This window comes from Ranitomeya variabilis, chromosome 2, assembly GCF_051348905.1.
Source record: "Ranitomeya variabilis isolate aRanVar5 chromosome 2, aRanVar5.hap1, whole genome shotgun sequence".
NCBI classification, from domain to species: Eukaryota; Metazoa; Chordata; class Amphibia; order Anura; family Dendrobatidae; genus Ranitomeya; species Ranitomeya variabilis.
The window spans coordinates 954,790,042-955,078,399 of NC_135233.1; the positions used below are offsets into that span (position 1 = coordinate 954,790,042).

General features: G+C 43.3%; 2 protein-coding genes across 3 annotated transcripts in view; one reads left to right on the forward strand and one right to left on the reverse strand.

Annotated features, from left to right (window-relative positions):
- Positions 1-21,132: 21,132 nt before the first annotated feature.
- TRPC1 (transient receptor potential cation channel subfamily C member 1) lies at positions 21,133-132,993 on the forward strand. 2 transcript variants are annotated; one of them, XM_077290798.1, is made up of 14 exons: positions 21,158-21,410; positions 37,246-37,400; positions 42,273-42,356; positions 42,579-42,680; positions 43,298-43,500; positions 45,926-46,057; positions 49,384-49,579; positions 51,541-51,877; positions 100,953-101,092; positions 101,466-101,609; positions 110,318-110,493; positions 112,905-113,106; positions 124,315-124,509; positions 132,155-132,993. In XM_077290798.1, exons 1-14 carry the CDS (start codon positions 21,284-21,286, stop codon positions 132,380-132,382), a joined length of 2,421 nt encoding a protein of 806 aa, XP_077146913.1. In that variant the 5' UTR covers positions 21,158-21,283; the 3' UTR covers positions 132,383-132,993. The 2 variants fall into 2 exon arrangements, with proteins under 2 accessions (XP_077146914.1, XP_077146913.1); XM_077290799.1 differs by lacking the exon at positions 42,273-42,356 and having other exon boundaries at positions 21,133-21,410.
- Positions 132,994-179,876: 46,883 nt separating this feature from the next.
- The window catches only part of PCOLCE2 (procollagen C-endopeptidase enhancer 2), a 119,081-nt gene continuing 10,599 nt past the window's right edge, over positions 179,877-288,358 (reverse strand). Inside the window, exons 2-9 of the mRNA XM_077290800.1 lie at positions 266,820-266,928; positions 234,857-235,112; positions 231,452-231,576; positions 226,013-226,149; positions 207,309-207,463; positions 184,336-184,419; positions 181,692-181,859; positions 179,877-180,468 (exon numbers count right to left, since the gene is read on the reverse strand). Coding sequence (XP_077146915.1) covers positions 180,338-180,468; positions 181,692-181,859; positions 184,336-184,419; positions 207,309-207,463; positions 226,013-226,149; positions 231,452-231,576; positions 234,857-235,112; positions 266,820-266,928 — 1,165 coding nt within the window. The 3' untranslated portion in view covers positions 179,877-180,337. The remainder of the gene's footprint in view (positions 180,469-181,691; positions 181,860-184,335; positions 184,420-207,308; positions 207,464-226,012; positions 226,150-231,451; positions 231,577-234,856; positions 235,113-266,819; positions 266,929-288,358) is intronic.

Here is a 288,358-nt window from a genome sequence, read left to right on the forward strand (position 1 = left end):
GCATTCTGGGGGCATAGGGAAGCATCACGCAGGGAGAGGGCTCCCTGCGGGCTTCCCTGAGACCCTCGGTACAAGGCTGTTATGACCCCAGTGGACAGGGTCTCAGAGGAACGTGTAAGTCTGCAAGATACAAAAATCCAGCTCATAGGGCTGTGGTAACTGGGTTGACCAAATAGCTACTCCTAACGCCAACACTAGAAGTAGCCGGGGATCATGCCTACGGTGATCGCTAGATGACTCGCGCCAGCCGGAGAATCTAACTACCCCTAGGAGAAGAAAACAAAGACCTCTCTTGCCTCCAGAGAAAGGGACCCCAAAGCAAGATACAAGCCCCCCACAAATAATAACGGTGAGGTAAGAGGAAATGACAAACACAGAAATGAACCAGGTTCAGCAAAGAGAGGCCAGCTTACTAATAGCAGAATATAGCAAGATAACTTATCTGGTCAACAAAAACCCTATAAAAATCCACGCTGGAGATTCAAGAACCCCCGAACCGTCTAACGGTCCGGGGGAAGAACACCAGCCCCCTAGAGCTTCCAGCAAAGGTCAGGATACAGATAGGAACAAGCTGGACAAAAATACCAAACAAAACAAAAGCAAAAAGCAAAGAAGCAGACTTAGCTTGAAAAACAGGAACCAGGATCAGAGGACAAGAGCACAACAGATTAGCTCTAATTTCAACGATGCCAGGCATAGAACTGAAGGTCCAGGGAGCTTATATAGCAACGCCCCTGAACTAACGGCCCAGGTGAGGATATAGGAAAAGACAGACGCTCCAGAGTCAAATCACTAATGACCACTAGAGGGAGCAAAAAGCAAAATCACAACAGTACCCCCCCCTTAGTGAGGGGTCACCGAACCCTCACCACGACCACCAGGGCGATCAGGATGAGCGGCGTGAAAGGCACGAACTAAATCGGCCGCATGAACATCAGAGGCGACCACCCAGGAATTATCTTCCTGACCATAGCCCTTCCACTTGACCAGGTACTGAAGCCTCCGCCTGGAGAGACGAGAATCCAAGATCTTCTCCACCACGTACTCCAACTCGCCCTCAACCAACACCGGAGCAGGAGGCTCAGCAGAAGGAACCACAGGCACAACGTACCGCCGCAACAAGGACCTATGAAACACGTTGTGGATAGCAAACGACACAGGTAGATCCAGGCAAAAGGATACAGGATTAAGAATTTCCAATATCTTGTAAGGACCAATAAAACGAGGTTTAAATTTGGGAGAGGAAACCTTCATAGGAACAAAGCGGGAAGAAAGCCACACCAAATCCCCAACACGTAGTCGGGGACCCACACCGCGGCGGCGGTTGGCAAAGCGCTGAGCCCTCTCCTGTGACAACTTCAAGTTGTCCACCACAAGATTCCAGATCCGCTGCAACCTATCCACCACAGAATCCACCCCAGGGCAGTCAGAAGGTTCCACATGACCCGAAGAAAAACGAGGGTGGAAACCAGAGTTGCAGAAAAACGGCGAAACCAAGGTGGCGGAACTAGCCCGATTATTAAGGGCAAACTCAGCTAACGGCAAGAAGGTCACCCAATCGTCCTGATCAGCAGAGACAAAACACCTCAAATAAGCCTCCAAAGTCTGATTAGTTCGCTCCGTCTGTCCATTAGTCTGAGGATGGAAAGCAGACGAAAACGACAAGTCAATGCCCATCCTACTACAAAAGGATCGCCAGAATCTGGAAACGAACTGGGATCCTCTGTCTGACACAATATTCTCAGGGATGCCGTGCAAACGAACCACGTTCTGGAAAAACACAGGAACCAGATCGGAAGAGGAAGGCAGTTTAGGCAAAGGAACCAAATGGACCATCTTGGAGAAGCGATCACATATCACCCAGATAACAGACATGCCCTGAGACACCGGAAGATCAGAAATGAAATCCATGGAGATATGTGTCCAAGGTCTCTTAGGGACAGGCAAGGGCAAGAGCAACCCGCTGGCACGAGAACAGCAAGGCTTAGCTCGAGCACAAGTCCCACAGGACTGTACAAATGACCGCACATCCCTAGACAAGGAAGGCCACCAAAAGGATCTGGCCACCAGATCTCTGGTGCCAAAAATTCCTGGGTGACCTGCCAACACCGAGGAATGAACCTCGGAAATGACTCTGCTGGTCCACTTATCAGGCACAAACAGTCTGTCAGGTGGACAAGAATCAGGCCTATCAGCCTGAAATCTCTGCAACACACGTCGCAGATCAGGAGAAATAGCTGACAAGATAATACCATCCTTAAGAATACCAACAGGTTCAGCGACTCCAGGAGCATCAGGCACAAAGCTCCTGGAAAGAGCATCGGCCTTCACATTCATTGAACCTGGTAAATACGAGACAACAAAGTCAAATCGGGAGAAAAACAATGACCAGCGGGCCTGTCTAGGATTCAGGCATTTAGCAGACTCGAGATACATCAGATTTTTGTGATCAATCAAGACCACCACACGATGCTTAGCACCCTCGAGCCAATGACGCCACTCCTCAAATGCCCATTTCATGGCCAACAACTCCCGATTGCCCACATCATAATTTCGCTCCGCAGGCGAAAACTTCCTAGAGAAAAAGGTGCAAGGTCTCATAACAGAGCAACCAGGGCCTCTCTGCGACAAAACGGCCCCTGCTCCAATCTCTGAAGCATCCACCTCAACCTGAAAGGGAAGCGAGACATCAGGCTGGCACAAAACAGGCGCCGAAGTAAACCGACGTTTCAACTCCTGGAAAGCCTCCACGGCAGCAGGAGCCCAATTAACCACATCGGAGCCCTTCTTGGTCATATCCGTCAAAGGTTTCACAATGCTAGAAAAGTTAGCGATAAAACGACGGTAGAAGTTAGCGAAACCCAAGAACTTCTGAAGACTCTTAACTGACGAGGGCTGAGTCCAATCAAGAATAGCTCGGACCTTGACTGGGTCCATCTCCACAGCAGAAGGGGAAAAAATGAACCCCAAAAAGGGAACCTTCTGTACACCAAAAAGACACTTTGAGCCCTTGACAAACAAAGAATTTTCACGCAAAATTTTAAAGACCATCCTGACCTGCTCCACATGCGAGTCCCAATTATCAGAAAAAAACAGAATATCATCCAGATAAACGATCAGAAATTTATCCAGACAGTTCCGGAAAATGTCATGCATAAAGGACTGAAAAACTGAAGGGGCATTAGAGAGCCCAAAAGGCATCACCAAGTACTCAAAATGACCTTCGGGCGTATTGAATGCGGTTTTCCATTCATCCCCTTGCTTAATGCGCACAAGGTTGTACGCACCACGAAGGTCTATCTTGGTAAACCACTTGGCACCTTTAATCCGGGCAAACAAGTCAGACAACAGCGGCAAAGGATACTGAAATTTGACAGTGATCTTATTTAAAAGCCGATAGTCAATACAAGGCCTCAAAGATCCGTCCTTTTTAGCCACAAAAAAGAATCCCGCACCAAGAGGGGAAGAAGACGGACGGATGTGTCCTTTCTCCAGAGACTCCTTGATATATGAACGCATAGCGGTATGTTCAGGTATCGACAGATTAAACAGTCTTCCCTTAGGAAATTTACTGCCTGGAATCAAATCTATTGCACAGTCACATTCCCTATGAGGAGGCAATGCACTGGACCTGGACTCGCTAAAGACATCCTGATAATCAGACAAGTACTCCGGAACTTCCGAAAGCGTAGAAGAAGCAATAGACACAGGCAGGGAATCCTCATGAATACCACGACAGCCCCAACTAGACACTGACATAGAAATCATATAGACTAGAACTGGCCTATTTAAATGACTCTTCCAACAATCATGACAATACCCAAAAAAGAGGAATGGAAGCTAAGGTCACAATATTAAAAACAAATTTTATTAAGTTCAATAAAAGAAAAAAACTGAATTTACACTTAATAAACAATTCATGTGAGATACCGTCCTATGGGAGACACACATGCAAAAATAGGACCACATATAACAGGCTACGTGCAATAACCATGGATGTAAACACAGTTCAATAAACAGCAGAGTCAAACTAACTCTTGCTCAATACATGCACGGGCTCTATAATGCAGATTGACACTCGCTGAGTGATAGACACTGGCTAGTCAGGGTTACCGTATCTACTAATGTAAACCAATGGCATATAGCATACCAATCCAAAATAAAGTGCTCAGTGCTCCATATAGCTATATCTAGCTCCAGTGTCGGGGATTAAGTAGTGCGGTAGGTACATGTGATATGTAAAACCAAACTAAAGTGCTTAGTGCTTCATATGGCCATACTTCGCCCCAGTATCAGGGAGTAAACAGTGGTCAGTGGTTTTACATATCAACATTAATGCCCCAAACATGTATGCATATTCAACAATCAGGAATGAAAGTAATAGAGGTAATACGTAACCTGCATGTGCAGTCCTACAGATCCCAACGCGCGTTTCGCGTCTTGCTTCTTCCGAGGGAGTGTGTGTGACCTTAGCTTCCATTCCTCTTTTTTGGGTATAGACACTGACATAGCCTTCCAGTCAAGGACTGGATTATGGGTCTGTAACCATGGCAGCCCCAAAACAACCAAATCATGCATTTTATGTAGAACGAGAAAACGTATCACCTCGCGGTGTTCAGGAGTCATGCACATGGTAACCTGTGTCCAATACTGCGGCTTATTTTCTGCCAATGGCGTAGCATCAATACCCCTAAGAGGGATAGGATTTTCTAATGGTTCAAGAATAAAACCACAGCGCTTAGCAAATGAGAGATCCATAAGACTCAGGGCAGCACCTGAATCTACAAACGCCATGACAGGATAAGATGACAGTGAGCAAATCAAAGTTACAGACAGAATAAACTTAGGATGCAAATTACCAACGGTGACAGGACTAACAACCTTAGATATACGTTTAGAGCATGCTGAGATAACATGTGTAGAATCACCACAGTAGTAGCACAAGCCATTCCGGCGTCTATGAATTTTCCTCTCATTTCTAGTCAGGATTCTATCACATTGCATCAAATCAGGTGTCCGTTCAGACAACACCATGAGGGAATTTGCGGTTTTTCTATCACATTGCATCACATCAGGTGTCTGTTCAGACAACAACATGAGGGAATTTGCGGTTTTGCGCTCCCGCAACCGCCGGTCAATTTGAATAGCCAGGGACATGGTATCATTCAGACCTGTGGGAATGGGAAAACCCACCATAACATTCTTAATGGCCTCAGAAAGGCCATTTCTAAAATTAGCGGCCAGTGCACACTCGTTCCAATGTGTCAGCACGGACCATTTCCGAAATTTTTGGCAATACACCTCAGCCTCGTCCTGGCCCTGAGACATAGCCAGCAAGGCTTTCTCTGCCTGAATCTCAAGATTGGGTTCCTCATAAAGTAAACCGAGCGCCAGAAAAAACGCATCAATATCAGCCAATGCCGGATCTCCTGGCGCCAACGAAAAAGCCCAATCCTGAGGGTCACCCCGTAAGAATGAAATAACAATTTTTACTTGTTGAGCAGAGTCTCCAGACGAACAAGGTTTCAGGGACAAAAATAATTTACAATTATTCCTGAAATTCCTAAACTTAAATCGGTCTCCTGAAAACAGTTCAGGAATCGGAATCTTGGGTTCAGACCTAGGATTTCTGGTAACATAATCTTGTATACCCTGCACACGAGCGGCAAGCTGGTCCACACTTGTAATCAAGGTCTGGACATTCATGTCTGCAGCAAGCTTAAGCCACTCTGAGGTAAAGGGGAAAAGAAAAAAAAAAATGAGAGAGGGAAAAAAAAACCTCAAAATTTTCTTTCTTATAATCCCACTTCTGCAATGCATTAAACATTTAATACAGGCCTGGCATACTGTTATGACCCCAGTGGACAGGGTCTCAGAGGAACGTGTAAGTCTGCAAGATACAAAAATCCAGCTCATAGGGCTGTGGTAACTGGGTTGACCAAATAGCTACTCCTAACGCCAACACTAGAAGTAGCCGGGGATCATGCCTACGGTGATCGCTAGATGACTCGCGCCAGCCGGAGAATCTAACTACCCCTAGGAGAAGAAAACAAAGACCTCTCTTGCCTCCAGAGAAAGGGACCCCAAAGCAAGATACAAGCCCCCCACAAATAATAACGGTGAGGTAAGAGGAAATGACAAACACAGAAATGAACCAGGTTCAGCAAAGAGAGGCCAGCTTACTAATAGCAGAATATAGCAAGATAACTTATCTGGTCAACAAAAACCCTATAAAAATCCACGCTGGAGATTCAAGAACCCCCGAACCGTCTAACGGTCCGGGGGAAGAACACCAGCCCCCTAGAGCTTCCAGCAAAGGTCAGGATACAGATAGGAACAAGCTGGACAAAAATACCAAACAAAACAAAAGCAAAAAGCAAAGAAGCAGACTTAGCTTGAAAAACAGGAACCAGGATCAGAGGACAAGAGCACAACAGATTAGCTCTAATTTCAACGATGCCAGGCATAGAACTGAAGGTCCAGGGAGCTTATATAGCAACGCCCCTGAACTAACGGCCCAGGTGAGGATATAGGATAAGACAGACGCTCCAGAGTCAAATCACTAATGACCACTAGAGGGAGCAAAAAGCAAAATCACAACACAAGGCGATGTGCTCACCTTGTACCGAGTGTCTCCTCCCTGCAGGCCCCGGGTCCAAAATGGCTGCGGGGCTGCATCCGGGTCCTGCAGCGGGGTGGCTTACCAGCGCCTGCGCAGAGCAAGCGCAGGTAAGCCTGCAGCCCTGCATGTCAGATCACTGATCTGACACAGTGCTCTGCAAAGTGTCAGATCAGTAATCTGACCTTATAACATGATGCCCCCCCCCCCGAGGCAATGTTATAAAGTAAAAAAATATATATTTAGATGTGTAAGAAAAAAATACCTAAATAAAGAAAAAATATATATATATTGTTCCCATAAATACATCTCTTTATCTAAATAAAAAAACAAACAATAAAAGTACACATATTTAGTATCACCAAGTCTGTAACGACCCAACCTATAAAACTGTCCCACTAGTTAACCCCTTCAGTGAACACCGTAAAAAAAAAAAATGAGGCAAAAAACAACGCTTTAATATCATACCGCCGAACGTAAAGGGGAATAGCACGCGATCAAAAAGACGGATATAAATAACCATGATACCACTGAAAACATCATCTTGTCCCACAAAAACAAGCCGCCATACAGCATCATCAGCGAAAAAATAAAAAAGTTATAGTCCTCAGAATAAAGTGATGTAAAAATAATCATTTTTTCTATAAAATAGTTTTTATCGTATAAAAGCGCCAAAACATAAAAAATATAAATGAGGTATCGCTGTAATCATACTGACCCGAAGAATAAAACTGCTTTATCCATTTTACCAAACGCGGAATGGTATAAACGCCCCCCCCCCCAAGAAATTCATTAATAGCTGTTTTTTGGTCATACTGCCTCACAAAAATCGGAATAAAAAGCGATCAAAAAATGTCATGTGCCCGAAAATGTTACCAATAAAAACGACAACTCGTCCTGCAAAAAACAAGACTTCATATGACTTTGTGGACCAAAATATGGAAAAGTTATAGCTCTCAAAATGTGGTAACGCAAAAAAATAAAAATATTTTTTGCAATAAAAAGCGTCTTTTAGTGTGTGATAGCTGCCAGTCATAAAAATCTGCTAAAAAACATGCCATAAAAGTAAATCAAACCCCCCTTCATCACACCCTTAGTTAGGGGAAAAAAAAATTAAAAAAATGTATTTATTTCCATCTTCCCATTAGGGTTATGGCTAGGGTTAGGGCTAGGGTTAGGGCTAAGGTTAGGGCTAGGGTTAGGGTTAGGGTTGGGGCTAGGGTTAGGGTTAGGGTTTGGATTACATTTACGGTTAGGATTAGGGTTTGGGGTGTGTCAGGGTTAGGGGTGTGGTTAGGGTTATGGTTGGGATTAGGGTTAGGGGTGTGTTGGAGTTGGGGTTAGGGGTGTGGTTGTGATTAGGGATAGGGGTGTGTTTGGGTTAGGGTTTCAGTTAGAATTGGGGGTTTCTACTGTTTAGGCACATTAGGGCTCTCCAAACGCGACATGGCGTCCGATCTCAATTCCAGCCAATTCTGTGTTGAAAAAGTAAAACAGTGCTCCTTCCCTTCCGATCTCTCCCGTGCGCCCAAACAGGGGTTTACCCCAACATATGGGGTATCAGCGTACTCAGGACAAAATGGACAACAACTTCTGGGGTCCAATTTCTCTTGTTACCCTTGGGAAAATAAAAATTTGGGGGGCTAAAAAAACATTTTTGTAGAAAAAAATGATTTTTTATTTTCACAGCTCTGCGTTATAAACTGTAGTGAAATTCTTGGGGGTTCAAAGTTCTCACAACACATCTAGATAAGTTCCTTGGGGGGGTCTAGGTTCCAATATGGGGTCACTTGTGGGGGTTTCTACTGTTTAGGTACATTAGGGGCTCTGCAAACGTAATGTGACGCCTGCAGACCATTCCATCTAAGTCTGCATTCCAAATGGCGCTCCTTCCCTTCTGAGCACTGCCATGCACCCAATCGGTGGCTACCCCCCACATATGGGGTATCAGCGTACTCAGGACAAATTGCACAACAACTTTTGGGGTCCAATTTCTCCTGTTACCCTTGGGAAAATTCAAAACTGGGGCTACAAAATAATTTTTGTGGAAAAAAAAAGAATTTTTATTTTCACGGCTCTGCGTCATAAACTGCAGTGAAACACTTGGGAGTTCAAAGCTCTCACCACACATCTAGATAAGTTCCTTAGGGGGTCTAGTTTCCAAAATGGTGTCACTTGTTGGGGGTTTCAATGTTTAGGCACATCAGGGGCTCCCCAACGCAACATGGCATCCCATCTCAATTTCAGCCAATTTTGCATTGAAAAGTCAAACGGCACTCCTTCCCTTCCGAGCTCTGCCATGCACCCAAACAGTGGTTTACCCCCACATATGGGGTATCAGTGTACTCAGGACAAATTGCACAACAACATTTGGGGCACAAATTCTTCTGGTAAACTTGGGAAAATAAAAAGTTGGGGGCAAAAAGTTCGTTTTTGGAAAAAAATATTATTTTTTATTTTTACGGCTGTACGTTATAAACTTCTGTGAAGCACTTTGTGGGTCAAAGTGCTCACAACACATCTAGATAAGTTCCTTAGGGGCTCTACTTTCCAAAATGGTGTCACTTATGGGAGGTTTCAATGTGTAGGCACATTAGTGGCTCTCCAAACGCAACATGGTGTCCCATCTCAATTCCAGCCAATTTTGCATTGAAAAGTCAAATGGCGCTCCTTCCCTTTCGAGCTCTGCCATGCGCCCAAACAGTGGTTTACCCCCTCATATGGGGTATCGGGGTACTCAGAACAATTTGTACAACAACTTTTGGTGTCCATTTTCTCCTGTTACCCTTGGTAAAATAAAACAAATTGGAGCTGAAATAAATTGTTTTGTGAAAAAAAATTAAATGTTCATTTTTTTTAAACATTTCAAAAATTCCTGTGAAGCACCAGAAGGGTTAATAAACTTCTTGAATGTGGTTTTGAGCACCTTAAGGGGTGCAGTTTTTAGAATGGTGTCACACTTGGTTATTTTCTATGACATAGACCCCTCAAAATGACTTCAAATGTGATGTGGTCCCTAAAAAAAATGGTGCTGTAAAAATGAGAAATTGCTGGTCACCTTTTAACCCTTATAACTCCCTAACAAAAAAAAAATGTTTCCAAAATTCCGCTGATGCAAAGTAGACATGTGGGAAATGTTACTTAAAAATTAAAAGTTGGAAAATTGCGAAATTTTCAAAATTTTCACAAAATTTCCATTTTTTTTCACAAATAAACGCAGGTAATATCAAAGAAATTTTACCACTATCATGAAGTACAATATGTCACGAGAAAACAATGTCAGAATCACTGGGATCTGTTGAAGCGTTCCAGAGAGAGAACGGAAAATGTGCATGATTTCAATGGAAAAATGCATGAAAAACCGGATTCGGAGGCCGGATTCATCATTTCACATCTCAGTTTCATACTTTTTTTGCCAGATCTGTCGCTGGGCGTTTTTTTGCCGGACAGAAAAACCGTTCCTCTGTATCGGGTGATGTCACTGCTCTATAGGCCCTCCAGTGACACACTGACAGGAGACAATGGCTCCTGCAGTGCATCACTGAAGCGGTTACCTGAGTTCAGGGTCTCACTTTATGGCATTGCTGTGTGGGAACTTTCTCACACAGCAGTGCCACAAGTGAGACTAGGGACTATTTTTTACAGTGGCAGAGGAATACAATGCGGAAGGATACCTCCCGTCATTGTATTCCTGGAGCCCCTGGAGAGCGGTCGCATCAGCTGATGCTGCTGCTCTCCACCGGAGATTGTTGTGGGACACTCGTTTTAATTGGATATCTGCAGATCAGGGAGTATAGTGTTTGCTTATTATTTTAATATTTTTTACAGATGACACTGGCTTTGGGGATCAAAGTGACAAGTGATGGTGAGTATGTTCTCTATGTTACATGTATTGTATGTAATGTATGTATGCATTGTATGTAATGTATGAATGTACTGTATGTATTGTATGTTATATGTCATAGGTCATATGTTATATGTTGTATGTTATGTGTTGTATGTACTGTTATATGTTGTATGTACTGTTATATGTTGTATGTACTGTTATATGTTGTATGTTCTGTTATATGTTGTATGTTCTGTTATATGTTGTATGTTATATGTTGTATGTTAGATGTTTGTTGTATGCTGTATGTTATATGCTGTATGTTGTATGTACTGTTATATGTTATATGTTGTATGTACTGTTATATGTTATATGTTGTATGTTGTATGTTATATGTTTGTGGTTTGTTTTTTTTATACTCAACACATTAGCCCGATGATGGGACTACTACTGTCCCATCATTGGCTAATGTGTCAATCACTGTCATTGTAGCAGGCATAGCACGATGGGACTTGTAGTCCCATCAGACGATGCCTGCACACACACACAAAGACCCCCGAGAGCCCGCACAGACCCCCAAGAGGCCCACACAGACCCCCAAGAGGCCCGCACAGACCCCCGACAGGTCCACACAGACCCTCGAGAGGCCCGCACAGACCCCTGACAGGCCCGCACAGACCCCTGACAGGCCCGCACAGACCCCTGACAGGCCCGCACAGACCCCTGACAGGCCCACACAGACCCCCGGCAGGCCCGCACAGACTCCCGAGAGGCCCATACAGACCCCCGGCAGTCCCGCACAGACACACACAGTCTCCACCCACACTCTGCCCACACTCTTCCCCCCTCCCGATCTGCAGCGTTTTCACCCGCAACTAAACCGCAGATCTTTTTTACATCTGCGGTTTTGCTGCGGAAGTGCCCGACTCAATACAAGTCAATGGGTGCAGAAACGCTGCAGGCCCGCACAAAGAATTGACATGTTGCAAAAAAAACAACGCTGCGTTTCCACTCGTTTTCTTTCCGCAGCATGTGCACTGCGGATTTGGTTTTCCGTAGGTTTACATGGTATTGTAAACCGCATGGGAAACTGCTGCAGATCCGCAGCGTCAAAAACGCTGCGGATCCGCGGTAAAAACCACAACGTGTGAGCATGGCCTAAATGTCGCAAACTTCCGAACTGTGGCCCTCAGACTCTAAGGCCACTATTTGGTCATGAACTACCATGACAAACATCAAGACCACACCAAATCATGAGAATAAGAGAACCAGGCACACTACCATAGTATAGATATAGAATACGGGGTGCAAGAAATACTAATGGCAAGCACGAAAACAGCACCACTCCAATTATGCACACTACATATACACATACATATATATATATATACAGTGGGGCAAAAAAGTATTTAGTCAGTCAGCAATAGTGCAAGTTCCACCACTTAAAAAGATGAGAGGCGTCTGTAATTTACATCATAGGTAGACCTCAACTATGGGAGACAAACTGAAAAAAAAAAATCCAGAAAATCACATTGTCTGTTTTTTTATCATTTTATTTGCATATTATGGTGGAAAATAAGTATTTGGTCAGAAACAAAATTTCATCTCAATACTTTGTAATATATCCTTTGTTGGCAATGACAGAGGTCAAACGTTTTCTGTAAGTCTTCACAAGGTTGCCACACACTGTTGTTGGTATGTTGGCCCATTCCTCCATGCAGATCTCCTCTAGAGCAGTGATGTTTTTGGCTTTTCGCTTGGCAACACAGCCTTTCAACTCCCTCCAAAGGTTTTCTATAGGGTTGAGATCTGGAGACTGGCTAGGCCACTCCAGGACCTTTAAATGCTTCTTACGAAGCCACTCCTTCGTTGCCCTGGCGGTGTGCTTTGGATCATTGTCATGTTGAAAGACGCAGCCACGTTTCATCTTCAATGCCCTTGCTGATGGAAGGAGGTTGGCACTCAAAATCTCACGATACATGGCCCCATTCATTCTTTCATGTACCCGGATCAGTCGTCCTGGCCCCTTTGCAGAGAAACAGCCCCAAAGCATGATGTTTCCACCACCATGCTTTACAGTAGGTATGGTGTTTGATGGATGCAACTCAGTATTCTTTTTCCTCCAAACACGACAAGTTGTGTTTCTACCAAACAGTTCCAGTTTGGTTTCATCAGACCATAGGACATTCTCCCAAAACTCCTCTGGATCATCCAAATGCTCTCTAGCAAACTTCAGACGGGCCCGGACATGTACTGGCTTAAGCAGTGGGACACGTCTGGCACTGCAGGATCTGAGCCAATGGTGGCGTAGTGTGTTACTTATGGTAAGCCTTGTTACATTGGTCCCAGCTCTCTGCAGTTCATTCACTAGGTCCCCCCGCGTGGTTCTGGGATTTTTGCTCACCGTTCTTGTGATCATTCTGACCCCACGGGGTGGGATTTTGCGTGGAGCCCCAGATCGAGGGAGATTATCAGTGGTCTTGAATGTCTTCCATTTTCTAATTATTGCTCCCACTGTTGATTTCTTCACTCCAAGCTGGTTGGCTATTGCAGATTCAGTCTTCCCAGCCTGGTGCAGGGCTACAATTTTGTTTCTGGTGTCCTTTGACAGCTCTTTGGTCTTCACCATAGTGGAGTTTGGAGTCAGACTGTTTGAGGGTGTGCACAGGTGTCTTTTTATACTGATAACAAGTTTAAACAGGTGCCATTACTACAGGTAATGAGTGGAGGAAAGAGGAGACTCTTAAAGAAGAAGTTACAGGTCTGTGAGAGCCAGAAATCTTGATTGTTTGTTTCTGACCAAATACTTATTTTCCACCAGAATATGCAAATAAAATGATAAAAAAACAGACAATGTGATTTTCTGGATTTTTTTTTTCTCAGTTTGTCTCCCATAGTTGAGGTCTACCTATGATGTAAATTACAGACGCCTCTCATCTTTTTAAGTGGTGGAACTTGCGCTATTGCTGACTGACTAAATACTTTTTTGCCCCACTGTATATATATATATATATATATATATATATATATATATATATATTTCATTAGACAATATATGAAAAAAAGGGTTTTTCATTAGCACACCACACAATTTAAAACATATTTAAAAACAGCACATTGACATTATACATTGACATACAGTATATGATATATAATGCCTGAACACCAACCTCAATACCTATTGTCTCATGGGTCTAATGATAGCATGCTTGGTAACCAGCCGAAATGGCAACATAAATCAATCTACAGGTTATCACAAAAATCATCAAATATGGCCAAAGATCAGCAATATAATAAAGAAAGCATCTGGAGTCCCAGGAGCTCAGAAGATTAAATTACCCAGTGTGCAGCATACACGGGACACGAAGTCCCCAGGCCGAGAGGTGAAATGGACCAAGGCCAATGCAGCCCCACGCGTATCGCCCTCACTGATAGGGCTTCATCAGGGGAGATATTGGCGTGCACCTCAACCTCTGTTTAAGTAAGGAAACTATAATCGAACCTGACAGCACACGTGTTCGACAGAAGCAGCTGAGCAGGAAACAGTAAAGCGCCGACTACGCATGCGCGATGTGAACCGCTGGACGAGCACAAGGCCGCAACCACGCATGCGCAGGTCCGGGCCACATAGTATGTGATAAGCCCTGACCGCGTGCGTGCCGGGTGAGCAACGCCCATGGCCAGTGTGTCTCTGGCTGGAACAACCGAGTGACTTGAAATGGTCACACCCCAAAGAAAGGAGGGCAAGCCTGATAGGATGAATATAACAGAGGGAGGGATAAAATGAAGCAACTGAATGACGCACATATAGGAGGGGGCAATGATAGTGGACTGGGATATGAAACCAGCCGACACACAGATTCCAATATATCCTTGGGTCAGGAAAGGGAGGGAGCACCCCCCTATATGGACATAGATAAATAATAATTAATTAATAACCCAACCCTATTAACGCCGTGAGACGCAAAGCTTATCTCAAAGCATCATATAGTGCACATTATAACCGATGTATATATAACCCACGGCGATGGTAGAACATCCACCCTCTCTCATGCATGCATCACTCAACCCCCGAGGGTACATTCATACCCAAGCAGCCTCACCGTCCTGGAAAAATCAACATAAGGTGCATACGGTGCCTTAATAAGCATATAATTATAAAGACATCTTTATTAAATTTCAAAGACATACATATAAATACTTATAACTTGAGCATATAAATAACATGGTAAAATTAATGTGTATAATCCAGAAGGGACCAGATTAAATGTTGCACCATAGCCCTAGGACCCTGACCAACGCTGCAAAATTAACATCTCTCACCAGGGGCCACCCCCCTTACTTGAAACCAGAGCCCCAAGGACTTATAAAAGGTAGGGCCTGATTGGTTAGCCACTGGAATCCAGTATATAAGAATCCAAAGTTGTTGTTATAAAGGGGGAGCCCCATGAGTCAGTGGAGCGCCCCCACACCGCCGCAGGGCCGAGGGGTACCCGGAGCCGGGCCTCTGAGTCTCAGTTCTGGGGTTGTCACGGTGGCTAGACCCGGTCCGTGGCCCTGTCTGTCAGTGGGGGACGTCCGGTGCAATAAGGGGTGTTGTAACGGTGCAGTTGTGGGGTGCAGGTCGCGGTAAATAATGAGGACACCAGGTTGCAGTCTCTTTACCTCTTTACTGAAGATCTCTGGGTCCTCAATCCAGAATACGGCTCACCAGGCTGCGCAAGTCCGGCCGGTCCAATGACACTTCCAGAGTTCTCTTCACAGGAGGAAATCTGTGCCTTCCCCCTAGCGCTATGTGTTGTAGTCCTTCCCTGCTGTGCTTACGGAAAGTACCCCACAACTGTTGTGTCTGTTTCTGATGTTCCCTCACAACTCGACTAGATGATGTTCTGCTAATCCTCCGTCCCTCCCTGAGGTTCGGGTAGGAACGGCACCCGTTTGACGGGTAGGCCTGGAGTTCTTCCGGGACCCTAGAGACGCCCCTCTCCCACAATTGCCTCCCAAGACTTCATAGGTGATTTGAGTTAGACAGCCCGCCTGAGACTGACTGTCCTGCCGCTGTTTGGAGTATTGCTTGAAGCTGAATGTTATTCTACTCCCTCGGCGTTCCGGCCACCGGTAGTGCGCCTCAGTAGGATGTTGCTTCGGTCTTACAGCACGGCTCCTACTGGTATTTCTCCTTTGCGTGATCCCGTTTCTCACTCAGCACAATCTATCTCTCTTCTAATCCTTTCTTGGGCACCGCCGCTACCCGGAGCAGGCACGGTCCCGTTACGTTCGTTCTCGTTGCCAAGCCTCTGTCAGGATCCCACCCCTGACAGAGACCCTACTGTATCTTCCCCTACAACACCCTCTGCCACAAGGTGTTGCCTGGTTCCAACCCAGTCAGCTTTCTGATCTAACTTCCTGCCTGACCCCCAGTTTACCCACTATGGTGGGGAGTGGCCTAATGAATAGCACCCTTAGCTCCCCCCGGAGGCCCGGCTGTGAAATGTATTGGTGTCTGTGATACCTGATCAGATGAACTCCTTCAGTGCCATCGGACGCACCATAGCTCCCCATAGTGGCGGAGCCACAGTACTGCAACGACCAGGACTCTGGGGCGCTGCATCAGAACCACACCAAAAGGGGAGCGCATGGCAGAAAACAAAGAGGAAAGTCCCCTCTTACAGGGCCAGGCCTAATACCCCATGAGCCAGAACACCAAAAAATCCTAAATAACAAACCAATCGATAGTCTATATCTTATTCAATGCCTATGTTGCCTTTGATAACAGCAAAACAGTACTAAATATTACTGATATTGCTGATGAGGATAAAGAGGAAGCCCCCACACTCTGTTAACCATTTATATGATGTAGTCACTATTTACAGCAGCATCTAAGAGGTTAAACAGATATGGACGGTGCCAACACTGATCGTGGCTGATGCAGCAAGTTGTCAGCTATAGTGGACAGCCGACAGCTGCTGCATTGTCACCTGTATGGAGAGGCTATTCTCTTATATCTCAGGTCAGTAAAAAGACGTATTGGCTGTCATTAAGGGGTTAAATAATTAAGAACAATCACACAGCCAGATGGATTAGTGTTACCTCCCTTCAAGAAATCAATGCCACAGTACAATTAAGGGCTCCACTTGCGAGATAAACATGTTTCGCATGTGAAAACCAAGGTGTGGCGCCGGCACTCCAGAGCGGAGAGTGCGGCTGCATAACAACACATGGAGCTGCACGCTCCGCTCCGGGGTGCCGGCGCCAGAGCTTGGTTTTCACATGAGAGACACAGATGTATTTCTCACAAATGGAAAAGTGCCCTAAGGAAAAAACAGGTTAGTGGGAGGGAAAAATTCTTCTGCATCTCGTCAGAATGTCAGCACAGGCATTCCTATCAGTCTTAAATACCGGACAATACCCGCCTCTCTGAGGTGTCCATCCAGTCCATTAGTCCATAGGGGAAGCTGTCTCCAGGTCTGAATATCTGCCCAGTAACCTGTAGGCTTAACTCTCGCCGTTTCCATTAACCCTTAAGCATCTCAAACTAAAGAAACAGGAGTTAGGCATTGATGACCTTACAAATTAACTTAACAGTCTAAAGTCCTGTAATCCATTGAGTCCCCTTTATCTTACTCTACGTTCACACTTGCGTATCAGGGCTTTGCGAAAGGCTGCGTACGTCCTCTGTGAAGCTCCAACCACTTCTGCACTTCTTCCGTTTAGGTCCGCCTACTTCTGCATGTGTCCTGCGTACCTTTGTTTAACATTGGGTACACAGAAAATGCGGATGTATGCGAATGTATGCGGATGCGTTGTTTTGATGGGCCCGCCGACCGCACAGGAACGCAACTTGTTGTGTCCCGGTGCGGTCGTCAAGCGCAATGCGATTTTCACACCTAGCATCCGATTTATATCTCCGAGTGCATTGCGATTGCTATCCGATTGCAATGCGATTAACATGAGCTTTTACATACAGCAGTTCTCTGTATGTAAACGCTCATGTTAAAATCGCATTGTAATACACAACTGTACACATCCTTTTAAAACCAAATATTCTTCTATATATATATATATATATATATATATATATATATATATATACATACAGTATATATACAGTAGAGACCAAAAGTTTGGACACACCTTCTCATTTAAAGATTTTTCTGTATTTTCATGACTATGAAAATTATACATTCACACTGAAGGCATCAAAACTATGAATTAACACATGTGGAATTATATATTTAACAAAAAAGTATGAAACAACTGAAATTATGTCTTATATTCTAGGTTCTTCAAAGTAGCCACCTTTTGCTTTGATGACTGCTTTGTATATATATATATTAGATAGATTAAAAGCTGGCAAATGATCTGCCGCGTACAGTATAGGATAGAATAGGTTTTAATAGAATAGATAGATACTGTATATACACATAGCATAGGTATATATACATTATATATATGTCAGTGACACACACATATATATATATATCTTTATATTTCATAGACAGATAGATAGCAGAATAGCCAATAATTCATTTGTCGGCTTCTGTAAATTCATTGCAGAAGCCGACAGGATATGAGACATGGTTTACATACAGTAATCCATTGCAGAACAGTTAGATTTATATATCAGTGACTAATACTGTTAGTAGTATGTGTGTGTAAAATTTGGGATCTGTATGTATTTAATAAAAGAATGTTTGCACAGAAAAAACTGGTGTGGGCTCCCATGCAATTATCTGTGCCAGAGAGGGAAGGCCAGTGACTAAGGACAGATATTAATAGCCTACAGAGGGACCATGGTTATTGACCCCCTCCCCGGCTAAAAACATCTGTCCCTAGCCACCCCAGAAAAGGCGCATCTGTAAGAGGCGCCAATTCTGGCACTTAGCCTCTCTCTTCCCACTGCATATGGGGTAATAAGGGGTTAATGTCACCTTTGTATTGTAAGGTGACATTAAGCCTGCCATAGTAATGGAGAGGTGTCAATAAGACACCTATCCATTAATAATCCTAAAGTTTGAAAAGGGATAAATCAACACACACACACCAGCCTGAGCTCAGATGAACTCTTGAGCATGGGGAAAATCATCTGGCATTTTCCCACGCTCAATAGTTCATCTGGGATCATGCTATGAGGGAGCGCAGATGTCACCGCTAGTCACTGAATCTCCGCTCCCAGCATTTCATTCATTCCCTAGTAGTTTACTGCTGGGCCGGTCGCATTAGCACCGCTCCTGGTTGAAAACTTTATATACCCCAGATATGGATTACAGCGTGGGACTAACTGTTAGCTGGACAGGTATGGGTATATTGTTTGTCTTGTTATTTTTCCATTTTTTACAGGAGATCGAGGGCGTCACATGGATTACCAGCAACAATAAAATAGTCAAACAGTGTTTAGGTGTTTTATTTTATCAAAATACTTTATTCTGGCTGTGTCTTTATTTAACCCTTTACCAACTATAGGATTAGTAATGGATAGGTGACTTATTGACACCTCTCAATTACTAAGCCGACTTGATGTCACCTTACAATACAAAGGTGACATCAACCCCCACAACTATTAGCCCACTTGCCAGTGGGAAGAGCAAGGCTAAGTGGCAGAATTGGCGCATCTTACAGATGTGCCTTTTCTGGGGCGGCTGAGTGCAATATCCATGGTCCCTTCCTAGGCTATTAGTATCAGCCCGCAGCTGTCTGCATAGCCTTTGCTGGTTATTAGTTATGGGTGAACCCCACATCATTGTTTTTAGGGTCCCCCAATTTTAATGGCCAGTAAAGGATAATTATCCAGCTAATAGCCTGGGAAGCTCCATGGGTATTGCCCTCTTCCCTGCCTATAAACATCCACCCCCAGTCGCTGGCTTTCCCTCTGCTGGTTTTGAAAATTGCCCACGCCATTTTTTTCAAAAAAATAATCCTTTATTAATTAAATACATGTCCAGTAATTTGCACACACACTGTACTAATTGTATTGATCACACACATCTACATATCTAACTATTCCGCATGGATTTACTGTATGTAATCCATTTGTTCTACCCTGTCGGCTCCTGCAGTGATTTCACAAAAGCCGTCAAATGAATTAACGGCTGTTCTTCCATCTATCTCTCTATCTATGTAATATAAATACATATATATATATATATATATATATGTATGTATATATATATATATGTGTGTGTTTGTCACTTACATTTGTGTATATATATACATATATATATATTTTATATTTATATATATTTTCTATCTATTCTATTCTAACCTGTCAGTATGATTTTTACAGTAGCGGCATATGAATTACCGACTTTTCAAAGGACACCAGTGAGAAAAAAATGGACGGCACTCACATGGTGCGAGTGCTGTGCAATTTTTTTTCTCGCACCCATTGACTTGCGTTGACGAGTCTCGTCCGAGATAGGCAGCAAATCGCAGCATGCTGCTATTTTTTTCTCAGTCCGATTTCAGCTAAAAAAAAAAAATCGCAGATGAGATGTAACCCATTGAATAACATTGGTCCGTGTGCAATCCGATTTTTTATTGGATTGCACTTGTCTGTTTTTCTTGCAAGTGAGCATGAGCCCTAACAAATACTGAGGTAAAAAACTGAACGTATGATCATGACCTTACATTCCCACAATGAGCTTTTTGGTTAGTTTTTGATGTTGCAGATTTTCTGCGCTATTTCTGTACCTATTAAGTAAATTAGGTTACTTGCGTTTTTCATTGTGTTTTTTACATGCATTTTTTCCACGTTTCCACACGCTGCATTTTGTTTTTTTTACTCCTGTTGGTTTGTCCTGTTTTATATAAAGCTGCTTTGTTTTTGATACTTTCTGTTATCTGGCAGTGACAACATTTTATTGATATTGTCATATATAGAATAGATGGGTTTTTGATGCATTTCTGTAGCAGAAATGTATTAAAAATGCATGTGTGTTTTTACCTGCAGATTTTCTGCAGCTGATGCAAGTCTATGGGAAAGACCTGCACATAAAACTCTGCGTACACAGAGAAACTGACATGTTGTGGATGTGAAACACGCTCTGCGGGTCAGTTTATGGTGAGTAAAATAAAAGCACAATGGGCAGATTTCTATAAATCCCATCCACTTTGCTGGAACTGTAAGCAACTGTGTTTTTTATGCAGCAAAAATATGCAGCGTTAGAAATTCTTTGCGGGCACATAGCCGAAAGGGACGATATGGACCTGCCTATGCTGAGTCCTTGTCCTCTTCCTCTGTGAAGACCCTATTTACATTACTTCTGTGTTACATAACTCACGTCAGGATGTAATGAATGAATGGTGTAATGATAATTCCCACATGAGCCCAGTAGACGGATCAGCGTACTCCTGCCCATAGTCATCAGCTTGCACATTACACAAGTAAAGGAAGGATCACATCATCTAAGTACTGAGCATGCCTGAGGGGAGCAGAAGTGGTTAATTTGGGAATGCAGGAGCAGATGCCCAGTAATAATAACTGGCAGCAGTGAGCATTGTCCTGTGACAGCTGATGCAAAGCTCCTGAGGGAAAGCAGTGCACATCACTGACCATTCTGCAGACACCACCAATGAGCGTACAAGCAAAAGCCATGGGAGAGCCAATAATATAACACTGTGCACTGGCTGATAGAGAGAGAGCGCAGCCAATGAGGCCCCACATTACATCTGAGCATCACAGACCCCCATACAGCTGGAGACTGTCATAGGAAGGGAGTAGGAGGAATGCGATGGATCAGAAGGCACAACAACACTAGAACAGCAAGAGGCATCTCCATAGCTTTGGATGCTGAAGAGAAGTACAGAGGGGAGAGGTATCTGATGGGAGTTCGGTCACAATGGCTGCTCTATATCAGAGCACTGTCTCGTCATCACCAAATAAATTTCTGGCATTAAAAGATGTCAGGGAAGTGAAGGAAGAGACCACTTTAGATGAGAAGCTCTTCTTGCTAGCCTGCGAGAAAGGTATGTCTTTCTATCACCTATCTATCTATTTAGTCATCATCTCCGTATCACACCATTAGACATTTACAAACAAGAACATATCTGCAAATTGTCTTTCATTTCAGCATTGTTTATTGCACCACTAGAGGTTACCATCTAATTTTCTTATGTATATACTGTACATACACTGATTTCTTTTTCATTGGCGGTCAGTAGGCCGACAAATAGGTTTTTTGACCATAACATGAAATCGGGGTGTTTAGAAGAAACCTAGAGGAGCAATGGATAAACTGTATATCTTCTTAAGGAGTCCTGGTGCTATGCTCAAGGAAATCTCGTGGTTCACTCATAACACTCTTTTCTTATGGAACTAAACATGTTGGCAGGTGATTGACCAGCTCCTGGATATGGTCATGGGTATTATCTATGAAAAAGATTTTCAAAACTGGGCGCAGAGTAGTAAATTGCATAAAATATAAAACCACTACTTAACCATCTTGAGCCTATCCAACGCTATTGCTCCAGTGGGGCTACAAATCTACCGAATTCAGTGATTGGCTGCAGGGGTCATGTAAATGATGTATATGGATGTTATTACTTCTGGTACCAGTGGGGTTTTGGATTCAGGGACCAAGAAATTCTCATTTATAATGGTCACTCCCATAAACAATGATTGAAGCAGTAGGGCATTGGACAGCCCTTCAATCCATTCAACTCCTCCTGGCCATAGGTAATACTTGGAAACGCACACCGATCTAAGGGCTCATGCAGACATCTGTGGCTCTTGGTCTTATCTCGGACCGCATTGCATGGACTGGCTGCAAATCTCCTGACCTGTGAGTGACAGTTTCATAGAAATACATGAACCTGTCATTGGAGCGCCCCCACACCGCCGCAGGGCCTAGGGGTACCCGGAGCCGGGCCTCTAGGTCTCAGTCCTGGGGTTGTCACGGTGGCTAGACCCGGTCCGTGGCCCTGTCTGTCAGTGGGGGACGTCCGGTGAAATAAGAGGTGTTGTAACGGTGCAGTTGTGGGGTGCAGGTCGCGATAAATAACAAGGACACCAGGTTGCAGTCTCTTTACCTCTTTACTGAAGATCTCTGAGTCCTCAATCCAGAATACGGCTCACCAGGCTGCGCAAGTCCGGCCGGTCCAATGGCACTTCCAGAGTTCTCTTCACAGGAGGAAATCTGTGCCTTCCCCCTAGCGCTATGTGTTGTAGTCCTTCCCTGCTGTGCTTACGGAAAGTACCCCACAACTGTTGTGTCTGTTTCTGGTGTTCCCTCACAACTCGATTAAATGATGTTCTGCTAATCCTCCGTCCCTCCCTGAGGTTCGGGTAGGAACGGCACCCGTTTGACGGGTAGGCCTGGAGTTCTTCCGGGACCCTAGAGACGCCCCTCTCCCACAATTGCCTCCCAAGACTTCATAGGTGATTTGAGTTAGACAGCCCGCCTGAGACTGACTGTCCTGCTGCTGTTTGGAGTATTGCTTGAAGCTGAATGTTATTCTACTCCCTCGGCGTTCCGGCCACCGGTAGTGCGCCTCAGTAGGATGTTGCTTCGGTCTTACAGCACGACCCCTACTGGTATTTCTCCTTTGCGTGATCCCGTTTCTCACTCAGCACAATCTATCTCTCTTCTAATCCTTTCTTGGGCACCGCCGCTACCCGGAGCAGGCACGGTCCCGTTACGTTCGTTCTCGTTGCCAAGCCTCTGTCAGGATCCCACCCCTGACAGAGACCCTACTGCATCTTCCCCTACAACACCCTCTGCCACAAGGTGTTGCCTGGTTCCAACCCAGTCAGCTTCTGATCTAACTTCCTGCCTGACCCCCAGTTTACCCACTATGGTGGGGAGTGGCCTAATGAATAGCACCCTTAGCTCCCCCCGGAGGCCTGGCTGTGAAATGTATTGGTGTCTGTGATACCTGATCAGATGAACTCCTTCAGTGCCATCGGACGCACCATAGCTCCCCATAGTGGCGGAGCCACAGTACTGCAACGACCAGGACTCTGGGGCGCTGTACTATGCCCTGGTCAAGTCACCCACAGCCAATCTATGCATTAGCTATCCGTGCTCAGACCGATTTATGAATGAGTCCTATACAGTGGAAAAGTCTCACAAAGTTAGACTATTGAACAGAATAAAAGATGAAGCCAGATTTAGGGTCAGTAGCAGGCAGTGGTGGGATGATCAAAAACTGTCAGCAACAGGAAATTTGGCTACAGAAGGAACAAGGGGGATATTAAGGTACAAATACCAACAATCATTGGGTTGCAGAATTGGATTTTCAATGTCAATTTCAATACAGTGCCGCAAACAAAAGAAACTTCATCGTATTGAGTGGGCCAATAACATAAAGGCAAAGTCAAAAATTCAAAAATCACAAAAATGGTGATTTAAACTCAATCCACAATAATGGCAAGGTCTATTCCCTAATAATCCATAAAAAAACAAGAAAAAAGCTGAATGGCACTAAGAAACAGGTGAGTGCTCACTGTTTGAGCAGTCTTAGCAGAGTCCAGTAGGATGAGCTGAGTCGACAACCCCACCAAATGGTAATCCACTGGAATAAGGCGTGCTTGCTTGAAAAAACATGAGTGGAAATCCAAACAGGAAGAAGTCTTCCAGTAAAAAAAACCTTTGTCCTTTATTTTAACAACGTGCTGTGGACATGGTTACAGAGGGCAGGATAATTGCAAGACAAACTGGTTAGGTTAATGGACTACGGCCGTTTCGCGTGGTATACGCTTCAACGGGTCCACCCGTTGAAGCGTATACCACACGAAACGGCCATAGTCTATTCCCTAATAATAACAGGCTGCAATGGTCTCTATTAACTAGGTCATACATCTGTCCATTTGTATATGTGATTATAGTATTAGTATGCTTATATAGTTCATTGACATCAAAATGCTTTGCATTGTTGTGTATAAATAGCTTGTAATCGCAGTATGTAAATCTGGAAATGCCACTTAATGTATATAGATCGTCCTCTGGAACCACAAAAGTAAACAGTGATATTTCCTCTGGTAGTCTAATTACTACCCATTTTCTCACTGTTGCACACAGAACATATGAACATTAATTAATGTGTAGCTTAAGAGGTATATTAACACTGGGAATTACATCTCATCACACATTAGATGTACCGTAATTACTTTTCTCCATCACTGTACCGGTCGTTCCTTAATTTAGAAACTCTGAGCAGATGAAATCAGTTTTGTGGAGTTTCTCATGATGTCTCGGAGAGTCTCAGTCTATTATTAACCATTAATCAAGCTACCAGTATGTGCTGCCTCTAGTGGTAGACATTCATAGCACTACTTGAGTCAAATCCTAGATGGTTGTCTTTCAGTGGTGGCGCCCTATGGGCGATTGGATCTTAGATTTATGAATCTACTACCCAAGCAAGCAAATATTTTGAGTTCAAAGATTTAATGTGGTCTACCTCACCGCATATCTGTATATAGTTTATTCCAATAAAACTTGCATACATCTGTTATTCCTCCAGGAAACACAATATATGAATGAATGAGCATAAGGTGGTGGCCATTTTTCTGGTCATTAGAGAATGCACATAGACACACTGTGTGTAGCTCATCAATATCAGATTAGTAGGGGTCTGACAACTGCTATTTGCAGCCCCCGAGGTGGCCAGATGTTCAAAGTTTGCAAGGGTGGAACCACGCAGCTCCATACACAGTGTAGTTGCTGTTCTCAGATACTGCAGTACAGCTCTCATTCGCTTCAATACTCTCTGTACACTATGTACATCTGGCCACATCGGGAGCTGAACATAACAGGTATCGGATGTCCCCCGATATAATACTGATGATCTATCCTAAAGGTCTTCTATATTACAGTACTAGACAACCACTTTAAAGGAAACCTGTCAGTCCATTTATGCTGCTTTTTTATGTGTGAAGATTTTTTAGTTTCTGAAAAGTAACAGGCTAAATATAAAGGCATGAAGTGAGCCCTGTGAGGATCAAGACCACTGTATTTATTAGATGCAGGCTCGTCCTGGCCACTTGAAGATAACTATATACTGTTGGCTATTACTGTTCCTGTTGTTCTGGATATTTGGTGGCATTGTGTATGGGATGTTAAGTTGCCCTGGCGGTCATTTTGGCAGGTCAGTCACCTCTCCATTTGCAGATAATGACCTTGATTTATCAAAACTATTTTAACAGCATTCTGGCATAAATCACTCTGAAAAGTCACAATATTTTTGCACAACTCAGAATTGCACAAAAATTTAGTGCCTTTTGGCATTTCAAGCCAGTGTTCCTTCTTCCCACCAAAATGAACGGACCTGGGGTGGGACGGGAACGCAGCTGGGGCAAGTCGCCACAGTTAGTTAAATTCATAAAAAGCTGTGGCATTCCTTATGCCAGAAATCTTACTAGAGTCGAACAAAAACAAGAAGGTAATAATAAACAACAAACAATACCACACTGGCGCTAATGAAATAGAATATGTGCCAGCTGCTGATATCAGACGGGTGCCGTGACTCGCCCGTCACACCTATTAGTGAAACAAGAATACTCAAATAATGAGATATCGCGCTATAGCACTATTTGTGTGAACCTACCTATTCAATTCAATAGAAACCTATACTAGTATGCCATGGATTAACGATAAAATAACAATGGCATAACTAATAAAATCACAGTAATACTATGGAATGTAGAATGTAGAATATACTATATCATAATCAACTGCCACCACTTCAAGTGCCAAGAACAATATGAATAAATGATTAATATATAATTAATTAGTATATGTGCAGCAAATGAGCCATGCTCCTTACCTAAATAGTAGCTTAAGGCGAATAACAGCTGGTACAGCAAATAGATGTCAGTGGCTTGCGGTGCTGGGCGGCAGAAGTAAGTATCAGAACAGCCCGTGCTGTGCTGATATAGCGATACTGGTAGTATGGTGCTAGTAGCTGGAAACGCTATATACTTGGCGGCAGGAGTAAGTGTCCAAAGAAAGGGCTGTGCTCTACGAACGCGCAGAGCCAGGAGCACTCCGGCCGGTAGCGGTCCTGGATGCGCGTGTGAAAGAATGGCCGCCGCTGCTAGACTGCAGCGTGTGACGTCACAAGGGCCTACGGCGTGTAGCACAGGACACAAAGGGGCTAACCAACGCGTTTCGAGGGACTCCGTCCCTCTTCGTCAGGGTTACCGCCCCCTCCCTGCCAGTCACTATATATAGGTTAGTAACCCAGCAAGTTAACCCTTTTGGGAAACAAAATTTCTATAATAATACGGGTGTAAAATGGCGTTTTGCACTGGTTAACAATAATCCATATAAGCTATATATAAAATGTAGAAGTGCCGACAATTCCTAAATACAAGACATAAAAGCAATTTTATTTATATAATAATCACAATTAAAATTGACATTAAAAGCAACTTTATTTATATAATAACTAAAATTGAGATAAAAAGAAACCAAAAGTGACCCCATGCCTATGCTACTGATAAGTGGGTGTATAAGTGCCATATATAATTAATAAATAAATAAATAAATAAATACACGGCATCCATAAATCAATAAATATATGTATATAAAACCCATGATTACTCTATACATACTGGACAATCCCAGCACGCACAGACTTCTCGACCTAAAACCTTATATCTTTATTTTTAAAACTTTATATTTTTATTTTTTTAAAACTTTATATTTTTATTTTTAAAAAACCAATATGAAAGTGGAAATGCAAACATTAGAAAAAAACTGAAAAAAACTGAAAAAATTAAAACGCATATAATTCCAATTCATAATTTAGGCCCATGGGGGCCAAACTGTTTAAATTAAAAATCCATAGGGATTCAACCCTAGACATTTTCATTAGGTAGTCACCACCCCTTTGGTTATAAGGGACCATTTGTATGCCACAAAAAGTGACATTTCTCAGAGATTGGTTATGCCTTTCTTTAAAATGGCGAGAAAGGGGGTGCCCCAAGAAGCCCTTTTGTATATTTTTAAAATGTTCCCTGATACGTTCCATAAGGCGGCGTTTGGTGCGGCCCACATATAGTTTCCCGCACGGGCACTTAATATAATAAATAACCCCCGCAGAAAAACAAGAAATGTTATCCTTAATTGAAAACTCTCTAGTACCATTTGTATCAAAAAATGTATTTATCCGGGTCTTTTTAAAAGAGGTATGTAGGCAGCCAAAACAGCCGCCGCATGGTAAAAAACCAGCAATTGGTTGGCTCACTGTTTGGGCGCCATTTTTGCTTCTAGTAGCCACAGTAGGGGCTACAAGGTTCCCCAACGTTTGTGCTTTCCTATATATGAATCTAGGGTAAGGAGGAAGGAGTTCCCCTACTACTTTATCTTGTTGTAGGACAGACCAATGTTTGCGGATGATGCGGGTAAATTTATTATAACCCGCATGGAATTGCGTGACAAATGGTAGACCATACACTTGTTTTGGCAAGTCACCATGCGTTGGGTCCTCTTTAGGCGTTGGTACAAGTAAGGTACGCCTATCTGTTCCGGCCAATTCGTTTCTCGTTTTTTCCAACAACGGCCTAGGGTACCCCTTTTCCACAAATTTCTTAGTAAGGAAGCTTGATTCCAATTGGTAATTCTCAATTGTTGAGCAATTCCGTGTTATCCTTGTGAATTGCCCCTTTGGTATATTCGTAAGCCAAACCGGAAGGTGGCAGCTAGTGAGGTGTATAAAACTATTAGGGTCTACCGCCTTCCGGTGGCATTTAGTGCACAGTTGATCATTCTCTACATAAATAGTGAGGTCCAAAAAATTCACCTCCACGGTACTCGTATGCGCTGTAAAATCAAGTCCATAGGAGTTGTCGTTGAGTCCGGATAAGAAGGTGCCCAACTCAACTTGGGACCCTTCCCATATAAACAAAATGTCGTCGATGAAACGACGCCACATCACCAGACCAGGGCGTAGCTTGCCTTCCTTATATATGTGGACCTCCTCCCACTTGGCCACGTAGATGTTGGCATAACTTGGGGCAAACCGCGTGCCCATGGCGGTGCCCCAAGTTTGTAGGTAATACTGACCCTCATATGTGAAATAATTGTGTTGCAAAATAAATTTAATGCAATCCACAATAAAAAGAATCTGCTCACTTGTATATATATCACATATATATATATACAAGTGAGCAGATTCTTTTTATTGTGGATTGCATTAAATTTATTTTGCAACACAATTATTTCACATATGAGGGTCAGTATTACCTACAAACTTGGGGCACCGCCATGGGCACGCGGTTTGCCCCAAGTTATGCCAACATCTACGTGGCCAAGTGGGAGGAGGTCCACATATATAAGGAAGGCAAGCTACGCCCTGGTCTGGTGATGTGGCGTCGTTTCATCGACGACATTTTGTTTATATGGGAAGGGTCCCAAGTTGAGTTGGGCACCTTCTTATCCGGACTCAACGACAACTCCTATGGACTTGATTTTACAGCGCATACGAGTACCGTGGAGGTGAATTTTTTGGACCTCACTATTTATGTAGAGAATGATCAACTGTGCACTAAATGCCACCGGAAGGCGGTAGACTCTAATAGTTTTATACACCTCACTAGCTGCCACCTTCCGGTTTGGCTTACGAATATACCAAAGGGGCAATTCACAAGGATAAGACGGAATTGCTCAACAATTGAGAATTACCAATTGGAATCAAGCTTCCTTACTAAGAAATTTGTGGAAAAGGGGTACCCTAGGCCGTTGTTGGAAAAAACGAGAAACGAATTGGCCGGAACAGATAGGCGTACCTTACTTGTACCAACGCCTAAAGAGGACCCAACGCATGGTGACTTGCCAAAACAAGTGTATGGTCTACCATTTGTCACGCAATTCCATGCGGGTTATAATAAATTTACCCGCATCATCCGCAAACATTGGTCTGTCCTACAACAAGATAAAGTAGTAGGGGAACTCCTTCCTCCTTACCCTAGATTCATATATAGGAAAGCACAAACGTTGGGGAACCTTGTAGCCCCTACTGTGGCTACTAGAAGCAAAAATGGCGCCCAAACAGTGAGCCAACCAATTGCTGGTTTTTTACCATGTGGCGGCTGTTTTGGCTGCCTACATACCTCTTTTAAAAAGACCCGGATGGCCTCCCAAGATGGCTTATACGTTTTCCAGATTTGACTTCAGAACATATCCTTAAAGCAATGTCTTATGCTTGGAAGGCTTTACCGGCCTCTTCTTATCGGGAAATGTTGCTTAGACTATATCATGGAACATATATATCCCCACACCGTTCGTTCCTCATGGGCTTGTCCCAATCGGCGAATTGTCTGAAATGTGTGGCTCCTGGGGCTGACCTTTACCACCAGTTTTGGGATTGTGCGGTGATCAAGGGGTTTTGGAGTGAGGTTAAAAACTTTTGTCTAGGCCATCTCCTCAATTATATACCTTACAAGCCAGAGTGGGCGATATTGGGAATATGGCAGGGGGAGGGAGCAAGAATCACAAGAGGGGCCAAACGTCTGATATCTATAGTATCCATGGTAGGGAAAAAATGTATCTTACAACAGTGGATTACAGCGGAACCTCCTACGCTGAGAATGTTCTTAAATAAATTAAAACATGTGTTTCGCATGGAATGGATAGAGGCGCAATTGGGGGAGGATCGCGCGGTGTCTCGTTTTTTTGATACTTGGGAGAGTTTCATTGATGTGTTCTCTGATGAGATGAGAACCCATCTTATAGCTTGCTTTGAACAGTCATCATGGTATATTAATAGGATACTAGCAGGGGATCCCCCGATCCGATCTGGCAGACAGGTAGGGTGTGACTGAAGCGACAATACACTTAATAATTGCTACTAGTAGAATTAATGTGAGTTCAATAATGAAAAGTTATTATTTGTTTGTTTTATAATCTTTATTTTGTTGTTTAAAAACAAAAACAAAAGAAACAAAATAAGTTTAAAACGAAGGTCATTTTCCTTTTGATTGTGTGATACTGTTGAGCTTATGGATCTCATGGACTCTGACTGCAACCTCATTTGTCTTAATTATATGATGTCCAAGAGATGTAGAATTGTATATTAATGCATTGATTAATGTATTGCATAATTTTTTGAACATGAATGTTATACCCTTCAATAAAAAACTTCTTAAAGAAAAAAAAAAGACCCGGATAAATACATTTTTTGATACAAATGGTACTAGAGAGTTTTCAATTAAGGATAACATTTCTTGTTTTTCTGCGGGGGTTATTTATTATATTAAGTGCCCGTGCGGGAAACTATATGTGGGCTGCACCAAACGCCGCCTTATGGAACGTATCAGGGAACATTTTAAAAATATACAAAAGGGCTTCTTGGGGCACCCCCTTTCTCGCCATTTTAAAGAAAGGCATAACCAATCTCTGAGAAATGTCACTTTTTGTGGCATACAAATGGTCCCTTATAACCAAAGGGGTGGTGACTACCTAATGAAAATGTCTAGGGTTGAATCCCTATGGATTTTTAATTTAAACAGTTTGGCCCCCATGGGCCTAAATTATGAATTGGAATTATATGCGTTTTAATTTTTTCAGTTTTTTTCAGTTTTTTTCTAATGTTTGCATTTCCACTTTCATATTGGTTTTTTAAAAATAAAAATATAAAGTTTTAAAAAAATAAAAATATAAAGTTTTAAAAATAAAGATATAAGGTTTTAGGTCGAGAAGTCTGTGCGTGCTGGGATTGTCCAGTATGTATAGAGTAATCATGGGTTTTATATACATATATTTATTGATTTATGGATGCCGTGTATTTATTTATTTATTTATTTATTAATTATATATGGCACTTATACACCCACTTATCAGTAGCATAGGCATGGGGTCACTTTTGGTTTCTTTTTATCTCAATTTTAGTTATTATATAAATAAAGTTGCTTTTAATGTCAATTTTAATTGTGATTATTATATAAATAAAATTGCTTTTATGTCTTGTATTTAGGAATTGTCGGCACTTCTACATTTTATATATAGCTTATATGGATTATTGTTAACCAGTGCAAAACGCCATTTTACACCCGTATTATTATAGAAATTTTGTTTCCCAAAAGGGTTAACTTGCTGGGTTACTAACCTATATATAGTGACTGGCAGGGAGGGGGCGGTAACCCTGACGAAGAGGGACGGAGTCCCTCGAAACGCGTTGGTTAGCCCCTTTGTGTCCTGTGCTACACGCCGTAGGCCCTTGTGACGTCACACGCTGCAGTCTAGCAGCGGCGGCCATTCTTTCACACGCGCATCCAGGACCGCTACCGGCCGGAGTGCTCCTGGCTCTGCGCGTTCGTAGAGCACAGCCCTTTCTTTGGACACTTACTCCTGCCGCCAAGTATATAGCATTTCCAGCTACTAGCACCATACTACCAGTATCGCTATATCAGCACAGCACGGGCTGTTCTGATACTTACTTCTGCCGCCCAGCACCGCAAGCCACTGACATCTATTTGCTGTACCAGCTGTTATTCGCCTTAAGCTACTATTTAGGTAAGGAGCATGGCTCATTTGCTGCACATATACTAATTAATTATATATTAATCATTTATTCATATTGTTCTTGGCACTTGAAGTGGTGGCAGTTGATTATGATATAGTATATTCTACATTCTACATTCCATAGTATTACTGTGATTTTATTAGTTATGCCATTGTTATTTTATCGTTAATCCATGGCATACTAGTATAGGTTTCTATTGAATTGAATAGGTAGGTTCACACAAATAGTGCTATAGCGCGATATCTCATTCTTTGAGTTAAAACAAGAAGGTGCACACAACTCGTCAGACATCCTGACCCACTAAGTGGCTTTTGCCTGATACATCAAGCCCCCTCATCAAGACCGTTGAGATAATAGCTGGTCTTAATGAATCGGGGATATTGGCCTTTTTTTTCTTGCCAGTCTTGATGAAGGGACATGGCGGTGTCAGTCGCTTCTGATTCATTAACAGAGGCACGCCTCTTAATGAATCAGAAGTGTCTGATGAGTGGCGTGCACTTCTATGCACCCTGCCAGAAATCTTTCTCCTGTGTTTCAGTAGAGCAAGATTTCTGACGTAAGTGATGTCACCGCTCATTATAAATTTAACAAGCTATGGTGTGACATGTGCTGTGCCCCAACTCCACCCATTATGACAGAGTTGTTGAAATCTGGCATGAAAACACCAAAAGATTTTTCTATTTAGAACTTAATTTTTATTAGAATTTTCAAAATAGAGTTACAGGATAAAAACATAAAACTCAAGGTAGTAGCCTTCAGTACATATCAGATTATGGATTTAGTAACCTAACATCAACAGTCAATATACTTTAAAATGAAGAATCCACATCTACTAAGCATATTTAGACAAAAACAATACCAGGATGGGACATTGACTCAGAATGGAGGGGGAATATTGAGAAGATAAAATGTGTGGTCCAGGGGTACCTCAAAGGCCAATGACCTTAAAAATAAAAGTGTTAACTATTTTCCAAAAATCTTGAATTCCTGTACATGACCAGGATAAATGACATAAGTCACCTTTAGTATTACCACATCTCCAACAACAATTGGGAATATTAATATTAAAATTATGTGGAAAACGCCAAAAGTTTTGATGATCAAATTAATTTGTATTAATTTTAGAAGGACTTGTTAATCTTGTAAGATTGACCTGTAGGACTAGATATTTTCTATTTAATAAAGGATCTAACTGGAAGCTACTAAATGCTGTGGGTGCAGTAAATTGTGACTATACATACAAACCAGACACTGACCTCCTGTCCTCACAGACATTTCTTAGATTTCTTTATCTCTAGCCATCCATGCTGATAGCTGATAGGGCTGGGATGGTCAGGAAATTAGTTTCTAGGCTTTCCTAGATGCTTATCATGGCTTTATTACACGTCTCAGCAATGTAGATGGGTTCTGTAAAACAGAAAGACGTGGTCATGGATGGTAAAGGGGCTCCTTTTAATTCCAATTTAATTCCCAGTTTTGGGACAGATGTGGATTTTCCCATGAATTGACTCAATATTATCATAAAAATGTAATTTTAACCTTTGTTCTGTAGCCTGCAGCTCTACAGTGATATAAATGTGGTTTAGTTGAAAACTTGAGCGCTAATAAATAGCTGCAGTACAGCCATGTGAAAGACCCCCGCTCACAGTATTATCCCATTACGTGAAAAACTATACAGTAAGTATCATCGGGTTTCAGATGCCATACTTAAATTCACTACTTTCCAGTTGTAAATACCTAGAAATACATGGTCGTATTGCGTATGACGGATATCATTAAAAAGGTCGCGTGCAGCTTTTTTCAATGTAAATGTTGAAAAAGGAATGCAAGTCATTTATCATTCATCTGACTAGGACAGATGAGTTATCAGGATTTGTGCCCTGCTGATAAATCTGATGAACGCTGCTCTGGAAGTGAAAGTGAATATTAGTAGCCCCACAATATAAAGCCTACATGTCCCATCACACAAAACCTGTAGAAAAGCCTGGTCCATCTGCCCTCAGTCCATAAATGGTTTTGATGCACATGCCAGTCTGACATCTCAAGAAATTGTCACTATTCCTTAGCTCTATAACTTGCCAGCACTCTTCTTGAGTGGGTGCTTCATCTTTATAGGCATTCTACCAGCACTTTAGGTGCGTAAACCTTTCCTCACTTCCCACCTTGCATTGCTTCTACTTTTGTCCATTTGGTTTGCCTACCATCAATTGAAAGCTCCCCTCTCTCTTATGCCTGATTATAAAAGTACAATTGCAAAACAAATAAAATATAATTATTTCCTCTGGTCAAATATAAGATCTAGTCAAGGTATTCTAGCACATGATAAATGTGTCAAAGAAAATGGGAAATAGATTACTACAAAGTTACAGGCCTAATGTTATGTCAGCTATTGACACGGTTGCCCCTCTTGTTCATGGCAGCGTGCAACGTATCAATAGACAAACCTGGCACAATAACACCACTAAAAAGCTCCGGCAAGTGTCCAGGGTTGCAGAGCAGCGTTGGAAGAAAACACATTCGCAAGACGACTTCACTGCATTCAAACTGCATTCAAACAGGCAACTCTCGCTTTCAAATCTGCTTTCACCTCTGCTAAACAGGCCTACTTCACAACCCTTGTATCTTCCCTATCCTACAACCCCAAACAGTTATTCAAAACCTTTAACTCCCTCCTCTGCCCCCCCACTGCCCCCTCCAACCACCCTCATCTCTGCCCCCTCCAACCACCCTCATCTCTGCTGAGGACTTTGCCACACACTTTAAAAATAAGATCGACCAAACAAGGGAAGTCTTCATTGTTTAACCACCACAACCCCTTTGTATACCAGACCAATGCCCAAACTCCATAACCTCCCTATCCAACATCACTGAACGGGAGCTTGTCTCCTCTCCAAATCGCACCTCACCACCTGTGCGCTCGACCCCATCCTATCCCACCTCCTCCCCAACCCTCATTGCCACTTTTATCCCATCCCTAACCCACCTCTTCAACCTATCACTAACTTCTGGTACCTTCCCTTCTGCTTTCAAACATGCCACAATCACGTCTATCCTTAAAAAGCCAACCCTCGATCCAACTGCTATGTCCAGCTATCACCCAATATCGCTGCTCCCATTCGCTTCCAAACTCCTGGAGCAGCACGTCCACGCTGAACTTTCATTCCACCTCTCATCTAACTTGCTCTTTGACGATCTATAATCTGGTTTCCATCACTCAACTCTGACAGCCCTGACCAAAATTACTAATTTCCTCCTTCTAGACCTGTCCTCTGCTTTCAACACAGTTGACCACTGCCTCCTACTACAGATCCTCTCCTCCTTTGGCATCAAAGGCCTTGCCCTATCCTGGATCTCCTCATACCTTTCCAACCGCACATTCAGCATTTCCCACTCCAACACTACCTCCTCATCCCACCCTTTCTTTGTTGGAGTCCCCAAGGCTCTGTTCTAGGACCCCTACTCTTCTCAATCTATACACTTGGCCTGGAACAACTCATAAAGTCCCATGGATTACTGTGCCACATTTATCATGATAGGAGATAGAGGCGTGTGCACTACTACTGATGGTGCACGGGTAGGTTCCCACACCATGTAAAACTAAAAGAAAGAACCTGGCACTCAACTTAATGCTTGTGAAATTTTAATCATAGTAGCCAAAAACGTTTCGGTCCTATTGTCCGGACCTTCATCAGTTATGTACTAATAGAAGGATAATTGAAGAAAATGACAGTAGTGTCATATAGGGCATGGCATAATCTGTGTCTGGTACTGCGCAGATAGTGTTTAGGCACACTGAGTGGACTTGTTACGCTGGTATGTGCTGTGCTAGTGTCCAGACACGGATGAGCGGGGGATTCCGTGTCTGGACACTAGCACAGGACATACCAGCGTAACAAGTCCACTCAGTGTGCCTAAACACTATCTGCGCAGTACCAGACGCAGATTATGCCGTGCCCTATATGACACTACTGTCATTTTCTTCAATTATCCTTCTATTAGTACGTAACTGATGAAGGTCCGGACATTAGGACCGAAACGTTTTTGGCTACTACGATTAAAATTTCACAAGCATTACCGCACCTGTGTAGTCACCATCTTTACTTGGGCCTGCTACACCATGATAGTGCATTTGATTTGAGGCGTAGACAGGTAATAATCTTTGCCTGTTTTTTTGGTGTTTTCTCTAGAATAGTGGAGGTTTTTTCCTCTTTTTTCCTCCTTTTGTGGTTATTGCCATACTTAGTATCAGATGATGATGGCAGATGGCTTGTAGCGGGTGTCATCAACAAATGTGTTCCCTAATTATAATCCTTCAACACACAGAATGTCCTCTCTGATACATGTAGCTCTCTACAGAATCCTTATCCTCATGTACTCTTTTCTATATTTAAGGTACCGCCATACCTTTACATAATAATGACATTAGTTGGAATGGGGTTGTCAAGTGAAAAGAAGTTTCTCCAATCCACAGGATAGGTGATAACTTACTGATCAGTGGGGATCACCTACTGGGACATGCACGGATCAGCAGAACAGGGAACTTTTATCCCTTTTAGAATGGAGTGGCAGTGCACGTGCCCAACTGCTGCTGCATTTATTCCCTATGTGGCTGCCATGCGCTGCACTCGGCTTTTCCTGGCAGCCCGATGGAGAATGAATGGAATGGTGGTCAGGTATCCAACCTAACGCTCTGTTTTATATCAGGGAAAAACGTTCTATGAGGAATAAAATTTCCCTGTTCTGCTGATCGTTGTGGGTGCCAGCAGTTGAACCTCCCCAAATCAGAAAGTTGTTTTGATAGAAGATAATATGTTTTCAGCGGAAACCCTTTTAGGTCATGAGTATGTGAGTTGCTGCTGGGAAGTAAGGAATTTTAGATTTACGAAATTGTTCAACTGTTTTGCCTCAAAACACTATTATTCAAAGTCCACTTATTAGACAAAGTGGACGACAAACTACCCAAACTATTTATGTCAATGGTCATTTTGCACTTCTTTAGGGCAAGGATCCTACACAGGGGAGCATTCTTCAGAACCTTTTCTCATTGCTATTGTTTGTTGTGATCTGTACCACTCATGATTATGAACGCTTCCTATCCTTCCATACCATGGTTGTTTATGTGATTACCCACCAGCGATTGATGTATTCTGCTTCTCCTTCCTTGGGCTGTTGATTATTATCCATTTAATAAAAGTTATATATGATTTAATATATGAGTGATAGTTGGCAGGCTTCATCTATCTTGTCCATTTCTTCTGTCTGTTGTTTTCACTAGAGTATTTCTTTAAGTGCTAATCATCTACTAGTTCTATTCATCACTTCATCTCTTTTCTTTTAGGCGACTATTACATGGTTAAAAAGCTGTTGGAAGAGAACAGTTCAGATGAATTAAATATTAATTCAGTAGATGTCTTAGGAAGAAACGCCATTACAATATCCATTGAAAATGAAAACTTGGATATTCTACAACTTCTTTTGGACCATGGCTGCCAGGTGGATATACTGTATTCTACACGTTTTGTGTAATGCACATCACATCATTGCTCTCGTGTCTTTCATGTGTTTTGTCTCTTTCTCTTCTTACATTTTTTCAACTGAACCTACTGCCATTTGTACCATGCATGACATTTATTTAGAAAAATAATAATAGATTTTTTATGATTATCTTAGACATTATTTTTTCTATACAGCAATAAAGCTGAAGCCTGAAGCATTTCTGCACTGGATTTGGATGATTCTGCATAAATCCCACTAAAAATGTGATTCAGATGAACCTCTGATGGGGACATAAACTACAATGAAAAAAAAGGAAGTCAAAGTGAACTCAGTGTTTTGTTTTGTTTTTTTATCTAAAAGTGTCCAGTGGGCACATACACATAGTCTGCTACATTTCTCTGCTCGTCTGAGGATATAGACAGTTTCAAGAAAAAATACTGTATTTTCTGGCGTATAAGACTACTTTTTAACCCCTGAAAATCTTCTTAAAAGTCGGGGGTCGTCTTATACGCCGGGTGCCGTCTTGTACGCCGAGTGCAGACACCAATGTGTATATGGTGGGTGGGGGGGAGTGGTCCCAATGACGAAGAGGGGGCGTCTCACAGGAAAGTGTGAGTGGAGTATCCCCCCTTACCTCATTGTAGCTGCAGCATGGGGTCTCTGTGCTGGGGAGAGGCGGCAGCTGCTCCATTTTGTGCCGCATGGGTGCTGTGCTGTGGGGCGGTGGCCGCCGCCGCTCCCCAGCACCCCACACTGCAGCTACAATGAGGTAATGGGGGATACTCCACTCACACTTTCCTGTGAGATGCCGCCTCTTGGTCATCAGGACCACTCCCCCCCCCCAAAAGGCACATTAGTCACCGGCCCTATAAGACGACATACGGCGTATAAGAAGACCCCCGACTTTTAAAAAAGATTTTATATTTTAACTGGAAAAGTTGGGGGGTCGTCTTATACGCCCAGTCATCTTATATGCCGGAAAATACGGTAAATGCAAATGGAGTTCATTTAAATGCCATCTATTTGTATGGTTGCAGTCTGTCACCCTATCAGGGTTCCTGTAACTCGCATTTTTAGGGGGATTTACTTATTTTACTCACTTACATAGCGCCACTAATTCTACACCACTTTACAGACATCATCATCACTGTCCAGAATGGGGCTCACAATCTAGATTCTCTATCTTTGAAATCTGCCGGCGCATGCGCTCTTTTCTCCTGCCTTGGGCAGGCGCAGTGAGCGCTGCCAGTCCTCTGTGCTCATATGCAGTCTAGCTGACTGCGCCTGTGCGGACACCCTGCCTGTGAATCTCAGCCCCGCAGTGTCTTCTGATTTATTCTCACTGCGGGGCTGGGATTCACAGGCAGGGCAGCCGCACAGGTGCAGTCAGCTGGGCTGCATATGAGGACAGACAGGCAGCGCTCACTGCGCCTGCCCAAGGAAGGAGAAAAGAGCACAGGCGCCGGCAGATTTCAAAACAGCGATGAGCAGGCGGCACCCGGCGCCAAGAGGATTTGAGTGATGGCTGTGTTGCGTCTGCAGCAGGGGGGGGAAACGCCTGCATCCAGGACTGAAGAAAAGGTATTTGGGACAAATTACAAAACGGATTATTTCAGCAGTTACAGCACCCAGAACTAAAAGAGCCACCTTGTCAGAATGCAGCATTACTGCTGCACAAGGTGGATCTTTTAGTTTCATACGACTAAATCTGCTCTAAAAGTCAATATTTAATTCATATCATAGCGTCCCTGAGGGGGTGTGGCTATGTTTTTAAATGCCCAGCGTCCGGTCAACGCCATTCACTATAACTTCTGAACGGAATGCATGTGGTATGTGCTCCCTTCAGTGAATGATGGTTGGGGAATAAGTGCAATAGCATGATATAATTGGGGATGTGTGCAATCCTGATTCCTGAATGATCGGTATAAGCACTATGAATAGGTGCTCATTGAACGCTGTATAGTGGGCTGTGAGAGGGAGTGTGGTAGATGACATGTGGTTGGCACTACTGATTCACAGCCACTTTAAACATTTAGTGAACTAATCCCTTATAGAAACGAATGCTGTGTATCTTCATTTGTACATTTTAATGGTTAATCAGCAGGGGAGTTTTTCCAGAGTGAATGGGACTCTCCAGGTCTGGGTATAGCACATTTAGTGTCTGGTGGTTGTTCAGGACTAAAGGTACCTTCACACTCAGCAACTTTACAACGAGAACGAAAATGATCCGTGACGTTGCAGCGTCCTGGTTAGCGATCTCGTTGTGTTTGACACGCAGCAGCGGTCTGGATCCCGCTGTGATATCGCTGGTCAGAGCTAGAAGTCCAGAACTTTATTTGATCGTCAGGTCGGCGTGTATCGTCGTGTTTGACAGCAAAAGCAACGATGCCAGCAATGATTTACATGGAGCTAACGACCTGTGAGAACGATAAGTGAGTCACCGTTACGTCACAGGATCGCTCCTGCATCATTCTGGAGCTGCTGTGTTTGACGTCTCTACAGCGACCTAAACAGCGACGCTGCAGCGATCGGCTCGTTGTCTATATCGCTGCAGCGTCGCTGAGTGTGACGGTACCTTTATAGTTTAAATGGTTTTAGGGATGTATGGTTAATCTTGTTACAATATAAGTTAAGGTTTAAGACTGTCTCCTGATGAGTCGACTGTTTTGTTAACGTTGAAACGCGTAGAGACGTTTGGATTTGTGAGTGGATGTGGATTGCCACCTCACCCTTTCTATTGTTTAGAGTTGGAGTTTTTTGTTTGTTTTGTATGTTATAGTCAGTCTCTGGTCACAGATGGTGAATTGCAATTTTGTAATTCAATAAAGGTTGTGATTTTATCAGTGATACTCTTATTGGAGGGATAATAAATATAAAAGCTAACTGAAAAAAAAATACTAAGTATTCTGTTGAATTAAGGGTACCGTCTCACAAAACGATTTACCAACGATCACGACCAGCGATACGACCTGGCCGTGATCGTTGGTAAGTCGTTGTGTGGTCGCTGGGGAGCTGTCACACAGACAGCTCTCCAGCGACCAACGATGCCGAGGTCCCCGGGTAACCAGGGTAAACATCAGGTTACTAAGCGCAGGGCCGCGCTTAGTAACCCGATGTTTACCGTGGTTACCGTCGTAAATGTAAAACAAACCCAAACAGTACATACTCATATTCCGGTGTCCGTCAGGTCCCTTGCCGTCTGCTTCCCGCACTGACTGACTGCCGGCCGTAAAGTGAAAGCAGAGCACAGCAGTGACGTCACCGCTGTGATCTGCTTTCACTTTACGGCCGGCAGTCAGTCAGTGCGGGAAGCAGACGGCAAGGGACCTGACGGACACCGGAATGTGAGTATGTACTGTTTTTTTTTTTTTACATTTACGACGGTAACCAGGGTAAACATCGGGTTACTAAGCGCGGCCCTGCGCTTAGTAACCCGATGTTTACCCTGGTTACAAGCGAACGCATCGTTGGATCGGTGTCACACACACCGATCCAACGATGACAGCGGGAGATCCAGCGACGAAAGAAAGTTCCAAACGATCTGCTACGATGTACGATTCTCAGCAGGGTCCCTGATCGCTGCTGCGTGTCAGACACAGCGATATCGTATGGATATCGCTGGAACGTCACGGACTGTGCCGTCGTAGCGACAAAAGTGCCACTGTTAGTCGGTACCCTAACTCTTTCTCGCTGAAGGACATAATAGTACGTCGTACATTGCGTCTCTACGTATGGATCAGGCTCGTGAGCTGAGCCTGCACCGTACCCAGTAGATGCTATTTGTTGTACCCAGTTGATACCTGCTTGTAACCAGAGATAACTCTTTTCGCTGTTGATTAAGCATTTCAGTTAGTCACTGACAGCAACATTTACATAGTACAATTCCACAAATCAATTTGTTGTGATGGTAATTTGGGGCCTGCTAAAGGCCCCCAAGGCTGCCACTTTAGTCCACCTGTGAAGCCCAGCCATATGATAACATTATTTTCACTATATACTGTATTACAGTATATATTATATGGAAAAATTGATCAAGCAGTTTCAAGGGAAGAATATAAAAAAGTAAAGGTACCGTAGTTAAAAATATGTATATTTAGTATTATAGAATTTGTAAAAGTCTTATCTATAAAAATATAAAATTAATCAACTCCTAAAGTAAACTCAATAAAGAAAAAAAAAATAAAACGCACCATACAAACAAAACTTTTAGTTAGAGCAATCTCCTAAAAATTTGTCACCTTTTAATTTTAAAAACGATACAAATTCGGGGCAGTAATATTGACCTAGAAAATTCAAGTGCATTAAAATGGTCAAACACAAACAGAATTCAGCCATTGTTTTTTTCATTTTGTGACAATAATGAGGTAATTATTTCCAGAAAATGAAAACGAAAACCAATAGCTGAAAAAACATTGCACTTTGATTTATTTCCATTTTTTTTATCTCTCAAGGATTATGGTCAAGATTCCAAATCAAATCATTGAATAATTGTGGATTATACAAGATGGTACAATGGACTTGCATGAGGTTTCTCTAGCGCACGCTACCTAACAAGATGTCAGCATTAATGTTGGACACTTTTATGGAGAAAAGGGGAAAAATGGGAACACTTGATCATTTGTGCCATCCTCTGATCACTGTATGCCTGAAAATGAAATGCATTAAAGATTTTTTAGGATGACTTGCAAAACTAACAAATGTTTTAATAGTTTGGAACTTTTTACATTTAGTTTACTTCATAGGTTTTAATCATACACTGTTTGCACATTGTGACACTATGTTCCATGTTTACTTCTCCCATTTCTCATTGTGTCTTCCTCTCTTTGTTCATCTTCCATCCATCGTCTTCTCTTATCATGCCTCCTCAAGTGTCTCTATATGTGGGGTAGCAGTTGGTCTCCTGTTCTGTGCACTGATGATGGCAAGGACAGAGAGGATATAGAGGGCTCTTTGGTAAGTTTTGGATGGGTGTTTGTAATGGTTTGGGGTTTATTTTCACCCAAGATATTTTTTTTCTGGGTACCTAATTATCATTTTTGCTTCTTAATGCCCAAACAAGTTTCTTGGTTTTGGGGCAAGTATGGGTAAAGCCCAAATAATGGTGGTGATTTTAAAGATAATATTAAAACATCATAACTCACATTTATGTAAATGTATACATCTCTTATTTTGTAGTCAACAGATGCACTGCTTGTGGCAATAGACTCTGAAGTGGTTGGCGCAGTAGATATTCTACTGAATCATCGTCCAAAATGGTCCACAAGGCCAACAATTGTGGTAGGTGCTAATCTGTGTAATACAGTATATAAGGGTATATATGAATCATATTAAATGTTTTCTCAGTAAAGCTAAAACCAAATTATCTTTTAATCACAAATTACAAAAACTGCTCACTGGGCCTCATTTTATAGTACCATGCTAAAGATGGCTTTGAAGTCAGCTCTGTGCCAGTTGGGATGAAACGTTTTGTATTGTTATACTGGATTTGTCCCAAGAATGTATATTTAGATAAAGTTGGGCAGAAATTATTCACATGGCGCTTCTCTGTGAAACGAGGGGTGAGTCTTTGGCCCAACTCCTAATTTTGTAAAGTAATGGCTCTGAAGTGTTTATCTGAACGCTGCTTTCATCTAAGGCTTAAGATAGGCTCTATAGGTGTCAATCAAAAGTCTCAGAGGAGAGTAGTGCTCAGGTGGTATTTGCTCAAGTGGGCATCTGCTCAGGTAGGGATCTCAGGACTAGAACCAGCACCGAGTGTTTCTATGATCAAAAGTTTTCTGAAAATGCAGTTAAACATAGGTTGGGATATGTAAGCATGATTGTATTCCTCATATATTCTTTTTTCTCCATACAGTATCCTAAACTTTTTTTTTAACATCTGCTTCTTACTTCAGAAACTCATGGAGCGTATACAGAATCCAGAGTACTCCACAACCATGGACGTGGCTCCTGTTATTTTAGCTGCTCACAGAAACAACTATGAAATCCTGACAATGCTCTTAAAACAAGATGTCTCTCTTCCAAAACCTCATGCTGTCGGCTGTGAGTGTACCCTCTGTACGGCCAAGAACAAGAAGGATAGTCTAAGACACTCCAGGTTAGGACTGTTCGCTATGAATTTATTTTACTGTATTTAATAAATCTAATGACACCTGTCTCAGTGATCTTCGTGTTATCTTTACATACAGTTAGCGTCTATATTATTATTATTATTATTATTTATTGTTATAGCGCCATTTATTCCATGGCGCTTTACAAGTGAGGAGGGGTATACATAATAACAAGTACAATAATCTTGAACAATACAAGTCATAACTGGTACAGTAGGAGAGAGGACCCTGCCCGCGAAGGCTCACAATCTACAAGGGATGGGTGAGAATACAGTAGGTGAGGGTAGAGCTGGTCATGCAGCGGTTTGGTCGATCGGTGGTTACTGTAGGTTGTAGGCTTGTCGGAAGAGGTGGGTCTTCAGATTCTTTTTGAAGGTTTCGATGGTGGGCGAGAGTCTGATGTGTTGTGGTAGAGGGTTCCAGAGTAGGGGTGATACGCGAGAGAAATCTTGTATGCGATTGTGGGAAGAGGAGATAAGAGGGGAGTAGAGAAGGAGATCTTGTGAGGATCGGAGGTTGCGTGTAGGAAAGTACCGGGAGATGAGGTCGCAGATGTAAGGAGTAGACAGGTTGTGGATGGCTTTGTACGTCATGGTTAGGGTTTTGTACTGGAGTCTCTGGGCAATGGGGAGCCAGTGAAGGGATTGACAGAGGGGAGAGGCCGGAGAATAGCGGGGGGACAGGTGGATTAGTCGGGCAGCAGAGTTTAGAATAGATTGGAGGGGTGCGAGAGTGTTTGAGGGGAGGCCACAGAGCAGAAGGTTGCAGTAGTCAAGGCGAGAGATGATGAGGGCATGGACTAGGGTTTTTGCAGATTCTTGGTTGAGGAATGAACGGATTCGTGCAATATTTTTGAGTTGAAGTCGGCAGGAAGTGGAAAGGGCTTGGATATGTGGTTTGAAGGAGAGATCAGCGTCAAGGATTACCCCGAGGCAGCGAGCTTGTGGGACTGGGGAGAGTGGGCAGCCATTTACTGTAATGGATAGGTTCGTTGGGGGGGTCACGTGAGATGGGGGAAAGATGATGAATTCTGTTTTGTCCATGTTAAGTTTCAGAAATCTAGCGGAGAAGAAGGATGAAATAGTGGACAGACATTGAGGGATTCTGGTTAGTAGGGAGGTGATATCTGGTCCAGAGATGTAGATCTGTGTGTCATCAGCATAGAGGTGATACTGAAAGCCATGAGATTCTATGAGCTGTCCCAGGCCAAAGGTGTAAATGGAGAAGAGCAGGGGCCCAAGGACTGAACCTTGTGGGACTCCGACAGATAGGGGGCGAGGTGAGGAGGTGGTGTGTGAGTGGGAGACGCTGAATGTCCGGTCTGTTAGGTATGATGAGATCCAGGATAGGGCCAAGTCTGTGATGCCAAGGGATGAGAGGGTCTGTAATAATAGGGAATGGTCCACTGTGTCAAAGGCAGCCGACAGGTCGAGGAGGAGGAGGACAGAGTAGTGTCGCTTGCTCTTGGCGGTTAAGAGGTCATTGGTGACCTTAGTTAGGGCAGTTTCAGTGGAATGGTGTGACCGGAAGCCAGATTGTAAGCGGTCAAAGAGGGAGCAAGAAGAGAGATGGGAGGACAGTTCAAGGTAGACGTGTTGTTCCAGTAGTTTTGAGGCATAGGGGAGAAGTGATATAGGGCGATAGCTAGATACAGAGGATGGGTCAAGAGAGGGCTTTTTGAGGATAGGTGTGATGGAGGCATGTTTAAAGCTTGAGGGGAAAACACCAGTTGTTAGTGATAGGTTGAAGAGATGGGTTAGGGTTGGGATGAAGATTGTGGTGAGGTTTGGGATGAGGTGGGATGGGAGCGGGTCAAGTGCACAGGTGGTGAGATGCGATCTTGAGAGTAGAGTGGCGAGTTGATCTTCTGTAATGGTGGAGTAGTTGGTTTTGGAGGTGGAGGGTAGGGAAGTTGGGAGGAAGGGCTCTGGGGCTTGTTGACCAAAACTGTCTCTGATGTTATCAATCTTCTGCTTGAAGAATGAGGCAAAGTCTTCAGCAGAGATAAGTGGGGAGAGAGGAGGTGCTGGGGGACGGAGGAGAGAATTGAAGGTGTTGAATAACTGTTTAGGGTTGTGAGACAGGGAGGATATGAGAGATGAGAAGTAGGTTTGTTTAGCTGTGGCGAGTGCGGTCTTGAAAGTAGTGAGGGACTGTTTGAATGCGATTAAGTGGTCGTTGGAGTGGGATCTTTTCCATCTGCGCTCAGCAGCCCTGGAAGCTCGCCTCAGTTCCTTGGTCAGGCTGGTGTGCCAGGGCTGTCTGTTGATTTTGTCTATATGTTCAGTAATTATCATTCTTATAATTAATAATGACATAGTGGTGACAGGTCCACTTTAACAGAACAACCAATTATGTCTTCGGTAAAATACAGCAGTATAATATTTGGTGGTGTTTCTTTGTGGATTGCAGATTTCGACTCGATATTTACCGTTGTTTGGCTAGTCCAGCCCTAATCATGTTAACTGAAGAAGATCCTATTTTACGGGCATTCGAGCTCAGTGCAGATCTGAAGGAACTGAGTCTTGTGGAGGTAGAATTTAGGTAAGAGTCAAGAATTTTCTCGTTTTGTTTTACAGAACCAGTAAAACACTACTGTGGTGTGTAACTAGTAAACAATAACAGAGGAGGTGCCAGCAGTCCTATGCCAACAGGGACCAATGTTGTCTGTACAAGCTAATTTTTACTAATAAAACCAACCAATTAAGCTATAAATAGAAGCTTTCAATATATGTTCTGTTGTGGAAACCCCTTTGTAGGGAGAGCTAATTTGGGGTGAAACACAAGGGATCTCCAGAGCTGCTGGCGTTAGTCAAATTAGGGAAAAGCTTAAGGTACCGTCACACTCAGCGATGCTGCGGCGATATAGACAACGAGCCGACCTAAACTAGATCGCTGGAGCGTCGCTGTTTAGGTCGCTGTAGAGACGTCAAACACAGCAACTCCAGAACGATGCAGGAGCGATCCAGTGACGTAACGGCGACTCACTTCTCGTTCTCGCTGGTTGTTAGCTCCATGTCAAACATTGCTGGCATCGTTGCTTTTGCTGTCAAACATGACGATACACGCCGTCCTGATGACGAAATAAAGTTCTGGACTTCTAGCTCTGACCAGCAATGGCACAGCGGGATCCAGATCGCTGCTGCGTGTCAAACACAACAAGATCGCTATCCAGGACGCTGCAACGTCACGGATTGTTGTCGTTCTCGTTGCAAAGTTGCTGAGTGTGAAGATACCTTTACACTGTCTGTGTACATAGCTTATCTGATCCACACTCAAAGGCATAGGGTTTTTATTGTCTTCACAGAAAAGAGGACCTTTCAGTACATTACCACAAAGGGATATGTAAGTTACAAAAAAAGCGAAGTGACTCCTGAAAACTGGCTTAAACTAGCTTCCAATAAGCCTATATCCTGTCTTATTGCATTTGTGAACAAAAGTTGTTCTGAACATACAAAAACACAGAGATATTACAGCTACTAGTAGATTTACACACTAGATATAAATTGTTTATATGTTAATCAAAGCAAGCTACAACATGAAAGCCATAACGATTCTACACAATAATATTTATCAGCAGGTTGTTTGTTAGTCCTCATTTACCTATTTTTACAGGCGTTTCCATTTTTTCTTATTTCAAGTTTAACCTCTTTAATCCCGGCAATTTTTCCGTTTTTTTTTTTTTTCTCATTTTCATTTTTATGTCCACACAGCCATATGAGGGCTTGTATTCTGCAGATCGAGTTGTACTTTTGAATTATTTAAATCATTTTAACATGTGATGCACTGGAAAGTGGCAAAAAAAAATCCAAGTGCGTTTAAATTGCAAAAAAAAACAATTTCACTATTTTTTTTTTAATTTCATGTGGTAAAACTGACCTGGCAATATGATTCTCCTGGTGATTATAATAACGCAAATAACAAACATGTATAATTTTTTCTTATTTAATTGGTGAAAACATTTTGGGAAATTGCAAAAAAAACAACATTTTGCTAATGTCACCATTTTCTGAGACACTTTCACATTTCAGGATATGGTGCTGTGTGGCGGCTGATTTTACGTGTCCTGAATTGATGTTTTTACCAACTCTATTTTGAGCTACATACTATGTTTTGATCACGTCTTATTGCATTTTATTGCAATGCTGCAGCGGCCAAAAAAAATGAAATCTGGACAATTTGTTTTTTCCATTACGTAGTTTACCAATCGCATTAATTTAATTTTGATAGATTGGATTTTTATGAACGCTGCATTTTCTTTATTGTTTTATTTTTATTGGGGCAAAAGCAGATTGATTTGAACTTTTGTGTTTTTTTATTTTTTTCATATTTTTTTAGAACTTTTTTAAAAGACTTTTGCTGTATTTAATAGTTATCTTAGGGGACTTCAAGCTGTGATTATCTGATTGCTTATGCTATACATAGCAGTGCATTAGCATTGCTATATATATATAGTGAAAATCAGGATCTTCTATGAGACAGGCTGTCTTTCACAGGAGTATCATCAGGACAAGCACAGAGGTTTTCAGCAGACGACTGGCTGTCATGACAACTCATTGGCGTCCTGCAATCCTGTCCTGTGCATAATGAATGACGCGCCATCTGCAGGCGCGTGTTAAATGCCGCCGTCAGAGATTGACAGTGGCCTTTAACTGGATAACAGCCTTGAGAGCTCCGGTTGTTAGAGACACATGATGGTGATTAAATCAGCTATTATCTGTTGGGAAAGATGTGGGCTCATCATGCATCAAAGTCAGGGACACGACATATGATGTAAATGTACGTCATATATTGTGAGGTGGTTAAAGGGAACCTGTAATAAAACCTAAGAAATAAAAAATTATCTACAAGAAAATTTATTTTTAAGTTCTTTTAGCATGGATTTGGTAAGTAAGAACATGATTGTTTTGTCATGTCAAGTTTCTAAAAAAAATTTCCCCCCTAATCCAGATGCACCACAGCCATCACAGCCTCTGCGCGCCGGGCGCTGCCTCCTCTTCCTTCATTAGCGTCCCTGGCGCCTGCGCTGTAAGTTCGAAGGGCAGCACAACTGCGCATGCCCGAAAAAAAAAATAACAGCGCAAGTGCAGGGGACGCCAATGAAGGAAGAGGAGGCGGCGCCCGGTGCGCAGAGGCCATGAGTGACGGCTATGAAGCGTCTGGATTAAGGGGGAAAGACCTGTCCCCATGGCGATTTCAAGGTATCAGGGACAAATTTCAAAAACGATTATTTCAGCAGTGCCAGGAACAAGAACTAAAAGAGCCACCTTGTCAGAATGCAGCATTAGTGCTGCACAAGGTGGCTCTTTTAGTTACAAATGCCTGGGGAGGGGGGGGGGGGTGAAAGGTTCCCTTTAATATATATACAATAATCTTACTGATATTCTAATATTTCATTTCACTATATCACATGTTAGAGATCTTTGTATCTGAACTCTAGTAATCCTATATTATCACACAAGTAATAGGCCTAAAAAACTGAATTTTCTTTGCCTTAAAAGGCTGATTCTGGAAAAGGAAGTGTCACAAGAACACAATTTTTTTTAGAAACTTGACATAACAAAACAATCATGTTCTTACTTACCAAATCCATGCTAAAAGAACTTAAAAATACATTTTCTTGTAGATAATTTTTTTATTTCTTAGGTTTTATTGAATTATAACATAAACAATATTATATATTTGCTGTATAATTTGCATGTTTGAAAACTATCTTCCATCTTTAAGAAAATAACAAAAAAAAATCCCAAAACAGCAAATAAACATATCAGCACATGGAAGCATGGCAGAGGCACTAGATGTGAATAGGCAAGGTTTAACCTGTATCCTAGATTACACGTTCATTGAATATAAAACTCTGAATCCTTCAGGAATGATTACGAAGAGCTTGCTCAGAAGTGTAAGACGTTTGCAAAAGACTTATTAGCTCAAGCCAGGAATTCTAGGGAGCTGGAGGTCATCCTAAACCATCAGTCCAGTGATGAACCTGTGGACAAGAGAGGACTTCTTGAAGAGAGGATGAATCTAAGCCGTTTAAAACTTGCAATCAAGTACAACCAAAAAGAGGTAAGTAATGTAAAGCTAAGACATAAGGAAATAACAACAAAATTCACAATTTTAAAGGTCTAGCCCCATTGCTGTGTACTGTATAGTGAGGGATTACACAGGAAAATGCTCTGGGCAACTGCACCAAATGTGTGACATCTGTTGAGCTATACCTTTTGTTTTACTGGAAGATCTAAGACCATATTGTTTTTCCATAGAGCTCATCATCCTTCAAAAATGCTAACCATGCTGTATACAGTCTTTTACTCTAGTGGTCTAATCTATGCAACCGTATGGCATAGAGAAGTGGGTGTCATGATCCAGGTCGGGATTTGCTTTTCCTTCCCTGACCTGTTATGGTGGGGTTAACCTTTCCTGCCTCTTTTTGGTTCGTGGGTGGTGATTTATTGGTGCCACTCCTGGTAGCATTTGCCAGTGATAGTTCCAGTCCCTGGCTTGAGCAGCTGACCCGTATACCCTAGAGATCCTTCTGCCCCTGATTACCCATATTTTTGTCTGACCCGTTCCCTGTCCCTGACTTAGTGTAAGTATGGTGGTTTCCTACAGTGTATGACTCAGCTTCTATCCTGAACCCTGCCTCCTGCTTTCCGTCTGTTACTACGTTTCCCGTCTGGCTTTGTCCCTGGAACAAATCTTGTGATGTCTGACAACAGCTCGGCAGGACGATTGCCTTGCCGATTCTTTTCTTGTGGCTAAATTAGCTTTAAATGATTGCATTAAACAGTCCACGGGCACCTGCCCTTTTTTCTGTAATTATGGGTTTCACCCTCATTTTGGGGAATTTTCCCAACTAGATTTGGGGTGTCCTAGGGCTGATTTAGCTGTTCAACGGTAGGGGGAGGTGTGGCAGCAGGTCCAGAGGAGCATTGGGGAGGCTCAGGGGAGGTATAAATTCTTTGCTGACAAAAGACGATCTGTGGGGCCAGTATTCCGGGTTGGGGATAAGGTATGGTTGTCCACCCGGAATATTAAGCTTAAAGTTCCTTCAGCTAAACTGGGACCCAAGTTCATCAGTCCTCATGAGATTATGGAGGTGGTCAATCCTGTAGCCTTCCATCTGCACCTTCCCCCCATCACTACATAACCCCAACGTGTTCCATAAAGCTCTTTAGAAACCGTTGGGGTCTTCCTCAAGGAGGTCTCCATCTCCTGCGCCGCCTATTTCGGTGGATGGTCAGAGCGAGTATGAGGTAGAATGGATTGTGGACTCTCGCATGGTCCATTGCTCACTCAAATATCTGGTCCACTGGAAGGGTTACGATCCTGAGGATCGGTCCTGGGTTTCGGCGTGATCGGTCCATGCGGATCGGTTGGTTCGGGCCTTTCATGCTCGGTATCCTGGGAAACCTGGGGATCTAGTGCCCCCCCTTGAGAGGAGGGTACTGTCATGATTCAAGTTGGAGTTTGCTTCTTGCTTTTCCTTCCCCGGCCTGGTTATGGTGGGGTTAACCTTTCCTGTATGACTCGGCTTGTATCTTGAACCCTGCCACCTGCTTTCCGTCTTTGTTACTACGTTTCCCACCTGGCTTTGACTCTCTGGCTCGTACCCCGTCTACGTCTTTTGTCTCATGTTTTGGATCCCACGCTCCCCTGGTTCCGATTTCTGGCTTGTCTCTGACCTCGTGCATTACTGTGACCTCTGGTACTTTGTCTTCCTGTTTGTTGCTGACCAGCCTGTTGGTCTATTCTGCCGCCTCCAGGTGGCGCTCCTCGCTTTGCACTGTGGTGCTACACAGTGAGTGCTGCCTTTTTCTCCTTACATGCGCCCCCTGGTGAAGGTTTCGTGCAACATAAACTTCATTTACTTCCAGCCAGCTTAATAGTGAGAAATCACTTCTTAATAGAAGAGGAAACCTAAAATAATTCTCGAGTTAGCGAGATATGAGTATATGTCATTTATACAACACAAAAAAGTCACACGGGAATCTAATTTATTGATAGCACATTTTCCTTTATTTCAGTTTGTATCACAATCCAACTGCCAACAGTTTCTGAACACAGTCTGGTTTGGACAAATGGCGGCATACAGAAGAAAACATACCTGCATGAAGATACTGATAGTCCTAACTGTGGGGCTTTGCTGGCCAATCCTTTCTCTGTGCTATCTGCTAGCCCCTAAAACACAAGTTGGACGCATTATCCACACGCCTTTCATGAAATTCATCATACATGGTGCCTCCTACTTTACATTCCTACTCCTTCTTAACTTATACTCCTTAGTCTACAATGAAGATATAAAGAACACTATGGGGCCAGCCTTGGTGAGAATAGACTACCTGCTCATTATGTGGCTCATAGGTAATCTTATGTGCATGTTTTATCCTGAGATTAATGTAGGATTATACAGTGAAATTAAATATTGCTCTTAGACCGAATGAGGCTGGTATACTTACTTAGAAAATCAATGTTGGAATAGCTGTATAATAATTGTATCAATCCTTACTCATAAAATGCTCATTTTTATATATCAGGTGTCAAAACCTTCAAAAAGGATGCTGTCATATTTGTTAAATAAGTAATCCAGCCTCACCAGGTCTATGAGATGTCTAAAAATGCATGCAGCTTGTATTATGACATGTGGTGACAGATCTGCTTTGATGAGATTCAAGGTATTTACTGTTTTAATCAAATATCATAGTAGATGTCTGGCGGTATTCCAAGGATTCACTTATTTGTTTACCTGTCGATAATAGTACGAAACGGAACACTCACAAATGCTTCCATTCTACAGATCTGCACCAGAACTGGGTCCTTTTGTAATACAGTTAAAAACTTAAAGTATCACTCCAGTGTTTTTTTTTTTCACTGTCTGTTAGCTATCATTAATGTATACTGTGTGCATGCGCAATTATTAGGCTATTTTTACTTTTGCCTACTAATTTTATAATTAAACAACTACAGTGCTGTCGGTCAACCCAAAGGGTGAACAAACCTAAAGCCCGAATACTTAAGAAAGTAAAAGTGAGGTTTTGTCTAAGGACGGGGTCACACTTGCGAGTTCAATGTGAGAAACTCGCGTGAGTTTCTCGCATGAATACCCGACACTGCTGCCGGAACTCGGGATCGGAGCGTTCAGCTGCATAGAAATACATGCCGGTGGCAGTTCTGGGATTTGATACAAGAGACTTGCATGAGTTTCTGGCATTGAATTGGCAAGTGTGCACCGGCCCAAGTCTGTGTGCACACGTTCCGGATTTTTCGCTATAAAACACGCAATAAAACCGCGAAAAAAACGCTCACAGTAAGCATCCTATTAAAAGAATTCAATCTGCATTTTGTATGCACATGCTGCGTTTTTTTGAACGGAAACGCATTCCGGAAAAAAATGCAGCATGTTCATTAATTTGTGGAATCGCGGGGATTCCGCACATATAGGAATGCATTGACCGCTTACTTTCCGCATGTGGCTATGCCCACCATGAGGGAAGTAAGCGGATGATGTGCGGATGGTACCCAGGGTGGAAGAGACTCTCCTCCATATCTATTTATATAGTTTCCTTGTAATGTGTTCATTTCCTGTTCTGTCCAGATGTCACCGTATCCCAGAATTCCAAGCGGAGGAAGTTCACTGACCGCCAAATTGGGATACCCAAATGATGGGTGTCTCAATATGGAAACTGCTGCTGGTACCAACCTATTGCGCGGTACCACCAGTGGAACACCGTACGCACCACACACACACATTCACACTCACTCACACTCACGCAGCCTCTTGCGCAGTACCACCAGTGGAACACCGTCACGAATACATCGCCGCTGGGATCGGCCGAATGATTCACTGACTGCCGCCATCTTTGTTCAGGAGGAACAAAGTTTTAATGTGACCGCCGCTATCTATCTGCACAAAGATGGAGACGGTCTGATTTACTGCGCCTGCGCGAATTCCACGCAGGCGCACTGAATCATACGGCTGATCCCGGCGGCAGATGCGCAATGTGTCTACAGGCAAAGGAAGCCGGTCACATTAAAGGGGTTTTCCCACGAACGAAAGTTCATTTTAAAAATTGACTGTGTCTGACCATGTACGTAGCATACCACATCTCCTGGGCAGGGAAGGAAGCAAAAGATAATACTGACATTACAGCAGGGGATCACAGTGGATTCATTTTGTGAGATAAAATATTTCACTTACTGTTTTTAAAAAATATTTAACCTCACAAAATGTATCCTCTGTGATCTCCTGCTGTAATGTCAGTATTGTCTTTTGCTTCCTCCCCTGCCCAGGAGCTGTGGTATGTTCTGTACACGGTCAGATACAATTTTTAAAACAAACTTTTGTTCGTGGGAAAACCCCTTTAAAAAGCAAATATCAATGCCAACATGGCTCCTCCTAAAAAGTACGCCAATGACAATGAAAGGAAAGCAGCAAAGGCACAACTTCGAAGACAACAAAGGGCAAATGAGACTCTTGAAGAGCAACATCATCGCTGGGACAAAAAAATGCATATAAGCATAGGCGTCAAGCACATGAGTCCCCTGATGCAAAAGTCATTAGATTATCACAGGATGCCATTAGGCAACAACAGCTCCGCATGCCTGCCCCCATCGTGACATTACCGCCCTCCCAATGCGATAGCATTGGGCCTCCATCTAGTTTATTTATATTTTTCACTGAGATGGAGATATACTGTACGTGTGTGTAACAAATATATTCGGTTTTGCTGGTTCCAGCTCAGTCAGACTTGCAGTCAGGTGACTAGTGTCAGCTATGTCAGTGAATAGAACACTGCAGACGCGGCTGACACTGTAGTCGGTACATGACAGCTGGTGTGCAAAGTGCATCCTCCTGGTTACATGATAACTGCTGGAACTGGCAGAGCCCAACCATGTATATATTATATTACTTTATGTGTCTGGTATCTGCATCATCTGGTATCTACTTTACTCATTGTCTATGGAACTGATGGAAACAGCCGAGCTCAGCACTCAGCAGCTCTATAGATAATGAATAGAGCAGAGGCCGAGCATGCACAACTCCGCTCCATCCAGGAAGAGACTGCATATATATATATATATATATATATATATATATATATATATATATATATATATATATATATATATATACCGTATATACATGCACAATACACACATATACCGTACATACATAAACACATACACCGTACATACATACACAAATATATACACATACATATACCATACATACACACATATATACCGTACATACACACAAATATACAGTACATACACACACATACACTACCATACATACATACTCACATACATCATACATACACACACATACACTACCATACATACATATACTCATATACCATACATACATATACCGTACATACATACACACACATATACCGTACATACATATACACACACACACTTATATGCAAATATAGTATACACATACCGTACAGACTTATACATACATATACAGCTCTGGCAAAAATTAAGAAACCACCGCACAGTTTTTTAAAAATCAGCAGCTCTACCTGTCTGACAGCCATTCCATTCCAGTGTCAGTTGAATTCCAACCAGAGTACACCTCATTCTATTTAATGTGCTTCTGATTAGGTGATCACCTGAACCAAATCTTATTTAACGAAGGAAAGTATAAAAAACACTGCTGTGGTGTTCACAATCCTCTTGCAATAGGACAAACTGTATGGCAAAACAAGTGCTAGTAATATCCCAAAAGCAATATGAATGAAAAAATAAATTTTAAGCAAGCCAAAGGAGTTGAAAACAAAAGTATTGAGTGAGGAAATGAAGGGCACAATTCTGGCTTTACTAGCAGAGGGGCACAGTGAGCGTCATGTTGCCTCCATCCTTAAAATTTCTAAGATGACAGTCCATTACAACAAGGTCAAGCAGCAGACATTGGGGACAACAAAGCTACAGACCGGCAGAGGGCGAAAATGACTCTCCACTGACCAGGATGGCAGTCATCTTAAATGTCATAAAACAGACGCCTCTGCAGTCATCTTAAATGTCACTCAGCAACCGCAGGATGACATAAAGTGACCTACAAAAGGAATGGCAAATGGCAACTGGGGTGAAGTTCATGGCAAGAACAGTTCATAACAGGCTCCTAGAGGCAGGACTCAAGTCATGTAAAGCTAGAAAAAAGCCGTTCATCATTGAGAAGCAAAGGAGAGTCAGGCTGAAGTTTGCCAAAGACCATAAGGATTGGACCATAGAGGACTGGAGTAAGGTAATCTCCTCTGACGAGTCTAATTTTTAGCTTTGCCCAACACCTGGTCATCTAATGGCTAGATAGAATTTGGAGAGGCGTACAAGCCACAGTGTCTCGCACCCACTGTGAAATTTGGTGGAGGATCGGTGATGATCTGGGAATGCTTCAGCAAGACTGAAATTGAGCAGGTTGTTCTTTGCGACGGACATATGAATCAATGAATCAAGCTGCATACAAGGTTATCCTAGAAAAACAGTTGATTCCTTCTGCTCAGGCAATGTTCCTCAACTCTGAGGACTGGTTTTTCCAGCAGGATAATGAGCCATGCCACACAGCTAGGTCAATCAAGGTGTGGATGAAGGACCACCACATCAAATTCCTGTCATGGCCAGCCCACCTCCAGACCTGAACCCCATTGAAAACCTCTGGAATGTAATCAAGAGGAAGAGGGATAGTAACAGGACATCAAACAAAGAAGAACTGCTTAAATTTTTGTACCAGGAGTGGCAAAAGGTCACCCCAAAGCAGTGTGAAAGACTGTTGGAAAGCATGCCAAGATGCATGAAAGCTATGAATAAAAATCATGGTTATTCCACAAAATATTGATTTCTGAACTCTTCCTGAGTTAAAACAGTAGTATTGTTGTTTCTAAATGATTATGAACTTGTTTTTTTTGCATTATTTGAGGTCTGCAAGTAATTAATGTTTTGTTATTTTGACCATTTCTCATTTTCATAAAATGAATACAAAATGTATTGCTTGGAACTTCGGAGACATGTAGTTTATAGAATAAAAGAACAATTTACATTTTACTCAAAAATATACCTATAAAGAGAAAAATCAGACAAACTGAAAATTTTGCAGAGTTCTCTTAATTTTTGCCAGAGCTGTATACAGTTCAGACCAAAAGTTTGAACACACCTTCTCTTTTAAAGATTTTTCTGTATTTTCATGACTATGAAAATTGTACATTCACACTGAAGGCATCAAAACTATGAATTAACACATGTGGAATTATATACTTAACAAAAAAGTGGTGTGAAACAATTGAAATTATGTCTTATATTCTAGGTTCTTCAAAGTAGCCACCTTTTGCTTTGATGACTGCTTTGCACACTCTTGGCATTCTCTTGATGAGCTTCAAGAGGTAGTCACCGGGAATGGTTTTCAATTCACAGGTGTGCCCTGTCAGGTTTAATAAGTGGGATTTTTGCCTTATAAATGGTGTTGGGACCATCAGTTGTGTTGTGCAGAAGTCTGGTGGATACACAGCTGATAGTCCTACTGAATAGACTGTTAGAATTTGTATTATGGCAAGAAAAAAGCAGCAGTAAAGAAAAATGAGTGGCCATCATTACTTTAAGAAATGAAGGTCAGTCAGTCCAAAAAATTGGGAAAACTTTGAAAGTGTCCCCAAGTTCAGTGGCAAAAACTATCAAGCGCTACAAAGAAACTGGCTCACACGAGGACCGCCCCAGAAAAGGAAGACTAAGAGTCAGCTCTGCTTCTGAGGATAAGTTTATCCGAGTCACCAGTCTCAGAAATCGCAGGTTAACAGCAGCTCAGATTAGAGACCAGGTCAATGCCACACAGAGTTCTAGCAGGAGACACATCTCTTGATGAGGAAACTTTGTGCAGCAGGCCTTCATGGTAAAATAGCTGCTAGCAAACCACTGATAAGGACAGGCAGCAAGCAGAAGAGACTTGTTTGGGCTAAAGAACACAAGGAATGGACATTAGACCAGTGGAAATCTGTGCTTTGGTTTGATGAGTCCAAATTTGAGATCTTGGGTTCCAACCACCGTGTCTTTGTGCGACGCAGAAAAGGTGAATGGATGGACTCTACATGCCTGGTTCCCACCGTGAAGCATGGAGGAGGAGGTGTGATGGTGTGGTGACACTGCTGGGGATTTATTCAAAATTGAAGGCATGCTGAACCAGCATGGCTACCACAGCATCTTGCAGCGGCATGCTATTCCATCCGGTTTGCGTTTAGTTGGACCATCATTTATTTTTCAACAGGACAATGACCCCAAACACCCCTCCAGGCTGTGTAAGGGCTATTTGACCACGAAGGAGAGTGATGGGGTGCTACGCCAGATGACCTGGCCTCAACAGTCACCAGATCTGAACCAAATCGAGATGCTTTGGGGTGAGTTGGACCACAAAGTGAAAGCAAAAGGGCCAACAAGTGCTAAGCATCTCTGAGAACTCCTTCAAGATTGTTGGAAGACCATTCCCGGTGACTACCTCTTGAAGCTCATCAAGAGAATGCCAAGAGTGTGCAAAGCAGTCATCAAAGCAAAAGGTGGCTACTTTGAAGAACCTAGAATATAAGACATAATTTCAGTTGTTTCACACTTTTTTGTTAAGTAATATAATTCCACATATGTTAATTCATAGTTTTGATGCCTTCAGTGTGAAAGTACAATTTTCATAGTCATAAAAATACAGAAAAATCTTTAAATGAGGTGTGTCCAAACTTTTTGTCTGTACTGTACATACACACATATACCATACATACACAGATACACACATATACTGTACATGCATACACACACATATACCCTACACACAAGTACACACATACACAAAAACACAAATACACACACATATACTGTACATAGATACACACAGACATGCAAAGATGTACACACACATACAAACATAGATACACACATACTGTATATACCATACATACTGTACATACATATACCGTACATACATACACACACATATACCGTACACATATAGATGTACACATATACTGTACATACATACCCACACATAGATACACATACATACACAGATGCACACACATACATACACACACATATATATATACTGTACATACTGTGATATAGCGCTACCTGAGTGTGTTGGGGACACTTGCTTGGCAACGGGATTAAAGCTTTCAGGCACGGTTTCTCACAAATAACAGTCTATCTGGTTTATTAAACATCATAAACTGCACCACGATCAGTTCATTATTTACATTAATGGAACATCATAAGCACTGACAGTCTGTTCCAATGGCAGATACTTCTCTGCCCATAACCCCCTTTTATCTGGAGTTACCTTACAGGTGCTCCTGCTCCACACACTGACTCCTGTCAGTCCTGGTTCCCAGGAACCTGCCTAACTGGGATCATCGTCCTTGTGACCAGGGCACTTCAGATAGTCCAGACCCGCAGAAGGTTCGGTAGCTTCCCCAACACAGTAGCCTTCACAGGTTCTGCAGATACGGCCTCTCCGTGTGCTATTCAGGAAGTCCAGTCTCAGGCACTTCCAACACACAGGTCATCAGTCCATGGCCTTACCATGTGCTTCCAGGAATCCAGTCCACTCCAGGACATTCCAACACACAGGCCATATAGAACCTCACACTCTGACCATTCAGTCCATGGCCTAACCATGTGCTTCCAGGAATCCAGTCCACTCCAGGACATTCCAACACACAGGCCATCCAGGACTTTACACACGGACCATTCTGGTCCATACACTCTGAACCATGGGATCAAACTCTGGTCATATTATGTAGCTGTAACCACCCCCATAGGTGAGAGGTGTGTGTGGTGAGTCAGACCCGCCCAGCTCTCCAACTAACCCTGCAAGCCTCGCTTTTAAACTATGCAAATATTTGTGGGACTACAGGTCCCAGAACAACAGTACTACAGGCTTACAGCGCAGACTCCCTCTGCGACACATACCAGCCATTTACAATCATGCCAGACACTGTTTCATTATCACCATTACAGATACGCCTCTATGTGTATCCTGAGGAGCACATACAGTGCCCCCTGCCTGTAACATAGGTCACTGCATCACAATACACACACACATGTACATATACAAACACACACATAATAATCTTTGATATTAGGAGTTCAGATGAGCCGTGGAGGAGGTCGGCCTCATAGTTTAGAGATCAGCTGGAAAGTACTGCAGAACCCACTGCGGGGGATTGGTACACAACAGAGGATTTAAGCTCCCTGCTGCTGCTGTGATGTCCCGTGCAGTGAGCCCTCTTCCCTGACCTCTTCTCTGTGAGATGCTGCTGGGAATAGAACAGTGGAGAGAGCAGAAGACACACTGAAAGTCCTGCTCTTCTTCCACTGTTGTCCCCTGTGTACTGTGCGGCCCGGGCCCCCAGACTACAGGTGAGCACTCACCATTGGGATGCGCCATGCAGGAGGACAGAGACGGCAGCCCGTGAGCACTCTAATCAGTTTGGGTGGGAAACCGTTCATTGGCCAGCGTCTCTCCCTGCATGACACGCCCCGTTTTTGAACTCCTGCACTCCGCTCACCCTGGCTCTGTGTATTCGCATGATTACGGGAGAGTGAGAGGAGCCCGATGCTGCATGACACCAGGCCTCTCTCACTCCTGCCCGTAATCTTGACTCAGTGGCCCCATAGCGACTGCATACTCCGCTGCTATGGATGGCATGCCCCTGCCTGAAGGGGCCCCCCTCCACCTCCGTGCCCCAGTGCAGTGGCACCGGAAGCACAGGCGGTATGTCTGCCCATGGCTAAAATGGTACTTTAATATCTGGATATCTTTTTTTAGGCTTTTGGAGAGTATAAGCTTACAGAATTTTCATATCCACAAAATACAAACACTTACATAATCCTTTTAATAATGGAAATCAATAGCAGATACCTTCAAACGTAAGGGCAGTTGTTTCTGCTCTATAACTCCCATACATTTTAATGGAGAGAAAATGAGACTTTGCTTAGTTTCAACTATGTGGCCAGTGTTGACTAATATGGCTTCCAGGAACAATAATGCTTCTGTAGTTATTCCATGAATGTCTAATGTGGGCAAACCCCTTTAAATATCATGTCTTGCTATTTAAAGCATAATGAATACACTGCATATTTGATCAATGTAGGCGGTCTTCATAAGAAACTCCAGGTTTTGATGGTGTTTTCTGGCAGTCCATTGTATGAGTAGCCAGATTTTATAATTATATGGCTTTCTTGACCATTTAGATCCAATAAATGATTACATGAGGTCAGCCACCTACACAGTCACCACTGTCCTCTGCCAAATACCACATCACTTTCCTCCATCATCCCAACTTTTAATCCATGATCTCATCTGTTTGCTGAACTGCGGCGAGTCTTGGAACAAGACTAACATGTTTACAAGGATCTGTGTTCTAAAAGTTGTGTGGCTCACAAATCTCACGGAAAAGAATCTAATCTCTGTGCCTTTCGTCTTCAAACTTTTTCTGGTATTATGGTAGTGACCAAGCAGATAAAATGAGCTTGTCCTGTGGCTATGCTCACAGTAAATGTACATATTGTTCCACATGTCGGGAATTAATTTTTTTGCACCACTAAACAATTGTATTATCTGAAACATTGATATGTTTAAGTACATCGATTTCAATCTTTTTGTTTGTTTATATCAGCCAACAAGACTGGACCGTCAGGCTCCAAACCAATCTGACTATCAAAAATTCAGGCACAACAGCATAGCCAGCCACTAAATAAATATAAAACTTAGCCTTTAATATGTATACCTAAAAACAGTTTAAATAAAACATTTGCTGAAAGTGCTCATGGTTAGCAGTGCACTAGAAAAAAATGGCACAATCTCACCCAATTGTCGCCTCACGATCTACTGGAGATTTCTGTAACCTCAGGATCCGGATGCAGGAGGGGGGAGGTACACTAGGTTCTACTTTCCCTGTCATGCCCAGTGTAAAAAAACTCCCGCCCTGACAAGGGCAGTACCCAAGTGTGAGCCTGTTTTTCTATAATGCCCTTGATAGATGTAGCCACCCTGGAAAAAATGTCTCCCTTCTTCTTCCCAACGCGTTTCCTCCCCTGTTCAGGGGGTTCATCAGGGGAAGTTGTCCAGGTTAGTAAGGGTATTCTGCAGTGGCAGACATAACCTCTCTAGAATATAGGTGCCTTGGTGTAAAGGTAGAGCCAGCTCAGTTCTTGTATAATGCACAGTTACAGTAGGTAAAAAGAGACTTTCTTGTACAGAGCTGTATAAAACATGTGTCTCCAAGATGGCGATAGACTCAAACATGGGGAAGAAGGGAGGTGTTACAGAATCTGAGTCACATGCAGAGGGGAGAAGAACAACCTCTAAAAGGAACAGATAAATACACAGCAATGACAGCAACAATATAATAAAATGCAATACAGTCTGTATGATTCTAAATCATGGGACATGACATGGCCATGTTACATTGCTGTGTCACTGCGCGTCACGTGATAGACGCACGTAGTACACATGTACCACTTACACATCAGTCACACGTAGTATATACATGACACTTACACATCAGATGCGCATAGTACACATGTCCAACTTTCACATCAGACACACGTAGTGCATACGTACTGCTTACATAACAAACACCCATAGTCCACATGTACCACTTACACATCAGGCACACATAGTCCACATGTACCACTTACACATTGGACACATGTAGTGCACACGTATCACTTACACGGCAAGCACACATACACACTTACCACTTACATATCAGAAACACATAGTACACACGTACTATTTACACATTAGGTGCATGTCGTACACACACCACTTACACATCAGACACACCTAGTACACATGTACCAATTACATATCACATAGTAAAATATAAGAAAAAACCTTTATTGCACCTCAAGATAAAACAACATTTAAAAACATGTAAAATACATATAACATGACCAATAAACCATCACCTCCAAAGAACTAGGCCAATTAGGCATAGAGTGAAACAAAGGAAATAATCAATGTTATATTTATAAAAAGCTCAATAATGGCCCATGTACACCATAATATGGGTCTAGTCAGTAAGCACAAGCAAATGTTAGTGGCAAGCCATACAACATCCCAAAAATAATGTGGCCACAAAAGTATGTAGAGTGAATACAATACACCTTACATAGCATATATGCACACGATTGCTGTCACAAGTTTGCCGCATTGGGAAAACATATAATAATGCATTGCATCCAAGCCCCCAGATCCCTGGTGTGTTATCCTAAAAGGTATAGGAATAAATTCACACAATATGAAACACCATAGTTGGAAAGAGGAAAGGACAAGGAAAGTCCAATAATGGAATGTGCAGCAACACTAGGAAAAGGTAAATATACAACCTGATGGATGGTCACTCCTGGTGGAATAACGATCAACAGAGAGCTACAATAGCCTATGGGATGTGAGTGGATAAAACCACATTACCAACTGAGGAGAAAGGCTGTAAGATGGAGCCAAGTGAGCATGGAATCCTAATAAAGGATAAGAAGGGGTGAGGTAAAGGCCCCACACGTATCGCTGCAGCCGCCAGCCAATTACACATCCAACACACATAGTACACTCGTACCACTTACACATCAGACACACATACAGTAGTATATATGTACTGTAAGTGTATACTCACACCACAATAAATGTTTAAGTCAGGAACTCCTCTCCCCCTACATATGCACTGAAAGAAATCACTTGGCGCATGGAACAGTATGCTGTACAGTTGTCTAGTGTGATTGTCAATTGTACCCCCATACACTCATTTAGTGCCTATGTTGAAATGTGAATAGACCCAAACATCCAAGAAGTAGTGTTTCTCCTTGCAGAGATCGACATGCTAAGCATGCCGAGATGAGGAGACTTAAAGCCACAATGCTTCTCTGGGTAATATGCTAATTATGCAAATTGTCTCTTCAGAGAGGAAGAGAGCTAGAACTCTAGTGCCACCTATTGGAAGGTAGCAATCCTAACAGTCAATGTTGACCCTTTAACGAGCCTTGTCACATGACTTAGGATAATAGCCAAACCAGAATCTCAATTTGCAGACACTGTGTTTCGGGGTACTGCCCCTCGTCAGTGCAAAGCGGAAATCTGGTTTGGCTGTGTGAGAGGCGTCAGACCGTTATCCAAGAAGCATCGTTTCTCCTTGCTATTATCCTAAGTCATGTGACAAGGCTCGTTAAAGGGTCAACATTGACTTGTAGGATTGCTACCTTTCAATAGGTGGCACTAGAGTTCTACCTCTCTTCCTCTCTGAAGAGACAATTTGCATAAATAGCATAGACCTAAACAGATACAGTCATGACAAAGAAGACTTCAGTGACATGTCCATGCTATATTACTGCACTGTAGCTCATCCTAGTAACATTAATGGGTTTTGCTTCCTGGTGGCCTGGCCACCCATCACATTGGCACTTAAAATACAAGCTCCAGGCTGGAACTATGAAGAGATTGTGCACTGCTGGAAAACAGCTTGTGGCGAACCTTAGACTTCCCTGCCATGAAAGCTTTCCATAAACTGCATGAAAAGGCTTGTTTTTACATTGCATCACTTTTTTTATACTGATATACAGTACAGACCAAAAGTTTGGACACACCTTCTCATTTAAAGATTTTTCTGTATTTTCATGACTATGAAAATTGTACATTCACACTGAAGGCATCAAAACCATGAATTAACACATGTGGAATTATATACTTAACAAAAAAGTGTGAAACAACTGAAAATATGTCTTATATTCTAGGTTCTTCAAAGTAGCCACCTTTTGCTTTGATGACTGCTTTGCAAACTCTTGGCATTCTCTTGATGAGCTTCAAGAGGTAGTCACCGGGAATGGTCTTCGAACAATCTTGAAGGAGTTCCCAGAGATGCTTAGCACTTGTTGGCCCTTTTGCCTTCACTGCAGTCCAGCTCACCCCAAAGCATCTCGATTGGGTTCAGTCTGGTGACTCCCTATGGGAGTGGAGTCGGGTCCATATTCATTGGTGTAATGAGCGGTACCATGTCACCGCTCAATACAGGAAGAAGCTGTCAGCACCCGGAGAACCAGGGACGTGCAGAGACCGCGCCAGGAGCAGGTGAGTATGATTAGACCGCTGCCGGTCCCCATCCCCTGCCGACCCCTGGGAATGACTCGAGTATAAGCCGAGAGGGGCAATTTCAGCCTAAAAAAATGGGCTGCAATTCTCGGCTTATACTCGAGTATATACGGTATATATATATATATATATATATATATATATATATATATATATATATATATCTCTTTCTACAATGGGCAAAATAAATAAACATATACCATACAAGACAACATAAGTAAAGGGGTGCCACAGAGATCAAAACTCATGTGGGTATCTCAAAGGTACACCAAAAGGACACTCCTAAACATAATATGAAGCATAAGAAAAATTGGAGCAAAAAGTCCAAAAAGTAATCAAAATATCAATTTATTGGAAGTAACACACAATACATAAACAGACTAGGATAAGGTAGTAACAAAAAGACAGTGGTATCCTGACAAAAGATATTTAATATTCGGCATGGGTAAAAGTGCTCAAGTGCAGCAAGAGAGAGACTAGAAGGTCCAAGGTAAATAGTAGAAATGGAAGTATCCAAATGGCTGAACTAATCTGCGTGCTATGCCATTATATAGGACCAGGTCCCAAGCTTGAATCATTGCTTACCCATGATATTAGTATGCCAGGATCAGTGTCCACGCCGCCACCGACGTGCGTTTCGCCTCTTTCTCAAGGTGCGGGTCCCTTATGAAAACTATTAACTGCCCACACCATACACACAACCCCCCCTTTGCCTTTTTCCCCGACACAAAGAATAAGACTAAATTATAGTCAAACATGTAACTTTATTGGAGAATATAACATACATTCTCATCTTTTATAATAACCTTTCTTTGGCGGGTAGGGTCGCAGCACTCTTTCAGTTAATCACTTGGAAGTTGTGGGGATATGCTGCCGTACTCCCGGCACATGTTACCCGTCTTGTTCTTCCGCCAACCGCTGCAACTTTTATCAACCTTTTCAACCAAATACCAAACTCAACCAATAACCAAATATTGTAATTGAAAGCCACACGGGAGGGCTGCTCCATGAATCCCCGTTCAAAGAGGCCAAAACGCCTCAGGTAACCCCTTTTATATCATCCGGAAGTCTCCAGGTCCCACCTGACCTCCCCCTGTCTAATCAGCACCACCTAATAATAGCAGGGCCAGGTGCCAACTTTAACCCTTACCCTGCGCATCGGACAAAAAGGCAGGAGGTAAAACTAATCTTTTACCTGGCTGGCCAGTCAGGTGTTCCACGTCAGACAATGCCGTGTCTTCTCAAACTCCACTTATCGTGTCAGTCCCCTTTTTAAGCAAAGCACACAGGGAGAAGGTAAGTAATTCCTTTACCTACAAAATGACTTCCTCTTCTCAAGATGTCCAATCACCAACTTCCCCTTTAAATTAAAACTATCTCACAGGACTTGGCTCCTCCCCCTTCTATGTGACTGTAGAGCTGCAGTCATTGGCTGACTGCCCTGAGGCATTTTTCCAGAACCTTTTGCATATTAAAACAGAGCTGGGTCACCTGATCAAGCCTGTGAGGAGATTAACCCTTTTTGTGCTGCCTGTCAGCAACTCTCCCAATGTATTTAAAATGCACAGTCCACATAAAAATTTACAGCATTTATATGAAAACACACTATACTGTATATCCTGCATCCCATAGAAATGGCCACTTTGTGGAATACCACATGTATAAAAATAGTTATTAAGGTTGAAGGAAGACTTTAAGTCCATCTAGTTCAACCCATAGCTAGTGTTGAGTGATACCTTCTGATATTTGAAAGTATCGGTATCGGATTGTATCGGCCGATATCCGAAAAGTATCGGATATCGCCGATACCGATACCCGATACCAATATAAGTCAATGGGACACAAATATCGGAAGGGATCCTGGATGGTTCCCAGGGTCTGAAGGAGATGAAACTCTCCTTCAGGCCCTGGGATCCATATTCATGTGTAAAATAAAGAATAAAAATAAAAAATAGGGATATACTCACCCTCTGACGCGCCCTGGTTGTAACCGCTGCAACCGGCAGCCTCCGTTCCTAAGAATGAGCGAGTGAAGGACCTTCGATGATGTCGCGGTCACGTGAGCGATTACGCGACCAATCACAAGACCGCGACGTCATCGCAGGTCCTTCACTCGCTCATTCTTAGGAACGGAGGCTGCCGGTTGCAGCGGTTACAACCAGGGCGCGTCAGAGGGTGAGTATATCCCTATTTTTTATTTTTATTCTTTATTTTACACATGAATATGCATCCCGATCCCGATTCCCGATATCGCAAAAATATCGGAACTCAGTATCGGAATTCCGATACCGCAAATATCGGCCGATACCCGATACTTGCGGTATCGGAATGCTCAACACTACCCATAGCCTAACCTAACATGCCCTAACATGTTGATCCAGAGGAAGGCAAAAAAAACCCATGTGGCAAAGAGTAAGCTCCACATTGGGGAAAAAATTCCTTCCTGACTCCACATACGGCAGTCAGACTAGTTCCCTGGATCAACGCCCTATCAAGGAATCTAATATATATACCCTGTAACATTATACTTTTCCAGAAAGGTATCCAGTCCCCTCTTAAATTTAAGTAATGAATCACTCATTACAACATCATATGGCAGAGAGTTCCATAGTCTCACTGCTCTTACAGTAAAGAATCCGCGTCTGTTATTATGCTTAAACCTTCTTTCCTCCAGACGTAGAGGATGCCCCTTTGTCCCTGTCTCAGGTCTATGATTAAAAAGATCATCAGAAAGGTCTTTGTACTGTCCCCTCATATATTTATACATTAACATAAGATCACCCCTTAGCCTTCGTTTTTCCAAACTAAACAGCCCCAAGTGTAATAACCTATCTTGGTATTGCAGACCCCCCAGTCCTCTAATAACCTTGGTTGCTCTTCTCTGCACCCGCTCTAGTTCAGCTATGTCTTTGTTATATACCGGAGACCAGAACTGTGCACAGTATTCTAAGTGTGGTCGAACTAGTGACTTGTATAGAGGTAAAATTATGTTCTCCTCATGAGCATCTATGCCTCTTTTAATGCATCCCATTATTTTATTTGCCTTTGTAGCAGCTGCCTGACACTGGCCACTGAATATGAGTTTGTCATCCACCCATACACCCAGGTCTTTTTCATTGACGGTTTTGCCCAGAGTTTTAGAATTAAGCACATAGTTATTCATCTTATTACTTCTACCCAAGTGCATGACCTAACTAACTTATCCCCATTAAATCTCACTTGCCATTTATCAGCCCAAGCTTCTAGTTTACATAAATCATCCTGTAATATAAAATTGTCCTCCCCTGTATTGATTACCCTGCAGAGTTTAGTGTCATCTGCAAATATTGAAATTCTACTCTGAATGCCCCCTACAAGGTCATTAATAAATATGTTAAAAAGAAGAGGGCCCAAAAAGACACATATGCATGTTTTTCTCAATATCTGACATGAAATTAGAATAAACCTTTCCCCTTTTAGGTCTATTAGGGTTATCATAATCTATATATATAAGAGGCATCATGATTACTCGCTAATCCTGCCCCCTGCACAGTAGCTCCGCCCCCTCACATCACCACACACAATCCCACCCCCCACCACATTACCACACACAATCCCGCCCCCCCACCACATAATCCTGCCCCCACCACATTACCACACAATCCCACCCCCCTCCACATTACCACACATAATCCTGCCCCCCACCACATTACCACAAATAATCCTGCCCCCCACATTACCACACATAATCCCGCCCCCCCACCACATATAATCCCGCCCTCCACCACATTACCACACATACTCCCGCCCCCCCACCACATTACCACACATAATCCCGCCCCCACCACATTACCACACATAATCCTTCCCCCACCACATATAATACCGCCCCCCACCACATTACCACACATAATCCCACCCGCCCACCACATTACCACACATAATCCCGCCCCCCACCACATTACCACACATAATCCTGCCCCCCCACCACATATAATCCTGCCCCACCACATTACCACACATAATCCCACCCCCCCACCACATTACCACATTATCCCGCCCCCCACCACATTACCACACATAATCCCGCCCCCACCACATTACCACACATAATCCCACCCCCCACCAAATTACCACACACAATCCCGACCCCCCACCACATTACCACACATAATCCCACCCCCCCACCATATTACCACACATAATCCCGGCCCCCCACATTACCACACGAGGCTCCATCCCCACACATTACCATACGAGGCTCCGTCCCTCCACATTACCACACGAGGCTCCATCCCCACACATTACCACACGAGGCTCCATCCCCACACATTACCACACGAGGCTCCATCCCCACACATTACCATACAAGGCTCCGTCCCCACACATTACCACACGAGGCTCCGTCCCTCCACATTACCACACGAGGCTCCGTCCCCACACATTACCACACGAGGCTCCGTCCTCACACATTACCACATGAGGCTGCATCCCCTCACATTACCACACGAGGCTCTGTCCCCACACATTACCATATGAGGCTCTGTCCCCACACATTACCATATGAGACTCCATCCCTCCACATTACCACACGATGCTCTGTCCCCACACATTACCATATGAGGCTCTGTCCCCACACATTACCATATGAGACTCCATCCCTCCACATTACCACACGAGGCTCCATCCCTCCACATTACCACACGAGGCTCTGTCCCCACACATTACCACACGAATCCAGTTTGCTTTTGATTTTACACTGTGAATAAAATGTATTAGTATTATTCTGATTTTTAATTATTATTATTGTTATTAACTTCATTTTAAGTTAATTTACCACCTGCGTAAGCGCTATTGAATGTTGTCCTTATTTACTTTAGTTTAATCACTAGCAGCGTTAATTAGATAGCAATGAGCATGCCGAGCGTTAGCTGGCTGGAAACAGCTAGTTATAAATATTTGCCAAATGCCAGAATAATGAGAGAGAGAGAGAGAATGCTTTAAAGACATTTTTATTACCCCAAAGTCAAAAGTTTACATACATTTCATTAGTACTTTGTTCCATTGCCCTTAAACTGAATGACTTGGGTCAAACGTTTGATACATCCTTCCACAAGCTTCTCACAATAGTTTATCGCAATTTGGGCCCATTCCTCCTGACAAAACTGGTGTAACTGATCCAGGTTTGTAGGTCACCCTGCTCGCACCTGACTTTTCAGCTTTGCCCATAAATTTTCCATAGGATTGAGATCAGGGCTTTGTGATGATGGCCACTCCAACACATTGATTTTGTTATCCTTAAGCCACTTTATCATTTTGGCAGTATGCTTCGGTTAATTTTCCATTTGGAAGACCCATTTCCGCCCAAGCTTTAACTTCCTGGCTGATGTCTTAAGATGTTGCTTCAGTATTGTCACATAATCTTCTTTTTTCATGATCCCATCTATTTTGTAAAGCACACTAATCCCTCCTGCAGCAAAACAACCCCACAACATGATGCTGTCACCCCCGTGTTTCACAGTTGGGATGGTGATCTTAGGCGTCGCCCTTTTTCCTCCAAACATAATGATGGTCATTATGCCCAAAAAGTTCAATTTTATTGTTATCAGACCACAGGACATGTCTCCAAAAATTAAGGTCTTATTTCCAGTATGCATTTGCATGCATTAATCTTGCTTTTTTATGTTTTTTTGGAGTAATGACTTCTTCCTGGCAGAGTGGCATTTCAGCCCATGTTGATAAAGTACTCGCTTCACTGTGGATATTGACACAATCTTACCAGCTTCCGCCCTCATCTTCACAAGGTCTTTTGCTTTTGTCCTTGGGTTGATATACACGTCAGGCCAAAGCACGTTCATCTCTGGGGCACAGAACCCGTCTTGTTTGTACTTGAATATAATTATTTGTACAGAAGATCGAGGCACCTTCAGGTATCTTGAAATTGTACCCAAGGATGAGCCATATTTGTACAAGTCCACAATTCTCTTCCTGATCTATTGGCTGATTTCTTCATTTTCCCATGATGCTACACAAGGAAGCAGTGTTTTTTAGGTGTGCATTAAAATCTAACCACAGGTGTGTCTCTAAACTTTTGATCAGGGTCATTTGGATGTTTTGGGTTGTCATTATGATTTCAAAAGAGAAAACACAGTAGTATGACAATAGATGGCTTCACCCAACCACTAACTATGAGTGGAGGAAAAGTTTTGGTGTTATCACTTATATTCTCTGAAAGAAGGCCAAGAAAGCAAAAATTCTGCCGGGTATGCAAACTTTTGAGCACAAGTGTATGTGCAGGACTGTATATGGGGCCATCATATCATGTGAAGGACTGTATGTGGAGCCATATGTGCAGTATTGTATGTGGGGCCATCATATTATGTGCAGGACTATATGTGGGGCCATAATATTATGTACAGGACTGTATATGGGGCCAGCTTTTTTTATGCAGGACTGTATGCGGGGCCATCATATTATGTGCAGTAGGGTTGAGCGAAACGGGTCGTTCATTTTCAAAAGTCGCCGACTTTTGGCTAAGTCGGCGTCTCATGAAACCCGATCCGACCCCTGTGCTTGTCGGCCATGCGGTACGCGACTTTCGCGCCAAAGTCGCATTTCAATGACGCGAAAAGCGCCATTTCTCAGCCAATGAAGGTGAACGCAGAGTGTGGGCAGCGTGATGACATAGGTCCTGGTCCCCACCATCTTAGAGAAGGGCATTGCAGTGATTGGCTTGCTGTCTGCGGCGTCACAGGGGCTATAAAGGGGCGTTCCCGCCGACCGCCATCTCACTGCTGCTGATCTGAGCTTAGGGAGAGGTTGCTGCCGCTTCGTCAGAAGCAGGGAGAGCGTTAGGCAGGGTCCACTAACCACCAAACCGCTTGTGCTGTAGCGATTTCCACTGTCCAACACCACCTTCGGTGTGCAGGGACACTGGAAGCTACATTTTTTTTTTTTTCTCTCAGCGCTGTAGCTCATTGGGCTGCCCTAGAAGGCTCCGTGATAGCTGTATTGCTGTGTGTACGCCACTGTGCAAACCAACTGCTTTTTTCAAAGCACATATCCTCTTGTTCCTTCCTTTCTGCACAGCTATCTTTTTTGTTTGTCCACACTTTTTATTTAATTTGTGCATCAGTCCACTCCTATTGCTGCCTGCCATACCTGGCTTACATTACTGCAGGGAGATAGTAATTGTAGGACAGTCCCTGTTTGTTTAATTTTTTTTTGTGGAAGATTAAGATTGGCATTTCTGCTACAGTGCCATCCCTGTGTGTGCCATCTCTCACTGAGTGGGCCATAGAAAGCCTATTTATTTTTTTTCTTGATTTGTGTTCTAAAATCTACCTCAACACAAAAACACTACATCAATCAGTGGGAGAAAAATATTGGCCTCAGTCAGGGCTTGTGTGCCACTCCTGTGTGTGCCATCTCTCATTCAGTGGGCCATACAAAGCCTATTTATTTTTTTGTTTTTTTTAATATTATTGGGTTTCTAAAGTCTCCGTACAAAAAAAAAAAATACATAAAAAAACAGTGGGAGAGTAATATTGCCCTTTCAGCTTGTGTGCCAGTCTTGACTCCTGGGTGTGCCACCTCTCTCTCTCTAATTGTGGGCCATAGAAAGCCTATTTATTTTTTTGCTTTTTTTAATATTATTTGGTTTCTAAAGTCTCCCTGAAAAAAAAAAATACATAAAAAAACAGTGGGAGAGTAATATTGCCCTTTCAGCTTGTGTGCCAGTCTTGACTCCTGGGTGTGCCACCTCTCTCTCTCTAATTGTGGGCCATAGAAAGCCTATTTATTTTTTTGCTTTGTTTAATATTATTTGGTTTCTAAAGTCTCCCTGAAAAAAAAAAAAAACATAAAAAAACAGTGGGAGATTAATATTGCCCTTTCAGCTTGTGTGCCAGTCTTGACTCCTGGGTGTGCCACCTCTCTCTCTCTAATTGTGGGCCATAGAAAGCCTATTTATTTTTTTGCTTTGTTTAATATTATTTGGTTTCTAAAGTCTCCCTGAAAAAAAAAATACATAAAAAAACAGTGGGAGAGTAATATTGCCCTTTCAGCTTGTGTGCCAGTCTTGACTCCTGGGTGTGCCACCTCTCTCTAATTGTGGGCCATAGAAAGCCTATTTATTTTTTTGCTTTTTTTAATATTATTTGGTTTCTAAAGTCTCCCTGAAAAAAAAAATACATAAAAAAACAGTGGGAGAGTAATATTGCCCTTTCAGCTTGCGTGCCAGTCTTGACTCCTGGGTGTGCCACCTCTCTCTCTCTAATTGTGGGCCATAGAAAGCCTATTTATTTTTTTGCTTTGTTTAATATTATTTGGTTTCTAAAGTCTCCCTGAAAAAAAAAAATACATAAAAAAACAGTGGGAGAGTAATATTGCCCTTTCAGCTTGTGTGCCAGTCTTGACTCCTGGGTGTGCCACCTCTCTCTCTCTAATTGTGGGCCATAGAAAGCCTATTTATTTTTTTGCTTTTTTTAATATTATTTGGTTTCTAAAGTCTCCCTGAAAAAAAAAAATACATAAAAAAACAGTGGGAGAGTAATATTGCCCTTTCAGCTTGTGTGCCAGTCTTGACTCCTGGGTGTGCCACCTCTCTCTAATTGTGGGCCATAGAAAGCCTATTTATTTTTTTGCTTTTTTTAATATTATTTGGTTTCTAAAGTCTCCCTGAAAAAAAAAATACATAAAAAAACAGTGGGAGAGTAATATTGCCCTTTCAGCTTGTGTGCCAGTCTTGACTCCTGGGTGTGCCACCTCTCTCTCTCTAATTGTGGGCCATAGAAAGCCTATTTATTTTTTTGCTTTGTTTAATATTATTTGGTTTCTAAAGTCTCCCTGAAAAAAAAAATACATAAAAAACAGTGGGAGAGTAATATTGCCCTTTCAGCTTGTGTGCCAGTCTTGACTCCTGGGTGTGCCACCTCTCTCTAATTGTGGGCCATAGAAAGCCTATTTATTTTTTTGCTTTTTTTAATATTATTTGGTTTCTAAAGTCTCCCTGAAAAAAAAAAAATACATAAAAAAACAGTGGGAGAGTAATATTGCCCTTTCAGCTTGTGTGCCAGTCTTGACTCCTGGGTGTGCCACCTCTCTCTCTCTAATTGTGGGCCATAGAAAGCCTATTTATTTTTTTGCTTTTTTTAATATTATTTGGTTTCTAAAGTCTCCCTGAAAAAAAAAAAATACATAAAAAAACAGTGGGAGAGTAATATTGCCCTTTCAGCTTGTGTGCCAGTCTTGACTCCTGGGTGTGCCACCTCTCTCTCTCTAATTGTGGGCCATAGAAAGCCTATTTATTTTTTTGCTTTGTTTAATATTATTTGGTTTCTAAAGTCTCCCTGAAAAAAAAAAATACATAAAAAAACAGTGGGAGAGTAATATTGCCCTTTCAGCTTGTGTGCCAGTCTTGACTCCTGGGTGTGCCACCTCTCTCTCTCTAATTGTGGGCCATAGAAAGCCTATTTATTTTTTTGCTTTTTTTAAAATTATTTGGTTTCTAAAGTCTCCCTGAAAAAAAAAAATACATAAAAAAACAGTGGGAGAGTAATATTGCCCTTTCAGCTTGTGTGCCAGTCTTGACTCCTGGGTGTGCCACCTCTCTCTCTCTAATTGTGGGCCATAGAAAGGCTATTTTATTTATTTTATTTTTTTTATTAGTATTTGGTTTCTAAATTGTCCCTGAAAAAAACATTTTATCTTATTTGGTTTCTAAAGTCTCCCTGAGAAAAAAAAAAAATTAGGTGGGAGAATAATATTGACATTAGTGCTTGAGTGACAGTCCTGCGTGTGTGTCATCTCTGTGATTTTGTGCCACAGAAAACAGAGTGTGTAACATTGTGCCTGATTTTCCTTGTGGTCTCACCAACCTGTTAAGGGATATAGAAATCATACTGAAGTTATAGCTCACCGTGTAAGTTGTTTGACAGCAACAAATAAAGTTACTTTGGTTAATTTTTTAAAACAATGAGGAAGTCTGGTGCAAGAGGTCGTGGCCGTGGGCGTTCATTGTCAGCTGGTAATGATGGTAGTGGTAGTGGAGCATCAGGTGGTCGTGGGGATAAAAATATTCCACCTAAGTCTGGAGCTGTGGAGCCAGTTTCGTCGTCTGGCTACACAAGGCCTCGAACGCTCTCTTTTCTGGGAGTAGGAAAAACACTATTAAAGCCGGAGCAGCAACAGCAAGTTTTGGCTTACATTGCAGACTCAGCCTCTAGCTCTTTTGCCTCCTCTTCTGAAACTGGTAAATGTAAAAGCAGCGCGTCGCTTGTGGATGTTCACGGTCAGGGACAAGTCGCTTCCTTGTCCTCCTCAGCAAAAACTACAACAAGAGAGAAGGATGCAGCAGGCGACACAACGGGTCACTCCATGGAGCTCTTTACACATACCGTCCCTGGCTTAGAAAGTGAAACACTTAACAGGCCATGCCCATTACAAGTAGATTCTGACATGGAGTGCACTGATGCACAGCCACAGCCAGAGTACTATGCTGCTCCTTTGACTCAGACCACCACATTGCCCTCTCAGGGTACAGATCCACAATCAGACCCTGATGAGACTATGTTGCCCCGCCACGAACGCTATACCACAGACCGACACAGTGACACAGACGAAGTTGCACACGAGCTCGAAGAGGAGGTAATAGATGACCCGGTTGTTGACCCCGATTGGCAGCCATTGAGGGAACAGGGTGCAGGCAGCAGTAGTTCAGAAGCAGAGGTGGAGGAGGGGCCGCAGCAGGCATCAACATCGCAACAGGTTCCATCTGCCGGGCCCCTATCTGGCCCAAAACGCGTGTCAAAGCCAAAACCTGTTGGAGCACAGCGTTGCCATCCGGTTAAAGCTCAGTCTGCAATCCCTGAAAAGGGATCCGATGCTAGGAAGAGTGCAGTCTGGCATTTTTTTAAACAACATCCAATTGATCAGCGCAAAGTCATCTGTCAAAAATGTTCTACTAGCTTAAGCAGAGGTCAGAATCTGAAAAGTCTCAATACTAGTTGCATGCATAGACACTTAACCACCATGCATTTTCAAGCCTGGACTAACTACCAAACGTCCCTTAAGGTTGTAGCACCCTCGGCCAATGAAGCTAGTCATCAACGCAACATCCCTTCCGTCACTGTAAGGCCACCATTTTCCGCACCACCGGCAGTATCTGTGCAGGTTTCTCTGCCAGCCAAAAGCAGTCAGGGTCAGGGAATCACCAGTTTTGTAGGCGGAAATATTGCATCTAGGGCACCGGCGGAAACAATACAGTCTCCAACCGTCTCTCAGTCTGCCATGTCCACCGGCACACCCGCAAGTTCCACGATCTCCATCTCTCCAGTTCAGCTCACACTACATGAGACTCTGGTTAGAAAAAGGAAGTACTTATCCTCGCATCCGCGTACACAGGGTTTTAACGCCCACATAGCTAGACTAATCTCGTTAGAGATGATGCCCTACCGGTTAGTTGAAAGCGAAGCTTTCAAAGCCCTGATGGAGTACGCTGAACCCCGATACGAGCTACCCAGTCGACACTTTTTTTCCAGAAAAGCCATCCCAGCCCTGCACCAGCATGTTAAACAGCGCATCGTCCATGCACTCAGGCAATCTGTGAGTACAAAGGTGCACCTGACTACAGATGCATGGACCAGTAGGCATGGCCAGGGACGTTATGTTTCCATCACGGCACACTGGGTGAATGTGGTGGATGCAGGGTCCACAGGGGACATCAATTTCGGGACAGTTGTGCCTAGCCCACGGTCTAGGAAACAGTTGGCTGTAGGCGTTCGCACCCCCTCCTCCTCCTCCTCCTCCTCCTCATCCTCCTGCAGAAGCTACAGCTCTTCCACAGACCGCAGTCGGCCAACCACTCCATCGGCAGATGACACTGTTGCACACCAGTTGTCCCATTATGGGCCAGCTACTGGCAAGCGTCAGCAGGCTGTATTGGCTATGAAGTGTTTGGGCGACAACAGACACACCGCGGAAGTTCTGTCCGAGTTCTTGCAACAAGAAATGCAGTCGTGGCCGGGCACAGTAGATCTTGAGGCAGGCAAGGTAGTTAGTGATAACGGAAGGAATTTCATGGCTGCCATCTCCCTTTCCCAACTGAAACACATTCCTTGCCTGGCTCACACCTTAAACCTGGTGGTGCAGTGCTTATTGAAAACTTATCCTGGGTTCTCCGACCTGCTCCTCAAAGTGCGTGCACTTTGCTCACATATCCGACGTTCGCCTGTACACGCCAGCCGTATGCAGACCTATCAGCGGTCTTTGAACCTTCCCCAGCATCGCCTAATCATAGACGTTGCAACAAGGTGGAACTCAACACTGCACATGCTTCAGAGACTGTGCCAACAGAGGCGGGCTGTTATGTTTTTGTGGGAGGATACACATACACGGGCAGGCAGTAGGATGGCAGACATGGAGTTGTCAGGTGTGCAGTGGTCGAAGATACAAGACATGTGTCAAGTCCTTCAGTGTTTTGAGGAATGCACACGGCTGGTTAGTGCAGACAACACCATAATAAGCATGAGCATCCCCCTAATGCGTCTGCTGATGCAAAGTTTGACGCACATAAAGGAGCAGGCGTCTGCACCAGAGGAAGAGGAAAGCCTTGATGACAGTCAGCCATTGTCTGGTCAGGGCAGTGTACAGGACGAGGTAGCGGGCGAAGAGGAGGTGGAGGACGAGGAGGATGATGGGGATGAGTATATTTTTAATGCGGAACCTTTCCCGGGGGCACTGGAAATTGGTTGCGTGTCAAGGCCGGGTTCTGGTTTTTTGAGGGACACAAGTGACGTAGATTTGCCTGCAACTGCCCCTCACCCAATCACAACCGGAGATTTGACAACTGGAACTTTGGCCCACATGGCGGATTATGCCTTACGTATCCTAAAAAGGGACACACGCATAACGAAAATGATGAACGATGACGATTACTGGTTGGCCTGCCTCCTTGATCCACGCTATAAAGGCAAATTGCAAAATATTATGCCACATGAGAACTTGGAACTAATATTAGCAACCAAACAATCAACTCTTGTTGACCGTTTGCTTCAGGCATTCCCAGCACACAGCGCACGTGATCGTTCTCACACGAGCTCAAGGGGGCAACAGACTAGGAGTGATAGGGGTGCACACATCAGAAGTGGCGTTGGACAGAGGGGTTTTCTGACCAGGTTGTGGAGTGATTTTGCTATGACCGCAGACAGGACAGGTACTGCTGCATCAATTGAAAGTGACAGGAGACAACATTTGTCCAGTATGGTTACTAACTATTTTTCATCCCTTATCGATGTTCTCCGTCAACCATCATTCCCATTTGATTACTGGGCATCAAAATTAGACACCTGGCCAGAATTGGCAGAATATGCATTGCAGGAGCTTGCTTGCCCGGCAGCAAGTGTCCTATCAGAAAGAGTATTCAGTGCTGCAGGTTCAATATTAACCGAAAAAAGGACTCGTCTGGCTACCCAAAATGTTGACGATCTAACATTCATTAAAATGAACCACAACTGGATTTCGAAATCTTTTGCCCCACCTTGCCCGGCCGACACCTAGCTTTCCTATGAAAAGCTCTTGCCTGTGAATTACTTTTCTAATGTCTAATTTGCTGCAGCTGATTGTACAGCATACGACATGTTTACACCTCCCTAAATGGCCAAACTCCCCACACGGGGCCGTGGTATCACGACTTGGCGCAAGCACCCGTGAGACTGCTGTTTGTCTGAAGAGGTGGGTGTGCTCGCTTTTGGTTGACGGCATTGCTACTGGGTCCCTCATAGTACAATGTAGTGTCTCTGGCGGTGGTGGTGCGCACCCAACGTCAGACACACCGTTGTAACATGAGGGGCCCTGGGGCGGTCCCGCCGGCCTCAAGAGAGTTCCCCCCTCCCCCAGCTCAAACTGTTCTCTACCACGTGCAAAATTATGTCGCACAGCTCCACCAATCTTTAGTCTATTCACTGACATCATTCAATGTCTGGCACTGACAATACAAATTTGTAGACATCTATGATGCAACTTAAAGTAGTCTGTGTCTGTGTCCTATATTGGCACCATTAAATAGTTACTGCCAAATTACTATGTCAGAAACTCAGCAGATGAGCCCACCCCTGTACCTAAGTATGCCACCTTTTTTTTTTTTTTGGTTGTTTTGCGAGACATTAACATCTATTTATATTTTGGGAGTACTGGGACAGACACTCCTTGCAATACTCCTCCACTGACCACCAAGCTGCCTGCCCGTGTATCCATGTAACCGATGTAAAACTGCCATAAGCCTATTGTTTGTTATTTTTAGGCCTTTGATAGCCTGTCTGCGGTCCCTACTTTAAATACTCCTCCACTGACCACCAAGCTGCCTGCCCGTGTATCCATGTAACCGATGTAAAACTGCCATGAGCCTATTGTTTGTTATTTTAGGCCTTTGATAGCCTGTCTGCGGTCCCTACTTTAAATACTCCTCCACTGACCACCAAGCTGCCTGCCCGTGTATCCATGTAACCGATGTAAAACTGCCATGAGCCTATTGTTTGTTATTTTTAGGCCTTTGATAGCCTGTCTGCGGTCCCTACTTTAAATACTCCTCCACTGACCACCAAGCTGCCTGCCCGTGTATCCATGTAACCGATGTAAAACTGCCATAAGCCTATTGTTTGTTATTTTTAGGCCTTTGATAGCCTGTCTGCGGTCCCTACTTTAAATACTCCTCCACTGACCACCAAGCTGCCTGCCCGTGTATCCATGTAACCGATGTAAAACTGCCATGAGCCTATTGTTTGTTATTTTTAGGCCTTTGATAGCCTGTCTGCGGTCCCTACTTTAAATACTCCTCCACTGACCACCAAGCTGCCTGCCCGTGTATCCATGTAACCGATGTAAAACTGCCATAAGCCTATTGTTTGTTATTTTTAGGCCTTTGATAGCCTGTCTGCGGTCCCTACTTTAAATACTCCTCCACTGACCACCAAGCTGCCTGCCCGTGTATCCATGTAACCGATGTAAAACTGCCATGAGCCTATTGTTTGTTATTTTTAGGCCTTTGATAGCCTGTCTGCGGTCCCTACTTTAAATACTCCTCCACTGACCACCAAGCTGCCTGCCCGTGTATCCATGTAACCGATGTAAAACTGCCATAAGCCTATTGTTTGTTATTTTTAGGCCTTTGATAGCCTGTCTGCGGTCCCTACTTTAAATACTCCTCCACTGACCACCAAGCTGCCTGCCCGTGTATCCATGTAACCGATGTAAAACTGCCATGAGCCTATTGTTTGTTATTTTAGGCCTTTGATAGCCTGTCTGCGGTCCCTACTTTAAATACTCCTCCACTGACCACCAAGCTGCCTGCCCGTGTATCCATGTAACCGATGTAAAACTGCCATGAGCCTATTGTTTTCTATTTTAGGCCTTTGATAGCCTGTCTGCGGTCCCTACTTTAAATACTCCTCCACTGACCACCAAGCTGCCTGCCCGTGTATCCATGTAACCGATGTAAAACTGCCATGAGCCTATTGTTTGTTATTTTTAGGCCTTTGATAGCCTGTCTGCGGTCCCTACTTTAAATACTCCTCCACTCACCACCAAGCTGCCTGCCCGTGTATCCATGTAACCGATGTAAAACAGCCATGAGCCTATTGTTTGTTATTTTAGGCCTTTGATAGCCTGTCTGCGGTCCCTACTTTAAATACTCCTCCACTGACCACCAAGCTGCCTGCCCGTGTATCCATGTAACCGATGTAAAACTGCCATGAGCCTATTGTTTGTTATTTTTAGGCCTTTGATAGCCTGTCTGCGGTCCCTACTTTAAATACTCCTCCACTGACCACCAAGCTGCCTGCCCGTGTATCCATGTAACCGATGTAAAACTGCCATGAGCCTATTGTTTGTTATTTTAGGCCTTTGATAGCCTGTCTGCGGTCCCTACTTTAAATACTCCTCCACTGACCACCAAGCTGCCTGCCCGTGTATCCATGTAACCGATGTAAAACTGCCATGAGCCTATTGTTTTCTATTTTAGGCCTTTGATAGCCTGTCTGCGGTCCCTACTTTAAATACTCCTCCACTGACCACCAAGCTGCCTGCCCGTGTATCCATGTAACCGATGTAAAACTGCCATGAGCCTATTGTTTGTTATTTTTAGGCCTTTGATAGCCTGTCTGCGGTCCCTACTTTAAATACTCCTCCACTGACCACCAAGCTGCCTGCCCGTGTATCCATGTAACCGATGTAAAACTGCCATAAGCCTATTGTTTGTTATTTTTAGGCCTTTGATAGCCTGTCTGCGGTCCCTACTTTAAATACTCCTCCACTGACCACCAAGCTGCCTGCCCGTGTATCCATGTAACCGATGTAAAACTGCCATGAGCCTATTGTTTGTTATTTTTAGGCCTTTGATAGCCTGTCTGCGGTCCCTACTTTAAATACTCCTCCACTGACCACCAAGCTGCCTGCCCGTGTATCCATGTAACCGATGTAAAACTGCCATAAGCCTATTGTTTGTTATTTTTAGGCCTTTGATAGCCTGTCTGCGGTCCCTACTTTAAATACTCCTCCACTGACCACCAAGCTGCCTGCCCGTGTATCCATGTAACCGATGTAAAACTGCCATAAGCCTATTGTTTGTTATTTTTAGGCCTTTGATAGCCTGTCTGCGGTCCCTACTTTAAATACTCCTCCACTGACCACCAAGCTGCCTGCCCGTGTATCCATGTAACCGATGTAAAACTGCCATGAGCCTATTGTTTGTTATTTTAGGCCTTTGATAGCCTGTCTGCGGTCCCTACTTTAAATACTCCTCCACTGACCACCAAGCTGCCTGCCCGTGTATCCATGTAACCGATGTAAAACTGCCATGAGCCTATTGTTTTCTATTTTAGGCCTTTGATAGCCTGTCTGCGGTCCCTACTTTAAATACTCCTCCACTGACCACCAAGCTGCCTGCCCGTGTATCCATGTAACCGATGTAAAACTGCCATGAGCCTATTGTTTGTTATTTTTAGGCCTTTGATAGCCTGTCTGCGGTCCCTACTTTAAATACTCCTCCACTGACCACCAAGCTGCCTGCCCGTGTATCCATGTAACCGATGTAAAACAGCCATGAGCCTATTGTTTGTTATTTTAGGCCTTTGATAGCCTGTCTGCGGTCCCTACTTTAAATACTCCTCCACTGACCACCAAGCTGCCTGCCCGTGTATCCATGTAACCGATGTAAAACTGCCATGAGCCTATTGTTTGTTATTTTTAGGCCTTTGATAGCCTGTCTGCGGTCCCTACTTTAAATACTCCTCCACTGACCACCAAGCTGCCTGCCCGTGTATCCATGTAACCGATGTAAAACTGCCATGAGCCTATTGTTTGTTATTTTAGGCCTTTGATAGCCTGTCTGCGGTCCCTACTTTAAATACTCATCCACTGACCACCAAGCTGCCTGCCCGTGTATCCATGTAACCGATGTAAAACTGCCATAAGCCTATTGTTTGTTATTTTAGGCCTTTGATAGCCTGTCTGCGGTCCCTACTTTAAATACTCCTCCACTGACCACCAAGCTGCCTGCCCGTGTATCCATGTAACCGATGTAAAACAGCCATGAGCCTATTGTTTGTTATTTTAGGCCTTTGATAGCCTGTCTGCGGTCCCTACTTTAAATACTCCTCCACTGACCACCAAGCTGCCTGCCCGTGTATCCATGTAACCGATGTAAAGCTGCCATGAGCCTATTGTTTGTTATTTTTAGGCCTTTGATAGCCTGTCTGCAGTCCCTACTTTAAATACTCCTCCACTGACCACCAAGCTGCCTGCCCGTGTATCCATGTAACCGATGTAAAACTGCCATGAGCCTATTGTTTGTTATTTTAGGCCTTTGATAGCCTGTCTGCGGTCCCTACTTTAAATACTCATCCACTGACCACCAAGCTGCCTGCCCGTGTATCCATGTAACCGATGTAAAACTGCCATGAGCCTATTGTTTGCTATTTTAGGCCTTTGATAGCCTGTCTGCGGTCCCTACTTTAAATACTCCTCCACTGACCACCAAGCTGCCTGTGTATCCATGTAACCGATGTAAAACTGCCATGAGCCTATTGTTTGTTATTTTAGGCCTTTGATAGCCTGTCTGCGGTCCCTACTTTAAATACTCCTCCACTGACCACCAAGCTGCCTGTGTATCCATGTAACCGATGTAAAACTGCAGTATTTTGCTTATAAAAAAGAAAATACTGGAGAGATATCAAATGCAGACATTTTAACATTAAAAACAAAAACACATACAACAAAAAACTGGTACAGTACAAAAATTGGCCACCAGCTACAAAAACTTTCTCCTGCAAGTAGTTAACTGAAAGGTTTTATTCCATTGAAAACACAGATATGGCATCCACCGAGTGTTGTCCTGTTGCGTCTTCTTTATATTATTGCCAAGAAGCTGCAACTGAATAAAGCTGAGCTTCTACCTTCTGCCTCTTATTAACTGCTTTTTTTAAAAAAAATTGTCCACCAGCTACAAAAACTTTCTCCTGCAAGTAGTTAACTGAAAGGTTTTTTTCCATTGAAAACACAGATATGGCATACACCGAGTGTTGTCCTGTCGCGTCTTCTTTATATTATTGCCAAGAAGCTGCAACTGAATAAAGCTGTGCTTCAACCTTCTGTTCCAAATTACCATTTTTAAAAATGCCATTGGCTGTTCCGGCCTACTAAAGGTGTCTGTCTGCCCCTGCCTGGTGTTGTCCTCAACTGAATAAAGCTGAGCTTCAACCTTCAGTTCCAAATTACCATTTTTAAAAATGCAATTGGCTGTTCCGGCCTACTAAAGGTGTCTGTCTGCCCCTGCCTGGTGTTGTCCTCAACTGAATAAAGCTGACCTTCAACCTTCAGTTCCAAATTACCATTTTTAAAAATGCAATTGGCTGTTCCGGCCTACTAAAGGTGAATGTCTGCCCCTGCCTGGTGTTGTCCTCAACTGAATAAAGCTGAGCTTCTACCTTCTGTTCCAAATTACCATTTTTAAAAATGCCATTGGCTGTTCCGGCCTACTAAAGGTGTCTGTCTGCCCCTGCCTGGTGTTGTCCTCAACTGAATAAAGCTGAGCTTCAACCTTCAGTTCCAAATTACCATTTTTAAAAATGCAATTGGCTGTTCCGGCCTACTAAAGGGGTCTGCCCCTGCCTGGTGTTGTCCTCAACTGAATAAAGCTGAGCTTCTACCTTCTGCCTCTTACTAACTGCTGTTTTTTTTAAAAATTGGCTGTTCCGGCCTACTAAAGGTGTCTGTCTGCCCCTGCCTGGTGTTGTCCTCAACTGAACAAAGCTGAGCTTCCACATTCTGGCTTTCGCCCTATACTATCAGATATTAAACTGCATTTGGCCTACTAGTGTGGTTAGGCCCTTGAAACAGTGTCTGCTGCTCTTGGGTTTGCTACTCCACTGAACAAAGCAATGCCGCCTGTTTAGTCCTGTTACCAATTTTGAACTGCATTTAGCCTACTTTATTCTTTGGCCCTATATCTGTTTCCTCCTCATCCTGCCCATTGCCCAGCCACTGCTAGATGAGTCTGCTGGTACATTGACCTAGACCACTACATTCCCCTTATACTCTACACAGCCAGAATCTGACCCTGCTGAAAGTAAGGTTCCCCTTCCCGCATGTTATACCACCTTACACAGGGACAGAGAGGAAGGTGCAGATGAAAGTGCAGGTTCCTTCATCAGGTGGGGGGGCATACTCGTTGGCGACGTCACTGGCACAGGGCCCCTCAGAGTACGCAAAAGTGTCGCTGCTGGTGGGAGGCGCCCCCGCCATGCAAACACACCGCTGTACTTTGAGGGGCCCTGTGCCAGTGCCAATGCGAACGAGTGGGCCCCCCCTGCTTGCTCAGGATCACAGCACTTGCAACGTTGAAATACTTACCTTTCCCTGCAACACCGCCGTGACGTAGTCCGCATTTCCTGGGCCCACGAAAAACTTGAGCCGGCCCTACTCCCCCCACAACTTTTGCCAAATGACCCCCAATTCCCTATGCCCAACTATTATTATAAAGTTAATTAAGATTGACAAGCTTCAGAAACAAGAATGGATGTTTTTGGCATTAAAATGGGCACTGTAGGTGTTTTCCTGGCCTCCACTCACTGCCGACTATGCTTCCCCATTGACTTGCATTGGGTTTCGTGTTTCGGTCGATCCCCGACTTTTAGCGATAATCGGCCGACTGCACTCGACTCGACTCTGGACAAAATCGGGTTTCTCAAAACCCGACTCGATCTTAAAAAAATGAAAGTCGCTCAACTCTAATGTGCAGGACTGTATGTGGAGCGTCTTATTATGTGCAGGACTGTATGTGAGGCCATTATATTATTTGCAGGACTGTATGTGGGGCCATTATATTATGTGCAGGACTACAGTGGGGAAAATAGTATTTAGTCAGCCACCAATTGTGCAAGTTCTCCCACTTAAAAAGGTGAGAGAGGCCTGTAATTTACATCATAGGTAGACCACAACTATGAGAGTCAAAATTGAGAAAACAAATCCAGAAACTTTTCTATGGGGCTCCATAATTTCTATGTACACCCCTGGCCACCATCTAATCAGCTCCAAACCAGCAGTCAGGCGCAGTGTGTTGTCGTTCCGGCCCCAATTTGCAGTAATCTGGGTCACTGGGTGAGTTAGGGTTCAATCCCAGCCTAGAGACAAATGTAGTAAATTTAAAGCGGTTGTCCACTGCTTTAACATTGATGAGCTATCCTTAAGATAGGGCATCAATGTCTGATCTGTGTGGGTGTGAGAGGGGCCAGGGCTGTAGCTGTGGCTTGCAATGGTGGCTGCTTTAGCACACCCTGGCCCTCTGTCACATGCACAAGATGTCCCAGTGGTAGCATACCTTTTTGTCCGCTTTCCTATCCATCTGGGTCCTCTCGGATTCACTGGGGATTTTTTTCTTCAGATTCCATATAAAGAGAGACAGAGTCAAGTTCCATCTTAAGACAAACGATTTTACTTAGTTCTTTTCTCAGCTCGTCCAGTTCACATTTATGCACAGCATAGGATACTTCACAAGACACAACATTTTCTGTCCCTGTGCTGTCCCTCTCCTTTAGGAATACCTCCGGGTCGCACCGTTGTTCCCAATACCGCAGCATTTTGTCTGACCAGTCTGACTAACTGTAGGAGTTCCCGGTCCATTTAGCTCCAGACACACAGACATCCTCCTAAGTAGCTGACCGCCATCATGACAAAGCTGCCCTGTATTCCTCTGCTTCTCTAGCAATTGTTGGTTCTAGGCCCTGGATGAGATGGGCTCTTTTTTTTTAGTAACGTTGCGTGGCTCAACTGCCCTGTACGGGCTCTGAGGCCCTTCTGACTGATTACAGGAAATCCTTCTAGCTTACCCCAGTTTGCCCTTCCTCATTTAACTAGTTCCTATCATCATATCCTATTGCTGTCTTATACTATTGTACCCCCCTCTAGTGGGCTAATCTGAGCACTACATTTTCCCTACACAATAGTATTTAACAGTCATATACAATATAGCAGCGTTATACAGTTCACAACATAAAGAATTAAATATACCAGCCTGTCAGGGACATAAAAACACGGGCCAGGGAAAGTGGGCACAGCTAGTCCTTGTGCACTGCTTACATGTGTGCGACACCTGGCACCCCCACCGATTAGCTGTTCTCAGTGCCGCCAGGATTTGCTTGGTTACAGCACAGCAGAGCTCTGTCTACTATATACTGGCTGTGACCAGGCACTGCACAATCATCACCTATTCAAATCAATAAGGGGCGGATGTACTGTACAGTAAACGGAGCTGTGCTGTGTGGTTCTGTAACTGAGCAGTTCCTGCCGGCACGGAAAACAGCTGATCTGCGGGTCTACCAGGGGCCGCACCAACATTGATCAGACATTGATGACCTATCCTAAAGATAGGTGATCAGTGTTAAAGTAGAGGACATCCCCTTTAAATATTCATGTTTATTTTTTATCGTCCAGAACTGGCTGGTAGCTGACTTTTGGGGCTGATGATAATTACGTTTTCTCCCAGTCCTCCAGCCAGTTTTGCACCAGGAGCTTATTTGGCAAAGAATATATGATTTTTATAAGTGCTGGACAATCAGTCCCTATATAAATCAGATCTTCTGGCCAAATAAGCTCCTGGTTCAAAACTGTCTGGAGCACTGGCTGTTTTTAGTAGGGTGACAACCCCTTTATTTTTTCTATGTGGTGATACCATTAACCTCTTCATGACATGTGCCGTACTAGTACTGTTCTGCGGAATGTACATACCTGCAAAACGCAGTACTAGCACGATGGCACGATTGCGTGGCCTCACGCTGCGATCTCGTGCAGGTGTCAGCTGTATGTGACAGCTGACACCCCGCAGCAACATCCACGATTAGTGCTAGCACCGATCGCAGGCATTTAACTCCCCTGATGTCGCTGTCAGTAGTGACAGCGACATAGAGGGGGCTCCGTGTGTGCTTCCATAAGGGCAACGCAATGCGATCATGTTGTCCTGATGGTCTCTCCATAGATGGCCACGGGGTCCTTCCAGGTTCTGCAGGGAAGGTGGCTTGTGAGTGCCTGCTGAGAGAAGGTGCTGGCATGCCTCTTTCCCTCCATGTCAGATCGCTGATCTGATGCTCTGCAGTGCAGAGTGTCAGATCAGTGATCTGCTGTAATATAATAATGTCCCATACTGGGACAATGTAAAAAAGTAAAAAAAAAAAAAATTTACAAAGTGTTAAAATATTTTTTAAAAACCCTAAATAAATAAAGAAACAAATATTTTTCCAATAAATACATTTATTTATGTTAGTAAAAAACAAAACAATAAAAGTAACCATGTTTGATATCGCTGTGTCCGTAACGACACGCTCTATAAAACTGTCCAACTAGTTAACCCATTCAGTGAACTCCATAAAGAAAATGAGGCAAAAAACAATGCTTTATCAGAACAGAAAGTGCAATAAAATGCATAAAAAAGACAGGTATAAATAAAAATGGTACCGCAAGAAACAAGTCACCATACAGCTCCATCAGCAGAAAAATAAAAAAGTTATAGCGCTCAGAATAAAGCGATGCAAAAATAATTATTTTTTCTATAAAATTGTTTTTATTGTGATAAAGCGCCAAAACATAAAAAAAGATATAAATGAGGCATCACTGTAATCGTATTGACCCGAAGAATAAAGCGGCCTTGCCAAAAGCAGAACAGTATAAAAAGAAAAAAAGCAATTCCTGAATTGCTGGTTTTTGTTCATTCTGTCTCCCAAAAATCAGAATAGAAAGTGATCAAAAAATCTCATGTGCCCGAAAATGGTACCAATAAAAACGCCAGCTTGTCCCGCAAAAAACAAGCCATCACATGACTCTGTCAGCCGAAATATGAAAAAATTATAGCTCTCAAAATATGGTGATGCAAAAACTAGTTTTCGCAATAAAAAGCATCTTTTAGTGTGTGACTGCAGCCAAACATAAAAACCCGAAATAAATATGGTATTCCTGTAATTGCATCGTCCCAGTGAAAAAAGTCGCTTAATCACTTATACCGCACGAGGAACGGTGTAAAAAAATAAATAAAACCAATTCTTCACATGCTGTGGATTTTTCCATTCTGCCTCCCAAAGATCGCAGTAAGGCTTGACCCACATGTATCCTGCGCTCTGCGCCGAGTGCTTACACCGGGGTTTTCGTGTAAATCTCTGAAATACGTGATTCAGACAGAACCCCCGGCAGAAAATTCCCTATAATGAGGCAGATGGAGGCACTGTGGACACCATAGGACCTGTGATCCGACAGTGTCCGTCTTTTTAGGATTGCATAAAAGTGCCGTCGGCCACAGTTTTGTGAACTTCTGAAAAGGACACCACTGAACAGAGGTCAGGCAGAGTCAAGAGTAAGGCCAAGGTCACACTTGCGAGTGCAATGCGAGAAACTCGTGTGAGTCTCTCGCATCAATACCCGGCACTTCCACCGGCACTTGGGACCGGAGCGTGCGGCTACATGTATTTCTACATAGGGGCTCCCCAAACACGACATGGCGTCTGCTAATTATTCCAACATACTGTATTTTACATTCAAAAAGTCAAATGGCACTCCTTTCATTCCAAGCCCTGCCGTGCACCCACAGTTGTTTTCTTCCAAATATTAGGTATCTGCACACTCAGCAGAAATTGCACAACAAATTGTATGGAGCAATTTCTCTTGTTACCCTTATAAAAATGCAAAATTTGGAGCTAAAAAAAGATATATCTGGGAAAAATTTGATTTTTTTTTATTTTCACAGGTTAACGTTATAAACTTCTGTGAAGCACCTGTGGGTTCAAGGTTCTCAATCCACATCTAGATAAGTTCCCTAAGGGGTCTAGTCTCCCTAAAGGTGTCACTTGTTGGGCGTTTCCACTCTTTAGGCGCATCAGGGACTCTCCCAACGCGACATAGCAACCGCTAATTATTCCAGCATATTTTACATTCAAAAAGTCAAATGGCGCTCCTTCCCTTCTGAGCCCTGCTGTTTGCCCAAATAGTAGATTTCCCCCACATATGGAGTATCAGCATGCTCAGGAGAAATTGCATAACAAATTGTATGGTCCATTTTCTCCTGTTACTCTTGAAAAAGTAAAAAAATTAGCTCTAAAGGAACATTTTTGTGAAAGAAAAGTACGGTAAATGTTTATTTTTTCTTCCACATTCCAAAAATTCCTGTGAAGCACCTGAAGGGTTAACAAACTTCTTGAATGTGATTTTGAGCACCTTGAGGGGTGCAGTTTTTAGACTGGTGTCATTTTTGTTTTGGGTATTTTCTGTCATATAGGCCCCTCAAAGTCACTTCAAATGTGAGATGGTTCCTAAAAAAAAATGGTTTTGCAAATTTTGTTGCAAAAATGAGAAATCGCTGGTCATCTTTTAACCCTTATAACTTCCTAACAAAAAAAACATGTTTCCAAAATTGTGCTGATGTAAAGTGGACATGTGGGAAATGTTATTTATTAACTGTTTTGTGCGATATGACTCTCTGATTTAAGGGCATAAAAATAAAAATTTGAAAATTGCAAAATTTTCTAAATTTCCGCCAAATTTCCATTTTTTTCACAGATAAACGCAAGTCATATCAAAGAAATTTTACCACTATCATAAAGTACAATATGTCATGAGAAAACAATCTTAGAATCTCTGGAATCCGTTGAAGCTTTCCAGAGTTATGACCTCATAAAGTGACAGTGGTCGGAATTGTAAAATTGGCCTGTCAGGAAGGTGAAAAAGGCTTTGGGGCGAAGGGGTTAAGAGCTAATTCACACGATTGATGATGCCAGAGAATTGGATTGATTATGCAAATGACACTGATCACACTCTGATCCGAGTTTGATCAGTGTCAGTTTACTGTGATCTGATTCTCTTGAATGAGATAATGGTGTCACAGGTGCAGAGGAGACAGAGAACTTAATTTCTCCATCTTCTCCATCGTCTATGTCAGCTTAAATCAGACTGTACTTGAATGGCGTCACAGACTTGTACGGGTGATCAGAATTCCGAAGTAACTCGCAGCATGCTGCACTGCCCCATAGTATAACATCGGGCCAAGTGCTATCTCATTAAACGTCACATAGTACTCGGCCGCATTATACGCTTATAGGAGCGAGCCCTTACTGTGCCAAACACATTCTCATCTGCTTCCATCAATAGAAAAGTAAAAGAATTGGATGAGAAATAATGAGAATCTGTTTGACAACTGACAACTACCTGAACCGCCTGGTAAAGCCGAATCCCAACATTGTTAATAGTCAGCAAGCTGCACTACTGACTAAAAATGTGCACTGGGTGGAGAACCCCTTTAATGACGTGTAGGGGGTATGATATAATATGGTTATACATTTGCCCATCTCTCTTGTCCCGGTGCCTTATATTATCAGTGTTGGTCTATTTGTTAACGTATGTTGGTACTGCTACACTTGTACAATGGTACTGCTACACTGTTAGGTGTATTACCGTGTCTTGCTATATATATATATATACTAGCTGTACTACCCGGCTTCGCCCGGGTTAATGACTGCTGTTAGCAAAATAGAATGTGTTAACAAAAATTTATTCTGCACACAAAAACCACAAAACAAATAGATAGAAATGTAATTATTAAAAGGCAAAAACTAAGCAAATAGAAGCATTTCACAACATATATTAGCTTTGTTATACTGAGAATGTCTTTGTTGCCTATATTAACCAATCAGAGCTCAGGTTAATTAACTGTAGCAAAATAGAAGCTGAGCTGTGATTGGTTGCTATTGGCAGCCTGATAAATCCCCAGCCAACAGGAAGCCCTCCCCCCTGGCAGTATATATTAGCTCACACATACACATAATAGACAGGTCATGTGACTGACAGCTGCCGTATTTCCTATATGGTACATTTGTTGCTCTTGTAGTTTGCTTATTAATCAGATTTTTATTTTTGAAGGACAATACCAGACTTGTGTGTGTTTTAGGGCGAGTTTTATGTGTCAAGTTGTGTGTGTTGAGTTGCGTGTGGCGACATGCATGTAGCGACTTTTGTGAGATGAGTTTTGTGTGGCGACATGCGTGTAGCAACATTTTGTGTGTTGAGTTGCATGTGACAGGTTAGTGTAGCAAGTTGTGTGCAGCAAGATTTGTGCATGGCGAGTTTTGCGCGTGGCGAGTTTTATGTGTGGTGCATTTTGAGTATGTGCAAGTTTTGTGTGAGGCAACTTTTGCATGTGGTGCAACTTTTGTACATGTGGCAATTTTTCTGTGTGTGCAAGTTTTGCATGAGGTGAGTTTTCCATGAGGTGAGTTTTGCACGTGTGGCGAGTTTTGCGTGAGCCTAGTTTTGCATATGGCGAGTTTTGCATGTAGCGAGTTTTGAGTGGTGACTTTTGTGTTTCGACTTTTATGTGGCGAGGTTGGTGTGTGTGTGTGGTGAAATGTGTGCTGAGGGTGGTATATGTGTTCAAGCACGTGGTAGTGTGTGGCGCATTTTGTGTTTGTGTTCATATCCCCGTGTGTGGTGAGTATCCCATGTCGGGGCCCCACCTTAGCAACTGTACGGTATATACTCTTTGTCGCCATCGCTCTCATTCTTTAAGTCCTCATTGTTCACATCTGGCAGCTGTCAATTTTCCTCCAACACTTTTCCCTTCACTTTTTCCCCATTATGTAGATAGGAGCAAAATTGTTTGGTGAATTGGAACGCGCGGGGTTAAAATTTCACCTCACAACATAGCCTATGACGCTCTCGGGGTCCAGACGTGTGACTGTGCAAAATTTTGTGGCTGTAGCTGCGACGGTACAGATGCCAATCCCGGACATACACACATACATACATACACACATTCAGCTTTATATATTAGATATACCTGTATGTAATCTCCTGTATATAGTATATACCTGTGTGTCATCTCACCTATATATAGTATATATCTGTGTGTCATCTCCTGTATATAGTATATACCTGTATGTCATCTCCTCCTATACATAGCATATACCTGTGTCATCTCCTCCTGTATATACTATATACCTGTAGGTAATCTGCTCCTGTATATAGTATATACCTGTGTGTCATCTCCTCCTGTATATAGTATATACCTGTATGTCATCTCCTCCTGTATGTAGTATGTACCTGTATGTCATCTCCTCCTCTATATAGTATATACCTGTGTGTCATCTCTCCTGTATATAGTATATATCTGTGTGTCATCTCCTCCTGTATATAGTATATACCTGTGTGTCATCTCCCCTGTAAATAGTATATACCTGTGTGTCATCTCCTGTATATAGTATATAGCTGTATGCCATCTCCTCCTGTATTAGCCCTCGTTCACACGTTATTTGGTCAGTATTTTTACCTCAGTATTTGTAAGCTAAAATGGCAGCCTGATAAATCCCCAGCCAACAGTAAGCCCACCCCCTGGCAGTATATATTAGCTCACACATACACATAATAGACTGGTCATGTGACTGACAGCTGCCGGATTCCTATATGGTACATTTGTTGCTCTTGTAGTTTGTCTGCTTATTAATCAGATTTTTATTTTTGAAGGATACCAGACTTGTGTGTGTTTTAGGGCGAGTTTCGTGTGTCAAGTTGTGTGTGTTGAGTTGCGTGTGGCGACATGCATGTAGGGACTTTTGTGAGATGAGTTTTGTGTGGCGACATGCGTGTAGCAACTTTTTGTGTGTCGAGTTGCATGTGACAGGTTAGTGTAGCAAGTTGTGTGCAGCAAGTTTTGCGCATGGCGAGTTTTGCGCGTGGCGAGTTTTATGTGTGGTGCCTTTTGAGTATGTGCAAGTTTTGTGTGAGGCAACTTTTGCATGTGTTGCAACTTTTGTGCATGTGGCAATTTTTCTGCGTGTGGCAATTTTTCTGCGTGTGCAAGTTTTGCGTGTGGCGAGTTTTGCACGTGTGGCGAGTTTTGCATGTGGAGAGTTTTGCGCGTGGCGAGTTTTGAGCGGCGACTTTTGTGTTTCTACTTTTATGTGGCGAGGTTGGTGTATGTGTGGTGAAATGTGCACTGAGGGTGGTATATGTGTTCGAGCACGTGGTAGTGTGTGGCGCATTTTGTGTGTGTGTTCATATCCCCGTGGTGGTGTGATTATCCCATGTTGGGGCCCCACCTTAGCAACTGTACAGTATATACTCTTTGGTGCCATCGCTGTCATTCTTTAAGTCCCCCTTGTTCACATCTGGCAGCTGTTAATTTGCCTCCAACACTTTTCCTTTCATTTTTTCCCCATTATGTAGATAGGGGCAAAATTGTTTGGTGACTTGGAAAGCGCGGGGTTAAAATTTCACCTCACAATATAGCTTTGACGCTCTCAGGGTCCAGACGTGTGACTGTGCAAAATTTTGTGCCTGTAGCTGCGACGCCTCCAACACTTTTCCTTTCACTTTTTCCCCATTATGTAGATAGGGGCAAAATTGTTTGGTGAATTGGAAAGCGCGGGGTTAAAATTTCACCTCACAACATAGCCTATGACGCTCTCGGGGTCCAGACGTGTGACTGTGCAAAATTTTGTGGCTGTAGCTGCTACGGTTCAGATGCCAATCCCGGACATACATACATACATACATACATACACACACACACACATTCAGCTTTATATATTAGATATATATATATATATATATATATATATATATATGTTATACTGTTGTATATAGAGTAGGGTAAATGTAGTGTCCAATTATGGACCCTAGATGGGGCACTATAGTAATCATAGTGTAAGTAAATGGTTAACTGTAGGAGGGGCTGCTGTGTGGTAAGCTAAGAACATTTCCCTTAAGTAGACAGAAGGGCCTAGGCACCCAAAGCGTCCACACGTGCTCTAGGCCCAGGACACCGTAGCAGCCACGTAATGTTAAGAAAGGAAAACCCAGCCATTCAGAGTCCTATAGGGACAGAAGGACAGTCTCTGGCAGCAGTGTTTCAGCAGCGGGAAGCTTAGAAGAGAAATTGGTCCAAAAGTCGTACAGGGCGCAGATTGTTCATCATGTGGCAGGTCATTGCTCGGGCTGAAGCTTTAAGGTCTGGAGCTAAACAGTCGAGTGAATTCTCAAATGTAGTGAGTCTACACCAGGATGATGCTGCAGTACTAAGGTGTTATTACCCTTAGGACACAGAGTGGAGTACAGGTAAAGTACAGGATGCGAACTGTATGGACTTTGATGATGAGATTTTTTCGGACAAGGATGTGCTGGGAAGTGTGACAAGTAAAGTTACCCATTTTGAATTGCAATTGGACTGTGTGTCAGTTTATTCTGAAGCGACTGAAAGTACCTCTGAAGAACAGAGGGAATTTCCGGAGGGAGCAGAAGACGGGAACACAAGTAAGCCCAGAGTGGGATGTGATTCTTATGTGGAGGGGGGACAGAGCACAGATGCACCCGGAGTGTTCGGCCATGACTACGGCTCTGGTCCAGCCTCTTACAATTGTACTAGGTTGGGCTAACTATATAAATTATAATACTGTATATAATGACATTGCACAGAAGAAGTCCTAATTCTCATTCCCCATTCTGTGGTGCAGTCACAGAATGGCGTATCTCCCAGCATTTAAAGACAAAGTCATGTTTCACCTAGTGTCATTTTTCACCTATCGAACTCCTTTAGTGTTCTAACCCACAAACTATACAGAAAAGGATGCATAGAAAAGATACACTCCTATTTAAAAACAGCGATTTGCATGTGGACTGTTTTGGTTTGTGTGCCAGGGCTGATTTTCAGTCCCATTCCAGCCATCCCTCACACCATGATGTCCCCACCGCCAAACTTCATTGTAGGTATAGTGTTTTTAGGGTGATATGCAGTGCCTTTTGGTCTCCAAACATGGTGTGTATTATGGCATCCAAAGATTTAAATTTTGGTCTATACTATATACTCCCAGTATTTCACAGGCTGGTCTAAATGTTGTTGAGCAAACTTTAAGCGTGAAAAAGCATCACCGTTTGCATCAATTTTTGCGCTGATGCTTTTTGAAAATGACAGATATAAAATAATGGCGGCTTCCAAGCAGAAGCCATGTGAAGATTGATCAGGTCACTTGTTTTAACCGCTTCACATCTTTCAAAGCAATAAGTGAAGCGGTTAATGGAGGTTAAAAAGACGCCATATACTGTATGCATTTTTGTGCATGTTCATTACGTTTAAGGCTATTGAGCGCTTTTCCAGGCAGATTCTGCCTAAGGAGATGCCGCTTGCACACATCCTAAAACTGTCTTATTGTTGTGGAACTTTTGAAAGGCTTTTAAGAATTTGATATTTATTTCTGAGTACAGCTATGTGCACACGTTCAATATTTGCAGCAAAAAAATCTGCTGCAAATAATGAAAAAACACTGTCTAAAATACGCACGTTTTCAACATGTTTTAACACTTTTACATACATTTTTGAAGCATTTCCCCATTACCACTCATTTGAATGAGTGAAAAACACTGCATAACTGCTTCAAATCTTCAAGGAAGAAATAAGCAGCGTGTGTCTGAGGTTTCAGGAATCTCCTTCATTTTGCTGGTACCGTAAAATGATTTGTTTTTTTCCACAACAGAAAAAAGGCGACATGTGAAGATATCCTAAGATTGTACATACATTTCTTGCCACAATTTATGAAATGCCAAACACATTGCCTCATTGTGCAGGACTGTCCCGGTTTTCAGCCTTTGCCCCGCACTCCCGCACGGGACGCTCTGATCCCGTGGACAGCAGGACCGACACGCCCCCTTGTGTAGTTAAGCCATGCCCCGGGCCCTTACCCTTCTGTATGGATGAGGTCACAGGAGGGGAGGAGTCAGGGGTCACATGATCGGCAGATCGGGACCTCCGTGGATTGCAGGACTCGGCTGTGCTGGTTGCTGCCACCTTGCCACATGGTCCTGCAGGAGGTAAGTAATGCCTTGTATGGGGTCAGGAGGTGTACAGTGTGGATGTAGCAGAGCCATGTGTGTATGAGGTGTATGGAGCGGAGCCGTGTGTGTACGAGGTGTATGGAGCGGAGCCTTGTGTGTACGAGGTGTATGGAGCGGAGCCATGTGTGTATGAGGTGTATGGAGTGGAGCCATGTGTGTATGAGGTGTATGGAGCAAAGCTGCATGTGTGTGAGGTGTATGGAGCGGAGCCATGTGTGTATGAGGTGTATGGAGCGGAGCCATGTGTGTATGAGGTGTATGGAGTGGAGCCATGTGTGTATAAGGTGTATGGAGCAGAGCCATGTGTGTACGAGGTGTATGGAGCGGAGCCATGTGTGTACGAGGTGTATGGAGCGGAGCTGTGTGTATACGAGGTGTATGGAGCGGAGCCGTGTGTGTGCGAGGTGTATGGAGCGGAGCCGTGTGTGTGCGAGGTGTATGGAGTGGAGCCGTGTGTGTATGAGGTGTATGGAGCGGAGCTGTGTGTGTACGAGGTGTATGGAGTGGAGCTGTGTATGTACGAGGTGTATGGAGCGGAGCACGTGTGTACGGAGCGGAGCCATGTGCAAAGTGTACAGAGCGCAGCCGCGTGTGTAGGAGTAGCTATGTGTGGCCATTATATGGTACGAAGTATCATGTGCAGCCAATATACAGTATGGAGCATCATGTGCGGTCATTATATAGTATGGAGCATCATGTGCGGTCATTATACAGTATGGAGCATCATGTGGGGCCATTATACAGTATGGAGCATCATGTGCAGGCAATATACAGTATGGAGCATCATGTGCAGCCATTATACAGTATGGAGCATCATGTGGGGCCATTATACAGTATGGCGCATCATGTGCAGCCATTATACAGTATGGAGCATCATGTGCGGTCATTATACAGTACTGAGCATCATGTGGGGTCATTATACAGTATGGAGCATTATGTGCGGTCATTATACAGTATGGAGCATCATGTGGGGTCATTATACAGTATGGAGCATCATGTGGGGTCATTATACAGTATGGAGCATCATGTGCGGTCATTATACGGTATGGAGCATCATGTGCAGCCAGTATACAGTATGGAGCATCATGTGCAGCCCGTATACAGTATGGAGCATCATGTGCGGCCAGTATACAGTATGGAGCATCATGTGCAGCCATTATACAGTATGGAGCATCATGTGCAGTCATTATACGGTATGGAGCATCATGTGCAGTCATTATACAGTATGGAGCATCATGTGCAGCCAGTATACAGTATGGAGCATCATGTGCGTTCATTATACAGTACTGAGCATCATGTGGGGTCATTATACAGTATGGAGCATCATGTGCGGTCATTATACAGTATGGAGCATCATGTGGGGTCATTATACAGTATGGAGCATCATGTGTGGTCACTATACAGTATGGAGCATCATGTGCGGCCAATATACAGTATGGAGCATCATGTGCGGTCATTATACAGTACTGAGCATCATGTGGGGTCATTATACAGTATGGAGCATTATGTGCAGTCATTATACAGTATGGAGCATCATGTGGGGTCATTATACAGTATGGAGCATCATGTGGGGCCATTATACAGTATGGAGCATCATGTGCAGTCATTATACAGTATGGAGCATCATGTGGGGTCATTATACAGTATGGAGCATCATGTGCGGTCATTATACAGTATGGAGCATCATGTGGGGCCATTATACAGTATGGCGCATCATGTGCAGCCATTATACAGTATGGAGCATCATGTGCGGTCATTATACAGTACTGAGCATCATGTGGGGTCATTATACAGTATGGAGCATTATGTGCGGTCATTATACAGTATGGAGCATCATGTGGGGTCATTATACAGTATGGAGCATCATGTGGGGTCATTATACAGTATGGAGCATCATGTGGGGCCATTATACAGTATGGAGCATCATGTGTAGTCATTATACAGTATGGAGCATCATGTGGGGCCATTATACAGTATGGAGCATCATGTGCAGTCATTATACAGTATGGAGCATCATGTGGGGTCATTATACAGTATGGAGCATCATGTGCGGTCATTATACAGTATGGAGCATCATGTGGGGCCATTATACAGTATGGCGCATCATGTGCAGCCATTATACAGTATGGAGCATCATGTGGGGTCATTATACAGTATGGAGCATCATGTGCAGCCAGTATACAGTATGGAGCATCATGTGTGGCCATTATATAGTATGGAGCATCCTGTGCAGTCGTTATACAGTATGGAGCATCATGTGCGGTCATTATACAGTATGGAGCATCATGTGGGGTCATTATACAGTATGGAGCATCATGTGCAGCCAGTATACAGTATGGAGCATCATGTGTGGCCATTATATAGTATGGAGCATCCTGTGCAGTCGTTATACAGTATGGAGCATCATGTGCGGTCATTATACAGTATGGAGCATCACGTGGGGCCATTATACAGTATGGCGCATCATGTGCAGCCATTATACAGTATGGAGCATCATGTGCGGTCATTATACAGTACTGAGCATCATGTGGGGTCATTATACAGTATGGAGCATTATGTGCGGTCATTATACAGTATGGAGCATCATGTGGGGTCATTATACAGTATGGAGCATCATGTGGGGTCATTATACAGTATGGAGCATCATGTGGGGCCATTATACAGTATGGAGCATCATGTGTAGTCATTATACAGTATGGAGCATCATGTGGAGTCATTATACAGTATGGAGCATCATGTGGGGCCATTATACAGTATGGAGCATCATGTGCAGTCATTATACAGTATGGAGCATCATGTGGGGTCATTATACAGTATGGAGCATCATGTGCGGTCATTATACAGTATTGAGCATCATGTGTAGTCATTATACAGTATGGAGCATCATGTGGAGTCATTATACAGTATGGAGCATCATGTGGGGCCATTATACAGTATGGAGCATCATGTGCAGTCATTATACAGTATGGAGCATCATGTGGGGTCATTATACAGTATGGAGCATCATGTGCGGTCATTATACAGTATGGAGCATCATGTGGGGCCATTATACAGTATGGCGCATCATGTGCAGCCATTATACAGTATGGAGCATCATGTGGGGTCATTATACAGTATGGAGCATCATGTGCAGCCAGTATACAGTATGGAGCATCATGTGTGGCCATTATATAGTATGGAGCATCCTGTGCAGTCGTTATACAGTATGGAGCATCATGTGTGGCCATTATACAGTATTGAGCATCATGTGGGGTCATTATACAGTATGGAGCATCATGTGCAGCCAATATACATTATGGAGCATCATGTGTGGTCATTATACAGTATGGAGCATCATGTGTGGTCATCATACAGTGTGAAGCATCATGTGTGGCCATTATACAGTATGGAGCACTGTGTGGCCATATTTTTTTGCTTATAATTATTGTATATGAAACAGTGTGATCAGCAGTGCTAAATGGGTGTGGTTGGGACGTGGATATGGGTGTGACTAATTATGAATGGGTGTGGTCAGAGGCGTGGCCTAAAATTTGCAATCTTTCTCCCTCTTTCCCATTTTCAAAAGTAGGGAGGTATGCATTACAATCATGACCATCAGGCAAGATAAGATGTACTGTTTTTTTTAGAGCTTTTCTGAAACATAACAATGATTTTTTTTTAGTGGCTGCTGTATGCTTACATCTTAGGCTACGTTCACATTTGCGTTGCGTCCGGCACAGGTTCAGCGACGCATAGCGGCACATGCGTCATGCGCCCCTATATTTAACATGGGGCCACATGGACATGCGTTGTCTTGCGTTTTGTGACACATGCGTCATTTTTGGCGCAAGCGTCAGGGCGCACAGGAGGCTGCATGTTGCATTTTTTTTGCGCCGAAAATCAGGCCAAAATTGGATGCATGCATCACAAAAAGCTGCGTTTTGCATGCGTTTTTGCATGCGTTGTGCGTTGCGTCGCCGACGCTGAGCCGCACAACGCAAATGTGAACGTAGCCTTAAAAGGATTGTCTAATGAATGGAAGTTATCATCTATCCACAGGTTAGGTGGTAACTTATAGATTGGTGGGTGCAACTGTTGGGATCAAAACTGATCGGCAGACAGAGGTATATTTATTACCATAAGTGCTCATGCAGATGACTGTAGTACTCGGACACGGGACATACATCATTTTGAAGGACAGCGCTCATACCCGTATTATGCTATGGAGCTGTGCACTTGTCCGATTGTTTCCATTGGACAGAGCCCATTCAGGGAAAAAAAATCTTTGCATGACCGAGTTTGAGCAGATATTAGGATCACACTCGGCCATGCAAGTCAATGAGTCTGTGGAAACCATCGGACTGCACATGGATTATATCTGAGTGCAGTGTGATTTCCATAGACTGACAGAATGCAGATGATTTTTTCTCCATCTTCTCCTCATCCGAGAAAGTCGGAACACACTATGATCACATCCTGATCAAGAGTTTGATCAAAGAGTGATTTGAATAATTAACCCGATTCTCTAGGATAAGACAATGTACGCTCGTCTGACCCTAACTGAGACTGTAGTGACAATGCACATGCCGGACCACCGCTCCATTGGGGCTCGCGAAAAATAGGTGAGTGCAGCGCTCTGCGGCCCCATTGGGAAAGAATGGAGGAGTTGACAGGCATTTTTCCTGCCTCTCCATTCCAATGAGAATAAAGGTGCCCCATTCTGCTGATTTGTGTGGGTCCCAGCAGTCAGACGTCCCCTGTAGGTTATCATCATCTATCTTGTCAATGGGTGACAATAACCTATCTTCACTGCAGAGTCCCTTTAATGTATGTGTCTTTTCATCTACAGTATGTGATTTATTTTTCTAATGGCTGATGACATATAATTGATAGACTGCTGCGTGGAACCACTTAAGACATTGATTATAACACAGTCTCATATATTTTTTTCAGGGATGGTCTGGTCAGATGTGAAGCGTCTTTGGTATGATGGTCTGGAAGATTTCTTGGAAGAATCTCGGAATCAGCTCAGTTTTGTAATGAATTCATTGTATTTAGCAACTTTCACTCTAAAAATCGTGGCTTACTGCAAGGTGACTATACATTGTACTTCATGCAGCAAAAACTATTAAACAGAAACATTGTAGGAACATTTGTCACATTGTGCCCAGTATATATTATCTACGCATTGATCTTCTAGGCGCCAATATACCAGTTTTAGTCTTGTCGGACAGTATAACTGGGGCACCACCCAACTAAATCAATAGTCATCTTTCAGAGCCAAATGCATATAGTATCTGACTTTAATCTGCCTAGCAAAGCTGTGACTAGCCAGTCTTTTTAACATTTGGTTCATCAATATTATATAGAATAGAATAAACAATCGTGTTGTGATCACTTGTATTCTGCTTATCTCAACTGCTTGAAGAAATATGTGGAATCACAAATATCTCCTTCATCTGACAGTTCCACTGCAATGCAGACCGAAAGGACTGGGACGCTTTCCACCCCACACTGGTGGCAGAAGGTCTCTTCGCCTTTGGCAACGTGCTCAGTTATCTACGTCTTTTCTTTATGTACACAACTAGTTCAATACTGGGACCATTACAGGTAAATCATCTGCTGTAATTGTACTGATCTGTACTGTACTGTACCTTGTTTGCTAGATATGTACATAACTAAATTCAAAGTGTAGGCTTCAGTATCAACTAGTGATGATCGAGCACTAAAATGCTCGAGTACTCGGTACTCGAATCGAGCAGGTTGGACTCACGGACGAGCTCAACTCAAGTAACGAATATAATGGAACTCAATGAGAAACTCAAACATTTTTCCACAAGTCCCTAACAGGAGGGCTGGGAAGGCAGTAAAATCACTGAAATAGATGGAAACAGCACTCAAATGGTATGGGAACAGCATGGGTAACACGACCGGATGCATCTCAGACTCCCACGTCACTGCTAGGAATAATATTAACAATAAAAGATACAAAACCGAAGATAAAATGGATTTTCAATGAAAAAATCTTAGGAAAAATTATTTTCTGTATAATGACTTGCATATAATGCCAGATTAAAAAGAGATAAAAGATCTGCCTCCTCTACCCCTTAATAGCCGGACCATCTCTCACCATATTTCTCGATCACCTTTTGACTACAGTAGATGACATAGTAGAAGGGGAAATAAAACTACACCCACCAGTAGTCACCAGTAAATGTAATTTTAACATTTTACTACCTTATCTGGGCTTCTATAAAAAACACCCATAGTATATTGTGCATCAACAGGCAAAATTCAGCTAGCAAGCATTAACGCAGAAGGGAAAATAAGAGCCCAAAGAGTATACAGTTGTGTTTAAAAGTTTACATACCTCGGCAGAATTTTTGCTTTCTTGGCCTTTTCTCAGAGAATATGAATGATGATAACACCAAAATTTTTTCTCCACTCATGGTTAGTGGTTGGGTGAAGCCATTTATTGTCAAACTACTGTGTTCTCTCTTTTTAAATCATAATGACAACCCAAAATGACCCAAATGACCCTGATCAAAAGTTTGCATACCCCATTTCTTAATACCGTGTATTGCCCCCTCTAACATCAATGACAGCTTGAAGTCTTTTGTGGTAGTTGTGGATGAGGTCCTTTATTTTCTCAGATGGTAAATCTGCCCACTCTTCTTGGTAAAAAGCTTCCAATTCCTGTAAATTCCTGGGCTGTCTACCATGAACTGAGCTCTTGAGATCTCACTAGAGTGGCTCAATGATATTGAGGTCAAGAGACTAAGATGGCCACTCCAAAACCTTCACTTTGTTCTGCTGTAGCCAATGACAGGTTGACTTGTCCTTGTGTTTTGGATCATTGTCATGTTGGAACGTCCAAGCACGTCCCATGAGCAGCTTTCAGGCTGATGAGTGCAAATTTGCCTCCAGTATTTGCTGATAACATGCTGCATTCCTCTTTCCTTCAACTTTGACCAAGTTTCCTGTTCCTTTGTAGCTCACACATCCCCAAAACATCAGCGATCCAACTCCGGGCTTTACAGTAGGAATGGTATTCCTTTCATCATAGGCGTTGTTGACCTCTCTCCAAATGTAACGTTTATGGTTGTAGCCAAAAAGTTTAATTTTGGTCTCATCACTCCAAATTATCCAGAAGTGCTGTTTTGCATATTGTAGGCAAGATACTCTGTGGCATTTGCGCAGTAATGGCTTTCTTCTGGTGACTCAACCATGCAGCTCATTTCTTTTCAAGTGCCTCCTTATTGTGCATCTTGAAACAGCCACAGCACTAGTTTTCAGAGTCCTGTATTTCAGCTGATATTATTTGTGGGTTTTTCTTTGCATCCCGAACAATTTTCCTGGCAGTTGTGGACGACATTTTTGTTGGTCTAATGGACCGTGGCTTTGTTTTTACAGAGCCCCTGATTTTCCATTTGGTAATCTCAGTTTGAATGCTGCTGACTGGCATTATCAATTCTCTGGATGTCTTTTTGTATCTCTTTCCTTTGTCATATAGTTGAACTACCTTTTCCCTTAGATCCGTTGACAATTCTTTTGTTTTCTCCATGACTCACAATCCAGAAATGTCAGTGGCTGGATGAAAGATGCAAGAGTCTGTCTGGATCCCAGAAACTCACTCAACTTTTATGCACGCACACTAATTACAAGCAAACAGGTCACAGATGACGATGTTACCTTTAGTAGCCATTCAAACCCATTTGTGTCAACGTCTGTGCATGTTATCAGGCCAAATCATGTTATCAGGCCATCAGGGTAATTTGAATGTTTTGGGATGTCATTATGATTTAAAAAGAGAAAACACAGTAGTTTGACAATAAATGGCTTCAGCCAACCACTAACCTTGAGCGGAGAAAAGGTTTTGGTGTTATCATTCATATTCTCTGAAAAAAGGCCAAGAAAGCAAAAATTCTGATGGGGTATGTAAACTTTTGAGCACAACTGTATACATACTGCAGTTTATTTGCCAAGTTCTGACCAGCACACTGCAGTTGTCTGTGTTTTTATGAGATTCCACATACTCCAAGTTCAGATTTTAAGATCTATTTATACATCAGATTAGATGGTTCGTGTAGGAAAATGAAAGACATTATTTTCATAGTTATTAATATCATGAGAAACTCCACTTCTGACAACATAAATCTATTTACAAAGTAGTTTAGCAAATGTTGTGCTTTACTTATCAGATACAGATTTATTTATTTTTCTCACTTATATAGCACCATTAATTCCCCAGCACTTTACAAACATTATCACTTTCCCCATTGGGGCTCACAATCTAAGTTCCCTATCAGTATATCTTTGGTGTGTGGGAGGAAATCCACACAAACAAGGGGAGAACATACAATCCCTTTACAGATATTGTCCTTGGTAGGATATTAACCCAGGACCCTAGCGCTGCAATGCTAACCACTGTGCCACTTTGCTGCCGGGAGATTAGTTACATAATGTTTTCTCCTCTAAATGAGACCTCACCTATCAGAAGAATAGTTTCATAGTTATTAAGGTTGAAGGAAGACTTTAAGTCCATCTAGTTCAACCCATAACCTAACCTAACATGCTCTAACATGTTGATCCAGAGGAAGGCAAAAAAAAACCCATGTGGCAAAGAGTAAGCTTCACATTGGGGAAAAAATTCCTTCCCGACTCCACATACGGCAATCAGACTAGTTCCCTGGATCAACACCCTATCAAGGAATCTAGTATATATAACCTGTAATATTATACTTTTCAAGAAAGGCATCCAGTCCCCTCTTAAATTTAAGTAATGAATCACTCATTACAACATCATACGGTAGAGAATTCCATAGTCTCACTGCTCTTACAGTAAAGAATCCTCGTCTGCTATTATGCTTAAACCTTCTTTCCTCCAGACGTAGAGGGGCCAACACTATCATTTTTTAGTTTCTTACTATTTACGTAGTTAAAGAATATTTTGGGATTATTTTTACTCTCCCTGGCAATGAGTCTCTCTGTCTCAATCTTTGCTACCTTGATTTGCTTTTTACAGAATTTATTTAATTTGCTGTATTTATTTAATGCCTCAACACTACCTACTTCCTTTAATTCTCTAAATGCTTTCTTTTTGTCTCTTATTGCGCCCCTTGCAGCTCTATTTAGCCATATTGGTTTCCTCCTATTTCTAGTATGTTTATTCCCATACGGTATATATTGTGCGCAGGTCCTATCCAGGATGCTAATAAACGTCTCCCATTTTCTTTGTGTATTTTTATATCTCAGGATATTGTCCGAGTAAATTGCATCTCTCATCCGTTGGAAATTTGCCCTCCTGAAGTTTAGTGTCCTTGTAACCCCTCTATTACACATCTTATTAAAGGATACATGAAAACTTATTATTTTGTGATCACTATTCCCCAAGTGACCCCCAACCCTTATATTTGCTATGCGGTCGGGCCGGTTAGTTAATATTAGGTCTAGCAGTGCCCCCCTTCTTGTTGGGTCCTGAACCAGTTGTGAAAGGTAATTTTCTCTCATAGTTGTCAAAAACCGATTACCTTTGCTGCAGCTTCATCTATTTGCTTTACGAGGATATTCTCCATTGCTTCCATTATTTTTGGAGAATTATAATTAACCCCTATCAGTAATTTATTATTTTTTCCCCCTCCCCTTATCTCCACCCACAGGGACTCTACATTTTCATTAGATTCACCTATATTATCACGCCGGATGGGTTTTAAGGATGATTTTACATATAGACACACGCCTCCCCCTCGCTTATCTATTCGGTCATTTCTGAACAGATTATAGCCCTGCAAGTTAACAGCCCAGTCATGGCTCTCATCCAGCCATGTCTCAGATATCCCCACCATGTCGTAATTATGCTCCAATAACATTAATTCTAATTCGTCCATTTTGTTGGTGAGGCTTCTGGCATTAGTATACATGCACTTTATGTATCTCTCTGTACCTGTATTATTTCTTAAGTTATTAATTGTTCTAACCCCACCCCCCATGCCACCGCCACCCCCAACTTCCTTATTTGTGCCCAGGTCTCTATCTGCACTATCTTCCCCTCCTATAAAATGAATACCCTCCCCCCAATTCCCTAGTTTAAACACTCCTCCAACCTTCTAGCCATTTTCTCCCCCAGCACAGCTGCACCTTCCCCATTGAGGTGCAGCCCGTCCCTAGCGTAGAACCTGTAGCCAACTGAGAAGTCAGCCCAGTTCTGCAGGAACCCAAACCCCTCATTCCTACACCAATTCTTGAGCCACTTATTAACCTCCCTAATCTCCCGTTGCCTCTCAGGCATGGCACGTGGTACAGGCAGTATTTAGGAAAATACCACGTTGGAGGTCCTCGCTTTCAGCTTGCAGCCTAATTCCCTGAAATCATCTTTAAGGATCTTCCACCTACCTCTAACTTTGTCATTTGTGCCAATGTGCACCATGACCGCTGGGTCCTCACCAGCCCCTCACAGTAATCTGTCCACCCGATCAGCGATGTGTTGGACTCGAGCACCAGGTAGGCAGCACACTGTTCGAGCATCCCTGTCTTTGTGACAGATTGCCCTATCTGTTCCCCTAATAATTGAGTCCCCCACTACCAGCACCTGTCTGGCCTGCCCTGCTCTCCTATTTCCCTCCTTACTGGAGCAGTCACTCCTCCGACTTTCAGAGGACATGCCTGGCTGCAGCAGTGCTACCCCTGTACTGGCACCCCCCTCATCTGCCAACTTAGCAAACTTATTGGGGTGTGCCAGATCAGGACTAGCCTCCCTGGCACTCTTCCCTCTACCCTGCTTCCTAAATGTCACCCAGCTTGCTACTTCACTGTCCTGCAGCTCCATCCTACCACCCCCCCCTCATATATCCCATTGAGCGTCTGCTCAGTGAGCAGAAGACTCCTCTCCATATTGTCTATGGATCTCAGTGTTGCCAGCTGTACATTTAGATCCAGAATCTGGGCTTCCAAATGCTCAACGTGCTCACATCTCGCACAGCAGTATGCACCCTCGACCGGCTGCTCAAGGACTGCATACATGTGGCAGGATGTGCACTGGATGGCATTAACAATAGTGGAGCACATTTCCTAATGGGGATTGCACCAGACAGAAGAGTTTAATAAAGAATAAATGCAAAGTATCAATAAAATACAGACAGCAATTCAGTAATTCTTCCCTTGGAAACTCCCTGAATCCAAAGTCACTGAATCTCAAGTCACACACCTACCCCCGTTCGCACTTAAACTCAGGTCACACTCAGCTCGTTCACGCTCGCTAAGCTGAAGATTTAAAGAGATTTTTTTTCTTTTTCCCTCAGCAGCAATCTACCTTGCTGTTCAATGCACTTTCAAAAGGGATGGTCTCAAAACGCCCACTGCTTGGTTTAAAGATTTCAAGTGGCCATCAGTGGTTGATTTTATCTGTCAAAAACAATACAGAGGTGGCTGTGTTTGCATGTGGCTCTCTGACTTGAAATATATTGGAGTTAGTGAAAGACTGGGCAGCATGGGGGCTCAGTGGTTAGCACTGCAGTCCTGGGTTCAAATCCCACCAAGGACAACATGATTCTATGATTCTCCCCATGTTTGCATGGGTTTCCTCCGGGTGCTTCAGTTTCCTCCCACATTCCAAAGACATATTGATGGGGAATTTAGATTTTGAGCCCTATTGGGGACCATGATGATAATGTGCGCAAACTGTAAAGCGCTGCAGAATATGTTAGCGCTATCTAAAAATAAAGATTATTATTAAAAGCTGGGTTAGAGAAGTAACTTGAAGCTCTTGTACTCAAATACAAAATTTGGAATAGGCACCACCTCTGTTACTCTGTTAAGCATGCACCTGAGCCAAGCACCACTTACACATGAGATCTGGTGATTATTAGTGATGAAGGAGCACTGAAATACTCGGTACAGATGCTCGACCAGGCTTAAATCGAGTACTGAGTATAGAGGAAATCAAGGGGAAAATCAAACATTTTTCCGAACGATCCTAACAGGAGGGCTGGGGAGGTAGGAAAATCACTGAAATGGATGAAACATCACTCAAATGGAATGGGAACAGCATGGGGAAGACCCCTGGAAGCATCTCTGACTAATTAGGTCACTGCTGGGAACAATGTTGTCAGAGTATTACTTGACTTTTATGGGCGGAATTTCTCCATAAACTTGCATTAGATGCGTCAAATCTGCAGTTAAAAATAATATATGTATGTAATGTGTTTTAAGCCTGGTTTTAAACACATAAATACTAAAAAAACACAAAAAATAATGTGGCCGGCCACCCCCCCACCCTATTTTTGATAACGAGCCAAGGTAAAGCAGGCAGCTGTGGGCTTATATTATCAGGCTGGGAAGGTCCCTGGTTATTGAAATATATTGGAGTTAGTGAAAGACTGGGCAATACGGTGGCTCAGTGGTTAGCACTGCAGCCTTGCAGTGCTGGAGTCCTGGGTTCAAATTCCACCAAGGACAACGTCTGCAAGCCTGCAGCCACTAGCTGCCGTCAACTCTTGGGGTCAGTAATGGAGAGGTTTCTATCAGACACCCCCATTACTAACCTGATAATAAAACATATAAACAATTTATTTGAATAAAGACCAATTTATTAAAACCAGGCTAATTACCTGCAATTACAATGCATGTACTTTTTTCTTAACTTACTGCATCTGATGCAAGTCTATGGGGAAATCCCACACAGTAGACTCAGCATCTCCGCAAGAGAAACTGACATGCTGCAGGTTGGAAACTCGCACCTCAGGTGATTTTACAAAGAATAAAAAAAAAAGAAGCGCAGTGGGCATTACATTTCTATCCAACACGGTTGCGGCATTACTGTGTATGGCAGGCAATCCCCTTATGTTTATTGCTCAACAGCTGCAAAACATGAGTGGTGGTTGACTCAAGCATGGCGCTTCAGCACTAGCGATACTCAATTAAGTAACGAGCGCCTGAGCACCCATTGCTCATTTGAGTATCGCGCAGTGGCAAGCACGCTCCCTCATTACTAGTGATTATCCCTTTCCTAGGGATTTGGTCTGGATCTATCAGGCAGATAGAAGTGGCATAACCTAGGTAGTGCAATAAATGCCTAGGTTATTCCACGTGTATGTCTTTTGAAAGTCATCTGTTTTCAATAGCAACTAGAAGAAGGTTGAAGGAATATTGGAAGGAATAGAGAAAAAGACAATGAAATGTTAGATCACCAATATATACATACACACCCATAATTCAGCAGAATAAAATTTATGTACTTGTAGACATATCATGCTAAATGATACAATGCTTGACAAAGTCTATGATATACAACAGGATGGGTCTACAATAATAGTCTACAATATGAAGCACTGCCCCTGAGGAGCTTAAATCTGCATTTGACTCTATAGTTGCTAGAGTTTGTGCTAAGTATGCGTCAAAGATAAGCAAAATTGCGAACTCCTGGCTACATCTTCATCTTAATATCCTGGATACTGTGATATGGCAAAGGACCACAGAAGTATTGGCCATTTCTGGCCACCCAACATGAATCTAGTTGACCATCATTAATGAAGGTCATGAAATCTTACAGTTCGTACTTCTTACATTTATAAAATTTAGCAATGCAAACAATAAAATATTGGACTGACACGGAAGCATCATGATATGGTTTTTATGCTATTATTTCCTAGTGAGTGTAACCCATCATACACCTGCAACCCCCTGCATGACTTTTGTTTCTGTAACCTAGAAGTAGAATGGGCAGATAGCAATCGCAGCTGTGTCTAGTAACCCACTGAGCCAGGAATGTCAGGACAGCACTTCAAGTGTTATCCTCCAGCTGTAATCTGAGCTGAATATAATCATGGCTGGATTTATACTCTAATGCCTCCCTGTTTCATAACCATTTTCCCGACTGCATTTGCCAGAAAATAGACAACAACGTGACTCTGCTAAACTTGGGAAGTCAAGCGTGTCTGCTTTCTGCTGCAGGAAAAAATTCTAAGGGCTTCAGACATTAAACTATTTAATCCTAGAAAAGGAGGAAATCTGAATCTAGAATCTAGTTTTTGCTTTGCAGTCTGAAGCTCATGAGAGCAAAAATAGTATTTATGGGTAATGGTTGAAGGATCCAGTACATTTTTCTGAATAACATTATTTATTTGCCCACCATCGCTTTATAACTGATTATGCCATCCAGTGCGAATTGTCAGTGGAAACCCATTCACAATTGTTAACTACATACATAAATAATAAAATCCAAAAATGACCCAAAAATTCCTGCCAAATGAATGTGCACAGACACGGTATAAAAATTATTTTATTACTAATTTACATATTATATATATATTCAAATTTTTCAGATATCCATGGGCCAGATGTTACAAGATTTTGGAAAATTCCTTGGCATGTTCCTTCTGGTCTTATTCTCATTTACCATTGGACTGACACAATTGTATGATAAAGGATATAAAGTCAGTGAAAATAAGGACTGTGTTGGGATCTTCTGTGAACGCCAGACCAATGACACCTTCCACTCGTAAGTCCCTTACTCATTTTAGGCAACTTTGATTGAAAAAATTCATATTAGTGATATGTTTGCAACTTCTTTTATAAGCTTATTGACCATGACCAGTTATATACCTGTATTATCATCTATGTCCACTCCCAATGTGCGGTGGTTGTCCTAATGCAATAAATCATTGTTCTGATGTCAGACTACTGTTTTTCCTATTGTTCATTTAAGAAGGGGTTGTCTGAAACACTGTAAATTTTTGTTAGAAGCACCTTGTAGGGGCAAATTATCCGATTTATGTGACCCACTTACCTGAGTCTGCCCTGCTTCTCCTCTGCTTGGAAGCAAAAGAATGGCACTGGGTGAATTATATATGCATTCAGGGTCAGACTGGGTCTAAAAAGCAGCACACAAAGCTTCACCAGCCCACATGCAGATTGCCCATGTTTGTTAGGCAATACCTACATGTTTTGTGGCTGTCTAACAGCTGTAAAACATGTGGCTGCGTGGACTCGGACATGTCACTCGAGCACCCATACTGCAAACTTGAGTAACGAACACTTGTGTTCATCACTAATAGTAGCAGCGTATAGAATTTAATAATGAATACAAAAGCTGTGCCAAAAAATAAAAGTGCTAGTGCAATAACACCAAAATGGGCGATTTAAAGAAGCACTTCCATCAAAGTTTTTATCCTCTTAGTATATTGCAATCATCATATTATATAGCATTGTATACTTACAATTGCTCATTTTGCCTATCTACCCAGTTAATTCTTCTGTTTCCTCTGCTCCATGCAGAAATAGGAAGTCTCTTATTCCTGCATGATTCATTTCCCCTCTTCAACTCCAGACTCGGCTATTCCGCTTCTCCACCCTGACATAGACTTTTGCAGTGACTCCTGACTTGTGCAGAGAAAATTGACTTCATGTTTCTCCATAGAGCTTAGTAGGATTATTATTATTATTTATTATTATAGCGCCATTTATTCCATGGCGCTTTACATGTGAGGAGGGGTATACATAATAAAAACAAGTAGAATAATCTTGAACAATACAAGTCACAGCTGGTAAAGGAGGAGAGAGTACCCTGCCCGCGAGGGCTCACAATCTACAATAATTCAGATATTCAGTTTTTAATCACGTGATGTCATAGACTTAATGGAAAGCAGAAGAATGAACTAGGTAGAGTTTGATGGGAGTGCTAATTTAATGAAAAGAGACACAGTTATGTTAATAATACCAATTTGCATGTCCAAGATGCACTCAGGGTTGCACCCCAATGCGCGCTTCGGGTGAACTTCCTCATGGAGTGACGTTGGGGGAAGAGGTGAACCCATAATATAGCGGTGCTGCCAGATGTAGCCAATAATTTATGCAAAAGAGAACACATCATTATATGAGACTGTATAAGGAGCTTCTATTGACAGGGGTAAAACTAATACCCAGTATTTAATTAGGTCTGGTGTTACACAGAGATTAATGTTTCATTGTAACTAATATGTGACAGCTGCAATCCAAAATATTGCATGCTGTGTACTGCAGCTGTGACTCTTTATAGTTAAATGAGCTGGTTGGTCACAAGATATTAATGACTTATCCACAGGGTAGGTTGTCAATCTCAGGTTGGTGGGGGTCTGACACCCTGCACCTCCACCAATCAGCTGCTATTTTCTCCAGTTGCCTCCATTCAAATGTAGCAGCAGCTGTCGGGTACTGCAGAACCGAATCTATTAAAAATGTGCCTTGTATCTTCTCGGCGCTGAAGTGAAGAGAGTAGGGTAGTGCGTTAATATTTAACACTTGACATTAGAGCGGTTTGTAGGAATAAGCTCAAAGACTGCTGCAAAATAATAAAATAATTTATTCTCCGTTTTTAATTCCCCCCCCCCCCCCGCTGTTCACCTCTAAGAGGGGAATATAAGTAGTTTTTGTATGTTAGATCATTCCTTTAAATACATTTTATATTTGTGCGTTTTGTTTTTCTTGGCTGCTCCTCTTTGCTAGGCGAGGGTAAAGGTCGATCAGGTGATACCTTGATCTCCTAAAAGGGCCTGGATTGCCCTCCTGCACTGTAGACTTCTCAGCAGATGTCCTTCACATGACTGCTCCAATCTACTCCCAGTGCCCTCTTCCATTCCTCTTTCTTCATCTAGGGGCTGTTGCTATACCATGGATTGTTGATCAGTGAAGTTTTGCACCAATTTTCTCACCAACCCGCTGACACGTCATAACTGCAGCATCTTAAAATAATATTGATTCCAGAATTTATCATCAGGACTTGCGTCTCTCTCTTACATCCTTTATATATTTACTATTGATGTGAAATACTCTTAGCACCATATATGATGACTGTTTGTGCATACAATTGATGCTAGCAGAGGGACAGTCACACTTTGTTACCTAACCGTACATATTTTTCTCTGTTTTCTCCAGGTTTATTTTGACATGCTATGCGCTGTTCTGGTATATTTTCTCGTTGGCACATGTGGCTCTTTTTGTGACCAGATTTAGCTTCAATGATGAACTTCAGTCATTTGTGGGAGCAGTAATAGTCGGTACATACAATGTGGTGGTGGTGATTGTACTGACCAAGCTTCTCGTGGCCATGCTGCACAAAAGCTTCCAACTCATCGCTGTAAGTTGTCTACACATTTCCATTTATTCAGTGTCAAAATGAGCTTATTAATTCCTGATGCTAAATAGAAAAGTTGTTAAATCTACATAGTAATACTCAACAGATGAAGTTGCTAGTCATTAAGTTACATGGTATGTCAATTATTCCTATTATTTATTTACAATTATTAGCAGTAATATAAAAACGAAATAATATTATAAAATGTGATTCAAATGTATTTGTGACAACGTTTATTTATGAAAAGGATGAAAAAACTGACTTTATGGCATTCTATTTTCAACTTGTGACAGTAATGATGAGCGAACATGCTCGGATAACGTGTTATCCGAGTATGCTCTGGTGTTATCCGAGTATCTCAGGCATGCTCGGATAATATGTTTGAATTCCTGCGGCTGCATGTTTTGCAGCTGTTAAACAGTCGCAACACATGAAGCGATTCACTAACAACAAGCAGGCAATCCCAATATGTGCTGCGGCTGTCTAACAGCCGCAAAACACGTAGCTGCAGGGATTCAAACATATTATCCAAGCACACCCGAGATACTCGGATGACACTCGAGCATGATCGGATAAGAAGTTATCCGAGCATGTTTGCTCATCACTATGTGACCGTCTATTATATGCTATTGCAAGTCCTTGCTCCTATTACAAGTCCTTCATGCTCCATGAACTTTTCCACATTGTTTGACATTACACCCACAAACCTAACTGTTTTTATTTGGATTTTATGTGTGCTGGACAACTGATACTGCACATCACCCTGAAAACACCATACTTACTGTCAAACACGGTAGTGGCAGCTTCATTTGAACTTTATGTGATATATCAATGCAAAGTAGCAAGTATTTGTAAAGTGTAAAGAATATACATGGTATCCTAAATATTTTAAAACTATAAATCTGAAAATTGTGACGTGCATTTGTATTCAACCCCCCTGCTGTAAGTCTTGGGGTATGTCTCTACCAGCTTTGCACATCTAGAGGCTGAAATGTTTGCTCATTCTTGTTTGCAAACTAGCTCTAGCTCAGTGAGATTGGATGTAGGCATCTGTAAATAGCAATATTCAAGTCCTGCCACAGATTCATTAAGTTGCATGATAATAACCAAATGAACAAATATCATGTAGTAAGTAAATACATAGAACATGCAAATAGCATAGGGGACTTAGCTGACACTGTTTTGATCACAAAAGTGTAAAAGCCACCACGACAAGGTGAATGTAATCGGGACGATCCTATCTGTAGCATTAAACCTCACCATATATCAACAGATCTCAAGGTAGATGGGGGGCAGGACCCAGGCCTGACTGTCCAGACACCTGTCCATGGATATAGATATAGACAAATCATATATAGACAAAATGCCCAGCCCAAAAACGAGGGGGGGGGGGGGGACCATGTCCCTGTTTGCATAAAGTAAAAAAAATTAAAACAGAGCCAAAAATGTTCTGACTAATTTCTTTGGTTTTGTTTTAGTTCCATGCACTTTGCACAAAGAGGGGCATGGCACCCGCCTTTTGGAGCTGGGCAGGTGCTGGAGCTGAGCAGATGTCTGAACAGTGTGAAAATACAAGAGAGATTCCTGATTTGAATCTTTGATATCTTAGTTAAATAGGACACATGATGTGAATTTATCCTTTTTCCAGGTTTTCATATAAAATGTGAGTGTTACATTTGAGAGTATAAATGCACCTTTCAGAAACTTAAAATGTTGCGAATTGGAGTAATAAAAAGCACATTGGCAAATATCAAATTTTATAATTAGATGACTGGGTAAAAGGATCCCCAAAATAGGTCTTGTGATTTTTTTTTTATGCAGTTGTTGGCACCTACCGAAAGTGGTCCAAGAAAGGACAACCGGTGAAATGGTCATCAACCCTCAATGCTCATTTATGTGCTTACGGAGCAATTGCTAACCTTTATAATGTATTTTCCCTCAAATTTTCATATCATTTTCTATATACATACAGTACTGTGATAAAAGTTTTAGGCAGAAGCAAAAATTCTGCACAGTATGAATGCTTTAAAAATTGGAAGTGTTAATAGTTTATTTTTATCAGTTAACTATCTACAAAATGAATGAACAAAGGAGAAAAATGGAAATCAAATCAATATTTGGTGAGACTGCCCTTTGCCTTCAAAACACCATCCATTCTTCAAGGTGTACTTGCATAAACAAGAACAGAAAAAATAGAGGGCTATGTATTTCTAAGAAAATTTTAAATGGTGTCAATAAAAATGGCAGCTTAGGGTGCAGAAATAAGCCATCACCCAGCCCCAGATCATGTAAAATGGAGACACTACTAAATTTTTTATCACAAATTTTAGATTTTTTTTTCACCACTTAAAAAAAACAAACTTATACATGTTTGCTTTCTGCATATTCGTACCGACATGGAGAATCATATTGCTCGATCAGTTTTTGCATTTAGTGAATATGGTAAAAACAAAACCCCAAAAATAATTATGGAAATGCACTTTTTTGTAATTACACCGCACTTGGAAATTTTCCAGTATGGTAAAATCAATGGTGTCATTAAAAAGTAAAACTCGTCCTTATATTAATGGAAAAGTAAAAATGGCTCTGGGAAGAAGGGTAGAAAAAAACCAAAGCACAAAAATGGAAAATCGCAAGGTCGTAAAGGGGTAAGAACTACCTTCAGTGTAAACAAAACAAGGAATCCTGGAAGTGATGATATGGACACTAGAGCCTTTATTTCAACATTATCATGTCCATTTGGCAAATACATGAAGATACAGAAGTATTTCTGCTAGCCTACATCCACAGAAGGTCAACGGTTAGTTCTCAAAAATATTTGGAACAACTCTGCCCAGTTTCTTCAAAAACTGTTAGGATATGTGGTGGTCTCCCATTGAGGTTTGGCCGCGGCAGGTGCTGCTCTGCATAGACATCAGTCCCAGCGTCTAGCTCAGGCTCGTGGTATACGGTTGGTTACTGCAGGCTCTCCAGCCAAGGCCTTTGTAACCAGTGTTATACAGGAGCAGCCTGCCATTCTGGAGCCTAAGTCCAGAGTATTCCTTACTGAACAGGTCCATAATGTGGCAGGGTCTCATTGGTGGTTGGACGCTTGCTGCATGGGTGATGTGGCAGCTCCGGATTGGCCCACATGCGATGTCTCGACCAACTGGGCGTAAGTGTTTAGGGCAGAGACTTATGTATAAAAAGCCCCCAGCGTCGCACGTGGGTGCTTTAGTATCATTTGTGTGTGGGTATGTGAGTGTAGACCCTTCCCATCTGTCTGCAAGTGTCGTATGTCTGTCTCAGCTTCGGGACTGTACACGGAGGCAGGCAGCTATTGTCAGTGGGGGCAATTAGCCGTTTAGCTTTGCATCTGTTAATCTGTTACCTACTTGTGTGTGGTTAGCACAGTAGAGTTTCAGAGCAAACTCAATCTTAAGGCCCCGTCTCACTTAGCGACGCTAAAGCGATCCCGACAACGATACGACCTGTCAGGGATCGTTACTGCGTCGCTATGTGGTCGCTGGTGAGATGTCAAACAGTGAGATCTTCCCAACGATCGCTGCTGCGATCTCACTGTTTGACATCTCACCAGCGACCTGTAGCGACCTGTACAACGATGTCACATGGGAGCTATTATGACGATTCAGTGTCTGAGTCGTCAACGAGGTCATTGGTAAGGTGTCAAACACAGCGATGTGTGCTACCCAGCGGGACCTCAATGATCAAAAAAGGTCCAGGCCATTCCGACACTACCAGCGATCTCACAGCAGGGGCCTGGTTGCTGCTACGTGTCACACATAGCGAGATCGCTACTGAGGTCGCTGTTGCGTCACAAAACTTGTGGCTCAGCAGCGATCTCGCTAGCGATCTCGCTTAGTGAGACGGGGGCTTTAGTCAGGGTATTATGCTCAGAGCATCTGTTTAGTTTCTGTGTGAGAGTGACAGCTCAGTTGCAAAGCATCTGTTTAGTTTCTGTGTGTGAGTGACATAGCTAAGTTGCAGAGCATCTGTTTCATTTCTGTGTGCGAGTTCAGTTCGCGTGCACTTGTACTGTTCCTTCCTGTGGAGTAACAGAATTTGGAACTCAGTGTCCTGTTCACACTGAGTGACATTAACCCAGTATGTACAGGTAATTGCTCGCCGTGTATTCCGTCATTTTTCACTAGCAGCAGTTTTCCATCTCTGCATGGTGGACCCTGGGTTGTGATTGCGCTTTATAATTTATTTTATTTAGTGCAATTCGCCAAGCATAACAATATGTGCCCACGATCAAGAAATAGCAGCATATATTCCCTGCCTCCAAATGCTGCGTTCTAATCATGCAGTTAAATCCGCATGGGTTCAGTGAACCATGCAGATTTACAACATCTAGTGATTGGCTATGGGTGAAACTACACAGCACATCTCCGCTGCAGAAAATTGAGTTTACACAGCGCTAAATAGAAGCACAGTGGGCATTGAATTTCTATAAATCCCATCCACTGTGCTTGCAACCTAGTGTAAGGGGGTGACCAGGTTCATCATGTGCCTCCCCTCCTTTGAACACGTACACACGTGTCACGTGCGGCACACTGAAGTTTTAGTAATACTAAGGTAATGTGTGGTCCCCTACTGTTATTTAATGTGTGTTATATATGGTGATGTATTGTACTCAATATGTCTAAGATTAGGGATAAGGTAGGATAGAAGTTAGCATAAGGTATTAGTGGGTTTAGATTAGAGGGGGGCATAATAGAGCAAGGAACAGACAAGAGAGTTAACAGAGACAGGCATCACAGGGGTTAAGGAAATGGGAGGGACAATATAGAGCTTCAGGCATTTTAGTAAGGCTGCTTCCTGGTAGATGCCAGAAAGCCTGGGCATCTTGCCCCAGGGCAGGAAGCATACTGCTTATGGGACATCCTCAGGCTGTGAAGATAGAGCTGCTATAGAGAAGAGGGGCCATAGGCCTTGGGACAGAGTGGATGGGCACCAGCTTAGTGGAACTATCTCCAGGAAAGATTCGGGGTCTATGACCAGGACGGGAGCAGCTATAATAGTGTTTCCGGCACCTTTTCCTATGGAAGCCATACAAGGGGCTTACAAGGAGCTGGTAACGCAGAAAGGACAGATGGGACAAGAAGTGTCCACAGATGTAGCTGGAATTACTGAGAAAATGGAAGGAGAGGTCACAGGAGTATTGAATTTCGCCTGGAAGCCAGGGAAAGGACAAGAGATGAAACCTTGTTTGAAATGTGGTGCCAAAGTGTCATGTGCCTGTGTTTCCAGTAAAGTTGAAATGTTTGCAAAGGACTGTGACTCTGCAGTGATTCTTGGAACTTGGAACCCTGAAGCCAGAGTGGCATAAACCGTAAGTGTTATGCTGCATGTGCAGCTGAAAGAACTTTATATTTCCCCTGTGAGGCGCCAAGGTGAGGGAAGGCTAACCCCTGTTGCCACGGCTACATCCCTGGTCCCCTTACTTTAAAACACAGCGGTTTGGACACCGCGTAGGTGAACTGCGTCTCAATTGCTGCTATTTCTGATCGTGGGCATGCTGCCTTAGCAAATGTACCTTTAAGAATCAATACTCTGCCTTTTTCTTCATTCACTTTTGTTAACTGATACAAATATACTATTACGACTATTTTTGAAACTTTGAAAGTATTATTATACTTGGCATGATTTTTTCCACATCTGTCTAAAACTCTTGCACAGTACTGTAAATACTGTATTTTAACAATACACTATATATATATATATATATATATATATATATATATATATATTGATATGCATTGATATGTAAGTAAATATATATACATATACGGTGGACAAAGTAAGTATTTGACACACTGCCGTATATTCAAGTTTTCCCACCTACAAAGAATGTAGCGGTTTGTTATTTTTATCATAGGTACACTGTGAGAGACAGAATCTAAAAATAAAAACCGTAAAATCACATTGTATTATTTTAAAATAATTAAATTGTATTTTATTGCATGAAATAAGTATTTGAACTCATTATCTGTATAAAAGACACCTGTCCACACATGCAATTAATCACACTCCAACCTCTCCACCATGGCCAAGACTAAAGAGCTCTCTAACAAAAACAGGGTCAAAATTGCAGACCTGCAAAAGGCTAGGATGGGCTACATTACAAGAGGCAAGCAGCTTGGTGAGAAGGCAACAATTATCAAAAAATTGAAGGAACACAAGATGACTGTCAATATTCCTCAGTCGGGGGTTCCGTGCAAGATCTTGTCTCGTGGGGTAAGAATGATTGTGAGAAAGTTCAGGAATCAGTCCAGAACTACAATGAAGGATCTAGTCAAGGTCATGTGGTCAGATGAGACTAAAATAGATCTTTTTGGTATCAACTCCACTCGCCATATTTAGAGGAAGAAAAAGGATGAGTACACCCTCAAGACCACAGTCCCAACCGTGAAGCATGGTGGGGTAAACATCATACTTTGGGGGTGCTTTTCTGCAAAGGGGACAGGACAACTGCACAGTATTGAAGGGAGGATGTATGGGGTCTTGTATTGCGACATTTTGGCCAACAACTTCTTTCCCTCAATAAGGGCATTAAAAATGGGTTGTGGCTGAGTCGTCCAGCATGTCAATGGCCCAAAACACACAGCCAGGGCAACTCAGGAGTGGCTCCGTAAGGAACATTTTAAAGTCCTGGAGTAGCCTAGCCAGTCTCCAGACCTGAACCCACTAGAAAATCTTTGGCGGGAACTGAAACTCAATGTTGACCAGCAAAAGCTCCATAACCTGAAAAATCTAGAGAAGTTCTGAATGGATGAATGGGCCAAAATCCCTCCAGCAGTGTGCACAAAGTTGGTCAAGAACTAGAGGAAAAGTCTGACCTCTGTAATTGCAAACAAAGGTTTCTGTACCAGATATTATGTTGTTTTTCTATTGTATCAAATACTTATTTCATTCAATAAAAAGCAAATAAATTATGTAAAAAGCAAACAGCATTATTTTCTGGATTTTTTTTACAGCTGAAGTGTACCTACGATAAAAATTGCAGCCCTCTCCATTCTTTGTAGGTGGCAAAAGTTGCAAAATTGGCAGTGTATCAAATATTTTCCCCACTGTGTATACAGTCATATGAAAAAGTTTGGGCACCCCTATTAATCTTAAGCTTAATGTTTTATAAAAATGTTTTTTTTTGCAACAGCTATTTCAGTTTCATATATCTAATAACTGTTGGACACAGTAATGTTTCTGCCTTGAAATGAGGTTTATTGTACTAACAGAAAATGTGCAATCTACATTCAAACAAAAGTTGACAGGTGCATAAGTATGGGCACCCTTATCATTTTCTTGTTTTAAATACTCCTACCTACTTTTTACTGACTTACTAAAGCACTTTTTTTGGTTTTGTAACCTCATTGAGCTTTGAACTTCATAGCCAGGTGTATGCAATCATGAGAAAAGCTACTTAAAGTGGCCACTTGCAATTTGTTCTCCTGTTTGAATCTCCTCTGAAGAGTGGCATCATGGGCTCCTCAAAACAACTGCCAAATGATCTGAAAACAAAGATTATTTAACATAGTTGTTCAGGGGAAGGATACAAAAAGCTGTCTCAGAGGTTTAACCTGTCAGTTTCCACTGTGAGGAACATAGTAAGGAAATGGAAGAACACAGGTACAGTTCTTGTTAAGGCGAGAAGTGGCAGGCCAAGAAAAACATCAGAAAGGCAGAGAAGAATAGTGAGATCAGTCAAGGACAATCCTCGGGCCACCTCCAGAGAGCTGCAGCATCAACTTGCTGCAGATGGTGTCACTGTGCATCTGTCAACTATACAACGCACTGTGTTTTTTTGCCGCCATGCATAACGCCTTTTTGTATTACCAAACAACTCAATCTTGGTTTCATGAGTCCACAGGACCTTCTTCCAAAAAGAAATTGGCTTCTCCAAATGTGCTTTTGCATACATCAGCCGACTCTGTTTGTGGCGTGCTTGCAGAAACGGCTTCTTTTGCATCACTCTCCCATACAGCCTCACCTTGTGCAAAGTGCGTTGTATAGTTGACCGATGCACAGTGACACCATCTGCAGCAAGTTGATGCTGCAGCTCTCTGGAGGTGATCTGAGGATTGTCCTTGACTGATCTCACCATTCTTCTTCTCTGCCTTTCTGATGTTTTTCTTGGCCTGCCACTTCTGGCCTTAACAAGAACTGTACCTGTGTTCTTCCATTTCCTTACTATGTTCCTCACAGTGGAAATTGACAGGTTAAACCTCTGAGACAGCTTTTTGTATCCTTCCCCTGAACAACTATGTTGAATAATCTTTGTTTTCAGATCATTTGACAGTTGTTTTGAGGAGCCCATGATGCCACTCTTCAGAGGAGATTCAAACAGCAGAACAACTTGCAAGTGGCCACTTTAAGTAGCTTTTCTCATGATTGCATACACCTAGCTATGAAGTTCAAAGCTCAATGAGGTTACAAAACCAAAAAAAAGTGCTTTAGTAAGTCAGTAAAAAGTAGGTATTTATAACAAGAAAATGATAAGGGTGCCCATACTTATGCACCTGTCAAATTTTGTTTGAATGCAGATAGCACATTGTCTGTTAGTACAATAAACCTCATTTCAAGGCAGAAACATTACTGTGTCCAACAGTTATTAGATATATGAAACTGAAATAGCCGTTGCAAAAAAAAAAAACACTTTTATAAAACATTAAGCTTAAGATTAATAGGGGTGCCCAAACTTTTTCATATGACTGTATGTATATATATATATATATATATATATATATATATATATATATATACATATATATATATATACATATATATATATATATATATATATATATATATATATATATATATATATATATACAGCCCCTGGTAAAAATTATGGACTCACGGCTTTGGAGGATGCTCATTCAGTTGTTTAATTTTGTAGAAAAAAAGCAGATCACAGACATGGCACAAACCTAAAGTCATCTCAAATGGCAACTTTCTGGGTTTATGAAACTAAAATAAATCAAGAACAAAAAATGTGGTAGTCAGTAATGGTTACTTTTTTAACCAAGCATAGGGGAAAAATTATGGAATCACTCAATTCAGTGGAATCACCCTGTAAATTTTCATACCCAAAAATAACACCTACATTAAATTAGATCTGCTCGTTAGTCTCCATCTAAAAAGAAATGATCACACCTTGGAGAGCTGTTGCACCAAGTGGACTGACATGAATCATGGCTCCAACACGAGAGATGTCAATTGAAACAAAGGAGAGGATTATCAAACTTTTAAAAGAGGGCAAATGATCATGCAACGTTGCAAAAGATGTTGGTTGTTCACAGTCAGCTGTGTCTAAAAACTGGACCAAATACAAACAACATGGGAAGGTTGTTAAAGGCAAACATACTGGTAGACCATGGAAGACTTTAAAGTGTCAAGACCGGAAACTAAAAGCAATATGTCTCCAAAACAGGAAATGCACAACAAAACAAATGAGGAACGAATGGGTGGAAACTGGAGTCAACGTCTGTGACTGAACTGTAAGAAACCGCCTAAAGGAAATGGGATTTACATACAGAAAAGCTAAACAAAAGCCATCATTAACACCTAAACAGAAAAACACAAGGTTACAATGGGCTAAGGAAAAGCAATCGTGAACTGTGGATGACTGGATGAAAGTCATTCAGTGATGAATAGCGAATCTGCATTGGGCAAGGTGATGATGCTGGAACTTTTGTTTATTGCCGTTCCAATGAAATTTATAAAGATGACTGCCTAAAGAGAACAGTCATTGATATATGGGCCGTATGTCAGGAAAAGGCACTAGGGAGATGGCTGTCATTACATCTTCAATACATGCACAAGTTTATGTTGATATTTTGGACACTTTTCTTATCCCATCAATTGAAAGGATGTTTGGGGATGCGGAAATAATTTTTCAAGATAATAATGCATCCTGCCATAGAGCAAAAACTGTGAAAACATTCCTTGAAAAAAGACACATAAGGTCAATGTCTTGGCCTGCAAATAGTCCGGATCTCAATCCAATTGAAAATCTTTGGTGGAAGTTGAAGAAAATGGTCCATGACAAGGCTCCAACCTGCAAAGCTGATCTGGAAACAGCAATCAGAGAAAGTTGGAGCCAGATTTGTGAAGAGTACTGTTTGACACCCATTAAGTCCATGCCTCAGAGACTGCAAGCTGTTATAAAAGCCAAAGGTGGTGCAACAAAATACTATTGATGTGTTAAAGTGTTTTTTGTTTGTTTTTCATGATTCCATAATTTTTTCCCTATGCTTGGTTATAAAAAAGTAACCATTACTGACTACCACATTTTTTGTTGATTGTGATCCTGCTGCTGGGTTGTTGCCCTCCTACAGCCCCCTCCACATCTCCTGGTGTACTGGCCTGTCTCCTGGTAGCACCTCCAGCCTCTGGACACTACGCTGACAGACAAAGCAAACCTTCTTGCCACAGCTCCCATTGATGTGCCATCTTGGATGAGCTGCACCACCTGAGCCACTTGTGTGGGTTGTAGAGTCCGTCTCATGCTACCACAAGTGTGAAAGCACAACCAACATTCAAAAGTGACCAAAACATCAGCCAGAAAGCATTGGTACTGTGATGTGGTCTGTGGTTTATTGAGTGTGTCTTGATAATTGCCAATAATTTCCATCTGTTGTCTATTCCATTTGCACAACAGCATGTGAAATTGATTGTGAAACAGTGTTGCTTCCTAAGTGGACAGTTTGATTTCACAGAAGAAGTTTGATTGACTTGGAGTTATATTCTGTTGTTTAAGTGTTCCCTTTATTTTTTGAGCAGTGTGTATATATATATATATATATATATATATATATATATATATATATATATATATATATATATATACGGGTATGCACAGCTATTTTTTGCTTTCAGCTATTGTTGCACAATAAAATATTGCAATGCATTTTGGATTATTATTGTTAGTGGTATTATTCAGACCAGCCTGGTTTGTCCCTTTTCTGTCCCTTATTTTATTTGTGAGACCTTGGAGATGTAATTTCTGTTGACACTAAGTTGACACTGTGTACCCTATGCTACATTTGGGTTTATTTTTACACGACAATGACTTTATTCATTACTCAAATACTTCAAGTGTTTAGAAAGCTAAAGATCAAACCATCAGTACAGATAAACCTTGGGTGTTTTATTTCGCTAAGTCCTAACTTCTTTCAATGTCTGATCTCTTTGTATCTTTGTATTTAGAATCATGAAGATAAAGAGTGGAAGTTTGCCCGGGCCAAGCTTTGGCTGAGCTATTTTGATGACAAATGTACGCTCCCTCCACCTTTTAATATTATCCCCTCTCCCAAGACTATCTGCTATTTGTTTAACAGTATGAGTAAATGGATCTGTTCTCATACTTCAACAGGGAGGGTCAAGCGACAGAACAGTCTCAAGGTAAAACCAGTAATCATTTCCTAAACTGTCCCAGACAGCGTAATATCCGCTTAATGTTCTAACCTTAGATGTCAGACTCGGCTAACCCTCCAAGAAGTCAAGAAAAATTAATTAAAGTTTTATTGTAGGAATGCAGCATAGAAGAAGCTTGCTCAAAGAAGCTTACACAAGCAGTATTGCATAGGATATGAAAACCGAATGGTGCAGATTTCCTAAAAGGCACATTATACACACCAATGAAAATTATGATAATTGCAATGTTCTACTGTCAACAGGTTTAAAAAAGCAAAAAACAAAAAGATTTTGTTCATAAACAATTTTTTAATCGTTTTCAAACTCTGGGAATTTTGTGGTGTTACTCATTATTTTCTAACAATTTGTACACACATTTTATTTTTGAGATGTCTTTATGTAAAAACTGCCAGAACAAAACACCATGCTAAGAGCTTGATGGATCTTAAAAAATGCCACTGGCCACAAAAATGAAAATAAAAAAGCCAAAAAAACAAAATGCTGAGTATGTAGACTTTTCAAAGATTTGCTATACACTTTTCTTCTTTTCTTCAAAGATGCAGACTTTTCCCTATATATATGTTTGGGATTTGATTTTGAATCCATTTTCAACCAGAAAATGCCTAACTAGCTCATCTTTAAAAATAGCAGCCTATAGCATTACCCCACCTCCAACTGGATGGAGTCTGAGTCAAAGTGGATGTCTGTGCCCGTTACTGATCCAGCCGTGACTTAGGATAAGAACCAAAATCAAAAACTCAATTTGCAGACGTGCATTTTGGGGGTTTTGCCTTTCATCAGTGAAAAGCAAGAAGTTTAATTTGGCTTATTGTGAGATCTCTCACATGGGGTCTAAAGGGGAACGTTCTCTTTGCAATTACCATGCCAGCATAAGCAGACCTATAGGCTATGCAATAGCACTCTCCACAAGTATCTCCCCTTATTCCACTGTCAGAGGCATCTCACCTAGACAAAAAAACTCTTTATATGCACTGATGAGAAGAAAACACCTTGAAACAAGTGTCTGCAAAAGGAATGTTTGGTTTGGATTTTTATCCTAAGTTATGTGGCATGGCTCAATATTGTCTTTTAAGATTGCTACCCTCAATAGATGCCGCTACAGTTGTAGTTCTCTTCCTCTCTCAAGAGGAAAGTTGCATATTTAAACTCCCAGGGGACCATTACATGGCCTATGTCACGCATCTGGGTTTGAACCCTTAAGCCTGTGCTTTATGGTTGGCTTTTCTGTCCATCGAACAACAGCAGATACACCTTTTCTCTGGGTGTTTAGTTTCTGTTATTCTTGATTGAGTCTTTTTAGAGTAACAGATGTTTGATTTACTCATTGATCTGCCCTATCACCTTTCAGGTGCGGCTTTATATAGTTTCCTCCTGCTGGTATTTCCTGCTGGTGATAGTCTCATTTGGATGTCCAAGCATACTGCTGTAGTTTAAGCCAGTCAGTTAAAGACCAGATAAGGTTTATATCTCTGCTGTTTATGTTCTTTACCTTGCACCTATCTTCTGTTTCTTTTAAGGGAGTAGGATGCATATTCTCTAACAGTACATACTTAATGCTTTATTTTGGATTTTGTTGTTTGTTTTACTCACTCTGGGATTTATTTATATTTCAGCACACTTTCCTTTCTGTAGGTAATTTGCACTTTGCTCTGTGTTCCAGTTCTTTAGAAGGAACGAGACACACTCCACAGACTTTCAGGCAGCATAGGTCTGAGTTGCCATTGTCTAGTCTGTGGTTATGGCTATCTCAGCTCACGCAGGAGCCACTAGGGACTGCGGGGTCAGGATCTGCAGCCTGTACAGGAACCAGCAGGGTCAGTTGCAGTTTTTAGTATGGTACCTATTGTTCCCTAGTGAGTTGCTACACAATCATAACAGTCTATAAATTTCCCTATGCTGCCTTGCCACTCTCCACACGGAGAAAAGTTCTGCCTTAAACCCACATTTTATTTGAGATTTTTACCATATAGTTAACAAACTTTTTTAATCAAAAATTGTGGCAAATGCTGTGGCAAAAACAGTTAATCTAATTTAAGTTGTCACAAGAAATTAGGCATATGTAGCATTTTATCAACTTTACTATCACATGAAACCATTAGCATAATAGTTAATGCCTTACAGAATTCCCTATCACACACAGGGAGAACATGCAGATTCCTTGAAGATGTTGTCTTTGGTGGGATATAAAACCAGGATCGCAGCGCTGCAAAGCAACAATGCTAACAATTGAACCAGCATGCTCTCTGTGTGGAGAGTACAATAGGCTTAAAGGAGTTGTCCACTACTCATCCAGCTTCTCTTCAATGAGCAAGGTATACGGCCTGTAAAATAACACCACTTATATTCACCTCCATTTCTGGCGACTTTTCAGCAGTCTCGGCATTCACTCTTTTTGGGATCACATCACATTGTTATGTCACACAATCCCTGGGTCCAATCAGTGCTGGGTTCACTTTCTCCACATGAGAAAAACAAACCGTTCATGAGCTCACTGGTGTGGATGATATATTGAAGCAGAGCGTGGTGCATGGAGGAATCAGACTGGCTCCTGAGCTGAAACCATGGATGAAATAGTGGAATAGTGGAGCTGCAAAAAAAATTTTTTGTATATAAAACATCACAATTATTTGGATATGGCTAAAATAAAAGAAAAAAATGAATTTTGTCTAAAATAACATGATGTGGACCGGACAACGCGCTTCTAGCCTTCTAAGAGCCGATGAGGATTGAAGTGCCTAGACCCGGTGTCCACCATGTTATGTTACACTATCTTTATTTTTTATTTGTTTTGAGCCATATCCAAATAAATGTGATGTTTTATATATAAATAATATTTTTTTCTGGTTGCCGGATTTTTCCACTATTTCTTCCATCACTTTCTCCGCTTTTGGACATATCAACATCAAGAGGAAGTGAACGGCCAGGCGCAGCTCTCACTTCCTATTGACATCTGATTCATCCAAAAGTGGAGAAAGTGAAGCCAGCGCTGACTGGGCGCAGGGATTGTGTGACATAACAATGTGACGGGATCACCGAGAGCGCGAGTGTCGATACCACTGGAACGCCACTGGCATCGGAGGAGAGTATAAAGTGTTATTATTTTACGCAAAAACATTGTCCATGAAAAGCTTTCTTAAATAAAGGACTTAGGTTTTTATGACACTGTAAACGGAGTGTTGCTGCTTTTTTCTCTATTTTGGATTATTATTTTACTGTCCACAAACATACTGATTGAGAAGGGGTTGTCTGAGTAATGGAGAACTCCTTTAAGTTGCTGCTGCATATTTTGCTCGTGTTTACAGGTTTTATGGAAATAAAATACGATGTAAGAGGCGAGGCATTGGAGTTTCCTTATACGATGTAGCAAACACTGAAAGAAGTAAGTTCTAGCAAACTCAACAGAGCTATAGGGTGTAAAGAAGTGTTTGGAGGAGTTAAGTCTTTCATATGCTTTTGATTGAAAACTGTAGGGAAGCTAGGTCATGTTTCACAGGTGATCTTAATTATATAGTGTCTTTGTTGTATTTTTACCTTCTACTACATAGGACAGAGTTTTATGGTCAGGTATTGTATTTCTGCAGCAACTTTATAATTCCCCCCTAACCCCACCGACCTAAAGAAACAGTATGTTGTAGATTTTATGTATGTTTTGATCTTGCCATACACTTTCTAAGGTAAATGGAGTATTATGCGGGAACATGTACACTGTGTAAAGTTTTTTGGTCTTGAATAAATGCAAGATATTGACTTTTAGGATTGCTACTTCCAATAGATGGCACTTCTGTAGAGTTCTAGTCCTCTTCTTCTCTGACGAGGATATTTGCATAAAAATAATGTAGGAATTCATTCTGAAGGTAATCATCATTAGTTGAAATCAGACACCACAGATTTTTATCCAAAATTTACTTTTGCTACATGAAATTAAAATTAGTTAATGAAAAATTCCCCATTAGGCTTTTTGTTTCTAGCTTATATCCTAAAAGGTGATCCCTGAGGTTTTAACTTGTATACATTTAAAATAGCAAAGCTAGGCTCTGTTTACATAGCTTTTTAGCACTGTACTCTTGAAATGCGTTTATCACAACTTATCCTTTGAGTAATCGTTTAGTATCTCTTGGGCGAGCATACATTGGAATTCCTTTTTTAGTTGTATTAATTTTTATATTAACAGACAACGGTTAAAATATGCAATGTATTCCGAAAGGCCTCTGTCAGAAGTAGAGTTTGAGAAATACTCCTCATACATACCTTTTATATCAAATATGATGTAAAATCAAATATGATGTAAACAGTCTTGGGCAAGACAACACCATGGTTAGGAGAAAAGGACCTTCCACCACCCGGATTCAATGATAACAAATCTGTATTCTTGATTTTACGATAAAATCCAATATAATGAAAAAAAACATCTGAGTAGAAAAATAGACTTGACTAAGAACCATTCAATAATATCGGTTCTAAACACGTAGTCTCATAAAGTTACTCTTTTCAATTTGAAATTTAGTTTTGTCATATTGGAGTTTATTCTTAATAATTAAAGGATATTTTATCTTTTAAGATGAGTGCTGAAAGCTAAACATGTAACTATATTGTGGTATACACTTGGTGGGATCCATTACCGTGCACCGTCAGACCATCACATGACATAAACGATTTTGGATACCGGTATTTATTTCTTGGAGAGTGAGCTGGAATTTTTTTACCGTTAGCTTACACCACTCTACATCCCCTACATAAATAGGATTAAATCTTCAAATCTACAACACCACACAAGTTTGTATTTGTTAATTTGACAATAGGACTGGTTAGCAAATTTTGGATACCTCACTGGTCATGTGGGTTTTCTTTATACTTAAAATTTATTCGTATGTTTACATGGGAGGCTGCAAATTTTCCTTTTGTATTTGTGGCTGGAATCAGCAGCAAAGAGAATAGGATTTTAATCTTATCCACACTTTGTGGAGAACAATTTTGGGGAAATCTGTTCATTATTTGCTGCTGCGGATGTCCCATGTTTTACAGCAAAACTGCAGAAATGTATCCATACTAAGATATTTGCTGTGAAGTTCTGGGACATTTTTGGTTCACCCACAGACAATTTCATATGGTCTTACAACTATATTTCAGTGGTTCCTCTACTAGGGCTCTATTGTGATCTAAGTTTGGTTCAATAGAATAGCGGGGTGGAGTAGACTAGGACTCTAGGTTCTCGCAGGCAAAACTCAAAAATGGAAGGGATAATTTAACTAATTTCATAAGTCTGTAGCTTTTATTTTTATTTTTTACCTATGCAGATTGAGGATTTTAATTTCTTGCTATTAACATGCTCTATGATTAAAAAAAACTGTTAAATATCAGATTTAAAAAAGTGCCTCGCTAGAGATGAGTGAACCTTTTCAAAACCAACTTTGCCAATTAATCAAATTTTCATAAAAATTTGGTTTGGGACAAATCAATCAGTCTCCTAGAACTGTACCAAATCCTTCCTAGTTCTTTAAAGGAAGTACCTGTAAAAGTAATCTCAAGATCTATGGTTATGGGTACACGGATAGTAACTGTTCTCGCAACACATTATCTGTAATGTTTATTGCTATGCTGTGCTCTGTGAAGTCCTCTCATGGTCCAGATTCAACACAAAATGGCTGCTGCCCTGGCTTTTATAGAGGTTATGATCGTCCATCCTTACTGCCTGTGATACTGTATAACATTCGATGTGATACCAGCAAGACATTATGGGGAAGCCTGCCCCCCCGAGGTCAAGGGAGCCTTCTCGGGTTAATGAAATCCTCTGCAATGAGTAAAATGGTGGTAAGTTGGTAACCATTTAAGATGGTTCACACAAATTGTTCAAATTTGCCTAATTCAATGAATTCTTAAACATTTGACCCAAATCTGATTCGTATAGAAACAATTTGCTCATCTCTATGCCTCATATTATATTTGAGAAATGTTGACAAATGTTGTCAGATTACTAATTTCTTGGCTCTACAATCAGTCACATTGTCTAAGCAGCTTCTAAATACCGGACAGAGACCCCTCAGACATTGAAGTAGTCCATAGTCACATTAGGGTAGTTCAATGTCATCTACCCAATTAATACCCAATTAATTGAGCTCTGTTACAATCTGTTCTTACTAATTTCCATATAAAGTGATATCAAGTTTAAACATACGAATATGAACATATAGAAACATTTTAGAAGAAGTAGTATAGACGCATCGTGAGTATAGCATGAGTCAGCCAGTAATCTCACAACATACGCCTCCAATGTTCCAGTTTTCAAAATTCTCACTTTTAACCCATAAATCAGATATGTTACTTTATGCAAGGATTCTGCAATATATTTAAAGGTCACTTGCCTGATAGGCATGGTAAAGATCCCATATTACAGGGTGCTTTTTCTTATATCCACTTCAGATCATTGATCAGAATCAAATGCAGAAAATGACAAAGTCATGGATATTGGTTCACATAAAATAAATTAGTGAAAAAAACACACTTAGGCCTCAATGCACACCTCTTAATGAACCTGGTACTTCTGAAAAGTGGCATGTGACTCGCCAAAAATCTTACTTTAGTCAGGGACTGGAGATAGATTCTATAATCTGATCATGATTTAGAAGAGGTCTGGTATCACACACCCATCGTGCCACATCCTTCCCAGACTCTGCCCATTTTGCTGGGCGAAACTGATGCAAAATAGTCAAAAGTGGCAACATTTGTACACAATTCCACGATAAGCAAAAATGTAAATTTTCAAAGCGATTTACACCTAAACTCGATTTGATGAATTGAGGCCATAGTATAACTTTCTATTGATTTAATCCCTGCTTTCTGTGGATTAGGAATACAGTGGCGGTCTCACTCTGTGTTTGACTTTTGCAGTATTATTAATAGTTCAATATTCTTTATCAGGAATTACACCCAGAGATAACTGTCATTGAGGAGGATCACTCACTAGACTTAAAGGGAATCTATCATATGAAAAAACGCAATTAACCTGCACATATGGGGTTAATCTGCAGGTTAATGGCTTTCTGAACCTTCCCGGCGCCCGCACTGAGAGCCCCACTGCCGGGAGAAAATTAACTTATTTCCTCCCTGCAGCGTTTGGCATTCAGTTATAGGGTTGTCGCCTGAGTGGGTTTAGTCACAGCAGCTTAGCATTAGAGTGTACTGTCAGGCAGTGCCTGGGGTGCAGTTACAGCCGCCATTCTCTATACACAAAGCAGTGACTAAACCCGCGGCAGCCCCACCTCCATGACTAGAAGCTGAATGCTGCCAGGGGGAATAAAGCTAATTTCTTTCCAGCAGTGGGATTCTCTGAGAGGTGGTCACACGGTGTCAGAATGCTATTAATGTGCAGGTTAATAGCATTTTTTCACACGACAGGTTCCTTTTAAATGAGATCACCTCTCTCCTAATACAACTTCCTTCACAACTCATGGATAAGCTTGAAGGTATTGCCAAGATAAAGTAGCCATGTTTTATCTCATGCGACGACCCCTTTAACCTATGATTTTTATTTACTTTTGTATGTCACCATTTTAAAGTTTGTGCTGTTTCATGTTGATGACATTTATTAATGTTTATGGATTTTTGGAAATTCTAGGAATGGAAGAGTCTTAGGCAAAAGAGAGATGAAAACTACCAGAAGGTCATGTGCTGCCTTGTTCATCGATACTTGACTTCAATGAGGCAGAAGATGCAGAGCACAGACCAAGCCACCGTAGAAAACCTAAATGAACTCCGTCAGGACCTTTCTAAATTCCGGAATGAGATGAGAGACCTCCTTGGCTTCAGGACCTCAAAATATGCAATGTTTTACCCACGAAATTAAGACCCTCATTATAGAGCTGACCTTTTTTTTTTTGCCTATGGAGCCGTTTTTGCTTGAATTTTGTGCATTTCTTTGTGCCAGTATTTTATTGTCTCAGTTAAAGTGTTCATCTCATTATAGGTAATTTGGTTTTTAAGAAATCAGCAGGAAAAATCAGGTTTTTTTTATTTTTTTCAATATCCTTTGTCAGGAATGGGTGTCTTGTGTCTTCTCTGCAAGGCTCCAGTCCTTTATTTTTCTAATACGTTTCACAGATCAGATAAAGCATTATGCAAGTGTACACGGATCCCTTGTACTGCTGCCCAATTCTAATGGGGACAAAAGTGTCCTGTCCTGCCGACTAATAATAATAATACAACCCCTGGCAAAAATTATGGAATCACCGGCCTTGGAGGATGTTCATTCAGTTGTTTAATTTTGTAGAAAAAAAGCAGATCACAGACATGGCGCAAAACTAAAGTGATTTCAAATGGCAACTTTCTGGCTTTAAGAAACACTAAAATAAATCGAGAACAAAAAGTGTGGTACTCAGTAATGGTTACTTTTTTTAACCAAGCATAGGGGAAAATTATGGAATCACTCAATTCTGAGGAAAAAATTATGGAATCATGAAAAACAAACAAAAAAACACTCCAAAACATAACTAGTATTTTGTTGCACTACCTCTGGCTCTTATAACAGCTTGCAGTCTCTGAGGCATGGACTTAATGAGTGTCAAACAGTACTCTTCATCAATCTGGCTCCAACTTTCTCTGATTGCTGTTGCCAGATCAGCTTTGCAGGTTGGAGCCTTGTCATGGACCATTTTCTTCAACTTCCACCAAAGATTTTCAATTTGATTGAGATCCGGACTATTTGCAGGCCATGACATTGACCTTATGTGTCTTTTTTTCAAGGAATGTTTTCACAGTTTTTGCTCTATGGCAGGATGCATTATCATCTTGAAAAATGATTTCATCATCTCCAAAAATCCTTTCAACAGTTCCCATTTTACTATGTAGAATAAAGTATCAAAATGGTTCATCCTGCTGCTTTATTGAGAACAAGTTATTATGAGATGTACAACTTTAAAGACTCATTTGCATTTATTGCATATCCTTATAGTTTACAATGGTTCTGTGTAATATGAGTATGTCATTCATTTGCATATATTTATTTTACTCAACAAAATATCAAAATATTTATGGTGTATGTTCCTTGAAATCAATTATGTCATGGCTTTCACAAAGCAAAAACTTTTCTTATTGTTTATTTATTACAAATTGCTAAAGATTAAATGTATATATGATTCTCAAAAATATCTCTGACTTTGTGGTCATTGACTTGAATAAAAGTTTTTAAAATAGAAAGTGAGCAAATAATATTAGCTTCTAAATTGTATTTAAGGTAACACACTAACAAAGCAAATGCATTATATTAAATATATTAACGCTTGGATCACAGCAGCATATATTCTCTGAACTGAGAGAATTGGGCAGGTTTTGCTAATCACACTCTGATCAGATTGTGATCCAATTCTCTCGGATGAGGCGTAGATGGAGTAAAAAAAGTCTCTATCTATTCTGTCAGTCTGTGGAAATTGGAAATGTCGACCTAGTGCAGTCTGCTGTTTTATTTTCCGAGTGCAGTCCAATGTTTTATGTTTTCAGGTTTCAGGGCTTGTGCTGTGCAACATTGAGTTTCAGCTCCCTCCAAAGATTTTCTATTGGGTTGCCCTGGCTGCGTGTTTTGGGTCATTGACATGCTAGATGACCCAGCCACGACCCATATTTAATGCTCTTCTGAGGTAAAGAAGTTGTTGGCCAAAATATCGCAATACAAGACCCCATTCATCCTCCCTTTAATACGGTGCAGACGTCCTGTCCCCTTTTCAGAAAAGCTACCCCAAAGTATGATGTTTAACCCACCATGCTTCACAGTTGGGACTGTGGTCTTGGAGTTGTCCTCATCCTTCTTCTTCCTTCAAACATGGCGAGTGGTGTTGATACCCAAAAGTTCTATTTTGGTCTTATCTGACCACATGACCTTCACGCATGCCTCCTCTGCATCATCCAGATGGTCATTGGCTAAATTCAAACAGGCCTGGACATGTGTTGGTGTGATCAGGGGGACCTTGTGTGCAATGCAGGATTTTGATCCATGATGGAGTAGTGTGTTACTAACAGTAATGTTTGAGACTGTGGTCCCATCTCTCAACAGGTCATTGACCAAGTCCTCCAATGTAGCTGGGCTGATTCCTGACCTTTCTCAGAATAAGGCTGGAGTCACACTACCGTGTAATGCGGACGAGTGCTATGTGATAAAACATTGCATAGCACTCGGACCAGTGTTCCTCAATGGGGCAGCTCCCATCATCATTTTTTTCTCAGACGTTTTCAACGTGCGAGTGAAATCGCAGTCTCGGCTCACTTGCACCCATATAAGCCTATATGAGTTAGACAACGCACACCACTCAGATATCATCCGAGTGCTGTGCGTTATATGGTGACTGTGGCAATGGAGGAGATGGAGAAATTAGTTTCTCCGCCTCCTCCGCAGCTGTGCTCCGATCCGCTCTGTGCGAGAGGCTCGGAGCACAGACGCATGACACTCGGCTCCCGCTCGCAGCAGAGCAGGAACTGAGGGTCATTAGCATATCGCATCTGATACTCTCGCATCGAATGTACTACTCTAGTGTGACCCCGGCCTTATCCTTACATCCCAGAAGGTGAGATCTTGCATGGAGGTCGGAGTGTGATTGAGTGTGTGGACAGGTGTCTTTTATACAGGTAACGGGCTCAAATAGGTGCAATTAATACAGATAATGTCAGCACAGTAGGAGGGCTTCTTAAAGAAAAACCAACAGGTCTGCGAGAGCCTGAATTCTTGCTGGTTGGTAGGTGATCAAATACTTATTTTATGCAATAAAATGCAATTTAATTATTTGAAAATCATACAATGTGATTTTCTGGTTTTGATTTTTAGATTCTGTCTCTCACAGTTGAAGTGTACCTACTATACAAATTGGAGACCTCTCCACTCTTTATACGTGGGAAACTTATAAAATTGGCAGAGTATCAAATATTTATTTTACCCACTATATGAAACTAATAAGCACATTTTTGATGCTATGGAGAAAGGAAACATTTTTAAAGAGATTGTCTACTACTATGATGTTGATGATCTATCCTGAGGTCAGTTAGTATCCTATTCACGTCAATAGGATTGGCCTGCAGTGTTTAGGAATGGCCGCTACACGGTGTAGGGAGCTACGCTGTTCTGGCTCTGTATCCTATTTACATCCAACCGCTTCTGGAGCTGATAACAGATGATCATCGGGGTGTCGGGTATTAGACCTCACTGATCTGATGTTGACTATGTATTCTGGAATAAATAATATTTTCGTAAGGTACAGCCCCTTTAAGCTGTAGTCAAACATGGTGGTTAGTTGAAGATTTCGCAGTACGGTTTTCTGCAACAAAGAAAGGCAAAGGCAGATGTGTTTTTCAATAAGACTTGATAAAATCTTGTTCACATTTTGATATATTTTCGAAAACTACTTGTTCAAATGACCAGACACATAACTTATCACTATATGATTTACACTTACTTTACTGTGTATGGCCCTATGTAGGCTTGTCGACTTCTGACATCCAGGGTGGATCCAGAAAATGATAGACTATTCTTGCTGTTTTGCTGATAGCCTTCTGATCACAATAATTTAGAGTCTGGTAATGAAAGCTGGGCACTGGGTATAACGATTAGGAAATCACAGACATGCCCGTTCTAGTGTTACGAATAACTGGGTACTGCCATGGAGGACAATTAGCTAACCTAAAACTGATAAATCAACTGATAATGGCACTACCTAAAAGGAACTAGACACTATCTTGCTGCTTTGTAAAGAATTGTACTATCCTACTTGGCCATAGAAAGCTCTGAGTAATAGATCACTTACCCCTAGGTATTAGGCTATGTGCACATTTTCAGGATTTTTCGCATTTTTTTTAGTTTTTTCGGTGGCTTTCCGCTGCAAAAATGCTAAAAAAAAGCTTACATTAAGCATCCTATTATTAGAATGCAATTTTTGTGCACATGTTGTGTTTTTTTCCACACAAAAAAGCATCGCGGAAAAAAAACACAGCATGTTCATTAATTTTGCGGAAAATCTCCAGATTTGCCACTATATAACATAGTAGTGGAAAGCTCCAGAAAAATCCGTATAAAAAATGCGAAAAAATGCCATAAAAACGATAGCGGATTTCTTGCAAATAAAGTCCAGTTTTGTTCAGGAAAATTCTGCAAAGAATCCTGAACGTGTGCACATAGCCTTACACTACTCAGTTAACTGGGGTTTGGATCATCGGTGTGCGGTGCTTTGATATCAGGATGACTGCACATGCAACATTTTTGGCAACTTGATTAGCTGTGCCACTGTGGGGACCCGAAGCTAATGACTTCTTAGTGCCTCCTTGAAAAGTGAGACGGGGTTGTAAAGCAGAATAAACATCTTTTTATCAATTTGGTGTCTGTGAAGAAATCACTTGAAAATTGTGATTCTGGGAAGCGTGATCAACATCAACAGTTCCCTCTGCCAGTCTCTTAACTTACCCTTCCTGTGGGGACATGTGACATGTTGTGGCCAGTGATTGGCTATTACTGTCACATGTCTGTACACCCAGAACAAGATTTACAAAGACCGGTTCTGTACATCCTGTACTTTTCATACTGACACATGACTGTTGCAGCCATTCATTGACCGCAGCTGTTTTGATCTGGTGTGACTGATTATAATTTTTGTCTTTTAACAATGCTTAGCCGCTTTTAAAAATAAAAATGGTGAACAATCCCTTTAAAAATCTAAATTTCGGCATTCCTGTACACTACAGCCCGAGTACCCATTGGCTGCTTACCCTGTCAGCAGGAATAGTGCACCTTTCCTAATAATTATACCATGATGAGTACATACTACATGCCAGCTAGATGCAAGAGCTGCCAAGAACCTGACGGCTGGTGCAAGAGTAATGTCTCATATCTCCCAAAGAAAAAGTGAGAAGAGCTGGGTAACCATTTTTATATTTTCAGGATCTTTAATGCAAGTTTAATTTTTGTATAGTAATATTTTTTGGAATGTTCTCCCTCTGATGATTACTATTCCCTCCAGGACAGGTCTCGGTTGTATTTATACTTCTCATTGATGAAGATCTATCAGTTCTCCTGACAGGTCTGTTTCAGCAAATAACTCGAATCCCCCCCAAAATAACAATGCTGGAGCATCATTTCTTTGGACTTTGTGTTCTTCCATTCCTCTGTTAATCCTCCTGGAAATATATGAATATATTCACAACCTTGAGTTATGATTCCTCTTTTCAATAAGGTGGTTCTACATAGTCTGACCGTGCTGATTGAATAGTATTGGGGGACACATCTCTGATGAGCAGAAATGTTAAAACCAGGGGCGGATACTGACAGCTTGGGGCCCCTGTGTAAGAAATGTGTCTGGGCCCCCCTCCTTTTATGGCGACAAATCTACATATAGTCTCCTTTATTCTGTATATTGCCATCTCATATTACACACTGCCCTCTCTTGTTATATGCAGCTCTGTCCCTTACATATCAGATTATATAGCGCCCCCTGCTTTTTATTACATACCGCTCTCTCTTGTTAGATATATAATGCAATGATGGCTTCTGTTGCACGGGAAAGCTTCCTTTCTAATGAGGGAGCTGATGGACTGGTCGTCTGGTCACCGGCTGCTCCATCAGCAGTCATTTTATATTCTAACAATAGAGGCGACTATGTAATAAAAGAGGGCGCTGTGAATAACAAAAATAACAAGAATACACTATGTAAGAGACAGTGCTGTACATTACAGCAGAGGAAGCTATATAATAAGGGATGGCATTATATATAGCTAGAGAGGATGGTACGTTGTAAGGAAAGGAAACTATAAAACTAAGGACGGCGCTATACATAATAAGTGAGTACACTATATACTAAGGGACTGTGCTATACATAATAAGTACACTATGTACTAAGGGACTGTGCTATAAAAAGGCTACATTCCTGTATCCGTATGCAGTGTCGGTGTGCTGTGCATTTTTACAGACGCATTGAGCAAGTCCTATGCTGATCCTCAAAATTGGATCAGAACAGAACATTCTCAGATCCGTGATTTTCACGGATGTGTGAGTGGAGCTATTAAACTCTACGAGTCTGTGTGCTGTCCAATAACAAAAACATTTGGAAGTACACAGGCATACAGTTAGGTCCATATATATTTGGACAGAGACAACCTTTTTCTAATTTTGGTTATAGACATTACCACAATGAATTTTAAACAAAACAATTCAGATGCAGTTGAAGTTCAGACTTTCAGCTTTCATTTGAGGGTATCCACATTAAAATTGGATGAAGGGTTTAGGAGCTTCCGCTCCTTAACATGTGCCACCCTGTTTTTAAAGGGACCAAAAGTAATTGGACAATTGACTCCAAGGCTATTTCATGGACAGTTGTGGGCAATCCCTTCATTATGTCATTCTGAATTAAGCAGATAAAAGGCCTGGAGTTGATTTGAGGTTTGGTGCTTGCATTTGGAAGGTTTTGCTGTGAAGTAAACATGCGGTCAAAGGAGCTCTCCATGCAGGTGAAACAAGCCATGCTTAAGCTGCGAAAACAGAAAAAAACCCATCTGAAAAATTGCTACAATATTAGGAGTGGCAAAATCTACAGTTTGGTACATCCTGAGAAAGAAAGAAAGCACTGGTGAACTCATCAATGCAAAAAGACCTGGGCGCCCACGGAAGACAACAGTGGTGGATGATCGCAGAATAATCTCCATGGTGAAGAGAAACCTCTTCACAACAGCCAACCAAGTGACGAACACTCTCCAGGAGGTCGGCGTATCAATATCCAAATCTACCATAAAGAGAAGACTGCATGAAAGTAAATACAGAGGGTTCACTGCACGGTGCAAGCCACTCATAAGCATCAAGAATAAAAAGGCTAGACTGGACTTTGCTAAAAAACATCTAAAAAAGCCAGCACAGTTCTGGAAGAACATTCTTTGGACAGATGAAACCAAGATCAACCTCTACCAGAATGATGGAAAGAGAAAAGTATGGCGAAGGCGTGGTACAGCTCATGTTAGCCCCCCCGCGTAAACCTGAAAGAAATATAGCGGGGGTCTCATGGCCTCATGGACCCTGTCATTTAATATGGCTTTCTGTCAGAAGAAAGGTCAAGTAAAGGTCAGGTCAGTCATCTCTGAAAGTGTGAAACTGGTTTTATCCAGTTTTTTCTGGTATGTTTGGCAGCTATTGAAATGGTTTTCTATTGGCTGTAAGCAGCTTTGCCGCTCTTTTTTTGAATATATACACACCTGTTTTGTGGTATCTGGTCATTCTGTCAGCGGAAGAAGATAAAGAAGACCCCACCCTCCCTCCCCTGAATTCTTGTAAATTTACTGTCGTGTAGTTTAATTGTGGGAAAATCACCCATGTCTGGGTGGATTGGTTTATTGGAAAAGTTTGGTACTTTGGTTTTATAATTTATGGAGTTTATTTATTGGTGATTAATTAATTTATGTAACCCTAAATAAACTACACGGCCATTTTTATCCACAATTAAAGCGTTTTGTGTTTTTATTGTATGAATGGGTTCTATGAGGCCATGATCCAAAGCATACCACATCATCTGTAAAACCCGGCGGAGGCAGTGTGATGGCTTGGGCATGCATGGCTGCCAGTGGCACTGGGTCACTAGTGTTTATTGATGATGTGACACAGGACAGAAGCAGCCGAATGAATTCTGAGGTATTCAGAGCCACACTGTGTGCTCAGATCCAGCCAAATGCAGCCAAACTGGTTGGTTGTCGTTTCATACTACAGATGGACAATGACCCAAAACATAAAGCCAAAGCAACTCAGGAGTTTATTAAAGCAAAGAAGTGGAATATTCTTGAATGGCCAAGTCAGTCACCTGATCTGAACCCAATTGAGCAGCATTTCACTTGTTATAGACTAAACTTCAGACAGAAAGGCCCACAAACAAACATCAACTGAAAACCACCGCAGTGAAGGCCTGGCAGAGCATCAAAAAGGAGGAAACACAGCGTCTGGTGATGTCAATGAGTTCAAGACTTCAGGCAGTCATTGCCAACAAAGGATTTTCAACCAAGTACTAGAAATGAACATTTTATTTACAATTATTTAATCTGTCCAATTACTTTTGGTCCCTTTAAAAACAGGGTGGCACATGTTAAGGAGCTGAAACGCCTAAACCCTTCATCCAATTTTAATGTGGATACCCTCAAATGAAAGCTGAAAGTTTGAACTTCAACTGCATCTGAATCGTTTTGTTTAAAATTTATTGTGGTAATGTCTAGAACCAAAATTAGAATAATGTTGTCTCTGTCCAAATATATATGGACCTAACTGTATATGTGAGAATGTAGAATAAGGGATTTTACATATAACATTATTACTCACTTAGTAGTATTAAGTCACACAGAACAGATACAGAATAATATTTACATCCAAGCACTTACTGGTGACGTCTCGTCTGATTAGAGCCGCTTTCTCTTGTTTCTTCTCCATCTGGTCAGACCTTCATGCCGACATCTCCCAGCCACAACTCGTCTTGTCACGATGATCGTCGCAGCCCTAAAAATAATAAGGTCACATATATTGTATACAGTACATACATGCCTCTACCTTGAATACAGATATGTACCCCACCATTAAAAATATAAAGTGAGAAGCAGTACTGTTCACCTCATTAACTATATTCTGTGCCACCCAGTAATATAAATTATTCAGTCTTTGACTCTGCCCAATTAACTGTAAAGTTATGTGCACACGGAAAATATGCAAGGTTTTACAGTACAAGCAAAGTGAGTGAGACCCCTCAAGTCTCATGCACACGTTACTTATTTTTTCCTTGCAGATTTGCAGCAAATTCAAATCTGCATAATGTCAATTTTTGCAGCTTATTTCACTCGTACTAATGGGGGAAAATACATAACAAAACCATGACAAAAATGTTGCCAAAAAATAAATGTATTTTATGCAGCGTCCTTCCTGCCAAAACATTAGGATATGCAGCAGAATTTTATCCTGCAAATCCGGAAGGTGTGCACATAACCTTAGTCCTGTCCTATGTCCCTCCAAATAGTATAAGTGCTTGATAGCATCATAATGAATTTGGAGGTGGGAGAAGACATTACCAGGTGCTGATCATCCTCCGCCACCTCCCAATTCATTACAAGTCCCTGACAGAGTCTTCTCCCACCTTTCAGTTCAATATAAAGGGTCCTATGCACCTTATTGCCTTCTCTCCCCTATAAATTTTAAGTCCTCGATAGCATCACAATGAATTGTGAGGTGGGGGAGGACGCTATCAGGGGCTCAGCACCCTCCTCCACCACCCAAATTCATTTCACATCCATATCTAATATCCTCCTCCCACTCCTCCTGTTCATAAGTCCATTATAAGTCCCGCTTCCTCCATCCCTCATTGTCCTCTCCCCAACATTCATCATTGTCCTCTCCACCACCCCAATCATTGTTCTCCCCCACACTCCCATCATTGTCCTCTCCCCCACCTCCATCATTGTTCTCCCCCACCACCTCCATCATTGTCCTTTCCACCCTCTCCATCATTGCTCCCCATTACCCAAAGACTCAAGTTCAAAACCCTAACCATGGCATACAAAGCCATCCACAACCTGTGTCCTCCATACATCTGTGACCTCGTCTCCCGATGCTTACCTGCACACAACCTCCGATCCTCACAAGATCTCCTTCTCTACTCCCCTCTTATCTCCTCTTCCCACTTTTGCATACAAGAATTCTCTCGCACATCACCCCTAATCTGGAACTCTCTACCTGTTATGATCCGGTGACCTTGGAGCTGCATGAGAGACTTTCTCAGGAGTAGGTGGTACCTGTACTGACCGCAAACCCTAAACTAACACCGCAACTAGAAGTAGCCGTGGGGTGTACCTAACACGTCCTAGACACCTCGACACAACCGGAGGACTAAATACCCCTATAGATGGAAATGGGAATTCTATCTTGCCTCAGAGCAGAACCCCAAAGGATAGGCAACCCCCCACAAATATTGACTGTGAGTATAAGAGGAAAGACACGCAGGCAGAAAAACAGGATTTAGCAAAAGAGGCACTTCTAGCTAAATAGAAAAGGATAGGACAGAATTCTAAGCGGTCAGTATTAAAATCCTAAAAATATCCACAGCAGATAATACAAATATTCTACATCTAACTAAAGACATAGAAAGTATATCTGCATCTCCTGAGAATCCAGCATGACTGAGAAAATCCAAACAAAGTCTAAGCTGGACAAAAACACAATGAATTGCAAAGCACACTGCATGTGTGCACAGAGACAAAAAACCAGACACTTATCTTAGCTGAATTGGCAGCAGGGCATGAGGAACCAGAGAGAGATGCAATCCCTCCAAGAACAATGGACAACTGGCAAGGACTCATGGATCCTGCACACCTAAATACCTAATAGAGCTGCAATCAGCAGAAACACCTGCCCTGGATTACAACCCCAAGACAACTGCACTACCACCAAAAACCACCGGAGGGAGCCCAAGAGCAGAATTCACAACATCTACCACAATATATCAGACTCTCGCCTACCGTGGAAACCTTCAAAACCAACCTGAAGACCTACCTCTTCCGACAAGCCTACAACCTGCAGTAACCACCATTTCACCAAACCACTGCACAACCAGCTCTGTCCTCCCCTCTTGTTTCCTCACTCATCCCTTGTAGAATGTGAGCCCTCGCGGGCAGGGTCCTCTCTACTCCTGTACCAGTCATGACTTGTATTGTTTAAGATAACTGTACTTGTTTTCCTTATGTATACCCCTCCTCACATTTAAAGCACCGTGGAATAAATGGCGCTATAATAATAAATAATAATAATAATAATTGCCTTCTCCCCCACCTCCCCATCATTGCCCTTTCCAACACCTCCATCATTGCCGTCTCCCCACCATCCCCATCATTTCTCTCTCCACCACCTCCATCATTTCATCTCCACCACCCCAATCATTGTTCTCTCCCACACCTCCATCATTGCCCTCTTCAACACCCCAATCAATGTTCTCTCCCACTACAGCCATCATTGTCCTCTCCTCCATCCCATCATTGTTGTCCACCACTTCCATCATTGTCCTTTCTACCACCTCATCATTGCCCTTTCCACCACCTACATCATTGCTTTCTCCACCACCACCCCATCACCCCCTTCCCAACACCACCTTCATTGCCCTTTAAACCATCTCCATCATTGCTTTCTCCTCCACCACCCCATCATTGCCCTCTTCACCACCTACACACACACCTATATATAACACACACACACAGCACCACTCACCTCACCACATGTTCCCCGCCGCATCATCATTGCCAGCAGCTTTCTATCGGACACAGAAGTGTGCTGAATGCTGATGTCATCCATCCGCGTGGCTGTGTCAGACAGGAAGCATAGGATCCTTGCAGCTTCGCTCCACTGCCATTTTCTCCTGTAGGCAGCATAGCTGCAGGGATTGCTCCCTGCCCATCACACACGAGGGCAATCTGGCCAGGGGCCCCCTGAAGCCTCGAGGCTAGAGAAACAGGCCATATTACCCTCATTATTAGCCACCCTGCAGGGGATCTCCTCCACCTCCGGGCCCCAATGCGGCTGCACATGCAATATGTGCGCCCCTGGTTAAAACCCATTTATATTTATATTATATTTCCATGAAGAGCAGCACCATGAAGAGATCTAAGACAAAATGCTAAAGCGGCATTTGGGGATACATGTACAGTATATGCTAAAACAGATGTAGGAGTGCTGTTCAAGATAACAAACACATTTTTTGACATTGTATCACAACAGAGGGACTATTGCTGCTAGTATTATTAACCTACAAATATCCAGAAGCAAATGGGCATTTTTTGAAGAGTATAAAAAGTCTTTATTGAACAATTGCTTACATAAAATTAAAACATCAATGGGAAGTACACATTGCAAAACAGATCTGCGAATACAGGAAAATGTATACCTAGAATGTGTGTAATATCACCTAAAAAGAAGAAGTAATGTCTTCTGTATGAAAGAAGTATGAAGGGGATAAAAAAATAAATATATACTGTATATATATATATATATATATATATATATATATATATATACACACACACATATATATATATATATATATATATATATATATATATATATAAGCAAAACAGAGTTTACACTATCATGGTATATGTCCAGAATATGTCCAGAATGTAAATACTTCCCTAGTATGAATCTGACACTTTTTCCCTTTGATAGGAGGGGAAGAAAAAGGAGGGGGTTGTTTTACAAATACATATACCTGCACTGTTAGTGCTTATGAGAGTCAATGTATGTAACCCCTAATAAAGGTACAATATTTCAATGATAATACATATATAGGCTAAATTCATTACCAGGAATAAAGCAATTGATATTAAATCAGACATATTCCATTATTAAAGTTATTGAAATGATTATATAGAGCAGCCTAATCCTCACTAAAGGACAATGCACACAGATTTTTTGCCTCAAAAATGCAGATTATACCAGAAACATAGTTTGCAATGCTCAGGGATTCCAAGTGGAATTAATGGCAACAAATGGTATCTGAAATTACTCCCATAGTATCAGAGTCATGCATAGTGCTAGAGTGCATTGTGCTATTAGACATCTATTCAAGTGAATGGTGAGGAAAAACAGGGAGCTCTTAGAAACAAACTGACCCCCAAAGGAAGAAGCTATCGCGAAACGTGCATCGGGGCACCCACTGCAATCAGATCATGTATACCTTTTGTTTCTAAGAGCAACCCCTCCCTTTTTCTTCCCCCCTCCTATCAAAGGGGAAAAGGGGCAGATTCATACTAAGGAGGTATTTACATTCTGGATATATTCCATGTTAGTGTAACCTCTCTTTTGCATATATATACATATATATATCACCTTCGTACTTCTTTCATATAGAAGACATTACTTCTTCTTTTTAGGTGATATTACACATATTCTAGGTATACATTTTCCTGTATTGGCAGATCTGTTTTGCAATTTGTGTTTCCCATTGATGTTTTAATTTTATGTAAGTAATTGTTCAATAAAGACTTTTGTACTTTTCAAAAAATTGGCATTTGCTTCTGGATATTTGTAGGTTAATAGTTAATTGTGGAAGTGCCAGTATTGATTGAGCACTGAAATGCTTGAGTGCTCTGTTCTCGTATTGAGTATGTCTGACCCTGGGAGGTGCTCAACTCGAGCAGCAAGCATAATGGAAATAAATGGCAAACTAGAGCATTGTTCCAGAGGACAGAAAAATTCTCTCTCCTCGGCTATGAGCTTCTTACTGGGGCTTGAGCACCAAACGATGCTCAGTACTGCTCAATACTCAAATGAGCATCCCGATGCATAATTGAGTATCGTGCAGTGTCGTGCACCCATCGTTGTTATACTGATTAAAATGATACCTTGATTGATGAAATCCATCTTGTGGTTGTTGTTTAATCTGTATTTTTAGTTTTCAGTTCATGAGATTCTTGTGCGTCCTGTGGGGGGTCTTTATGCGGTGGTCTGCTTAGATATTCAACTGTATGGGCTTATGACAGGTCACTGACCCTTATTTTATATAATGCATGTCATAATGTAAGGTTAGAAGCAAAAAAATTACATTCAGCAAAATGGCAGCCGCGCATACGCAGTAGCATCTATCGGGCTCCAATAGATTCTACTGTGCAAGCACCAGCGACATTTCCTGGTAGGCAAACTTTTTTTTTATAGAAAAATGGCTCCGGAGGTGCTTGCGAATTAGCATTTATCGGCGCCGTTTTGATGAAGCTATTTTTTTTTTTGCCCGCCAACATTATAGGCATAATGCTATACATGCTACTGCGCAGGCGCCGCCACCGGTGCCATTTTGCGCAATGTAAATTTTTTTTTTTCTAAACCCACCATAGTATATGCAGTATGTAAAATAGGGGGCAGATAACTGAAGGATCAGTGACCTGTCATAAGCTCATACAGATTACTATGTAAGCAGAGCATGACATAAAGCCCCACCGACAGGCCGCCCCAGAGCACCACATAAAGCCCACCCCACAGCCCCGCCTCGGAGCACGAGAATTTCATTAACTGAAAACTGCAAATACAGATTAAACATCAAACACAAGACGGATTTCATCAACCAAGGTATCATTTTATTCAGTATAACAGCACCGACCTGACAGTGTCTGTAGTTCACTGAGCACAATCCTGCTGCCAGGCTCGCTTTAAACTTACTATTTCTTAACAGTTTGTGTACTAATACTGGTTTGCCTTTGTTATACCATACACAGTACTATTCAGGTGCAAGGTGCTGTTTGTAGCACATGGTGCTCTCAGTCATGGTAATATTTGGTTCATTGTGTAATGCAGTTCCCCTGGGTGGAATGATGGGAAATGGCAGACTTAAAATAATAATAAAATAATCCCAGAAAATTACATTAATGTACGCACATCTGAAAATAAGTGGTATCCACTCACATCCAAGCGTTTAGGTAATCAGAATACATTTCATGGTTTTGTATCTTATTATGGTTAGTGTGAAATTGATCTAACAGTCGTATTACAAACGTGGACATGAAGAAGGCAGCTCTGATGTTCTATTTTATTACTGTAAAATTTCAGGGACATTGTGGAATGTTATGAGTCTGATTTTTAGGAGGAAAAATAAAACATTCCGCCAGCAGTCAGTCATTTAACTCCTTGTGCTGCAAAGTGGAGGAAAGAGTGTGAATGCAGGCTGGATAAAACATTAATTATTAAAATGTAGATATGTTTAGTTGTGTTGCTCTCTATTATAAAATAATGGAAAATCAATAAAAAAATAAAACTGTACTTTTATTTAAGGAGCATTCCCATAATAAACATTCATAGCTTATCCACAGGACACCTGTTCCTGTACCATTATCCAGCTTTGCATACCACGCCTATAGGTATGGTAAAATTATATTTGCATAAATAGGACTATTATACTATTAATTTCAGCATTTCTGCAGTTCTGTGAACGATCTATTATTTTATTAACCCCTTCACCCCCAAGGGTGGTTTGCACGTTAATGACCGGGCCAATTTTTACAATTCTGACCACTGTCCCTTTATGAGGCTATAACTCTGGAACGCTTTGACGGATCTTGGCGATTCTGACATTGTTTTCTCGTGACATATTGTACTTCATGTTAGTGGTAAAATTTATTCGATATAACTTGCATTTATTTGTGAAAAAAACGAATATTTGGCGAAAATTTTGAAAATTTCGCAATTTTCCAACTTTGAATTTTTATGCCCTTAAATCACAGACATATGTCACGCAAAATACTTAATAAGTAACATTTCCCACATGTCTACTTTACATCAGTACAATTTTGGAACCAAATTTTTTTTTTGTGACGGAGTTATAAGGGTTAAAAGTTGACCAGCAATTTCTCATTTTTACAACACCATTTTTTTTTAGGGACCACATCTCATTTGAAGTCATTTTGAGGGGTCTATATGATAGAAAATACTCAAGTGTGACACCATTCTAAAAACTGCACCCCTCAAGGTGCTCAAAACCACATTCAAGAAGTTTATTAACCCTTCAGGTGTTTCACAGGAATTTTTTGAATGTTTAAATAAAAATGAGCATTTAACTTTTTTTCACACACAATTTATTTCAGCTCCAATTTGTTTTATTTTACCAAGGGTAACAGGAGAAAATGGACCCCCAAAGTTGTTGTACAATTTGTCCTGAGTACGCTGATACCCCATATGTGAGGGTAAACCACTGTTTGGGCGTATGGCAGAGCTCGGAAGGAAAGGAGCGCCATTTGACTTTTCAATGCAAAATTGACTGGAATTGAGATGGGACGCCATGTTGCGTTTGGAGAGCCCCTGATGTGCCTAAACACTGAAACCCCCTACAAGTGACACCATTTTGGAAAGTAGACCCCCTAAGGAACTTATCTTGATGTGTGGTGAGCACTTTGACCCACCAAGTGCTTCACAGAAGTTTATAATGCAGAGCCGTAAAATTAAAAAATCATATTTTTTCACAAAAATGATCTTTTTGCCCCCAATTTTTTATTTTCCCAAGGGTAAGAGAAGAAATTGGACCCCAAAAAATGTTGTGCAATTTGTCCTGAGTACGATGATACCCCATATGTGGGTGTAAACCATTGTTTGGGCGCATGGCAGAGCTTGGAAGGGAAGGAGCGCCATTTGACTTTTCAATGCAAAATTGACTGGAATTGAGATGGGACGCCATGTTGCGTTTGGAGAGCCCCTGATGTGCCTAAACATTGAAACTCCCTACAAGTGACACCATTTTGGAAAGTAGACCCCCTAAGGAACTTATCTAGATGTGTGGTGAGCACTTTGACCCACCAAGTGCTTCACAGAAGTTTATAATGCAGAGCCGTAAAAATAAAAAATCATATTTTTTCACAAAAATGATCTTTTTGCCCCCAATTTTTTATTTTCCCAAGGGTAAGAGAAGAAATTGGACCCCAAAAAATGTTGTGCAATTTGTCCTGAGTACGCTGATACCCCATATGTGGGTGTAAACCATTGTTTGGGCGCATGGCAGAGCTTGGAAGGGAAGGAGCGCCATTTGACTTTTCAATGCAAAATTGACTGGAATTGAGATGGGACGCCATGTTGCGTTTGGAGAGCCCCTGATGTGCCTAAACACTGAAACCCCCTACAAGTGACACCATTTTGGAAAGTAGACCCCCTAAGGAACTTATCTTGATGTGTGGTGAGCACTTTGACCCACCAAGTGCTTCACAGAAGTTTATAATGCAGAGCCGTAAAAATAAAAAATCATATTTTTTCACAAAAATGATCTTTTCGCCCCCAATTTTTTATTTTCCCAAGGGTAAGAGAAGAAATTGGACCCCAAAAAATGTTGTGCAATTTGTCCTGAGTACGCTGATACCCCATATGTGGGTGTAAACCATTGTTTGGGCGCATGGCAGAGCTTGGAAGGGAAGGAGCGCCATTTGACTTTTCAATGCAAAATTGACTGGAATTGAGATGGGACGCCATGTTGCGTTTGGAGAGCCCCTGATGTGCCTAAACACTGAAACCCCCTACAAGTGACACCATTTTGGAAAGTAGACCCCCTAAGGAACTTATCTTGATGTGTGGTGAGCACTTTGACCCACCAAGTGCTTCACAGAAGTTTATAATGCAGAGCCGTAAAAATAAAAAATCATATTTTTTCACAAAAATGATCTTTTCGCCCCCAATTTTTTATTTTCCCAAGGGTAAGAGAAGAAATTGGACCCCAAAAAATGTTGTGCAATTTGTCCTGAGTACGCTGATACCCCATATGTGGGTGTAAACCATTGTTTGGGCGCATGGCAGAGCTTGGAAGGGAAGGAGCGCCATTTGACTTTTCAATGCAAAATTGACTGGAATTGAGATGGGACGCCATGTTGCGTTTGGAGAGCCCCTGATGTGCCTAAACATTGAAACTCCCTACAAGTGACACCATTTTGGAAAGTAGACCCCCTAAGGAACTTATCTAGATGTGTTTTGAGAGCTTTGAACCCCCAAGTGTTTCACTACAGATTATAACGCAGAGCCGTGAAAATAATTTTTATTTTTTTTCTCAAAAATGATTTTTTAGCACCCAGCTTTGTATTTTTACAAGGGTAACAGAATAAATTGGACCCCAAAATTTGTTTTCCAATTTGTCCTGAGTACGCTGATACCCCATATGTGGGGGGGAACCACTGTTTGGGCGCATGACAGAGCTCGGAAGGGAAGGAGCGCCATTTGGAATGCAGACTTAAATGGATTGGTCAGCAGCCGTCACGTTGCATTTGCAGAGCCCCTGATGTACCCAAACAGTACAAACCCCCCACAAGTGACCCCATATTGGAAACTAGACCTCCCAAAGAACTTATCTAGATGTGTTTTGAGAACTTTGAACCCCCAAGTGTTTCACTAAAGTTTATAGCGCAAAGCCGTGAAAATAAAAATTCTTTTTTTTTTTCACAAAAATGATTTTTTAGCCCCCAGTTTTGTATTTTCACAAGGGTAACAGGATAAATTAGACCCCAAAAGTTGTTGTCCAATTTGTCCTGAGTACGCTGATACCCAATATGTGGGGGGGAACCACTGTTTGGGTGCATGACAGAGCTCGGAAGGGAAGGAGCGCCATTTGGAATGCAGCCTTAAATGGATTGGTCTGCAGGCGTCACGTTGCATTTGCAGAGCCCCTGATGTACCCAAACAGTACAAACCCCCCACAAGTGACCCCATATTGGAAACTAGACCTCCCAAGGAACTTATCTAGATGTGTTGTGAGAACTTTGAACCCCCAAGTGTTTCACTACAGTTTATAACGCAGAGCCATGAAAATAAAACATCTTTTTTTTCCCACAAAAATGATTTTTAGCCCCCCAAATTTTTATTTTCCTAAGGATAACAAGAGAACTTGGACCCCAGAAGTTGTTGTTCAATTTGTCCCGAGTACGCTGATAACACATATGTTGGGGTAAACCCCTTTTTGGGCGCACGGGAGAGCTCGGAAGGGAAGGAGCACTGTTTTACTTTTTCAACGCAGAATTGGCTGGAATTGAGATTGGACGCCATGTCGCGCTTGTAGAGCCCCTGATGTGCCTGGACAGTGGAAACTCCCCAATTCTACCTGAAACCCTAACCCAAACACACCCCTAACCCTAATCCCAACGGTAACCCTAACCACACCCCTAGCCCTGACACACCCATAATTCTAATCCCAACCCTAATCCAAACGTAAATGTAATCCAAACCCTAACCCTAACTTTAGCCCCAACCCTAACTTTAGCCCCAACCCTAACTTTACTTCCAACCCTAGCCCTAACCCTAACCCTAACCCTAACCCTAAACGTGACTGAAATACGTGGCACTGAAATACGTGGCACTGAAATACGTGGCACTGAAATACGTGGCACTGAAATACGTGATACGTGGCACTGAAATACGTGGCACTGAAATACGTGGCACTGAAATACGTGATACGTGGCACTTAAATATGTGGCACTGAAACACGTGGCACTGAAACACGTGGCACTGAAATACGTGATACGTGGCACTGAAATACGTGGCACTAAAATACGTGGCACTGAAATACGTGGCACTGAAATACGTGGCACTGAAATACGTGATACGTGGCACTGAAATACGTGGCACTGAAATACGTGGCACTGAAATACGTGGCACTGAAACACGTGGCACTGAAATACGTGGCACTGAAATACGTGGCACTGAAATACGTGGCACTATGACTGTCAGAAAATGTTCATTAAACGGTTAGGGGTGAGGTTAGGGGTAGAGTTAGGGTTAGGGTTTGGATCCCTTTATCACCTTGATGGTGGTGGGTGGCTTTTCAGTGTGTTTAAATGCATGCGTTTTTAACGCAAACAAACGCATGTGCTTAAAAACGCAAGAAAATACTGCAGGTTGTATTTCTGAAAATGAACGCATGCAGAAAAAAAACGCATGCGTTTGAAAACGCGACCAAACGCGTACAAAAAAACCACATGCGTTTTCAATGTTAAATATAGGGAAAAAACGCATGCGTTTTTTTGTGCAAAAAACGCTGCAGACAAAAACGCAAGTGTGAAACCAGCGACGCTTTTTATAGCAAAAAAGTTTTTGCGTCTCCACATTTTGAGACCTATAATTTTTCCACATTTTGCTCCACAGAGTCATGTGAGGTCTTGTTTTTTGCGGGACGAGTTGACGTTTTTATTGGTAACATTTTCGGACACGTGACCGTTTTTGATCGCTTTTTATTCCGATTTTTGTGAGGCAGAATGACCAAAAACCAGCTATTCATGAATTTCTTTTGGGGGAGGCGTTTATACCGTTCCGCGTTTGGTAAAATTGATAAAGCAGTTTTATTCTTCGGGTCAGTACGATTACAGCGATATCTCATTTATATCATTTTTTTATGTTTTGGTGCTTTTATACGATAAAAACTAAAATATAGAAAAAATAATTATTTTCGTATCGCTTTATTCTCAGGACTATAACTTTTTTATTTTTTTGCTGATAATGTTGTATGGCGGCTTGTTTTTTGCGGGACAAGATGACGTTTTCAGCGGTACCATGGATATTTATATCAGTCTTTTTGATCGCGTGTTATTCCACTTTTTGTTCGGCGGTATGGTAATAAAGCGTTGTTTTTTGCCTCGTTTTTTTTTTTTTTTTCTTACGGTGTTTACTGAAGGGGTTAACTAGTGGGGCAGTTTTATAGGTTGGGTCGTTACGGACGCGGTGATACTAAATATGTGTACTTTTATTGTTTTGTTTTTTTTATTTAGATAAAGAAATGTATTTATGGGAATAATATATTTTTTTTTTTTATTATTTATTTAGGATTTTTTTTTTTTTTTTTTTTTTACACATGTGGAAAAATTTTTTTTTAACTTTTTTACTTTGTCCCAGGGGGGACATCACAGATCATTGATCTGGCAGTGTGCACAGCACTCTGCCAGATCGACGATCTGCTGTGCAGGGCTGCAGGCTTACCAAGTGTCTGCTCTGAGCAGACACTCGGTAAGCCACCTCCTTCCCTGCAGGACCCGGATGCCGCGGCCATCTTGGATCCGGGACCTGCAGCCAGGAAGGAGGTAGGAGACCCTCGCAGCAACGCGATCACATCGCGTTGCTCCGGGGGTCTCAGGGAAGCCCGCAGGGAGCCCCCTCCCTGCGCGATGCTTCCCTATACCGCCGGTACACTGCGATCATGTTTGATCGCGGTGTGCCGGGGGTTAATGTGCCGGGGGCGGTCCGTGACCGCTCCTGGCACATAGTGCCGGATGTCAGCTGCGATATGCAGCTGACACCCGGCCGCGATCGGCCGCGCTCCCCCCGTGAGCGCCGCTGATCGGTGATGACGTACTATCCCGTCGGCGGTCATACGGGCCCACCCCACCTCGACGGGATAGTACGTCAAATGTCGGGAAGGGGTTAAAGAGAAACGCACAATGAAATGTAAACGTAATCATTGATATTTAGTTAAATATAATAAAAGCTTAGAAAATAACTGCATACTGTATGTATATACAGTGATTTGGAAATGTTTTAGGCAGATGTGGAAAAAAAATGCTGTAAAGTAACAACGCAACAATCTCAAAATCATGAAATCGATCTGGGATTATAAGAGACAGAATGATTTGCACAAGCCTACATCAACAGAAGATCTGTGGTTAGTTCTCCTAAATGTTTGAAACAATCTTCCTGCTGAGTTCCTTCAAAGGCTGGAGTCACACTAGCGATTTTAAAATTGGTCTGATTTTGTTCCTGCAAAGTCAGATGAGTGTAATGTGTTTTTCATGTGAGTACAATCTGATTTTTCACACCTAGCATCCGATTTACATCCGACTGCAGTGTGATTGCTATCTGACTGCAATGCAATTTTAACATGATCTTTTACATAGAGAAATTCTCTAAGTCATGTACACATCGTTTTCAAAGGAAATATTCTTCAAAACATATATATATGCTCACGCTGATGTCACATAGGTGAAGTGAGTTAATTGGCTGTGAATGCGCAGGACCTGTCTGACGGTACCACGAGCAGGAGAGCCCTCTCACGCTCACAGTGCCTTCAGATAGGTAATAGGAGTTCACAGGGAGACACTGAGCACACGCTGTTCAGTTTCTCAGCTGGATGACAGGCTGTATGGTCGCATCATGTAACCATGCAACCTGCCATCTAGATGTAGCCAGAGCTAGACCCGTTGTTGGACAAATGGATTAGCAGAATCTCTATGGAAAGGTGAGGAATATTGTTTTTTTTTAACTCTTTTGCAGATTACGAGGGCATCGGGAGAATGGGCGAGGTCGTAAGTATGGTTTAATTAAGATTTATTAAATGAGTTTGTGTCATTCTTTCAATTAAAGGACTTTATTCTGGGTGTCTGTTTTTTCATACAATGTGTCTATGGGGTTCGTAATGGGGTCATCTTATTAACGCCTCTCCATTACTAACCTTGGGTCTTGATGTCACCTGACAATACAAAGGTGACATCAACCCTCCAGCTATCATCCCACTTGCCACCATTACAGGACAAATGGGAAGAGCAAGGCTAAGTGCCAAAACTAGCGCATCTTAGAGATGCCTCTTTTCTGGGGCGGCAGAGAGCTAATGTTTTTTAGCCAGGAAGGGGGTCAGTATCCATGGCCCATTCCTACGATGTTAATATCAGCTCTCAGCCGCCCCAGAAAAGACACATCTCTAAAATGCATAGCTTTTGCTGGTTAGTAATTATAGGGGGGATCCTACGTCATTTTTTTGGGAGGTCCCCCATTTTAATAGTCAGTAAAGGCTAAATATACCGCTGTGAGCTGACATTAATAGCCTGGGAAGCTCCATGGGTATTACCCCCCTTCCTAGGCTATAAACATCAGCCCCCAGCTGTCGGCTTTCCCTCAGCTGTTTAAGAAAATTATGAGGGAGCCCACGCCATTTTTTCCAGAAAAATAATCTATTATTAATTAAATACATGTACAGTAAGCTGCACACACTTTATACTAATTGTATTTGTCACTGACATCTATATATCTACCTATTCTATGAGTATTTACTTTATGTAACCCATTTCTTCTATCTTGTCGGCTCCTGCAGAGATTTTACAGTGCACGGCAGATGAATTGCAGGCTTTTCTTCTATCTATCTATCTATCTATCTATCTATCTATCTATCTATCTATCTATCTAAACACGTAGTTTAATGACAGAAAAACCCACAATGGTCACAGAAATAACTTGAATCTGACAAAAGTAATAATAAATTAAAAATCTATGAAAATGAACATATGAAAGTAAGACATTGCTTTTCAACAATGCTTCCACAGAATTAAAAAAAAATAAAACTCATGAAATAGACCTGGCCAGAATTGATGATACCCCTGAAAATATTGTAACAAAGGGGTCATGTTAAATCACAGTGTGTCCACTAATTAGCACCGCAGGTGTCTACAATCTTGGAATCAGTGAGTGGGCCTGTATATAGAGCTACAGATACTCACTGTGCTGTTTAGTGACATGGTGTGTATCACAATCAACATGGACCAGAGGAAGCAAAGGAAAGAGTTGTCTCAGGAGATTAGAAAAAAAATTATAGACAAACATGTTAAAGGTAAAAGTTATAAGAGCTTCTCCAAGCAGCTTGATGTTCCAGTGACTACAGTTGCACATATTATTCAGAAATTTAAGATACAAGGGACTGTAGCCAACCTCCCTGGACATAGCCGCAGGAGGAAAATTGATGACAAATCAAAGAGATGGATAATACGAATGGTAACAAAAGAACCAAGAAAAACTTCTTAACAGATTAAAGGTGAACTTCAAGCTCAAGGAACATCACTGTCGGATTGCACCATCAGTCGTTGTCTGAGCCAAAGTGGACGTCATGGGAGATGACCAAGGAGGACACCATTGTTGAAAAAAAATCATAAAAAAGCCAGACTGGAATTTGCCAAACTTCATGTTGACAAGCCACAAAGCTTTTGGGAGAATGTCCTATGGACAGATGAGACAAAAATTGAACTTTTTGGGTTGGCATATCAGCTCTATGTTCACAGACGGAGAACTGAAGCTTATCAAGAAAAGAACACTGTCCCTACTGTGAAACATGGAGAAGGCTCTGTTATGTTCTGGGGCTGCTTTTCTGCATCTGGCACAGGGTACATTTCAAAAGTCCAAAATAATAAATACCACCTCCAAACAAATATAACTAATCAAGTCCCCCATATATCCATAATAAGGAGGAAACAAGAGGAAAAACCAAAAATAACGTATTTTAAAAATAATTTATTAATTATACAGTTATTAAAAACAAACAACGGAAAATCACAAGAAATTAAGGGTCATACAGAGACCAGGAATAAACACATGCCCCTTGTTGAGGAAGCCATTATGGCGAAACGGAGTTGTCTCGGTCCTTAAGGGTGTAGATACCAGGATAACATTTTATGTACGTAAACATGGTTTAATTTGCATATGGACATTAATACTTATAAAAGCACCTATTTGCAATAGGCACTTTTTAACTATCTCATTACCACAACAAAGATTTTTGGCATTGGAGCATTTTCTATTTAGTGTTGTTGGTAGGATATGGAAAATGTATTAGGTGACTGATAATATTTTTTCATCATTCTATGTGTACAAATCATTTAATTATTCCTGGTCTCTGTATGACCCTTAATTTCTTGTGATATTCCCTTGTTTGTTTTTAATAACTGTATAATTAATAAATTATTTTTAAAATACGTTATTTTTGTTTTTTCCTCTTGTTTCTTCGTTATTATGGATATATGGGGGATCTGGCACAGGGTGTCTAGAATCTGTGCAGGGTATAATGAAATCTCAAGACTATCAAGGGATTCTAGAGAGAAAGGTGCCGACCAGTTTCAGAAAGCTTGGTTTCAGTCGCAGGTAATGGGTCTTGCAACAGGATAATGACCCAAAACGCACAGCTAAAAACACGCAAGAATGGCTAAGAGGAAAACATTGGACTATTCTGAAGTGGCCTTCTATGAGCCCTGACGTAAATCCTATTGGGCATCATTGGAAAGAGCTGAACCATGCCATCTGGAAAAGGCAACCTTCAAACACAAGACAACTGAAGCAGTTTGCCCTTGAGGAGTGGGCCAAAATACCTGACGTGAGTTGCAGAAGTCTCATTAACAGTTACAGGAATCTTTTGATTGCAGTGATTGCCTCAAAAGATTGTGCAACAAAATATTAAGTTAACATGGTCTTATAACTTTTACTTTTAACATGTTTGTCTATACATTTTTTTCTAATCTCCTGAGACAACTCTTTCCTTCACTTCCTCTGGTCCATGATAAGTGTGATACACACCATGTTACCAAACAGCACAGTGAGTATCTGTAGCTTTATATACAGGCCCACTCACTGATTCCAAGTTTGTAGACCCCTGCGATGCTAATTAGTGGACCCACTGTGATTTAACATGACCCTTTTGTTACATTATTTTCAGGTGTACCATTATTTCTGTCCATGCCTATTTCATTTTTTTCAGTTTTATTTTTTTTTTTATTCTGTGGAAGCATAGTTGAATAGCAATGTCTGACGTTCATTTGTTCGTTTTCATAGATTTTTTATTTATTATTACTTTTGTCAGATTCAAATTATTTATGTGATAATTGTGGGTTTTTCTGTCATTAAACGAGGGGTACCAACAATTTTGAACACGTGTGTATCTATCTATGTAATAAACACTGCTCAAAAAAATAAAGGGAACACTAAAATCCCACATCCTAGATATCACTGAATGAAATATTCCAGTTGTAAATCTTTATTCATTACATAGTGGAATGTGTTGAGAACAATAAAACCTAAAAATGATCAACGTAAATCACAACTATGTCTGGAGTTGGAATGATGCTCAAAATCAAAGTGGAAAATGAAGTAACAGGCTGATCCATCTTCAGTGAAAATGCCTCAAGATAAGGAAATGATGCTCAGTAGTGTGTGGCCTTGACGTGCCTGTATGACCTCCCTAGAACGCATGGGCATGCTCCTGATGAGGTGGCGGATGGTCTCCTGAGGAATCTTCTCCCAGACCTGGACTAAAGAAACTGCCAACTCCTGGACAGTCTGTGGTGCAACGTGATGTTGGTGGATGGTGCGAGACATGATGTCCCAGATGTGTGCAATTGGATTCAGGTCTGGGAAACGGGCGGGCCAGTCCATAGCTGCAATGCCTTCATCTTGCAGGAACTGATGACACACTCCAGCCACATGAGGTCTGGCATTGTCCTGCATTAGGAGGAACCCAGGGCCAGCCGCAACCCAGGGCCAGCATATTGTCTCACAATGGGTCTGAGGATCTCATCTTGGAACCTAATGGCAGACACGCTACCTCTGGCGAGCACATGGAGGGCTGTGTAGCCCTCCAAAGAAATGTCACCCCACACCATTACTGACCCACTGCCAAATCGGTCATGCTGAAAGATGTTGCAGGCAGCAGATCGCTCTACACGGCTTCTCCAGACTCTGTCACATCTGTCTCATATGCTCAGTGTGAACCTGCTTTCATCTGTGAAGAGCACAGGGCGCCAGTGGCGAATTTGCCAATCCTGGTGTTCTGTGGCAAATGCCAGGCGTCTTGCATGGTGTTGGGCTGTGAGCACAACCCCCATTTGTGGACGTCGGGCACTCAGGCCATCCTCATGGAGTCGGTTTCTAACCATTTGTGCAGACACATGCACATTTGTGGCCTGCTGGAGGTCATTTTGCAGGGTTCTGGCAGTGCTCCTCCTGTTCCTGAGGTAGCGGTCCTGCTGCTGGGTTGTTGCCCTTCTACGGCCCCCTCCGCATCTCCTGGTGTACTGGCCTGTCTCTTGGTAGCACCTCCAGCCTGTAAACACTACGCTGACAGATACAGCAAACCTTCTTGCCACAGCTCGCAATGATGTGCCATCCGGGATGAGCTGCACTACCTGAGCCACTTGTGTCGGTTGTTTAGTTCGTCTCATGCTACCACGAGTGAGAAAGCACATCCAACATTGAAAAGTGACCAAAACATCAGCAACAAAGCATTGGTACTGAGATGTGGTCTGTTGTCCCCACCTGCAGAACCACTCCTTTATTGAGTGTGTCTTGATAATTGCCAATAATTTCCATCTGCTGTCTATTCCGTTTGCAGAATATGAAATTGATTGTCAAACAGTGTTGCTTCCTAAATGGACAGTTTGATTTCACAGAAGTTTGATTTACTTGGAGTTATATTCTGTTGTTTAACCCCTTTCTGCCAGCTGACGGAATAGTACGTCAGCTGGCAGATCCCCTGCTTTGAGGCGGGCTCCGGCGGTGAGCCCACCTCAAAGCCGTGACATGTCAGCTGTTTTGTACAGCTGACATGTGCGCACAATGAGCGCGGGTGAAATCGCGATCCGCCCCGCGCCCATTAACTAGTTAAATGCCGCCGTCAAACGCTGACCGCGGCATTTAACTGGCGCTCCCGGCCACGCGGCCGGAGGTGCTCACACCGCTGACCCCCGTCACATGATCCGGCGTCATCGGTGCATTGCCATAACAACCAGAGGTCTCCTTGAGACCTCTATGGTTGTTGATGGCCGATTGCTTTGAGCGCCACCCTGTGGTCGGCGTTCAAAGCAACCCTGCATTTCTGCTACATAGAGGTGATCTGTGCTTCACCTCTATGTAGCAGAGGTGATCGTGTAGTGCATGCTTCTAGCCTCCTATGGAGGCTATTGAAGCATGCCAAAATTTAAAAAAAAAGTGTTTAAAAATATAAAAAATATATATATATATAAAAGTTCAAATCACCACCCTTTCGCCCCAATCAAAATAAAACAATAAAAAAATCAAACCTACACATATTTGGTATTGCCGCGTTCAGAATTGCCAGATCTATCAATAAAAACAAAGGATTAACCTGATTGCTAAATGGCGTAGCGAGAAAAAAAATCAAAACGCCAAAATTAAGTTTTTTTGGTCGCCGCGACATTGCATTAAAATGCAATAATGGGCGATCAAAAGAACGTATCTGCACTAAAATGGTATCATTAAAAATGCCAGCTCGGCATGCAAAAAATAAGCTTTCACCCGACCCCAGATCATGAAAAATGAAGACGCTACGGGTATCGGAAAATGGCACAATTTTTTTTTTTTTTTGGCAAACTTTGGAATTTTTTTTTACCACTTAGATAAAACGTAACCTTGACATGTTTGGTGTCTATGAACTCGTAATGACCTGGAGAATCATAACGAATGGCAGGTTAGTTTTAGCATTTGGTGAAACTAGCAAAAAAGCCAAACAAAAAACAAGTGTGAGATTGCACTTTTTTTGCAATTTCATCGTACTTGGAATTTTTTTCCTGTTTTCTGTTACATGGCATGGTAAAACCAATGGTATTGTTCAAAATTACATCTCGTCCCGCAAAAAATAAGCCCTCACATGGCCACATTGACGGAAAAATAAAAAAGTTATGGCTCTGGGAAGGAGAGGAGCGAAAAACGAAAACGAAAAAAACAAAAAAAGCTCCGGGGGTGAAGGGGTTAAGTGTTCCCTTTATGTTTTTGAGCAGTGTATATACATATACCATATTTTTCAGATTATAAGATGCATTTTTTCCCCACAAATTTGGGGGGAAAATGGTGATGCGTCTTACAATGCGGATATACCTTACGGATAGCATTGCTGCAGGCCGCTGGCTGGGATGAGTGGGTGACCGATGGAGCTGTGAGTGCCCGGTGGTGCTGCTGGGGTGTCTGGTGCTGTTGGGGGTGTCTCCGGTGCTGCAGGGGCTCTCTTGACATTTTGTGAAAGGACAGATCCCCCTGCAGTTCCATGGTTTCCTGTGCGGTGGACTCTGGGAAAATGGCCGCCGGGGGGGCTGCGCATGCGCAGATGGAGATCTCAGCACCAAGATCTCAGGATCTCATCTCCTGAGATCTTGGTGCCAAGATCTCCATCTGCGCATGCGCCACCCCCGGTCGGCCATTTTCTTCTGAGATCTTGGTGCCGAGATTTCCATCTGTGCATGCGCCGCTCCCCCGGTAGCCATTTTCCCAGAGTCCACCGCACAAGAAATCATGGAACTGTGGGGCTCTGGCCTTTCACAAAATGTCAGCAGAGCATCCGCAGCACCGGAGTCACCCGCAGCAGCATCGGAGACCCCTGAAGCACCGCCGGACACCCCCGCAGCACCGCCAGACACTTGCACTGCCGGACACCACCGCAGCACTGCCGGACACTGCCACGGCACCGCCGGATACCCGCAGCTGCATCGGACACCCGCAGCGGCGCGCCGCACATCAGAACACCCACTCATGCGGCCTGCAGCATCACCCCACTCCTGCCTCCTCCAGCAGCGACCCTGGGACCCCGCTTCACCAAAGCCATCACCCCTAGTAAGCAATAAGATACATGGATTATAAGAAGCACCACCATTTCATTATAAATTTTTCCTATTTTTCTCCTCAAAATTTGGGGTGCGTGTTATAATCCAGAGAGTCTTATAATCCGAAAAATATGGTATATAAGTGTGTGTCACTTACATCTCTCTCTCTATATATATATATATATGTGTGTTCTATGTGTATACAGTATATCCATTCTATCTATTCTAACCTGTCAGTGTGATTTTTCTGTACGCGGCACATGAATTGTCGGCTTTTCAAATGCGATCAGTGTGTAGAAATCAGACAGCACTCGCATGGTCAGAGTGCTGTATGATTTTTTTTCTCGCATTCATTTACTTCTATTGCGGGATGCGATCCGATTTCCGATCACAATTGTAACATGCTGAGACTTTTTTACAGTCCGATTGTGATCTGATCCGAGCTGGAAAAAAAAACGCAGATGAACACGCAATGATAGAGTAACATTAGTCTGAATGCAGTCCGATTTTTTATTGGACTGCATTGGTCCGATTTCATCGCAAGTGGAAATGAGCCCAAAAACTGTGCAAGTGTACGTAGGAAAATGGATGCTGTTTGAAGGCAAAGGCTTTGAAGGCAAAGGCTGTTGACACCAAATACTGACTACATGTAGATTTTCTTTTGTTAATTCACTTTATATTTTATTGATAAATATAAACTATTATCACTTCTCTTTTTGACAGCATTGTTACTTTACAGCATGTTATCCACGCCACACAACCACTTTTATAATATATATACATATGTATATGTGGCGCCCCAGGGTTCTGGTCGTCGCAGTGGTATTGCTTTCCTCTCGGAGAGAGTGATGCTATGTTTGGAGGCAAAGAAAGGATAACTGCATCCAGGTATCACAAACATGCAACACACATTCACACTCCAGGCCACCAGGGGGCGCTTCTGCTCCTATTTATTAGTTCACTCCCCACACATATAGATAACTGGTAGTCTGTAGGGAAAGTTAGAAGTTCCAGACAGGAGTCAGTTCCTGACAGAGCTCCAGACAGGAGTTCTGGAGGAAGTTCCAGACAGTAGTCTTAGGAGGACAGAAGGTCAAAGGAGCTGTGCATGCCCTCAGAGCTGCAGCTCCCAGAAAGAGACATTGAAAGGCAGAAATGTATTGCAGCAAGCATGAAGGAAGTCGAAGCAAAGGAGAGGATACCAGAAGGGGACCAGCCCCGCTCAAGCTGTCTCCTTCTGAGGCGCAACATCCCGGTAGCCAGAACACCGAGGGAGTAAGGACCTCTACGCCTTATTTCAGAGACTGGCAGGACAGCTAATTGCAGGTTACCTGTCCGCACCTACACCCGGGAGGCACGGTGACACCTACAGAGCCGGGTTATCTAAGAGACCCTATAAACAGGCTCAAGTCACCAGTCATACGGGTTTTGTCCTATCCTATATGAAGCGAAACATCGCATCAGTGAGACCCTTATGTGAAGCCATAGGCAGTAAGGGGCTACACCACCGCAGCGCAAGGGAAGGCTACTGATTTCCACCTGGATAAGGGAACTCTGGACTTGCCTCCAAACCGACCGGACTCTGCCTGCCCTGTGATCTGGTGCTCTGGACTGTGGATGCTGAAGTCTTCAGTAAAGGTAAAGAGACTGCAACCTTGTGTCCTCGTTCTTCTCTGCGCCTCGCATCATACCACCATCTACACACCGGGAAGCCCAGGGGACATACTTCACCTGTGGGAAGGTATACCATCTAGCTGCCATAACATCACCTCAGCGGACCCCTTAAAGCAGTGTCGGTCACCCTGACGAATAACACAGGTGGCGTCATGATGAATATAAACTTTATCCCTTTAAAGACCTTTCCCTTTTATACGGATGTCCCACGGCCACGGACCGGGTCAGCCACCGTGACATCCCCCTGTGAACCGAAGGACACGGTACAGAGTACCCCACGGCCCTTGGGGGGCGATCCATATACATACGTTTATCCAGTATAGCATACTTTGTATATGGTGGAAATGTCTATATACTGTATATATTTATTGAATCCTGATGTACATCATTATTTGCTCAGCAAGATATTGGACACTATATATGTATGTACTATGTACTCTTTCCACCTCCTGTCGCCTCCAGCTCAAAAATATCTCCAGAATCCGTCCTTTCCTCAACCGTTAATCTACTAAAATGCTTGTGCATGCCCTCATCATCTCCCGCCTTGACTACTGCAACATCCTTTTCTGTGGCCTCCCTGCTAACACCCTTGCACCTCTCCAGTCCATCCTTAACTCTGCTGCCTGACTAATTCATCTCTCTCCTTGCTGCTCCTCCGCTTCCCCCCTCTGCAAATCTCTTCACTGGCTCCCATTCCCTCAGCGTATCCAGTTCAAATTACTAATACTAACCTACAAAGCCATCCATTACCTGTCTCCTCCATATATCTCTGAACTAATCTCCTGATATCTTCCTTCACATAATCTCCGGTCCTCCCAAGACCTCCTTCTCTCCTCCACACTTATTTGCTCCTCACCCAACCGCCTCCAAGACTTCTCCTGAATATCCCCCATCCTTTGGAATTCTTTGCCCCAACACGTCCGACTAACAACCACATTTGGATCCTTCAGACGGAACCTGAAAACCCACCTCTTCAGGAAAGCCTACAGCCTGCACTGACCCCGCTGCCTCCTCACCCCTACCGAAGCTACCGCCTCACCAACACCGGAGCTCCTAAAACCCTCAACCTATTGTCTCCATCCCCACCATCCTGTAGAATGTAAGCCCGCAAGGGCAGGGTCGTCACCCCTCTGTATCAGTCTGTAATTGTTAGTTTGCTTACCTTAAGTGATATCTGTAATTTGTATGTAACTCCTTCTCATGTACAGCACCATGGAATCAATGGTGCTATATAACAATAATAAAATACTAGGAGCTGAGGTGCTACAGACTCCCATACACATCAGCTGAAATTCACAGATTTGGTGGCGGCCTCCTGCCTCTTCCTCAACAAATTATTTCAGGAGAGAAATGGATCAGGACATTGGAATTTCCTTTTATTTTCATTGGAGATAAGCAATATGTGGCTGGTAGCTGGGTTGCCAGAAAATCTGTTGCCTTGTCTTTAAAAAAAAAGTAAGACGTTTGTGATTTTTTTGACGATGAAGAAACTTTATAAAGTTAATTTTGACAATAATCATTTTACAGTTTACAATTAACGCAGCTGATCTCTTCATATCAGAATTATGTGCTGTAGACATGGATCACTGATAACACAGGTCAACAAAAAAAAAAATTTTTTCTGGTGTCCAAAATATTTTAATGAATTTGGGGTATTTTTGGGGTGCTGATTCTGAATATGCTATCAGTTTTGCCAGATTGGCTCAAGTTTTTGAGATTTTTGGTATCTTATTTATAGCACTTGTTGGTAAATGCGACGCATCATCTCATTAATTTCTTTGGATTAGTACTTGAACTGAGCAGTTCTCAATATAGTTTTGTGTTAATTAGTGTTCTAAAAGTTTGTTCATAGCTTGATTTTTGCACTAACTTTATGTTGTTGTCTGTTTTCCAGTGAAAAGCATGAACTCATCAAGAAGAAGTTGTCTTAACGATCCAGACTCATTCTGTTACATTTGTGGTGAATACACACTGCCAAAACATAGAAGAAACATAACAGACTTCGTAAAAAAAGTGTATTTTGCCTATTTTGGGGTTATGCTTGGGGACCAAGACAAGTTTTGGGCACCACACATAGTGTGCAAAGCATGTATCGAATTATTACGAAAATGGAGCAAAGGACAAAGAAAAAGCTTCAAATTTGGTGTTCCAATGGTGTGGAGAGAGCCAAAAAATCATCATGATGACTGTTATTTCTGTGCAGTGCAAGTGCAAGGATTCAATAAGCATAAGAAACGAAAATGGGAGTAACATGGAATCTGCAAGAAGGCCTGTCCCTCATTGTGAAGATGTGCCTGTACCTGTGTTTACCATAAATAACAGTCATCATGATGATTTTTTGGCTCTCTCCACACCATTGGAACACCAAATTTGAAGCTTTTTCTTTGTCCTTTGCTCCATTTTCGTAATAATTCGATACATGCTTTGCACACTATGTGGTGTGGTGCCCAAAACTTGTCTTGGTCCCCAAGCATAACCCCAAAATAGGCAAAATACACTTTTTTTACGAAGTCTGTTATGTTTCTTCTATGTTTTGGCAGTGTGTATTCACCACAAATGTAACAGAATGAGTCTGGATCGTTAAGACAACTTCTTCTTGATGAGTTCATGCTTTTCACTGGAAAACAGACAACAACATAAAGTTAGTGCAAAAATCAAGCTATGAACAAACTTTTAGAACACTAATTAACACAAAACTATATTGAGAACTGCTCAGTTCAAGTACTAATCCAAAGAAATTAATGAGATGATGCGTCGCATTTACCAAGATACCAAAAATCTCAAAAACTTGAGCCAATCTGGCAAAACTGATGACATATTCAGAATCAGCACCCCAAAAATACCCTAAATTCGATGAAATATCTTTGGCACCAAAAATGCTGTTGACCAGTGTAATCATAAAGATATATTATGGTTTTCGAAGGTGTCCATAAAAAATATTGTCTGCCCGAGACTGTTTGATAAGCTGTCCAGAAAAAATAAAAAGTCAAATGGGGTTGGCAACCCTGGCTGGTAGTGAATTATTCCCTGCTACATATTGAAAACACATGTATGATCACGAAATTGAGCATGCACGTGTATAAGGGGGTTGGTAACGATAGCGGTCAGCCAACAGTTGTCTAAGGTATATACACTGAATATCATCAGTATTATACTACACTGCATACAATATCATACTATAGTACTTTATAACACGCAAACCTTCATAGTTGATTTCATTGATCAAGTTGAAAGTTAGAACAGAAAAATAACTGCCTAAATCTAGTACAGAATCCTTTCCTATGCAGAAAGACGACAGACTTGAATAGTGCGAGGTCTCTAACCACATCTTTTATGGAATATGATATTGTGATTCCTACCAGCTGAGATGGCTATCATAGCTAACTGCAATCCCAGTGGTTTAGCACTATTTCTGGAATGTGTAAACTACAGAGGACGGAGGAATAGAAAAGGTTTCTGGTATTCACATAACAGCCCGGAGGTGCTTTCTATTCACACTCACAAGCCTAGCTGTAACTCCCTTAGTGCTACACTGCAGTCGGTCTGCTCTGGGATCTGCAATATTTTCTCTGTAATTTTATTTAATCTTTAATGGAAGTGTAATCTAAACACTTGGACACACTCTATAGGGTTTAGACAAATATCATAACACATGGGGATTACCTAAATGTATACTGGTGCCAGTCCAAACCTCAGTGTGGGAGAAATAACGGCTGGTGCCAGATAGTAACCCTCATATAACATATGTGGCGGAATCATTTATATCCTCTGGAGTGCTGTGGTTCACTTCCAATTTTTCATTACTTTTTGGATAGGTCAATAGAGATGAGCGGATCTTTTGAGCTTTGATGAGTTTTCCCCCAAAATTAGATTTGCTGTGAATACATTTGCATTAATCTCAGTACGAGACAGAAAGGGGGGACAGAAAGAGGAGATATATTTAGTTTGAGCCTGATCTGTTGTACCTGTTTTTATTATGTATACCCCTCCTCACATGTAAAGCGCCGTGGAATAAATGGCGCTATAATAATAATAAATAATAATAATCTGTCTACTTCCCTTACCAGGGGAATCTAGAGATGGAATACATCTTTGTCGCACATACTACCATTCCCTCTCCCGGTTGCGCTGCACTTGGAATCGCAGATCTCCGATGGTCCAGTGATGTACTGCCCACCATTGTAAAAGGTATGCAAATTGAATTTATAAACTGGGGCTTCATGTCATAGTTGCTGGGCATTGTGGGGAAGCCTGCTTGGCTGCACAAACTGACACTGCCCCGCTCACTCATGCTTCACCAGTTTGACAAATGGGGCTGAGCACTGTTTTTTAATGATAATTGAAAAATGAATCTCAAAGTGTTCGAATTTGTGTGGAACTGCAAATTTCAGGAAATTCAGCTTGAACTCGATCGATCCTAATCTCTAGTCATCATTATCAGATTGGTGGGGTCCGACACCTGGCAACCCATTGATCTGTTGTTGCAAGTCCCAACAGCGGCCGGATGTAAACAAAAGGATCTGGACTACACAGCGCAGCTCTATCCAGTGTGCAGCGGCCAATGCCAGGAACTTCAGAACAGCTTCTATTCTTCTGAATATTCTAAGTTGCTGCTCCATTCAATGTGTTTACATCTGGCCACCGTCGTAGTTTGAAACAGCTGATCAGTCTGGGTGCCAGTTGACGACCCTCCATTGATCTGATTTTGGTGATCTATACTGACGATGCAATGTCATAGATGTCATGGTGAAATTGGACTAATCAATAAAGCCATCACTTGAGAGTGAACGTGTCACCCTCATAGTGAGTATTGAAACATGAGTTCATCAAAACTTGGTAAGGGATCAAGAGCTAGCAGTATAAACATTCCACATGACCCCTGTTCAGTTTCGACCCCTTGCTGTGAACCGATAAAAGTAATTATCCAACGGAAAGCACACTCAAAGTCTATATCAAAGGCTATCAACACCTTTAGGGCCTTTGGAGATTACCCTTTCTATGTTTAAAAGAGTTAGGGTATGTGTCCACGGTCCGTAATGACGGCGCTTTGGATGGAGCGGAAACCCTGTGCCGCCCAAAGCGCCGCCCCTTCTGTACGCGCAGTGATTCCGGATGTGTTCATCATCGCCGAAAGGTAAACAGACATGCTACGTTCTAAAAAGACATGCCACATGTCCGTAATTGCAGGGCCACCAGATGCGTGTTCGCACGCAAAGTAGAGACGGGATTTCATAAAATCCCCTCCACTATGCTGTAACATCTGGACGCTGCGGGTTGAATGCTGCGGCTGTACGCAGCGTTCAATCCGCAGCTAATCTGGATGTAATTCGGCACGTGGAAGCATACCCTTATAAGCAAACACTCTGGCACCGAAGTCCAGTTATAAACATAGGTTTTTTTGTGACATGCATAGTAGTTATGGGAGACATATTTTTGGTGTTGTGACGAAGTGATGAATGTAATGCATTTACTTACATGACTGTGTGGCCTTCCAATCAGCCCAGAGTTAATATTGGCCAGATGGAAAAAGTTGGATAGGCCATGTCTCCTATACATAAAAAGCTAAATTTATGATAAGTATGGCATTAATATCTCCCACCTAGGACCTCCAGCGGGTCAGATATCCTTAAGTTGGGGGATCCCATATTTTTTGGGACCTAGCCGCATCCCATTGACCTGCCCCAATGTGAGGTCACCAAGGGAAGGTATGTGCGCTGATTGTGTTTCACAGAAGAAAGCAGATTTATTGACTACCGCCCATGTGTGTAGGATGTTCCTGTTAAGTATAATGCAGTAGTCACCTTGCCAGGCACAACATTGCATCATTTTGATCATCATTATTTAAAGGGATCCTGCCATATTGAACACATTGAACAGTGTCAGGGTTGCCAACCGTCCAGAAATTCAGGGACAGGCTGTAAAAGTAAGGCCCTATTTTGCCTGGCCCCTAAAATTTTTCTTAGGTGTCCATGATTTTTTTGAGGCTGAAGAAAATTATATAGATTATTTTAACTGTAGTTATCATAATTTTACAGTTCACAGTGAATGCAGCTGATGTCTAAATATCAGAATTTTGGGTTGTAAACATGTATCACTTTGATAATGATTTATTATGATTATGTGTCTGCTAAAAATATTGTCTGTCCAATATTTTTTGATAAGCCTTCCAGAAAAAAATAAAATGTCAAGTTGGCAATCCTGAACTGTCACGGGAGACCTAGGTATGCAAGAGCTAATGACCCGGGCCCCTGCGATTTCCCTCAGACTAGGGAAACCCTGACTGACCCTCTCCCAGAGTTTACACTGATGGTGTGCATGTCTGAGCCTCCAACCTCACCCTGTCTCCTGTTTCAACCCTAGGCTGAAACCACCACCCAGTGAAGAGACCACACACCAATACCCACAGTTAGCACAGACAAGGATAACGGAAAAATATGCAACATGCGCAGTCACTCAGGAATACACTATAAGTGCACAGGGCAAAACAAATACAAATATAGGAAGGAGAAAATAAGACAAAGGGAAATACACCACCAGCAACGATACTCCAACTCCTAGCTCACCACTCCAGACCGAGATAACCAAGCACAAGACAGAAGCTATAATCGGCGACGCCCAATGTTCAGAAGAACTATTTAAAGGCAGTGGGCGTGGCCCAGCTTCCAATCCGAGCACCAGCTAAATTAACCCCGAACCAGCTAGATAAAATCTAGCCGACGCCACTGAGCACATAGTGGACAAAAGCGGAATTACCGCTGTCTGTCGAACGCCCTGGTATGAACAGCATCCGACATGACAGTACCCCGCCTTCTACGAGGGACCCCAGGGCCCTCACGGCTTATAGGACCCGGCTTGGCCGGATGACGGCGGTGAAACATACTGACCAGCCGATCCGCATGAACGTCCGAGGCTGGTACCCAGGACCTTTCCTCAGGCCCATAACCACGCCAGTGTACCAAGTACTGTAAAGTGCGGCGCACTACACGAGAGTCAACCACCTTGGAGACTTCGAATTCCAAATTACCATCCACCAAGACTGGAGAAGGCATTGGTGTCGCGTCCACAAGACCCACCAACTTTTTTAGCAACGATCTGTGGAACACGTTGTGTATCTTATACACCGTAGGAAGCTCCAACCGGTACGCTACTGGGTTAATGACGGCGGCGACCCTAAATGGACCAATAAACCTTGGACCCAATTTAAGGGACGGTATTTTGAGTCTTATGTTTTTTGTGGATAACCACACCCAGTCATCCACACTCAGGTCCGGACCTGGCACACTCCTACTGTCAGCCACACGTTTGTACCTAGCACCCACACTCAACAGGCGCTGTTTAACTCTCCTCCAGACTGATGATAATTGTGCTCCTAACTGGTCTTCCTCCGGGACGCCGGAAGAGCCCCCCTGACTCAAAGTACAAAATTGAGGATGTAGCCCGTAAACACAAAAAAAACGGAGACTCCCCAGAAGACTCCTGGCGGTGATTATTGATGGCAAAGTCAGCCAAAGGAAGGAACGTCGACCACTCCTCCTGGTTATCAGAAACAAAGCAGCGTAAGTACTGTTCCAAATTTTGGTTCATACGCTCGGTCTGACCATTTGACTGAGGATGAAACGCCGAAGAATGAGACAACTTGATCCCCAGCCGTGAGCAAAATGCTTTCCAAAATTTTGCCACAAACTGAGACCCCCTCTCAGAAACGATGTCAGACAGAACCCCATGAAGTCTGACCACCTCCTGCACAAATACCTGAGCCAGAGTCTTAGCATTAGGCAAAGACACAAAGTGTGACATTTTTGAGAACCGATCAACAATCACCAAGATGACCGTGTTCCCAGCTGAGGAGGGCAAGTCAGTGATAAAATCCATGGAGATTTCCGTCCATGGCTTACTAGGTACCTCGAGAGGAAGTAGTGTGCCAACAGGACGGGAGTGGGGCGTCTTAGCCCTAGCGCACGTGGTGCAAGCTGACACGTATGAGACCACGTCCTGTCGGATCTTGGGCCACCAAAACCGACGTGAAACCAACTCCAAGGTACCCCTAACCCCTGGGTGGCCAGCCAGGACAGCATCATGATGCTCCGCCAAAACCTTTAAGTGGAGATGAAGCGGTACAAACGTTTTGTTGACGGGAAGCTCAGATGGTACCTCCTCCTGGGTCTCGGCAATCTCAGCCTCAACCTCGGTAGTGAGAGCCGAAACCACAACACCCTTTTGGAGGATGGGTACTGGATCTTCCCGAGGTTCTCCCCCCGGAAAACACCTGGACAGAGCCTCCACCTTAGTGTTTTTAGACCCAGGTCTGTAAGTGACAACAAAGTTGAACCGCGTGAAAAACAATGCCCAGCGAGCCTGCCTGGGAGACAGATGCTTGACAGACTCCAAATAAAGCAAATTGTTCTGGTCGGTAATAACAGTAACCTGATGAACCGACCCCTCCAAGAAGTGTCGCCATTCCTCAAAGGCCAATTTGATTGCCAACAACTCCCTGTTGCCGATATCGTAGTTACGTTCGGCGGGCAACAGTTTCTTGGAAAAATATGCGCATGGTCGCAAACCGCTCAAGGATGAGCCTTGTGACAGCACCGCCCCCACACCAACCTCCGACGCATCGACTTCCACAACAAAAGGTTTCGATAGGTCTGGCTGCACAAGAATGGGGGCCGAAACAAAACTGTTTTTAAGAAATTCAAATGCGCGCACAGCGGCCTCAGGCCAAACGGAGAAATTGGTACCCTTTTTAGTCATGTCTGTAAGCGGTTTAGCAATGATAGAAAAATCTTTGATAAACTTCCTATAGTAGTTAGAAAACCCCAGGAACCGCTGAAGAACTTTTAGGTTATCAGGCCGTTCCCAATGCAAGACCGCTTGCACTTTAGCGGCATCCATTTTGAAACCAGAAGCAGACCCAATATAACCCAAGAAAGGCAACTCCTGAACCGAAAAAACACATTTCTCAAGTTTTGCATATAGCTTATTCTCTCTGAGAAGCTGTAACACCTGCCTGACATGATCTAAATGAGTATCACGGTCGCAAGAATATATGAGAATGTCATCTAGGTACACAATAACGAATTTCCCCAAAACATGCGAGAACACATCATTTATGAAATGTTGAAACACTGCAGGTGCGTTTGTCAACCCAAACGGCATCACCAAATTTTCAAAATGACCCTCAGGGGTATTAAAAGCCGTCTTCCACTCATCACCTTGACGGACTCTTATGAGGTTGTACGTCCCCCTGAGGTCAAGCTTGGTAAACCACTTAGCACCTGCCACCTGGTTGAACAAATCCGGTATCAATGGCATAGGGTATGGATCACAAACAGTAATCTGGTTTAACGCCCTGAAATCCAGACACGGGCGTAGTCCGCCATTTTTCTTCTTAACGAAGAAGAACCCTGCTGCCACTGGTGTGGATGAAGGCCTGATGTGCCCTTTGCTCAAACTTTCAGCAATGTAATCCTTTAGCGCTTGTCTCTCCGGACCGGAGATGTTAAACATCCTTGCTTTAGGCAATTTGGCCCCTGGTTTAAACCTGACAGTACAGTCATAGGGGCGACTTGGTGGCAACTCTGAACAACCCTTCTCAGAGAACACATCCACAAAATCCAGAAGTGACTCAGGAACGCTTGAAGTCACAGCAGACACACATGTGGCCAAGCAATTCTCCTGGCAGAATTCGCTCCACTGAATTATGTCCTGAGTTTTCCAGTCAATAACCGGGTTGTGCATAGACAACCATGGAAAACCCAGAACCAATTGTGCTGGAAGACTCTTTAGCACCTTACATGTAACCTGCTCGAAATGTAGAACCCCAATGTGGAGTTTCACCTCAGCCACAAACTCAGTAATCTCCCCCTGTGGGAGAGGAGCAGCATTGATGGTGACCACGCGGATAGGATGAGGCAGTTTTTCGACCCTAAAACCGGCTGTGCGCGCAAACTCCTCATCAATGAGATTTGTGGCAGAACCACTATCCACAAAAACCGTGATTGGCAGCTCTCTGCCAGCGACAATAACTTTGGCAGGGAGCATGCATTGAGAAACCACCATGGAGGATATACATAAGCTCAGATTGGACTCCTCCACACCCTCTGAGCTTAGAAGTTTTCCTCCGTTGCGTTTTTCTTTGACAGCAGAGGACAAATATTAACAAAATGACCAGTTTTACCGCAGTAAAAACAGGCTCCCTGCTTCCTGAGCACAGGGGCTTGATGCTTAACATGTGACACCCCTGCGATTTGCATAGGTTCCGTGGGCTCACCTGCAGCAACCTCACGTGAACCTAAACCTTCTCCCACAGGCGGCGTCTCATGCTCCCCCTGACGCAAACGGCGATCAATGTGGACAACAAGACTCATAGCGGAATCTAGTGAAGCAGGAGTCTCGTACATCAGGAGGGTTTTTTTAACCCTTCCAGAAACCCCATGAATAAACTGACACCGCAGCGCGGGATCATTCCACTGAGTGTCGACCGCCCAGCGGCGAAATTCAGAACAGTAATCCTCTGCAACACGCTCCCCCTGGCGAATAGTGCGTATCTTAGATTCTGCTAGAGCCATTCTGTCAGGATCATCGTAAATGTGTCCAAGAACAGAAAAAAAACTCTCCATAGAGTTAAATGCAGCAGAATCAGATGGCAAAGAAAACGCCCATGCTTGGGGGTCCCCGTTTAATAATGACAACACCAGGCCCACACGCTGAGCCTCATTACCTGAGGAGATCGGACGCATCCGAAAATACAGTTTGCAAGCTTCACGAAAAGTAACAAATTTACTGCGTTCCCCAGTAAACTTTTCAGGCAAAGGAAACTTAGGCTCAGCAACTCTACCTGTCACTCCGGCTTGCACATTAGGTACTGCTAGTCCCTGTTGCTGCACTGCCCCCCTCAACTCAGTGACCTGTAGGGACAGCGCCTCCAACTGGCGGGTTATGGAATTCATGGGATCCATGGAATTTCAAATAATGTTGGCCGATTATAATGTCACGGGAGACCTAGGTATGCAAGAGCTAATGACCCGGGCCCCTGCGATTTCCCTCAGACTAGGGAAACCCTGACTGACCCTCTCCCAGAGTTTACACTGATGGTGTGCATGTCTGAGCCTCCAACCTCACCCTGTCTCCTGTTTCAACCCTAGGCTGAAACCACCAACCACCACCCAGTGAAGAGACCACACACCAATACCCACAGTTAGCACAGACAAGGATAACGGAAAAATATGCAACACGCCGCAGTCACTCAGGAATACACTATAAGTGCACAGGGCAAAACAAATACAAATATAGGAAGGAGAAAATAAGACAAAGGGAAATACACCACCAGCAATGATACTCCAACTCCTAGCTCACCACTCCAGACCGAGATAACCAAGCACAAGACAGAAGCTATAATCGGCGACGCCCAATGTTCAGAACAACTATTTAAAGGCAGTGGGCGTGGCCCAGCTTCCAATCCGAGCACCAGCTAAATTAACCCCGGACCAGCTAGATAAAATCTAGCCGACGCCACTGAGCACATAGTGGACAAAAGCGGAATTACCGCTGTCTGTCGAACACCATGGTATGAACAGCGTCCGACAAGACATGAACAGTGTGATCTGCCAGCAACATATTTTAGAGCAGAAGACAAAAAATATTAAATTTTGGGGAAAAAGTAATTAACATAGTAACATAGTAACATAGTTAGTAAGGCCGAAAAAAGACATTTGTCCATCCAGTTCAGCCTATATTCCATCATAATAAATCCCCAGATCTACGTCCTTCTACAGAACCTAATAATTGTATGATACAATATTGTTCTGCTCCAGGAAGACATCCAGGCCTCTCTTGAACCCCTCGACTGAGTTCGCCATCACCACCTCCTCAGGCAAGCAATTCCAGATTCTCACTGCCCTAACAGTAAAGAATCCTCTTCTATGTTGGTGGAAAAACCTTCTCTCCTCCAGACGCAAAGAATGCCCCCTTGTGCCCGTCACCTTCCTTGGTATAAACAGATCCTCAGCGAGATATTTGTATTGTCCCCTTATATACTTATACATGGTTATTAGATCGCCCCTCAGTCGTCTTTTTTCTAGACTAAATAATCCTAATTTCACTAATCTATCTGGGTATTGTAGTTCTCCCATCCCCTTTATTAATTTTGTTGCCCTCCTTTGTACTCTCTCTAGTTCCATTATATCCTTCCTGAGCACCGGTGCCCAAAACTGGACACAGTACTCCATGTGCGGTCTAACTAGGGATTGGTACAGAGGCAGTATAATGCTCTCATCATGTGTATCCAGACCTCTTTTAATGCACCCCATGATCCTGTTTGCCTTGGCAGCTGCTGCCTGGCACTGGCTGCTCCAGGTAAGTTTATCATTAACTAGGATCCCCAAGTCCTTCTCCATGTGAGATTTACCCAGTGGTTTCCCGTTCAGTGTGTAATGGTGATATTGATTCCTTCTTCCCATGTGTATAACCTTACATTTATCATTGTTAAACCTCATCTGCCACCTTTCAGCCCAAGTTTCCAACTTATCCAGATCCATCTGTAGCAGAATACTATCTTCTCTTGTATTAACTGCTTTACATAGTTTTGTATCATCTGCAAATATCAATATTTTACTGTGTAAACCTTCTACCAGATCATTAATGAATATGTTGAAGAGAACAGGTCCCAATACCGACCCCTGCGGTACCCCACTGGTCACAGCGACCCAGTTAGAGACTATACCATTTATAACCACCCTCTGCTTTCTATCACTAAGCCAGTTACTAACCCATTTACACACATTTTCCCCCAGACCAAGCATTCTCATTTTGTGTACCAACCTCTTGTGCGGTACGGTATCAAACGCTTTGGAAAAATCGAGATATACCACGTCCAATGACTCACCGTGGTCCAGCCTATAGCTTACCTCTTCATAAAAACTGATTAGATTGGTTTGACAGGAGCGATTTCTCATAAACCCATGCTGATATGGAGTTAAACAGTTATTCTCATTGAGATAATCCAGAATAACATCCTTCAGAAACCCTTCAAATATTTTACCAACAGTAGAGGTTAGACTTACTGGCCTATAATTTCCAGGTTCACTTTTAGAGCCCTTTTTGAATATTGGCACCACATTTGCTATGCGCCAGTCCTGCGGAACAGACCCCGTCGCTATAGAGTCCCTAAAAATAAGAAATAATGGTTTATCTATTACATTACTTAGTTCTCTTAGTACTCGTGGGTGTATGCCATCCGGACCCGGAGATTTATCTATTTTAATCTTATTTAGCCGGTTTCGCACCTCTTCTTGGGTTAGATTGGTGACCCTTAATATAGGGTTTTCATTGTTTCTTGGGATTTCACCTAGCATTTCATTTTCCACCGTGAATACCGTGGAGAAGAAGGTGTTTAATATGTTAGCCTTTTCCTCGTCATCTACAACCATTCTTTCCTCACTATTTTTTAAGGGGCCTACATTTTCAGTTTTTATTCTTTTACTATTGATATAGTTGAAGAACAGTTTGGGATTAGTTTTACTCTCCTTAGCAATGTGCTTCTCTGTTTCCTTTTTGGCAGCTTTAATTAGTTTTTTAGATAAAGTATTTTTCTCCCTATAGTTTTTTAGAGCTTCAATGGTGCCATCCTGCTTTAGTAGTGCAAATGCTTTCTTTTTACTGTTAATTGCCTGTCTTACTTCTTTGTTTAGCCACATTGGGTTTTTCCTATTTCTAGTCCTTTTATTCCCACAAGGTATAAACCGCTTACAGTGCCTATTTAGGATGTTCTTAAACATTTCCCATTTATTATCTGTATTCTTATTTCTGAGGATATTGTCCCAGTCTACCAGATTAAGGGCATCTCTAAGCTGGTCAAACTTTGCCTTCCTAAAGTTCAGTGTTTTTGTGACTCCCTGACAAGTCCCCCTAGTGAAAGACAGGTGAAACTGTACAATATTGTGGTCGCTATTTCCTAGATGACCGACCACCTGCAGATTTGTTATTCTGTCAGGTCTATTAGATAGTATTAGGTCTAAAAGTGCTGCTCCTCTGGTTGGATTCTGCACCAATTGTGAAAGATAATTTTTCTTGGTTATTAGCAGAAACCTGTTGCCTTTATGGGTTTCACAGGTTTCTGTTTCCCAGTTAATATCCGGGTAGTTAAAGTCCCCCATAACCAGGACCTCATTATGGGTTGCAGCTTCATCTATCTGCTTTAGAAGTAGACTTTCCATGATTTCTGTTATATTTGGGGGTTTGTAACAGACCCCAATGAGAATTTTGTTACCATTTTTCCCTCCATGAATTTCGACCCATATGGACTCGACATCCTCATTCCCTTCGCTAATATCCTCCCTTAAAGTGGACTTTAGACAAGACTTTACATAGAGACAAACCCCTCCTCCTCTTCGATTTTTACGATCCTTTCTAAACAGACTGTAACCCTGTAAGTTAACTGCCCAGTCATAGCTTTCATCTAACCATGTCTCGGTTATTCCCACTATGTCAAAGTTACCTGTAGATATTTCTGCTTCTAGTTCTTCCATCTTGTTTGTCAGGCTTCTGGCGTTTGCGAGCATGCAGTTTAGAGGATTTTGTTTTGTTCCAATCTCCTCGCTGTGGATTGTTTTAGAAATGTTCTTACCTCCCTTCTGAGTATGTTTTCCTGGGTCTTCTTTGTTCGAGTCTAATGTTTTTCTTCCCGTCCGAAGTTGAGTATAACTTCTATTTTATTAATTGAAATCTCTGCTCTTTAAGTTTAGGAGTCAGGGAGCGTATTACACGGTGACTGACAGTCTTCCGTATATAAGTGTAAAGTGTCTTCTCCTGCTCTATAACATGCTTCCTAGATTGCAATCAATTTCAATGCTGACAGGTTCCATTTAATGAATTAATGAATGAATGAACAAAGCTGTTCAAATGGATGTTTGTGTCACTGTACAATAATTCAATGGGTCAGATGTCCCTTTATTCTGCTTATTAGTTGGAGACCATCCATGTCCACTCCAGTTTCAGAAAATGTCCTATATGAGCCATAGGCGTACTTCAAAAGGACACAATCAGATAGTGCTTTTATCCACTGACAATAAGCAGAGAGCTTTACTGTAAGACAAGCAGCTGGGTTAGTATTAAAACTCTGTTCATATTACTTTTATTCGTTCTGTTATTATTGGAGCCATAATAGCTTTGACTGATTCCACTGTAATATTAAAAATGATTCCAGGGAATCCTGACAGATCCTATTCATCTACTATGGCTTCCTTTGTGTTTTCATTTTTTTTTACATTAAGACTAGTACTGCAGACAAGTTATTATTGGTATGAAAATTGTAGAAACTTTTACACCTGCCACACAAGCCTGACCTCACCACTAGGGGCGTAAGTAAACACCAAGGTAGCTGCTTATTCATGCCCGTCCAGGGTAAGTCGGGACCGATGCACAGTGGGTCCACGAGCCATGTGCGCCACCTACATGTGTAACATATGATGGATCAGATTACATGTAAGTTATGTCCAACACAACAATTCGGGTTGAATCATTTGATTTTTCTCCAGGCCTGAGATAAACATAGTGAAATATAATTTAATCTGTTCATGGAAGGATAGACAGGCAAGTTTACCTATCATACTCCCACACTACACACCATTGCAGCTTGTTAGTCATTAATTTATGTAACCATTTTTTCTTTGCCACAGCTAATTACTCACACATTTAATTATGCTGAAGGATTCTGTCACATTCAATTAGTCATTAGAAGAAAGCTGATGAAAATATATTTTATAAAGTCATAGCTCTATTACATTGTGATCAAAATATCTATATACACTATAAAGAAAATGACATACCTGTCAAAGACTTTACATAACCAAGCATGCTTTTAATGTGCCAACTAAACAACATGTTGACTTCTTGAATCTGTTAAATCTATAGTCTCAGTTTTTGCTGTTAAACTTTTGATAGATATAGATGTCTCATAAGGAGATAGCCTACCTGTGTATTGGATCATCTGGGTTTCTAAAGAAAGAGGTCACTGCCTCTGGTATAGATTCTCTATTTCACTGTACCAAACCATGAAATGGATTTAAAAGTAAGGAAAAAGGTCAGGGCAGGCAGCAGACAGAAGTACAAGGTCAGAAACAAGTCAAGTCTTCAACAGGATTTCAGAAGAGCACCTTTGCATACTAATGGAAGTTAAGCTAACTTATTATTCAAGCAATGGATTGTGGGAAATAGAAACCTTCAAGAGCGTGTCTAGATGATATAAGTAAAGGTGCTAACTGGGACGATTTTAGTTTTTTCTCATGAGTCTAAGAACTTACAGGCAGGTAGTTGCTACCTCAGTCCGGTCACAGATAGCTCCTGCTGGCAATTCTGTAGCTTCTAGTGATATCATCTTGAGAAAGCAGCTGCGTCTTTTTCGTTCTGCTCTGTTGACGGAGCATTCTTGAAGATGTCATGCAGACTGATGGCTAGTTCCCTGCTGCCAGGCTGTCAATCAGCAAGATGTCAGGAGTCAGTCCCTTTAAACAGATCAGCCCGAAAGAGGAACAGTTGCTCTGTGGATGTGAGATCAACTGAAGCAGCAGAAACAGCAGAACCACCAGCAGGAGTGGTATGTAATCAATATGAGATGGCGCCAGGCAGAACAGGAAAGTAGTTAACAACTACCTGCCTGTAAGTTCTCAACCTCATGTGAAAAAAATAAAATAGTCCAGATGACCCCTTAAGTCCATGAAGTGGCACAACCACAGATCGAAGAACAGAGATGGTTAACTATAGACTTGATTGGAGCAGCTGAATGTGGTCATGCTGTAAATGTATTTACCCCAATGTTTACTTCTATAAAATATATAGAATAAGTAGACTCTAAAATAATTAGTGGGTAGATTTTATTAAGCATAGATTAAAACACAAAAAAATGCATCAAATTATTTATTACACTGAAAAAAATGTTTCGAAAATAAAAAAGACCAAAAAATATAAATATTGCACTGAAATTCTTTTCATGTTACATCACCAAACGTTTAACTCCTAAAAATATACTTTTCATAATTTTCAGAAATGTATAAATAAAAACAGATAAAAGTAGTCAGAACCTAGAACAGTTCAATTTATACTTTAATGGAATCTCAATGGGAGAAGCTTATATTTTTGAGCTACCCTGACCAAAGGTGCAAGGAGTTACAATGGTTAATGATGACTTGCCCAGTCCCAGTCTAGCAGTGAAAGTATGAGCACTGCCAAAAGATGTTGACGACTGACTAAATTACAGAATTCCTAAACTCATATTATCTTCCTATTTAATCAGGAGATGCACAGTCACAAAAAAGATCTAACATCTCTTGTTTTTCAATGAGTTCAACATTTTCTGGTTCTTTGTTTTAAAACTCATGACAAAGTTGCTTGGTAAGATTTTTGCTCGCCCCTCTTCATCGACTTGACCCATGATGATATAATTCAAACCTGTAGGAAGGATAAAAACAAGCTGAGATATAAACTCTTTACACGATGAGCGGATTTTTGGCTTTCATGGACCTTCAAAAAAAGGTTCTTATGCACACTGATATCACAACTTGAGTAAACACCTAACATGTTTTTTTCAAAGACTTCCCCCTTTAGGCTAGACAAGCAAAAGGTTATTAAGTAACAGCAATTCCCAGACAATTAGTGCAACCAAAAACATATCTATAATAATAATAATCTTTATTTTTATATAGCGCTAACATATTCCACAGCGCTTTACAGTTTGCACACATTATCATATCTGCAATGTGTCCTGTGACACTGTGTGAGCTGTGATCTTGCTGTAAAAATGGCCATGCCGTAGACAAGTTGCACACAAGTCACAGTCGCAGGGGACTTGCATTGAAATCTATAGCAAGTGAGTTGCGTGCAATTTGTGACCAGTGACAGAAAATACAATTCATTTGGAAATATTTGCCACTATTTTCTAGCAGCAGGAAGTCTCAGATAGCAATGCAAAATTATAGAAAACCATTGGATGCAATGTAGCACTGCGATTTGTGTGTCATGTGACATGTCTCCTTGTAGCCCTAAGCTAAAAAGGTTGCCACATTTGCAACATTCAAGGCATAAGGAGGGAATTTCTCGCAAGAAATGGAGCACTAAAAGCAAAACGGATACTTCATGTACCGCGCATGTCGTGAAGGTGTTAAAGTTGGCCCAATAGCTTTTTCTGATGGACGATAGTAAACACAAGTGTGAACTGTGCTTTTGCGGGTATTACAGAATACTGTGTGTTGTTGAAGAAATACTACAGGCTAACACACCTATAATCCAGGCACAGGTCCAGATCTAAATGCCGAGCAATGGTCTGACCTATTAGGACATATGGATATCATAGAGATTCCCGCTCTAGATCTTTGCCATTTTGAAAGCTGTCCTGTAGGAGCAGGTCCCTTTCATGCAAACTCAAGCTGTCCTTGCAATATATGGATCTCCATTAATCTAAATGGCTCAGAAGTCAAACTACATTTCTCATGTCACCAGGGGAAACACATGGCTTGCCTGTGTCCTATTGTTGATTGCAAGGGGTACTGGGAGTCAAATCTTTGAAAATGATTGTCTCATCAGATTTAGAACATTCTTCATTTAAATCAGATTGAAGGATAAAATATTTTCCCTAAAAAAATACATATTCATTTCATCCCTGAATATTGACTTACCTCTTCTAATCATTGGGCACTGTTTACAGACCACGATAACCTTGGCACTCATGGACTTGCCAGCTTGCTGGATGGCGAGAGTTCCTTCTTTATACACATTGATAATAGACACAGTGGCATACACACTTCCTCCTCGGCTCACTGTTGTTATGACTGTGCCTGTAATCACTTTAAAACAATGATTGTCTATTATACAACAAGTGATGTATCTTGCCTGAAAGCAATATGAGGTATTCCATAAGAAATCTAAAAAAGTCGCCATTACAGGTTCTACAGTTTTTACAACTAAACACTTAGTGTGTCACAATTCCTCCTCTGAATGGCAGCTCAGCTGTTCAATCTAAGGCTTGGGTATGCTGAGCTGTCAGTGTGGTGAGTGACAGTCTAGGTGCCCAATCAGGTCTGGGGCATGCTGGGTTTCCTACAGGTGTCTCCTATTCGTGATGATTCCCTGGCTATTTAGCTTTCTGTCTGCCTGTTATAGAGCTCATCAGTTTGGTGTCTGTTTTTCCTGTGCTTTAAGTTCTAGAATTTTGATCTTTGTTGACTTACCTTGGCTTTGCCTTTGACCATCCATTTGACAAGTCCCTTTCTCTTGATCTGCTACCTTCTTGGAATTCTGATCCCAGACTTTGACCTGACTACGCCTTTGCCTCACCCTTCTGTTTATGACAAACCCTCCTGGCTTTTGAACTCGGACTCCCTGACTTCCCCACCTCATTGCTTGTCTGGAAGTACTGACTAGAATGACATTGGGTCTAAGCCCTACACACTGTTCTCAGAACAAGGGGCCCAACCATGTGTTTGGCTTAAATTTACCCTATTTTCTTAAGCCCTATTCAATTGAGTAAATCAATGGCGTTAATATTCTAAAACATAATTTTTTGAGTTCTAATAAACTAAAGAATAATATGTTCCTGTTATTTCTATGAAATGTGTAAATGACGAACATCAATCCAATTCCCATCAATCTACATATTAAGAAAAAAAAAACAACCTACTGTTGGTCCTTTGGTTTAGTCTCATTGGCTAAGATAATAAGGCAAGCGGCATTAACATGTTTAAATACTTCACAAACACAAGAAGTTCAGGGGTCAACTTCAAATCTTTTCTAGTAAGTAAAATGGAGGATTGCATAATATAATTAAAACAAATTATTTTTCTGCAATGTCCCACATCTTGGTCTATGTTCAGTTCTGTGCAGCTTGTGGGAATTAGATGTGTGGATAATTGCAGTCAACATTCAATGTTGAGGAATAGAGTAGACTTAGTGAAGGATTGGTCACCAAATTTCACAGTACAAACTGCATACATGATTAGATAGATCTCTAAGCCCTGATGAGGCTGGAATTCTTATTTTTATCATCATGTGGCTGTATAATCCTTTCGAAAACTCTCCCACCCAATATTTAAATGAGTATTTTTTTAGGACTGCTAGAGCGAAAAAGGATTATACAGGAATTATGACATGGATCTACATCAATTCTGAATAAATTTAGGAGATCTATTCAGTAATATACTCAGTTTGTATCGTGAAAACTGGTGGCAGATCCTCACAGTGAAATGTAATTCTAAATTCACTTGAAGTACACCCAATCAATAATGTGTATAGCGAGCGTATTACCTATTGTTGTCTTTTGACATTTCCAACATTGCTCCGATCTCCTCCTGTCTCACGTGACCACAGTTGTGACTTGGGTCTCTTAACTTTGGACTGACATTAAGACTGTGACTGCCGATCCACACACAATACACTGTGCAAGCTGGCTAGAAACAACTGTAGTCACATAATGCTGGATAGGACGCTTGCGATGTTGGAAATGGCAGAAGACAGCGACGGGTAGGAATTATAATGCACATTCCACACACCCACTACTGATTGGTAACAGAGGGTGCAATTAAAAGAAAACACCAGAGTATTCCTTTAAATAAATTTGCAAATACTTTGCTTCACTCTTTTCGTACCACATTATTTCAAGCTTTTTTCTTGTTTCATATACAAATATCTGTTTTGAAATTCAGCAGTTTGTCCAACAATTCATTTTTCCGTCATTGTCAGACATGATTTATCACATACTAGATCTCCATGATGCGCAAAACCTTCAGAATTGCACATTTCGTTTTTGAAATGAAAGAAAAGGATAACAGCCTAGGATTTACGAGCCGAACAAGATACTTAAAGTCTAACATCTTGCAAAAAAGTCTGACATTTTGATTGCATTTTTGGTTTATAATTTGTTGTTTCTATCCCTCTTTCTTTCAGTTTGAAATATTCTCCATTTCTTTAGGATTAAGCTAAAATATAACATTTAAGAAGGTTTGATCCCACAGTGACAAACTGTCCTTGTGGACCAAAAATACACACCATGTTCCAGAAATACAACATGTAGGAACAAGATGTCTGAATAAAGACCTTTATATAGTAACAGTTCACCTTCTGTCTGGCCATTTGTGTTTACGCTGTTTGCTAGGACAGATGTTTACAGTTTTCTGAATGTCTGAAGGAATCCTTTGAGATCCAGACAGTAACATAAGACACCGGCCGAGCAAAGAGCTGACTCACGAGGGTTTTCTGCCAGTTGGTTGGTATTAAAATGCACAGTAGTAAATGATTAAGAAATAAGAGTTGGCAATTTTCTCATACCGAAGTTACTAGAGCAGTAATTGCTCTCCGGGGTCCCGCTTCTTTTACATTTTTGCTGGCACAACGCAACTGTTGGTTTTAGATCTAAGAAAAAAAAACAAGGAAAGACATGAGTATCATGATTAAAGTAGACAATGGAATAATAGGTTTACAAAATGAAAGCGATTAGTATGTCTCCAGTTTAATACAGAATCACAAGTAGCTTTTCTTCATGTTGGTTTTCATTCAATTCCACCAGCAAATAAATCATAATATGCTATATTGGATACTGTATTGTGGTAAATATAAACATTGTTTAATCGAGCAATCAATTTTGTCAATTGCTCTAATTTATTTTATGAATAAAGATCCAGCAAATGAAAAAAAGAGAAAACAACAAAATGGAAGCAACGGGAGATAAGAATTATTTCGGTAACTATAACAATTTCCTGCCTTATCTCACTCCTACAACCCAAATCTCATTCTTTCCCTTCTGTTTCTAATTTTAGGAGGGAATGAAGAGAAAAGGAGATTACATAAAAATAAAATATTTTACAGGAGGTTCCCTTTAAATACCAGAGTTATCCATAATCCATGGAATCACCACTGCTCATAATAGCATGCACTTTTTGTATTGCTGGGGCCTTTCCATCGAGTTCCTATTTTTGACAGACTATCGTAATTATGCATGTAACTCCCTATGTACAGTGACATGTAAAAGTTTGGGCATCCCTTGTAAAAATTACTATTATTATAAACAGTTAAGCAAGTTGAAGACAAAATGATCTCTAAAAGGCCTAAAGTTAAAGATGGCACAATTCATTTGTAATTTAGGCAAATATATAAATATATTGTCATTTTTAACATTTTAAAAATTACAAAAAGGAAAATGGGCAAATGCCAAAGTTTGGGCATTCTTGGAGATTTGTGTGCTCATATGGTTGTGACCAAAGTTTCAGACCTTAATTAGCCTGTTCGGGTTATGTCTTGTTTACTATCCTTGTTAGGAAAGACTAGGTGATGTAATGTAATTAAGAAAAGGCAGTTAAGAGAAACAGTAGAGGTGAAGATAAGGTCTGGAAGACCAAGCAAAATTTCAGTGAGAGCTGCTTGTATGATTGCTAGAGAGGCAAATCAGAACCTTCACTTGAATACAAAAGACATTCAGAAAGCTTTAGCAGACTCTGGAGTTGTGGAACATTGTTCTATTATTCAGAGACAACTGCACAAATATGGCCTTTGTGGAAAATTTAGCATGAGAAGTATGCAAAAGAGCATCTAAACAAGCCTGATGCATTTTAGAAACAAGTCCTGTGGACCAATGAGGTTAAAATAGAACTCTTTGGCCACAATGATCAAAGGTATGTGTAGAGAAAAGAGGTCACAGAATTTCAGGAAAAGAACATCTTGCTAACCATTAAGCATGGAGGTGGATCAATCATGTTTTGGGGTTGTGTTGTAGCCAATGGCACGTGGAACATTTCACGGGAAGAACAGTTTCAATAACATTTCAACACATTCTTGATGCAAACATAACACCATCTGTAAAAAAAAAAGCTAAAGTTGAAAAGAGGATGGCATCTACAAATGGATAATGATCCTAAACACACATCAAAATCCAAAATAAACTACATCAAATGGAGCAAGCTGAAGGTTTTATAATTGTCCTCACAGTCCCCTGATCTAAACATAATTGAAAATCTGTGCCTAGACCTCAAAATAGCAGAACATGCAAAATGACCCAGGAATCTCACAGAATTGGAAGAATTTTTCAAGGAAAAATGGATGAAAATCCCTCAAACAAGAATTGAAAGACTCTTGGCTGGCTACAAAAAGTATTTACAAGCTGCGATACTTTCAAAACAGTCTGCTGCTAGGTACTAACCAAACTTTTGTCCATTTTGCTGTTTTGCTTTTAGTCATTTTTAAAATTTAAAAAATGAATATCTATAATATAACGCTGGGAGCGTCACTCTGTCCGAAGCCTTTATAGACTGCGCAAGCGCCGGCGCAGTCTGGACCCCACAGAGTGACGCTCCCAGGAGATCGCGGTATGCGTAAGCACTGAACGCACACCGCGATCTCCAACGGAGAAGCGGGGACGAGCCACGGAGCCAGGAGGGTGAGTATATTTACCTGTCCTCTGTTCCACCGCTGCGCGCGAGCCTCCGTCCTCCACATCCTCTGCCTGAGACGTTCAGTTCAGAGGGCACGATGACGCGCTTAATGCGCGCCGCCCTCTGACTGAACAGTCACAGCCAGAGGACAGGACCCGGAAGACAGACCGGCGCGCAGCAGTGGAACGGGAGGACAGGTAAATATAGCAAGTGCCGGGGGCCTGAGCTAGCGGCGACCCCGGCACCTGACCCCCACAGCGCGCCGGTGTCCCCGCCTGCTCAGGCCCCCAGCAGAGCCACGCACAGCCCCCCGCAGTCAGCAGAGCCACGCACAGCCCCCCGCAGTCAGCAGAGCCACGCACAGCCCCCCGCAGTCAGCAGAGCCACGCACAGCCCCCCGCAGTCAGCAGAGCCACGCACAGCCCCCCGCAGTCAGCAGAGCCACGCACAGCCGCCCGCAGTCAGCAGAGCCACGCACAGCCGCCCGCAGTCAGCAGAGCCACGCACAGCCCCCCGCAGTCAGCAGAGCCACGCACAGCCCCCCGCAGTCAGCAGAGCCACGCACAGCCGCCCGCAGTCAGCAGAGCCACGCACAGCCGCCCGCAGTCAGCAGAGCCACGCACAGCCGCCCGCAGTCAGCAGAGCCACGCACAGCCGCCCGCAGTCAGCAGAGCCACGCACAGCCGCCCGCAGTCAGCAGAGCCACGCACAGCCGCCCGCAGTCAGCAGAGCCACGCACAGCCGCCCGCAGTCAGCAGAGCCACGCACAGCCGCCCGCAGTCAGCAGAGCCACGCACAGCCGCCCGCAGTCAGCAGAGCCACGCACAGCCGCCCGCAGTCAGCAGAGCCACGCACAGCCGCCCGCAGTCAGCAGAGCCACGCACAGCCCCCCGCAGTCAGCAGAGCCACGCACAGCCGCCCGCAGTCAGCAGAGCCACGCACAGCCCCCCGCAGTCAGCAGAGCCACGCACAGCCGCCCGCAGTCAGCAGAGCCACGCACAGCCGCCCGCAGTCAGCAGAGCCACGCACAGCCGCCCGCAGTCAGCAGAGCCACGCACAGCCGCCCGCAGTCAGCAGAGCCACGCACAGCCGCCCGCAGTCAGCAGAGCCACGCACAGCCGCCCGCAGTCAGCAGAGCCACGCACAGCCGCCCGCAGTCAGCAGAGCCACGCACAGCCGCCCGCAGTCAGCAGAGCCACGCACAGCCGCCCGCAGTCAGCAGAGCCACGCACAGCCGCCCGCAGTCAGCAGAGCCACGCACAGCCGCCCGCAGTCAGCAGAGCCACGCACAGCCGCCCGCAGTCAGCAGAGCCACGCACAGCCGCCCGCAGTCAGCAGAGCCACGCACAGCCGCCCGCAGTCAGCAGAGCCACGCACAGCCGCCCGCAGTCAGCAGAGCCACGCACAGCCGCCCGCAGTCAGCAGAGCCACGCACAGCCGCCCGCAGTCAGCAGAGCCACGCACAGCCGCCCGCAGTCAGCAGAGCCACGCACAGCCGCCCGCAGTCAGCAGAGCCACGCACAGCCGCCCGCAGTCAGCAGAGCCACGCACAGCCGCCCGCAGTCAGCAGAGCCACGCACAGCCGCCCGCAGTCAGCAGAGCCACGCACAGCCGCCCGCAGTCAGCAGAGCCACGCACAGCCGCCCGCAGTCAGCAGAGCCACGCACAGCCGCCCGCAGTCAGCAGAGCCACGCACAGCCGCCCGCAGTCAGCAGAGCCACGCACAGCCGCCCGCAGTCAGCAGAGCCACGCACAGCCGCCCGCAGTCAGCAGAGCCACGCACAGCCGCCCGCAGTCAGCAGAGCCACGCACAGCCGCCCGCAGTCAGCAGAGCCACGCACAGCCGCCCGCAGTCAGCAGAGCCACGCACAGCCGCCCGCAGTCAGCAGAGCCACGCACAGCCGCCCGCAGTCAGCAGAGCCACGCACAGCCGCCCGCAGTCAGCAGAGCCACGCACAGCCGCCCGCAGTCAGCAGAGCCACGCACAGCCGCCCGCAGTCAGCAGAGCCACGCACAGCCGCCCGCAGTCAGCAGAGCCACGCACAGCCGCCCGCAGTCAGCAGAGCCACGCACAGCCGCCCGCACTCAGCAGAGCCACGCACAGCCGCCCGCACTCAGCAGAGCCACGCACAGCCGCCCGCACTCAGCAGAGCCACGCACAGCCGCCCGCACTCAGCAGAGCCACGCACAGCCGCCCGCACTCAGCAGAGCCACGCACAGCCGCCCGCACTCAGCAGAGCCACGCACAGCCGCCCGCACTCAGCAGAGCCACGCACAGCCGCCCGCACTCAGCAGAGCCACGCACAGCCGCCCGCACTCAGCAGAGCCACGCACAGCCGCCCGCACTCAGCAGAGCCACGCACAGCCGCCCGCACTCAGCAGAGCCACGCACAGCCGCCCGCACTCAGCAGAGCCACGCACAGCCGCCCGCACTCAGCAGAGCCACGCACAGCCGCCCGCACTCAGCAGAGCCACGCACAGCCGCCCGCACTCAGCAGAGCCACGCACAGCCGCCCGCACTCAGCAGAGCCACGCACAGCCGCCCGCACTCAGCAGAGCCACGCACAGCCGCCCGCACTCAGCAGAGCCACGCACAGCCGCCCGCAGTCAGCAGAGCCACGCACAGCCGCCCGCAGTCAGCAGAGCCACGCACAGCCGCCCGCAGTCAGCACAGCCGCCCGCACTCAGCACAGCCGCCCGCACTCAGCACAGCCGCACTCGGGCAGTAGAGCCGGAGAGAGAAAGATGGGAGCAACATATGGCAGAATGGAAACAGGAACAGGCAGAATGGGGGCGCGGGATGGGAGCAGCACATGACAGAATGATTGCGCACGATGGGAGCAGCACATGACAGGATGGGGGTGCAGGATGGGAGCACATGACAGGATGGGGCGCAGGATGGGAGCAGCACATGACAGGATGGGAGCAGCACATGACAGAATGGGGGCACACACATGACAGGATGGGGGTGTAGGATGGAGCAGCATATGACAGGATGGGGGCGCAGGATGGGAGCACATGACAGGATGGGGACGAAGGATTGAGCAGCACATGACAGGATGGGGGCGCAGGATGGAGGAGCACATGACAGGATGGGGGCGCAGGATGGAGCAGCACATGACAGGATGGGGCCGCAGGATGGAGGAGCACATGACAGGATGGGGACGCAGGATGGAGCAGCACATGACAGGATGGGGACGCAGGATGGAGCAGCACATGACAGGATGGTGACCATATACCAATATAAATGCTCGCCACCCGGGCGTAGAACGGGTTCAATAGCTAGTATATATATATTGCGCAAATTACAAAGTAAATGTGTCATCTTTAACTTTAGCCCTTTTAGAGATCGATTCATCTTCAACTTGCTTAACTGTTCACAATAATGGTAATTTTGACCAAACTTTTACATGCCACTGTAGCTTAAAAAGAAATGTTGTCAACATGAGTCAAAACAATATTATCTCTGGCAAGATACCACAACTATTCGGTTCATTTAATTAACTAGTGATAAGTTGGTAGAAAAGGAGTATTGGGTTTTGCTCTTTCTTCAAAATTATGCTTCCATGTTTTTTATTTTTTTTTTATGTGGGTGGAGGCCATATTGGAGACATACAGAAGGGAAATTAACAATGTATACAAGATGTTTAGCAGAATTTTTTTTTTAAATATTGGCACATTCATGTTTTGAAGAAATTTTTATTGATTTTACATTGCTTTCGACTAGTGTTGAGCGATACCGTCCGATACTTGAAAGTATCGGTATCGGATAGTATCGGCCGATACCCAAAAAGTATCGGATATCGCCGATACCCGATACCAATACAAGTCAATGGGACACCAAGTATCGGAAGGTATCCTGATGGTTCCCAGGGTCTGAAGGAGAGGAAACTCCCCTTCAGGCCCTGGGATCCATATTAATGTGTAAAATAAAGAATAAAAATAAAAAATATTGATATACTCACCTCTCCGACGCAGCCTGGACCTTACCGATATAACCGCCAGCCTCCGTTCATAAGAATGAGCGCTTGAAAGTCCTTAGATGACGTCGCAGCCTGTAATTGGTCGCGGAGCGGTCACGTGACCGCAACGCGACCAATCACAGGCCGCGACGTCATCTAAGGACTTTCAAGCGCTCATTCTTATGAACGGAGGCTGGCGGTTACAACCAGGGCACGTCAGAGGGTGAGTATATCAATATTTTTTATTTTTATTCTTTATTTTACACATTAATATCGATCCCGATACCGATTCCCGATACCACAAAAGTATCGGATCTCGGTATCGGAATTCCGATACAGCAAATATCGTCCGATACCCGATACTTGCGGTATCGGAATGCTCAACACTACTTTCGACACATTTCTAAAAGTATGTAGGCTTAGGGAAGAAGGGGCACTGCACATCAGATCTTTGTAACTTATGCTTGAAACTGGTATTATTTATAGAAGAAGTGCATACTAGTTTACATCAAGCACAGATTTGTGGGTGGGCATGCACCTTCTGATTAATTTGATGCATCTTATTTCAGCTCCCTTCTATTTGAAGCTGGAGTAATAAATTCAAGTCTTAGTAAATGTATAGTTCCTTCTTTTATTCCTTCATGAACGTCTTGTAAGCAGGGTGTTTAGGATTTGTTACAGATAAAATGATTGGAGGTTAATTAACAGAGAAATCTCATAGATTTTTATTACAGCTTTGCAAAACAAAGTATTGCATTCTCCTTTGATAGAGACCAGGGAGTGAAAGGGTAAACACATATAAAGACTGAGGCTGAGATAAAAACAAGAACACTATACTCAAAGAGTAAAAACTAGCTTTCATATTAAAGGGACTCTGTCACCACATTTGACCTATCTAAACTGTTAATATGGTAATACAGGTTATAGACTGCTGATAAATGTCCTACCTGTGTGTCTCCTATCAGATGTGTGGCTCCCAGTGTTACCAGGCACAGGTCCAAACCTAAATGTCTAGTAATGGTCTTGCCTATTAGGACATTCGGATATCATAGAGATGTCTCACTCTGGACTCCACCCTTCTGAAAGCTGTCCTGTAGGAGCAGCTCCCTTTTTGGCAAACTCAAGCTGTCCTGCATTTTATGGTTGCCCATTAATCTAAATGGCTCAGAAGGGCGAACACCGGTGATTTGAGTGTGATGTGTAATGGTTACTAGTGTCACCAGTGTGATGTGTAATGATTACCAGTGTGATCAGGGTGTTGTGTAGTGGCTGTTCTCTGTTCTCCTGATCTCACTGCAGAGCTGTGTGTGATTATACCTGACACATCAGCAGGTTCCTGTCAGCTTCAACTTCCATTTCACTGGCAGACAGGGTTGTAATATTTCTGCAATACAGCAGAGCTCAGGCAAAAAATGTGTTAGCTACTTGTCTCCTACTGGTAACTCCCCTTCATGTAAAATAATCTCTGGAGGCAGAGTTATCTTCCAGGCAGCGTACTCCCCAGAGCCTGGAAGAGGTCATTTACATATAATAAAAACATGGATTTCAGCGGAATAAGACATCGGATCGCAGATATCAAGGTGTCATTTTATTCAGCTTTCTATGATCTACATGCCCATATAGATGGCTTAGGCCAGATGATTCTACTGAAAGATTTCCTTGACATGCTTCACCCTCTATTCATAATGAGATGACTAACCTGTTCCAGTCAACACAGCAAAGTTGATAAAAAAAGCCTATTGTGCTGCTCTGTAAGCCAGTATGAAAGCAGAATAATTTCAAAAATAATTCTTCATGTGGATAATCATGGAACAAAAATTGTAAAATATGTTTAGGATTAAACCTGGTTTTTGCTACCTCATCTGAGAGCAGTGTAATGTGGGAAACAAGACCTTGATTGTAGCGATGTATCACTCAGTTTACTGAGGGCAACAGTTGTGACAGAGTACTTAGATTTAGCAGAGCTAACAAAGCTAACCCTGACCTCTGTGAACATTGTATATTGACAGGGAGCTGCTTATCGGAGGAGGGGGCGTGGTCTGACCAGGACTCACATGCACTGTGCTCCAGGTAGCGATAATATTCTGGTGTTAAAACATTCATTATATGGAAACAATAGCACAAAGCCTAAGTGACACATCCCTGAAACCTGTGTCTCAGCTGCTACATTATGCTGTCCTCAGATTACAGAGCAAACAGCTGCTGACAGATTCACTTTTAATATATAATTAATGCACCTTAGGTAATATCAGGCTGTATACTCATCCATTCTCTAGCAGCATATTTATGAGCAAAGTCTATGCATTTTAATGTTGCTGGACATGGTTTACACAAATGGAAAAATTAGTTTTATAAGTCCAGAGACAACAGCCACACACTGGAACATGTCATCCTGTTCATTTTATAGAGGACACTTGTATATACTTTTCAATAAACTGTTGGATTATCTAACAATGCAAGGGTTAATGTCACTTAACATTAGCAGCCAGGAATGTAGGAGGCAGACAACATATTGGGTATAATTCGCCCTCCTTCCTAACACAGTTTTCCATACTTTCCCCATTACATCACTCCACCATCCACAAGGAAAGACAACGTGACACGTTTACTGTAGGCTGAGAATAATGAGACAATATTGAAACAGCCCAAATATTGCTGTTAAAATAGAGGGAAGTTTGGCTATTAGGAATATCTAGTGACCATTGTGATATACAAAGAACACAACAGATGTAAACAAATGCAAATGACGGTGTAACTTGGAGCTTGTGGGTCCCAATGCTAAATCTCCATGAGTGTCCCCCATTATTATAGAGACCCTCTAGGCTCCAGGACCAGGTGCTATTGCAACCCCTGATCCCATTATTGTTATGTCCCTGCTATGGGCATAAAAAAGTTTTAAAAAAATAATATTGAACAATAAAAGTACCTGCAGTACATGTAGATTTATCTAAGGCTGTATTAATCCATATTGAAGATGAATAGTGTTCAAATATCCAGAAATCTGAGCAAGTAGAGGGGGGTTTCTTTCGTCACAATGTCGAGAGGCCAGAAACAGGTTTTCACAGGCATTATTCAAATGTGCATGTCCTTTTGCATTAGAACATTATTTGATAGATGGTCATCTCTACCCATTTTCCATTAGATGTTTTTTCCCATTGCCACAACCCCCCCCCCCAAAAAAAAAAGGGTGGCCCATGTGAAGTTTTCCCCAAATGTCTCTGTGGAAAAAATGGTTGGCATCTGCTGCTGTCCTTGGATTTGGGGATTTTACTGAGATGGTCTAGCTCAGCCCAAAAAATTATACTATTGTAGAACATGCCGCTGAATTTTTCCCCCCCAAAAAAATGGAATAGCTTCATATAACGATGATGGATCTATGTGTAGCCTGTGCAAACCATAAAGCTCACGGATAGCACATGGATTCCAAACACTGACTTTATAGGATCTTGTAAATCCTTGCACTCCACAGTCATTCATTACTATCAATAGAAATTGTGTATTGCTTGGTTTCATCTGTGGTGGAGCTGCTGAAATATTGAACTGGAAAGTTCCCGCACAGTTGAGATCAGAATGTTGGAGGTCTCGGTAGCTGGACATCCTCCTATCAGTGAACGATTGGAGAAGCAATTGTCCAAAGCACAAAATAAGTGGCCCACTATTAAATGTTACATTCATTAGACCATACCCAACAGAAACATTTTTCAATTTTAATCATTCACAAAATATGTTCCAGTATCTAGATATTCCTATTATGTACTTGTGCTAGTGGCTATGCTCGCTCAGTTGTAGAGGTGAGTAAATTTCCTGAAATTTATTTGGAGCAGATTTATTTTACTCAGTCCAAACATAATAAGTCTGAATTTAAAGTACTTTGATTCCTGTGAAAACAAGTTTATTCTGCTGTGAGGTGTTTCCAGACCCCAAAACATGTTAAATGGAGGGGCAGTGTTTAAAAGTAGTAAAATACATCATACTCAGCCGTCCTAGACTCTCACCTCTCTTATGCTGCCTCTGCCATCGGAACTCAGCAGTCTTCTACGTGAATCTTTGGCACTGATGTTGGTGATTGGTCTCAGACAGTGCACATCATGACATTCATAGATTGCCATGTGAATGCAGGAGGCCAATCAATGGCCTTATCAACAATAATGAAGTGCTGGAAGAAATGAAAGCCAACTCAGACCATCAGGAAGCTGCGGTGATGGTGGCCTAGGCAATGTGAGACAGCTGAGGTCCTACAACAGGTCTGTATAATGTATATTATTATTCTAATACCATGCCGGACCTCACAATGTCCAGATAAATGGCAGTCATCTGGTTTGTATTTTGCTGGATTCATACAAAGCCAAGCCTAAAAAAAAAAATTGGATTCTCCAAAATCCAAAATTTTCAGGAAATTTGTAACAAAGTTGATTTGTTATGGATCGATTTGCTCACCTCAAGCAAAATACCAGGAAATATACTCTAGACAAGCATAGAAATTTTATGTTAGGAAGCATGTAGAGCAGACGATGAGGTAAGGGAATGACAAAAATTTCAGGAAATATTGAAACTATGTAAGTGGAACACTGGTCTTTTCCTACATACTGATTATATTTCAATGATGAGAAATCCCTTCTATAACTGCTGTAATGGACACGGTAAGGACCTAGTGCTATGTACTACATTTTCTTGCCATGTGTTTGCTATGTGGTCAGCCACATTGGAATGTAAGAATAACAGAGGTAATCATCAGATATTACAAGTCTTTAATTCATCTGACCCAGCCAGCTATATTTATAGTGCTTAAACATAGAATTTCCAGTGCCACTCAAAACCTCCAAAGAAAACTTACAGACAATTGAAACAAGACAGAGCTCAGTTGTATGGTAGCTTAAAATAACTCCTGGAAGCAATATAAGAAATGATATGCTTCTTAGATTATAGAAAATCGTAAGCACACCAGGCGCAAGAGTGGTAAAGGTCAACAGGATGTGATATTCCAACATCTTCAACACCCATTACATTTACGACCTAATAAAATGTCACATGAACGTACTTAAGATCAGTACGGTCAACCTAAAAGAAATATGATATTTGTTGTTTCAATAGTTAGTTGATGATGTGGATAACCCAAATTCATCAGGTTCTGGAGATTATAATATTGGCTCCGGGATGATCAAATTTGCTGCCCCTTGTTAAATGCCCTATATAATTTCCAAACTGAGTGATATATAATACAATCTCAAATTTAGAAACGGCTTTTCATGAAATTGGAACTGGTAATTAAATTATGATAGATGACAAAATTGTCTAGCATGATTATAAGGAACCTGCCAGATGTTCCTCAACTAATTAAAGTGAAGACATGTTTAACCATACATTTATGGCTGCAAACTGATATTCTATCATTGAGAAAACCAAATATGAATCTTCATGCAATGGAGGTTGCAAATACATTGTGAGCAGACAAGGGCACCAATCCCCTGCCTTTTTCTCAGCCTACTACTAGCCCAAGTTGAAGGAGATGTAGCGGCAGAGAGGAGATATCAATGACACACATGGGGGGTGGTGGTAGGCAAGGAGTAATGTGAAGAATAGATGGATTAGTTGGAAATTGGCCTGTTTTGCAGATTCATTTACAGAAAACGTGTGTTATTGGTAGGTTTCTGTTGATAATTTTCCCTCCATATTCAAAAATGTGTGTGTGGAACTGGTTGTTTTTAGGGTTTATGACAATACACCTGCAACTATGATACTGTAGAGTATAAGCATTTATCATGAGTCATCTCTAGTAATAAATAAGTTATTTGGTCGGTTTGCAAATATAAATAACTAAAACTTACAAATAAAGTTCACTTATGAGAGCTGCACCACTGTCCTGATTTATTTTACTCCTTTATCTTGCATCATTAATTTCCACAGTGCTTTATAGACAGTCATCACTGACCCCACTGGGGCTCACAATCTAAATTTCCTATCAGTATTAGTGATGTGTTCATTACTCGTGTTTTCTGAGAATGCTCAGGTGTTCTCTGAGTATCTTGGGTGTGCTCGTAGATTATGTTTTTGTCTCCACAGCTGCATGATTTGCGGATGTTAGACAACCTGAACATATGCAGGGATTGCCTGTTTGTTAGGGAATCCCCACATGTATTCAGGCTGTCTAGCAGCCGCAAATCATACAGCTGCAGGGACTCAAACATAATCTACGAGCATGCCCAAGATACTCGGAGAACACCTAAGCATGCTCGGAAAACTCGAGTAACGAGCACACTCCCTCATCACTAATCAGTATGTCTTAGGCCATGTTTCCACTGTCCGGATTACTTCAGTATTTGCTGCGGATTGGATGCTGCATACATCCGCAGCATCCAATCTGCAGTGTTCAGATGTCACAGCATAGTGGAGGGGATTTTATGAAATCCCGTCTCCACTATGCGTGCAGGGCCGCATCCGGCAGCTCTGCGTAACCGGACATGTGGCGCGTCTTTCCAGACAGCAGCATGTCTATTTATCTTGCGGAGATGCTCTGTCACAGCAAGATAAATAACCCAGTCTATGAATACGATGCGGTGATTCCACATGTGTTCAATGAACACATGTGGAATCACGGCATGTACAACAGGGGGTGGCACTTTGGGTGGAGCAGGGTATCCGCTGCGTCCAAAGTGCAGGGATTCCTGATGGTGGAAACATACCCTTAGGAGTGTGGGACAAAGCACATCCAAACATAGGGAGAATTGAAAATACAAACTCCTTGCAGATGTTGTCCTTGGTGTGATTTGAACCCAAGACCACAAGGCTGCAAAGCAACAGTGTTAACTAGCAAGCCTTTGTACCTTCAGTTATTTGGTTGAAGCTTAAAGTAAGTTCAGCTGTTACAGAAATTAAGTAGGGAGTCGCTTCAGCTAATGAACTGAATCGAATGGTGAAGTTGAACTTCCTGTACAATAGGACTGCCGCTGGCATGAGAACAATGGTGCACCTTTCAATTAAACTACCGTATATTGTTAATATTATTAATTTATATTCTCAACCAACCAAAGAAGTTTTTGTGCTCTCCGGTAATCCCTTTACAACTAGACTGTATTCTTTTCGCAATTAGCAATATACAACGCTGTCAAAATGTATTTCACAAACTCTGTGTTATGCTGTTTCTGTATATACTATTCATATTTATGGAAGTTATAAAAATTGCGTAAGTGAGCTCGCTCTCAGCTGTTTTTGTAGACCCACTTCAACCATGAAAGGTTCATACCTCACTTTTACATTGCATATTGAAGAAACAGAATCTTCTAATACCAAACATGTAAAAGCGGAGGTATCGTGATAGAATGAAATGTTTATAACACTGATGTACAGTAGTCTGCAGTGTCCCATTAGGTAGAGTCTGAAAAACTTCTCTTTAGGACCAACAAATCCATATATGTCTGCCTAGAGCAGCACGTAAGATGAGGAGCCATACAGTAAGTGTGTTTAGAAGTTAAGCTGTCTTTGTGGCCATGGAGCTTAAGAAAACAGACATAGTGTTAAGTATGTGACTAAGTACTAAAACTTATCTCCCTACAAGGTTTAAAAGGTACGGTACTTACAATATTTATGAATTAAGATGTAGTAAGAAAAAAAACTACTACAACTAATTTTACCCTACAGTATGTTCTCCCTTTTAATATGTTTCTCACCCATAGTTTAAGGATATCTGCACACAGAGTTTTTTTTAACAGTCTTTTGGAAATGGTCTGCCCCAAAAAATGCCTGAAACACAGCTAATAAAACACATGAAAGACTCTTCCCATTCATTTCTATTGCAAAATCACTTTACTTCTCATAAAGTCAGTCTTTTGAGAGTTTTTCTTCCATTTCAGGTTTTGAAAAATGGTTTGTGGGAGAAAAGAAAGTGCAAGTCACTTCTTTATAGCATCTCCTGATGAAAAATGCACCAAACCAGACACAGTCCAGTCAGAAAGCTGCAGAAAAAACCTCTCCCAAAACAGTCAAAAAACTTTTTAAAGCTTTCCTCCAAAAACTCCTCCAAAGAAAGAGCATTTCCTGAAGCGGTTTCCACTGGAAAAGTTTTAATTTTTAGCCACATTAAAAATAATTTGTTTGCACATACCTTAAGGGTAGGTTGACATTAAGCTATTTTTACCAATGTTTTTGAGCAGATCTGAAAAACATCAGAAAAAAATGCTCAAAGATATGTTCCTATTCATTTCTATGGAAAAACAAATTACTGTTCATATGTTCAGACTTTTGAGTTGACTTTTAAACTCTTGAGGCAGTCAGTCAGCTGACCATTCTTAAAGTGTTTTTCACTACATTATAATTTAAGTTAATTGAAATAGTAAAAATACCCGGAAAACACTTGGGTGTCATTTTGAACATTTTGTAAGTGTTTTATTCATTGCTTTAATTAAATAAAAAGAAAATAGGGGACCACATTATTGATCTTGCTTTGCAGTACACTGTCTTTAATATTTTTTTGTCTTACAGAAAAAATGTTTTTGTTAGGATATTTTTCCACTGTCCGGAATCCCTCCACTTTGGAAGCAGCTGATACCCTGCTCCACCCAAAAGTGCCGACCCTGTTGTACGCGCAGTGATTCCGCATGTTCATTGAACACATGCGGAATCACCGCATCGTATTCATAGACTTGGTTATTTACCTTGCGGAGACGGAGCGTCTCGGCAAGATAAATAGACATGCTGCGGTCTGGAAAGACGTGCCGCATGTCCGGTTATGCAGGGAAGCCGGATGCGGCCCTGCACACAGAGTGGAGATGGGATTTCATGAAATCCCCACCACTATGCTGTAACATCTGAATGCTGCGGATTGGACGCTGCGGCTGTACGCAGCGTCTAATCGGCAGAAAATCCTGTTTCCGGACAGTGGCAACATACCCTTAAAATAATTTTGAGAGCAATCTAGATGATTGGTCATCTGGTCTTCCCCCTGAAATAATAGGCTGCTCAAGGATAAAACAGATTTATTTTTTCTCAGTTTGAGAATAGGCAATGTTGATCTTAAAGCATAAAATTATCATGCATAATCAAGGAGAATATCGAGACAAAATATGCCAATAAAATTTCACCAAAATTTATTGTTGCAATAAAAATAAAAAAATATACAACTTATATAATACATGGGTTTTAAATCAGAAAGTGATTGAATCCACAGGTGTAAAAATGGGGCCGAAGAAAGGACAGGATCAGGACATGCATAGGGTGCAGTCAGAAGGAAACAACAGGGGCATGTAATCTATTGTAATGGACCAAAGGACATCACATGTGTGTGGCTAAGTATGCCTTAACAGACCAATATAGCGATCCCTAAGTCTCCATGCTGCACCCAACATCAATGCGTAATGATATTAGTATATAACAAAAGGGTTAATTACCCATGGTCTTGATGAGTCCTGCCTTTACCTCGGCCACGTACCCCGATGCACGTTTCGCGTTCAAATTGTCGCTTCCTCAGGGTGCAAATCGATTAATTCAGTGTGCATGTCCCCTACCTCAAAATGTAAATGCTGAAAAACCTGAGTGAATTGCCCCTGATTCAGGAGTCCAGAATCTATATCGGTTATGGAAATAGATTTAGGCAAGTTATGAGTAGTCAAGCCCTGGGTCCGAACGAACTGGACATCAACAAGATTGAATCCTGCCCCACTATCCAAAAAGACAGAAATAGGACCTTGGTGGGCAAAAAAAAAATTATGACCTACCAACAGAAGAGATATGTACAGCCAGGTTGCTATCCTCCAAACAACCTGGGTCCTTAGTTTTTCTGTTTTTTTCTGCTTTTTTGTAGTTATTGAGGAGCAGATACCTACAAAATGACCCTTGCGACTGAAAAAAACCCCTCCTGATTTGTGCTAAATCACTGGTGAAGCGGTACAATGAGTTGCCTCCCCAACTGCATGGTTTCTTCAGTGGGCTCCAGCCTAGGTTTTTTTAAGCACAAGACCCCCAGTAGATCATAGTGTCTCCTGGTATGGTAAAATGGGTTGCCTCCCTCAACTGCATGGTTTCTTAAGTGGGCTCCAGCCTAGGTTTTTTTAAGCACAAGACCCCCAGTAAAGCATAGTGTCTCCTTTGGTTTTTCTCAGAGATGACAATCCACACGGATAGCTAGGGACATGAAGGCCTCAAAAGAAATAGGGGTGTCATACAGGATGAAGGCATCTATTTTCTTCCCCGAAAGACCCTGACAAAAATGACTCCAGATGGCTGGATCATTTCACCTGGTGTCCGTGGACTAATTCAGAGCAGAACTCCCCTGCTGGCCAATCTCCCTGCTGAAGTGGATGTAGACGTAGTTTGGATTCCGCTGGGGTGACACAGTTGAAGTCATCATAAATGAGCCCCAGAGCACTAGAAAAAATCTTCAACTGTGCAGTGCGACTGAGAACCGGAGGGAGGGAAAAAGCCCATGCTAGGTGATCTCTCTGAAGAAGGGATATGACTATCCCCACTCGCTGTTCCTCAGTACCCGTAAAGTGCAATTTACAAGCCTCCCTAAAAACCACAAAATTGTCCTGACCTGCAGAGAACCTATCGAGCAAAGCCAATTTAGGCTCAGTCGGAAATTGCCCAGGAGCAGTGGCCGCTAAACTTAGGATTTGTGGTGGGTACTGCAATATCACAGAATGCAGGTCTGCCACATCCCGTGACAGATTGTGCAGCTGATCCACCAGAGCAGAAAAAGCATCCATCATAGACCTGATTAAGGTGAAGCTAGTGATAATGTCATGCTCCAAGGAGCTAGACAGTGCACGAGGAGACAGATGGGCAGGAGAGCACTGCCACTAGGGAAAGATTACAGGGGCAACCCCTGAAACTCTGAGCTCCCTGGCGTCCCTAGAAGGGTTCTTTCATCTTGTGCATGATCGCATTCCAAACCCTGTCTTGCCCTAAGCATGGCCCTGGCTATTGTGTGGGGCAGCAGGAAGGATAGTCCTGTTCTATATTATTTACACAAAGGGAAACAGACAAGGGTAAAAAAAATAGCAATCACTTTAAGCGCCCCTGGGCTACAGAATGGTATAGAAAGGTAAAGGAGGGGAGAAGCACACCAAATGGGAGATAAGAAAAAGGAAGACAACAGACAAGCTTCCAAACAACAATCTCCAGAGACAACTCCAAAATGACAATTCCATGATATAGCAAGCTATCACTGGCAACTATTCAAACTAATAAGTGAATACTTATACCAGAGGGGAGTGGAGAAATCAGTACAGCTGAGATAATTCAGGACATAAAGCTTCAGGAGACAAGCAGAAGTGTTTAACCCTTGCAACAACAGAACAAGGGATAACTGGAAAGCAAAGTAGATCCAACCAGTTGCGGGGTGCACATAGCCAAACACTGTGATCTTCTAACTCCTGAAAAAGAGGAGACTTAAGGCCCCGTCTCACATAGCGAGATCGCTAGCGAGATCGCTGCTGAGTCACAAGTTTTGTGACGCAACAGCGACCTCAGTAGCGATCTCGCTATGTGTGACACGTACCAGTGACCAGGCCCCTGCTGTGAGATCGCTGGTCGTGTCGGAATGGCCTGGGCCGTTTTTTGGTCGTTGAGGTCCCGCTGACATCGCTGAATCGGTGTGTGTGACACCGATCCAGCGATGTCTTCACTGGTAACCAGGGTAAACATCGGGTTACTAAGCGCATGGCCACGCTTAGTAACCCGATGTTTACCCTGGTTACCAGCGTAAATGTAAAAAAAAACAAACAGTACATACTCACCATCTGATGTCCGTCAGGTCCCTTGCCGTCTGCTTCCCACACTGACTGAGCGCCGCAAAGTGAAAGTACAGCACAGCGGTGACGTCACCGCTGCGCTCTGCTCTCACTGTACGGCGGCACTCAGTCAGAGCAGGAAGCAGACGGCAAGGGACCTGACGGACATCAGATGGTGAGTATGTACTGTTTGTTTTTTTTGGTAACCAGGGTAAACATCGGGTTACTAAGCGCGGCCCTGCGCTTAGTAACCCGATGTTTACCCTGGTTACCCGGGTGCTGCAGGGGGACTTCGGCATCGTTGAAGACAGTTTCAACGATGCCGAAGTCGTTCCCCTGATCGTTGGTCGCTGGAGAGAGCTGTCTGTGTGACAGCTCCCCAGCGACCACACAGCGACTTACCAACGATCACGGCCAGGTCGTATCGCTGGTCGTGATCGTTGGTAAATCGCTATGTGTGACGGGGCCTTTACCATCTTTCCCGGTAGAGGATAATGGGATTAGGGAGAGGTGGGAGGATTGTGCTAATAAATGCTCCATTGGTTTTATGGAGATTTTGAAAGAAATGAATTCCAACTCATTAAGAGACATAGAAATTGAGATAGATGCTTTATAGTCAATGATTAAGAAGGAGATGTCGTGTGATGTGGAGACAGAAGTTCAGAAATGGGTGGATGATATTCAACAAATAAAATCAAAAAAATTTCAGCGGGACATTAATGACAAACAAACTTGCAAAACGTATAAATAGAGAAATAGAAATGAGCGATCACGTCCATACTATAGGAATGAGTCACGCTCAAGATCCAGATCCACATCATTTAAATCAACCATGTCAGCAGATGACAGATATACGGATAGGAAGGGCCCCTTGGAGAAGGACAATGATGGCCCTCAAACCAGTGGCAAAATGACTACAAGACAGAAGGCGAAAAAAGGGTTGGCGGGCACACAGTCGGATTATCGGATCCAGGGGGGACTACAGGTAATCAATCTGTCCGACCATGTTCTCACCAAGAGTCAACTCAGTGTTCTGAGTAGAGGTCTGTCTTTTTCACCTACCAAGAGTTTAAATTTCTTTACAGTTTTAAAAGATCTTCATTTGTTTTCGTGAAAATTAATCTTAAAGAAGTTGCACTCTGGTGGGGGACATGGATCGGATGTTGGTGACTGCACTGAGGGGGAGGCTCTTCGGATTTTGGAGGAGTTGTTGGATGAACAATCATGTACACAAAAAGGTGAGTTTCCATCGGCAATACTCCCCAGATCTATGAAGTTTCCCCCTTTGTACCTCTGCCCAGCTGTGGAGGTTTTTACTAAATTGGTAACTGAGGATCTCAAGGAACTCTCCACACGGAGGCAATATGACAATTTAACATGGAATGAAAGGGAGGCTATTAGGGATTTGCTGTCATTTGGAGATGTGGTCTTCAAGGCTGCAGACAAAGGGGGTAACATCGTGATCTGGCAGGTGGAAAAATATGAAAAAGAAGCGTTTAAACAACTCCGCAATGATGCAGTCTATTCAAGGCTTACCCATAACCCAGTGGCCTCCTTCTCAATGCAGTCACAAAAAATTCTATATAAAGCATTTGAGGAGGGTATAATCAACAAAAAAGTATTAGATGGTTTAACGGTAAAATTCCCTAAAGTTCCAACATTTTACCTACTTCCAAAGGTTTACAAGGACCCGGTCAACCCCCGGGGCGTCCGATTGTGTCGGGGATGCAGGGGTTATGTGACCCCATATGTAAATTTATAGATTTCTACCTTAAAACATTAGTTGAAACATTACCATCATTCGTAAAAGACACGACGGACGTCCTGACTAGGGTTGATGGGGTATTTGTGGACAGTGGAACATTGCTTGTTACAGTGGACGTTGAGGCCCTTTATACCTGTATCGATCACACTGATTGCCTGCATGCTGTCCGCTTCTTTCTGGGGGCCTCCGACCTGGACGGCCCGTTATGTGAGCTTATCCTCGAGCTGCTGCAATTCGTTCTGACGCATAATTTTTTTACTTTTAAAGATCTTTTTTACCAACAGAAGCGCGGCACAGCCATGGGAGCTGCCTGTGCGCCCGCGTATGCCAACCTTTTCCTGGGATACTGGGAGAGTTTGGTATTTTGAGACGTGGGGGCGGAGGCCGCCGACCATGCGCTGTGCTGGTTACGCTATATTGATGATGTTCTGTTTTTTTGGCGTGGAATGGAGCAGCAGCTCGGGGATTTTATGGCTGTGATCAATTCGAACTCACTTAATATTAAATTGACTTATAAATATGACCCTCATGTAATCGATTTTCTGGATATATGCTTGAGGGTGGGTTCGGATTTATCTATTGAGACGGATGTATTCCGTAAAACAACGGCGGTGAACTCTTTGGTCCATGCGAGTTCTGGGCACAGCCAAGCCACGATTAGGGCCTTCTAGGTCGGACAGTTCCTCCGGATGAAGTGGATTTGCTCAACTAATGAGATGTTTGAACACCTGGCAGATGATTTAAGGGAGAGTTTTGAACAGAGAGGATATAGTAAGCGGTGTGTTTGGTACGGGTATAATAGGGCCAGGAGTGTTTCACGAAACCAACTTCTATATCACAAGAAAAGGAAGGATAAGATTGATGAATCAATTCGATTCATATCAGAGTACAATCATGAATGGGATAATATTAGAGCCATCTTGAACAAACATTGGCATATTTTGAGTACGGAATCCTCCCTGGGCCCGTTTTTCTCTGACCGCCCCTTGATGACCCCACGTAGGGCTAAAAACTTAAAAGACCTTCTAGTTAGAAGTCACTATACGGCACCATCTACCATCCTTTTCGGTTCAACATGACCCGTTAAGGGATGCTATACTTGTGGCCACAGTCTTGCCTGCGCCAATGTCCTGCGCAGTACCTCCTTTTGCTCTGCGGAAGGTAAAAGGGAGTTTCAAATTAGAGACTATATTTCTTGCAGTAGTAGGAATGTTATATATTATGCTACCTGCAGTTGCCCATTGATATATATAGGCTTAACATCCAGGAAATTGAGAGTAAGAGTGAGGGAACATGTGCGGGACATTGGCGCGGCCAGGACAGTGGAGAATTTGTCTGAATTAAAAACTATTCCGAAGCATTTTAGGAACTTTCATGATTGTGATCCAAAGAGTTTTAAGGTAAGGGGGATAGACCTGATCCATACTGGGATAAGAGGAGGGAACATCAAGCAGCTCCTCGCCCAGCGCAAACAAAAATGGATAGTTACCTTGGGCACTGTTAGACCCAATGGTCTCAATGAATCCTTGAATTTCGCCCCATTCCTGTAATATTGAGATGTGTATTACTATTTCCCTATTTCCCCTCCTATATGGTGTTTATTCGTCATTTTTAATTTGTTCTTTTTATATAATTTGATTTATAGTTTTCTGTATCAATATGAGATTTTGTGTCCCTGAATCCATGGAGGTATAACATCGGAATGGATATTGGAAGAAAATGCCAGCAACTGCAACTACAATGGACAGTTGTTGCAAGAAGAACCACGATATGATTAGAATTTGTTAATGTTGTTGGCATCTAAACCATATATATTGGGTCAGTTACCTGTTGCTATTGCTTGTCATTTGATAGGTTACTCTTGGTTTGGTAAGCTCTGGCGGTGGTTGTGCGCATGCGCGCGCTTGCTTCCCTCTCTGTCCCTCCTGTGTTCGGCCGCTGGGTACTTGGGGCCGGCGACTGGGAGTCATGGCTACGCTGTGCTTTAACTCGCGCGGCTTCAGGTCCTGGCTGGACGCGGGGGGGTTGACCGCGGGCGCATGCGCCGTTCACACACAGCCAGTTAGCAACTCGGTCATGTGATGTACATGTGACCTGGGATTTCTGGGATATAAGGTCCTATTCGAGTAGGAATGAACACCTCCCCTTGATAAAGCGAGCAGTATTGCAGCAAAACGCGTGTCGGGGTGGCACCCAATTCAGGAGACTTCAGTACCGAGTAAGAGAACCACTATGTGTTATCCCCTATGTGAGCTTTGATGCCAGTTGGCAATACATGGATGTTTCTCATGGGATTTCCCATAGGTTGGTCTGAACCTCGGGCTTAATAGAAGTCTGGCTCCTATGCAATAGCCAGATTAGGCATGACGCTGTGGTAGTGGGTCAAACTAAGAGGCTTTATGGTTCTGGGGTTTTGATGCGGTATATCTTTCCTTCTACAGCATTATGCACAAAACATTCGTTTGAATGTTACCTTTATTGTTATGGATATGGTACTGGATGTCAGTCTATGGTGTTCTCATTTGGTGTATTTTTATGTGTGTCTTTTATTGGATTTCTGAATAAACTTTGTATATTTATGATTTTTTTTTTTTAAAACATAACGCTCCTGTGTCCTCCTTGTTGAAAAAGGGGAGACTACTTTCTGTTGTGGTACACCATTGACAATCAAGGTCAAGGTGCAAACGTGTCCAAACCACAAAAAGCACATAAAACTGGTGCAAAGCATGCTCCCCAATTATTTGAAGTAAACTGAGCCAAAGTTCCAGTGCTTTTATCTTAGTAAATCCCTCCAATATGTGCACAATGCCATTAAATACCTGACAGATTTTTCAAGTTTTTGCAATGTTTTTATATTCCCAAAATTATAAGTCATCTCCTATTCAGAGCCCAATTTTTCTGTGATCCAGAGCTCAGTTCTCAGGATCACTAGTGATCAGACCCCTAGTGATCAGTAAGTTACTCCATATTCTATGGGTAGTGGATGACCTACGATTTTGGAAAAAAAAAATTTCACAATGCCTTTCTTTTATTTTTCTCACAGTTATATAAGATGAGAAAGTACACTTTCACAAAGTATATTGGAGTAGCCTCAGAATATTGTGCTAATGTTGAAATGTTCTTATTTATGAGGCAGTGCTGAGTGGCATCTATTACTGACATGGCTAATCATACTGTAATTCCTCGGAACCGCATTGAAGTTCACAATAAGTTTTTCTCCGACTTCAAAGACCCCGTTTTGATAAACATCAGAACTATTCCATTAAAATGTCATTTTCTTCTCTGTGATTAGCAGAATTTGGTATTCACAGATTAGTATCTCGGCTATTAGGAGAAGAATTTGTGACAGGTAGAAACTTTCCATAAGAAACTTTAGTTGGTAACCATTGGCAAACGCATCCTGTACTCACTGAATTGGCAGACTTACTTGTGGTTGTTGGAGCAGCTGTTGTGGCTGGAGAGGACGTGGTTGTCAGTAACTTTTTTGGCCTGAATTTATAATGGCCAATAAAACCGTCAGCCGTCAGGCTCAAGTCAGACAAGAACTGAATGAGGAGTTCATTTTTCTCAGATACAATGGGTCTACAGATAAAATAGAAAATGCTAGTCATTTCACAAGAATATAATAGAAAGCAACAATACACATTGACCTGTATAAAACTTATTATGTATGCCTTTATGGTATCTAGCCTGGCACATTCAGTTTGTTAAAATGTTAGTAATGAAAACTATAAAATACCCCTATACCTTCTCCAAAGTTCTAGTCATGTTTGTTTGTTATCCAGTCACCAGTAAAGCTTTCACATTGGAATAGTCATATGTATCACCAAATACACATTTACCAGCCAATTCTACAGTGGAACTACAGTGACAAGAACCAATGATACCAATAAATAAAATGTAAAACATCTGTAGGATAACAAACAATGTTCAGAATATAGATTTCTGATTGTACAATAAAACTACTTATCTTGGTTTTCAAGGATACTGGGTAGACAGCCTGCTATGTTGAATTCTATCGAAACACTAGTGGGGGAGAAGCTAGCTACTTCCTTTTTCAACAGATGTCACTATTTAACTATGTTTCCACATTCTTCATGAACAAATACTCTTGTGCTCAAAAGTTTACATACCCAGACAGAATTTTTGCTTTCTTGGCCTTTTTTCAGAGAATATGAATGATAACACCAAAACTTTTTCTCCTCTCATGGTTAGTGGTTGGGTGAAGCCATTTATTGTCAACCTACTATGTTTTCTCATTACAACCCAAAACATCAAAATGACCCTGATCAAAAGTTCACATACTCCATTTCATAATAACGTGTATAGCCCCCTCTAACATCAATGACAGCTTGAAGTCTTTTGTGGTAGTTGTGGATGAGGTTTAACATCAATGACAGCTTGAAGTATTTTGTGGTAGTTGTGGATGAGGTTCTTTATTTTCTCAGATGATAAAGCTGCACACGCTTCTTGGCAAAAAGCCTCCAGTTCCTGTAAATTCCTGGGCTGTCTAGCATGAACTGCGCACTTGAGCTGCGCACTTGAGATCTCCCCAGGGTGGCTCACTGATATTGAGGTCAGGAGACTGAGATTGCCACTCCAGAACCTTCATTTTGTTCTGCTGTAGCCAATGACAGGTCAACTTGGCCTTGTGTTTTGGATCATTGTCATGTTGGAACGTCCAAGAACGTCCCATGCGCAGCTTGCCTCCAGTATTGCAAATTCTCCTCCAGTATTTGCTGATAGCGTTCTGCATTCATCTTTTTTTCAACTCTGACCAAGTTTCCTGTGCCTTTGTAGCTCACACATCCCAAAAACATCAGCGATCCACCTCCATGCTTTACAGTAGGAATGGTGTTCCTTTCATCATAAGCCTTGTTGACCTCTCTCCAAATGTAACGTTTATGGTTGTTTCCAAAAAGTTCAATTTTGGTCTCATCACTCCAAATTACCTGGTTCCAGGAGTTTTGAGGCTTGTCTCTGTGCTATTTTGCGTATTGCTGGCAAGATACTTTGTGGCATTTGTGCAGTAATGGCTTTCCTCTGGCGACTCGACCATGCAGCCCATTTTTCTTTAAGTGCCTCCTTATTGTGCATCTTGAAACAGCCACACTGCTAGTTTTCAGAGAGTCCTGTATTTCAGCTGATGCTATTTGTGGGTTTTTCTTTGCATCCCGAACAATTTTCCTGGCAGTTGGGGACCACATTTTTGTTGGTCTACCTGACCGTGGTTTTGTTCTTACCGAGCCCCTGATTTTCCATTTGTTAATCACAGTTTGAACGCTGCTGACTGGCATTAACAATTCCTTGGATATATTTGCATCCCTTTCCTGTTTTACACAGTTCAACTTCCTTTTCCCGTAGATCTGTTGACAATTCTTTTCCTTTCACCATAACTCACAATCCAGAAATGTCAGTGGCTGGAAGAAAGATGCAAGAGTCTGTCTGGATCCCAGAAACTCACTCAGCTTTTATGCACACACTGATTACAAGCAAATAGGTCACAGGTGAGGATGTTACCTTTAGTAGCCATTCAAACCCATTTGTGTCAACTTCTGTGCATGTTATCAGGCCAAAAACACCAGGGTATGTGAACTTTTGATCAGGGTCATTTGGATGTTTTGGGTTGTCATCATGATTTAAAAAGAGAAAACACAGTAGTTTGACAACAAATGGCTTCACCCAACCACTAACCATGACTGGAGAAAAAGTTTTGGTGTTATCATTCATATTCTCTGAAAAAAGGCCAAGAAAGCAAAAATTCTGTCAGGGTATGTAAACTTTTGGACACAACTGTAGATATTTAGTCACCGATACCAGGAAATATTTCATACTTCATATGCAACAATTCATGCGGCTACAGGGATGAGCTTAGAGGGGGAAGAAGAGGACACTTTGGGCAAACGGGAACTAGCAGCACCATGGTAACTTATATGGTTGTCAGTGCTAGTTGTCAGATAATATTTTCTGTTCTCCAAACTGGAGACAGGAGATATTTAGAGCAGAGCAAAATACAATTGTATTCTAATTCGGGGGATAAAATGTTTTGCATTTTCATGCTTATTAGGACTATCAAAATATTTTTTTTAGTTTTGGGCTTGTTCATGAAACAATTTGTCAATAGGATCTCTGACTAAGTGTGTAGAGATGACCCTCATCACCATAAGTAGAAAAGGCTGTGGGTGTATGCCTCCAGGCCCCACCAGTACTTGGCATCACCTGTATCAAGCAAAGAAAGCTATTGCACCAGGCCAGGTTTCTCAAGAAAACTATATTCTCTATTCTAATGGATAAACACATGCATATAGTGCAGGCGTTTGTTTTTTTTGGCCATTACTTTGTCCATTTTTCAAGCTGATAGTAACCCACTAATACACTCATCTTTAAATACATCCAGTAAGAAAAGTACCCAGTAAAAACAAATCACTGTAATTGGAGTACATTTCTCATGCTGGATGAACAATACAAAACCTCAGTATATTTTCACTTTAGTAAATATCCATACATGCTCAAAACACAGATAAAATCATATAAAACTACATTTTTGAGATGAATCACTGGATCAGTGGGCGCTGAACAGCATGCACTGAGCTGCGGCCAAGTATCTCATTCTATTCTCCCTAACTGCCCAATTGCTAATTGTGAAGGGGGAACTATAGTCTTTAAAGGGAACCTGTCACCCCTCCTGGCGTTTTTAACTAAAAGAGCCACCTTCTGCAGCAGTAATGCTGCATTCTGTGAAGGTGGCTCTTTTTTTGGGGGTCCCTTTCAACTCTGCAATATCACTGTTTATAATTTGCCCGCCATACCTTTAGTCTGTCCGGGGGGCACGTCTTTTCCCCCCGGACACAAGCGCCTCCCAGCCATCACTCAGTCCCTCCGCACGCCGCCTCCTCTGCCTTCATTAATGTCCTCAGCGCCTGCACTTTGTAAGTTCCTTTTTCGAGCATGCGCAGTTTGCGCTGCCCTTCGACTCACATCACCTGACGGGATCTTACAGCGCAGGGGCCGGGGATGGTAATGAAGGTAGAGGAGGCGGCGCCCGGCGCACGGAGGGGCTGAGTGATGGCTGGGAGGCATTTGTGTCCGGGGGAAAAGACGTGCCACCCCGGACAGACTAAAGGCATGGCGGGCAAATTATAAAAAGTGATATTGCGGCGTTGGAAGGGACCCCCCAAAAAAGAGCCACCTTCACAGAATGCAGCATTAGTGCTGCACAAGGTGGCTCTTTTAGTTAAAAATGCCAGAGGGGGTGACAGGTTCCCTTTAACACTCCTCCTTGTGTCCCATAACGTGATAGTATCAAAATAGTAACGTGCAAAATTCAGATTGATGTAACTAGTATACTGTGACATGTAGAACTCCTCTGTGTCCCTATCTGTGGATTAATGAATATGGAAAGATAGACTATTTGTTCCTGCAATCTTTTTCTAGGGAAAATATATATTTTTATTAATAAGTTATATTAACATAGTTAGCAAGGCCGAAAAAAGACATTTGTCTTGCTTAAAACATACAAACCTGCCCAACACCCTCATCACCTCACTATCTAATAACCCAAAACGTTTATTTGACACTTTTCATTCCCTACTCAACCCAAGAGTGCAGGCCCCAACCACGGAGAAGCTATACCATCTTGATGCCATACCATCACCCCCAGAGGAACCCTTTAAGCAGTGTCGGTCACCTCTGACTGAGAACCACAGGTGGCATCACTAACTTTTATTGCTTTACAACTCTCTTTAAAAACTATTCCTTTTACTTGGGCGCCCAGGGCCACGGACCAGGTTGCCGCCACCGTGACATCCCCTTTAAGTACCGAACCTGGTACCGAGTACCCCACGGCCCTGGCGGGCGACTCAACATCATTTTCTGGACACGCGCAGTCTAAAGTATGCATGTGTATCGAACGCATGCGTACGCATGTCATTGCGTACCAATGTATTCCCATAGACAGTAATGCGGTTTTTTGATGCACTCATCCGCATGTGCATGATTATGCAATATTTGACGCCTCAAAAAATGTTGCGTTCGCTGGACACCACCACACACCGTGAGACGACGCACCCGCATGCGAGCGCATGCAAAAGCATGTCTCTGCGTACACCATGTTAAAGATATGTACGCTTGACGCATGCAGATGTATGCGGATCATACGCAGTGCACAGAAACGCTAATGTGAACCCGGCCTAAAACAACTTTCTATAAATCAGTAGTACAAAGTTAGGAAACATTTTAATATATATTCTTTTAGAAAAAAAATGGCTCCACTATTCAGCCTCTCCTCCTCCCCACTGCCTCCTGCACCCATTCAGGGGATTATGTGCCGTGTCCCATACACCGCAAACAGATATAAGAGGAGATCCTGCGCTATCCCTCACACACACACATGCCTGATTAATCCACCTCTCTCCTTGCTACTCCTCTGCTTTTCCCCTCTACAAATCCCTTCATTGACTTCCAATTCTCCAACAAATTCAGTTCAAACTACTAATGCTAGGGTCACATTGCGTTATGTGACCGCGTTTAACGGACTACGTTACACCGCGGCATAACGCGGTGTTAACATAGTCCGTTAACGCCGCCATAGCCTGTAATGGTGAACGCGTCGCTAGCGCCCGCCCACATTGGGAGTGCACTAGCGATGTGCCGTCATTTGAGTGACGAACCTCGGACGCTGCTTGCAGCGTCCGTGGCGCGCCCGAGGCCTGTTCCTCGCTAGTGCAGATCCGGGATCTGCGCTAGCGGGGACGCCGAACGCGGACCCTAGAGAAGCATTGCGTTAGCGCAATCCGCTAGCGCTATGCGCTTAACGGATTGCCCTAACGCAATGTGACCCTAGCCTAACACTGACTTACAAGGCTGTCCATGTCTCCTCCATGTGTCTCCAAACTAATCTCCCAATGCCTTCCCACCACGTAATCTCTAGTCCTGCCAAGACCTCTTTCTCTCCTCCACACTTATTCGTTCGTCACCCAATCACCTCCAAGACTTCTCCTGAATATCCCCCATCCTCTGGAATTCCATGCCCCAACACGTCCGATTAGCCACCACTTTCTGCCTGCAATTACTCTGCTGTCACCCCCAACCTACTATCTCCTTCCACATTACCCTGTACCAGTGCTTCTCAACTCCAGTCCTCAAGACCCACTAACAGGTCATGTTTTCAGGATTTCCTTAACATTGCATAGGTGATGGAATTAATGCTTGAGCAGGTGATGAAATTATCACCTGGGCAATACTAAGGATATCCTGAAAACGTGACCTGTTGGTGGGTCTTGAGGACTGGAGTTGAGAAACATTGCTGTAGACTGTAAGCCTAAATGGGTAGGGCCCTCTCCCCTCTGTACCAGTTTGCTATTGTTAGTCTGTTCATTGTAATTCATATTTGTATTTTGTATGTAAACCCTTTTTCATATGTACAGCGTTATGGAATTAATGGTACCCTAAAAATGATTAATAATAATGTGCAAATAGTGCAGAGGACATTGTGTAACAGTAATAAGCAGTAGCATTGTGTAACCAGCACCAAAGGGAGATGAAAAAACGTAGTAAGAAACTGTATATATCAGCATCCATGAGTGTCTCTGACTATTTCTCTGCTTCTGCCTTCTCCTTCCCTCTCTGTAGACGTTTAGGAGAAGTTACCGTTTCCTGGTCTCTCAGTGAATTGAGAGTAAATGATCAGCTCATGAGAGGGGAGGAAAGGAGTATAATACAGTATGTGGGATAGGTATGTTTCTGTAAAAATGTAAATTACACAATTTCTTTCATATTTCTACTGATATTTAAAAGTTGTTTTATAATTGGAGGTGCCCTTTAAGTTTTTTTTATTTCTCAAATGTGAATGCAACCTTGGCAATCTCATGAGGCACATTAACTGAAGGCAAAGTCAGGCTCAAAATCACCAATGACTATTTCTTGTTGGACACCAAGCTTTGTTTTTCACTTTTTGTTCCTAGAACATGTGCCATTTGGAATACATGCAGAAACTAAATGAACCGCACCCACTTGTCCTTGGTTTAGAGCAATAAGTATGTATGTGTGCAACAGAAGTGTTGAAAAGAGCAGATTAAGCAGTGTATAGCAATTGTAAGAGGTAAAGGAAAGTACTCATGCCACGTAGCATGTATGGTGCTCATACTACTCATTCCATAAGAGAATTGAACTCAATAACAGATTTAATATCTTGATTCACAAATATAAATTCAAGTCCACTATTTAACACAACATATACTTATAGAATAAACAGGTTTTACAGGAATTCACATCCTTTGATAGGCTACCTATATCTGACTAGACAGGGTATGACACTCAGTACCCCATGATCTTTGGCAGGAGCCTCAAATACACGGCATTCTGTGGCCCGTGGGCACCAGAGCTCCTGAGGTGATCTCGACGTGGTCCAGCGGCCTCAGACATACATTCAGTTGAAATGCATTGCAGTGTAAAAAGCCACCGGCTCTCTGCACCAGCCATCGGTCTATCAGAGGCTGTCATCGGCGGACAGGCTGTAGAGAAGGAAGAGGACGCTGTTCGCCACGGGAGCTACACAGGTGAGAAGAATTGTGTTTTTTATGTGTATGTGAATGGTGTCAGGATGGGAGAAATGATTACAGGATGAGGGCCAGGATGGGGACTATTACTACAAAATGGGGGCTAGGTAGGGGGTATTATCACTGCAAAGGTGACATAATTACAATATGGGGGGACAGCATTACAGAATGGGAAATATTATTACAGAATAGGGGGCATAATAACAAGGTGGGGACATTATTACAGATTGTAGATGCAGCGCCCCAGAGTCCTGGTCGTTGCAGTACTGTGGCCCCGCCACTATGGGGAGCTATGGTACGTCTGATTGCACTAAGGAGTTTCTCTGACCAGGTACACTCACACCACACTTCACACTCCGGCCACCAGGGGGGGGTGGTCCTATCTAGTAGGCCACTCCTCACAACTCTGGTAAAACTGGGGGTTGGACAGGAAGACAGGGAGAAGTAGCTGGGAAGAGCTAGTGAGAGGACCTGTCAGGGATGGGATCCTGGCAGACTCCTCAGAGCAGAACTAACCAGTGCACAACGGGAATACAGTAAAGAAGTATTGGGACCAGAAGGAGTCGTGCTGTTAGACCGAGGCAACATCCTTCTGAGGCGCAAACAGTCGGTGGCCGGAACGCCGAGCAAGTAAGAGACTTTAAGTACACTGCAAACCACGGCCGGACAGTTAATTACAGGTTGGCTGTCTCACTTAACACCTAAGCAGACAACGGAGGCAGCTGTGGGAGAGGGGCGACTCTAGGGTCCCGGAAGAACTCCAGGCCTACCCCGTCATACGGGTGCGTCCTACCATATCACCTGGAGGACGAAGAGAACGAACAATAGAGACAGACAGAAACAGTTGTGAGGACTATCCCGGGAGCTCAGCAGGGAAGAACTACAACACCCAGCGCTAGCAGGTAGACACTGATTCCCACCTGTAAAGAGAACTTCTGATGTGCCTTTTGACCGGCCGGTCTCTGACAACCCAGTTAACAGCGCTCTGGACCGAGGTCTCCGAAACCTTCAGTAAAGAGGTAAAGAGACTGCAACCTGGTGTCCTCGTTATTTACCGCGACCTGCACCCCACAACTGCACCGTTACAACACCACTTATTGCACCGGACGTTCCCCACTGACAGACAGGGCCACGGACCGGGTCTAGCCACCGTGACAACCCCAGGACTGAGACCCAGAGGCCCGGCTCCGGGTACCCCTCGGCCCTGCGGCGGTGTGGGGGCGCTCCAAACTTGGCGTCACGAACAGGATCTACTTAAGCCTGAAGAATCAGGTCATGTGTGCCTTGGAACTGTGATTTATTGTGCTTGGACTGTACTTTATTGAAAAGACTGTGTGCTGTGCCATTTACCGCCAAAATTCGCCATTGCTGCGCACGGAAGGAGGAGCCCTAGCTACGCGGGTGGAACCAGCCAAAAGAAGCGCGGAACGGAAAGCGCGGTAAGGCGCCAATCCCGGAAGAGGAACTCCGACCTCCAGCAGGTTAGTGGGAGGAAGGGACAGCCATGTCTGAGTCGGGAGGAGAGGAGGTGGCGGTCGCAGCCGCGGACGTAGGGGCAGCTCCGGCCCCCGCAGCGGGCGAAGCCGCGGCCCTAATACCACCACCGGTTGACGCAGAACCCGCTGTTCCCCTCAGCCAGCCGGACACTGCCGCTAACACAAAAGCCATAATGCCCTTTTCTATGCCGTACCTGCCCGGAGCGGCCTGGCTCCCACGATACTCTGGGGAGTCGCATACATTCACTGACTTTAAGGAAGGGCTCTGCAGCCTGCTCGAGTTCTATCCCCTGACAGAGCCCCAGAAGGTTCATATGATAACCGGCCAACTCTTTGGGGCGGCTCTGAGAGAATTGAAATCCTGGCCCGCTGAAGATAAAGGAACTGCACAACAGATTTTTGCCAAGCTTAAAGCCACCTTTGATACTCGCACTGCTACGGAAATTAAACTGACTTTTTATGGATGCAAACAGAGGCCACAGGATAGCTTACGGGACTATGCCCTTAATCTCCAGGAGGCGATGCGGGCCATTAAGCAGAGTGACCCCGGTAGCATGCAGGATGAGGATAAACGTCTGAAGGAGCGGTTCATTGAGGGGCTCCTGTGCAGTCACCAGCGGGGCCAATTGCACTTCCTGGCCATGCAAAATCCAGACTTGACTTTTGCGCAGTTCAAAGATAAAGCTATCCAGGCATTGCAGGAGCGACAGCCCAGCCGCGCAATACCACCCAGGCGCCCCGCTCTCACATACCACCAGGAGGTGGCATCGGATACCCCAGTTGCCGCGGAGGCCGACGCCCAGAGCTTCGAGGACGACTCCCCTGCAGGACTCCGTCTTCAGATGCAGGAGCTGACCAAGAACGTTGCTGCCCTAGCCCGGACGGTGCAGTCCCTACAGGAGGCCCCCAAGAAAAAGATCCAGCTAGCCTCCGGACCAGAGGATGTTCCCTGGACACGACAGAAGAGGACCCCACCGACCAGAGGCCGGGACAGCGATCGTTTCCATCAGGACGGACGACCCATCTGCCGCCGATGTCACCAGGTGGGCCATTTTGCAAGGTACTGTCCTTTAAATGAGCAACCCCTGGGGCAAAGGGCCAACCCCCAGGAGTAGGACGGTCAGGCCCGCAGCATTGGAGAACCAAGTATATTGGAGGACGACCAGTTCTCCCTGTAGTGATTGATGGAATCCCCTTGAATGCTTTGCTGGACACCGGTTCTCAGGTGACGACTATACCTTACGTGCTCTACAAACGGTATTGGGAGGACGCTGATATTACTCGTGGCCCTGACGGTGATTTCACCATAATCGCCAGTAATGGTCAGCCGTTGCCACAAGTGGGGTATAAGGAGGTCACCATCAAAGTGGGGCGGGTGGAATTGAAAGCCCAAGGGATTGTGATTGTTGATATTGATCGTCGAGAATGTAATCCCATGATGACTCTTGGTACTAATGTTATAGAAAATTGTCTTGCAGAAGTGATTGTTTTGTTGCAACAGGTGGCAGAAACCGCTGGCCACAGTGAGCAACGTGCCCTGCAGAAGGAAATCAGAGCTCTGATGCAGAGACAGCAGGTAGAGCTGACTGGTGGTGAGATTGGTCGTGTCACTGTGAGTGATTCAAACCCCATCGCGATACCCCCCAAGAGTGAAATGTTAATATGGTGTCGAGCAGCCATAGGCCTCAGGGGTAAGGACTACCAGGCCTTGGTAGAACCCGTATATTCAGACCATAGGCCTACTGTTCTGACAGCCCGGGGGGTGGTCGACGTCCGTCAGGGGAGAGTGCCCGTACGTGTCCTCAATTGTGGGGAGGAAGAGGTTCACCTCACCAAGTATACCACGCTCGCCAAATTGTTCACTGTCAATAATAATGTGATACAGACACCTGAACCCTTGGTCCCGTCAAACTTGGCGGAGAACAAAGGTTCTGCAGAGCCCTCGAAGGACTGGTGTCGGGAATTGCATGTGGGCACTGACTCTACCCCATCCCATCAAAAACAGGGGGCCTACAGGGTGGTACACGAGTACGAGCAGATATTCAGCAAACACCCCTCAGATTTTGGGCAGGTGAAAGGGATCCAACATCACATCCCCACGGGAGATCACCGACCCATAAAAGAGAGATATCGCCCTGTACCCCCAGCTCATTACCAGTGTGCCAAGGACATGTTGCGGGAAATGAAGGAGGCTGGGGTGGTGAGAGACAGCTGTAGCCCCTGGGCAGCTCCGTTAGTCCTTGTTAAAAAGAAAGATGGTACAATGAGGATGTGTGTTGATTACAGGCAGTTGAATCGCATTACACATAAGGACGCATACCCACTGCCTAGGATAGAGGAGTCTCTGGCTGCCTTAAAATCTGCTAATTACTTCTCTACCTTAGATCTCACCAGTGGGTACTGGCAGGTTCCTGTAGCGGAGGCGGACAAAGAGAAGACGGCCTTCACGACGCCAATGGGTCTCTGTGAGTTCAACTACATGCCCTTCGGATTGTGCAATGCTCCCGGAACGTTCCAGAGGATGATGGAGTGCTGCCTGGGACACCTGAACTTTGAAACCGTGCTGCTATATTTGGATGATGTCATTGTCTTCTCTAAGACCTACGAAGACCACCTGAAGCACCTGGCCGAGGTGTTTGAAGCCCTATCCAACTTCGGCTTAAAGGTGAAACCGTCCAAGTGTCATCTGCTGAAACCTAAAGTGCAGTACCTGGGCCATGTGGTGAGCGCTGAAGGAGTGGCCCCAGACCCCGACAAGGTCACAGTGATTAAGGACTGGCCAAAGCCCAGTGACCTCCACGAAGTCCGGCAGTTCCTCGGGCTGGTAGGCTATTACCGGAGGTTCATTAAGGACTTCACCAAGAAGGCCGCACCCTTGCAAAACCTGTTGGTGGGCCAACCAAAGAAGACCAAGGGGAGGAACACCCCCTTTCCCCCTTTGATTGGAACGAAGAGCTGGAGGAATCCTTCACCTATTTGAAGTCGGCACTGACGGGAGAAGAGGTACTGGCTTACCCCGAATACGACCAACCGTTTGTGCTGTACACAGATGCCAGTAATGTGGGACTAGGAGCCGTGCTGTCTCAAGTCCAGAAAGGCAAGGAAAGAGTGATCGCTTACGCCAGCAGGAAACTCCGTCCCACGGAAAGGAACCCTGACAACTACAGTTCCTTCAAACTGGAATTCCTTGCCCTTGTCTGGGCAGTGACAGAGAGGATTAAGCACTACCTGGCCTCCGCGAAATTCACCGTCTTCACGGACAACAATCCGCTAATGCATCTGGGTACTGCCAAACTCGGGGCTTTGGAACAGCGGTGGATGGCCCGGCTGTCCAACTATGATTTCACCATCAAATACCGGGCAGGACACCAGAATGCCAATGCCGATGCTCTGTCCCGAATGCCCAATTTACCAGAAGTGGGAGAAGACCCGGAGGCACTTGAAGAGGTGGAGCTGCCTGCCTTCCATTGCCCCAAAGCCACTCAGAACTCTCACCATGTGAAGAACAGGCACAAGAACCAACCGGATGCCACGCTGAATCCCCTGCCCCACCACGGATGGGCAGAAACCCAGGATAGTGACCCCACGGTCCGTCAGGTGAAGGAGCTCTTGACGCAGGCTGGGTTGCACCCTGGCCCAGATGATCCACAAGAAACCCAACAGCTGTGGAAGGGGAGAAGCAAGCTGTTTATCCATGATGGCAAGCTGTGCAGGAGGAGCATCGACCCACGTACTCATGAATTGGTGTGGCAGATAGTGGTGCCAAGGCGAGATGCGCCCATGGTTCTGGGAGCCTACCATGATGGAGCCGGACACTTCGGATGGAGGAAGCTGGAGAAGCTACTCCGAGGGAGGTTCTATTGGATTGGCATGAAGAGAACCATTGAGAAGTGGTGTCGGGAGTGTGGTCCATGTAGTCTGCGCAGAAAGGACCGTGACAGTCAACGGGCTCCCCTGCGGCCTATCATCACCAAACGGCCGCTTGAACTGGTCGCGCTGGATCATGTGAAGCTGACACCTAGCCGGTCGGGCTATATCTACGCCCTTACCATCGTGGACCACTACTCCAGGTTTTTGGTGGTTGTGCCTGTTAAAGATCTAACGGCCAGGACTGCCGCCAGGGCCTTCCAGCAGCACTTTTGTAGGCCCCATGGCTACCCAGAGAAGGTACTGACCGACCAGGGACCTGCCTTTGAAGCAGAAGTGTTCCAAGAATTCTGCCAGCTGTACGGGTGTAAGAAGATCAGAACCACCCCGTACCACCCTCAAACCAACGGGATGTGCGAGAAGATGAACCAGGTAGTAATCGATTTATTGAAGACCTTGCCTGTGGAGGAACGGAACCTGTGGCCGACAAAGTTGCCTGACCTGGTGGATATGTACAACCACATCCCAGTAAGTTCCACCAACTGTACTCCAGCGTACCTGATGCGAGGAAGGTCTAGTCGGTTACCCGTTGATCTGGACATGGGGGTCCTAGTACCCGAAGATACCTCGCCGGAGGCAGATTGGGATACAGAAAGGCAGCGAAGATACCGCGAAGTACAGGAGTGTGTAGAGAGAAGTCTCGCCCAGGCTAGGCAGAAACAAGAAAGGGACTACAATCAACACGCTCCTGCGATTCCCCTGTCACCTGGTGAGCAAGTGCTTAAACGAAAGAGGAGGTTACACAAGCTCGATGACCAATGGGAAGCGGAACCGTATACCATCTTGCCATCCGACTTCGACAACACTAAGGTCTGTCTCATCAGCAAGGACAGAGGGGAGACCTCGACAGCGGTATCCAGGGATCACCTTAAGGTCTGCCCCGATAAGTTGAAAGAGAGGGGCACGGCCCCAGAAATCTCCCCGCCGGTGGAAAAGGAGAAAATGTTCCATACTGTCCTTGGTGACTTCCCCCAGTCCTGGACTCAGATAAACCAAGCCGTTGTGGTACCTGTCGTAATGTTTCAACAGCCGGACCCGCCAGAAACAATGGTGGTACCAGATCATCTGGCTCCACTACCTCAACAAGCCTTACCTGATGAAGCCCTGCCAATCGTTGAAATGGCAAGTCCTCCCTCTGCTATCAGTGAATCTGCTGTACCCACTGTTGATAACCGCAGCTCTGAGAGCCCCAACCTGCCAGTGCTACCCAGACTCACTAGAAGTGTAGTTAGAAGACAGCGCACTACACCAGCGGTAGCAAGCATAGTGGGCCCTGTTAGGCTAATAGCAACCCCTGCGCTGCGAAGGTCCACACGCAGCACTCAAAATCAAACCCCCCTCCGCTACAAAACTTGGAGGTATTAATAAGGGCTGCTATTTAATTGTAAATGGTTGTATATATATATCTTTTTGTTACAGGTTTTTAAATGGACACTAGAGTAATGGACGGTGAATTGCTCAAAAACTTTCAAAAAGGGGGGCCCCTTTGTTTACCCGGGGTCCCCGCTGTTTCAACCACTGAACTGAGAGTCATAAACTGTGCATGACCTAACTTTCGCAACGTTCAAGAGTCCTCACCTCCCATAAAGGGAAGCATTGTTATGTTTAATTGTTTATGCTATTTCAAAATGTTGTGTGTTTCCTGTTAACATGTATTTTTGTTCTTGTTTTCCCAGTCCCGGAGTACTGGATTTAACCGGGGGGGAGTGCAGCGCCCCAGAGTCCTGGTCGTTGCAGTACTGTGGCCCCGCCACTATGGGGAGCTATGGTACGTCTGATTGCACTAAGGAGTTTCTCTGACCAGGTACACTCACACCACACTTCACACTCCGGCCACCAGGGGGGGTGGTCCTATCTAGTAGGCCACTCCTCACAACTCTGGTAAAACTGGGGGTTGGACAGGAAGACAGGGAGAAGTAGCTGGGAAGAGCTAGTGAGAGGACCTGTCAGGGATGGGATCCTGGCAGACTCCTCAGAGCAGAACTAACCAGTGCACAACGGGAATACAGTAAAGAAGTATTGGGACCAGAAGGAGTCGTGCTGTTAGACCGAGGCAACATCCTTCTGAGGCGCAAACAGTCGGTGGCCGGAACGCCGAGCAAGTAAGAGACTTTAAGTACACTGCAAACCACGGCCGGACAGCTAATTACAGGTTGGCTGTCTCACTTAACACCTAAGCAGACAACGGAGGCAGCTGTGGGAGAGGGGCGACTCTAGGGTCCCGGAAGAACTCCAGGCCTACCCCGTCATACGGGTGCGTCCTACCATATCACCTGGAGGACGAAGAGAACGAACAATAGAGACAGACAGAAACAGTTGTGAGGACTATCCCGGGAGCTCAGCAGGGAAGAACTACAACACCCAGCGCTAGCAGGTAGACACTGATTCCCACCTGTAAAGAGAACTTCTGATGTGCCTTTGGACCGGCCGGTCTCTGACAACCCAGTTAACAGCGCTCTGGACTGAGGTCTCCGAAACCTTCAGTAAAGAGGTAAAGAGACTGCAACCTGGTGTCCTCGTTATTTACCGCGACCTGCACCCCACAACTGCACCGTTACAACACCACTTATTGCACCGGACGTTCCCCACTGACAGACAGGGCCACGGACCGGGTCTAGCCACCGTGACAACCCCAGGACTGAGACCCAGAGGCCCGGCTCCGGGTACCCCTCAGCCCTGCGGCGGTGTGGGGGCGCTCCATAGACATAATTATAGTAAGGGGCCAAGGCATGGGAAAAATTACTACAAGATATGGGTCACGAAGGGGCATATTACAGGAATTATTACAGGAACCAGTGAAAAATAAAATGATTAAAAATATGCCAGAGATGTAAAAAAAAAAAAAAACAATCAAAGGGTCGTACATCAAAAATAAAGGATATAACTGAAAACGTCAACCCATCACACAAAAGAGGCAGCCTGACAAATTCACTTTTTTCTATGTGTGGCCCAGTTACTCGGTCGAGTTTGAGACCCCTGATCTACAGGTATAAGTTGTATTACCATGAATAGCTGTCTGTACTGATGCTTTACTGTGTTCATAACCATTCTTAAGGCTACTGTTTCGTGGGCTGAGTAGGGGATTTGCAGATGTTCCCTCACTAATCACTTTAAGTATAGGATAGGCCATCAATGTGTATTTTCAAAAAACTTTTTTTCCCAGTGCTGCAAGCGGGCATCATGCAACTCATGCAAATCTAACACAAATTCCTGATACAGATGTGCACAGAGCATTGAAGGGACACTGTAAAGAATATAATGGCATATTGCTGGTCCTTAGAATTACAGGTCCACAGCCCCGATTCAGTGCCACTGCTTCTTGTCAGTGTTAGGCTATGTGCACACGTTCAGGATTTCTTGCAGAAATGTCCTGAGCAAAACCGGACATTTTCTGCAAGAAATCCACATGCGTTTTGGACGCGTTTTTTTCACGCTTTTTTTCCGGAGCTTCCCAATGCATTAAATAGTGGGAAAAATTCAAAAAATCCACAAAATATAATGAACATGCTGCGTTTTTTACCGCGATGCGCACAAAAAATTGCGGAATGCATTCTAAATGGAATGCATAATGTATGCGTTTTTTATGCGTTTTATAGCAAAAAAAAAGCGAAAAAACCATAACGTGTGCACACAGCCTTAGGCTACATTCACACATCAGTTTTTCTCATTCATTTGCTGCCTGTTTATAGGAGTGTACACTGACACATAGAATTTAATGGTACCATTCACACCTTAGTTTATTTTATAGATCCATGTTTCCATTCTGTCAAACTGATTACAGTACAGACCAAAAGGTTGGACACACCTTCTCATTTAATGATTTTTCTGTATTTTCATGACTATGAAAATTGTACAGTCACACTGAAGGCATCAAAACTACGAATTACCACATGTGGAATGATATACTGAACAAAAAAGTGTGAAACAACTGAAAATATGTCTTATATTCTAGGTTCTTCAAAGTAGCCACCTTTTGCTTTGATGACTGCTTTGCACACTCTTGGCATTCTCTCTCAGTCACCAGAAATGGTCTTCCAACAATCTTGAAGGAGTTCCCAGAGATGCTTAGAATTTGTGGGCCCTTTTGCCTTCACTCTGCGGTCCAGCTCACCCCAAACCATCTCGATTGGGTTCAGGTCTGGTGACTGTGGAGGCCAGGTCATCTGGCGTAGCACCCCATCACTCTTCTTCTTGGTCAAATAGCCCTTACACAGCCTGGAGGTGTGTTTGGGGTCATTGTCCTGTTGAAAAATAAATGATGGTCCAACTAAACGCAAACCGGATGGAATAGCATGCCGCTGCAAGATGCTGTGGTAGCCATGCTGCTGGTTCAGTATGCCTTCAATTTTGAATAAGTCCCCAACAGTGTCACCAGCAAAGCACCCCCACACCATCACACCTCCTCCTTCATGCTTCATGGTGGGAACCAGGCATGTCCATCCGTTCACCTTTTCTACGTCGCACAAAGACACGGTGGTTAAAACCAAAGATCTCAAATTTGGACTCATCAGACCAAAGCACAGATTTCCACTGGTCTAATGTCCATTCCTTGTGTTCTTTAGCCCAAACAAGTCTCTTCTGCTTGTTGCCTGTCCTTAGCAGTGGTTTCCTAGCAGCTATTTTACCATGAAGGCCTGCTGTACAAAGTTTCCTCTTAAAGGGACACTGTCACCTGAATTTGGAGGGAACAATCTTTAGCCATAGGGGCGGGGTTTTCGGGTGTTTGATTCACCCTTTCCTTACCCGCTGGCTGCAATATGGGATTGAAGTTCATTCTCTGTCCTCCGTAGTACATGCCTGTGCAAGGCAAGATTGCCTTGTGCAGGCATGTACTACGGAGGACAGAGAATGAACTTCAATCCCATATTGCAGCCAGCATGCAGCCAGCGGGTAAGGAAAGGGTGAATCAAACACCCGAAAACCCCGCCCCTATGGCTAAAGATTGTTCCCTCCAAATTCAGGTGACAGTGTCCCTTTAACAGTTTTTGTAGAGATGTGTCTGCTGCTAGAACTCTGTGTGGCATTGACCTGGTCTCTAATCTGAGCTGCTGTTAACCTGCAATTTCTGAGGCTGGTGACTCGGATAAAATTATCCTCAGAAGCAGAGGTGACTCTTGGTCTTCCTTTCCTGGGGCGGTCCTCATGTGAGCTAGTTTCTTTGTAGCGCTTGATGGTTTTTGCCACTGCACTTGGAGACACTTTCAAAGTTTGCCCAATTTTTCAGACTGACTGACCTTCATTTCTTAAAGTGATGGCCACTCGTTTTGCTTTACTTAGCTGCTTTTTTCTTGCCATAATACAAATTGTAACAGTCTATTCAGTAGGACTATCAGCTGTGTATCCACCAGACTTCTGCACAACACAACTGATGGTCCCAACACCATTTATAAGGCAAGAAATCCCACTTATTAAACCTGACAGGGCACACCTGTGAATTGAAAACCATTCCCGGTGACTACCTCTTGAAGCTCATCAAGAGAATGCCAAGAGTGTGCAAAGCAGTCATCAAAGCAAAAGGTGGCTACTTTGAAGAACCTAGAATATAAGACATATTTTCAGTTGTTTCACTCTTTTTTGTTAAGTATATAATTCCACATGTGTTAATTCATAGTTTTGATGCCTTCCGTGTGAATGTACAATTTTCATAGTCATGAAAATACAGAAAAATCTTTAAATGAGAAGGTGTGTCCAAACTTTTGATCTGTACTGTATATGTATTATTCTTATCTATTTTCAAACTCAGCCATTCAAATATTTAGGGATCCAAATATGAAAGGAAAAACGGAAGACTTGCCTTTTACATCAGTTTTACATCTTTTTTAACTGATCCATTGCTATGAGTCAATGGAAAAAAGTTAAAAAATGGAGGAAAAAAAACTGTTACAAAACAAATGTAAAACAAACGCAAAATGAATGCTACATGAAAGAAAAACAGCCCATGTAAAAATAGAAATTGACATGTTAATGCAGCCTCACTCTATACAGCGGCTTTTCTGGTTATCTGATGTTCAAAAGTGCTGCAACAATGCACCGTACCTGAATTGCCTCATTATTGATATTATTTGCACAGTATGTGGCCAGAACAGTGGGGACCCGGATGTCGAACCCCACAATCTGAATTCTCCACTGAACTTTGAGTTGGAGTTACTTACGCAGGTGGACTGTCCCCACAGAACTTCCCAATCCTCTTGGCATCATTCATCTCTCCTCCATTAAATACTGCCACATAATCATATCTGCAGTAATTGTCCCTCTCCACATCAAACTTCTCAAACCTTACTTCAATTACCTGCAATAGGAGGCAAGAAAATGAATGGAACACCCTACATATTTCAATCCATCATGTTGCACTAGTCTGTATCTTATTAGGCATCTATCCCTAATCACGTCAGCTAGAAATACTTCATTATTACAATTATGGGACTCTAAACCCATCATTACCTATCTTGTACTCCATACACATTAGGTAAAAGTCGTTCTAACCCAATTTCAGCAGGATGAACTCTCAACTCTCCTCTACCAGATGATTTTACAGAAGTGAAGGACATGGCCAGTTGGATTTCATTGGCCTATCTTTTCGTTCAATGTAGAGATAAGTCACTGCCAGAGATGTCTTGACAGTGGCTCTCATAGCGAAAAAATGAGAGCTCAGCAGAGCTGAACATTCCTGCAGATGGGGAGACACAGCTGTTGGCGGAATGACTGTTCAGTCAACTACCTAATGTGAATGGGGCCCTTTAGTAAAACATCAGATTACTAGATGTTCTGCAAGTCAAATTACTCAATCAATGAATGCTGGTGGATTTGAGCTCCGGAATCTGGTGAATTGTGAATGCAACTTTGCACTATAATGTAGACCGTGACTAAAGATCTATACAGGACAATTAATGCAATGTATCAATAATATTAGATTATATTACTCGAAAGCTTAATATAATAACGATTAGTTATAGATGTAAAATGTACATTAGCACTGCGAGGTGTAAATGTCAGGTCTTGTGGTATCACTAAGAGGTGGATATATTAAGATATGGTAACACTGAAGAAGATTGAAGATTTATGAACGTAAATGTTAGCTGTGCTGTAGCTCAAGAGTCAAGAGAGAAAACATGATATTAACACAATGTGGGAGATCACTAAGCTAAATGTGGCAGAATTCTGTAACAATGTACAATAATATTGTGGTGCACAAGGCAAATTAAATCCTCAAATATAGTAGCAGCAAGGATGGATAATAATGATAAACCATAATTTTCTATCCACAGGTGCTAAACAAGCCAAATACAATACAATATAAACGATAAACTAATGCGCGTTAATAAAATAGAACGGTCTCACCCTTTAGATGTCCTGGAAGAGCCATGCAAAGTCCTTGATTAAAAAAACTTGGGGGGGTTCTTTTGCTTAGATTTAACTGTGTCATGCCCCGTGCAAGTCTCCCGTCCTAACAAGGACTGTACCCAAGTGTGGTCCTGCTCTCACTAGTGTCTTATCATTCCCTCCCAACGTGTTTCGCCAACCAGTACAGGTGGACTCATCAAGGGAGCATCAGTAATTTTAGGAAGTTAATGTACAGTTCCAAAATATGGAGCTCTTATTAGAGGGTTAGGACAGTGACTTCAAGATGCATTATTTCCATGAACTAGGTATATACGACGTATTCAAATGTTGGACTACCCATCTATGACCCCATTTAGGACATCTAGGTATGAGGGGCCAGAACTTTGGTCCATACCAAAAGAACCTTTACTGTTATCCCCACAATTTGGTTACTGGAGGGGGTTCCCCTTCTGTGGGATGAAGATATACCCATAGCCGATACTCCACTGGAGTAGAGCACTGATTGTCTGATGGATTCCTCCCTGTGAAATATCACTATGTCTCTCCTGAATGAGCTATGGGAATATACCACTGATATGGGTCTAATACTGTAAGTGTACATACCGTGAGCGAATTATCTCACTGATGGGAGCTCTCTTTGACTGAGATCAGTACTAGTATGACCGCACTGTCCTTTGATATCAGCAAAACCCCCTATTGATTCATGTATCCATCAGGTCACTATCCTGAGCAAGATGCTGCAGCAATGACACGGCTATGAGAATTCCCTTTTAAGGATATACATGTCATCAGATCATCTCTCATTGACGTGATAATCGCTACCTACTAATGGACCTGCGATTAATCTTCTAGCCTTTATACATCATGGATAGCACCTTCCACTAATGTCTATCTCCGCCCACTATTCCATTTACGGGGAACCCCTCTGGCCCATATACATCATGGATTGTACCTCCCACTGACGCTTACCTCCACCCAATGTCCCGCTAATCACCGCCCACTGACAGGCTTCTGGGGAATCCTTCTTAGCCTATACACATCATAGATCGTACTGACGGTTACCACTGCCCCTTGTCCCAAGGTCCTAATAGATCTCACTAACAGGGCTTCACTGTTAAATAAGTATAACCATTTTTAAGTACAGGAAAGATTCTCAATTCTAAATATTTTTCTATTTTTAAGCAAAGACCGTTCCTCAGAATATAAGGAGCTATCTTAGTTTTGGTGAGTAACGCTGCAGGGACTCTCTCTCTGAATATGGATATACCAGTGACCTCGCTGGCAGTATGATCACTGCCTGTTATTTGGCCACTATGGAGAGCTTTCTTGACTGATGGATCAGCTTATCCGAGTGTTTGCTTTGTGAATCTAAATATTATCTCAGTAACAAAGCAGAGCCATAGTGAGGGTGAAGATGGCCGCTCAATTTACACAAATAGATAAGAGAATACTGACATGTCTAGAGATAGCACAATGCTAATGAGATGGGTGATGGCGCCCAAACGTGATTGGACGGTTGTGGGAGGTCAACAAGCACTGGTGAGTCAGGGGGTAACGATGTCAGATGCCATTGGGGCCTCTAAGGTGTGGTATACAGGGTATTTGAATACACATGGTATACGGCCAATGCCTTAACATTTACTCTGTGAAGCAGGCAGCATTCTGCCAACAGGAGAGCGTACCCCTCAACCTGGGCAACTCCTCAGTACCCCGAGTCATATAACTTTTCTTAGGTTCCATATTTTGAAACCGTACATTACTTCCTAAAATTACTTATGCTCCCCTGATGAAAACTCCTATGCTCATTGACGATATGCGTTGGTAGGGAATGATAAGACACTAGTGAGAGCAGGATCACCCTTGGGTACTGTCCTTGTTAGGACAGGAGACTTGCATGGGAGGGTTATCTATAAGCATAAGAACCCCCACATTTTTTAATCAAGGACATTGGATGGGTCATCCAAGACATCTTAACGGTGAGACTGTTCTATTTATTAACACGCACAGGTTTATCGTTTATACTGTATTGCATTTGGTTTGTTTAGCATGTGTGGATATTGTGCATTTTTTTTTTATTTCATATGGTATACATTATAAGTGATGGTTTATCATTAAGATCCATCCTTGCTTGCTGCTACTATATTGCATTTATTATGTGTTTCATACACTTTGTGCCCTTGTTGTCCAGGCCATCTGACTTAGTGGAAAAGGAGCATGACTTCAGGCAAAGTGGTGTAGCCAGAGATGCATCGTGCAAAGTTGCAACCAGAATTTTAGCACCAAAGGCCAGATTCATCAAGGTATTTATATCAGATTTCAGGCGCAAAACATCTTGGCCTGTTGCAAAATTTTTTTTGCAATGCAAAATTGCACAAAAAAAATTAAAACTTTTGCCATTTTCTCACGAGTCTCGGCCAGTCACGCAAAAGTGAGTGGAGCTGGGGTGGACAGTGGCATGGCAAAGCTCACCTGGTTTATTAATTCATCAAAATGTACACCTTTTTAGTGTCACAAATTGCACCAGAAATGTACTTTAGACTCTGACAGGAATAATATTTCTGGTGGAGGTGCACACTAGTTGTAATATGGGCCTAATTAGATGCATGCACCCAGGGCCGGACTGGCCATCTGGCAATTCTGGCAACTGCCAAAAGGGCCTGTCTGGTTGTGGGCTTCCTTGTCTGCTATGTTGTTAGCAGAATCTGTGTTCTCAAGACACCCATACTGTTAAGAGTTGTGATGGAGCAGAAAGTCGCTGACTCCGTCACTTACACCAGCAGGCAATGGGTATCATTCGAAATATTAGTCTTGTAGGAAATCTTGCTTTCCTCCATCCAGGGTAATATTAGTAAAATATCCCATCTGATGCTTGGGGATGGGGACAGCATGGGCCTGTGTGATTTCAAATGCCAGGGCTGAATTTCAGCCCCAGTCCATACCTGCATGCACCTCTTAATGCATAGCCATTATGACATATACTATTTGTGTGTTAATTTATTAGGCATTATGTGGGGGTTCGCTTGAGCCCTGTTCATTACGATCGGAGGCATTTTTTTATTTTTGGTGTTGAACCAATATTTGGTTTTATCATTGTAATAATAAAGGTTGTTTAATTTTGAACTATACATTCTGGTGGTTTGTCTAATTTCATTGGCAGGCCTTGTGTATTTATCTTAATGAATTAGGCACATTTCACTGAACTGGTCACTTCATTAAGACTGGCATGCAAAATGCCAGTCTTAATTAATTGAGCCCTAAGTGTATTAATTTATCATCCAGCATTAGCCACCTGTGTGCATTTTTTAAGCTGTCTAAATATTAGACAGGATTAGCAAATCTTACTTAAAGGGAGTCAGTCACGCAATATGACTGTTAAAACCAAGCACATGCGTGCAATACATTCTTTTTGTGAAAAAAAAAGTTTGGTGCCTCTTCCCAACTACCGTACTTGTTTTCCCTTCTCTCTCCACCTTCACCTTCCTTGACTGGCATTTTGGCTTTACAGTAGCCAAAGTATGGCAGAGATAGATGGAAAACGAGTAGATGGAAAGGTGCACTGAACGGTTTGGCCTTGCCAAGGGTGCACTGAGCACCTGTGATTTGTTTTAATAATCAACTTATGATGACAAACCCCTTTTAAATTAATATCTGTGGTGTTAAATGGCTTACAGTTTCTGAAGCTTATAGAGGACTGAAAGACTACCACAAGCAAAGTAAAATAATAGGCAATCCTAACAGGAGTCTGTGACCCCCTCCCACAAAAAAGCAAATTAAACTTAACATCCAATTACGTGCGAGACTTAGTGCCTATAAAAAACATACCATTTGTATTTTAACAATTGCCTTTTCTGTCTATAAAATGCAATATATTTCAATATGAAAATAGGGTGCATCCTTGGCATTGCCAAGCGCTGAGAACACAGTGGCCCCTCTGCATTAGCATGCCTCCAAGCCTTTCTATATGTTGATTGACAGCGCATGCTTGCCCAGATGAAACACTGCCTCAACTGAAACCTCCAATGTGCGCACACATACTGGCAAGGGCCAAACATGCTCACACTATAAGTGCAGACAATTATTATACAGGGAGGCGGCGAGGTACTGTGGATCAGCAAGTAACAGCTGATCTGTGTTGGTGATACCAGGTGTTGGACCACAATTCATTTTAACACAGACTCTTAATCATTAGCAAGAAAGGTGATAGGGGTAACGGTAAGAACTATACCATAGTGATTATTTTCTTGTCTCACCTGATGTTTTGGAGCTACAATATGCCATGAACAAGTAACTCCAGCAGGATAATCCCGATCTGGCCAGTTGGGTGTTTTAAAGCTTCCAGAAGGTTTGTCTAAACGGCCTCCACAGTACTGATCACCTGCAATTATATTGGTCAGTTAGGATTTTAGGCTGAATTAAGCATCCTATTATTTGGCCACCTTTGGACATCCACAGAACTGTACATCTTGTGCTTCATGTACAATGAAAGCCAAAAGAAATAACGTGAACACACTTTACATTTGCCTTTGGCATTTATTATTATTTCTTCTTATTATTATTATTATTTACTATATAATTGTCTAAGGGTCACTTCCGTCTGTCTGTCTGTCCTTCTGTCTGTCTTTCTTTCTGTCATGGATATTCATTGGTCGCGGCCTCTGTCTGTCATGGAACCCAAGTCGCTGATTGGTCTCGCCAGCTGCCTGTCATGGCTGCCGCGACCAATCAGCGACGGTCACAGTCTGATTAGTCCCTCCCTACTCCCCTGCAGTCAGTGCCCAGCGCCCGCTCCATACTCCCCGCAGTCACGGCTCACACAGGGTTAATGCCAGCGGTAACGGACCGCGTTATGCCACGGGTAACTCACTCCGTTACCGCCGCTATTAACCCTGTGTGACCAAATTTTTACTATTAAGGCTGCCTATGCAGCCTCAATAGTAAAAACATTTAATGTTAAAAATAATAAAAAAAATAACAAATCATTATATACTCACCTTCCGCCACCTTTCCGACGCTCCGGTGACTGGTCCATGCAAGCGGCAGGTTCCTGTGCTAAGGTTGGTGTGCGACAAGGACCTGCCATGACATCACGGTCATGTGACTGCGACGTCATCACAGGCCCTGCGTGCCTGCGCGAGAAGGACCTCCTATGACGTCACGGTCATGTGACCGCGACGTAATCACAGGCCCTGCACGCCTGCGCGAGAACTACTACTATGTAACTGGGCAATATACTACGTGGCTGGGCAATATATTACATCACTGGGCAATATACTACGTGGCTGGGCAATATACTATGTAACTGGGCAATATACTGCGTAACTGGGCAATATACTATGTGGCTCTTTGCTGTATACTACGTCGCTGTGCAATATACTACGTGGCTCTTTGCTGTATACTACGTCGCTGTGCAATATACTACGTGGCTCTGTGCTGTATACTATGTAACTGGGCAATATACTACATGGCTCTGTGCTGTATACTACGTAACTGGGCAATATACTACGTCACCGGGCAATATACTACGTAACTGGGCAATATACTACGTAACTGGGCTATATACTACGTGGCTGTGCAATATACTACGTCACTGGGCAATATACTACGTCACTGGGCAATATACTACGTCATTGGGCAATATACTACGTCACTGGGCAATATACTACGTGGACATGAATATTCTAGAATACCAGATGCGTTAGAATCAGGCCACATCTAGTTAATTTATACAACACCATTAATTCCATGGTGCTGTACATGAGACAGGGTTACTTCAAAATACAAATATTACTTACAGTAAACAAACTAACAATGGCAGACTGATACAGAGGGGAGAGGACCCTGCCCTTGCGGGCTTACATTCTACAGGATTATGGGGAAGGAGACAGTAGGTTTGGGGTTGCAGTAGCTCCAATGGTGTTGAGGTGGCCGTGTGGTCTTTACAGGCTGTAAGCTTCTTTAAAGAGATGGGTTTTCAGGTTCCGCTTGAAGGAGCCAAATGTGGTGGATAACTGGATGTGTTGGGGCACAGAATTCTAGAGGATGGGGGATATTCAGGAGAAGTCTTGGAGGCGATTGGATGAGGAGCGAATAAGCGTGGAGGAGAGAAGGAGGTCTTGGGAGGACCGGAGATTACGCGAGGGAAGGTATTGAGAGATTAGTATGGAAATATACGGAGGAGAAAGGTTATGGATGGCTTTGTAGGTCAGTGTTAGTAGTTTAAAGTGGATACACTGGGAAATTGGGAGCCAGTGAAAGGATTTGCAAAGAGGGGAAGCAGGAGTGTAGCGAGGAGAGAGATTAATTAGTCGGGCAGCAGAGTTAAGGACGGACTGAAGGGGTGCGAGAGTGTTAGAGGGTAGCCCACAAAGGAGGATGTTGCAGTAGTCGAGGCAAGAGATGATTAGGGCATGCACAAGCATTTTGGTAAAGTGAGGGTTGAGGAAAGGACGGATTCTGGAAATATTTTTGAGCTGGAGGCGACAGGAGGTGGCAAGAGCTTGGATGTGCGGTTTCAAGGACAGGGCAGAGTCCAGGGTTTCTCCGAGGCAGTGGATTACCTGGACGAGGGAATGTGTGAATTCATTTATTGTGATAGATAGATCAGGTAGGGAAGATGTGCAAGATGGAGGAAAGATAATTTGTTTGGTTTTGTCCACATTGAGTTTGAGGAAGCGAGAGGAGAAGAAGGAGGATATGGCTGATAGACACTCTGGGATTCTGGACAGCAGAGAGGTGACATCTGAGCCAGAGAGGTAGATCTGAGTGTCATCAGCATATAGATGGTACTGGAAGCTATAGGACTTTATGACTTTATGAGTTGTCCCAGGCAGGAGGGAGTTAAAGGTCTTGAACAACTGTTTGGGGTTGTGGGGTAAAGAAGATAGGAGGGATGTGAAACAGGCCTGTTTAGCAGAGGTGAGAGCTGATTTGAATGCGAGTGTTGCTTGTTTGAGTGCAGTGAAATCATCTTGTGAATGCATTTTCTTCCAACATCGTTCTGCAATTCTGGATACTTGCCGAAGCTTTTTAGTGATGTTATTGTGCCAGGGTTGTCTACTGATTCGTTGCACTCTGCTATGTATTACAGGGGCGACCGAGTCGATGGCTGAAGTGAGAGTGGCACTGTAGAAACTAGTGGCAGTGTCTGTGTCGTGGAGTGAAGCTATGGAGGCAATAAGCTATCAGTGACAGCTCTAAGCTGTTAAGACTAACTTCCTGACTCTTGGTGATCTAGTTGGTGGCTTTTGGCCCATGTAACTTGATCTTGACCCAGCTTATATATTCTTCTGATGACTGCCTTGTTGTCAGCATCCAAACTTGGTTTTGACTACTGTTATCCTGCTGTCTTTATGTCAAACCATTCCCTTTTTCAGGAGACATAACACCCATGTGGCTAAACTCCAGCTATACACTGCACTTGTTACACTAGTCCTAGTTGCTGTTGTGTTCTCCTTGCCCCCATGTTACCAGGTAATCAGTTTAGGAAAGAAAACTTTTTGGAAATTTTCTTTGAGCAACAAAGTAAGAGAGTATGACAAATTAAAAGGAAAGAGGGAAGTTATAAATTAAAAACACAATATTCATTTTAATTCAGGACCTATAGGCATAGAGACAATAGTGAATAGGTATCTAGTGTAAGGAATATTATACAATACCTCTTTCATTGGGCGCAGCTGCGGAATACATTGCTATAAAGCCATTCCCTGCTGTGTTAGCATCTGACACCATCTGGACCAACATCTTATTGCTGTTTGATACAAGAGCGCCTGGTCTAAACGTGCCACAGAATCTTCCGATGCGTTGTCCATTAGCATGTCCATTATAAACATCCACAAAGTCATATCGGCATAGATTGTCATTCTCCAAATCAATAAAGCGGAAAGAAAGGACAACAACCTTACCCTCAGGTACCTGTAAAAAATAATGCAATACAGATGGATGCAACCAACTACAGAAGATTTATGGCAGATGAACTCTGAACTTGAAAGTAAAATAAATCCTAGGTCAAATAACCTATGACAGAATTCTGTGGTAATAGAAGCGTAAACCTGTCCACCTATAATCTGGGCCAGGAACAGCTATACAGAGCATCTCCAAAGAGCTGGAGGACCTTTAACGTCCTGGTACTGCAGATGTAATACATATGTAATATACAGCATTTAATGCTTTATTTCCCCTATGATGGCGCTGCAGGGGAGCTGAACACTTACCGCCAGATTCAGGCTTATCACTGGATAGTAGCAGCAAGATATGCTGCCATCTGCTTATTGTAGGGCGACCATTCAAATTAAAAGAAATTATTCACATCAGTCTACTCCATTTAAAGAGGTTATTTAATCTTGTAATGAGATGGTATATAACTAGGATACACTATGCCATCACATCGGGTATGGTCTCATAGCTCCCGACAGTCCTGTCCAGTATTCTGTGGAGCTGTCCTGACTTCCACTAGGATACTGTAGAAGGATGAGTTTCCCCCTAAAATAATTAACCTTATAGTTATCAATGGAGGAACTCTCCTTACACCTCTATTGAGGTCTGATATTAACTATTATCACCGAAGAGAATTGCTGTGGTCTGCCCTATTGGAACAAGCATGTGGGCATGATAGCATGTACATAGACAGACGGTCGGTCTTGAATAAGTCAAGTAAACGACTTCAGATGTTTGCAAAACTGATCTGTGTTTATGAGGAATCCCTGTGTAAGAATCCCCAAATTTCCACTGCCAGTGTTGTGTGACTAATGTGCAGAGAGTGTGTGCCTTACAGACACAACTGGCAGAGAACGATCAGTATCATGTGGACAGAGAAAAGCTGGTTGCTAGGCTTGAATCACAACTTCTCGATATGAAAAACCATCAAGCGTTACAAAGAAACTGGCTCACACGAGGACCGCCCGAGGAAAGGAAGACCAAGAGTCACCTCTGCTTCTGAGGATAAGTTTATCCGAGTCACCAGCCTCAGAAATCGCAGGTTAACAGCAGCTCAGATTAGAGACCAGGTCAATGCCACACAGAGTTCTAGCAGCAGACACATCTCTACAACAACTGTTAAGAGGAGACTTTGTGCAGCAGGCCTTCATGGTAAAATAGCTGCTAGGAAACCACTGCTAAGGACAGGCAACAAGCAGAAGAGACTTGTTTGGGCTAAAGAACACAAGGAATGGACATTAGACCAGTGGAAATCTGTGCTTTGGTCTGATGAGTCCAAATTTGAGATCTTTGGTTCCAAACACCGTGTCTTTGTGCGACGCAGAAAATGTGAACAGATGGACTCTACATGCCTGGTTCCCACCGTGAAGCATGGAGGAAGAGGTGTGATGGTGTGGCGGTGCTTTGCTGGTGACACTGTTGGGGATTTATTCAAAATTGAAGGCATACTGAACCAGCATGGCTACCACAGCATTTTGCAGCGGCTTGCTATTTTATCCGGTTTGCGTTTAGTTGGACCATCATATATTTTTCAACAGGAGAATTACCCCAAACACACCCCCAGGCTGTGTAAGGGCTATTTGACCAAGAAGAAGAGTGATGGGGTGCTACGCCAGATGACCTGGCCTCCACAGTCACTAGACCTGAACCTAATCGAGATGGTTTGGGGTGAACTGGACCACAGAGTGAAGGCAAAAGGGCCAACAAGTGCTAAGCATCTCTAGGAACTCCTTCAAGATTGTTAGAAGACCATTCCCGGTGACTACCTCTTGAAGCTCATCAAGAGAATGCCAAGAGTGTGCAAAGCAGTCATCAAAGCAAAAGGTGGCTACTTTGAAGAACCTAGAATATAAGACATAATTTCAGCTGTTCAGCACACTTTTTTGTCAAGTATATAATTCCACATGTGGTAATTCATAGTTTTGATGCCTTCAGTGTGAATGCACAATTTTCATAGTCATGAAAATACAGAAAAATCTTTAAATGAGAAGGTGTGTCCAAACTTTGGGTCTGTACTATATATATATATATATATATATATATATATATATATATACAGTATATATATATACACACAATATACATATATATATCTACTATATAATTGTCTAAGGGTCACTTCCGTCTGTCCTTCTGTCTGTAACGGTTATTCGTTCGCCGATTGGTCTCGCCAGCTGCATGTCATGGCTGCTGTGACCAATCAGCGACGCGCACAGTCCGGAAGAAAATGGCCGCTCCTTACTCCCCGCACTCACTGCCCGGCGCCCGCATACACCCCTCCGCTCACCGCTCACACAGGGTTAATGCAGGCGGTAACGGACCGCGTTATGCCGCGGGTAACGCGCTCCGTTACCGCTGCTATTAACCCTGTGTGACCAAGTTTTTTACTATTGACGCAGCCTATGCAGCATCAATAGTAAAACCATCTAATGTTAAAAATAATAAAAAAAATAAAAAATGATTATATACTCACCTACGCCGCCTTTCCCGCTCCTCGCGATGCAACCGGCACGTTCCGTTTTCACGGATGGTCTGGCAGAAGGACCTGCCGTGACGTCACGGTCATGTGACCGCAACGTCATCACAGGCCCTGCGCGTCTGCGAGAGCAGGACCTGCCGTGACGTCACAGTCATGTGACCGCGACGTCATCACAGGCCCTACGCGCCTGCGCGAGCAGGCTGGGACCGGAAGCTGCCGCCTGTACCTCGCACAGGCGACAGAACTACAAGTATGGTGAGTTATGTTAGAACTACAAGGGGCCCTCGGATCGGAAGGTGAGTATGTTTATTTTTTATTTTTTAACCTGTGACATACGTGGCTAGGCAATATACTATGTGGCTGGGCAATATACTACGTGGCTCTGTGCTGTATACTACATCGCTGTGCAATATACTGCGTGGCTCTGTGCTGTATGATACATCACTGAGCAATATACTACGTGGCTGGACAATATACTACATGGCTGGGCAATATACGACGTCGCTGGGCAATATACTACGTCACTGGGCAATATACTACGTGGCTGGGCAATATACTACATGGCTGGGCAATATACTACGTGGCTGGCCAATATACTACGTGGCTGGCCAATATACTACGTGGCTGGGCAATATACTACGTCACTGGGCAATATACTAAGTCACTGGGCAATATAATACGTCACTGAGCAATACACTACGTGGCTGAGCAATATACTACGTGGCTGGGCAATATACTACGTGGCTGGGCAATATACTACGTGGCTGGGCAATATACTACGTGGCTGGGCAATATACTACGTAGCTGGGCAATATACTAAGTCACTGGGCAATATACTACGTCACTGGGCAATATACTACGCAGCTGGGCAATATACTACGTACCTGGGCAATATACTACGTCACTGGGCAATATACTACGTGTCTGACCAATATACTACGTGGACCGTGCAATATACTACGTGGACATGCATATTCTAGAATACCCGATGCGTTAGAATCTGGCCACCATCTAGTGTATATATATATATATATATATATATATATATATAGTTTAAAGTAAATGCACACTGGCGCTACACTAATTAAAAAGAAGAAAAGGGGGAACAATCTAAAAACCTGAGCTGCTGGTGAAGGAACAGGGTCTGTAGTGATGATTCAGCGTGGCTACACTTGCTCCCAAGGAGTGTTCAGTAGTCGGTCCAGCAAAGACGTGCTTTCACCCGCTGCAATCCTCCTCACTGGCCACGGGAAGTTGGACAAAACTGCCTGCCTGTTTTGTCCAACTTCCCGTGGCCAGTGAGGAGGATTGCAGCGGGTGAAAGCCCTCACACTACCTCCCAGCTGCACGTCTTTGCTGGACCGACTACTGAACACTCCTTGGGAGCAAGTGTAGCCACGCTGAATCATCACTACAGATCTACTCAGTAAGTGTGTGTGTGTGCTAAGTATCTCTCTGTTTGAGACATAGTGAAGGTCCCCACTGTGACTGGCACTGCTGTATTGTTCTCAGACTTGTGTATTTGCATACCCCTGTTCTTTTTCCTTTTGTGCAAGCAGCAATTTGTCATGTGTTTAGTTTCACTTTCACTTTTACAGCGCAGGTGATAGCTTTTATATACTTTACACCTTTGTATATATATATATATATTTATTTATATTTATAGTCGCCAGCTTAGGTATAAATATATATGTATGTTATAGACTGCAGACTTGTGTGGGTGTAGTAAATATTCTTTATTTTTACACCGTTTTGTCTCAGTTAGTATATAGTATAAGGAAAAGATAACGTTGAGGCATATTTAGTGGATATTAATTATTAATAATCAAGTCCGGCAATAATAGTTAATATCGGACGACCTCAATAGAGGTGTAAGGAGAGTTCCTCCATTGATAACTATAAGGTTAATTATTTTAGGGGGAAACTTATCCTTCTACAGATACACTATGCCACTACATTGGTGGTGGTCCCATAGCTCCCAACAGTCCTGTCCAGTATTCTGTGGAACTGTCCTGACTTTCACTAGGATACACTATGCCACTACATTGGTAGTGGTCCCATAGCTCCCAATCGTGCTATCCAGAATTCAAAGGGATTATCCCGATTTCCACTCACTCTTTCAGTGCAAAGTCTTCTCTCATCCTTGTAGGGTGGGGCCAGCAGCTTACATCAATGAAATAAACTATTTTCTTCTTTTCTTGAGATCTGATCTCCCCAGGAACCACAGCCTACATCATTGCAGGCAGCAGCTAAAGCTATGAGCCAAAGCCTATCCTGACATGCATTGGAGGATTTTCTATACTTGAAGCTGCATTGCAGGCTCTGAACCCACATGCAGATTACACTGTTAGGGCTCATACTTGCGCAAAACTCGGATGAGTCTCGCATGGCAATACCCGGCACTGCACCTGGCACAGAGGAGCGTAGCATACAGCTGCATGTATTCCTATGCGGCCGCACGCTCCGATCTGAGTGCTGGCAGCAGCGCAGGGTATTAACATGCGAGACTCATCCGAGTTTCGCGCAAGTGAGTATGAGCCCTTAGATGGAGTTATGTGGCGCTCCAGGGTCCTGGTCATCACAGTGGTATTGCTTTATTCCCCGGGGAGAGTGATGCTACGTTTGGAGGCAAGGAAGGATAACTGCATCCAGGTACCACAAACATGCAACATTTCACACTCCAGGCCAACAGGGGGAGCTTTTGATCCTACTTACTAGGTGACTCCCCATATATATATAACTGGTAGTCTGTAGGGAAAATGAGTTAGTTCCAGACAGGAGTCAGTTCCTGACACAGTCAGTTCCAGACATCCGTCTGAGGAGGACAGAGGGTCCAAGGAGCTGTGCATGCCCACAGAGCTGCAGCTCCCAGAAAGAGACATTTGAAGGACGAATTGTTTGCAGCGAGCGTGCAGGAGAGGAAGCACAGGAGAGGATATCAGGAGGGGATCAGCCCCGAGGAGGCTACCTCCTTCTGAGGCGCAGAGACCGGTAGCCGGAACACCGAGGTTGTAAGGACCTCTATGATTTACATCAGAGACCGGCAGGACAGCTGAACTCTACGTTACCTGTCCGACCTAACACCCAGAAGGCACGTGACAACCTTAGAGGCTGGGGCATGCTAGAGTCCCCATAAACCGCCTCAAGTCACCAATCATATGGGTATGTCATATCCAATCTGCGGGACAGAGAGAGATTACATCTGTGAGGACCTTATGAGAATGAGAAGCTTAGCAGTAAGGGACTACACCACCACGGTGCTAGAGGAAAGGCTTTTGTTCTCCACCTGGACTTGCCTCCAAACCGGCCGGACTCTGCCTGCCCTGTGGTCTGGTGCTCTGGACTGTGGATGCTGAAGTCTTCAGTAAAGGTAAAGAGACTACAACCATGTCTCCTCGTTCTTCTCTGTGCCACTCACCATTCACCATCTATACACCGGGAAGCCCTGGGGATACACTTCACCTGTGGGAAGTTATATCATCTAGCTGCCATAACATCACCCCAGCGGACCCCTTAAAGCAGCGTCGGTCACCCTGACCAAATACCACAGGTGGTGTCACGAACATAAGGAAAATAAAGGAAAAAGGCCAGCTCACCAAGCAACCACCGCAGGTGCACGGAACTCCACGCTGATCAACTAGGTCAAATCCAAGGAAAACAAAAAACTTGTTTCAGCTCCATGATAAAATTCAGGCTTTGTAACTTTATGAAATCCTGTTTAAAAGCAGTGGCTGTAAAGCCCTCCAAAGGCACATGGGAAAAGCGAGCGACGCTTTTCGATCCGAAAGGATCTTTATCCAAGCTTGGATAAAGATCTTTTCGGATCGAAACGCGTCGCTCGCTTTTCCCGTGTGCCTTTGGAGGGCTTTACTGTCACGAACATAAACCTTATCCCTTTAAAGACCTTTCCCTTTTATACGGACGTCCCAGGGCCACGGACCGCGTCAGCCACCGTGACATCCCCCTGTGAACACCAGACCCGGTACCGAGTACCCCTAGCCCTAACGGGGCGCTCCAGTTACATCTGTACATAGGAGTGTATTTACATGTCCCTGAATTGTAGAGGGAAAATAAAAGTCTTATTTTTTTTTCTATAAGATAACTAAAAAATAATGAAAGCCAGTTGCAAAAATTGAATTTTCTCTTCTTGTGATCTGGTCTACCCGGGGATTGAAACCACAACATGTATCATTGTACGCAGCAGCTAAAGCAATGAGCAACAGCTTACACTAACATGATTGGGGGGATTTTCCGTATTTGAATCTGCATTGCAGGCTCTAAATACACCGACAGATTATACATAGATTGGTACATAGAGATACATCTGCATACATTAGTGTATTTCTATGTCCCTGTTGTTTTAGAGGGAAAATAAGTCAGATTTTTTCTTGCTGAAAAATACTAAAAAATGATGAAATATATATATTTATATAGATATATATATATATATATATATATTTGTTTTTTAATGCGCTTTAAAAAAATAAAAAGAAATAAATAAACATCACAAACTATCAAATAACACAGACATTTGATGCCCATGTAATCGGAACAATCCGCACAACACAGTGATAAGATTATTTAAGGTGATTTGTAAGTTACATAATAAAACCATTTAAAAAATGTAAACAGAAAGTAGCGCAAACGCTGCGTTTTCTGTACTTTTTTTGTATGTTTTTTGCAAGTGTCTGCATCACACAATGCAATAACAAACTTCTCTGATATACTATTGTGTGTTTGCTGCACTTCTTTTATGCCTTTTCCCCTTTTGATGCATTTTTGTTGCATACGTAGAACAGCATTTTTTATGCTTTTTTAATAATACAGAAAAGCTTTGATTCTGCATTTAAAACTGCTACAGCTTTTTTTTACATGTATTATTTTCAGGCTCTACATAGAAGCTAATGAAATCACATCCACTTCGCTTGGATATTTAGGCTGTGTTCACATCTAGCTTAAATGTTGCGTTGTTAGTGCTGCTTTTTCTGCACAGAAATGTAGTCTATGTTTAACAGTCCTAGCAAAGTGGATGTGATTTCTTGAAAACTGCGCCCACTGTGACACTGACGGCTGCTCATCTGGGAGGTTTGCTTTTTTTCTCTTTAAGCTTCTACTATGTGGAGCCTATTTTATTTTACTGCCGAATCAAAGCTTTTCTCTACTATAAAAACACATTAAAAGTGTTTCTTCACATCTGCAACAAAAAATTGAATCATATAAGGGTAAAACACATAAAAATATATAGCAAAAGTGCATTAATCAGACAAGGTTGTTATTTCGTAATTTGGAGCAGTCACCTGCAGAAGACAAAAAACCACAGTATTTATGCAACGTGAACATGGCCTTACAGATACCAAAAAGCCAGATATCATATATTGAAGCTTTCATAAAAAAAAGAACATTTTGGCTGCAACAACTATGAACGAATGAACAAAAAAAAAAAAAAACTAGAGATGAGCATGACTTACAGATGACGTCACACCAGCCCTGGCTAATCAAAAGGCATGCCGAGGATGCCTTAAGGTAAGAGATTCGCAATCCTCCTGTTCAGTCACCAGATACTACTGAACTGGACACTGAACCAGAGTCCCGAGAGTCGATCCACTCATCTCTAGTTCCAACTGTCCCATATACAGCAGGCAGTGCTTGCTTTGGGTCTATGTCCTGAATTCTTGGGAGTCTACTAAATGTTCCTCACTGCCAGTGCCCCTCTGACATCTCCTAATGCCATTGTCAAAATAAATGGTAAATGGGACTGGCTAGGGACGTGGTCAAAATTGCATACAGCATGATTTGTTCCTCTTTCTTTTCTGTAAAAGTTGGGAGGCACGGTGGTCCAACCACTGGAATTTGCTATGATCCTGAGAATGAGAAGAGGGCTTGGATCGAGAGGGTGCCACTATGCAAAAAAACCAGTGATGATTATATACTGCTATGCCCATTCATTCTCAGAATCAGTGTGAATCTTGACAGGTCAGACCCCCCCCACCAATGATAAAGTGATGGCATATCCTATCAAAATATAACTTCATACAATTTAAAAAACCCTTTTAAAGAGTAGTGGTTACCTGATTCACGCTACTCATTTCACAGGTAGAATGAAGTAGAGCCTGGCTGCACAATTGCAGCCAGGACGTCTTTCTCAGTAACATTCCTGCCATTCAGAAAAAAATAAAGCTTAAAGGGAATCTGTCATTAGGATCAACCCTCCTCAGCCGTCTATATGGGCATGTAGGTTATAGGAAGCTGAATAAAATGATACCTTGATATCTGTGACCTGATGTCTTATTCCAGAGAAATCCACATGCTTCTTATACAGGGGCTTCTGACAAAATTAGAATATCATCAAAAAGTGAAACTCATATATTATATAGAGTCATTACAAACAGAGTGATCTGTTTCAAGTGTTTATTATTTCTGTTAATGTTGATGATTATGGCTTATAGCCAATGAAAACCAAAAAGTCATTATCTCAGTAAATTAGAAAAATTAACAGAAAACACCTGCAAAGGTAATGACTCTATATAATATATGAGTTTCACTTTTTGTATTGACGAACTGAAATAAATTAATTTTTTGATGATATTCTAATTTTGTGAGAAGTACCTGTATGTGGATGAACTATTCATGACGTGAGGGGTACACGTGACTCATGACCGCCTTACCATCAGCCTAAAACACCCCCCCCCCCTTTTTTCACTTTAAAAAAGGATACACCTGACTTATTAAAAACTTAACAATCAAACTAAAACCCAAATAACTGACATGATACTGATTTTGGATTAAATGGCCACAGCAGCCTTTTTATTAAACATAAAATTACAAACATTTCAATAATATCCCCCCTCCCGAGGAGGGGTGGTCCTCGAAGCCTCAAAAATAACACAACATATATGCAAAGATGTTTAACCTTGGCCTCCAGGCTTAGTCTTACCCCCAGCCTCTACGCACCAGCAGCTCGGGGGCAGATAATGACCAAATCCGGCCAAACCAACCGACTACCAAACCCTTTAATCATCCCTTCCACGGGATGATCTACCACATCCACTCGAATCCACTTTAGGGGAGTCCAGGACCACTAGAGATCCCCCCCCCTTACAATCCACCAGTCCCACTTTTCACCAACTTCGAGGACCTCCCTCCCCTGCCACACTGCCATGACATATTTCAACTTCTCTCTGCTAAACCCAAATTAGATGCCAGTTTCACCTGCAAAAAATAAAGGGAAGGGTGGGTGGGAGCTTCGTCCGCTTTCTAAGAATGAGGTAACTATAACGGTTACCTCCAAAGAATGGCGGACTTTTCGGCGTCCAATCATTGTGTCCCACCTCCCATCCTCCAGTCCCGCCCCCTCCCAGGCTAACACACTCCCCTTCTTTTCAAAAGCTGCATAAACCCAAATTTAACCCCGCATTGCCCCAATAACCTAAAGGCTCCTAACATTCCCACGCTACCCCGTCATGTTGGCGTCCCTTGAGGGCCAGGGGCCCAGTACGGCCATTCTGGACTATGGGCCAGACATTGAACTGCATGATAAGCTTCCTCCAGACATTATTTTATATGAAAGGAAGAGTTACCAGTGTGATGTGTAATGGCTTTTCTCTGCTCCACATGACTCATGACCGCCTTACCTGTCATGATTCCCAATGGCAGGGACATGGGCAAAAACAGGACTAGCTCTAGGAAGATGGAATCTAAGCTGACCGCGATGCTGAACCTAACGCACAACTACCAGTGGCCGGGGAACGTACCTGCGTTTTATCCCTAGACGTCTCGCACCAGCCGGAGATCTAGCTACCCCTAATAGAGGAAACACAGACCTGGCTTGCCTCCAGAGAAAACCCCAAAGTAATAGTAGCCCCCAACATATAATGACGGTTAGTTAAGAAGAAAACACATACGCAGTATGAATACAGGTTCAGCAAAGAGAGGCCCACTAACTAGATAGCAGAAAATACAAAAGTGGACTTCGCGGTCAACTCAAAACCCTACAAAATACCATCCTGAAATGACTTTAAACTCCGGTATCAACTCATGACACCGGAGTGGTCATTTCAGTTCACTAGAGCTTCCAGCAGCAAGATTCATATAAATGCACGCTGGACAAAAGGTACAAATGATCAAACTTATCTGACTCAGCAGACTTGGAGCAGGTAGCAAGTAACAGAGGAGCTCTGGTAACATTGATAGCCGGCAAGTAAATGAGTGAGAAGCCAGACTATATAGGAAACTCCCATTTCCTGATGGGAGCAGGTGCACTGGAGATAGAAGACAGAAGTCAACCAGTACCACCAGTAGCCACCAGAGGGAGCCCACAAACAGAATCCACAACAGTATCCCCCCCTTGAGGAGGGGGCACCGAACCCTCATGAGAACCACCAGGGCGATCAGGACGAGCCCTATGAAAGGCGCGAACCAAATCAGAGGCATGAACATCAGAGGCAGTCACCCAAGAATTATCCTCCTGACCGTATCCCTTCCATTTAACCAAATATTGAAGTCTCCGTCTGGAAATGCGAGAGTCCAAAATCTTCTCCACAACATACTCCAATTCACCCTGCACCAACACAGGAGCAGGAGGCTCAACAGAAGGAACAACCGGTATCTCGTACCTCCGCAACAAAGACCGATGGAAGACATTATGAATAGTGAAAGATGCCGGTAGGTCCAAACGAAACGATACAGGATTAAGAATCTCCAAAATCTTATAAGGACCTATGAACCGAGGTTTAAACTTAGGAGAAGAGACCTTCATAGGGACAAAACGAGAAGATAACCACACCAAGTCCCCAACGCGAAGACGATTACCAGCACGACGATGACGATTAGCAAACTGCTGAGTCTTCTCCTGGGACAACTTCAAGTTGTCCACCACATGACTCCAAATCTGGTGCAATCTATCCACCATAGTGTCCACTCCAGGACAATCCGAAGATTCCACCTGACCAGATGAAATACGAGGGTGAAACCCCGAATTGCAGAAGAAAGGAGAAACCACAGTGGCAGAACTAGCCCGATTATTAAGGGCAAACTCCGCCAACGGCAAAAAGGCGACCCAGTCATCCTGATCAGCAGACACAAAACACCTCAAATAAGTCTCCAAGGTCTGATTAGTACGCTCTGTCTGGCCATACGTCTGAGGATGGAAAGCAGACGAAAAAGACAAATCAATGCCCATCCTGGCACAGAACGCCCGCCAAAATCTAGACACAAATTGGGATCCCCTGTCAGAAACGATGTTTTCCGGGATACCATGTAGACGAACCACATTCTGAAAAAATAGAGGAACCAACTCCGATGAAGAAGGCAACTTGGGCAAGGGTATCAAATGAACCATTTTAGAAAAACGGTCACACACCACCCAGATGACGGTCATTTTCTGAGAAACAGGGAGATCCGAAATAAAGTCCATAGAGATGTGCGTCCAAGGCCTCTTCGGAATAGGCAAGGGCAACAACAATCCACTAGCCCGAGAACAACAAGGCTTGGCCCGAGCACAAACATCACAAGACTGTACAAAAGTACGCACATCCCGAGACAGGGAAGGCCACCAGAAGAACCTGGCCACCAAATCTCTGGTACCAAAGATTCCAGGGTGGCCTGCCAACACAGAAGAATGAACTTCCAAGATGACTCTACTGGTCCACTCATCTGGAACAAACAGTCTCCCAGGCGGACAACGATCAGGCCTATCCACTTGAAACTCCTGCAAAGCACGTCGCAAGTCTGGAGAGACAGCAGACAATATCACCCCATCCTTAAGGATACCCGTAGGCTCAGAATCACCAGGGGAGTCAGGCTCAAAACTCCTAGAAAGGGCATCTGCCTTCACATTTTTTGAACCTGGTAGATATGAGACCACAAAATTAAACCGGGAGAAAAACAACGACCAGCGCGCCTGTCTAGGATTCAGACGCCTGGCTGACTCAAGGTAAATCAGATTCTTGTGATCAGTCAAGACCACCACCTGATGCCTAGCACCCTCAAGCCAATGACGCCACTCCTCAAAGGCCCACTTCATAGCCAAAAGTTCCCGATTACCAACATCATAATTTCGCTCGGCGGGCGAGAATTTTCGAGAAAAGAACGCACATGGTCTCATCACCGAGCAATCAGAACTTCTCTGCGACAAAACCGCCCCCGCTCCGATCTCTGAAGCATCAACTTCAACCTGAAAAGGAAGTGAAACATCAGGTTGGCGCAACACAGGAGCAGAAGAAAAGCGGTGCTTAAGCTCCCGAAAGGCCTCCACAGCCGCCGAGGACCAATTGGAAACATCAGCACCCTTCTTAGTCAAATCCGTTAGAGGCTTAACGACACTTGAAAAACCAGTTATAAATCGACGATAGAAATTAGCAAAGCCCAAGAATTTCTGAAGGCTCTTAAGGGAAGTCGGTTGCGTCCAATCACAAATAGCCCGAACCTTGACAGGATCCATCTCAATAGAAGAAGGGGAAAAAATATACCCCAAAAAAGAGATCTTCTGAACCCCAAAAATACACTTTGAACCCTTTACAAACAAAGAATTGGCCCGCAAAACCTGAAAAACCTTCCTGACCTGTTGAACATGCGACTCCCAATCATCGGAAAAAATCAAAATATCATCCAGATACACAATCATAAATTTATCCAGATATTCACGGAAAATATTGTGCATAAAGGACTGAAAGACTGAAGGGGCATTAGAAAGACCAAAAGGCATTACCAGATACTCAAAATGGCCCTCGGGCGTATTAAATGCAGTTTTCCACTCATCTCCCTGCTTAATCCGCACCAAATTATACGCACCCCGAAGGTCAATCTTAGAGAACCACCTTGCCCCCTTAATACGAGCAAACAAATCAGTCAACAGTGGCAAAGGATACTGATATTTGACTGTAATCTTATTCAACAGCCGATAATCAATACAAGGCCTCAGGGAACCATCTTTTTTACCCACGAAAAAAAAACCTGCTCCTAAAGGGGATGAGGATGGATGAATATGTCCCTTTTCCAAGGACTCCTTAATATACTCTCGCATAGCAGCATGCTCTGGCACAGACAGATTGAACAAACGACCTTTAGGAAATTTGCTGCCAGGAATCAAATCTATAGCACAATCGCAATCCCTGTGAGGAGGGAGCGAACTAAGTTTAGGCTCCTCAAAAACATCACAATAGTCAGACAAAAATGCCGGAACCTCAGAGGGAGTAGATGAAGCAATGGAAACCAAAGGTACTCCCCCATGAACCCCCTGACATCCCCAGCTTAATACGGACATTGTTTTCCAGTCAAGAACTGGGTTGTGAGTTTGTAACCATGGCAATCCAAGCACTAAGACATCATGCAAATTATGCAACACAAGGAATCGAATCACCTCCTGATGGTCTGGAGTCATACACATAGTCACTTGTGTCCAGTATTGAGGTTTATTCCTAGCCAATGGTGTGGAGTCGATACCCTTCAAAGGAATAGGGACTTCCAGAGACTCTAGACTAAACCCACAGCGCATGGCAAAGGACCAATCCATAAGACTCAAGGCGGCGCCAGAGTCCACATAGGCATTCACATTAATAGATGATAACGAACAAATCAAAGTTACAGACAAAAGAAACTTAGACTGCAAGTTGCTAACTGCAAAAGACTTATCAACCCTTTTAGTGCGTTTAGAGCATGCTGATATAACATGAGCAGAATCGCCACAATAGAAACACAACCCATTTTTACGCCTATAATTCTGCCGTTCACTTCTGGACAGAATTCTATCACATTGCATATTCTCCGGTGCCTGCTCAGAAGACACCGCCAAATGGTGCACAGGTTTGCGCTCCCGCAAACGCCGGTCAATCTGAATAGCCATTGTCATGGACTCATTCAGACCTGTGGGCGTAGGAAACCCCACCATAACATCTTTAACGGCGTCAGAGAGACCCTCTCTGAAATTCGCCGCCAGGGCGCACTCATTCCACTGAGTAAGCACAGACCATTTACGAAACTTTTGACAATATATTTCAGCTTCATCATGCCCTTGAGAGAGGGCTATCAAGGCCTTTTCAGCTTGAATCTCCAAATTCGGTTCCTCATAGAGCAACCCCAGCGCCAGAAAAAACGCATCCACATTGAGCAGCGCAGGATCCCCTGGCGCCAATGCAAATGCCCAATTCTGGGGGTCACCCCGCAGCAAGGAAATAACAATCTTAACCTGCTGAGCAGGGTTTCCAGCGGAGTGAGGTCTCAGAGAAAGATACAATTTACAATTGTGCTTAAAATTCAAAAAACGAGATCTATCTCCAGAAAAAAACTCTGGTATAGGAATTTTAGGTTCAGACATAGGAGCATGTATGACGAAATCTTGTATATTTTGAACCTTAGAAGCAAGATTATTCAGATTTGAAGCTAAACTCTGGATATCCATTTCTCAGCAGCTGAGATCTGAGCCATTCAGGGATTAAGTGGAGGGGAAAGAAGCAGACTGCAATTATGGCTAAACAGACTTCAGAGTAAAAAAAAAAAAAAAAAAAAAAAAAAGGTGTCAGAGACTTCTTTTCTCTCCTTCTTAGCCAATACTTAACACATAGGGCCGGCTATACTGTCATGATTCCCAATGGCAGGGACATGGGCAAAAACAGGACTAGCTCTAGGAAGATGGAATCTAAGCTGACCGCGATGCTGAACCTAACGCACAACTACCAGTGGCCGGGGAACGTACCTGCGTTTTATCCCTAGACGTCTCGCACCAGCCGGAGATCTAGCTACCCCTAATAGAGGAAACACAGACCTGGCTTGCCTCCAGAGAAAACCCCAAAGTAATAGTAGCCCCCAACATATAATGACGGTTAGTTAAGAAGAAAACACATACGCAGTATGAATACAGGTTCAGCAAAGAGAGGCCCACTAACTAGATAGCAGAAAATACAAAAGTGGACTTCGCGGTCAACTCAAAACCCTAAAAAATACCATCCTGAAATGACTTTAAACTCCGGTATCAACTCATGACACCGGAGTGGTCATTTCAGTTCACTAGAGCTTCCAGCAGCAGGATTCATATAAATGCACGCTGGACAAAAGGTACAAATGATCAAACTTATCTGACTCAGCAGACTTGGAGCAGGTAGCAAGTAACAGAGGAGCTCTGGTAACATTGATAGCCGGCAAGTAAATGAGTGAGAAGCCAGACTATATAGGAAACTCCCATTTCCTGATGGGAACAGGTGCACTGGAGATAGAAGACAGAAGTCAACCAGTACCACCAGTAGCCACCAGAGGGAGCCCACAAACAGAATCCACAACACTTACCATCGGCCTAAACCCCCCCCCTTTTTTCACTTTAAAAAAAAGGATACACCTGACTTATTAAAAACTTAACAATCAAACTAAAACCTAAATAACTGACATGATACTGATTTTGGATTAAATGGCCACAGCAGCCTTTTTATTAAACATAAAATTACAAACATTTCAACAATAACCCCCGAGGAGGGGTGGTCCTTGAAGCCTCAAAAATAACACAACATATATGCAAAGATGTTTAACCTTGGCCTCCAGGCTTAGTCTTACCCCTAGCCGCTTCGCACCAGCTCGGGGGCAGATAATGACCAAACCCGGCCAAACCAACCGATTACCAAACCCTTTAATCATCCCTTCCACGGCATGATCTACCACATCCACTCGAATCCACTTTGGGGAGTCCAGGACCACTAGAGATCACCCCCTACAATCCGCCAGTCCCACTTTTCACCAACTTCGAGGACCTCCCTCCCCTGCCACAAACATAAATGTTCTGACCCCTCCAACATTTATGTCCCTCCAAACTTTTAAACCAGTTTCGATACCCTCTTGAACGGCCAGACACCACATGTTGGTGCCTATCGCATTCAAGTGCACGCCATCCGATCTCCAATGTTCACCTTGACCTGATTCCAAATTTACATGACTCACTACCACGGCCCCATTCCGCACCATGAAACGAGATACTGCCCTATTCACTTTTATTCTTGCCTTATTTATCCCGTCAATAGAACGTGCCCCTCGCCACAACTTCCTAGGGATAATGAAACAATGACCAAAACCTCAACATGTCAAATTTGACATCTTTTATCACTTCCCTACAGGGCCTTTTTCCTAGGTCATTCCCTCCCAAATGAATTACCACTACATCCGGAGCCCTATCTAACCACACAAATTGGTGAAACTCAGGTAAAAACTGACTCCAAACCATCCCGCGCTTTCCAATCCAACGTAGTGTCACTGTCTCTCGCGGGAACCCCAGCTGCCGTCCTTCAGGCCGGACCGCTGCTCGCAATGCCACCCAAAAAACGAAAGAATGGCCCATAATCCAAACAAGCCGATGCTCGCAGCCTGTAACAAATAATAAAACATTAAGTATCAACAACTGAAATACAAACCATCATCAAGCTAGACTCGGGCGAATGTACGATCTAAATCTCACTGACTCCAATCGCCCAATTCTCTTCACCACCTCTTCCACTAGTCCCCTTCTGGCCGCATCTGTCGCCGCACCAATCCTAAATGAATGACCACTGTAATCTACTGGCGAAATTCCCCCTGACATCATCAAGCATTGTTTAAATACCGCAATAAACTGGAAACGGGATAAAAAAAGAACCATCCTCATGAACCAATAAAGGGTTGGACAAAGACCCGCCCCGATCCACAAAATTCTTTACACATAACACCAGACACATAACTTAACCTGCTACCCTAAACAGAACCACTTTACAACCTTTGTCTTGCACATCCGTTTTGGAGGAACGCAGAAATACAACTACTCTATCATTATATACATCCACCTCCTCTCTCAATAAGCCTCCTTTTATTATTTTAGAAGGGCTAACCAATTCCCCAAGACGAAAAGCTCCAAAGAAGGCTAGCGCAAACGCCGCCTTAAAAAGATCTACCTCCCAACGTGATGAACACACCGCTAATAACTGCTTGCCCAAAATTAGTAACACTTCGTAAGAAACGGGGCGTCTCTTGTCCCTTACCGACCAACCTTTCCTCCACCCTTTTAGCGTTTCAGCCACTAAAAAGGATTTTGTAACGTCTCTGAGGCCTCTAGCTTTAAAACCAAATGCCAAACCTGCCATTAATTTATTCAATTTTGACACAAACCAACCCGCTTCTTTGTAATGACCGATCAACAACAGCAATCTACTCTCGTCCTGCAAACCTTCACCCAATGACACGATCCATTCCTCCCAAATACCCCACGCTTGCTCATATTGCCTCCCCGACCTGGCCGACAGAGAATTTGTAAACAAATGTTCTATGGTTCGCCAGGAAGATTCCACAATTCTGCTGGACATTCTAGGCCTTCCGAATCCGCTTGAGGAATTAGTTCTCGAAAACAATCCCCCTGGAGATGAGAAAGAGCAACAACGACAGGGTTAAGTGCCATCGGCCTAACTTCCGCCACGATCCACAGATTGCAAGATAACCCCAAGAACACCAGGCGTTGTAACACCTTGACCACAGCCGGAGAAGCTGCCGTCAATGAATTTAATGCAACTGCCGCCCCTTCAGCCACGCATGGAAAACGAATCTTTTTATTTTGCACACTGGTGCCCCACACGGATAGCGCGACGACAATTGGAAACAGATGAAGCAACACCAGATTTGACAACCAACCTAGCTCTCTCCAAAAAACTGGCCACTCAGCCAACAACCAACTTCCTTGGAAAAATAAGCCAAAACCTCGATTGTCTACTACGGTAAAAAACAAACCTAATGTCTCGACATTAACTACCGGATCGATCCAGATAGATTTTCCGTTATAATTCTGCAAAAATTCCGCCCAGACTGCCAAATCGTCACGCAATTCTTTCTTTATTCTGACAAAATGAACCGGCGAACTGATGCCTGCAGTAGCCCAAAGATAACCTTCAACAGAAGGCCCGGCCCATCGGCATGATCCGGCAGGCGAAATTCAACTTGCCTTGCAAGGATTGTACTTCCTGCAGCTTTAGCTTTTTTGCTCTGAGCGCAATCGACACTTCCTCGGGCAACGCGATAACCTTGTCGTCGGGCAATCTGCAAACCATTTCTATGGTATCGATCTCGATACCAAGAAAACTCAAAACAGTAACTGGACCCATAGTCTTATCTGCAGCCAACGGAACCCCGAAACGTTTTGCCACTCTCTCCATCGAACGCAATAACAATGAACAATCAGCAGACTGCGCAGAACCTATAAATAGAAAATCGTTCAGATAGTGAATACACGATTCCAAACCCGACACATCTTTGACCACCCATTCCAAAAATGTGCTTAAAGTTTCAAAATAAGCGCAAGACAGAGAACAACCCATAGGAAGACAGCGGTCAACAAAAAATCCTCCCTCCAAATAACAACCCAATAGATGCATACTATCAGGATGAACAGGTAAAAGCCTAAACGCCGCTTCAATGTCTGTTTTAGCCAATTTTGCACCCTCACCACATAAGCGGACCCAATCCATTGCTGTATCGAATGATGTATAAATCACAGAGCACAATTGAGGATCAATACCGTCATTTACCGATGACCCTTTCGGAAAGGACAAGTGATGTATGAGCCTGAATTTATTAGGTTCCTAACGGGGAGACCCTCAGATTAGGCATGGGAGCTGACGGGAACGGACCCGCCATCCTACCCAGGGTGACCTCCTTCTGTAACTTATCTGTGACTACCTCGGGAAATTGTAATGCCGATTTCAAAATCTTTTTGGACAAACACGCTGCAGACTCAACAAATGGGATCCAAAAACCTTCCCCAAAACCCCTTTTCAACAAGGCAGCCGCCACTGCATCAGGGTATCTATTTAGAAAGTGTACCATCTCTTCCAGACGAATTGGGGTCACTCCTTTTCTCAGCTCCATCCCCCCTCTTTGTCTGTTTCCCTTAAAACATTTTGCTGATCCTTGTGTGCCCCCACATGACGCACACTCGTGTTTGAACTTGCATTTTGCACCAAATCTGCATGACCCTTCATTGAATGCGAAACACAGCCCTCTCTGCATTGCCGCTGAGTGTCCCGACTGTCCTGAACCCCCAGCATTCCCTTGAAAGGACTGGATACCAGACCCCAACCGAGATGGGACCATCACCCTCATCCATAAAGCTATATCTTTGTGGTCCCAACGAATGTTAGGCCTGATCGCCTTACGTTGACGAAATTGTTCATCGTATCTCAACCAGCCTTGACCCCCGTAAACCCGATAAGCTTCCCCTATAGCGTCCATATAACAAAAAAGGCCTGAACAATTTTCAGGGGCCTTCTCGCCAATAACGCTAGCCAAAATGGCGAACGCCTGAAGCCAATTTGAAAAGGTCCTGGGGATCAAACGGTATCTCCTCTTTTCTTCATCCTCCTTTTTAGAATCGTCTTTCCATAATCTATCTAAATTAAAGCGCACCAAGGGGAGTAAAGAAAATATTTCAACGTACTCCCCTTTCCATATTTTTTCCCTCATCTTGTTTTTTAGATGTGCCCCCAAGGGGCCTTCGAAACATACATATACTTCACCCCGTGCCGTATCATCTAAGTGAATTGAAACCTCCTTTTCTTTCTCCCCCTCCGACGCATTAACCAACGGCGAACTGACTCTCGACATTACATTATCGTTCTGAGAAACGTCTGACAGCCCATCCCTGGAGCACACACTGCTGCCTAGCAGACCCCGAGAACCTGATGTCGCGCCGGCATTCCCGATCCACGCCGCGGACAGTGGTACCCCGACGTGAGCCATCCCAGAACCCCATAGCGAAGCCAAGTCTCTAAGCCCGTGCATAATTAAACCCAAACCCCCGCCAACTCCCCCTGTAAACAAACTCCCGCTACTATTCACAGAGGAAGCTAACATAGGAGTATAAGAAAAAATTTGGTCGCTCTCACCTAGCTGCCCGAGTGCTGTGGTCCCGGCAGCCGCACATCCTGAACCCTGATGATGTTGGTTGTCTTCCGTATTCTCTCTGTGCAGATCCTCTGTTACTCCAGTCGACCTTGGTCCTGAGGTACCTCCACTAAGCGAGGTGGAGCCCTTGCTGCAGGTACTGCCTCTGTATTAGTGTCTAGGCCAGCATAGTGCTGCCCGTGCTGATAATCACTGCTGGCAACGGAGGGTGAATTGAGCCCACCAGACCCCTGCGCCAAAACTACATCCGGCCTGTGTAGCTGCGCCTTGTTCTGCCCTGTTGCTCCCTGCTCTATCACCTGCAGAGCGCTGCTGACTGGGCCGGCAGGATGCCGCCCGCTAACTGCTCCCCGCCGAGAGGCCTGATGATAGGGCCCCTATCTCCTGGGTCCACTCAGCGCTCCCCGCCGAGCAGGCACACCTGTAGTGGTGTTACCCACCGCTCCAGCTCCGGATCCCCTGCGAGCACTCTCAGAAGAAGGGGAGGCCGACACCTCCCCCTGTCGCAGGCCCCGCCGTGCTGCCGGATTCCTCCCGGCTCTGCCGCGGGCCTGCACCGGCCCGCTGCTCACTCCAACCGCCGGAGGGTCCCTGGAGGGGCTCCTAATTCGGTGCCGGGCCCAGGGGTTGACTTCGGGGCTCAGGCGCGCCGGAGGCCTGGACCTCTGCGGCCGGCATCCCTCCACGGGAACCTGGGCAGATCCCATCACCGCTCTCCCTAGAAGGCTACACACAGACCGCTGTAGCCATGCTGTGCCCTGAGTGCCTGCCGCATCGTGCAAGCTCAGCAGGTCTTCTACTTCCCTGCTCGCCATTCCTCTGCAGAGAGCTTCGTCCACTTTCTAAGAATGAGGTAACTATAACGGTTACCTCCAAAGAATGGCGGGCTTTTCGGTGTCTAATCATTGTGTCCCACCTCCCATCCTCCAGTCCCGCCCCCCCAGGCTAACACACACCCCTTCTTTTCAAAAGCTGGCTAAACCCAAATTTAACCCCGCATTGCCCCAATAACCTAAAGGCTCCTAACATTCCCACGCTACCCCGTCATGTTGGCCTCCCTCGAGGGCCAGGGGCCCAGTACGGCCATTCTGGACTATGGGCCAGACATTGAACTGCATGATAAGCTTCCTCCAGACATTATTTTATATGAAAGGAAGAGTTACCAGTGTGATGTGTAATGGCTTTTCTCTGCTTCCCTGATCTCCGATTACTATCTTCCGTGATGTGCATTCCAGCATGTTATGTGCTGACGAGTTAATCGGCCATGACACGGTTGAGTTTTTTTTTTGAGTAGTTGTAAGAGATGGGCAGGACAGTTACTCACCATATCTCTAGCTCAAGGGCGTGGTTCAACAGGTTAAATATCCAACCACTGTATTTTTTTTTTTTCTGTCTGTGTTTCTGGGGTCAAGAGAGCTCCTGAGAAGAGTTTATGTGCAATTATGCTGGACACTGCTGATAGTTCACATAATGTATACAGTTGAAACCTGAAGTTTACATGAACTAAATAAGACACATATGCATGTTTTTCTTAATATCTGACATGAAATCATAATATACCTTTCCCATTTTAGGTCAATTAGGATTATTACCATAATTATTAATGTTTGCTAAATGCCAGAATAATAAGAGAGAGAGAGAATATTTTAAGGCATTTTTATTACTTACTGCAAAGTTAAAAGTTACATACACTAAGATTACTATGCTTTTAAACAATTCTGGACTGCCCATATGATGATGCCATGTGTTTGGAAGCATCTGAGTTAATTAGAGACACACCTGCGGATGTATTTTAATGCACACCTGAAACACACTGCTTCTTTGTGTAGCATCATGGGAAAGTTTCAAGAAATCAGCCAATATATCAGGAAGAGAATCGTGGACTTGCACAAGTCTGGCTCATACTTGGGTACAATTTCACGATACCTGAAGGTGCCTTGTTCATCTGTACAAACAATTATATGCAAGTACAAACAAGATGGGAATGTCTAGCCATCATACCGCTCAGGAAGGAGATGGGTTCTGTGTCTCAGAGATTAACGTGCTTTGGTCCCACATGTGCATATCAACCCAAGGACCAAAGCAAAAGACCTTGTGAAGATGATGGTGGAAGCTGGTAGGATTGTGTCAATATTCACAGTGAAACGAGTTCTTTATCAACATGGGCTGAAAGACCACTCTGCCAGGAAAAAGCCATTACTCCAAAAGAAGCATGAAAAAGCCAGATTAATGTTTGCAAATGCACAAAGGAACAAAAACCTTAATTTTTGGAGACATGTCCTATAGGCTGATGAAACTAAAATTGAATTTTTTGGCCATAATGACCATTGTTATGTTTGGAGGAAAAAGGGAGAAGCTTGTAAGCCTAAGCACACCATCCCAACTGTCAAACACGTGGGTGGCAGCATCATGTTGTGGGGTTGTTTTGCTGCAGGAGGGACTGGTGCACTTCACAAAATAGATGACATCATGAGAAAAGAAGATTATGTGGCAATATTGACGCAACATCTCAACACATAAGCCAGGAAGTTAAAGTATGGGTGGAAATGGGTCTTCCAAATGGACAATGACCTGAAGAATACTGCCAAAATGGTAACAAAGTGGCTTAAGGAAAACAAAGTCAATGTTTTGGAATGGACATCACAAAGCCTTGATCTCAATCCTATTGAAAATTCATGGGCAAAGTCATACGATATTGGAGGCTGAAGTCTGGTGTTGGGTGCCCGTCCTGCTGGTGAAGCTTAGCCAAAGGTTCAAGGGAAGGAAATAAGCGGCACATCCATCCACGATACGTGAAATGAAATGTATGTAAACTTTTGACTTTGCAGTAAGTAATAAAATGCCTTATCTTTATTCTGATTTCATTTCAGTCACTGAGAAAAATATGTATATGTGTATTTTTAAATAGTGTATGTAAACTTCTGGTTTCAACTGTATATATATATATATATATATATATATATATATATATATATATATATACATACATACAGCTCAAAAAAATAAAGGGAACACTAAAATACCACATCCTAGATATTACCGAATGAAATATTTCAGTTCCAAGTCTTTATTCATTACATAGTGGAATGTGTTGAGAACAATGAGACATAAAAATGGTCAATGTAAATCAAAATGAATATCCCATGGAGGTCTGGATTTGGAATGATACTCAAAATCAACGTGGAAAATCAAATTACAGGCTGATCCAACTTCAGTGGAAATGCCTCAAGACAAGGAAATGATGTTCAGTTGTGTGTGTTGTCTCCATGTGAGGTATGACCTCCCTACAACACATGGGCATGCTCCTGATGAGGCGTCGGATGGTCTCCTGAGGGATCTCCTCCCAAACCTGGACTAAAGCATCCGCCAACTTCTGGACAGTCTGTGGTGCAACGTGACGTTGGTGGGTGGTGCGAGACATGATGTCCCAGATGTGTTCAATCGGATTCAGGCCTGGGGAACGGGCGGGCCAGTCCATAGCTTCAATGCCTTCATCTTGCAGGAACTGCTGACACACTTCAGCCAGACGAGGTCGGGCATTGTCCTGCATTAGGAGGAACCCAGGGCCAACCGCACCAGCATATGGTCTCACAAGGGAGGATGTCATCTCGGTACCTAATGGCAGTCATGCTACCCCTGGCGAGCACATGGAGGGCTGTGTGGCCCTCCAAAGAAATGCCACCCCACACCATTACTGACGTACTGCCAAACCGGTCATGCTGAAGGATGTTGCAGGCAGCAGATCATTCTCCACAGCATCTCCAGACTCTGTCACGTCTGTCACATGTGCTCAGTGTGAACCTGTTTCATCTCCCTACACGTCTTCTGGTATACTGGCCTGTACTGTATCCTGGTAGCGCCTCCAGCCTCTGGACACTACACTGACAGACAGAGCAAACCTTCTTGCCACATCTCGCACTGATGTGCCATCCTGGATGAGCTGCACTACCTGAGCCACTTGTGTGGGTTGTAGAGTCCATCTCATGCTACTACGAGTGTGAAAGCACAACCAACATTCAAAAGTGACCAAAACATCAGCCAGAAAGCATTGGTACTGAGACGTGGTCTGTGGTCCCCACCTGCAGAACCACTCCTTTATTGAGTGTGTCTTGATAATTGCCAATAATTTCCATCTGTTGTCTATTCCATTTGCACAACAGCATGTGAAATTGATTGTCAAACAGTGTTGCTTCCTAAGTGGACAAATCGATTTCACATAAGTTAGATTTACTTGGAGTTATATACTGTTGTGTAAGTGTTCCCTTTATTTTTTGAACAGTGTGTGTGTGTGTGTGTGTGTGTATGTGTATAAATATATATATATATATATATATATATATATATAATTATTATTATTATTATTATTATTATTAATACTGCGGGGTTTAGTCAAGATACTTTCCTTTGAATTTGTAAAAAGCATATTGGGACCATTCATGTCATATGTACCATCTGCTACGTGTTTCTCCAACATACCAATAAAAAAAGGAAGTGAAGATAAAAGAAACACATTTATTTGCAGTTGAGTGTACTTCTGACCCTGTCAGGACATAACATGAAACAATACTCGGAAACCCTATAAAGTTCTCTGTCCTCTGTCTTCACATTGCTAATAACAAATGGAGCTTTGAAAAGCTGAAGAGAGAACTGTCCAGGCGTACGACTGTAGGCCGAGCCATGAAACCCTGCAGAATTCTGCATCAGGTCACACACCATGCTACTTCACTGTTGGATATGTAAATAGGATGAGATTGATTCCAGATCCAGATCAGATGCTCAGAGAAACATAAAGCAGATACTTAGAGATACATGAGGCTGCTTTGTATGCCTGGAGACCTTTTGTAATCCCAACTGAAAGAAGTGAAATAAAGGAAATACTCTTTTCATCTGTGACCTAAAAACCCTTACCCAAAGATTCCAAAGACCCTATAGGGGTAATGGAACTGATTATTCCTGGACACATAGTGTTACTATTAGAATATCTTCTTTTAATGTAAAACTCTATCCTCTTATGAACAGAAGGTGTTTACAAAGCTAATTTGTATCTTGTCTCCATCATGTCCTCATGTGTCTTCATTTTCAAAGTCTCGATGCTTGTAAATATGAGAAGCAGGCAGACATCCCTCCTGTGCAGCCAAACAAGTACCCCGAGGACAAAAGGGAACACCTGGATCTTTCTATTTCATACAGGATTGGCCAATTTCATTGTCATTTCATGACACTTTGTTGTCTTTAAAAAGGGACAATTTTCTGATTTTTGTTTTGCTCAGTTGAGTTCTGGTGATAAGAGCACATTATGTAATATTCATATTAACAAGCCAAAACCTCTTATATTGTACTGAAAGTGCCAAGGCCAAAATACCACAGTTATATAAAAATAATGAGATCATGCAACTGCATCATAACAAAAAGAGCCTAAAAATGAGATGTCCTGTTATAACTTAATGCAGCGCCCCAGAGTCCTGGTCGTTGCAGTATTGTGGCTCCGCCGCTAAGGGGGGCTATGGTACGTCTGATGGCACTGAAGGAGTTCATCTGACCAGGTATCACATACACCAATACATTTCACAGTCGGGCCTCCAGGGGGAGCTAAGGGTGCTATTTATTAGGCCATTCCTCACCGTGTGGGTAAACTGGGGGTCAGGCAGGAAGTTAGTTCAGAAAGCTGACTGGGTTGGAACCAGGCAACACCTTGTGGCAGAGGGTGTTGTGGGGAAGATTCGGTAGGGTCCCTGTCAGGTTTGGGACCCTGACAGAGGCCTGGCAACAAGAAAGAACGTCACGGGACCGTGCCTGCTCAGCATAGCGGCGGTGCCCTAAGAAAGGATCAGAAGCGAGATATATTGTGCTGAGTGAGAAACGAGATCAAAGCAAGAAGGAGAATACCAGTAGGAGTCGTGCTGTAAGACCGAGGCAACATCCTACTGAGGCGCACAACCGGCGGCCGGAACGCCGAGGAAGTATTCATATATCTAGCTCCAAGCAATACTTCAAACCAACGGCAGGACAGTCAGTCACAGGCGGGCTGTCTCACCTAAATCACCTATGCAGACTTGGGGGGCAACCTGTGGAGAGGGGCGACTCTAGGGTCCCGGAAGAGCTCCGAGCCTACCCGTCATACGGGTGCGTCCCAACCATAACACCGGGAGGGACGGAGGATTAGCAGAACATCATCTAATCGAGTTGTTGTGAGGGAACACGAGAAACAGACACAACAGTTGTGGGGACTATCCCGTAAGCACAGCAGGGGAGGACCACAACACATAGCGCTAGCAGGAAGGCACAGATTTCCACCTGCAAGGAGAACTCTGGAGGTGCCATCGGACCGGCCGGACTTGCGCAGCCTGGTGAACCGTATTCCGGACTGAGGACCCAGAGACCTTCAGTAAAGAGGTAAAGAGACTGCAACCTGGTGTCCTCGTTATTTACTGCACCGCACCACCACCACTATCTACATCTATCACTGTACGCCCCTCAGCAGGGTCACGGAACCGGGTCTAGCCACCGTGACAACCCCAGAGCAGAGACTCAGAGGCCCGGTACTGGGTACCCCTCGGCCCTGCGGCAGTGGGGCCGCTACATTAACGTTTACCAACCTTTCTAAGTTGTTTGTGCAGGTGGTACCTGGATTTGGAGTTACAGTAGTTACTTTATGAATGTCTTTGTGTTGATTCTTTATAAAGCGTAGGTTCAATTACAACCATTATTGTTCGGGAATTATATATGCAGAAATTCTCAAATGGGCCTCCATGATTAATATTGCCACCCTTGTAAAAATAGCAATGGTGGGCCCTGACGTCCCTGCTCTCCATTCTGCTAATGACCTCAGGTTAGCATCCTCAATAATCAGAACCTCCCACTCCCGTCTCCAAGACTTTTTTTTTTTTTTTGAAATTCTTTATTTAAGTTTTCAATAAACATAAGAAAAACATGTTATAACAAGCATAAGCTCTCGTGTCAGAAATACAGATGGTTTGTTGCATTATAATAAGTTCATAAGACATTCAAGAGAGACTGTATTATCAATATATACTCGTTAGATAATAATAACAGTTGAACATACAAAACAGAAAAACAAACATTTCAGGACCATAGAAACTAGCCCTAGATATCAATATGAGCTATATAAGAAATTTGTAAGGCTAGGAGGTGCAACAGGAAGGACTAAAATATCGCAAATAAAGTTGTTATCAAATTGAAGAGGAGGAATGGAGGCAATGTGCAAAAAATTGTTGCAACGTGAAGGCAAGTCGGTCATCGCGTCGAGCTAGGAGGAATAGAGGAACTCTTGGTAGGGAATTTGAAGGGACAATCTTCAATTTAGATTTCTTATCCTGGAACTAGGAGTGGAGGATGAAAAAGAAACCCAAGGAAGCCAAGAGGCACTAAACTTCTCGTGGGTACGTGTCTCCCAACTGGATAATTCCTCTAAGCGATAAAGGTCTTGAACTTTAAGGGTCCATTCATTGAACGATGGAGGGGCTGTTTTTCTCCAGTGCATTGAAATCAAGTGTTTTGCAGCTGCTAATAGGATGGGTAGTAAGCCATGTTTCTTTGGGTTAAAGGAGGAAGAAGGGAGGGAAAGCAAAACATCTTGAGGATTTAGGTCTCGATCCATTAGGCCCATACTATGGAGAGATTTGTTTATGTCTGTCCAGAATTGCTTTAGTTCCAAACAGAACCAGAAAATATGAGCTAAGGAACCCACGGATCGAGAGCATCTCCAACACAGCGGGGAGTCCACCAGTACCAAATGAAACAGCTTTTCTGGGGTTCGGTACCACCTAGATAGGATTTTAAATGAATTTTCTTGTAGTAGGATACACCTGGAGAACCCATGAGAGTTGGCAAGTACCTGTTGGGTTTCCTGGGAGGACAATGTCACCCCTAACTCCGTTTCCCAAGAGGAGAGGTATAAAGGTTTAAATTGAGTTCGGCTTTTGAGGAGGTTTGCGTAAAGTTTAGAAACCAGTTTGGAGATTGGGGATTTCAACTTCACTAGTAAATCGAGCCAAAGCCAATCTAAAGAGCGTCTCCAAGACTTTTCACGTGCTTCGCCAATTCTTTGGAATGCACTACCCAGGTTAATACGATTAATCCCCAATCCCCACAGTTTTAAGCGTGCCCTAAAAACTCATTTGTTCAGACTGGTCTACTGCCTCAACGCATTAACCTAACCATCCCTGTGTGGCCCATTCAAAAAACTTAAACCATAATCAGGTTCCTCACATCATGTTCTCATACACTCTATGTAGTTAATAGCCTCTGTGTCTGTACTGTTACATATTTAGGCTGATAACCGGTTCATGCAGCTTTACATGAACACCCGAGCCTTACACTATGGCTGGTCCAAATAACTAAAGCAACTGTTACCATCCACCTCTCCTGTCTCCACATTTTCCTCATAGATTGTAAGTTTGCGAGCAGGGCCCTCATTCCTCCTGGTATCTGTTTTGATCTGTGTTTATTGTTATGCTGTAATGTCTATTGTCTGTACAAATCCCCTCTATAATGTAAAGTGCTGCAGAATATGTTGACGCTATATAAATAAATTATTATTATTATTATTATTATTGATTACCTCTTACATCATATTGCTATCAGGGAATGATTCGCCATATGATGCCTATGAAGCCTCTAAGGTTACTAGACAAAAATATCCCTGATCCTTCGCCTCTGATGAGCCATATGTGGACGGCTGAATGATTATAAGCGTCGTGAAACTCATAGGGATATAAGTCATTCTGATAAGCCCTTAACACACGTTAGATACATTAGATGATCAGAATTTATGTGGAGCCTCCCATCAATTCCCAGACAGATGATGTTGGGGAAAGGAGGGATTAGATCTTATTAATTTCAACGAATGATCCTTTTATTCTCCCTTGAGTTAAGCTGCTGCCAGATCCCTCATAGAGAATATAGGAATGCTCAGCCGAGGGAATTATGGAGAAGTAGCCGACAGCTAGCAGATGTTTGTGACCAGCAATACAGCATTTTTATATGGGTTATTAATCATAGGTCTTTCGATTGTGGTTAGCTGTTTCTGTCCTATGTGGGCCCTTCACCTAAAGGTCCATTTGCATTGCAAGATCATGAACAGGATTTCTTAGAAGTGCTCATTTCACCATAATCTTGCAGCAGAAACAGGCTGACGATCACCTGATGAATGAGGAAAACACCCGTCGGTCATGTGCAATGATCTTCTGTGCTGCACAAAAGATCATGGTTCTCGGCAGCGTATCCTCCTGTACAGAAGACCTGTGCTGCTGAGAATGATAGCAGCCCATGTCCACTGAATGATCTATTACAGATCGCTCAGTGCATCGATAAGCACAGGTCTGACTGTATTAACAGGCTGTTAAATGACCACCAATTGGTAAATATTCCAAAGACATACTAATAGGTGATTTAGATTGTGAGTCCCAATGGGGACAGAGATGATAATGTATGTAAAGCGCTGCGGAATATGATGGTGCTATATACTCACGAGTCACACGATTCCAAATGTGTTGGATTTTCTGTTACAAGTCGCATGTGACTCACTTGCCAAAGACTTCAATCCAAGTGACATGCGACTGTGACCTTTGTGACTTGTCTGCAATTTGGACATTTTTAACAGCAACATTTCAGCTGTAAACTACATGCAAGTGGCAGACAAGTTGCACAGATGTTTTTGGTCGCATGACATATGTTGGCATGTATCCACAGTCGAATAGATCTGTGATCTTATTTGTCTAATATTTCAAAACTATGTATTCAAGAATATTAAGGTATCATTTATTACTCCCCCTTCCCCCACACACACTCAGTGGCACAGGGAATTAGATTAATTTTTTTCCCAATTTTGCTATAATTACAACTCACAATTCAATATATTGCAGTTGTTTTGTTTTATTCCGTGTCCACAAAGTCATTCAATTTCCCAATGATGCCAGATGGTAAGACAGAGGGAGACATACTCTGCTCTCTCCTACAGATATGACTCATGGATTTCATGTTAGGAACTGGTTCATAATTGAAAAAACAGACATTTTCTTATCTGTAGAATATGTAGTAATTACACGGTTATGTGCAATAGCCAGCTGAGCCATCAATGACCCTCCTGTGACTAACAGGCCTCCAAACCAAGGGGAATGAGTTTGCAGTAACCATAGCAGTAGTCATTTCTAGTTGTGCACTTTGTAATATATCTTTTTTTCAAATTTAGTTAATACATTTTCAGTGCTTAGTAATGTAGCGTAAAAACACAACCTCGAGGTGTTACCTTAACACTGTCAATAAGCTGCTATCGTCCAATCTGTCATTTCTCCTATTTATGTCTGTTTAGGCTTTCTGCGAATAATTATGTTCTCTTGGAAATGTGCCGTGGGTCTGATTGTCTCATTTACATATCAATAATCACATCTAACAATGGCTATACTGTTAATAAGACAATATACATGTTCATGAGTTACGTGACCCATTAATGAACAATAGTAGGATCAGTAAACAGAAAATAACCAGCATGGTGAAAGACTATAGAAAGCACACTGAACAAGTAAAGGAAAAGTAGCAAATAAAAAATACAGTTTACATTTACTAAATTATATATGTGATGTTTCATTTATATAGAGAAAATTCTACTTTGCTTCGGCCACGGACCATTGTGGCCCATTCATATATATTAGAGTCGAGTTGGCTGACTATTGGATGCAAAATGCAAACTTATCCAACTTCTTCCAAGCAATGAAGAAATATCAGTACTTGCTGAACCAGATGTTTTCTGCTTTTCTATTAGACTTTAACTAAAGCTCGTTTGAGCCGGGGGGTGTAATAAAATTAAAAAAATTAAGTCACCTCCAGAACACTGACATCAAAATTTGGAGGTGGACATCACTTCAGTTAGTTGGCACTGAGTGGCTGCATCCTTCTCTTTCCATAGGAATCAAGACTCTTATAATGCCCCCGGCCAGATAATCCCGGCAATCTGGTGGAAGATTGGTGATCCTCTAGGAGGGGACTGCAGAATTTCATCATCATCCCCTGGGCTAAATGATCTATAGTCGAAATCTTGTAGAAAACTCATGTAAATTAGATACAAAGTGCCCATTTTTGGCAACGTCAGTGAAATGTGTATAGATACCAAAACCCTGACATTCCTAGAACTGAAGACGCAAATCAACTTTGTGGTTCTTTTACAAGTTTATATTTAAAGACCCTTTTTCTACGAGCAAGGTCATTACAGCTTCTGATCCCACGCAAAATCCTTCCCAAACTCAAAAACTAAATTATAATACTCAAATATATGAATGTGAGAAGAAACATTAACCTACTGTAATCTTCCATGTACACTTGCTGTTAGGTGGGTAGACTCCAGGAAACCCTTCACTCCCCAGTACTCCTGCTTCTCCAGTTAGATTTCCTCCACAAGTAAATGTGTACCTGTGCAAGACATAAAAAAAAGTCAGTACATACACTATAAAAACACACACTGATGCTCCGAAAAACACCATAAATAGGAAAAACAGAGCATAATGGGCACAACATGACCTGAAATGGTTAAATAGACCGCAGTAGCAGCAACTGAAAGTATCAAAGGTAATCAAGATACAACCTGTCTGAAGTCACTTACCAGTGTACCCCTTAACGCGTGTTTCGATAGTCAATCTTCCTCAGAAGGGGTGCATGTCATGCATGGTGTCATGGTGTGCACATTATGCTCTGTTTTTCCTTTGAAGGCTTTGGATCTCACTGATCCTACTACAGTGCTACAATAATTAAAATAAAAATTTTTTCTTTATATTCTTAGCCTTCAGATGAAAAACAGACAGATTTGTTATGCAATTAGATACTGGATTGATTTATCCCTCTCTATATATTTCATTGAAAATTGTCTGCACTTTACCTAATCTTCACACCATATTCTTGAACGGCCATATTATTTCTATGACTAGTATTGATGATATTATACTCACCTCTACTCCATTTATATTGTCAAATTTTTCTATCTCTCTTTAAACTGTCTGTCGGATTATTACTTGATGTTCGCTATTTTGCATAATTTGTATTGTTGCACTTTATGACCATATCATTATCATGTACAGTGTTTGCGCTTTTTCTCATCATTTTTGTGGTTGTGTTGCATTTCAAATTTTTAATGGTTTTTAATTCAAATTATGTACTTTAATAAAATTATTTTCTATGAGAATCCACTCTGGAGGGTTTTGTTTGTCCCTACATTTTCTTTGGTCACTGTAAAAAGAGGTCGGACCCGGCATTGATATTTTTAAAATCCTCTGTGATTGTGTCTGAAGAGCCTTTGACACATATCTATGTGACTGAAAAGTGGCACAGGGATTGTTTAATATGGAAGATTTCCCAACATAACTCCGTTATGAGGAAGGGACAATGCACTCATTGTGCTTTCCTGTGGAGCTTTCAACTTACAGAAAACATCACACACATGACATCATTTGGAAATCCTGACTGATATGTTTAGGGGTAGACATCATACACAGACAACAAATGTAACAAATAAGCATCAACGGCATGTGTTAAAATGACATGTTTGGATAGAATTTTTTTTGTCTTATAGAAAGTTTAACATATTCTCAAACAAGTTTTTAGACAATGGCCGAGTAAATGGAGAGTGCAACATTTAGGAAAATATAGATTCTGTACTTTTAAAGCACTGAAAAGAATTATATATCTGGGCAAGGCCACCATCAGGGCACTACTGTCCTTACTGGCATATGAGACCCAGTGAAGAGGTGGATGCAGTCTGGGCCCCTTCCTCACCAGGCCTCAGGGGCAGGGTTCAACCGCTCAGTAACTAAACCTGCGTCCTCAGATGCACATTTAGTTAAAATCTATTGCCATGTAGGAATCCACCGGCACCATGGTTTTTTTTTTTTTTATTAATGATCAGTATTGTAGTATTCGGTCACTACGTGGTAGTAATATGTGGTCTGGTCATGGCGTGACGGTATTTGTTCCTTGTATGTGGTATTCTTTGGTCACTATGTGATGGTAAAATGTGGTCTAGTCATGGTGTGGCAGTATTTGTTCCTTGTATGTGGTATTACGTGGAGTTTTTTCAAAAGTGGGCAGTCGGACTGTGGAAGGTTTGAGGGGTGGAGGCGAACCCTCGGTGGAGCCTGGGCAGAGTCTCAAGAGGGCCCAAAAAAATTCCCACTATGGGGCCCTGAAATTCCTGGTGGCAGTCCTATATCTGGGAACAAATCACTTTTTTATTTTTTCAAAAGTTTAGTTCATTCAGTCTTCCTTATTTTACAGGAGATACAAAGCAAAACAATGAGACTACAATAATAATAGTACACAGAATACAATAATACAAAAACATATCTGTTAAATCCCCCATAACTAGGCAAAAGCATTATCACATCCAATCTTCACAGTGCTACTATTAAAGTGGCCAATATTGTTCAGGCCTCAAGTGAATCATAAAAGTGGAATACTAACTCTAGTGATCAAATTCAAGGATGAAAAACAACTGTTTTTACAGCACATTATACTATCGAAGAAACAGAAAATACGAGTGAGACACGTTCTGCAAAAAGTTGCATATATATATATATATATATATATATATATGTATATACACTGCTCAAAACAAAAAAATAAAGGGAACACTTAACTAACAGAATATAACTCCAAGTAAATCTACCTTATGTGAAATCAAACTGTCCACTTAGGAAGCAACACTGTTTGACAATCAATTTCACATACTGTTGTGCAAATGGTATAGACAACAGATGGAAATTATTGGCAATTATCAAGACACACTCAATAAAGGAGTGGTTCTGCAGGCGGGGACCACAGACCACGTCTCAGTACCAATGCTTTCTGGCTGATGTTATGGTCACTTTTGAATATTAGTTCTGCTTTCACGCTCGTAGTAGCATGAGACGGACTCTACATCCCACACAAGTAGCTCAGGCAGTGCAGCTCATCCAGGATGGCACATCAATGCGAGCTGTGGCAAGAAGGTTTGCTCTGTCTGTCAGCGTAGTGTCCAGAGCTGGAGGTGCTACCAGGAGACAGGCCAGTACACCAGGAGACGTGGAGGGGGCCGTAGGAGGGTAACAATCCAGCAGCAGGACCGCGACCTCAGCCTTTGTACAAGGAGGAACAGGAGGAGCATTGCCAGAGCCCTGCAAAATGACCTCCAGCAGGCCACAAATGTGCATGTGTCTGCACAAATGGTTAGAAACTGACTCCATGAGGATGGTCTGAGTGCCCGACGTCCAGAGATGGGGGTTGTGCTCACAGCCCAACACCGTGCAGGATGCTTGGCATTTGCCACAGAAAACCAGGATTGGCAAATTCGCCACTGGCGCCCTGTGCTCTTCACAGGTGAAAGCAGGTTCACACTGAGCAGGGTCAGTAATGGTGTGGGGTGGCATTTCTTTGGAGGGCTGCACCGCCCTCCATGTTCTTGCTAGAGGTAGCCTGACTGCCATTAGGTACCGAGATGAGATCCTCAGACCCCTTGTGACACCAAATGCTGGTGCGGTTGGCCCTGGGTTCCTCCTAATGCAGGACAATGCCAGACCTCATGTGGCTGGAGTGTGTCAGCAGTTCCTGCAAGATGAAGGCATTGAAGCTATGGACTGGCCCGACCATTCCCCAGACCTGAATCCGATTGAACACATCTGGGAATAGGGTTGAGTGACTTTTATTTTTATAGGATCGGGTCGGGTTTCACGAAACCCGATTTTCTCAAAAGTCGGGTCGAGTGAAATCGGCCGATCCTATAAAAAAGTCGGGGTCGGCCGAAACACGAAACCCAATGCAGTGCAATGGGATACTATGGTTCCCAGGGTCTGAAGGAGAGGAAACTCTCCTTCAGGCCCTGGGATCCATATTAATGTGTAAAATAAAGAATCAAAATAAAAAATATTGATATACTCACCCTCGGACGCGCCCTGGTACTAACTGGCAGCCTTCCTTCCTAAGAATGAGCGCGTGAATGACCTGCGGTGACGTCGCGGCTTGTGATTGGTCGCGTGAACGGTCACATGGGCGGTCGCGACCAATCACAAGCCGCGATGTCATCTAAGGTCCTTCACGCGCTCATTCTTAGGAAGGAAGGCTGCCGGAAAGAAGCAGGGCGCGTCCGAGGGTGAGTATATTCCTATTAGGTATATACTCACCCTCGGACGCGCCCTGCTTCTTTCCGGCAGCCTTCCTTCCTAAGAATGAGCGCGTGAAGGACCTTAGATGACGTCGCGGCTTGTGATTGGTCGCGACCGCCCATGTGACGTCACCGCAGGTCATTCACGCGCTCATTCTTAGGAAGGAATGCTGCCGGTTAGTACCAGGGCGCGTCCGAGGGTGAGTATATCAATATTTTTTATTTTGATTCTTTATTTTACACTTAAATATGGATTCTGATACCGATTCCCGATATCGCAAACATATCGGAACTCGGTATCGGAATTCCGATACCAGATTCAGAAGATCGCCGACTTCATGGCCGACCCCACACAGGGGTCGGGTCGGGTTTCATGAAACCCGACTTTGCCAAAAGTCGGCGACTTCTGAAAATGGCCGACCTGTTTCGCTCAACCCTATCTGGGACGTCATGTCTCGCACCATCCACCAACGTCACATTGCACCACAGACTGTCCAGGAGTTGGCGGATGCTTTAGTCCAGGTCTGGGAGGAGATCCCTCAGGAGACCATCCACCGCCTCATCAGGAGCATGCCCACACATTGTAGGGAGGTCATACAGGCACATGGAGGCCACACACACACACTACTGAGCATCATTTCCTTGTCTTGAGGCATTTCCATTGAAGATGGATAAGCCTGTAATTGGATTTTACACTTTGATTTTGAGTGGGATTCCAAATCCAGACCTCCATTGGTTAATACATTTTATTTCCATTGATGATTTTTGGTGATTTTGCTGTCAGCACATTCAACTTTGTACAGAACAAAGTATTCAATGAGAATATTTAATTCATTCAGATCTAGGATGTGTTACTTTAGTGTTCGCTTTATTTATTTGAGCAGTGTATATACAGTGGGGCAAAAAAGTATTTAGTCATTCAGCAATAGTGCAAGTTCCACCACTTAAAAAGATGAGAGGCGTCTGTAATTTACATCATAGGTAGACCTCAACTATGGGAGACAAACTGAGAAAAAAAAATCCAGAAAATCACATTGTCTGTTTTTTTATCATTTTATTTGCATATTATGGTGGAAAATAAGTATTTGGTCAGAAACAAAATTTCATCTCAATACTTTGTAATATATCCTTTGTTGGCAATGACAGAGGTCAAACGTTTTCTGTAAGTCTTCACAAGGTTGCCACACACTGTTGTTGGTATGTTGGCCCATTCCTCCATGCAGATCTCCTCTAGAGCAGTGATGTTTTTGGCTTTTTGCTTGGCAACACGGACTTTCAACTCCCTCCAAAGGTTTTCTATAGGGTTGAGATCTGGAGACTGGCTAGGCCACTCCAGGGCCTTGAAATGCTTCTTACGAAGCCACTCCTTCATTGCCCTGGCGGTGTGCTTTGGATCATTGTCATGTTGAAAGACCCAGCCACGTTTCATCTTCAATGCCCTTGCTGATGGAAGGAGGTTTGCACTCAAAATCTCACGATACATGGCCCCATTCATTCTTTCATGTACCCGGATCAGTCGTCCTGGCCCCTTTGCAGAGAAACAGCCCCAAAGCATGATGTTTCCACCACCATGCTTTACAGTAGGTATGGTGTTTGATGGATGCAACTCAATATTCTTTTTCCTCCAAACACGACAAGTTGTGTTTCTTCCAAACAGTTCCAGTTTGGTTTCATCAGACCATAGGACATTCTCCCAAAACTCCTCTGGATCATCCAAATGCTCTCTAGCAAACTTCAGACGGGCCCGGACATGTACTGGCTTAAGCAGTGGGACACGTCTGGCACTACAGGATCTGAGTCCATGGTGGAGTAGTGTGTTACTTATGGTAGGCCTTGTTACATTGGTCCCAGCTCTCTGCAGTTCATTCACTAGGTCCCCCCGCGTGGTTCTGGGATTTTTGCTCACCGTTTTTGTGATAATTCTGACCCCACGGGGTGGGATTTTGCGTGGAGCCCCAGATCGAGGGAGATTATCAGTGGTCTTGAATGTCTTCCATTTTCTAATTATTGCTCCCACTGTTGATTTCTTCACTCCAAGCTGGTTGGCTATTGCAGATTCAGTCTTCCCAGCCTGGTGCAGGGCTAAAATTTTGTTTCTGGTGTCCTTTGACAGCTCTTTGGTCTTCACCATAGTGGAGTTTGGAGTCAGACTGTTTGAGGGTGTGCACAGGTGTCTTTTTATACTGATAACAAGTTTAAACAGGTGCCATTACTACAGGTAATGAGTGGAGAAAAGAGGAGACTCTTAAAGAATAAGTTACAGGTCTGTGAGAGCCAGAAATCTTGATTGTTTGTTTCTGACCAAATACTTATTTTCCACCATAATATGCAAATAAAATGATAAAAAAACAGACAATGTGATTTTCTGGATTTTTATTTCTCAGTTTGTCTCCCATAGTTGAGGTCTACCTATGATGTAAATTACAGACGCCTCTCATCTTTTTAAGTGGTGGAACTTGCACTATTGCTGAATGACTAAATACTTTTTTGCCCCACTGTATAACACACCATTAGTAGTGCATGCCTTTTACAGCTTTGTAATTGCTTTATTCTAAATTCATTTATTTTGAATTACAGTATGTTAATCTTTCGAGATAATCCTAGTAGACGCAGCTCCACACTCTCTTTTTACAGGAGGACCAGCGATGCTTTACAGTGGAATCAATAAAGTCCGGAAGCTGAGACAGGCAGTGACATTGTCAGCACTTAGAGGATAACTCTGCCCAGTTAGGTGCCCATACACATTAGATAAAAATTGACTGATACACTAGATTTTTGGAAAAATTACAAAAAATTTGACTTTCTGAGAATAATGGTTTCTTTAATAGAAAGGATTATTCCTAGAAATAATCAGCAGTCTGCACACAATGTATGTAATAGTTTTATGATTGCAAGATTGCATAGTGTATACCACCCTGACTGCTTGCAATCAGCACAGTCTACAAAACTATTCAGACAGCTCAACACAGAACCCACAAACTATGTGTGACTCAATACTAAAAAAGACAAGATGTCATAGGCAGGCAGCATATATCATCTTACACCGCACTGGATGTCAGACTCACTTGGGACCTTATAAAACTCACTCGTGCTTGTCATGTAAGTGATGTAAAACGTTCCACTCCTTTCTATATTGCAACATAAAGCCTTTTTTAATCCTAAGTAGAAGAAAAGCACTTATAAATGATATAAGACATTATATGCTACCTATAAAGGAACTGTGATAGTGTGCACAATAACTGAATATGTCTATCTAAGCTTAAAATATATCAATGTAAATGTTACCAAACATTTATTATGCTTTGCTTATATAGCGTTGTCATATTCCGCAGTGTTTTACATACCGTATATACTCGTGTATAAGCAAAGATTTTCAGAACTTTTTTTGTGCTGAAAACACCCCCCTCGGCTTATACACAAGTAATTGCCGGCGGGGGAAGGGGAGTGGCAGACCAGCGGCAGGAGCCGGCGGCTGTAACATCATACTCACTCTACTCACCCGGTCACTCCACGTCCCTGCATCTCTGTTGTCCCGGTGCTGGCAGCTCTCCTCTCCTCTGCTCAGCGGTCACGTGGTACAGCTCATTAAGGTAATGAATATGTACGCGTCTCCACTCCCATAGGTGTAGGTGTGGAGCACATATTCATTACCCTACTGGCGCCGAGACAACAGAGATGCAGGGACATGGAGCGACCGCGCGAGGAGTGAGAGTATGACGGGGAGGACAGGGGAGGATAGGAGGATAGGGAGCCATGCCTAGAAGGGGTAGGACGCCGAGCCATGCATAGAAGGGGGAGGACTCGGAGCCATGCATTGAGGGGGAGGACGCCGAGCCATGAATAGAGGGGGAGGACGGGGGAGAACGCTGAGCAGTGCATACAACTAGGAGACCGGGGGGAGCCGCACATAGCAGGACAGAGATGAGGGAACAATGCATTACCCAGTTTTCCATGGCAAAATTAGGTGCCTCGGCTTATACTCAGGTCGGCCTATACTGGAGTATATATGGTACATTATCGGCCCAGGCTCACAATCTAAAATTCCCTATCATTATATCTTTGGAGTGTGGGAAGAAACCTGAGAACCCGGAGGAAACCCATGCAAACACGGGGAGAACATACAAACCCTTGCAGATGTTGTCAGTACTTGGATGTACAGTTCTCTGTGGGTGCTGTCTGTTTTCCTAGAGTGCCTCCCTCCATAAATCTGAAGCCATTGCTGTGACAACAGGCTTAGTAACTTTCTTTTGTTTATCCTCTTAATTTTATGGAATTGTATATGCTGTGTTGTTTTGTCCCCTTTGTAAAATTATTGGTATATTTTTTTTTAGAAACAATGCCTATTGTTCTGGTATAAATATAAAATGTAATATTTCTGTTCCTTTTGTTCTGTAAACCACCCTGCTGAAAGCCATACGCTACCCAAACCAGGCATCCGATTAGCCTGTATAAATAACTGGTAGTGGCAGTTAATAATCTTTTCTGGGTTATCGTGGAGTTAGCAGTGACAGTACTGGGGTATATATATATTCTATGCATTAGAATCGGAGGTGTACAGCACAGACCAAAAGTTTGGACACACCTTCTCATTTAAACATTTTTCTGTATTTTCATGACTGAAAATTGTAAATTCACACTGAAGGCATCAAAACTATGAATTAATAATAATTGTATTTATATAGCGCCAACATATTCCACAGCGCTTTACAAATTATAGAGGTGATTTGTACAGACAATAGACATTACAGCCTAACAAAAATCACAGTTCAAAATAGACACCAATAGGAGTGAGGGCCTTGCTCGCAAGCTTACAATCTATAGGAAAAAGGGAGACACGAGAGGTGGATGGTAACAATTGCTTTCGTTGTTCGGACCAGCCATAGTGTAAGGATCGGGTGTTCATTTAAAGCTGCATGAATCAGTTAACAGCCTAAGTATGTAACAGTACAGACACAGAGGGCTATTAACTGCATGAAATGTATGAGAACATGTGAGGAACCTGATTAAGGGTTAAGATTATTTTTTTTTGAATGGGCCACACAGGGATAGTTAGGTTAATGCATTGAGGCGGTAGGCCAGTCTGAACAAAAGCGTTTTTAGGGCACGCTTAAAACTGTAGGGATTGGGGATTAATCTTATTAACCTGGGTAGTGCATTCCAAAGAATTGGCGAAGCATGTGAAAAGTCTTGGAGACGGGAGTGGGAGGTTCTGATTATTGAGCATGCTAACCTCAGGTCATTAGCAGAATGGAGAGCACGGGTAGGTTGGTAGACTGAGACCAGGGAGGAGATGTAGGGTGGTGCTGAGCCATGGAGTGCTTTGTGGATGAGGGTAATAGTTTTGTACTGGATTCTTAAGTGGATGGGTAACCAGTGTAATGACTGGCACAGGGTAGAGGCTTCGGTGTAACGGTTGGTGAGGAATATAATCCTCGCAGCAGCATTCAGGACAGATTGGAGCGGGGAGAGTTTGGTAAGAGGGAGGCCAATTAAGAGAGAGTTACAATAGTCCAGACGAGAATGAATGAGTGAAACAGTAAGAGTTTTTGCAGTGTTGAAAGTAAGAAATGTGTGAATTCTAGAAATGCTTTTTAGATGCAGATAAGAAGAGCGAACAAATGACGGATCTGAGGGGTGAAGGAAAGCTCAGTATCAAGGAAGACCCCAAGGCAGCGGGCATGTTGCTTCGGAGTAATGGTGGAACCACACACGGAGATGGCAATGTCAGGCAAAGGTAGGTTAGTAGAGGGAGAGAACACGAGGAGTTCAGTTTTTGACAGGTTCATGAATTAACACATGTGGAATTATATACTTAACAAAAAAGTGTGAAACAACTGAAAACATGTCTTATATTCTAGGTTCTTCAAAGTAGCCACCTTTTGCTTTGATGACTGCTTTGCACACTCTTGGCATTCTCTTGATGGGCTTCAAGAGGTAGTCACCGGAAATGGTCGTCCAACAATCTTGAAGGCGTTCCCAGAGATACTTAGCACTTGTTGGCCCTTTTGCCTTCACTCTGCGGTCCAGCTCATCCCAAACCATCTCAATTGGGTTCAGGTCTGGTGACTGTGGAGGCCAGGTCATCTGGCGTAGCACTCCATCACTCTCCTTCTTGGTCAAATAACCCTTACACAGCCTGGAGGTGTGTTTGGGGTCATTGTCCTGTTGAAAAGTAAATGATGGTCCAACTAAACGCAAACCGGATGGAATAGCATGCCGCTGCAAGATGCTGTGGTAGCCATGCTGGTTCAGTATGCCTTCAATTTTGAATAAATCCCCAACAGTGTCACCAGCAAAGCACCCCCACACCATCACACCTCCTCCTCCATGCTTCACGGTGGGAACCAGCCATGTAGGGTGCATCCGGTCACCTTTTCTGCGTCGCACAAAGACATGGTGGTTGGAACCAAAGATCTCAAATTTAGACTCATCAGACCAAAGCACAGATTTCCACTGGTCTAATGTCCATTCCTTGTGTTCTTTAGCCCAAACAAGTCTCTTCTGCTTGTTGCCTGTCCTTAGCAGTGGTTTCCTAGCAGCTATTTTACCATGAAGGCCTGCTGCACAAGGCCTCCTCTTAACAGTTCTTGTAGAGATGTGTCTGCTGCTAGAACTCTGTGTGGCATTGACCTGGTCTCTAATCTGAGCTGCTGTTAACCTGCGATTTCCTCAGAAGCAGAGGTGACTCTTGGTCTTCCTTTCCTGGGGCAGTCCTCATGTGAGCCAGTTTCTTTGTAGTGCTTGATGGTTTTTGCAACTGCACTTGGGGACACTTTCAAAGTTTATATATATCTCAATTTTACTTAGCGTGACTCGGGTGTCTGTCTCTTCTCCTGGGTTGGGTGGCTGCCAGCTAAGGCCAGTGATGAGTTCTTCCGGCTCCCGGGCCTAACAAGTCGATCTCCTTCTGGTGGCAGTGGGCGGTCACCGGTCTGACCCACTGAGCCCCCTAGTCCGTTGTGCTGCTGTGCAGCCAGCCTTTATCGCTGCCGTGCAGCCTGTCACTACCCGCGGCTCAGCGCCGTTCCTCACTGACTCCTCTCTCTGGCGGGAAGCCCCTCTCCTTTCCCACGCAAACCCTCTAATACTTCTCTGGCTCCCCACTCCCCCTCTACCCAGGTCAAGGGTCTGCTCCTTCCTCAATCTCCTTCCCCCTGCAACAGTAGGCTAGGCCTCAGCAGTTCCTAACACGGTGCCCTGTCAGCACCCACAGCCCGGTCTTCTCTCCTACATATGCACTGCAGTTTTATCCTCATACATAGAGATGTTAGACTCTAAAATGTAAAAACTTTTAAGTAGTCCCGTATGGCGCTTTGTATCTTCCTCTCCGCCTTTAAGATATAGCCTCTTTATATGGAAAACATCAACACACACTACCAATTTTTAGCATCTGATCTTGTGTTGTTCCGATGTACAGCTGTTCTATCTGCCACTACTAGTGTCAAACATCAAGTAGAAAACGTATTTACATTCTTCAGATGTTAATAATTTAAATGTTTCTACCCCACACTGCAGGTTTTCAAATGAAATGTTTCTTAGCCTGAAAATGAGTCAAACGTGATATTCAGGGAAACAAACTTAAGAAAAAAAAACATTCTATTGAAATATGAACACTGGACTAATGATTATGCAACCCTTCAGCTGTGAAAAGGGGACTCAATAACATTGTAAATAGCAGAGGCCAGAACTATTTTGATCACAGTATGACAACGTGTAATCCAACTCCATTGAACACAGCAGTCAATTGTTTGTCCTCATAGGGACTTCATTACATACAACATGTCACCATGATGACCAGCAACTGAGTGCAGTGGTCGTGTAACATGCTGGGCACTGGCATAAATTGAAGCTTGTTGAGTCTAAAAGCAAAATCTCCAACATGGTTAAAAATATCACAGTCTATAATAAATAGTACTGTTCTTCTCATATGGGCTAAAGGGACCTTTTGGGCCCCCAAGGTCCAGAGTTCGGGTGGAAATGAAACCTCTGTACCCACAAGAGTTAGGCCCCAAAGCTGGATGACATATTGTCACACTGTGTCACTTGATTGGGGCTAAGCTATATTACCAGGCATTGCCTCTATAAGATGTATGGAGTTGTGTCTATTAAACAATGAAGGGGGCGTTGCAGTAACTGAAGCGCCCAAGACTCCTTTAATCTGCCTATAAGTGAGTATGCTGAATGATGGGCATAAAATAAATAAACATCAATATAAGGCACCATTCAGAGGTATGAGGGAGTCTAGAGGGTTATATGCAAGAAAAAAAAACGGACCATTTACCATCAGTGTGTTGCATCTGATTTTCATCCATTTTTGATACGTGCGTCCATTTTTACCACCAATTTCTAAACTTGTCCTACCAGGTTTGTATTTATTACCAGCCATTAAAGGTCCAATGCTTTGGGCCGTGATGTATAAAGGGTGGCACTATATGGCGGAAATTGTTTTGTTTTTTTTGCCTACTCTCCTCCCCACCTTCCATTGGATCAGGATCTCAGTAGAAAGGGTGCATATGCCTACAGTAAACGGAAATTTGCAAAGAGACAAGGAGTAAAGTACACTCATAATCCCACACAGTCCAAGAAGCACCAAATCTTTCAGGGGTTGTCACCTGTATAATGGCCCATTAGTAGCACCCACACAGTATACTGGCCCCTTGGTAACACCCAAACTATTTGATGGCCCCAACACTGAATGATGGCTCCTGCATGATACAATGGCCCCACTTTATGATTGCCCCCAGAGTAGCCCCACACTGTATCATGTCCTCACGCAGTATGATGGTCCCACATTAGCTCTCACACTGTATTATGGCTCCCCTCACTGTATAATAGCCCCCACAGGAGTCCCCACAGTGTACGATGGCTTCCACAGTAGTCCACAAACTGTGTCATGTCCCCCTGCACAGTCCCCTCTCTGTACCATGCCCATTTAGTAGCCACCACACTCTACGATGGTCCACTTAGTAGCCCCCCACTATGTATGATGGCCTCCAATTACTAGCCCTGACTATGTATGATGGCTTCCACTTTGTAGCCCCCTTAAACAGTTTATGGAGGCTTCCTGAGTTGCCCCACTATTTATGAGGGCTCCATACATAATGGCCATCACACAATTTTAAAAGAAAAAAAATATATATACTCCCCTTACCCCAGCGAGTCCAACAGCAGACAGGGGCAGGTCCTGGGCAGAGTGACGCAGTGACTTCCTCGTGCCAGGATCCATGTCCTGTGCATGTTGGGGCACTATGACTTAATTGCGTCGCTCTGCTCTGGACCTGCCATTCTGTAGGCCTCATGCCTAAAGTGACCTGCGACCTACAGAATGGAGTGTGGCAGTGCAGGAAGATCATTTCTACCAGCTCTGCCACAAAGTTTAACTCTATCGGCGTGAAGCAGCGCCAGAACGACACTGCCGGGCAGGGCTGAAATACGGTACAGTAGACGATGAGGAAGAAACCAAACACCCGCTTTATTGAAGAACATAGGGTTTTATGTCGAAAAATGCAACTAACAGTTCTAATAATGATAACAGCATTAATTGATACAAGGACGGATAGCTGGAACGTGTCACACAAGCTGCGCTCTAGCTATGGCAATACAAAGTACAATATCAACAGTATGAACAATTTCTACGGAGTACTCTCTTCTAAATTCTTACCTGGCCTCCACAAAATGGGCCGCACTGCTATAACACACTAACTAGAGAAACCTGCTCTATACCTTAACGCAGATGAACACTGGTGTCACACTCAGAGTTCTGCAGCATTGAAGAGAAAGTTTGCTAGCTTCTGCTTGGTCCTGATGTAGAGGAACAGTGTTTGCTGTGTTGCAATCTTCCTTATGGTTAATGGTCCCATCTTCTTCCGGGTCCGGGCAAGTGTCCTCTCACTTTCAATGCTGAGGGGTCATTGGTCCCACAGTGGTGCTTCCTAACTTGGCTGTGCTATGCGACCCTTTCTTTCTTACATAGTCCTGTTAGCCAATCTTGCGGTAACCAGGCGCTATGTTCTTCCCTAAAGCCGCTGATCCATTTTTAACCGTCTTTCTGTGTGCAGACTCCCTTTCTTTAAGGCTCAACTGCTGGATCCCGACCCTAACTGCCTCCTGCCCAAACCAACAAACAGCAAGCTGGAGGGTGGATGGATCAGTCCAAGTGCACACAAATCAGATGGGAGCATTGTCTCTTTAAGTCAGTGTAATTCGTTCTAAGCAGTGGCTGACCCCCTACAGGCCCACAGCACACGCCGATACAGTTAAGGATAGTGATAGCTACCTCCAAGTCAGGGGGCTGAGGTTATCACATCTTATGCCTTCCAGGTAGCTATGCTACTGACCTTCAGCCTTAAGAATGCTAGCATCACCACCATCAATACTGCAGTGTAAGCAATACATTTTCATGACTGTTTGTAATCTCTGCGTCGACCTGGGTATGCAATTGGGGTGTGTTTTCTCCGGGATTTTTAAGATTGCAATAAAACAGCACCATTTTTACAGCTTTTTTTAATCATGACAAAAATGGCAATCCAGTTTATTGATAGGTCTCTTTCTATGTACACTCATTGGACAGATCTGTCAATAGACTGGAGCAGAAGAATCCATCCAGGGACTGCATCGACTAGTCAGGTCTCTACATATAGTCCCCAGCGAGCTTTTCATGCAACAGCATATTTTCTCCAAAATCCGACAACTTCAGGCTCTGGTTCATGCTGCCTGTGGTTTGAACAGTAGGAATCTAATGACTGGTTCCCTTTAATTCATGCCATAACACACTGGGTAAAATCAGATTTCATTTCATGGAAAATAAAAAAAGTGGAAATAACTGGTCTCTTAAAGGGAACCTGTCACCCCGGTTTTTCATTCGGAGATAAAAATACCGCTACATAGGGCATGAGCTGTGCTTTACAAAAGTGTTTTTTTTCTACCCTGATTCCCCACCTAAGCTGCCGAAATTACTTACCAAAGTCGCCGTTTTCGCTTGTCAATCATGCTGGTCTGGTCATAGGGGCGTGGTGACAAAGCTGTTTCTTCCCCCAGATCTTGCTTAGGTTTCCGTTGGTGGCGTAGTGGTTTGCGACTGCACAGGTGACGAAAAACAGCGCGCTCTGCGCTATATCCCTGGTGATCGGTGGGGGCGGCCATCTTCCTGTGGCCGCGCGTGCACAGTTGGAGCGCTCTGCTGCCTGGGGCTTCAGGAAAATGGCCGCGGGCTGCCGCGCGTGCGCAGATGGAGATCGCGGCGGCCATTTTCCTGAAGCCGAGATGCGAACTCTGCTTTAGGAAAATGGCCGCCGCGATCCCCATCTGCGCACGCGCGGCATCCCGCGGCCATTTTCCTGAAGCCCCGGGCAGCAGAGCGCTCCAACTGCGCACGCGCGGCCACAGGAAGATGGCCGCCCCCACCGATCACCAGGGATATAGCGCAGAGCGCGCTGTTTTTCGTCACCAGGGATATAGCGCAGTCGCAAACCACTACGCCACCAACGGAAACCTAAGCAAGATCTGGGGGAAGAAACAGCTTTGTCACCACGCCCCTATGACCAGACCAGCATGATTGACAAGCGAAAACGGCGACTTTGGTAAGTAATTTCGGCAGCTTAGGTGGGGAATCAGGGTAGAAAAAAAACACTTTTGTAAAGCACAGCTCATGCCCTATGTAACCTACACATAAAGTGTGATCTGTACTAATAAATCGATCTCCACTCTGGTACTTATTTAAAACAATCAACTTTATTAAGACAAAAACAATTTTTTAAAATAGAGTTACTACATGTTAAGGAAGGTACATATCCACCAAAGGGACTACCCGCCTGAGGAAAATGCAAACATATATAGGCTATTAGCTTAAAAAACAAATACCTATCGCTGCTATAGTATAGGAAGCTCATTCAAAAGGCACCCCTAGTGGGGAAAACACATATGCCCAATAAATACTTAGAAATAAGACTCCCAACATATTTGGCACTCCATATACACTCACCGGCCACTTTATTAGGTACACCATGCTAGTAACGGGTTGGACCCCCTTTTGCCTTCAGAACTGCAATTCTTCGTGGCATAGATTCAACAAGGTGCTGGAAGCATTCCTCAGAGATGTTGGTCCATATTGACATGATGGCATCACACAGTTGCCGCAGATTTGTCGGCTGCACATCCCAAAGATGCTCCATACAAGGCAGGATGGATCCATGCTTTCATGTTGTTTACGCCAAATTCTGACCCTACCATCCGAATGTCGCAGCAGAAATCGAGACTCATCAGACCAAGGAACGTTTTTCCAATCTTCTACTGTCCAATTTCGATGAGCTTGTACAAATTGTAGCCTCAGTTTCCTGTTCTTCGCTGAAAGGAGTGGTACCCGGTGTGGTCTTCTGCTGCTGTAGCCCATCTGCCTCAAAGTTCGACGCACTGTGCGTTCAGAGATGCTCTTAGGCCTACCTTGGTTGTAACGGGTGGCGATTTGAGTCACTGTTGCCTTTCTATCAGCTCGAACCAGTCTGCCCATTCTCCTCTGGCATCAACAAGGCATTTCCGCCCACAGAACTGCCGCTCACTGGATTTTTTTTCTTTTTCGGACCATTCTCTGTAAACCCTAGAGATGGTTGTGCGTGAAAATCCCAGTAGATCAGCAGTTTCTGAAATACTCAGACCAGCCCTTCTGGCACCAACAACCATGCCACGTTCAAAGGCACTCAAATCACCTTTCTTCCCCATACTGATGCTCGGTTTGAACTGCAGGAGATTGTCTTGACCATGTCTACATGCCTAAATGCACTGAGTTGCCGCCATGTGATTGGCTGATTAGAAATTAAGTGTTAACAAGAAGTTGGACAGGTGTACCTAATAAAGTGGCCGGTGAGTGTATAGTGTAACAATACAGGTATATGAAGGTATATTACCTCTCTGTCAGCCTATAGCAAAGACCTCGGCGTCCCTCTGCCCCGACGCGTGTTTCGCGTTCGCTTCTTCTGGAGGCTCCAGAAGAAGCGAACACGAAACGCGCGTCGGGGCAGAGGGACGCCGAGGTCTTTGCTATAGGCTAACAGAGAGGTAATATACCTTCATATACCTGTATTGTTACACTATATATGGAGTGCCAAATATGTTGGGAGTCTTATTTCTAAGTATTTATTGGGCATATGTGTTTTCCCCACTAGGGGTGCCTTTTGAATGAGCTTCCTATACTATAGCAGCGATAGGTATTTGTTTTTTAAGCTAATAGCCTATATATGTTTGCATTTTCCTCAGGCGGGTAGTCCCTTTGGTGGATATGTACCTTCCTTAACATGTAGTAACTAGTGTTGAGCATTCCGATACCGCAAGTATCGGGTATCGGCCGATACTTGCGGGTATCGGAATTCCGATACCGAGATCCGATACTTTTGTGGTATCGGGTATCGGTATCGAAACAACATTAATGTGTAAAATAAAGAATTAAAATAAAAAATATTGCTATACTCACCTCTCCGACGCAGCCTGGACCTCACCGAGGGAACCGGCAGCGTTGTTTGCTTAAAATGCGCGCTTTTACTTCCTTCCGTGACGTCACGGCTTGTGATTGGTCGCGTGCCGCCCATGTGGCCGCGACGCGACCAATCACAGCAAGCCGTGACGTAATTTCAGGTCCTGATGCCTATTTCTGCATTCAGGACCTGAAATTATGTCACGGCTTGCTGTGATTGGTCGCGTCGCGGTCACATGGGCGGCACGCAACCAATCACAAGCCATGACGTAATTTTAAAAATGCGCGCGTCTCCTGCCTCCTGTGACGTCACGGCTTGTGATTGGTCGCGTCGCCCATGTGACCGCGACGCGACCAATCACAAGCCGGAACGTAATTTTAAAATCATGAATGCCTAGAATTAGGCATTGAGGACCTGAAAATTACGTCACGGCTTGCTGTGATTGGTCGCGTCGCGGCCACATGGGCGGCACGCGACCAATCACAAGCTGTGACGTCACGGAAGGAAGTAAAAGCGCGCATTTTAAGCAAACAACGCTGCCGGTTCCCTCGGTAAGGTCCAGGCTGCGTCGGAGAGGTGAGTATAGCAATATTTTTTATTTTAATTCTTTCTTTTACACATTAATATGGATCCCAGGGCCTGAAGGAGAGTTTCCTCTCCTTCAGACCCTGGGAACCATCAGGAATACCGTCCGATACTTGAGTCCCATTGACTTGTATTGGTATCGGGTATCGGATTAGATCCGATACTTTGCCGGTATCGGCCGATACTTTCCGATACCGATACTTTCAAGTATCGGACGGTATCGCTCAACACTAGTAGTAACTCTATTTTAAAAAATTGTTTTTGTCTTAATAAAGTTGATTGTTTTAAATAAGTACCAGAGTGGAGATCGATTTATTAGTACAGATCACACTTTATGTGTAGGTTCCAACGTAGTGGTACATATACCCCTCGTTTGGGAGGGAGTTGTTTTGTTGTAATATTGAGCAAGTCTTACATGAATATATCATGCCCTATGTAGCGGTATTTTTATCTCCGAGTGAAAAACCGGGGTGACAGGTTCCCTTTAAGGCTACTTTCACATTTGCGTTAGAATCCGCAGCGTATCATCCGCAACCGCAACCGCATGCAAAAACGCATGCAAATGTCTGATAATGCAGCGTTTTTTATCCGCATCAGCTTATGCATGATGGTAAAAAAAAACCGCAGCGTTTGCATGAGTTTTTACATGTGTTTGCGCTTTTTATGCACATGCGTTTGATATTTCCAGGAGGGTGTGTCTTTAATGGACATGCGCAGTCCGAAGTACGCAAGCGCATCAAACGCATGCGTACGCAAAGACATGTGTACGCATGCGTTTCCATAGATAGTAATGCGTTTTTTTGCCGCATTCCTTGCGCTAACAACCGCATACGTTTCTAGGTGGCAAATTGACGCCTCTAAAATTACTACGTTGTGTTTACCGCGCCAAACCGCAGACGACGAAACGACGCATGCGTCATTAAACGCAGCAAAACGCAACCGATCGCAGGCACATGCGTCCCTAATAATATAGGAAAACACAACGCATGCGGATAATTGCGGAAGAAACGCTGCGGACACAACCGCAAATGTGAAACCGGCCTTAGATTAACATCAGTGCTCGTCTTAAAAAAAAACTATAGCAGAGGACAAGATCGGAAATCTTCCAAGAACTGTTAGATGTACATAGTCTTATGAGTCAAACATTATGAATCACAAGTTGTGATAGAAACCCTTATGACTGGAATCAAGTAAACGCAGAATCTCCCAGTAAGAACGAGAGTGTGGAAATGTGCTGGTGTGAAGATGCTTTACTGCCATTATTAAATGAACTACAAATTTTGCATGACTCAAGCGTAAGAGATTACTGTTCAGCCATCAGTAGGAGCACTGGTGTGTAATATGGTGAATCATCAAAACAAAAAAATAAGTCTACAGCATAATGTCTGATAGACAAATGAAATTAAATTTTTGGACAAGTATAGCAAAACAGCTATTAAATGTTCAATATTAGTTGTAGGTTAAAGTGCATCCCTCATCCAAAATAAAGCCTTACCAGTTTTCTTAAAACTCCAAATGTGGTAAACGTGTGTATGTAATTAATTCCAAGAGATCAGTCATTTCGCTAAATACTTTATCATATTAAGGCTCATAAAGATGGGGGCTGGAACGAAGCGTAGCTGGGTGGAGGCCCCCCATGACTGCTTTGAGCCGGGCGGTCTTTTTAAATAATGCTGTGGCTAGGGATAAGAGGATGGCAAGGGGGGGAGGAGTTAGGTTAGGGGGAGGTAGGAAGGAAAGTGCGGGAAAACCACCATTCCTTACCTTATTTCTGGACGAAAAAGACGTACAAGATGGCGTCGGCGGAGTCCATGTTGTCCCAGCTTCAGGAGATGGCCAGGTCCAGGAGAGGGGGCTGGCTCGAGGCCCAGCTGGCCTCCATCATTGGTGCCGCAGGAGGATCCGCTCAGAGCGCACGGGGCAGGAGGACCAGGCCCCCAGAGAGACTGTCTCCAGATCTCCCTGCGCGTGGCAGGCGCAGGCTCCGGAGCCCCTCCAGGGACCCTGCGGGCGGTGAGTCCGGCGGCGCTGCCTCCCCCAGTCGCTCCCGCTCCGGCAGGAATCCCAGTACCCGGCCTGCACGCGCCGGGCGTCAGACCCAGGACACCGCCGCTGCTGCCAGGAGCGCCGGACCGGAAGTGCGGCCTGCGCGATCCAGGCAGAGCGCAGCCGCAGCTTCCCCCGCTCCTGGCAGGTCCCCGGCTCACAATGGGCGCACGGCCGCCGCTTCACCGCCTCCTTCCGGGGTACCGGTGTCCAGAGGGAGAGCAGCCGCCGCTTCCCCTGCCCTCATCAGATCTACAGCGCCCAGGGGGCGCGCGGCGGCAAGAAGAAGCAGAGCAGCGCTGACAGGAAGAGCAGCTCAGCCAAGAAGAGCGCCACAGCCAGGAGGAGCAGCAAGAGGAGCAGCAAGTCCAGGAGGAGCAGCACGGCCAGGACGAGCAGCAGCAGCAGCAGCCAGGAATCCGGCCCCTTTACCTGCGGCAGGCACTCACAGCCCATCACCTCCCAGGGTGCCTGCTCGGATGACCACAAGGAGCACACAGGCGGCGAACGGTCAGCGGTCAGGAGGTCTTCTACGTCCCGCTTGTACAGAACGGCGCAGCGGAGGGAGAGATGCAGGCAGCAGTGTCGAGCTGCCTGCCCAGGAGCGAAGATCGTTACACGACCGGGCGGGCTCGCCCGGGTTGGTACACGGGGATCGGTCGCGGTCGCCCAGGAGGTCTCCGGAGCTCAGAGCGGCGTATACCCGTTACCCATTGGACGGTGAGGTGGCGGGGGATACTGACCACAGACGGAGGAGCGGGTCCGTACAGCAGCTACAGCACGCTCGGGTCCCCCCTGGTGACGAGGAGGCCAGGGGCGCGGGCCTGGGGCAGAGAGGGCTAGCAGCGCAGCAGTTTCAACACGCTCGGGTCCCCCCTGGTGATGAGGAGGCCAGGGGCGCGGGCCTGGGGCAGAGAGGGCTAGCGACGCAGCAGTTCCAGCACGCTCGGGTCCCCCCTGGTGACGAGGAGGCCAGGGGCGCGGGCCTAGGGCATCGACGCGGCGAGGAGGTGTCGGAGTCCAGCGGTGATCGTCACGGGAGGTCAGAGCAACAGGGATCTGGAGGTCCGGCTGGCGGGGACACAGCACCCGCGCAGCGTTGTGAGTATGAGTCCATGTCCGGTTTGTCGCCCACAGGGGCCGAGTTACAGGAAGCTAGGAGGGGTCGGGCGGCGGTGTGTGAGGAACGGCAGAGGAGTGGGCCGATTGTGGCGGAGGTGCCAGGTATGCAGGACTTATTGCAGGGTATGTCGCAAATTTTGCGTAGATTAGAGGGAGGGTCGGCAGCTGGGGTTGCCGCATCGCCGGTTGAGGCGTGGTTGTCTGGTCGAGGGGTGGAACCCCAGGCGGGTTGTGGTTTGTTAAGCCCTGGTCAGGTAGTGGAGGTTGCATCGTCGGGTGTATCGGTTTCGGTTCAGACAGAGAAGGAAAAAGGCGATACGGTCAAATTAGATGACAGAGCGAAAGGGGAAGTTTATGTGTGCTTTGAAGGGCCGTTGGGAGCGCATTTAAAAAAGGAGGTGAAGGAAAAGATTTGGAGAGACGAGTATGTGGAAGTTTTTTCCCTGCTTCCGTTGGAAAAGTTTAACTTGGATAAAGGGAAAAAAGACGATAGCAAAAA

Excerpts from the sequence above, each read along its gene's own strand:
- TRPC1 (XM_077290798.1), top strand. The coding sequence starts at position 21,284 with ATGGCTGCTCTATATCAGAGCACTGTCTCGTCATCACCAAATAAATTT. Across the intron at positions 21,411-37,245 it reads CTTGCTAGCCTGCGAGAAAG|GCGACTATTACATGGTTAAA; the intron begins GTATGTCTTTCT and ends CTTTTCTTTTAG. Across the intron at positions 46,058-49,383 it reads CTTGTGGAGGTAGAATTTAG|GAATGATTACGAAGAGCTTG; the intron begins GTAAGAGTCAAG and ends TGAATCCTTCAG.